The 244015-nt window shown below is 39.0% G+C and overlaps 1 protein-coding gene and 1 non-coding gene across 2 annotated transcripts; both read left to right on the forward strand.

Moving 5' to 3' along the window:
* The first annotated feature begins 106391 nt into the window (after positions 1-106391).
* On the forward strand, positions 106392-106474 carry trnal-uaa (transfer RNA leucine (anticodon UAA)). Its single transcript has one exon. It is a non-coding gene; the product is annotated as a tRNA-Leu (tRNA).
* Positions 106475-120328: 13854 nt separating this feature from the next.
* On the forward strand, positions 120329-220494 carry LOC140269146 (contactin-associated protein-like 4). Its single transcript, XM_072364171.1, has 25 exons — positions 120329-120374; positions 121249-121434; positions 150384-150494; positions 162810-163003; positions 166371-166518; positions 167062-167265; positions 172774-172949; positions 173129-173257; positions 175888-176155; positions 176873-177022; positions 177374-177545; positions 185983-186089; positions 187150-187269; positions 189083-189283; positions 190002-190164; positions 191728-191855; positions 193108-193278; positions 196214-196432; positions 202906-203145; positions 205045-205269; positions 206376-206509; positions 210830-210917; positions 214315-214533; positions 215437-215508; positions 217073-220494. The coding sequence occupies exons 1-25, from the start codon at positions 120329-120331 to the stop codon at positions 217267-217269; spliced, it is 4068 nt and encodes a 1355-aa protein (XP_072220272.1). The 3' UTR covers positions 217270-220494.
* The last annotated feature ends 23521 nt before the right edge of the window (positions 220495-244015 follow it).

Consider the following 244015-nt stretch of genomic DNA (forward strand, 5'->3'; position numbering starts at 1 on the left):
CCCAGTCAGAGTCTGGCGACCCATTTAAAACGGGTCGCGACCCACCAGTTGGGAACCACTGCTTTAAAGAACACTTTGGAGACCCTGGAGAGAGTGGAGTTCGAACTAGAAACCTTCCATTTGGTGGAAAACCCTGTCTTCAATCTGAGCAACAGCCTTCGTCTCTGAGAATGAACTGAACATAACTACACACAAACTGGTGAATTAATAGTTGTCTCCCTCAAACTTGTTGGAGTTGGATGTAAAAGCCTGAAAGTGATTATGTGTCAGAGATGCTTCAGCACCATGGACAGCAACAGAGTTAATGGGAATATTTACCTTCCCTCATTACTTGTTAACTAGATAAAGCCGACATCAGGGAGAACTATCAGCAGCGAGTGAAACAACAATTTTATCCATCTATTAAATAACACACCTGCAGTGTTACACAGATAAACAAAAGCTACAACCCCCCCCCAAAAAAACCAAAACAATAGAAGTATAGTTCTCTGAGGAGTCTTTATCTACCTTTGCTGAATGTTGGCAGCAAGCATCAAAAAGCTTTGTTTCCTATTCTCCCTGCACAAGAAGTCCAAGGTCATTCTTTACCAGAAACAACAAAAACAACAACAACAACAGGAGGTGCTTTTGTCTAGAGGGAATTGGACTTGTTCTGCGACTGTGAAGTGGACGCATGTCCTTGACTTAACTCTAGTTTCAGTGTCTAAGCAGGCAACACGTGCTCTGATAAAAGAAGAGCTGTCAGGAGTTGCTTAGCATTCATATGTGCTTTGAGAAAAAAAACCCAAAACATTCAGAACAGAAAACCACTTTAATCTCTGCTCAACACATTTGTGGAGCTTTATCTGCAGTCCAAAGCTGTTTCTGCTTTTTAAGTTGCAGCAACATGAGGCAGGGGCAGCAGCTGCGGAGAACAGAAGAAGGTTCATAACATTTCACCGGATATGCCTGAAGTAAGCCAGAGGCATTTCATGGTTTACCTCAGGGCAGAATGGTTATCTCATTAGTTAATATATACGATTGTGTTTACTGCTGCTGTTATCTGAAAATATGACAAAAGGGAAGCAATAACTCACTGGAATTAAAAACATGAGACGCTGCAGTTTTCAATGCAAACAAAACAGTAAATAAATTGGAAACCGTCACAGTATTTATGGCAAACTTTGGTTGATGGATGGGGAAGTTATTTCTACAGGAAACTGTAGCAGCTGATGTGACAATTAAATCCCACTTTTATCATTTAACACCTGTGTTATCAAGAAATGTATCCAAGGTTACTTGTGAAAGCTCCTTACCTCAAACTTCCTACCTTAAAGGTCAAACTTTTGATTCATGACCAAAAACTGTGTTCAAAATGTGCCTTTGTTTTCTGCACTCTGATTAAATTTCAAATGGGTGAAATTAACATTTTCGCTGATAAGTTTACTCTCATTAACCATTAATGACAGAGTGAAACATGTTTATCAACATTTTGCAAGGTTATTGAGAACAAAAAAGCAGAAAACTGAGGCTTTGTATGGCTCAACTGGTTGAGCAGGTGTACCCTGTACAGAGGCTGTAGTTTCTAAACGCAGCTGACCCAGGCTCGAGTCCCTGACCTGGGGCCCTTTGCTGATTGTCTTCTCTCCGTCCAACTTCCTGTCTATTCACTGTCAAATAAAGGCCACAAGTGCCCAAATAAATAAACCTTAAAATGATGGAAATCTGTACCCTTGCTGATTATTCAACAACAATTAAAGCTTCAAGTCTTCTTGTTTGAGTTTCTGTTGGATTTGTCCACTTGAATTTGGCAGTTTTGTCACATGTTAGTGGTGAATGTTGTAGGAAGACCCAAAAGTGGGAAGCAGCAGTCCGGAGGCAATGGATGATAACTAAAGTATACATTTTAAAACAAACCAAAAATGCAAATGAGCCAGAAAACCATAAACTTACAAGGAAAAAAATAAACAAAGGGAAAACCCAAAGGGATGCAGATCCAAAAAACGACAGTAATGACAAGGATAGGACAAAGAGTGAGCAAAACCAAGGCGCATAAATACAGAGAAAACAATGAGACAAGTGAGCACAGCTGTGACTGACTGAGTGGAGGCAGGTGTGAAAGTGGAGCCGAGGACCAAACAGGGGAAAAGACCTCAGGCAACTGAGGACATTTAGGGGTAAGATCTAAACACCAACTAAGAACACAGAACCAAGTAACTGAGAAATTATGAAACCAGAACATGAAAACCATAGATAATGAAAAGACCAAGTGCTCAAAGAACTCAAAAAACCACCAACTAAGTACACAAAACAAAGTAAATCAAAGAACTAAGAAATGACAAAACCATAGAAATGATTAGAAACTCAAAAAACACACAAAAACATGGAAAGTCTGTGATCTGCCATTTTCAGGTCTCTCCACAGATGGTGTGTCGGATTTAAGTCTGGACTTTGGCTGAGGTCAGAGAATTGTAGCCACTCCAGTGTTGTCTTGGCCGTTGTTTAAAGTCATGTGGCACTGAGAGCTGAACAGTTGCTCCAGCCTCAACTTCCATCCATCCATTTTCTATACCTGCTTAAGCCGTCGGTCGGGTCGCGGGGGGGCTGGAGCCTATCCCAGCGGGATATCCGGCAAGAGGCGGGGTTCACCCTGGACAGGTCGGCAGTCCATCACAGGGCCACACAGACACAAACAACACTCACTCCTAAGGACTATTTTAGAGTCACCAGTTAACCCAACATGCATGTTTTTGGACGGTGGGAGGAAACCGGAGAACCCGGAGAACCCGAAGAAAACCCAGGCATACACGGGGAGAACATGCAAACTCCACACAGACAGGCCCCAGCTGGGGGTAGGGCTGCACGATTATGACCAAAATCATAATCACGATTATTTTGATCTAAACATTAAATTAGAATAAATGAGAAATAATGTAAAATAAAAACAAAACCCCACTAATCTAACATTTTAAAGTACTAACTGTATTGATCGGATGCATGTCTTTGGCCAAATAAAAAGACATCTGTTATTTCTGCGTGTCTTTGGGAGGTGGATGGAGAGGCTACTGCCCGGTGCAGTTGCTGTAATGGTTGTCTGGGTTGGTGCTGGACACGGACGGGGCCTTCATGCATTCCTCATATTTAGCTTTGTAATGTTTTTTCAGGGGATTGAACAAATTAGTGGCGTTACTCTGACACTACTTTGTTACACTCTTTGCAAATAACTTGTTCTTGTTTTACGTCACTTACCCTGAATTCGAAACAAGTCCAGACACTGGATGATGCACAAGCTCCTCTCCATCCCCAGATGCTACTGTATTCTTCTCGGCTTTCAACATGACTTGTTCTCATCAGTCTTACTCATAGACTGTCCAACTCGCTGCAGCTGCAGGCTGTCTTACACTGCGCGCTTGTTATTTAGGCAGCTTAATGAAGCCTTAACCATGCTTTCGGCCCCTGGTGGTTGGTAGACTACTGGTTGATAACATGTGTGGTTAGAGAGCAGCAGAACTCGCATTTTGAATGTAAATATCGTTGACAAGCAGGTTCATTAAAATGTGTCTACCAAAATCGTGATCACGATCAAAATACGATTAATTGTGCAGCCCCAGCCAGGAGTTGAACCTGCAACCCTCTCGCTGTGAGGCGACGGTGCCATTAGAACTAATCCCAAAACACACAAATAAAAAAAGTTTGTAGAAGTAAAGAGGTCTAAATACTCTCTGATGCAGCTAATAAGATTGTCTTCAACTCGCTTGGTGTTCTAATTAGTAAATCTAGGCACACTAACAACTAACGTTAGCATGGCAGAGTAGAGTAAGTATATTTGCTTGCAGTGTATATTTCCACTCCTTTGGCAGTCACACATAAGGTTATCTTGTTTTTTTTTGTTTTTTTAATGTCCAGTCAAACACAAAGAAAGGAGCTCTTCCTCTTGCTGTCAGAGAGCTGCCAGCATGTGAAAATCTGCCTGCGCAGCCCTGATTGTAAAAGCATGAGTATATCAGCCGTGTGCAGCCGCACATGAGCAGCGAGCAGAAGGAGCAGTGATAATGCATTCTTTAGGTTAGGAACATTTAAGTCTAGTAGAAAAAGACAAAAGCCACCAAACGAGTGAGTTTTGTCAGAAGAATTTTCCTGTTCGAGTTCTACTGTTAGACAAATGTTTTTTCTTCCTCTCAGTTACAAAGCTGACATTACAACCCCCAGCAGTCTGCAAACATTTCCATTAATAAACCTTTACCAGTGATGGAAAGTGTATTTTGTAAAGTACTCTGCTGTAGAACAGCTTTGAATCACCTGTAACTCTTATAAATATGTATTTTTTTATACTTCCACTCCACTACGTCTCATGGAAAAATAATCTGCATTTTACTTTGAGTAAAGATAAATATTTAAACGATCGATAACATGAAAACCTTTATTGCACTGCACTGTTACCTCCATAAAAGGAAGTTATGGGGTTGGTACAATTACAATATTACTCAGTCATGAAGAGACCAGATTTGTACTGTTTTCCCCAGCAATCATTTTATCACTCATCAGATCAATCTAGTAGCTTCAACAGTGACATGCCACTTACACCCTGACGCTTTTATGTAGAGATAATCTTAAGATGTCATATTAAAGTTATATGTAAGTAAGAGAACTAGCCAGTACCTTGAATTTGATACGTAAACAACATTTTACTGTTAATACTTAATTTTTAATGCACTTAGAATGAAGTGATTCTGCTCTGTTGTATTGCATCTTATATTTTTACCGTATTAAAGTATTTTAAAACATATTCCTCCACTAACAACCATTTTCAAAATAAAATGTAACAGATAAACATACACTCACTGGCCACTTTATCAGGAACACCTGTTCAATTGCTCGTTAACACAACAGCTAATCAGCCAATCACATGGCTGCAACTCAATGCATTTAGGCATGTAGAGGTGGTCAAGACAACATGCTGAAGTTCAAACCGAGCATCAGAATGGGGAAGAACGGGGATTAAAGTGACTTTGAACGTGACATGGTTGTTGGTGGCAGGCGGGCTGGTCTGAGTATGTCAGAAACTGCTGATCTGCTGGGATTTTCACCCACAGCCATCTCTGGGTTTACAGAGAATGGTCCGAAAAAGAGAAAATATCCAGTGAAAATGCCTTGTTGGTGTGAGAGGTCAGAGGAGAATGGGCCGACTGGTTTCAGATGATAGGAAGGCAGCAGTAACTCCTCAAATAAGCACTCGTTCCAACCGAGGAATGCAGAACAGCATCTCTGAACGCACAACACGTGGAACCCTGAAGAAGATGGGCTGCAGCAGCAGGAGACCACACCGGGGGGGCGCCGCTCTGTCAGCTGACAACAGGAAACTGAGACTAAAGTTCACACAGGCTCACCAGAACTGGACAATAGAAGACTGGAAAAACGCTGCCTGGTCTGACGAGTCTCGATTTCAGCTGCGACATTCAGTCGAATTTGTGGCTTAACGGAAAAATGATTATTTCCACTCGTTCCGCTCCTGGGTTAAATTAGCAAGTTAACTAAAATTTAACCTTTTGATGCAAAAATGAGCTTTTTAGGGAAGATTAACGTGCGCACGGTCTATAAATATGTAAAATTTAACGCGGTAACGGATATACATCTATATTTATTTATATATATGTGTGTGTGGGTATATATTTACAAATAATTAATTAATTTTGACAGCCCTTGTATATACATATATTTATATATATCCATCCCATCTTCTGATGGCTACTTCCAGCTGGATAATGCACCATGTCACAAAGCTCATATCATCTCAAACTGGTTTCTTGAACATCACAATGAGTTCCCTAAACTCCAACGGCCTCCAGTCACCAGATCTCAATCCAACAGAGCATCTTTGGGATGTGGTGGAACGGGAGATTCGCATCACAGATGTGCAGCCGACACATCTGCAGCAACTGTGTGATGCTATCATGTCAATATGGACCAAATCTTTGAGGAACGTTTCCAACACCTTGTTGAAAGTATGACATGAAGAATTAAGGCCGTTCTAAAGGCAAAAGGGCGTCCAATCTTTTACTAGCAAGGTGTCCCTAATAAAGTGGCTGGTGAGTATATATATATATATATATATATATGTATTCATATAAACATTAACTGTGTATTCAAAACAAATGCAGGAATAAATGTGAGAACAGAATTCAATTTATTTATATGTCTGCGCACAAAATCAGAATAATGACTCTTCCGCTCTCAACTGACATAGTCAGCCTAAAGTATGAAGAGAGCTCCAAACGAAAGCCCACACACTCTGACAGACCAACATACAAACAGGAAGCAAACATTCTTATTATGCAGGACAATTAACATGATCACAGCTCTGAGAGTTGAGTTTCTAATGGACATCTGAGTAGGTGTAAGTGGGCAGAAGTCATTAAAATGTAGCTCTTTCTCCCCACTCAGATCTATTTTCCACACAGCAGATAATTAAAGAAGAAATTCATATTCATTGTGAGCGCTTCAATTCTGCAAATTCTCCATTCGAAGCAAATATAACAAACAAGACATATACGTGTCTTTCAACAGTAACCGACAAGAGTAATTAACATCAGAGACATCATCAAACATATGACGCAAGCTTACAAAACATAAAACCAATCAATTCCATGCCACTCATGTTGCTGGGTTTTTATTCTAGCACTTTTGTCTGGTGAGGATTTAACTGTGAATGTGATAAATTAAAAGGGTTCAAAGAGACACAGACACTTTTGTTTTGTTATTGTCAGTTGTACGCAAGTTAAAATGATGCCAAGTGAGTGGATTTTAGCATGGCTCTATGTATGATTCAGACCACTAGCATCATTAACTAGCTCTGTTAAAGCACGTGCAACAGTATTAATCGTCTATGCTCAAATCTTGAGTTTTCTGCCAGCTCTCGGATCTGTCAGTTGATAAATGTGCATTGATAGTCAGGCACAAGAGTACTTTTCTTCTTATCAACAATGCTAAATCATTGCAAAATACAAGCTGAACCATCCTACCTGAAGCAATACGTGCACACACTCAGAAATCGTGGCATTGACAGAGAAACATCAAGACTGAGATATGAGAAAAAATCATCAACAGCATTTTTTTTTGTTGCAGTTTTAGGCCTAAAAAAACTAAAAGAACAAAATTATTTTGGGTAAACGTGTTGTACATCAGAGGTACTTAATCTAATGAACTTTTATGTGTAAAATACTGAGGTTGACTCAATGTTGTCATGAAACAGTCATTTGTTTGAAAGTGTTTTATGACTGTATGTTTTTTATTATGATTACAATATAATGTCAGCTGGCAGCCAGCTAAAGGGGGAATGTAAACAAACGAGCGAGTTGTTAGCGCCGGAGCTAACAACTTGCAAAAAAAAAAAAACCTGCCAGTTGACACAAAATAAATAAGTTAAAACACAACATACCATTTATCGCGGCCGCTGGTCTCCTTTTCTTTCCCTTCTGCCACCGCCAGATTGTTGTTGTTGACGCTGCTGCGTCTGTACGTCAGACAACGTCATCTCTGGCGATGCGTTTAATGGCTACCGTAATAACTGGTGTTACTTTGAGTCTGCGCACATTTCCCCCTTTCAGTGTCAAAATCGGGGACATTTTCGGGGACTCTGGTCACCTTAACGTAACGGTAAACCACTACCAAAACCACACGTTTAAAAACTGTTATTGAATTATTTATATGTGCTGTGATGACACATAATTTCTTTGGCTCCAGGTGCCATAACTGTGATTCCTTCACTCATCCAGCAACACTATGGTGGTAGGCATCCATACTCTTAAAAGCCTTCAGGCTGTCTCTGTAGGGGGAGGAATTGTAAATCAAATTGGTGTAAGTATCCCGGAACGTGAGTTGGGGCAGGCGTTTTGCAGAGGTTGGCAGGCAAAATACTGTTGACGGTAATAAATATGGGTCGCAACCAATCATTGTCTCTCCGTCTCGTTCAAGTGTGAGATGTGTACCTCCATAGCGAAACTGAATGTTCGTCATATTTGTTAAAAGAACGATTAGTGTTGCATTTGTAACTGTACCTTCTCCCAGTTTCAGCCTTGATTGTGTTGCAGTGTCGTTTAAGGGGGACTAAATAAGGTGAGTTTTTAAAGTTTTGCACATTTTCCTAGGTGGGTTTTTGACCATGCGAAAAATGATCCACACTACTACTTTGTGCCAATAAAAATGCAAAGTGCTGTTGCTTCCTTTGGACACCGGCACAATTGAGCTTCACTGGTCACCAGCTGTGTTTCACAGTGTTTCAGCGGTGAACCTCAGTCAATGGCCTTTACTGTTTCCATGGAAACCATGGAGGGACGGGAGCATGGCCAGAGAAGAAACATGACCTCCTCTCCTCTTCTTCTTTTGTGGTGGCAGATTTCTTTTTACTCTGTGGCAGAGGATGCCAAAAGAGGACAAGCCAATCTCAGCACCTCCTCTCATTCTTCCACTCTGAACTCTGCGTCCATATAGCCGTCGAAATTGACCTGGGTTAATGCGTCCCCAGGCAGAATTTTTCACCCACATTTAGATTTTCTTCATCTACTTTGTGCCAGTAATATCAGTAATAAGCAGGAAGATAGCACATCAGCAGCACACAGCAATGCACGGAGGACAACCAAAACTGATGCATGAAACGTAAATGCATGATCAGCACATACTCCTGAAGGGATCAAAAAATAATTAGAGATTGTTAAAATCATTTAAAAACTCGACCTATATTCATATCTGTAATATTTTGTCCCAAGCCAGTTTTATTCTCTTTTTGTGGTATTGAAAATGGCGTAAATAGGCTATAGAGAGTGTTCCCTCATTGCTTTTGACATTTTAGCCTCACATCTGATTTATGTTTAAGCTGCTGAGTCAGCTGGGAACTTGCAGTGAAGAGCGCTGTTTAATCGAAAAGCATCGAAACCAGCTGTGCTCATCTTCATACTAACAGATACTCGCTTAGAAGAACAACAGTATTTCAGTGCAAAAATCAAAGCAACACTGGAGAACTGTGTGAACCTTAAAGATATGTGACATTTTTCACATTTCTGGGCCTGAAACCACCCTGGAGAACCAGGGGGCTGTGACACTTTCCAGCCTGGCATCACACTGTTTTGATTGAAGGTATCATGTCTTGTGCTAACGTCTAACTAACAACATACTTTCACCATAATAGATCAGATTTTAAAAAGGCACCTTAACAAAATATACAGAAATCTACGACAATACAACTGAAACAAGTGAGGAAAAGTGTACGAGCAAGTCTTTTTGCAACATGCATGCTCGGCATGAATCTATCAGCAGATAACTGTCAGCTGCACATCATCTCACAACAAACAGAGGAGAGCCAGATAGAGTAGATACAGTGAGAATGGACAGGACAAGGAGAGGAAAAAATTTAATATGAGCAGTGGTAAGGACAAAAGAGCACCAGCCAAAGACGAAGAGCGTGCACGGCAGGGGGTGTCACAGAAAAGAGGAGGCAGCATGTTGACTCCAGCCCTCTCATTATAAAAGGTCATCCTTGGCATCTCTCCTCTGGGTGCTGATTAATAACATCACTTAGATCAAAAGGCCGCTTAACTCAAGACCTCCGAATTACAGTTTAGAGAAAATAAGGTCATCAGAGAGAGATGCAGAGACTTATAAAGCAGCTCTCAAACTGTAGCCAACACAATTTCTGCCCTTGAGTAACAGCATTTATATCTTCAAAAGTCTGGATGGCTGTAAAACTATACTGAACTAATTAGCAGGAGCCTTTGTGTAACTTAAGAAGTTGAATCTTCAGAAACGAGTCAAACATTTGATAAGGAAGCACCAAACTGTTCTGCACTATATTGAGTACTGGGAGAAAATGTCTTATTCTGCAGTCTGATATGGAGGCAGCTGCTGATGAACGGAAATACGAATTCATAAAGTGTCACACTAATTCTCTGCTAGCTTCTGTTTTATTTATTATTCAATCCCAACTTTTCCTTATGTCCTATTTCCAATTTCAAAAACCTGGCAGCACATACGCCTGACTCTCTTTCATTTAGCAGTACACCTGGCTCAGTTTAAACTTTAATTTCTCCTCTCGGCAGCGTTCATTATGTGTGTAATTGTTCTTTTTCTTTATTGGCTGACTTTGCCTGCAGCTCAAAGAGCAGAACAGAGCTGCTGCTGCTGCTGGCAGGTCGCTAATGACAGTTCAGAGTAAAGCCACGAAGTCAGACTCACTGACTAAAAGCTGTCTGCTGGTTCTCTGATGGGATGAACCACAATAGACCCAGATGTTTCGACCAAAGCTTTCACAACTAAAAGCAATGATTTATATATGACTGGAATGTTAGTTTTTGGAAGCAAAGGTGGAACAAATGTACAAGATGCGTACTTTCCTTCAGTTGTTTTCAAGATAAAATGTGAAATAAGCACTAAATTTGAATGTATTCATGCTGATGTACGTGAACTTTATTATAAATGTCCAAACCCTGCATGAGGCTTCTTTCTATACTGAACTACATTTGTTTTGTGGGAAATGCTTGTCAAGGAGGAGGCCAGAAAAAATTAATTTGTAAAATGCGGTAGATGTTCTGTTTAGAGTTAAGCTGCATTTTCTTAAATTCCTCAATCTGACCAAACCGTAAATGATGACAAAAATAAACAAAACTGTGAAAATATTTGCATTGTGTGATGGTTCAGACCAAAAGATGAGTCAGAAACACACAAAGAAGCGGGTGTTTCCAGTATGTGTTGAGGAACTGTATGCTTTTAAACAGAATGATTCATTCTCATTAAATCTGGTATGATATGAGACAGTTATTAGGATTTACTTAATGTAGATGGTCACTTTACATTGGAAATGACAACAAGCCTTTTCTATAAATATGGTATTGGTTAGCTACCTTGAAATACATGCATTTACAACAAGTTCAGCACTTTCTGTGTGGTTTGCATGTTCTCCCCGTGTATGCGTGGGTTCTCTCTGGGTACTCCAGTTTCCTCTCACCCAAAAAACATGCCTGTTAGGTGATTTGGTGACTCTAAATTGTCCCCAGGTGTGAGTGTGAGCGCCGAGCCACTGGGGAGCACGAGCCAGTGTATTTCTAGTGTTCGTCCCAAGCCCGGATAAAAATGGTGAGGGATGTGTCAGGAAGGGCATCCGGTGTAAAACATGTGCCAAATCAATGATGCGGGATCGACTCGCTGTGGCGACGTCTGATAAAGAGAGAGGCCGAAAGAAGAAGAAGAAGATAGCACATGTTTCTATATGTATTTAGCTTCATTATTTAATTTATTATACAGGCACACATTCAGTCTAGCTGATACCTTTTACCAAAGCTCTAACGCACAGAGTCGTGTCATCAAAGTCGTCACTCTTTGTCATGTTTTCAATGTGGTCATATGGTGGCCAAACCGCCTTTTGTTTGATCTCAGGTTGAAGTGGCAATCTTGCACTGATTGGGTCTAAGATTTGCAGAAAAACATTGGTCAACCAGCTTTAAACCAAGCGAATCTGGGCATTAACTGGTCTGCGGCACATTTAATTTGATACAGGGGTCTAAATACAGATATATTTCCATCTTCAGTGTTAAAATTGGATTCTGGTTCATGGTGCTTTATCTTTACACTCCTGATAAAAATGCTAACTGTTAGTAAAATGTCAAAAAACAACTTCAGTCCAAAAAGCCCAAATAACTGGGAGCTTAACAAGAAAGAGGGAAGGCAAAACTGTAGAAATAATGGCTGCAAAGCCAGACATTTGAGAATACCGAGACAGCCTGGCAAATGGAGGCTGAAGAGCAAGGGGCATAAATTTCACGGTGAGTAATGACTTCACGGCAGCACACTTTAAAAAACACCAGACCTGAAGCTCCAAGCTCGTTATAATTCTTGTCTACATAACTTGATTAATCATTCTCATTCTAGATTAAATGTCCTTTTGCTCACAAATCCCAAAGATCTCTTGTTCATGACAAAAGAGCAGAGAGCACAGACAGAGAACCCTGTGAATGAACCCCAGAATGAATTCTTAGCTGTTGAGTTGTACTTATTTTTACAAATGTTGGATGTTAAGAAGCTCTGACATGCTGAAATTGTGTTGAACAGTGTGAGAACGAACTGAGACAGACAAACAGCATGTGATACAGAAACCTTTCACATCATATTAAGCAGTCATTCAGCTCAGCTGTCTTCACACTCCTCATGTGGGATTCTCGCCTTTCCCTGCAGTCTGTTTAACGCCTCAACAGTTATGAAATCATTAATTAAGCCAACATCGAATCTACTCCCAACAGAGTCCGGAGTGTGTGTGCTTTCCTCTCTGGAGCTCCGAACATACAAAAAGCTCTCCACGTTGAGCTTGGGTTTTTGGAGCTTGCTGACAGAAACCTCATCGTCTCTTTGGGGAAAATGGTATTGAATTATTTCACACTTTAAACCGAAGTAAACATGGCAGGGTGCCTGTTTCTGAATACTTAATAAACACACCAACAGCTCCTCCATAGTGACCAGAGGCAGAAAATCCTATTGAGATTAATGCTGGTGCTGCACCGAACTGTAATCTTGGTCAGAGTTTCAATTTCATATATATTTAGTTTGACTTTTTCCATTTTCTTTTAGATTCTAAGCTACAATGACTTGTTGGTTTAATTCTTTCTATATTCATGCTTCAAAATGTCTGATCATCACATGCTGTAAGCAATGACATTCAGCTACAATTCAAAATAATTGAATCACTAATGATTAGTTGAGATGGTTAGTGACATTGTACACAGTATGAGGTGTATTTGTTGTGTTGGGAATATTAAAAAAACTAAAAATAGGTCTGTTCCATATCTTACAACTCATATTTAAACACACAATATACACCGACACTTGCTCTGCAGGCAGTGAAGCTATGTTGTATTTTGATGAGTTTATACATTCTCACCCATGACAGTGTTCCCTTTAAGAGGCATATCAGGCAGAAAGCAATTATTATAACTGACAGTTAAGGGACTTCAGGCACAAAATATCCAGTGCATGTGGTTAACATTTCCAAAGCTCAATTTTACTCTCAAGTAAGCAAGCTGTACTTCTTTGTACTGTGGAGCAAAGTTTTAGTGCTATGAACATTTTAGCACATATTTTTAAGATGCTAGTATGCTAGTTTACCCTCTGTTTTACAGCACAGTGTGTAACGATGCTCCCGGTTCAAAATACCTCACTATGTTAGCTTTATCACTAACTGGAGGAGGAAAAGCTAAATTATGATTCCGGTGGGGAATCATATCAGATATTGGAGTACATATCAGAAATAGACTTTGTTTAGCAGGAAAAGTGTTGCTCCTTGGAGCCTCACAGATGCTACGCTGACTGTTTGCATGCAGAAATGATCACGCTTCAGCGTACCACACTGATATAGTGTTAATGTGTCAGCATGCAGAGCTAAAATCAGCTGTCAACGCAATTAATAAACTCCTTCTGTTCCCGTTTAACCAGTTTCAGTCGTTGTTATGATTAATTCATAAAACATCTATCTGCAATCATCCTCCAGTCCTGCACAATATAAGAGTTAAAGAAAAAGTTTTTCAGAACACTAGTGTTGTACTTGAGATATCAGGGAACACTACAGATTAAATACAGTAACAATAACAGAAAGTATGAAATAATATATTAATTTAAAATGCAGACGGAAACAAGTTTGCTGGTTTTCCTATGTGGCTACCTGGGGTTACATTTTCTTTAATTAGCTTTAAATATGTCAGCTTGTCTCCAGGTTGTTGCCATTCAACACTCAAGTTTATGATGCTGTCATAAAATAAGTGATTACCATTTTTAAGATGGAAAAAAAGTCCATATTAGGGAACAGAGAGATTAGGTGATGGAGCTACATGACAACCAGAAGACGAGAGTTAGTTTCCATCTTCACCTTCTCTCAGATGGGCATTAAAAACATGTGGGGTCAGGAAAACCCAATGCTGTGCTTTATGTTTTTTTATGTACACATAAAAAGGCTTTGTGGAGGGAAGCCTTTGAAAACATGACATTTCTGGAAGACTAAAACCTTTTATTCCTCAGCCTCTGAAGAAGCCAGAAAGTTGTCATTCAACAACTTCTTGATCTCAGCAAGGTTCTTTGCTCCGACTTTACAGTTTTTCTCTTTAGTTGCTTTTCTTCCATTCTCTGGTTTTTTGATCTTTTTTGTCTCACAATTTCATTAATTTAACATTGATCCGTCAACAGTTGTATGCATCTAAAGATGCATCTCAGTGACTGTGCCTGGTGGGACTCCTTTGAGATGAAAACACAATCTGACTTTTTATTTGCTTTTCTTATGTTTATTTATTACTTTTTATTTTTGTAAATACCAGATTAATTTCCAGGATAATTTCCCACTGGACATAAGGTAACCAAGTAAGCCTTAATGTCCTGTATTTTTCAATTATAACACAATTATCAATAGTTAAATTTTAATTTTTTTAAATATAAAACAGTCAAATCAGTCTAAATTCCCTTTTTTTTTTTAAAATTCTATGGAAAAGACAACTGTCTTTAACACAATTTAGAACTGTTGAAGTCTTTCGAATGAGAGAAGTCCAGCTGCCTCAAGCTCTTATGATTACCATGACCTTGATGACTGAGAATCTTCATCAACATATTCAACATAAATGTTCCGGTGTCTGAATGCCCCACCTCAGTTTTGGACATACTATGTCTCATATATGAGTCAGTCACCTCTGAGATCCACAAATCTCATTTCACAGCTATTTGCCTTTCTTTACTCTTGAAATTTGGAAACTTGAAAATGGTACTCTACAGCTAAATTAAAGTCCAGCTTTAACTGTGATTACATTTTGGCTAAAAAGTGAGGGATGAGCGGTTTCTGCAGGGAATATTTTGCTCAACTTCAACAGATGGCAAAATCCGTGGTTCTCCAAAGTCGAATATGTCTGCAGATTCTTATCTCTGAAAGCTGCCACACATAATTAATGACTCACTTCCTTGTCTTGGAGTTGTAGCACAAAGTTAGACAATGCCTCGTTACTTCTTGACTGAGTTTACGGTCTGGCTGAATACCTTCAGGTTGCAGACAATTGAGCAAGACAGAAATTACCACAATAATGTAGATTTTACACACTCTGTGCATTTTATCCAGATTCTGCTTTCAGGTTTCACTAAAATGAGTACATATGTCTGCTTTCAAACGTTTTCTAATCACTCGCAGATGAGCTTTGTCTTCCCCTACTATATCATCCAAAACACCACAGCAATATTAGCAAGACATTGGAGCCGCATACTTCATCTGCTGCTACTGCAGCTGCTGCCGCAGCTGCTTCTTTGATGTTTTATTGCAGTTGAACGTAACATAATGTGTGCAGCTTTATTGCTCTGCTGAGGCTGGAAAAATGACCATTTATTACTCAGGCACAACTATTTTGTGTTGGCTTCACTTTTTTGATTATGTTCCATCACTGCAGAATAACTCTGAGATGCGTCTGAGATTTGAGCCAAATCAATGCCTCTAACTGAGAAAGACTGTGTTTTTCAAATAAATGTTTAGGAAAGGGCTGTCTTGTATTTCCAGATTGTATGTTGGCCTAAAAGTCACTTCTCAAAACGGCCCATGGCTGAAAGCGTAGCACTTAACTGAGCCAGCTACCTGTACCTGCCCTCCGACTTTATAAGGAGGACTTATGAGGCTTCCTGAACAAATGACAGGTGCTCTGTTGATCCCATGGAAATATAAATTACAACTCTTAATATATACAACCTTTCCCCCAATCATGTAAAACACTAGTTCAGACATAATCTTCACTAAGTAAGACCATTCATGTTTTCTATAGGCAGAGCTTAAGTATTGATATTAGTACATTCATGGAGCATTAACATATCTTTTGGCCTCCATTTTTTATCACTATAACTGGAGCACCATTTTATATCAATTGCTAGTTAATTAATCAAAATTTTCCCTAATAATCACACTATTTCCAACCAACAATAGTAATACAAAGGGTTCCTTACCATAAATCCACTGGTAAGTTAAACAACGAAGAATCCAGCGAGTCTGTCCACTGATTCAAAAATAGATTCTGTCACCTTTCCTCCAGCCAGTGGCAGCCGGCCTCTATCAGAAACTGTGCTGAGAGGACTTCAGTTAGGAATCCTGGACTCCCCCGTGCACGGTTTCAGCTCCGATTCTGGAAGGTGGAAAGGACTTAGAATCCGGCTCGAAGGACCATTATGTTAGAAAAATTCTCTGTAAAATTAGGCTCAGAGTCGCTGGATACGATTAATTAACACAAAACATTTATTTCTTGCAAGAAAGAGACAAGTCCGCACAAATACACACAACCTGTCGGGAAGACCGCTCAGAGTTGTCTCCTGACCAAATGGTGCTCCAGCTATTTATGTTGTTTATGCTTGCTGATCACACAATGTTATGAGAAAAGGCGCTTTTCTCACCATTCATTATTATGGGAAGGAACATTCAATGTTATGGGGAAAGGTGCTTCTCTCCCCATTCCTTGTTATGGGAAGGAACATAAGAGGTGCTTCTCACCAGTTAATATTAGTCAAAACACTTTTGCTTGAATCATAGAAGGTGAACAGATGGAGGGACTCTTCTGTCATAGTATAACTATATAATTTTTCCAACACCATGGCAACAGGGAAAATTCTTGCATGTGGGAGCGGTTAATTGAGCTTCACGAAGCCCCAGTAATGCCTAGGAAAAAAAAATGAATTCCAGATGCATTGAAGAGGAGACATCTAGGATGCAGAGCAGGAACAAAATGAAGAAAAAGGAGGTGGAAGTCAAACCATTTCTTCTTTGATTATCATGGGATACTGACAAGCTTGAACCCTCTGGTGAGGATGCAGCAGGAATATGAGAAAAGCAGTATTGTATTTTTTTCCACTGAGACATGCTTGACAACTCTGACACCTCTTTTAACAATTTTAAGAAAAATACGGGTAGACAGAGAGATGTAGAACTGTTGGCTCCAAGTTCCTGTTCATGTTGTCAACCAAGAGAATTCATCTGTCGATACTGTGAGCGACACAAGTGTTAATATGCAACAAAAACAACACTCCAACCAAATGATGGCAATCTCACAAAAGAGGAAGCCATCTAATCTAACAAGCTTTATTGATTAAAAAAACTTGATTTAGTCAGAATCGCTGACAGTGGAAAACAAAAAGACAATAGACAGAAGACAGACAATGACAGGTGTGTGTGTGTAAGGTGTACTGTGGTGTGTATAGATGAGTGTGGGGAAGTTTGTGTTGTTGTCTGTAAGTAACCCCCGTACCCACCAGAAATAAAGCCGTCGATATAAAGCAGTGATGTTGACCTTCAACATTTACTCAGCATCAACCAGTGACCACGGCAGGATCACAGCTGGTGCTGGTGTGTTGTGCCAGTGCCATGCACCTCCACCAGTGCTCTGGATTGCCCCCCAGTCCCAGCAGGATCCGTGCAGCCCAGCAAGACCCTATCAGCGACAGACCCAGCCAGGACATGAGCCCCCCCAACCCCAGGGGCAACAGGAAAAAGGACCAGCGCAGAATTCAGTAAAGGTACCAGCCAGGAAATCCTGAGTAAACCAACGGGTATGGTATGGAGTGTAGGGGGTGGGTGGCACCCCGGCCACCCACACCCGCATGGAGACCCCACCGAGGGTAAGACGCACGCCCTCCACTCCCGGGAATCAGGGAAAAGGGGCAGCGCCCAACCCACAGGGAGGAGCCAGGAGCCGCACAGCACATATCCCCCCAGCCAGGAGTGGGCACCACCCCCCGTGGGGATCCAGTTGGTAAACATCCTGGTGGGGCTTGGTGGAAAAGCACCAGTAGGTAGGACCGACCCAGGCAAAACCCGCAGCATCCCCCCACCCCATCAGGCTACCCCCCCGTGACATCACCACACCAGCCCCAGTCCCATATAACACCCACCCCACCACGGTCCCCCAAGAGCTAATGCTGTGAATGCTGCTGAATGTTCCCTGTGTGGAAACTGTCTTAAAAACTGTCTTACAGTTAAAAGTCTGTCAGCTCCATATTTAAATCAAGAGAGTCCTGATCACATTGCAGAGTTATTTTCCTCATTCAGACTGAATAGTTATACCAGTAACATCTGAAGATTAAGAAGAGGAGAGAACTTTTTAATAATCATAGAATCTAAAAGTCAATCAGTTGAATTATTCAGTATAATACAAAAATTACAAAAAGATTTATTGGAGCATTTCCTGTCAGTTGCACAAATTAATCAGAACTTCTTGATTAGACTAAACATCTAAACCATCATAAAGCCTTTTCTGTCTCCAAGGACCGTCACTGAGTATTAAACAGCTGAACAAAACTCCATTCAACCATTCAACAAGAAGGAGGATGAAGAAGGAAGTTCTTTTAGGAACAGGGAGCATATCAACCCTTTCACCCCCTCCAAAAAAGAAAAAAATTGCATTTCTCTACAATTAAACTGCATGTACAGATATGTTTGGAGGGACATTTTCTGTTTTCTGTTTATGTTCCTACCTCTCCACAATCACTCACCTATGCACAGAGCTGTCATTAATCTGAAGAGTGCCATTACTGGCATATTTCTTCTGTAAAAATGTTTCATTTTGAAATCATAGGTGAGTTTGTGGTAGGTCTGTTGCATTATATACATTTTAAAACGCTCCAGGGCAATGCTTGGATAAAGTGCAAACTATGATGCGATGTGTGAGCAGCTGTTTTTCGTTCACATCGAGGATGGTGGATGAGGTGCCCTGCCTATCGGTAATGACTGTATTGTCTTCATATAAAAACAGCCCATTTGGATGCATCTTTAAAATTGATGACTATATGTAAAGTAATATGCAAGGACAGCAGGAAAGAAGAGCCGCAGCTAATAAAAAAACACTTCACCTGCTGTTCTCCCACATGGGATCGTTCAGAGGTTCTCAGTATGTTGTTATTTAACAACTATCTGCCTTGGTATGATTTAAAGATTGTGCTGAAAAGATACACTAAGGTATTCTGTTATAATACCTTAGTGAATGTACTATACATGTACTATGGTGCAAGAAACTAGTTGCTACTTTATCAACTAAATAAATGGTTATGATACAAATCTTTTTGTTTAAAATGGTGACATCGCTGCATTGGAAATTATGCAAATTGTGTAACAAAGCATCTTCTGTGGGAGTCTCTCTTGTCCTGTGTCTAAACTGTTTAGAGTAAAATTTAAGGGTTTTGTTAGCAGCCTACAACTTTGGAGGGCTACAGTTATGCAGTAGTCGTTGTTTATCTAATCAACATTTATCTGGTTTCCATTCAAGGGAGGCGAATCAAAAGCAACCTTAAAACTGTGTAGTGTTGCTGGAAGATGGTGAAATAGGCACATTGTTAGGGGTAAAAGTGGTAGTTAGGACAACAGCTGCTGAGTCACATTATTCTAGCCTTTGCCAGGTCAGACATGAGTCACAAAGTTGATTTTCTCTAAATCGTATAAATTTGTCTTGGAAACGAATCAAAAACCACCTCAAGTGAGCGTATAAATAGATTTGCCTTTACAGTTTCCATACACTGTTTTCCTACTCACATCCTTTAAAAACAGCCATGGAAACCCGGGTATCATCTCCTTTTTGACAGCTGGTTAAGGAATAAGGAAGTGGGCTTTCAGGACAGTTTGTCAACAGCTTGACAATTGTTTCAGATAATGTTTAGTGAATTAGTTCTGGTCAGCCCCCAAATTAGACAGCCTTGGGATTTTAGTAATAATTCACCAGTGTTGATGAAATAAAATAGTTTAGATTTTTCCACCACACCCCACGGATCTTCAATAGCCTTGACATCCGGGGACTGCATCAACACCCTTGACTCTCACATTTTCCTCACACTGTTGAACTCGTTGGAGGCCACTTCAGCAGCTGAAATAACTCCGGAGCTACGCTGCTCCATACACTCTTCAAAGATAACAGCTGTTTTTATCTATGCCTGTTTGTGAGAACACTTCTTTCTTCTGAATGGATCACAGAGGATCATATGCACAAACATGACATATCAAACAATCTCTTCTTCATGAGTATGTAAATGCTTTTGTGCTGGTTGTGAATTGGATTTCATGCCAAAGCAGCTCACATAACTGCAGACAGCGATGTGTTTACTGTAAAAGTCTCTTTGGTTGCAGTCTGTCTCGGTTCAGTCTTTGACACGGACACAATGCCTGACTTGCTCCTGGGTTTATAAGCGGATCATCAGTAGATTAGATGATTGAGATTTGACCTTGATATACATAAGAAAGAATAAATGTGTGTATCTGGGAGTTTGAGTGAGCTCCCTAAGGAGCTCCATTCACCAGCTGAACACACAGCTCCAATGTCCCGCCTCAGTTCATTGACCTCATGCCAACAGATGAAATCTGCTCTGTCTTTTATTTGCTCGAAGGCTGATGTGTCAGACAAAAACAACCTTTATTCCTCTCCTCTCTCCATTGCTCTTTCATACCGTTCATGTTGCAATACACGTCAGGAAAGTTGGCTGAATATTGTTGCTCTCAGTTTCTGTCTCTGCTTCTCTTATTACCTGCAATCTGTTCTTTATCTATTTCCTCCTCTGCCTCTCTCAGTCACTCTTGGTTGAAAACCATTATTGCACCTGACAGCAGTTTGAATGTGCTGAAAGCCTTTGTCGTCTTTCTGAGATTGTTGGCGCACAGATGGAGCTGTAATAACCTCGCAAGAGAAGCTGAGGTGCACATATTCAAAAACCAATTTTTTCTCCCAATGAAATTAGCCTATAAATATCTGTACAGATGGCAGAGCCTGGTGATGAGATAACTTATATCATTTCCTTTCCCTGAGAAATAAAGATATGTTGCAATTATTTTAAATGAGAACAAGTTTTGTGAGCAGAGGGAGAGCGTGACACAGAGGGTGAGACTCCAACCAAGGCCAACTGCAGAAGGACCTTCAGCTTCTGAACCTGGGGCGCCCGTCTGACCTGCCAAGCATATAAAGATGTTTCAGTTCAACAATAAAGGCTTGCAATAGGGTGAGGAGCGCAACCATCTGGAGGGAACTTGGAGTAGAGCCGCTGCTCCTCCGCATCGAAAGGAGTCATCTCTGGTGGTTTCAGCATCTGAGTAGGATGCCCTCCGGTTGCCTCTCTGTTGAGGTTTTCTGGGCAGATCCAAATGGAAGGAGGCCCTGGAGCAGACCAAAGACAGCCTGGAGGGACTTTAATTATCCTTCCGGGCTGACAATGTCACGGGTTCCCTTAGGGAGGAGCTAAATATTAAAGAAAGCCCTGGGCTTCCCTCTTGGACCTGTTACCTTTGAGACCTGATCTTGGTTGAGAGGAAGATGAACTGCTGTTTCTGTTGACATGAAAACGCTATTCACATTTTTTATGACATAATGTATAATAATGCTTAACAACACCCACTAAAATCCATTTTTATGTATAAATTGTTATGTAGAGATACACTTAAAAAAGAGAACACGTTTGTTGTTTTTTCTTATGTTTTTAGTTTCCTCTAACAAGAAAACAATTAGCTGCAGAGGCATATGTGCTTAAAGATGTCCAGGCTAAGGCACAGATTACACTTTAAAGAGGGAATGAATAGGATGTCATCAGACATGTGACTCTGCTGGGGTCCCTCCTGGTATTGCCCATTTTTGGAGCAAAATTACAGCTAGCTAAATGTGTGCAGACTGTTTGATTGGAAAACACAGAAAATACATATACAATTATGAAAAGCTTCTGTGCAATAGACTTTACCAATATATTAAGAAACATATTAAGAAAAAGTCAAAAAATGATCTGCATTAGAGTGTTAGATGTTAGCTAAGAGACATTTGTACAGAAAGTAACTTAACATACAAAATTTGCTCCAAATCTGTTCAAAACTTAATCTAATATTGACATCCCAACCTGCTTTTGTAATAACCATTTGCAGGTTTACAAGTCATGAATTATCAATGTCATAAGCATAGATGCCTTGAGCTGGACATACTGAGAGATGTGTGTAGGGGACGAGAAGTTAGCACCATCCAGGATCCATCCTGCAAACCTTGCAGCCCCAAACCCGCTCCGTGCTGTCAGAGGTGGAGAAGCTCATTAAGCTCTGTTTGGCCCATATCTAATGTTAATGTTACTTTTCATGGTTACTTTCATCGTATAAAGTTTAATTTTGATAGGAGTAAAGAAAAAAAATAGCCCTAATGGGGTGTATTGTTGTCTGGCCTCATTGGCACACATCTCAAATTAATGAGAATTTAACACATTTCCTCAACTAGGATTTCTTAGGACTTTTACTATGTTGTTCTGGACACCTCTTAGAAATGATCTAAGCTGAAAAAAATCATTTTACAATTAGTCTGTCGTAAAACGCTACTTTGCCTGGACTACTAACACATTTGGCCATTATGAACGCCCACAGTGACCTTATGGATGAAAGCCATGTCTCGACCCTGCTTATTTTTTATCAGTAGGCCAACTGAGAAAAGGTCCACTTTTGGAAATACATGAAAGCCCTGAGTCATGAGCGCAGACTTTTCTTTTTTTCCATCTGTGGTGTATTTTATCTGCTATGCCTGGGTATGTTCAGTGTCGCTACTAAATAAACAACACATTCAAGGATACAAATAATGCTGTTATGTTGCTAAAATGGCTTGATTTAGTTATCAAAGTTTAATTTTCTTAACAACAAAGATGCCGTGTTCATCCATTCTAGTTCTCTTATCACTGCATGCTATTATAAAATAACTTTTTAGATTTAACATTTAAGTGTAACATTTAACATTCGGATTTAGATATTAAAAATATCTCTAAGTTGACAAATATTGTTGTAAATGTGCAAAAAAGTGACTCTCAAAAATTCACACCAGTTTTTTAAACATGGTTTGAAGCTAAATGTGACAAAATGTTGCTGTTATTTTCAGCATGAGCTGCTTTACAAACGGCACCCCAAAGCACAGCACCATGATGTGGGAGAGACTAACACATTTGGCCATGATGATCGCTCACAGTGACCTTATGGATGAAAGCCAGGTCTGACCCTGCTTAAAATTTTCATCAGTAGGTTAACTGAGAGAAGGTCCACTTCTCCCAGAGTCATGAGCCAGACATTTTTTTTTTTTTTTTTCATGTTTGATTAATTTTATCTGCGATGCCTGGTTATGTTAAGTATCACAAACGACACATTCAAGAATACCATAAAGACTTGATTTAGCTCTCGAAGTTTAATTTTCTTTATAATAAAGATGCCTGTTCATCCGTTATAGTTCTCTTATAACTGCATGCTATAATAAATTAACTTTAAATCAAGTCCTTAATCGCTGATAAGTGTGCGTGCTTCCCCCGCCCCTCCCAACAAAAACTCCGCTCCCCCTCTCTGAAAATAGTTGTGACGTTCACGTCCATGGGTGTGCGCGCGCAGGTGTGTGTGCGCGGGAACCTGTACAAGCTGAGACCTTATATAATGGCGCATCAGACGCGGCCGAACTGAGTAGTGTTCGGCTGCAGAGGAGTAACTCATCCCAAAAGGTGAGAAATAAGTTTTATTTGGACACGATGTTGATTTTAAAAACGCCTTTTTTCTATGTGTGTTTATGAAGAAAAACTGCGTTCTTAAAAAAACATTTAAAAGTTTGAGAGTGCTGAAATCCGCCTGTAATTCAGCCGCTTTAAGTCCGCAAAATACATAAATACATAAATACACCTGTTTGTTACAGAGAACCTGATAGATTAACAGTTTATGGAACTAATTATTGCAGGTCAAAAAGATTAACTTAATTTTTATTCACAAGGGAAACCGAGTACAGAAGGTAAAACTTTGTTGTTGTGCTTCAGGGACGGTGTCAGCGGAGGCACAGAGGCTAGCTTGTTTAGGTTGTTGACATTAGCCGCCTTGTGCAAGCTTCTTAAATGGAGTTTGTTTTTATTTATTTTTTCCCCTTGAGAAGCAATCCGCATGTGTTGTCAGTATTTGTAAGTACACTTGATTAGAGCTCACTCATCCTCATATTTAAAAAAAAAAGTCCCAGGACTTTACTGGATCCTGCCTACCTGAAAACCTTAACAGAGGCCTGAGGATGATTTTGGATGGATAACAATCCTAGCTGCTGGCTAGCAGGTTCTTGTATAACGTTCGTGATGCTGTGATTCACAACTTGCAGCTCAGAGGAAAGTTTCACCGCATCGTTCTACCTCAAACTAGTGTAGGCAGCATTAAGTTCTATGCATCGTGTATCGTTCTTCACACATGTTGTGTATCGGTGTTGAAGTATAAGTGTCCACATTTTTATACTCAAGAGTGTCATCATTTCTGCATCTTTCAAAGGCATTTGATACAGTCTATCAGAGTATTTTATATCAGCGACTGTCTACCATTGGAATGTCAGACCATGCTGTTGGCTGGTTCTCCAACTACCTTTCCGGACGCAAGCAGTGTGTGCAGTCCGATGGTCTTAGCTCCGGGTTCCTAAACACTTTAAATGGTGTGCCGCAAGGTTCCGTCTTAGGACCCACTCTTTTTATTATTTATGTGAATGGTGTAGGCCAAAACATAAATGCATCTGTAGATCTTTATGCTGATGATACCGTCATCTATTGTTGCACATCTTCTGTCGCCCAGGTGTTCAAAGAACTGCAGTCTGCTTTTGACACCATTCAGGCACAATTGTCTCATCTCAGGCTAGTTCTAAATGCAGGTAAAACTAAGTCTATGTTCTTTTCAAATAAAAAGAAGGTGCCTGCTGTTTTTCCCTGTATTATGTCTGCTCAGGGTACCCATATTGAGTCTGTGGCCACTTCTAAATACCTTGGCATAACATTGAACGATAGCCTTTCTTTTAAATGCCATATTGACCAATTACTGAAGAAACTTAAATTAAAACTGGGGTTTTTCTTCAGAAATAGAGCCTGTTTTTCTTTTAATGCAAGAAAACGTATTGTTGCAGCCACTTTCTTGCCACTCCTGGATTATGGTGATGTTGTTTATATGAATGCCTCTGCTCACTCCCTACATCTATTGGATGCTGCATATCACGGATCTTTGAGATTCATAACTGGTTGTAAACCCCTTACACATCACTGCACTTTGTACTCTCTCACTGTACTCTCTCACTGACTGTCTTCACTTTCCATGCGCAGAACCACCCACTGGTATCTGTTTATCTACAGATCCATCATTGTACTACTCCCCTCCTATTTGTCCACATACTTGAGACGGAAACAGTCTGATCATAGCCTCCGGTCCCTGGATTTCATCACATTTGCCATCCCCTCAGTCCGTACTGAACTTGGCAAAAAGGCGTTCTCCTATGCTGCGCTTATAACATGGAACAGGCTCCAACAGAAGCTGAAGCTGTCCAGTTTTATTTCATTAGAGGACTTCAAATTACTTATAGGAAGGCTGGTGAGACAGTCAGTGGGGATCTGCACATGTACTGTACTTAACTAGTTCCTTTTTTCTTTAATTTTATTATTACTAATTATCATATGTTCCTGTTTTGTTTTTGTCTCTTGTACGTTCAGTTAATCTGTAACTTTGTGTTTTGCTGCTGCCTACCTAAAACAGGTCTCTCTTGCAAATGAAACCCTGGGTCTCAATGAGATTTTACCTGTATAAATAAAGGTTAATAAAAATAAAAACTGCTTTCTCCCAGCTTTTGCTAGAACCGCCATTTTGCTGCCAGGTGAAGTCACGGGCAGCAGAAGAAGCTATGATATATTTTCAGGTTTACAGCTGCCGGGTGAAGTCATCCAGCGTCTGTAGCTTTATGGTCGCAAACTACACTTCAAAACCAATGAAAAGATTAAAAACTCTTATCTCAGTTTGAATGAGCCTCTGAACCCAGTTGAGCCACAAACTGTTTCTGTAAAACTTAACACCCTTCTTTTTCCTTCCATAGGCAGAACGTCTGAAGATCTACAACCAGTAAGCGCCATGTTTCTTCTGGGGTTTGCCGCCGTGCCCCCTTTTTGGCCACCGTGCCTCTTTTTCTGTCCTCTGTGCCTTGATTTGAATTAGTTTTCGGTTCGTATCCGTTAGACTTGTTTTCAGGTTGTATTTGTTTCTGTTGACTTTTTTACAGGTACTGGACCCCATCTCAATACATTGTATGTACAAAAATACCTATCGGTCGTCTCAAAATGGCTTAGTTGCCAGTTTGTCCCTAAAATCGGTTTCGATAAATTTGGAGCAGAATTTCCATTTGGAACTTGGATCTAAGGTATGCTACACTCTGTAAGATTAGGTTTGTTTGCAGGTTGGATCTGGATGTGGACGTTTGTTTTTATTTACAGGTACTCCAAATGTGATTGGACAGGTTGTTTCTTGTTTTTACAGGTACTCCAAATGTAATTGGACAGGTTGTTTCTTGTTTTTACAGGTACTCCAAATGTGATTGGACAGGTTGTTTCTTGTTTTTACAGGTACTCCAAATGTGATTGGACAGGTTGTTTCTTGTTTTTACAGGTACTCCAAATGTGATTGGACAGGTTGTTTCTTGTTTTTACAGGTACTCCAAATGTTATTGGTCAGGGTTACTTTTTTTTGTAACCCTGACCTGTGTTTGTAGTCCCGTGACTTAATGTACGACACGCGCGACAGTCGGTCTGTAAGCAATGTTACATTTTACTGCAAACTTTAAAGGCACCTTCAGTTTCCTCTTCTCTCTTCTTTTTTCTCTTTTGTTTTAGTTTTTACTTTGGTTGTGAGAAGCTTGTAATCTGAAAAAGCAAGAAGACTCATCAGTTCACGGCTGATGGAGTGCAACATTTGACAGTTTTAGCAGATGGCATGTAATAGGTTCCAGAGCTTTGGATAGATGGATTAATATGGAAGATGGTACACTAGTAACTTGAAGCATGTGTGGGACTCTGTAAGTTTGTCCTTGTTCTTTCATAAGTTGTTGGTCCTATTGCTTTCACTTGACCTGTTTAAGAGGAAAGTGACTTGTTTGAGCAACTGTTCCATAATGTCAGTGATGGTTGTCTGACAGAACATTAAGAAAGTTAACAAGAGGATCAGGCTTTAAGTTCAGACTGACTGGACTGGACAACTTTACTGTCTTCTTTTAAACTTATTTTGGCTTCATGAAGCAATAGGACGCTGTATGGGCCATTTAACAGACCTACAGCCAGTAAGACAACTTTACTGTCTTCTTTTAAACTTGTTTTGGCTTCATGAAGCAATAGGACGCTGTATGGGCCTTTTACCAGACCTACAGCCAGTAAGACAACTTTACTGTCTTTTTTTAAACTTATTTTGGCTTCATGAAGCAATAGGAAGCTGTATGGGCCTTTTAACAGACCTACAGCCAGTAAGACAACTTTACTGTCTTCTTATAAACCGATTTTGGCTTCATGAAGCAATAGGACGCTGTATGGGCCTTTCTAAGCATCTTTGCTAAAATCAATATCTGCTTTTGAGCAAATGATCGTAACCCATCCCTGGGTGAAACCTGTTTTCCAGTAGCCTCTGTTGGGCCATCAGAAATCATAAAAATGGGGCTGTGAACGGGCGGTCACTCCCCTCTCTGAAACAAATTCTTGGTGGGCGGTCCTCCCACTAAAGCAAGAGCTTTAAAAACTCACTGCAGCACACTGAAAGTATCGGAACAGCAAGGATAGAGCCTTGTGTGTCTGCTAGTGTACGTTTTCCTAAGTTTCTTTGCTAAGATCAGTACTTGCTTTTAAGCAAGTGACTGAAACCCATCCGTGGGTAAAACCTGTTGTCTAGTAGCCTCAGTTGTGCCATCAGAAATCAGAGAAATGGGGCTGTGAACGGGCGGTCACTCCCCTCTCTGACACAAATTTTTGGTGGGCGGTCCTCCCACTAAAGCAAGAGCTTTGAAAACTCACTACAGCGCACTGAAAGTATCCTAACAGCATGGATAGAGCCTTTTGTGTCTTCAAGTGTATGTTTTTCTGAGTCTCTTCGCTAAGATCAGTACTTGCTTTTAAGCAAGTGACTGAAACCCATCCGTGGGTAAAACCTGTTGTCTAGTAGCCTCGGTTGTGCCATCAGAAATCAGAGTAATGGGGCTGATAACGGGCGGTCACTCCCCTCTCTGAAACCACTTCTTGGTGGGCGGTCCTCCCACTAAAGCAAGAGATTCAAAAACTCACTACAGCGCACTGAAAGTATCGGAACGGCATGGATAGAGCCTTGTGTGTCTTCAAGTGTACATTTTTCTGAGTCTCTTCGCTAAGATCAGTACTTGCTTTTAAGCAAGTGACTGAAACCCATCCGTGGGTAAAACCTGTTGTCTAGTAGCCTCGGTTGTGCCATCAGAAATCAGAGTAATGGGGCTGTTAACGGGCGGTCACTCCCCTCTCTGAAACAAATTCTTGGTGGGCGGTCCTCCCACTAAAGCAAGAGATTCAAAAACTCACTGCAGCACACTGAAAGTATCGGAACAGCAAGGATAGAGCCTTGTGTGTCTGCTAGTGTACGTTTTCCTAAGTTTCTTTGCTAAGATCAGTACTTGCTTTTAAGCAAGTGACTGAAACCCATCCGTGGGTAAAACCTGTTGTCTAGTAGCCTCAGTTGTGCCATCAGAAATCAGAGAAATGGGGCTGTGAACGGGCGGTCACTCCCCTCTCTGACACAAATTTTTGGTGGGCGGTCCTCCCACTAAAGCAAGAGCTTTGAAAACTCACTACAGCGCACTGAAAGTATCCTAACAGCATGGATAGAGCCTTTTGTGTCTTCAAGTGTATGTTTTTCTGAGTCTCTTCGCTAAGATCAGTACTTGCTTTTAAGCAAGTGACTGAAACCCATCCGTGGGTAAAACCTGTTGTCTAGTAGCCTCGGTTGTGCCATCAGAAATCAGAGTAATGGGGCTGATAACGGGCGGTCACTCCCCTCTCTGAAACCACTTCTTGGTGGGCGGTCCTCCCACTAAAGCAAGAGATTCAAAAACTCACTACAGCGCACTGAAAGTATCGGAACGGCATGGATAGAGCCTTGTGTGTCTTCAAGTGTACATTTTTCTGAGTCTCTTCGCTAAGATCAGTACTTGCTTTTAAGCAAGTGACTGAAACCCATCCGTGGGTAAAACCTGTTGTCTAGTAGCCTCGGTTGTGCCATCAGAAATCAGAGTAATGGGGCTGTTAACGGGCGGTCACTCCCCTCTCTGAAACAAATTCTTGGTGGGCGGTCCTCCCACTAAAGCAAGAGATTCAAAAACTCACTACAGCGCACTGAAAGTATCGGAACGGCATGGATAGAGCCTTGTGTGTCTTCAAGTGTATGTTTTTCTGAGTCTCTTCGCTAAGATCAGTACTTGCTTTTAAGCAAGTGACTGAAACCCATCCGTGGGTAAAACCTGTTGTCTAGTAGCCTCGGTTGGGCCATCAGAAATCAGAGTAATGGGGCTGTGAACGGGCGGTCACTCCCCTCTCTGAAACCACTTCTCTGTTATCTCTCGGTGGGCGGTCCTCCCACTAAAGCAAGAGCTTTAAAAACTCACTACAGCACACTGAAAGTATCGGAACTGAATGGATAGAGCCTTGTGTGTCTGCTAGTGTAGGTTTTTCTAAGTTTCTTTGCTAAACATCATTTAACATAATTTAAACTTTAAACGAGTCACAAGACATTTAGCTATTACAAAATGATTTAGCTTTTTCAAACATTCAGCTAATTTTAAAATATGACAGTTTGAACAACATGAACAAGTGTAAACTTTTTCCCCGCTTTACAACATGACTACTTCTACATACAGAAAGACAACTTTAGTGTCTTCTTTTAAACTTAACCTTCATGAAGCAATAGGAAGCTGTATGGGCCTTTTAACAGACCTACAGCCAGTAAGACAACTTTACTGTCTTCTTTTAAACTTATTTTATACTTCATGAAGCAATAGGAAGCTGTATGGGCCTTTTAACAGACCTACAGCCAGTAAGACAACTTTACTGTCTTCTTTTAAACTTATTTTGGCTTCATGAAGCAATAGGACGCTGTATGGGCCTTTTAACAGACCTACAGCCAGAAAGACAACTTTACTGTCTTCTTTTAAACTTATTTTGGCTTCATGAAGCAATAGGACGCTGTATGGGCCTTTTAACAGACCTACAGCCAGTAAGACAACTTTACTGTCTTCTTTTAAACTTATTTTGGCTTCATGAAGCAATAGGAAGCTGTATGGGCCTTTTTAACAGACCTACAGCAAAAAAGACAACTTTACTGTCTTCTTTTAAACTTATTTTGGCTTCATGAAACAATAGGACGCTGTATGGGCCTTTTAGCAGACCTACAGCCAGTAAGACAACTTTACTGTCTTCTTTTAAAATTATTTTGGCTTCATGAAGCAATAGGACGCTGTATGGGCCTTTTAACAGACCTACAGCAAAAAAGACAACTTTACTGTCTTCTTTTAAACTTATTTTGGCTTCATGAAGCAATAGGAAGCTGTATGGGCCTTTTAACAGACCTACAGCCAGTAAGACAACTTTACTGTCTTCTTTTAAACTTTTTTTTAGCTTCATGAAGCAATAGGACGCTGTATGGGCCTTTTAACAGACCTACAGCCAGTAAGACAACTTTACTGTCTTCTTTTAAACTTGTTTTGGCTTCATGAAGCAATAGGAAGCTGTATGGGCCTTTTAACAGACCTACAGCCAGAAAGACAACTTTACTGTCTTCTTTTAAACTTATTTTATACTTCATGAAGCAATAGGACGCTGTATGGGCCTTTTAACAGACCTACAGCCAGTAAAACAACTTTATTGTCTTCTTTTAAACTTATTTTATACTTCATGAAGCAATAGGACGCTGTATGGGCCTTTTAACAGACCTACAGCCAGTAAGACAACTTTACTGTCTTCTTTTAAACTTATTTTGGCTTCATGAAGCAATAGGACGCTGTATGGGCCTTTTAGCAGACCTACAGCCAGTAAGACAACTTTACTGTCTTCTTTTAAACTTATTTTATACTTCATGAAGCAATAGGACGCTGTATGGGCCTTTTAACAGACCTACAGCCAGAAAGACAACTTTACTGTCTTCTTTTAAACTTATTTTGGCTTCATGAAGCAATAGGACGCTGTATGGGCCTTTTAACAGACCTACAGCCAGTAAGACAACTTTACTGTCTTCTTTTAAACTTATTTTGGCTTCATGAAGCAATAGGAAGCTGTATGGGCCTTTTTAACAGACCTACAGCAAAAAAGACAACTTTACTGTCTTCTTTTAAACTTATTTTGGCTTCATGAAGCAATAGGACGCTGTATGGGCCTTTTAGCAGATCTACAGCCAGTAAGACAACTTTACTGTCTTCTTTTAAACTTATTTAGGTTCATGAAGCAATAGGACGCTGTATGGGCCTTTTAACAGACCTACAGCCAGTAAGACAACTTTACTGTCTTCTTTTAAACTTGTTTTGGCTTCATGAAGCAATAGGAAGCTGTATGGGCCTTTTAACAGACCTACAGCCAGAAAGACAACTTTACTGTCTTCTTTTAAACTTATTTTATACTTCATGAAGCAATAGGACGCTGTATGGGCCTTTTAACAGACCTACAGCCAGTAAAACAACTTTATTGTCTTCTTTTAAACTTATTTTATACTTCATGAAGCAATAGGACGCTGTATGGGCCTTTTAACAGACCTACAGCCAGTAAGACAACTTTACTGTCTTCTTTTAAACTTATTTTGGCTTCATGAAGCAATAGGACGCTGTATGGGCCTTTTAGCAGACCTACAGCCAGTAAGACAACTTTACTGTCTTCTTTTAAACTTATTTTATACTTCATGAAGCAATAGGAAGCTGTATGGGCCTTTTAACAGACCTACAGCCAGTAAGACAACTTTACTGTCTTCTTTTAAACTTATTTTGGCGTCATGAAGCAATAGGACGCTGTATGGGCCTTTTAACAGACCTACAGTCAGAAAGACAACTTTACTGTCTTCTTTTAAACTTATTTTGGCTTCATGAAGCAATAGGACGCTGTATGGGCCTTTTAACAGACCTACAGCCAGTAAGACAACTTTACTGTCTTCTTTTAAACTTATTTTGGCTTCATGAAGCAATAGGAAGCTGTATGGGCCTTTTTAAGACAACTTTACTGTCTTCTTTTAAACTTATTTTGGCTTCATGAAGCAATAGGACGCTGTATGGGCCTTTTAGCAGACCTACAGCCAGTAAGACAACTTTCTTTTAAAATTATTTTGGCTTCATGAAGCAATAGGACGCTGTATGGGCCTTTTAACAGACCTACAGCCAGTAAGACAACTTTACTGTCTTCTTTTAAACTTATTTTAGCTTCATGAAGCAATAGGACGCTGTATGGGCCTTTTAACAGACCTACAGCCAGTAAGACAACTTTACTGTCTTCTTTTAAACTTGTTTTGGCTTCATGAAGCAATAGGAAGCTGTATGGGCCTTTTAACAGACCTACAGCCAGAAAGACAACTTTACTGTCTTCTTTTAAACTTATTTTATACTTCATGAAGCAATAGGACGCTCTATGGGCCTTTTAACAGACCTACAGCCAGTAAAACAACTTTATTGTCTTCTTTTAAACTTATTTTATACTTCATGAAGCAATAGGACGCTGTATGGGCCTTTTAACAGACCTACAGCAAGTAAGACAACTTGCCTGTCTTCTTTTAAACTTACTTTGGCTTCATGAAGCAATAGGACGCTGTATGGGCCTTTTAACAGACCTACAGCCAGTAAGACAACTTTACTGTCTTCTTTTAAACTTATTTTGGCGTCATGAAGCAATAGGACGCTGTATGGGCCTTTTAACAGACCTACAGCCAGTAAGACAACTTTACTGTCTTCTTCTAAACTTATTTTGGCTTCATGAAGCAATAGGACGCTGTATGGGCCTTTTAGCAGACCTACAGCCAGTAAGACAACTTTACTGTCTTCTTTTAAAACTATTTTTGCTTCATGAAGCAATAGGACGCTGTATGGGCCTTTTAACAGACCTACAGCCAGTAAGACAACTTTACTGTCTTCTTTTAAACTTATTTTAGCTTCATGAAGCAATAGGACGCTGTATGGGCCTTTTAACAGACCTACAGCCAGTAAGACAACTTTACTGTCTTCTTTTAAACTTGTTTTGGCTTCATGAAGCAATAGGAAGCTGTATGGGCCTTTTAACAGACCTACAGCCTGAAAGACAACTTTACTGTCTTCTTTTAAACTTATTTTGGCTTCATGAAGCAATAGGATGCTGTATGTGCCTTTTAACAGACCTACAGCCAGTAAGACAACTTTACTGTCTTCTTTTAAACTTAGTTTGGCTTCATGAAGCAAAAGGACGCTGTATGGGCCTTTTAACAGACCTACAGCAAGTAAGACAAATTTACTGTCTTCTTTTAAACTTACTTTAGCTCCATGAAGCAATAGGAAGCTGTATGGGCCTTTTAACAGACCTACAGCCAGAAAGACAACTTTACTGTCTTCTTTTAAACTTATTTTAGCTTCATGAAGCAATAGGAAGCTGTATGGGCCCTTTAACAGACCTACAGCAAGTAAGACAACTTTACTGTCTTCTATTGAACTTATCTTAGATTCATGAAGCAATAGGACGCTGTATGGGCCTTTTAACAGACCTACAGCCAGTAAGACAACTTTACTGTCTTCTTTTAAACTTATTTTGGCTTCATGAAGCAATAGGACGCTGTATGGGCCTTTTAACAGACCTACAGCCAGAAAGACAACTTTACTGTCTTCTTTTAAACTTATTTTGGCTTCATGAAGCAATAGGAAGCTGTATGGGCCTTTTAACAGACCTACAGCCAGTAAGACAACTTTACTGTCTTTTTTAAACTTATTTTGGCTTCATGAAGCAATAGGACGCTGTATGGGCCTTTTAACAGACCTACAGCCAGTAAGACAACTTTACTGTCTTTTTTAAACTTATTTTGGCTTCATGAAGCAATAGGACGCTGTATGGGCCTTTTAACAGACCTACAGCCAGTAAGACAACTTTACTGTGTTCTTTTACACTTATTTTGGCTTCATGAAGCAATAGGACGCTGTATGGGCCTTTTAACAGACCTACAGCCAGTAAGACAACTTTACTGTCTTTTTTAAAACATTTTTTGGCTTCATGAAGCAATAGGACGCTGTATGGGCCTTTTAACAGACCTACAGCCAGTAAGACAACTTTACTGTCTTTTTTAAACTTATTTTGGCTTCATGAAGCAATAGGAAGCTGTATGGGCCTTTTTAACAGACCTACAGCAAAAAAGACAACTTTACTGTCTTCTTTTAAACTTATTTTGGCTTCATGAAGCAATAGGACGCTGTATGGGCCTTTTAACAGACCTACAGCAAAAAAGACAACTTTACTGTCTTCTTTTAAACTTATTTTGGCTTCATGAAGCAATAGGAAGCTGTATGGGCCTTTTAACAGACCTACAGCCAGTAAGACAACTTTACTGTCTTCTTTTAAACTTATTTTAGCTTCATGAAGCAATAGGACGCTGTATGGGCCTTTTAACAGACCTACAGCCAGTAAGACAACTTTACTGTCTTCTTTTAAACTTGTTTTGGCTTCATGAAGCAATAGGAAGCTGTATGGGCCTTTTAACAGACCTACAGCCAGAAAGACAACTTTACTGTCTTCTTTTAAACTTATTTTATACTTCATGAAGCAATAGGACGCTGTATGGGCCTTTTAACAGACCTACAGCCAGTAAAACAACTTTATTGTCTTCTTTTAAACTTATTTTATACTTCATGAAGCAATAGGACGCTGTATGGGCCTTTTAACAGACCTACAGCCAGTAAGACAACTTTACTGTCTTCTTTTAAACTTATTTTGGCTTCATTAAGCAATAGGAAGCTGTATGGGCCTTTTAACAGACCTACAGCAAGTAAGACAACTTTACTGTCCTCTTTTGAACTTATCTTAGATTCATGAAGCAATAGGACGCTGTATGGGCCTTTTAACAGACCTACAGCCAGTAAGACAACTTTACTGTCTTTTTTAAACTTATTTTGGCTTCATGAAGCAATAGGACGCTGTATGGGCCTTTTAACAGACCTACAGCCAGTAAGACAACTTTACTGTGTTCTTTTAAACTTATTTTGGCTTCATGAAGCAATAGGAAGCTGTATGTGCCTTTTAACAGACCTACAGCCAGAAAGACAAATTTACTGTCTTCTTTTAAACTTATTTTGGCTTCATGAAGCAATAGGACGCTGTATGGGCCTTTTAACAGACCTACAGCCAGAAAGACAACTTTACTGTCTTCTTTTAAACTTATTTTAGCTTCATGAAGCAATAGGAAGCTGTATGGGCCTTTTAACAGACCTACAGCCAGTAAAACAACTTTACTGTCTTTTTTAAAACATTTTTTGGCTTCATGAAGCAATAGGACGCTGTATGGGCCTTTTAACAGACCTACAGCAAAAAAGACAACTTTACTGTCATCTTTTAAACTTATTTTGGCTTCATGAAGCAATAGGACGCTGTATGGGTCTTTTAACAGACCTACAGCCAGAAAGACAACTTTACTGTCTTCTTTTAAACTTATTTTAGCTTCATGAAGCAATAGGAAGCTGTATGGGCCTTTTAACAGACCTACAGCAAGTAAGACAACTTTGTTGTCGTCTTTTAAACTTATTTTGGCTTCATGAAGCAATAGGATGCTGTATGGGCCTTTTAACAGACCTACAGCCAGTAAGACAACTTTACTGTCTTTTTTTAAAATTATTTTAGATTCATGAAGCAATAGGACGCTGTATGGGCCTTTTAACAGACCTACAGCAAGTAAGACAACTTTACTGTCCTCTTTTGAACTTATCTTAGATTCATGAAGCAATAGGACGCTGTATGGGCCTTTTAACAGACCTACAGCCAGTAAGACAACTTTACTGTCTTTTTTAAACTTATTTTGGCTTCATGAAGCAATAGGACGCTGTATGGGCCTTTTAACAGACCTACAGCCAGTAAGACAACTTTACTGTGTTCTTTTAAACTTATTTTGGCTTCATGAAGCAATAGGAAGCTGTATGTGCCTTTTGACAGACCTACAGCCAGAAAGACAAATTTACTGTCTTCTTTTAAACTTATTTTAGCTTCATGAAGCAATAGGAAGCTGTATGGGCCTTTTAACAGACCTACAGCCAGTAAGACAACTTTACTGTCTTTTTTAAAACATTTTTTGGCTTCATGAAGCAATAGGACGCTGTATGGGCCTTTTAACAGACCTACAGCAAAAAAGACAACTTTACTGTCATCTTTTAAACTTATTTTGGCTTCATGAAGCAATAGGACGCTGTATGGGTCTTTTAACAGACCTACAGCCAGAAAGACAACTTTACTGTCTTCTTTTAAACTTATTTTAGCTTCATGAAGCAATAGGAAGCTGTATGGGCCTTTTAACAGACCTACAGCAAGTAAGACAACTTTGTTGTCTTCTTTTAAACTTATTTTGGCTTCATGAAGCAATAGGATGCTGTATGGGCCTTTTAACAGACCTACAGCCAGTAAGACAACTTTACTGTCTTTTTTTAAAATTATTTTAGATTCATGAAGCAATAGGACGCTGTATGGGCCTTTTAACAGACCTACAGCCAGTAAGACAACTTTACTGTCTTTTTTTAAACTTATTTCGGCTTCATGAAGCAAAAGGACGCTGTATGGGCCTTTTAACAGACCTACAGCAAGTAAGACAAATTTACTGTCTTCTTTTAAACTTACTTTAGCTCCATGAAGCAATAGGAAGCTGTATGGGCCTTTTAACAGACCTACAGCCAGTAAGACAACTTTACTGTCTTCTTTTAAAATTATTTTAGATTCATGAAGCAATAGGACGCTGTATGGGCCTTTTAACAGACCTACAGCCAGTAAGACAACTTTACTGTCTTTTTTTAAACTTATTTCGGCTTCATGAAGCAATAGGACGCTGTATGGGCCTTTTAACAGACCTACAGCCAGTAAGACAACTTTACTGTCTTCTTTTAAACTGATTTTGGCTTCATGAAGCAAAAGGACGCTGTATGGGCCTTTTAACAGACCTACAGCAAGTAAGACAAATTTACTGTCTTCTTTTAAACTTACTTTAGCTCCATGAAGCAATAGGAAGCTGTATGGGCCTTTTAACAGACCTACAGCCAGAAAGACAACTTTACTGTCTTCTTTTAAACTTATTTTAGCTTCATGAAGCAATAGGAAGCTGTATGGGCCTTTTAACAGACCTACAGCCAGTAAGACAACTTTACTGTCTTCTTTTAAACTTATTTTGGCTTCATGAAGCAATAGGACGCTGTATGGGCCTTTTAACAGACCTACAGCCAGAAAGACAACTTTACTGTCTTCTTTTAAACTGATTTTGGCTTCATGAAGCAATAGGAAGCTGTATGGGCCTTTTAACAGACCTACAGCCAGTAAGACAACTTTACTGTCTTTTTTAAACTTATTTTGGCTTCATGAAGCAATAGGACGCTGTATGGGCCTTTTAACAGACCTAAAGCCAGTAAGACAACTTTACTGTGTTCTTTTAAACTTATTTTGGCTTCATGAAGCAATAGGACGCTGTATGGGCCTTTTAACAGACCTACAGCAAGTAAGACAAATTTACTGTCTTCTTTTAAACTTATTTTGGCTTCATGAAGCAATAGGACGCTGTATGGGCCTTTTAACAGACCTACAGCAAGTAAGACAACTTTACTGTCTTCTTTTAAACTTATTTTAGCTTCATGAAGCAATAGGAAGCTGTATGGGCCTTTTAACAGACCTACAGCAAGTAAGACAACTTTACTGTCTTCTTTTAAACTTATTTTGGCTTCATGAAGCAATAGGATGCTGTATGGGCCTTTTAACAGACCTACAGCCAGTAAGACAACTTTACTGTCTTCTTTTAAAATTATTTTAGATTCATGAAGCAATAGGAAGCTGTATGGGCCTTTTAACAGACCTACAGCCAGTAAGACTACTTCACTGTCTTCTTTTAAACTTATTTTGGCTTCATGAAGCAATAGGACGCTGTATGGGCCTTTTAACAGACCTACAGCCAGTAAGACGACTTTACTGTCTTCTTTTAAACTTATTTTGGCTTCATGAAGCAATAGGAAGCTGTATGGGCCTTTTAACAGACCTACAGCCAGAAAGACAACTTTACTGTCTTCTTTTAAACTTATTTTGGCTTCATGAAGCAATAGGAAGCTGTATGGGCCTTTTAACAGACCTACAGCCAGTAAGACAACTTTACTGTCTTTTTTTAAACTTATTTTGGCTTCATGAAGCAATAGGACGCTGTATGGGCCTTTTAACAGACCTACAGCCAGTAAGACAACTTTACTGTCTTTTTTAAACTTATTTTGGCTTCATGAAGCAATAGGACGCTGTATGGGCCTTTTAACAGACCTACAGCCAGTAAGACAACTTTACTGTCTTCTTCTAAACTTATTTTGGCTTCATGAAGCAATAGGACGCTGTATGGGCCTTTTAACAGACCTACAGCCAGTAAGACAACTTTACTGTCTTCTTCTAAACTTACTTTGGCTTCATGAAGCAATAGGAAGCTGTATGGGCCTTTTAACAGACCTACAGCCAGAAAGACAACTTTACTGTCTTCTTTTAAACTTATTTTAGCTTCATGAAGCAATAGGAAGCTGTATGGGCCTTTTAACAGACCTACAGCAAGTAAGACAACTTTACTGTCTTCTTTTAAACTTATTTTGGCTTCATGAAGCAATAGGATGCTGTATGGGCCTTTTAACAGACCTACAGCCAGTAAGACAACTTTACTGTCTTCTTTTAAAATTATTTTAGATTCATGAAGCAATAGGAAGCTGTATGGGCCTTTTAACAGACCTACAGCCAGTAAGACAACTTTACTGTCTTCTTTTAAAATTATTTTGGCTTCATGAAGCAATAGGAAGCTGTATGGGCCTTTTAACAGACCTACAGCAAGTAAGACAAATTTACTGTCTTCTTTTAAACTTACTTTAGCTCCATGAAGCAATAGGAAGCTGTATGGGCCTTTTAACAGACCTACAGCCAGTAAGACAACTTTGTTGTCTTCTTTTAAACTTATTTTGGCTTCATGAAGCAATAGGATGCTGTATGGGCCTTTTAACAGACCTACAGCCAGTAAGACAACTTTACTGTCTTCTTTTAAAATTATTTTAGATTCATGAAGCAATAGGACGCTGTATGGGCCTTTTAACAGACCTACAGCCAGTAAGACAACTTTACTGTCTTTTTTTAAACTTATTTCGGCTTCATGAAGCAATAGGACGCTGTATGGGCCTTTTAACAGACCTACAGCCAGTAAGACAACTTTACTGTCTTCTTTTAAACTTATTTTGGCTTCATGAAGCAATAGGAAGCTGTATGGGCCTTTTAACAGACCTACAGCAAGTAAGACAACTTGCCTGTCTTCTTTTAAACTTACTTTGGCTTCATGAAGCAATAGGACGCTGTATGGGCCTTTTAACAGACCTACAGCCAGTAAGACAACTTTACTGTCTTCTTTTAAACTTATTTTAGCTTCATGAAGCAATAGGACGCTGTATGGGCCTTTTAACAGACCTACAGCCAGTAAGACAACTTTACTGTCTTCTTTTAAACTTATTTTAGCTTCATGAAGCAATAGGACGCTGTATGGGCCTTTTAACAGACCTACAGCCAGAAAGACAACTTTACTGTCTTCTTTTAAACTTATTTTGGCTTCATGAAGCAATAAGAAGCTGTATGGGCCTTTTAACAGACCTACAGCCAGTAAGACAACTCTACTGTCTTTTTTAAACTTATTTTGGCTTCATGAAGCAATTGGACGCTGTATGGGCCTTTTAACAGACCTACAGCCAGTAAGACAACTTTACTGTCTTCTTCTAAACTTATTTTGGCTTCATGAAGCAATAGGACGCTGTATGGGCCTTTTAACAGACCTACAGCCAGTAAGACAACTTTACTGTCTTCTTCTAAACTTACTTTGGCTTCATGAAGCAATAGGAAGCTGTATGGGCCTTTTAACAGACCTACAGCCAGAAAGACAAATTTACTGTCTTCTTTTAAACTTATTTTAGCTTCATGAAGCAATAGGAAGCTGTATGGGCCTTTTAACAGACCTACAGCCAGTAAGACAACTTTACTGTCTTTTTTAAAACATTTTTTGGCTTCATGAAGCAATAGGACGCTGTATGGGCCTTTTAACAGACCTACAGCCAGAAAGACAACTTTACTGTCTTCTTTTAAACTTATTTTAGCTTCATGAAGCAATAGGAAGCTGTATGGGCCTTTTAACAGACCTACAGCAAGTAAGACAACTTTACTGTCTTCTTTTAAACTTATTTTGGCTTCATGAAGCAATAGGATGCTGTATGGGCCTTTTAACAGACCTACAGCCAGTAAGACAACTTTACTGTCTTCTTTTAAAATTATTTTAGATACATGAAGCAATAGGAAGCTGTATGGGCCTTTTAACAGACCTACAGCCAGTAAGACAACTTCACTGTCTTCTTTTAAACTTATTTTGGCTTCATGAAGCAATAGGACGCTGTATGGGCCTTTTAACAGACCTACAGCCAGTAAGACGACTTTACTGTCTTCTTTTAAACTTATTTTGGCTTCATGAATTAATAGGAAGCTGTATGGGCCTTTTAACAGACCTACAGCCAGAAAGACAACTTTACTGTCTTCTTTTAAACTTATTTTGGCTTCATGAAGCAATAGGAAGCTGTATGGGCCTTTTAACAGACCTACAGCCAGTAAGACAACTTTACTGTCTTTTTTTAAACTTATTTTGGCTTCATGAAGCAATAGGACGCTGTATGGGCCTTTTAACAGACCTACAGCCAGTAAGACAACTTTACTGTCTTTTTTTAAACTTATTTTGGCTTCATGAAGCAATAGGACGCTGTATGGGCCTTTTAACAGACCTACAGCCAGTAAGACAACTTTACTGTCTTCTTTTAAAATTATTTTAGATTCATGAAGCAATAGGACGCTGTATGGGCCTTTTAACAGACCTACAGCCAGTAAGACAACTTTACTGTCTTCTTTTAAACTTATTTTGGCTTCATGAAGCAAAAGGACGCTGTATGGGCCTTTTAACAGACCTACAGCCAGTAAGACAAATTTACTGTCTTCTTTTAAACTTACTTTAGCTCCATGAAGCAATAGGAAGCTGTATGGGCCTTTTAACAGACCTACAGCCAGAAAGACAACTTTACTGTCTTCTTTTGAACTTATCTTAGATTCATGAAGCAATAGGACGCTGTATGGGCCTTTTAACAGACCTACAGCCAGTAAGACAACTTTACTGTCTTCTTTTAAACTTATTTTGGCTTCATGAAGCAATAGGACGCTGTATGGGCCTTTTAACAGACCTACAGCCAGAAAGACAACTTTACTGTCTTCTTTTAAACTTATTTTGGCTTCATGAAGCAATAGGACGCTGTATGGGCCTTTTAACAGACCTACAGCCAGTAAGACAACTTTACTGTGTTCTTTTAAACTTATTTTGGCTTCATGAAGCAATAGGACGCTGTATGGGCCTTTTAACAGACCTACAGCAAGTAAGACAAATTTACTGTCTTCTTTTAAACTTATTTTGGCTTCATGAAGCAATAGGACGCTGTATGGGCCTTTTAACAGACCTACAGCAAAAAAGACAACTTTACTGTCTTCTTTTAAACTTATTTTGGCTTCATGAAGCAATAGGACGCTGTATGGGCCTTTTAACAGACCTACAGCAAGTAAGACAAATTTACTGTCTTCTTTTAAACTTATTTTGGCTTCATGAAGCAATAGGACGCTGTATGGGCCTTTTAACAGACCTACAGCAAGTAAGACAACTTTACTGTCTTCTTTTAAACTTATTTTGGCTTCATGAAGCAATAGGACGCTGTATGGGCCTTTTAACAGACCTACAGCAAGTAAGACAACTTTACTGTCTTCTTTTAAACTTATTTTAGCTTCATGAAGCAATAGGAAGCTGTATGGGCCTTTTAACAGACCTACAGCCAGAAAGACAACTTTACTGTCTTCTTTTAAACTTATTTTAGCTTCATGAAGCAATAGGAAGCTGTATGGGCCTTTTAACAGACCTACAGCCAGTAAGACAACTTTACGGTCTTCTTTTAAAATTATTTTAGATTCATGAAGCAATAGGATGCTGTATGGGCCTTTTAACAGACCTACAGCCAGTAAGACAACTTTACGGTCTTCTTTTAAAATTATTTTAGATTCATGAAGCAATAGGAAGCTGTATGGGCCTTTTAACAGACCTACAGCCAGTAAGACAACTTCACTGTCTTCTTTTAAACTTATTTTGGCTTCATGAAGCAATAGGACGCTGTATGGGCCTTTTAACAGACCTACAGCCAGTAAGACGACTTTACTGTCTTCTTTTAAACTTATTTTGGCTTCATGAAGCAATAGGAAGCTGTATGGGCCTTTTAACAGACCTACAGCCAGTAAGACAACTTTACTGTCTTCTTTTAAACTTATTTTGGCTTCATGAAGCAATAGGAAGCTGTATGGGCCTTTTAACAGACCTACAGCCAGTAAGACAACTTTACTGTCTTTTTTTAAACTTATTTTGGCTTCATGAAGCAATAGGAAGCTGTATGGGCCTTTTAACAGACCTACAGCCAGTAAGACAACTTCACTGTCTTCTTTTAAACTTATTTTGGCTTCATGAAGCAATAGGACGCTGTATGGGCCTTTTAACAGACCTACAGCCAGTAAGACGACTTTACTGTCTTCTTTTAAACTTATTTTGGCTTCATGAATTAATAGGAAGCTGTATGGGCCTTTTAACAGACCTACAGCCAGAAAGACAACTTTACTGTCTTCTTTTAAACTTATTTTGGCTTCATGAAGCAATAGGAAGCTGTATGGGCCTTTTAACAGACCTACAGCCAGTAAGACAACTTTACTGTCTTTTTTTAAACTTATTTTGGCTTCATGAAGCAATAGGACGCTGTATGGGCCTTTTAACAGACCTACAGCCAGTAAGACAACTTTACTGTCTTTTTTTAAACTTATTTCGGCTTCATGAAGCAATAGGACGCTGTATGGGCCTTTTAACAGACCTACAGCCAGTAAGACAACTTTACTGTCTTCTTTTAAACTTATTTTGGCTTCATGAAGCAAAAGGACGCTGTATGGGCCTTTTAACAGACCTACAGCCAGTAAGACAACTTTACTGTCTTTTTTTAAACTTATTTCGGCTTCATGAAGCAAAAGGACGCTGTATGGGCCTTTTAACAGACCTACAGCCAGAAAGACAACTTTACTGTCTTCTTTTAAACTTATTTTAGCTTCATGAAGCAATAGGAAGCTGTATGGGCCTTTTAACAGACCTACAGCCAGTAAGACAACTTTACTGTCTTTTTTAAAACATTTTTTGGCTTCATGAAGCAATAGGACGCTGTATGGGCCTTTTAACAGACCTACAGCAAAAAAGACAACTTTACTGTCATCTTTTAAACTTATTTTGGCTTCATGAAGCAATAGGACGCTGTATGGGCCTTTTAACAGACCTACAGCCAGAAAGACAACTTTACTGTCTTCTTTTAAACTTATTTTAGCTTCATGAAGCAATAGGAAGCTGTATGGGCCTTTTAACAGACCTACAGCAAGTAAGACAACTTTGTTGTCTTCTTTTAAACTTATTTTGGCTTCATGAAGCAATAGGATGCTGTATGGGCCTTTTAACAGACCTACAGCCAGTAAGACAACTTTACTGTCTTCTTTTAAAATTATTTTAGATTCATGAAGCAATAGGAAGCTGTATGGGCCTTTTAACAGACCTACAGCCAGTAAGACAACTTTACTGTCTTTTTTTAAACTTATTTCGGCTTCATGAAGCAATAGGACGCTGTATGGGCCTTTTAACAGACCTACAGCCAGTAAGACAACTTTACTGTCTTCTTTTAAACTTATTTTGGCTTCATGAAGCAAAAGGACGCTGTATGGGCCTTTTAACAGACCTACAGCAAGTAAGACAAATTTACTGTCTTCTTTTAAACTTACTTTAGCTCCATGAAGCAATAGGAAGCTGTATGGGCCTTTTAACAGACCTACAGCCAGTAAGACAACTTTGTTGTCTTCTTTTAAACTTATTTTGGCTTCATGAAGCAATAGGATGCTGTATGGGCCTTTTAACAGACCTACAGCCAGTAAGAAAACTTTACTGTCTTCTTTTAAAATTATTTTAGATTCATGAAGCAATAGGACGCTGTATGGGCCTTTTAACAGACCTACAGCCAGTAAGACAACTTTACTGTCTTTTTTTAAACTTATTTCGGCTTCATGAAGCAATAGGACGCTGTATGGGCCTTTTAACAGACCTACAGCCAGTAAGACAACTTTACTGTCTTCTTTTAAACTTATTTTGGCTTCATGAAGCAAAAGGACGCTGTATGGGCCTTTTAACAGACCTACAGCAAGTAAGACAACTTTACTGTCTTCTTTTAAACTTATTCTAGCTTCATGAAGCAATAGGAAGCTGTATGGGCCTTTTAACAGACCTACAGCCAGTAAGACAACTTTACTGTCTTCTTTTAAACTTATTTTGGCTTCATGAAGCAATAGGACGCTGTATGGGCCTTTTAACAGACCTACAGCCAGAAAGACAACTTTACTGTCTTCTTTTAAACTTATTTTGGCTTCATGAAGCAATAGGAAGCTGTATGGGCCTTTTAACAGACCTACAGCCAGTAAGACAACTTTACTGTCTTTTTTAAACTTATTTTGGCTTCATGAAGCAATAGGACGCTGTATGGGCCTTTTAACAGACCTACAGCCAGTAAGACAACTTTACTGTGTTCTTTTAAACTTATTTTGGCTTCATGAAGCAATAGGACGCTGTATGGGCCTTTTAACAGACCTACAGCAAGTAAGACAAATTTACTGTCTTCTTTTAAACTTATTTCGGCTTCATGAAGCAATAGGACGCTGTATGGGCCTTTTAACAGACCTACAGCAAAAAAGACAACTTTACTGTCTTCTTTTAAACTTATTTTGGCTTCATGAAGCAATAGGACGCTGTATGGGCCTTTTAACAGACCTACAGCAAGTAAGACAAATTTACTGTCTTCTTTTAAACTTATTTTGGCTTCATGAAGCAATAGGACGCTGTATGGGCCTTTTAACAGACCTACAGCAAGTAAGACAACTTTACTGTCTTCTTTTAAACTTATTTTAGCTTCATGAAGCAATAGGAAGCTGTATGGGCCTTTTACCAGACCTACAGCAAGTAAGACAACTTTACTGTCTTCTTTTAAACTTATTTTGGCTTCATGAAGCAATAGGATGCTGTATGGGCCTTTTAACAGACCTACAGCCAGTAAGACAACTTTACGGTCTTCTTTTAAAATTATTTTAGATTCATGAAGCAATAGGAAGCTGTATGGGCCTTTTAACAGACCTACAGCCAGTAAGACAACTTCACTGTCTTCTTTTAAACTTATTTTGGCTTCATGAAGCAATAGGACGCTGTATGGGCCTTTTAACAGACCTACAGCCAGTAAGACGACTTTACTGTCTTCTTTTAAACTTATTTTGGCTTCATGAAGCAATAGGAAGCTGTATGGGCCTTTTAACAGACCTACAGCCAGAAAGACAACTTTACTGTCTTCTTTTAAACTTATTTTGGCTTCATGAAGCAATAGGAAGCTGTATGGGCCTTTTAACAGACCTACAGCCAGTAAGACAACTTTACTGTCTTTTTTTAAACTTATTTTGGCTTCATGAAGCAATAGGACGCTGTATGGGCCTTTTAACAGACCTACAGCCAGTAAGACAACTTTACTGTCTTCTTTTAAACTTATTTTGGCTTCATGAAGCAATAGGATGCTGTATGGGCCTTTTAACAGACCTACAGCCAGTAAGACAACTTCACTGTCTTCTTTTAAACTTATTTTGGCTTCATGAAGCAATAGGAAGCTGTATGGGCCTTTTAACAGACCTACAGCAAAAAAGACAACTTTACTGTCTTTTTTTAAACTTATTTCGGCTTCATGAAGCAATAGGACGCTGTATGGGCCTTTTAACAGACCTACAGCCAGTAAGACAACTTTACTGTCTTCTTTTAAACTTATTTTGGCTTCATGAAGCAATAGGAAGCTGTATGGGCCTTTTAACAGACCTACAGCAAGTAAGACAAACTTACTGTCTTCTTTTAAACTTACTTTAGCTCCATGAAGCAATAGGAAGCTGTATGGGCCTTTTAACAGACCTACAGCCAGTAAGACAACTTTACTGTCTTCTTTTAAACTTATTTTGGCTTCATGAAGCAATAGGAAGCTGTATGGGCCTTTTAACAGACCTACAGCCAGAAAGACAACTTTACTGTCTTCTTTTAAACTTATTTTGGCTTCATGAAGCAATAGGAAGCTGTATGGGCCTTTTAACAGACCTACAGCCAGTAAGACAACTCTACTGTCTTTTTTAAACTTATTTTGGCTTCATGAAGCAATAGGACGCTGTATGGGCCTTTTAACAGACCTACAGCCAGTAAGACAACTTTACTGTGTTCTTTTAAACTTATTTTGGCTTCATGAAGCAATAGGAAGCTGTATGGGCCTTTTAACAGACCTACAGCCAGTAAGACAACTCTACTGTCTTTTTTAAACTTATTTTGGCTTCATGAAGCAATAGGACGCTGTATGGGCCTTTTAACAGACCTACAGCCAGTAAGACAACTTTACTGTGTTCTTTTAAACTTATTTTGGCTTCATGAAGCAATAGGAAGCTGTATGGGCCTTTTAACAGACCTACAGCCAGAAAGACAACTTTACTGTCTTCTTTTAAACTTATTTTGGCTTCATGAAGCAATAGGAAGCTGTATGGGCCTTTTAACAGACCTACAGCAAAAAAGACAACTCTACTGTCTTCTTTTAAACTTATTTTGGCTTCATGAAGCAATAGGACGCTGTATGGGCCTTTTAACAGACCTACAGCAAAAAAGACAACTTTACTGTCTTCTTTTAAACTTATTTTGGCTTCATGAAGCAATAGGACGCTGTATGGGCCTTTTAACAGACCTACAGCAAGTAAGACAACTTTACTGTCTTCTTTTAAACTTATTTTAGCTTCATGAAGCAATAGGAAGCTGTATGGGCCTTTTAACAGACCTACAGCCAGAAAGACAACTTTACTGTCTTCTTTTAAACTTATTTTAGCTTCATGAAGCAATAGGATGCTGTATGGGCCTTTTAACAGACCTACAGCCAGTAAGACAACTTTACTGTCTTCTTTTAAAATTATTTTAGATTCGTGAAGCAATAGGAAGCTGTATGGGCCTTTTAACAGACCTACAGCCAGTAAGACAACTTCACTGTCTTCTTTTAAACTTATTTTGGCTTCATGAAGCAATAGGACGCTGTATGGGCCTTTTAACAGACCTACAGCCAGTAAGACGACTTTACTGTCTTCTTTTAAACTTATTTTGGCTTCATGAAACAGTAGGACGCTGTATGGGCCTTTTAACAGACCTACAGCAAGTAAGACAACTTTACTGTCTTCTTTTAAACTTATTTTAGCTTCATGAAGCAATAGGAAGCTGTATGGGCCTTTTAACAGACCTACAGCAAGTAAGACAACTTTACTGTCTTCTTTTAAACTTATTTAGGCTTCATGAAGCAATAGGATGCTGTATGGGCCTTTTAACAGACCTACAGCCAGTAAGACAACTTTACTGTCTTCTTTTAAAATTATTTTAGATTCGTGAAGCAATAGGAAGCTGTATGGGCCTTTTAACAGACCTACAGCCAGTAAGACAACTTCACTGTCTTCTTTTAAACTTATTTTGGCTTCATGAAGCAATAGGACGCTGTATGGGCCTTTTAACAGACCTACAGCCAGTAAGACGACTTTACTGTCTTCTTTTAAACTTATTTTGGCTTCATGAATTAATAGGAAGCTGTATGGGCCTTTTAACAGACCTACAGCCAGTAAGACAACTTTACTGTCTTTTTTTAAACTTATTTTGGCTTCATGAAGCAATAGGACGCTGTATGGGCCTTTTAACAGACCTACAGCCAGTAAGACAACTTTACTGTCTTCTTTTAAACTTATTTTGGCTTCATGAAGCAATAGGAAGCTGTATGGGCCTTTTAACAGACCTACAGCAAAAAAGACAACTTTACTGTCTTCTTTTAAACTTATTTTTGCTTCATGAAGCAATAGGACGCTTTATGGGCCTTTTAACAGACCTACAGCAAAAAAGACAACTTTACTGTCTTCTTTTAAACTTATTAAGCTTCTTGAAGCGATAGGAAGCTGTATGGGCCTTTTAACAGACCTACAGCCAGTAAGACAACTTTACTGTCTTTTTTTAAACTTATTTCGGCTTCATGAAGCAATAGGACGCTGTATGGGCCTTTTAACAGACCTACAGCCAGTAAGACAACTTTACTGTCTTCTTTTAAACTTATTTTGGCTTCATGAAGCAAAAGGACGCTGTATGGGCCTTTTAACAGACCTACAGCCAGTAAGACAAATTTACTGTCTTCTTTTAAACTTACTTTAGCTCCATGAAGCAATAGGAAGCTGTATGGGCCTTTTAACAGACCTACAGCCAGTAAGACAACTTTGTTGTCTTCTTTTAAACTTATTTTGGCTTCATGAAGCAATAGGAAGCTGTATGGGCCTTTTAACAGACCTACAGCCAGTAAGACAACTTTACTGTCTTCTTTTAAAATGATTTTAGATTCATGAAGCAATAGGAAGCTGTATGGGCCTTTTAACAGACCTACAGCCAGTAAGACAACTTTACTGTCTTTTTTTAAACTTATTTCGGCTTCATGAAGCAATAGGACGCTGTATGGGCCTTTTAACAGACCTACAGCCAGTAAGACAACTTTACTGTCTTCTTTTAAACTTATTTTGGCTTCATGAAGCAAAAGGACGCTGTATGGGCCTTTTAACAGACCTACAGCAAGTAAGACAAATTTACTGTCTTCTTTTAAACTTACTTTAGCTCCATGAAGCAATAGGAAGCTGTATGGGCCTTTTAACAGACCTACAGCCAGTAAGACAACATTACTCTCTTTTTTTAAACTGATTTTGGCTTCATGAAGCAATAGGACGCTGTATGGGCCTTTTAACAGACCTACAGCCAGTAAGACAACTTTACTGTCTTCTTATAAACCTATTTTGGCTTCATGAAGCAATAGGAAGCTGTATGGGCCTTTTAAAAGACCTACAGCCAGTAAGACAACTTTACTGTCTTCTTTTAAACTTATTTTGGCTTCATGAAGCAATAGGAAGCTGTATGGGCCTTTTAACAGACCTGCAGCCAGTAAGACAACTTTACTGTCTTCTTTTAAACTTCTTTTGGCTTCATGAAGCAATAGGACATTGTATGGGCCTTTCTAAGTTTCTTTGCTAAGATCAGTACTTGCTTGTAAGCAAGTGACTGAAACCCATCCGTGGGTAAAACCTGTTGTCTAGTAGCCTCGGTTGTGCCATCAGAAATCAGAGTAATGGGGCTGTTAACGGCCGGTCACTCCCCTCTCTGAAACCACTTCTTGGTGGGCGGTTCTCCCACTAAAGCAAGAGCTTTGAAAACTCACTACAGCGCACTGAAAGTATCGGAACAGCATGGATAGAGCCTTGTGTGTCTGCTAGTGTATGTTTTTCTAAGTTTCTTTGCTAAGATCAGTACTTGCTTGTAAGCAAGTGACTGAATCCCATCCGTGGGTAAAACCTGTTGTCTAGTAGCCTCGGTTGTGCCATCAGAAATCAGAGTAATGGGGCTGTTAACGGGCGGTCACTCCCCTCTCTGAAACCACTTCTCTGTTATCTCTCGGTGGGCAGTCCTCTCACTAAAGCAAGAGCTTTAAAAACTCACTGCAGCACACTGAAAGTATCGGAACAGCAAGGATAGAGCCTTGTGTGTCTGCTAGTGTACGTTTTCCTAAGTGTCTTTGCTAAGATCAGTACTTGCTTTTAAGCAAGTGACTGAAACCCATCCGTGGGTAAAATCTGTTGTCTAGTAGCCTCGGTTGTGCCATCAGAAATCAGAGTAATGGGGCTGTTAACGGCCGGTCACTCCCCTCTCTGAAACCACTTCTTGGTGGGCGGTCCTCCCACTAAAGCAAGAGCTTTGAAAACTCACTACAGCGCACTGAAAGTATCGGAACAGCATGGATAGAGCCTTGTGTGTCTGCTAGTGTATGTTTTTCTAAGTTTCTTTGCTAAGATCAGTACTTGCTTGTAAGCAAGTGACTGAATCCCATCCGTGGGTAAAACCTGTTGTCTAGTAGCCTCGGTTGTGCCATCAGAAATCAGAGTAATGGGGCTGTTAACGGGCGGTCACTCCCCTCTCTGAAACCACTTCTCTGTTATCTCTCGGTGGGCGGTCCTCCCACTAAAGCAAGAGCTTTAAAAAGTCACTACAGCACACAAAGTATCGGAAAAACAGGGATAGAGCCTTGCGTGTCTGCTAGTGTATGTTTTTCTAAGTTTCTTTGCTAAGATCAGTACTTGCTTTTAAGCAAGTGACTGAAACCCATCCGTGGGTAAAACCTGTTGTCTAGTAGCCTCGGTTGTGCCATCAGAAATCAGAGTAATGGGGCTGTTAACGGGCGGTCACTCCCCTCTCTGAAACCACTTCTCTGTTATCTCTCGGTGGGCGGTCTTCTCAGTAAAGCAAGAGCTTTAAAAACTCACTACAACACACTGAAAGTATCGGAACTGAATGGATAGAGCCTTGTGTGTCTGCTAGTGTACGTTTTTCTAAGTTTCTATGCTAAGATCAGTACTTGCTTTTAAGCAAGTGACTGAAACCCATCCGTGGGTTAAACCTGTTGTCTAGTAGCCTCGGTTGTGCCATCAGAAATCAGAGTGATGGGGCTGTTAACGGGCGGTCACTCCCCTCTCTGAAACCACTTCTCTGTTATCTCTCGGTGGGCGGTCCTCCCACTAAAGCAAGAGCTTTAAAAAGTCACTACAGCACACAAAGTATCGGAAAAACAGGGATAGAGCCTTGCGTGTCTGCTAGTGTATGTTTTTCTAAGTCTCTTCGCTAAGATCAGTACTTGCTTGTAAGCAAGTGACTGAAACCCATCCGTGGGTAAAACCTGTTGTCTAGTAGCCTTGGTTGTGCCATCAGAAATCAGAGTAATGGGGCTGTTAACGGGCGGTCACTCCCCTCTCTGAAACCACTTCTTGGTGGGCGGTCCTCCCACTAAAGCAAGAGATTCAAAAATTCACTACAGCGCACTGAAAGTATCGGAACAGCATGGATAGAGCCTTGTGTGTCTTCAAGTGTATGTTTTTCTGAGTCTCTTCGCTAAGATCAGTACTTGCTTTTAAGCAAGTGACTGAAACCCATCCGTGGGTAAAACCTGTTGTCTAGTTGCCTCGGTTGGGCCATCAGAAATCAGAGTAATGGGGCTGTGAACGGCCGGTCACTCCCCTCTCTGAAACCACTTCTCTGTTATCTCTCGGTTGGCGGTCCTCTCACTAAAGCAAGAGCTTTAAAAACTCACTACAGCACACTGAAAGTATCGGAACTGAATGGATAGAGCCTTGTGTGTCTGCTAGTGTACGTTTTTCTAAGTTTCTATGCTAAACATCATTTAACATAATTTAAACTTTAAACGAGTCACAAGACATTTAGCTATTACAAAATGATTTAGCTTTTTCAAACATTCAGCTAATTTTAAAATATGACAGTTTGAACAACATGAACAAGTGTAAACTTTTTCCCCGCTTTACAACATGACTACTTCTACATACAGAAAGACAACTTTAGTGTCTTCTTTTAAACTTAACCTTCATGAAGCAATAGGAAGCTGTATGGGCCTTTTAACAGACCTACAGCCAGTAAGACAACTTTACTGTCTTCTTTTAAACTTATTTCGGCTTCATGAAGCAATAGGAAGCTGTATGGGCCTTTTAACAGACCTACAGCCAGTAAGACAACTTTACTGTCTTTTTTTAAACTTATTTTGGCTTCATGAAGCAATAGGACGCTGTATGGGCCTTTTAACAGACCTACAGCAAGTAAGACAACTTTACTGTCTTCTTTTAAATTTATTTTGGCTTCATGAATCAATAGGACGCTGTATGAGCCTTTTAACAGACCTACAGCAAAAAAGACAACTTTACTGTCTTCTTTTAAACTTATTTTGGCTTCATGAAGCAATAGGACGCTGTATGGGCCTTTTAACAGACCTACAGCCAGAAAGACAACTTTACTGTCTTCTTTTAAACTTATTTCGGCTTCATCAAGCAATAGGAAGCTGTATGGGCCTTTTAACAGACCTACAGCCAGTAAGACAACTTTACTGTCTTTTTTTAAACTTATTTTGGCTTCATGAAGCAATAGGACGCTGTATGGGCCTTTTAACAGACCTACAGCAAAAAAGACAACTTTACTGTCTTCTTTTAAACTTATTTTGGCTTCATGAAGCAATAGGAAGCTGTATGGCCCTTTTAACAGATCTACAGCCAGAAAGACAACTTTACTGTCTTCTTTTAAACTTATTTTGGCTTCATGAAGCAATAGGAAGCTGTATGGGCCTTTTAACAGACCTACAGCAAGTAAGACAACTTTACTGTCTTCTTTTAAACTTATTTTGGCGTCATGAAGCAATAGGACACTGTATGGGCCTTTTAACAGACCTACAGCAAAAAAGACAACTTTACTGTCTTCTTTTAAACTTATTTTTGCTTCATGAAGCAATAGGACGCTTTATGGGCCTTTTAACAGACCTACAGCAAAAAAGACAACTTTACTGTCTTCTTTTAAACTTATTAAGCTTCTTGAAGCGATAGGAAGCTGTATGGGCCTTTTAACAGACCTACAGCCAGTAAGACAACTTTACTGTCTTCTTTTAAACTTATTTTGGCTTCATGAAGCAATAGGATGCTGTATGGGCCTTTTAACAGACCTACAGCATAAAATACAACTTTACTGTCTTCTTTTAAACTTACTTTGGCTTCATGAAGCAATAGGAAGCTGTATGGGCCTTTTAACAGACCTACAGCCAGTAAGACAACTTTACTGTCTTCTTTTAAACTTATTTTGGCGTCATGAAGCAATAGGACACTGTATGGGCCTTTTAACAGACCTACAGCAAAAAAGACAACTTTACTGTCTTCTTTTAAACTTATTTTTGCTTCATGAAGCAATAGGACGCTTTATGGGCCTTTTAACAGACCTACAGCAAAAAAGACAACTTTACTGTCTTCTTTTAAACTTATTAAGCTTCTTGAAGCGATAGGAAGCTGTATGGGCCTTTTAACAGACCTACAGCCAGTAAGACAACTTTACTGTCTTCTTTTAAACTTATTTTGGCTTCATGAAGCAATAGGACGCTGTATGGGCCTTTTAACAGACCTACATTAAATAAGACAACTTTACTGTCTTCTTTTAAACTTATTTTGGCTTCATGAAGCAATAGGAAGCTGTATGGGCCTTTTAACAGACCTACAGCCAGTAAGACAACTTTACTGTCTTCTTTTAAACTTATTTTGGCTACATGAAGCAATAGGACACTGTATGGGCCTTTTAACAGACCTACAGCAAAAAAGACAACTTTACTGTCTTCTTTTAAACTTATTTTGGCTTCATGAAGCAATAGGACGCTGTATGGGCCTTTTAACAGACATACAGCCAGAAAGACAAATTTACTGTCTTCTTTTAAACTTATTTTAGCTTCATGAAGCAATAGGACGCTGTATGGGCCTTTTAACAGACCTACAGCCAGTAAGACAACTTTACTGTCTTCTTTTAAACTTATTTTGGCTTCATGAAGCAATAGGAAGCTGTATGGGCCTTTTAACAGACCTACAGCAAAAAAGACAACTTTACTGTCTTCTTTTAAACTTATTTTGGCTTCATGAAGCAATAGGACGCTGTATGGGCCTTTTAACAGACCTACAGCCAGTAAGACAACTTTACTGTCTTCTTTTAAACGTATTTTGGCTTCATGAAGCAATAGGAAGCTGTATGGGCCTTTTAACAGACCTACAGCCAGAAAGAACACTTTATTGTCTTCTTTTAAACTTATTTTGGCTTCATGAAGCAATAGGACGCTGTATGGGCCTTTTAACAGACCTACAGCCAGAAAAACATATTTACTGTCTTCTTTTAAACTTATTTTAGCTTCATGAAGCAATAGGACGCTGTATGGGCCTTTTAACAGACCTACAGCCAGAAAAACTTATTTACAGTCTTCTTTTAAACTTATTTTAGCTTCATGAAGCAATAGGAAGCTGTATGGGCCTTTTAACAGACCTACAGCAAAAAAGACAACTTTACTGTCTTCTTTTAAACTTATTTTGGCTTCATGAAGCAATAGGAGGCTGTGTGGGCCTTTTAACAGACCTACAGCCAGTAAGACAACTTTACTGTCTTCTTTTAAACTTATTTTGGCTTCATGAAGCAATAGGACGCTGTATGGGCCTTTTAACAGACCTACAGCCAGTAAGACAACTTTACTGTCTTCTTTTAAACTTATTTTGGTTTCATGAAGCAATAGGACGCCGTATGGGCCTTTTAACAGACCTACAGCCAGTAAGACAACTTTACTGTCTTCTTTTAAACTTATTTTGGCTTCATGAAGCAATAGGAAGCTGTATGGGCCTTTTAACAGACCTACAGCCAGTAAGACAACTTTACTGTCTTCTTTTAAACTTAATTTGGCTTCATGAACCAATAGGAAGCTGTATGGGCCTTTTAACCGACCTACAGCCAGTAAGACAACTTTACTGTCTTCTTTTAAACTTATTTTGGCTTCATGAAGCAATAGGAAGCTGTATGGGCCTTTTAACAGACCTACAGCCAGTAAGACAACTTTACTGTCTTCTTTTAAACTTATTTTGGCTTCATGAAGCAATAGGAAGCTGTATGGGCCTTTTAACAGACCTACAGCCAGTAAGACAACTTTACTGTCTTCTTTTAAACTTATTTTGGCTTCATGAAGCAATAGGACGCTGTATGGGCCTTTTAACAGACCTACAGCCAGTAAGACAACTTTACTGTCTTCTTTTAAACTTATTTTGGCTTCATGAAGAAATAAGAGGCTGTATGGGCCTTTTAAAAGACCTACAGCAAAAAAGACAACTTTACTGTCTTCTTTTAAACTTATTTTATACTTCATTTAGCAATAGGACGCTGTATGGGCCTTTTAACAGACCTACAGCCAGTAAGACAACTTTACTGTCTTCTTTTAAACTTATTTTGGCTTCATGAAGCAATAGGACGCTGTATGGGCCTTTTAACAGACCTACAGCCAGAAAGACAACTTTACTGTCTTCTTTTAAACTTATTTCGGCTTCATGAAGCAATAGGAAGCTGTATGGGCCTTTTAACAGACCTACAGCCAGTAAGACAACTTTACTGTCTTCATTTAAACTTATTTTGGCTTCATGAAGCAATAGGACGCTGTATGGGCCTTTTAACAGACCTACAGCCAGTAAGTCAACTTTACTGTCTTCTTTTAAACTTATTTTTGCTTCATGAAGCAATAGGAGGCTGTATGGGCCTTTTAACAGACCTACAGCAAAAAAGACAACTTTACTGTCTTCTTTTAAACTTATTTTGGCTTCATGAAGCAATAGGAGGCTGCGTGGGCCTTTTAACAGACCTACAGCCAGTAAGACAACTTTACTGTCTTCTTTTAAACTTATTTTGGCTTCATGAAGCAATAGGAAGCTGTATGGGCCTTTTAACAGACCTACAGCCAGTAAGACAACTTTACTGTCTTCTTTTAAACTTATTTTGGCTTCATGAAGCAATAGGAGGCTGTATGGGCCTTTTAACAGACCTACAGCAAAAAAGACAACTTTACTGTCTTCTTTTAAACTTATTTTGGCTTCATGAAGCAATAGGAGGCTGTGTGGGCCTTTTAACAGACCTACAGCCAGTAAGACAACTTTACTGTCTTCTTTTAAACTTATTTTGGCTTCATGAAGCAATAGGAGGCTGTGTGGGCCTTTTAACAGACCTACAGCCAGTAAGACAACTTTACTGTCTTCTTTTAAACTTATTTTGGCTTCATGAAGCAATAGGAAGCTGTATGGGCCTTTTAACAGACCTACAGCCAGTAAGACAACTTTACTGTCTACTTTCAAACTTATTTTGGCTTCATGAAACAATAGGAAGCTGTATGGGCCTTTTAACAGACCTACAGCCAGTAAGACAACTTTACTGTCTTCTTTTTAAGTTATTTTGGCTTCATGAAGCAATAGGACGCTGTATGGGCCTTTTAACAGACCTACAGCCAGTAAGACAACTTTACTGTCTTCTTTTAAACTTATTTTAGTTTCATGAAGCAATAGGATGCTGTATGGGCCTTTTAACAGACCTACAGCCAGTAAGACAACTTTACTGTCTTCTTTTGAACTTATTTTAGCTTCATGAAGCAATAGGAAGCTGTATGGGCCTTTTAACAGACCTACAGCAAAAAAGACAACTTTACTGTCTTCTTTTAAACTTATTTTATACTTCATGAAGCAATAGGACGCTGTATGGGCCTTTTAACAGACCTACAGCCAGTAAGACAACTTTACTGTCTTCTTTTAAACTTATTTTGGCTTCATGAAGCAATAGGACGCCGTATGGGCCTTTTAACAGACCTACAGCCAGTAAGACAACTTTACTGTCTTCTTTTAAACTTATTTTGGCTTCATGAAGCAATAGGACGCTGTATGGGCCTTTTAACAGACCTACAGCCAGTAAGACAACTTTACTGTCTTCTTTTAAACTTATTTTGGCTTCATGAAGCAATAGGACGCTGTATGGGCCTTTTAACAGACCTACAGCCAGTAAGACAACTTTACTGTCTTCTTTTAAACTTATTTTGGCTTCATGAAGCAATAGGACGCTGTATGGGCCTTTTAACAGACCTACAGCCAGAAAAACATATTTACAGTCTTCTTTTAAACTTATTTTAGCTTCATGAAGCAATAGGAAGCTGTATGGGCCTTTTAACAGACCTACAGCCAGTAAGACAACTTTACTGTCTTCTTTTAAACTTATTTTGGCTTCATGAAGCAATAGGACGCTGTATGGGCCTTTTAACAGACCTACAGCCAGTAAGACAACTTTACTGTCTTCTTTTAAACTTATTTTGGCTTCATGAAGCAATAGGACGCTTTATGGGCCTTTTAACAGACCTACAGCCAGTAAGACAACTTTACTGTCTTCTTTTAAACTTATTTTGGCTTCATGAAGCAATAGGAAGCTGTATGGGCCTTTTAACAGACCTACAGCCAGTAAGACAACTTTACTGTCTTCTTTTAAACTTAATTTGGCTTCATGAACCAATAGGAAGCTGTATGGGCCTTTTAACCGACCTACAGCCAGTAAGACAACTTTACTGTCTTCTTTTAAACTTATTTTGGCTTCATGAAGCAATAGGAAGCTGTATGGGCCTTTTAACAGACCTACAGCCAGTAAGACAACTTTACTGTCTTCTTTTAAACTTATTTTGGCTTCATGAAGCAATAGGAAGCTGTATGGGCCTTTTAACAGACCTACAGCCAGTAAGACAACTTTACTGTCTTCATTTAAACTTATTTTGGCTTCATGAAGCAATAGGACGCTGTATGGGCCTTTTAACAGACCTACAGCCAGTAAGACAACTTTACTGTGTTCTTTTAAACTTATTTTGGCTTCATGAAGCAATAGGACGCTGTATGGGCCTTTTTAACAGACCTACAGCCAGTAAGACAACTTTTCTGTCTTCTTTTAAACTTATTTTATACTTCATGAAGCAATAGGACGCTGTATGGGCCTTTTAACAGACCTACAGCCAGAAAGACAACTTTACTGTCTTCATTTAAACTTATTTTGGCTTCATGAAGCAATAGGAAGCTGTATGGGCCTTTTAACAGACCTACAGCCAGTAAGACAACTTTACTGTCTTCTTTTAAACTTATTTCGGCTTCATGAAGCAATAGGAAGCTGTATGGGCCTTTTAACAGACCTACAGCCAGTAAGACAACTTTACTGTCTTCATTTAAACTTATTTTGGCTTCATGAAGCAATAGGACGCTGTATGGGCCTTTTAACAGACCTACAGCAAAAAAGACACTGTCTTCTTTTAAACTTATTTTGGCTTCATGAAGCAATAGGAGGCTGTATGGGCCTTTTAACAGACCTACAGCAAAAAAGACAACTTTACTGTCTTCTTTTAAACTTATTTTGGCTTCATGAAGCAATAGGAGGCTGTGTGGGCCTTTTAACAGACCTACAGCCAGTAAGACAACTTTACTGTCTTCTTTTAAACTTATTTTGGCTTCATGAAGCAATAGGAAGCTGTATGGGCCTTTTAACAGACCTACAGCCAGTAAGACAACTTTACTGTCTTCTTTTTAAGTTATTTTGGCTTCATGAAGCAATAGGACGCTTTATGGGCCTTTTAACAGACCTACAGCCAGTAAGACAACTTTACTGTCTTCTTTTAAACTTATTTTAGTTTCATGAAGCAATAGGATGCTGTATGGGCCTTTTAACAGACCTACAGCCAGTAAGACAACTTTACAGTCTTCTTTTAAACTTAATTTGGCTTCATGAAGCAATAGGAAGCTGTATGGGCCTTTTAACAGACCTACAGCCAGTAAGACAACTTTACTGTCTTCTTTTAAACTTATTTTGGCTTCATGAAGCAATAGGAAGCTGTATGGGCCTTTTAACAGACCTACAGCCAGTAAGACAACTTTACTGTCTTCTTTTAAACTTATTTTGGCTTCATGAAGCAATAGGAAGCTGTATGGGCCTTTTAACAGACCTACAGCCAGTAAGACAACTTTACTGTCTTCTTTTAAACTTATTTTATACTTCATGAAGGAATAGGAAGCTGTGTGGGCTTTTTAACAGACCAACAGCCAGTAAGACAACTTTACTGTCTTCTTTTAAACTTATTTTATACTTCATGAAGCAATAGGACGCTGTATGGGCCTTTTAACAGACCTACAGCCAGTAAGACAACTTTACTGTCTTCTTTTAAACTTATTTTGGCTTCATGAAGCAATAGGACGCTGTATGGGCCTTTTAACAGACCTACAGCCAGTAAGACAACTTTTCTGTCTTCTTTTAAACTTATTTTGGCTTCATGAAGCAATAGGACGCTGTATGGGCCTTTTAACAGACCTACAGCCAGTAAGACAACTTTACTGTCTTCTTTTAAACTTATTTTGGCTTCATGAAGCAATAGGACGCTGTATGGGCCTTTTAACAGACCTACAGCCAGCAAGACAACTTTACTGTCTTCTTTTAAACTTATTTTAGATTCATGAAGCAATAGGAAGCTGTATGGGCCTTTTAACAGACCTACAGCCAGTAAGACAACTTTACTGTCTTCTTTTAAACTTATTTTGGCTTCATGAAGCAATAGGAAGCTGTATGGGCCTTTTAACAGACCTACAGCCAGTAAGACAACTTTACTGTCTTCTTTTAAACTTATTTTATACTTCATGAAGCAATAGGACGCTGTATGGGCCTTTTAACAGACCTACAGCCAGTAAGACAACTTTACTGTCTTCTTTTAAACTTATTTTGGCTTCATGAAGCAATAGGACGCTGTATGGGCCTTTTAACAGACCTACAGCCAGTAAGACAACTTTACTGTCTTCTTTTAAACTTATTTTGGCTTCATGAAGCAATAGGACGCTGTATGGGCCTTTTAACAGACCTACAGCCAGTAAGACAACTTTACTGTCTTCTTTTAAACTTATTTTGGCTTCATGAAGCAATAGGACGCTGTATGGGCCTTTTAACAGACCTACAGCCAGAAAGACAACTTTACTGTCTTCTTTTAAACTTATTTCGGCTTCATGAAGCAATAGGAAGCTGTATGGGCCTTTTAACAGACCTACAGCAAAAAAGACAACTTTACTGTCTTCTTTTAAACTTATTTTGGCTTCATGAAGCAATAGGAAGCTGTATGAGCCTTTTAACAGACCTACAGCTAGTAAGACAACTTTACTGTCTTCTTTTAAACTTATTTTGGCTTCATGAAGCAATAGGACGCTGTATGGGCCTTTTAACAGACCTACAGCCAGTAAGACAACTTTACTGTCTTCTTTTTAAGTTATTTTGGCTTCATGAAGCAATAGGACGCTGTATGGGCCTTTTAACAGACCTACAGCCAGTAAGACAACTTTACTGTCTTCTTTTAAACTTATTTTAGTTTCATGAATCAATAGGAAGCTGTATGGGCCTTTTAACAGACCTACAGCCAGTAAGACAACTTTACTGTCTTCTTTTAAACTTATTTTAGCTTCATGAAGCAATAGGAAGCTGTATGGGCCTTTTAACAGACCTACAGCAAAAAAGACAACTTTACTGTCTTCTTTTAAACTTATTTTGGCTTCGTGAAGCAATAGGAAGCTGTATGGGCCTTTTAACAGACCTACAGCCAGTAAGACAACTTTACTGTCTTCTTTTAAACTTATTTTGGCTTCATGAAGCAATAGGACGCTGTATGGGCCTTTTAACAGACCTACAGCCAGTAAGACAACTTTACTGTCTTCTTTTAAACTTATTTTGGCTTCATGAAGCAATAGGACGCTGTATGGGCCTTTTAACAGACCTACAGCCAGTAAGACAACTTTTCTGTCTTCTTTTAAACTTATTTTGGCTTCATGAAGCAATAGGACGCTGTATGGGCCTTTTAACAGACCTACAGCCAGTAAGACAACTTTACTGTCTTCTTTTAAACTTATTTTGGCTTCATGAAGCAATAGGACGCTGTATGGGCCTTTTAACAGACCTACAGCCAGTAAGACAACTTTACTGTCTTCTTTTAAACTTATTTTATACTTCATGAAGCAATAGGACGCTGTATGGGCCTTTTAACAGACCTACAGCCAGTAAGACAACTTTACTGTCTTCTTTTAAACTTATTTTATACTTCATGAAGCAATAGGACGCTGTATGGGCCTTTTAACAGACCTACAGCCAGTAAGACAACTTTTCTGTCTTCTTTTAAACTTATTTTGGCTTCATGAAGCAATAGGACGCTGTATGGGCCTTTTAACAGACCTACAGCCAGTAAGACAACTTTACTGTCTTCTTTTAAACTTATTTTGGCTTCATGAAGCAATAGGACGCTGTATGGGCCTTTTAACAGACCTACAGCCAGCAAGACAACTTTACTGTCTTCTTTTAAACTTATTTTAGATTCATGAAGCAATAGGAAGCTGTATGGGCCTTTTAACAGACCTACAGCCAGTAAGACAACTTTACTGTCTTCTTTTAAACTTATTTTGGCTTCATGAAGCAATAGGAAGCTGTATGGGCCTTTTAACAGACCTACAGCCAGAAAGACAACTTTATTGTCTTATTTTAAACTTATTTTGGCTTCATGAAGCAATAGGAAGCTGTATGGGCCTTTTAACAGACCTACAGCCAGTAAGACAACTTTACTGTCTTCTTTTAAACTTATTTTATACTTCATGAAGCAATAGGACGCTGTATGGGCCTTTTAACAGACCTACAGCCAGTAAGACAACTTTACTGTCTTCTTTTAAACTTATTTTGGCTTCATGAAGCAATAGGACGCTGTATGGGCCTTTTAACAGACCTACAGCCAGTAAGACAACTTTACTGTCTTCTTTTAAACTTATTTTGGCTTCATGAAGCAATAGGACGCTGTATGGGCCTTTTAACAGACCTACAGCCAGTAAGACAACTTTACTGTCTTCTTTTAAACTTATTTTGGCTTCATGAAGCAATAGGACGCTGTATGGGCCTTTTAACAGACCTACAGCCAGAAAGACAACTTTACTGTCTTCTTTTAAACTTATTTCGGCTTCATGAAGCAATAGGAGGCTGTATGGGCCTTTTAACAGACCTACAGCAAAAAAGACAACTTTACTGTCTTCTTTTAAACTTATTTTGGCTTCATGAAGCAATAGGAAGCTGTATGAGCCTTTTAACAGACCTACAGCTAGTAAGACAACTTTACTGTCTTCTTTTAAACTTATTTTGGCTTCATGAAGCAATAGGACGCTGTATGGGCCTTTTAACAGACCTACAGCCAGTAAGACAACTTTACTGTCTTCTTTTTAAGTTATTTTGGCTTCATGAAGCAATAGGACGCTGTATGGGCCTTTTAACAGACCTACAGCCAGTAAGACAACTTTACTGTCTTCTTTTAAACTTATTTTAGTTTCATGAATCAATAGGAAGCTGTATGGGCCTTTTAACAGACCTACAGCCAGTAAGACAACTTTACTGTCTTCTTTTAAACTTATTTTAGCTTCATGAAGCAATAGGAAGCTGTATGGGCCTTTTAACAGACCTACAGCAAAAAAGACAACTTTACTGTCTTCTTTTAAACTTATTTTGGCTTCGTGAAGCAATAGGAAGCTGTATGGGCCTTTTAACAGACCTACAGCCAGTAAGACAACTTTACTGTCTTCTTTTAAACTTATTTTGGCTTCATGAAGCAATAGGACGCTGTATGGGCCTTTTAACAGACCTACAGCCAGTAAGACAACTTTACTGTCTTCTTTTAAACTTATTTTGGCTTCATGAAGCAATAGGACGCTGTATGGGCCTTTTAACAGACCTACAGCCAGTAAGACAACTTTTCTGTCTTCTTTTAAACTTATTTTGGCTTCATGAAGCAATAGGACGCTGTATGGGCCTTTTAACAGACCTACAGCCAGTAAGACAACTTTACTGTCTTCTTTTAAACTTATTTTGGCTTCATGAAGCAATAGGACGCTGTATGGGCCTTTTAACAGACCTACAGCCAGTAAGACAACTTTACTGTCTTCTTTTAAACTTATTTTAGATTCATGAAGCAATAGGAAGCTGTATGGGCCTTTTAACAGACCTACAGCCAGTAAGACAACTTTACTGTCTTCTTTTAAACTTAATTTGGCTTCATGAAGCAATAGGAAGCTGTATGGGCCTTTTAACAGACCTACAGCCAGAAAGACAACTTTATTGTCTTATTTTAAACTTATTTTGGCTTCATGAAGCAATAGGAAGCTGTATGGGCCTTTTAACAGACCTACAGCCAGTAAGACAACTTTACTGTCTTCTTTTAAACTTATTTTATACTTCATGAAGCAATAGGACGCTGTATGGGCCTTTTAACAGACCTACAGCCAGTAAGACAACTTTACTGTCTTCTTTTAAACTTATTTTATACTTCATGAAGCAATAGGACGCTGTATGGGCCTTTTAACAGACCTACAGCCAGTAAGACAACTTTACTGTCTTCTTTTAAACTTATTTTGGCTTCATGAAGCAATAGGAGGCTGTATGGGCCTTTTAACAGACTTTCAGCCAGTAAGACAACTTTACTGTCTTCTTTTAAACTTATTTTGGCTTCATGAAGCAATAGGACGCTGTATGGGCCTTTTAACAGACCTACAGCAAAAAAGACAACTTTACTGTCTTCTTTTAAACTTATTTTGGCTTCATGAAGCAATAGGAGGCTGTATGGGCCTTTTAACAGACCTACAGCAAAAAAGACAACTTTACTGTCTTCTTTTAAACTTATTTTGGCTTCATGAAGCAATAGGTCGCTGTATGGGCCTTTTAACAGACCTACAGCCAGTAAGACAACTTTACTGTCTTCTTTTAAACTTATTTTGCCTTCATGAAGCAATAGGAGGCTGTATGGGCCTTTTAACAGACCTACAGCCAGAAAGACAACTTTACTGTCTTCTTTTAAACTTATTTCGGCTTCATGAAGCAATAGGAAGCTGTATGGGCCTTTTAACAGACCTACAGCCAGTAAGACAACTTTACTGTCTTCTTTTAAACTTATTTTGGCTTCATGAAGCAATAGGACGCTGTATGGGCCTTTTAACAGACCTACAGCAAAAAAGACAACTTTACTGTCTTCTTTTAAACTTATTTTGGTTTCATGAAGCAATAGGAGGCTGTATGGGCCTTTTAACAGACCTACAGCAAAAAAGACAACTTTACTGTCTTCTTCTAAACTTATTTTGGCTTCATGAAGCAATAGGAGGCTGTATGGGCCTTTTAACAGACCTACAGCCAGTAAGACAACTTTACTGTCTTCTTTTAAACTTATTTTGGCTTCATGAAGCAATAGGACGCTGTATGGGCCTTTTAACAGACCTACAGCAAAAAAGACTACTTTACTGTCTTCTTTAGAACTTATTTTGGCTTCATGAAGCAATAGGACGCTGTATGGGCCTTTTAACAGACCTACAGCTAGAAAGACAACTTTACTGTCTTCTTTTAAACTTATTTCGGCTTCATGAAGCAATAGGACGCTGTATGGGCCTTTTAACAGACCTACAGCCAGTAAGACAACTTTACTGTCTTCTTTTAAACTTATTTCGGCTTCATGAAGCAATAGGAAGCTGTATGGGCCTTTTAACAGACCTACAGCCAGTAAGACAACTTTACTGTCTTTTTTTAAACTTATTTTGGCTTCATGAAGCAATAGGACGCTGTATGGGCCTTTTAACAGACCTACAGCAAAAAAGACAACTTTACTGTCTTCTTTTAAACTTATTTTGGTTTCATGAAGCAATAGGAGGCTGTATGGGCCTTTTAACAGACCTACAGCAAAAAAGACAACTTTACTGTCTTCTTCTAAACTTATTTTGGCTTCATGAAGCAATAGGAGGCTGTATGGGCCTTTTAACAGACCTACAGCCAGTAAGACAACTTTACTGTCTTCTTTTAAACTTATTTTATACTTCATGAAGCAATAGGACGCTGTATGGGCCTTTTAACAGACCTACAGCCAGTAAGACAACTTTACTGTCTTCTTTTAAACTTATTTTATACTTCATGAAGCAATAGGACGCTGTATGGGCCTTTTAACAGACCTACAGCCAGTAAGACAACTTTACTGTCTTCTTTTAAACTTATTTTGGCTTCATGAAGCAATAGGAGGCTGTATGGGCCTTTTAACAGACTTTCAGCCAGTAAGACAACTTTACTGTCTTCTTTTAAACTTATTTTGGCTTCATGAAGCAATAGGACGCTGTATGGGCCTTTTAACAGACCTACAGCAAAAAAGACAACTTTACTGTCTTCTTTTAAACTTATTTTGGCTTCATGAAGCAATAGGAGGCTGTATGGGCCTTTTAACAGACCTACAGCAAAAAAGACAACTTTACTGTCTTCTTTTAAACTTATTTTGGCTTCATGAAGCAATAGGTCGCTGTATGGGCCTTTTAACAGACCTACAGCCAGTATGACAACTTTACTGTCTTCTTTTAAACTTATTTTGCCTTCATGAAGCAATAGGAGGCTGTATGGGCCTTTTAACAGACCTACAGCCAGAAAGACAACTTTACTGTCTTCTTTTAAACTTATTTCGGCTTCATGAAGCAATAGGAAGCTGTATGGGCCTTTTAACAGACCTACAGCCAGTAAGACAACTTTACTGTCTTTTTTTAAACTTATTTTGGCTTCATGAAGCAATAGGACGCTGTATGGGCCTTTTAACAGACCTACAGCAAAAAAGACAACTTTACTGTCTTCTTTTAAACTTATTTTGGTTTCATGAAGCAATAGGAGGCTGTATGGGCCTTTTAACAGACCTACAGCAAAAAAGACAACTTTACTGTCTTCTTCTAAACTTATTTTGGCTTCATGAAGCAATCGGAGGCTGTATGGGCCTTTTAACAGACCTACAGCCAGTAAGACAACTTTACTGTCTTCTTTTAAACTTATTTTGGCTTCATGAAGCAATAGGACGCTGTATGGGCCTTTTAACAGACCTACAGCAAAAAAGACTACTTTACTGTCTTCTTTAGAACTTATTTTGGCTTCATGAAGCAATAGGACGCTGTATGGGCCTTTTAACAGACCTACAGCTAGAAAGACAACTTTACTGTCTTCTTTTAAACTTATTTCGGCTTCATGAAGCAATAGGACGCTGTATGGGCCTTTTAACAGACCTACAGCCAGTAAGACAACTTTACTGTCTTCTTTTAAACTTATTTCGGCTTCATGAAGCAATAGGAAGCTGTATGGGCCTTTTAACAGACCTACAGCCAGTAAGACAACTTTACTGTCTTTTTTTAAACTTATTTTGGCTTCATGAAGCAATAGGACGCTGTATGGGCCTTTTAACAGACCTACAGCAAAAAAGACAACTTTACTGTCTTCTTTTAAACTTATTTTGGTTTCATGAAGCAATAGGAGGCTGTATGGGCCTTTTAACAGACCTACAGCAAAAAAGACAACTTTACTGTCTTCTTCTAAACTTATTTTGGCTTCATGAAGCAATAGGAGGCTGTATGGGCCTTTTAACAGACCTACAGCCAGTAAGACAACTTTACTGTCTTCTTTTAAACTTATTTTGGCTTCATGAAGCAATAGGACGCTGTATGGGCCTTTTAACAGACCTACAGCTAGAAAGACAACTTTACTGTCTTCTTTTAAACTTATTTTGGTTTCATGAAGCAATAGGAGGCTGTATGGGCCTTTTAACAGACCTACAGCAAAAAAGACAACTTTACTGTCTTCTTCTAAACTTATTTTGGCTTCATGAAGCAATAGGAGGCTGTATGGGCCTTTTAACAGACCTACAGCCAGTAAGACAACTTTACTGTCTTCTTTTAAACTTATTTTATACTTCATGAAGCAATAGGACGCTGTATGGGCCTTTTAACAGACCTACAGCCAGTAAGACAACTTTACTGTCTTCTTTTAAACTTATTTTATACTTCATGAAGCAATAGGACGCTGTATGGGCCTTTTAACAGACCTACAGCCAGTAAGACAACTTTACTGTCTTCTTTTAAACTTATTTTGGCTTCATGAAGCAATAGGAGGCTGTATGGGCCTTTTAACAGACTTTCAGCCAGTAAGACAACTTTACTGTCTTCTTTTAAACTTATTTTGGCTTCATGAAGCAATAGGACGCTGTATGGGCCTTTTAACAGACCTACAGCAAAAAAGACAACTTTACTGTCTTCTTTTAAACTTATTTTGGCTTCATGAAGCAATAGGTCGCTGTATGGGCCTTTTAACAGACCTACAGCCAGAAAGACAACTTTACTGTCTTCTTTTAAACTTATTTCGGCTTCATGAAGCAATAGGAAGCTGTATGGGCCTTTTAACAGACCTACAGCCAGTAAGACAACTTTACTGTCTTTTTTTAAACTTATTTTGGCTTCATGAAGCAATAGGACGCTGTATGGGCCTTTTAACAGACCTACAGCAAAAAAGACAACTTTACTGTCTTCTTTTAAACTTATTTTGGTTTCATGAAGCAATAGGAGGCTGTATGGGCCTTTTAACAGACCTACAGCAAAAAAGACAACTTTACTGTCTTCTTCTAAACTTATTTTGGCTTCATGAAGCAATAGGAGGCTGTATGGGCCTTTTAACAGACCTACAGCCAGTAAGACAACTTTACTGTCTTCTTTTAAACTTATTTTGGCTTCATGAAGCAATAGGACGCTGTATGGGCCTTTTAACAGACCTACAGCAAAAAAGACTACTTTACTGTCTTCTTTAGAACTTATTTTGGCTTCATGAAGCAATAGGACGCTGTATGGGCCTTTTAACAGACCTACAGCTAGAAAGACAACTTTACTGTCTTCTTTTAAACTTATTTCGGCTTCATGAAGCAATAGGACGCTGTATGGGCCTTTTAACAGACCTACAGCCAGTAAGACAACTTTACTGTCTTCTTTTAAACTTATTTCGGCTTCATGAAGCAATAGGAAGCTGTATGGGCCTTTTAACAGACCTACAGCCAGTAAGACAACTTTACTGTCTTTTTTTAAACTTATTTTGGCTTCATGAAGCAATAGGACGCTGTATGGGCCTTTTAACAGACCTACAGCAAAAAAGACAACTTTACTGTCTTCTTTTAAACTTATTTTGGTTTCATGAAGCAATAGGAGGCTGTATGGGCCTTTTAACAGACCTACAGCAAAAAAGACAACTTTACTGTCTTCTTCTAAACTTATTTTGGCTTCATGAAGCAATAGGAGGCTGTATGGGCCTTTTAACAGACCTACAGCCAGTAAGACAACTTTACTGTCTTCTTTTAAACTTATTTTGGCTTCATGAAGCAATAGGACGCTGTATGGGCCTTTTAACAGACCTACAGCTAGAAAGACAACTTTACTGTCTTCTTTTAAACTTATTTCGGCTTCATGAAGCAATAGGACGCTGTATGGGCCTTTTAACAGACCTACAGCCAGTAAGACAACTTTACTGTCTTTTTTTAAACTTATTTTGGCTTCATGAAGCAATAGGACGCTGTATGGGCCTTTTAACAGACCTACAGCAAAAAAGACAACTTTACTGTCTTCTTTTAAACTTATTTTGGCTTCATGAAGCAATAGGAAGCTGTATGGGCCTTTTAACAGACATACAGCCAGAAAGACAACTTTACTGTCTTCTTTTAAACTTATTTTGGCTTCATGAAGCAATAGGACGCTGTATGGGCCTTTTAACAGACCTACAGCCAGAAAGACAACTTTACTGTCTTCTTTTAAACTTATTTCGGCTTCATGAAGCAATAGGAAGCTGTATGAGCCTTTTAACAGACCTACAGCTAGTAAGACAACTTTACTGTCTTCTTTTAAACTTATTTTGGCTTCATGAAGCAATAGGACGCTGTATGGGCCTTTTAACAGACCTACAGCCAGTAAGACAACTTTACTGTCTTCTTTTTAAGTTATTTTGGCTTCATGAAGCAATAGGACGCTGTATGGGCCTTTTAACAGACCTACAGCCAGTAAGACAACTTTACTGTCTTCTTTTAAACTTATTTTAGTTTCATGAATCAATAGGATGCTGTATGGGCCTTTTAACAGACCTACAGCCAGTAAGACAACTTTACTGTCTTCTTTTAAACTTATTTTAGCTTCATGAAGCAATAGGAAGCTGTATGGGCCTTTTAACAGACCTACAGCAAAAAAGACAACTTTACTGTCTTCTTTTAAACTTATTTTGGCTTCGTGAAGCAATAGGAAGCTGTATGGGCCTTTTAACAGACCTACAGCCAGTAAGACAACTTTACTGTCTTCTTTTAAACTTATTTTGGCTTCATGAAGCAATAGGACGCTGTATGGGCCTTTTAACAGACCTACAGCCAGTAAGACAACTTTTCTGTCTTCTTTTAAACTTATTTTGGCTTCATGAAGCAATAGGACGCTGTATGGGCCTTTTAACAGACCTACAGCCAGTAAGACAACTTTACTGTCTTCTTTTAAACTTATTTTGGCTTCATGAAGCAATAGGACGCTGTATGGGCCTTTTAACAGACCTACAGCCAGTAAGACAACTTTACTGTCTTCTTTTAAACTTATTTTAGATTCATGAAGCAATAGGAAGCTGTATGGGCCTTTTAACAGACCTACAGCCAGTAAGACAACTTTACTGTCTTCTTTTAAACTTAATTTGGCTTCATGAAGCAATAGGAAGCTGTATTGGCCTTTTAACAGACCTACAGCCAGAAAGACAACTTTATTGTCTTATTTTAAACTTATTTTGGCTTCATGAAGCAATAGGAAGCTGTATGGGCCTTTTAACAGACCTACAGCCAGTAAGACAACTTTACTGTCTTCTTTTAAACTTATTTTATACTTCATGAAGCAATAGGACGCTGTATGGGCCTTTTAACAGACCTACAGCCAGTAAGACAACTTTACTGTCTTCTTTTAAACTTATTTTGGCTTCATGAAGCAATAGGAGGCTGTATGGGCCTTTTAACAGACTTTCAGCCAGTAAGACAACTTTACTGTCTTCTTTTAAACTTATTTTGGCTTCATGAAGCAATAGGACGCTGTATGGGCCTTTTAACAGACCTACAGCAAAAAAGACAACTTTACTGTCTTCTTTTAAACTTATTTTGGCTTCATGAAGCAATAGGAGGCTGTATGGGCCTTTTAACAGACCTACAGCAAAAAAGACAACTTTACTGTCTTCTTTTAAACTTATTTTGGCTTCATGAAGCAATAGGTCGCTGTATGGGCCTTTTAACAGACCTACAGCCAGTAAGACAACTTTACTGTCTTCTTTTAAACTTATTTTGCCTTCATGAAGCAATAGGAGGCTGTATGGGCCTTTTAACAGACCTACAGCCAGAAAGACAACTTTACTGTCTTCTTTTAAACTTATTTCGGCTTCATGAAGCAATAGGAAGCTGTATGGGCCTTTTAACAGACCTACAGCCAGTAAGACAACTTTACTGTCTTTTTTTAAACTTATTTTGGCTTCATGAAGCAATAGGACGCTGTATGGGCCTTTTAACAGACCTACAGCAAAAAAGACAACTTTACTGTCTTCTTTTAAACTTATTTTGGTTTCATGAAGCAATAGGAGGCTGTATGGGCCTTTTAACAGACCTACAGCAAAAAAGACAACTTTACTGTCTTCTTCTAAACTTATTTTGGCTTCATGAAGCAATAGGAGGCTGTATGGGCCTTTTAACAGACCTACAGCCAGTAAGACAACTTTACTGTCTTCTTTTAAACTTATTTTGGCTTCATGAAGCAATAGGACGCTGTATGGGCCTTTTAACAGACCTACAGCAAAAAAGACTACTTTACTGTCTTCTTTTAAACTTATTTTGGCTTCATGAAGCAATAGGAAGCTGTATGGGCCTTTTAACAGACATACAGCCAGAAAGACAACTTTACTGTCTTCTTTTAAACTTATTTTCGCTTCATGAATTAACAGGACGCTGTATGGGCCTTTTAACAGACCTACAGCCAGTAAGACAACTTTACTGTCTTCTTTTAAACTTATTTTAGATTCATGAAGCAATAGGATGCTGTATGGGCCTTTTAACAGACCTACAGCCAGTAAGACAACTTTACTGTCTTCTTTTAAACTTATTTTGGCTTCATGAAGCAATAGGAAGCTGTATGGGCCTTTTAACAGACCTACAGCCAGTAAGACAACTTTACTGTCTTCTTTTAAACTTATTTTGGCTTCATGAAGCAATAGGAAGCTGTATGGGCCTTTTAACAGACCTACAGCCAGTAAGACAACTTTACTGTCTTCTTTAGAACTTATTTTTGCTTCATGAAGCAATAGGAAGCTGTATGGGCCTTTTTAACAGACCTACAGCCAGTAAGACAACTTTACTGTCTTCTTTTAAACTTATTTTGGCTTCATGAAACAGTAGGACGCTGTATGGGCCTTTTAACAGACCTACAGCCAGTAAGACAACTTTACTGTCTTCTTTTAAACTTATTTTAGCTTCATGAAGCAATAGGAAGCTGTATGGGCCTTTTAACAGACCTACAGCCAGTAAGACAACTTTACTGTCTTCTTTTAAACTTATTTTAGCTTCATGAAGCAATAGGACGCTGTATGGGCCTTTTAACAGACCTACAGAAAAAAAGACAACTTTACTGTCTTCTTTAGAACTTATTTTGGCTTCATGAAGCAATAGGACGCTGTATGGGCCTTTTAACAGACCTACAGCCAGAAAGACAACTTTACTGTCTTCTTTTAATCTTATTTCGGCTTCATGAAGCAATAGGAAGCTGTATGGGCCTTTTAACAGACCTACAGCCAGTAAGACATTTTTACTGTCTTTTTTTAAACTTATTTTGACTTCATGAAGCAATAGGACGCTGTATGGGCCTTTTAACAGACCTACAGCCAGAAAGACAACTTTACTGTCTTCTTTTAAACTTATTTTCGCTTCATGAAGCAATAGGACGCTGTATGGGCCTTTTAACAGACCTACAGCCAGTAAGACAACTTTACTGTCTTCTTTTAAACTTATTTTAGATTCATGAAGCAATAGGATGCTGTATGGGCCTTTTAACAGACCTACAGCCAGTAAGACAACTTTACTGTCTTCTTTTAAACTTATTTTGGCTTCATGAAGCAATAGGAAGCTGTATGGGCCTTTTAACAGACCTACAGCCAGTAAGACAACTTTACTGTCTTCTTTTAAACTTATTTTATACTTCATGAAGCAATAGGACGCTGTATGGGCCTTTTAGTAGACCTACAGCCAGTAAGACTACTTTACTGTCTTCTTTTAAACTTCTTTTGGCTTCATGAAGCAATAGGACGCTGTATGGGCCTTTTAACAGACCTACAGCCAGAAAGACAACTTTACTGTCTTCTTTTAAACTTATTTCGGCTTCATGAAGCAATAGGAAGCTGTATGGGCCTTTTAACAGACCGACAGCCAGTAAGACAACTTTAGTGTCTTCTTTTAAACTTATTTTGGCTTCATGAAGCAATAGGACGCTGTATGGGCCTTTTAACAGACCTACAGCCAGTAAGACAACTTTACTGTCTTTTTTTAAACTTATTTTGGCTTCATGAAGCAATAGGACGCTGTATGGGCCTTTTAACAGACCTACAGCAAAAAAGACAACTTTACTGTCTTCTTTTAAACTTATTTTGGCTTCATGAAGCAATAGGACGCTGTATGGGCCTTTTAACAGACCTACAGCCAGAAAGACAACTTTACTGTCTTCTTTTAAACTTATTTTAGTTTCATGAAGCAATAGGACGCTGTATGGGCCTTTTAACAGACCTACAGCCAGTAAGACAACTTTACTGTCTTCTTTTGAACTTATTTTAGCTTCATGAAGCAATGGGAAGCTGTATGGGCCTTTTAACAGACCTACAGCAAAAAAGACAACTTTACTGTCTTCTTTAGAACTTATTTTGGCTTCATGAAGCAATAGGAAGCTGTATGGGCCTTTTAACAGACCTACAGCCAGTAAGACAACTTTACTGTCTTCTTTTAAACTTATTTTTGCTTCATGAAGCAATAGGAAGCTGTATGGGCCTTTTTAACAGACCTACAGCCAGTAAGACAACTTTATTGTCTTCTTTTAAACTTATTTTGGCTTCATGAAACAGTAGGACGCTGTATGGGCCTTTTAACAGACCTACAGCCAGTAAGACAACTTTACTGTCTTCTTTTAAACTTATTTTAGCTTCATGAAGCAAAAGGACGCTGTATGGGCCTTTTAACAGACCTACAGCCAGTAAGACAACTTTACTGTCTTCTTTTAAACTTATTTTAGCTTCATGAAGCAATAGGACGCTGTATGGGCCTTTTAACAGACCTACAGAAAAAAAGACAACTTTACTGTCTTCTTTAGAACTTTTTTTGGCTTCATGAAGCAATAGGAAGCTGTATGGGCCTTTTAACAGATCTACAGCCAGAAAGACAACTTTACTGTCTTCTTTTAAACTTATTTCGGATTCATGAAGCAATAGGAAGCTGTATGGGCCTTTTAACAGACCCACAGCCAGTAAGACAACTTTACTGTCTTTTTTTAAACTTATTTTGGCTTCATGAAGCAATAGGACGCTGTATGGGCCTTTTAACAGACCTACAGCCAGAAAGACAACTTTACTGTCTTCTTTTAAACTTATTTTCGCTTCATGAAGCAATAGGACGCTGTATGGGCCTTTTAACAGACCTACAGCCAGTAAGACAACTTTAATGTCTTCTTTTAAACTTATTTTAGATTCATGAAGCAATAGGATGCTGTATGGGCCTTTTAACAGACCTACAGCCAGTAAGACAACTTTACTGTCTTCTTTTAAACTTATTTTGGCTTCATGAAGCAATAGGAAGCTGTATGGGCCTTTTAACAGACCTACAGCCAGTAAGACAACTTTACTGTCTTCTTTTAAACTTATTTTGGCTTCATGAAGCAATAGGAAGCTGTATGGGCCTTTTAACAGACCTACAGCAAAAAAGACAACTTTACTGTCTTCTTATAAACCGATTTTGGCTTCATGAAGCAATAGGACGCTGTATGGGCCTTTCTAAGCATCTTTGCTAAAATCAATATCTGCTTTTGAGCAAATGATCGTAACCCATCCCTGGGTGAAACCTGTTTTCCAGTAGCCTCTGTTGGGCCATCAGAAATCATAAAAATGGGGCTGTGAACGGGCGGTCACTCCCCTCTCTGAAACCACTTCTTGGTGGGCGTTCCTCCCACTAAAGCAAGAGCTTTGAAAACTCACTACAGCGCACTGAAAGTATCGGAACAGTATGGATAGAGCCTTGTGTGTCTTCAAGTGTATGTTTTTCTGAGTCTCTTCGCTAAGATCAGTACTTGCTTTTAAGCAAGTGACTGAAACCCATCCGTGGGTAAAACCTGTTGTCCTGTAGCCTCTGTTGGGAACATCAGAAATCAGAGTAATGGGGCTGTGAACGGGCGGTCACTCCCCTCTCTGAAACAAATTCTTGGTGGGCGTTCCTCCCACTAAAGCAAGAGATTCAAAAACTCACTACAGCGCACTGAAAGTATCGGAACAGCAGGGATAGAGACTTGTGTGTCTGCAAGTGTATGTTTTTCTAAATTTCTTTGCTAAGATCAGTACTTGCTTTTAAGCAAGTGACTGAAACCCATCCGTGGGTAAAACCTGTTGTCCTCTAGCCTCGGTTGGGCCATCAGAAATCATAAAAATGGGGCTGTGAACAGGCGGTCACTCCCCTCTCTGAAACCACTTCTCTGTTATCTCTCGGTGGGCGGTCTTCCCACTAAAGCAAGAGCTTTAAAAACTCACTACAACACACTGAAAGTATCGGAACAGCAGGGATAGAGACTTGTGTGTCTGCAAGTGTATGTTTTTCTAAATTTCTTTGCTAAGATCAGTACTTGCTTTTAAGCAAGTGACTGAAACCCATCCGTGGGTAAAACCTGTTGTCCTCTAGCCTCGGTTGGGCCATCAGAAATCATAAAAATGGGGCTGTGAACGGGCGGTCACTCCCCTCTCTGAAACAAATTCTTGGTGGGCGTTCCTCCCACTAAAGCAAGAGATTCAAAAACTCACTACAGCGCACTGAAAGTATCGGAACAGCAGGGATAGAGCCTTGTGTGTCTGCAAGTGTACGTTTTTCTGAGTCTCTTCGCTAAGATCAGTACTTGCTTTTAAGCAAGTGACTGAAACCCATCCGTGGGTAAAACCTGTTGTCTAGTAGCCTCGGTTGTGCCATCAGAAATCAGAAAAATGGGGCTGTGTACGGGCGGTCACTCCCCTCTCTGAAACAAATTCTTGGTGGGCTGTCCTCCCACTAAAGCAAGAGATTCAAAAACTCACTACAGCGCACTGAAAGTATCGGAACAGCAGGGATAGAGCCTTGTGTGTCTGCAAGTGTACGTTTTTCTGAGTCTCTTCGCTAAGATCAGTACTCTCTTTTAAGCAAGTGACTGAAACCCATCCGTGGGTAAAACCTGTTGTCTAGTAGCCTCGGTTGTGCCATCAGAAATCAGAGTAATGGGGCTGTGAACGGGTGGTCACTCCCCTCTCTGAAACCACTTCTTGGTGGGCGTTCCTCCCACTAAAGCAAGAGCTTTGAAAACTCACTACAGCAGACTGAAAGTATCGGAACAGCATGGATAGAGCCTTGTTTGTCTGCTAGTGTATGTTTTTCTGAGTCTCTTCGCTAAGATCAGTACTTGCTTTTAAGCAAGTGACTGAAACCCATCCGTGGGTAAAACCTGTTGTCTAGTAGCCTCGGTTGTGCCATCACAAATCAGAGTAATGGGGCTGTTAACGGGCGGTCACTCCCCTCTCTGAAACAAATTCTTGGTGGGCGGTCCTCCCACTAAAGCAAGAGATTCAAAAACTCACTACAGCGCACTGAAAGTATCGGAACAGCAGGGATAGAGCCTTGTGTGTCTGCAAGTGTATGTTTTTCTAAATTTCTTTGCTAAGATCAGTACTTGCTTTTAAGCAAGTGACTGAAACCCATCCGTGGGTAAAACCTGTTGTCCTCTAGCCTCGGTTGGGCCATCAGAAATCATAAAAATGGGGCTGTGAACGGGCGGTCACTCCCCTCTCTGAAACCACTTCTCTGTTATCTCTCGGTGGGCGGTCTTCCCACTAAAGCAAGAGCTTTAAAAACTCACTACAACACACTGAAAGTATCGGAACAGCAGGGATAGAGACTTGTGTGTCTGCAAGTGTATGTTTTTCTAAATTTCTTTGCTAAGATCAGTACTTGCTTTTAAGCAAGTGACTGAAACCCATCCGTGGGTAAAACCTGTTGTCCTCTAGCCTCGGTTGGGCCATCAGAAATCATAAAAATGGGGCTGTGAACGGGCGGTCACTCCCCTCTCTGAAACAAATTCTTGGTGGGCGTTCCTCCCACTAAAGCAAGAGCTTTGAAGACTCACTACAGCAGACTGAAAGTATCGGAACAGCATGGATAGAGCCTTGTTTGTCTGCTAGTGTATGTTTTTCTGAGTCTCTTCGCTAAGATCAGTACTTGCTTTTAAGCAAGTGACTGAAACCCATCCGTGGGTAAAACCTGTTGTCTAGTAGCTTCAATTGTGCCATCAGAAATCAGAGTAATGGGGCTGTTAACGGATGGTCACTCCCCTCTCTGAAACCACTCCTTGGTGGGCGGTCTTCCCACTAAAGAAAGAGATTCAAAAACTCACTACAGCGCACTGAAAGTATCGGAACAGCAGGGATAGAGCCTTGTGTGTCTGCAAGTGTACGTTTTTCTGAGTCTCTTCGCTAAGATCAGTACTTGCTTTTAAGCAAGTGACTGAAACCCATCCGTGGGTAAAACCTGTTGTCTAGTAGCCTCGGTTGTGCCATCACAAATCAGAGTAATGGGGCTGTTAACGGGCGGTCACTCCCCTCTCTGAAACAAATTCTTGGTGGGCGGTCCTCCCACTAAAGCAAGAGATTCAAAAACTCACTACAGCGCACTGAAAGTATCGGAACAGCAGGGATAGAGACTTGCGTGTCTGCTAGTGTATGTTTTTCTGAGTCTCTTCGCTAAGATCAGTACTTGCTTTTAAGCAAGTGACTGAAACCCATCCGTGGGTAAAACCTGTTGTCTAGTAGCCTCGGTTGTGCCATCACAAATCAGAGTAATGGGGCTGTTAACGGGCGGTCACTCCCCTCTCTGAAACAAATTCTTGGTGGGCGGTCCTCCCACTAAAGCAAGAGATTCAAAAACTCACTACAGCGCACTGAAAGTATCGGAACAGCAGGGATAGAGACTTGCGTGTCTGCTAGTGTATGTTTTTCTGAGTCTCTTCGCTAAGATCAGTACTTGCTTTTAAGCAAGTGACTGAAACCCATCCGTGGGTAAAACCTGTTGTCTAGTAGCCTCGTTTTGCCATCAGAAATCAGAGTAATGGGGCTGTTAACGGATGGTCACTCCCCTCTCTGAAACAAATTCTTGGTGGGCGGTCCTCCCACTAAAGCAAGAGATTCAAAAACTCACTACAGCGCACTGAAAGTATCGGAACGGCATGGATAGAGCCTTGTGTGTCTTCAAGTGTACGTTTTTCTGAGTCTCTTTGCTAAGATCAGTACTTGCTTTTAAGCAAGTGACTGAAACCCATCCGTGGGTAAAACCTGTTGTCTAGTAGCCTCGGTTGTGCCATCAGAAATCAGAGTAATGGGGCTGTTAACGGGCGGTCACTCCCCTCTCTGAAACAAATTCTTGGTGGGCGGTCCTCCCACTAAAGAAAGAGATTCAAAAACTCACTACAGCACACTGAAAGTATCGGAACTACATGGATAGAGCCTTGTGTGTCTGCTAGTGTATGTTTTTCTAAGTTTCTTTGCTAAGATCAGTACTTGCTTTTAAGCAAGTGACTGAAACCCATCCGTGGGTAAAACCTGTTGTCTAGTAGCCTCGGTTGGGCCATCAGAAATCAGAGTAATGGGGCTGTGAACGGGCAGTCACTCCCCTCTGAAACCACTTCTTGGTTAACTCTTGGTTGGCGGTCTCAGCTAAGTGTAATTAGCTAACATGTGTCCAATTGTGCAGACAGCATAACATAAGGGGTTCTGCCTGAAATGACAGACCTAACTGCTTGTACATACTTTCAGCTAGATACACCATTCAAACTTTCAACTGGTCCCAATACATTTAGCTATTACCAAATGATTCAGCTTTTTCAAATATTAAGCTATTTTTAAAATATTCGTTTCAAAAACAAATTTTAACCGTTTCTCCTCTTTCAACCTACTTTCAACTACAGACATCATTCAAACTTTAAACGTGTCACAAGACATTTAGCTATTACCCACATGATTCAGCTTTTTCAAATATTCAGCTAATTTTAAAACATGACAATTTCAAAAACGTGAGCAAATTTAAACTTTTTCCCCGCTTGACAGCATAACTATTTTACATCCTTTCAGCTGGAAACAACAATCAAACTTTCAAATGTTAAGCTGATTTTAAAATATTAGTTTAAAAAAACACAAATTTCAACCTTTTCTCCTCTTTTAGCTATTACAAAATGATTTAGCTTTTTCAAACATTCAGCTAATTTTAAAATATGTCAGTTTGAACAACATGAACAAGTGTAAACTTTTTCCAGGCTTTACAACATAACTACTTCTACATACAGAAAGACAACTTTAGTGTCTTCTTTTAAACTTAACCTTCATGAAGCAATAGGAAGCTGTATGGGCCTTTTAATAGACCTACAGCCAGTAAGACTACTTTACTGTCTTCTTTTAAACTTATTTTGGCTTCATGAAGCAATAGGACGCTGTATGGGCCCGTTAACAGACCTACAGCCAGTAAGACAACTTTACTGTCTTCTTTTAAACTTATTTTGGCTTCATTAAGCAATAGGAAGCTGTATGGGCCTTTCAACAGACCTACAGCCAGAAAGACAACTTTACTGTCTTCTTTTAAACTTAACCTTCATGAAGCAATGGGACGCTGTATGGGCCTTTTAACAGACCTACAGCCAGTAAGACAACTTTACTGTCTTCTTTTAAACTTATTTGGCTTCATGAAGCAATAGGAAGCTGTATGGGCCTTTTAACAGACCTACAGCCAGTAAGACAACTTTACTGTCTTCTTTTAAACTTATTTTGGCTTCATGAAGCAATAGGAAGCTGTATGGGCCTTTTAACAGACCTACAGCCAGTAAGACAACTTTACTGTCTTCTTGAAAACATATTTAGATTCATGATGCAATAGGAAGCTGTATGGGCCTTTTAACAGACCGACAGCCAGTAAGACACCTTTACTGTCTTCTTGAAAACTTATTAAGGTTCTTGAAGCGATAGGAAGCTGTATGGGCCTTTTAACAGACCTACAGCCAGTAAGACAACTTTGTCTTCTTGAAAACTTATTTAGATTCATGGTACAGTAGGAAGCTGTATGGGCCTTTTAACAGACCGACAGCCAGTAAGACAACTTTGTCTTCTTGAAAACTTATTTAGATTCATGATGCAATAGGAAGCTGTATGGGCCTTTTAACAGACCTACAGCCAGTAAGACAACTTTGTCTTCTTGAAAACTTATTTAGATTCATGATGCAATAGGAAGCTGTATGGGCCTTTTAACAGACCTACAGCCAGTAAGACAACTTTGTCTTCTTGAAAACTTATTTAGATTCATGGTACAGTAGGAAGCTGTATGGGCCTTTTAACAGACCGACAGCCAGTAAGACACCTTTACTGTCTTCTTGAAAACTTATTTAGATTCATGATACAATAGGAAGCTGTATCGGCCTTTTAACAGACCTACAGCCAGTAAGACAACTTTACTGTCTTCTTTTAAACTTATTTTGGCTTCATGAAGCAATAGGAAGCTGTATGGGCCTTTTAACAGACCTACAGCCAGTAAGAAAACTTTACTGTCTTATTTTAAACTTATTTTGGCTTCATGAAGCAATAGGAAGCTGTATGGGCCTTTTAACAGACCTACAGCCAGTAAGACAACTTTACTGTCTTCTTGAAAACGTATTTAGATTCATGATGCAATAGGAAGCTGTATGGGCCTTTTAACAGACCTACAGCCCGTAAGACAGCTTTACTGTCTTCTTGAAAACTTATTAAGGTTCTTGAAGCGATAGGAATCTGTATGGGCCTTTTAACAGACCTACAGCCAGTAAGACAACTTTACTGTCTTCTTGAAAACATATTTAGATTCATGATGCAATAGGAAGCTGTATGGGCCTTTTAACAGATCTACAGCCAGTAAGACACCTTTACTGTCTTCTTGAAAACTTATTTAGATTCATGATACAATAGGAAGCTGTATGGGCCTTTTAACAGACCTACAGCCAGTAAGACAACTTTGTCTTCTTGAAAACTTATTTAGATTCATGGTACAGTAGGAAGCTGTATGGGCCTTTTAACAGACCGACAGCCAGTAAGACAACTTTACTGTCTTCTTGAAAACATATTTAGATTCATGATGCAATAGGAAGCTGTATGGGCCTTTTAACAGACCTACAGCCAGTAAGACAACTTTACTGTCTTCATGAAAACTTATTTGGCTTCATTAAACAATAGGAAGCTGTATGGGCCTTTTAACAGACCTACAGCCAGTAAGACAACTTTGTCTTCTTGAAAACTTATTTAGATTCATGGTACAGTAGGAAGCTGTATGGGCCTTTTAACAGACCGACAGCCAGTAAGACACCTTTACTGTCTTCTTGAAAACTTATTTAGATTCATGATACAATAGGAAGCTGTATCGGCCTTTTAACAGACCTACAGCCAGTAAGACAACTTTACTGTCTTATTTTAAACTTATTTTGGCTTCATGAAGCAATAGGAAGCTGTATGGGCCTTTTAACAGACCTACAGCCAGTAAGAAAACTTTACTGTCTTATTTTAAACTTATTTTGGCTTCATGAAGCAATAGGAAGCTGTATGGGCCTTTTAACAGACCTACAGCCAGTAAGACAACTTTGTCTTCTTGAAAACTTATTTAGATTCATGGTACAGTAGGAAGCTGTATGGGCCTTTTAACAGACCTACAGCCAGTAAGACACCTTTACTGTCTTCTTGAAACCTTATAAAGCTTCATTAAACAATAGGAAGCTGTATGGGCTTTTTAACAGACCTACAGCCAGTAAGACAACTTTACTGTCTTCATGAAAACTTATTTGGCTTCATTAAACAATAGGAAGCTGTATGGGCCTTTTAACAGACCTACAGCCAGTAAGACAACTTTGTCTTCTTGAAAACTTATTTAGATTCATGGTACAGTAGGAAGCTGTATGGGCCTTTTAACAGACCGACAGCCAGTAAGACACCTTTACTGTCTTCTTGAAAACTTATTTAGATTCATGATACAATAGGAAGCTGTATCGGCCTTTTAACAGACCTACAGCCAGTAAGACAACTTTGTCTTCTTGAAAATTTATTTGGCTTCATTAAACAATAGGAAGCTGTATGGGCTTTTTAACAGACCTACAGCCAGTAAGACAACTTTACTGTCTTCATGAACACTTGGTGGTGGGCGGTCCTCTCACTAAAGCAAGAGCTTTAAAAACTCACTCCAGCACACTGAAAGTATCGGAACTGCACAGAAAGAGCCTTGTGTGTCTGCTTGTGTTCGTTTTTCTAAGCTTCTTTGCTAAAACAATGTCTGCTGATGAGCAAGTGATTGTAACCCATCCGTGGGTAAAGCCTGTTGTCTAGTAGCCTCGGTTGGGCCATCGGAAATCAATCAGGGGCTGTGAATGGGTGGCTACTCCCCTTTCTGAAACCACTTCTTGGTTAACTCTTGGTGGGCGGTCTCAGCCAAGTGCAATTATTCAACACGTGTCCAATTGTGTGGACAGCATAACATAAGGGGTTATGCCTGAAATTATAGATTACTACTACTACATACATACTACTTCTACATACTTTCAGCTGGAGACACCATTCAAACATTAAACTGGTCACAAGACATTCAGCTGTTACCAAATGGTGCAGCTTTTTCAAATATTAAGCTATTCTTCAAAATATGATAGTTTCAAAAACATGAACAAATTTCAACCGTTTCTCCTCTTTTCAACCCAATTACTTCTACATACTTTCAGCTGGAGACACCATTCAAACATTAAACTGGTCACAAGACATTCAGCTGTTACCAAATGGTGCAGCTTTTTCAAATATTAAGCTATTCTTCAAAATATGATAGTTTCAAAAACATGAACAAATTTCAACCGTTTCTCCTCTTTTCAACCCAATTACCTCTACATACTTTCAGCTGGAGACACCATTCAAACATTAAACTGGTCACAAGACATTCAGCTGTTACCAAATGGTGCAGCTTTTTCAAATATTAAGCTATTCTTCAAAATATGATAGTTTCAAAAACATGAACAAATTTCAACCGTTTCTCCTCTTTTCAACCCAATTACTTCTACATACTTTCAGCTGGAGACATCATTCAAACATTAAACTGGTCACAAGACATTCAGCTGTTACCAAATGGTGCAGCTTTTTCAAATATTAAGCTATTTTTGAAATATGATAGTTTCAAAAACATGAACAAATTTCAACCGTTTCTCCTCTTTTCAACCCAATTACTTCTACATACTTTCAGCTGGAGACACCATTCAAACATTAAACTGGTCACAAGACATTCAGCTGTTACCAAATGGTGCCGCTTTTTCAAATATTAAGCTATTTTTGAAATATGACAGTTTCAACAACATGAACGAATTTCAACTGTTTCTCCTCTTTTAAACCTACTTTCAGCTGGAGACACCATTCAAACATTAAACTGGTCACAAGACATTCAGCTGTTACCAAATGGTGCCGCTTTTTCAAATATTAAGCTATTTTTAAAATATGATAGTTTCAAAAACATGAACAAATTTCAACCGTTTCTCCTCTTTTCAACCCAATTACTTCTACATACTTTCAGCTGGAGACACCATTCAAACATTAAACTGGTCACAAGACATTCAGCTGTTACCAAATGGTGCCGCTTTTTCAAATATTAAGCTATTTTTCAAAATATGATAGTTTAAAAAACATGAACAAATTTCAACCGTTTCTCCTCTTTTCAACCCAATTACTTCTACATACTTTCAGCTGGAGACATCATTCAAACATTAAACTGGTCACAAGACATTCAGCTGTTACCAAATGGTGCAGCTTTTTCAAATATTAAGCTATTTTTGAAATATGATAGTTTCAAAAACATGAACAAATTTCAACCGTTTCTCCTCTTTTCAACCCAATTACTTCTACATACTTTCAGCTGGAGACACCATTCAAACATTAAACTGGTCACAAGACATTCAGCTGTTACCAAATGGTGCCGCTTTTTCAAATATTAAGCTATTTTTGAAATATGACAGTTTCAACAACATGAACGAATTTCAACTGTTTCTCCTCTTTTAAACCTACTTTCAGCTGGAGACACCATTCAAACATTAAACTGGTCACAAGACATTCAGCTGTTACCAAATGGTGCCGCTTTTTCAAATATTAAGCTATTTTTAAAATATGATAGTTTCAAAAACATGAACAAATTTCAACCGTTTCTCCTCTTTTCAACCCAATTACTTCTACATACTTTCAGCTGGAGACACCATTCAAACATTAAACTGGTCACAAGACATTCAGCTGTTACCAAATGGTGCAGCTTTTTCAAATATTAAGCTATTTTTGAAATATGACAGTTTCAACAACATGAAAGAATTTCAACTGTTTCTCCTCTTTTAAACCTACTTTCAACTAGAGACACCATTCAAACATTAAACTGGTCACAAGACATCCAGCTGTTACCAAATGGTGCAGCTTTTTCAAATATTAAGCTATTTTTGAAATATGACAGTTTCAACAACATGAACGAATTTCAACTGTTTCTCCTCTTTTAAACCTACTTTCAACTAGAGACACCATTCAAACATTAAACTGGTCACAAGACATCCAGCTGTTACCAAATGGTGCAGCTTTTTCAAATATTAAGCTATTTTTGAAATATGACAGTTTCAACAACATGAACGAATTTCAACTGTTTCTCCTCTTTTAAACCTACTTTCAACTAGAGACACCATTCAAACATTAAACTGGTCACAAGACATTCAGCTGTTACCAAATGGTGCAGCTTTTTCAAATATTAAGCTATTTTTGAAATATGACAGTTTCAACAACATGAACGAATTTCAACTGTTTCTCCTCTTTTAAACCTACTTTCAACTAGAGACACCATTCAAACATTAAACTGGTCACAAGACATTCAGCTGTTACCAAATGGTGCAGCTTTTTCAAATATTAAGCTATTTTTAAAATATGATAGTTTCAAAAACATGAACAAATTTCAACCGTTTCTCCTCTTTTCAACCCAATTACTTCTACATACTTTCAGCTGGAGACACCATTCAAACATTAAACTGGTCACAAGACATTCAGCTGTTACCAAATGGTGCCGCTTTTTCAAATATTAAGCTATTTTTAAAATATGATAGTTTCAAAAACATGAACAAATTTCAACCGTTTCTCCTCTTTTCAACCCAATTACTTCTACATACTTTCAGCTGGAGACATCATTCAAACATTAAACTGGTCACAAGACATTCAGCTGTTACCAAATGGTGCAGCTTTTTCAAATATTAAGCTATTTTTGAAATATGATAGTTTCAAAAACATGAACAAATTTCAACCGTTTCTCCTCTTTTCAACCCAATTACTTCTACATACTTTCAGCTGGAGACACCATTCAAACATTAAACTGGTCACAAGACATTCAGCTGTTACCAAATGGTGCCGCTTTTTCAAATATTAAGCTATTTTTGAAATATGACAGTTTCAACAACATGAACGAATTTCAACTGTTTCTCCTCTTTTAAACCTACTTTCAGCTGGAGACACCATTCAAACATTAAACTGGTCACAAGACATTCAGCTGTTACCAAATGGTGCCGCTTTTTCAAATATTAAGCTATTTTTAAAATATGATAGTTTCAAAAACATGAACAAATTTCAACCGTTTCTCCTCTTTTCAACCCAATTACTTCTACATACTTTCAGCTGGAGACACCATTCAAACATTAAACTGGTCACAAGACATTCAGCTGTTACCAAATGGTGCAGCTTTTTCAAATATTAAGCTATTTTTGAAATATGACAGTTTCAACAACATGAAAGAATTTCAACTGTTTCTCCTCTTTTAAACCTACTTTCAACTAGAGACACCATTCAAACATTAAACTGGTCACAAGACATCCAGCTGTTACCAAATGGTGCAGCTTTTTCAAATATTAAGCTATTTTTGAAATATGACAGTTTCAACAACATGAACGAATTTCAACTGTTTCTCCTCTTTTAAACCTACTTTCAACTAGAGACACCATTCAAACATTAAACTGGTCACAAGACATTCAGCTGTTACCAAATGGTGCAGCTTTTTCAAATATTAAGCTATTTTTAAAATATGATAGTTTCAAAAACATGAACAAATTTCAACCGTTTCTCCTCTTTTCAACCCAATTACTTCTACATACTTTCAGCTGGAGACACCATTCAAACATTAAACTGGTCACAAGACATTCAGCTGTTACCAAATGGTGCCGCTTTTTCAAATATTAAGCTATTTTTAAAATATGATAGTTTCAAAAACATGAACAAATTTCAACCGTTTCTCCTCTTTTCAACCCAATTACTTCTACATACTTTCAGCTGGAGACACCATTCAAACATTAAACTGGTCACAAGACATTCAGCTGTTACCAAATGGTGCAGCTTTTTCAAATATTAAGCTATTTTTAAAATATGATAGTTTAAAAAACATGAACAAATTTCAACCGTTTCTCCTCTTTTCAACCCAATTACCTCTACATACTTTCAGCTGGAGACACCATTCAAACATTAAACTGGTCACAAGACATTCAGCTGTTACCAAATGGTGCAGCTTTTTCAAATATTAAGCTATTTTTGAAATATGACAGTTTCAACAACATGAAAGAATTTCAACTGTTTCTCCTCTTTTAAACCTACTTTCAACTAGAGACACCATTCAAACATTAAACTGGTCACAAGACATCCAGCTGTTACCAAATGGTGCAGCTTTTTCAAATATTAAGCTATTTTTGAAATATGACAGTTTCAACAACATGAACGAATTTCAACTGTTTCTCCTCTTTTAAACCTACTTTCAACTAGAGACACCATTCAAACATTAAACTGGTCACAAGACATCCAGCTGTTACCAAATGGTGCAGCTTTTTCAAATATTAAGCTATTTTTGAAATATGACAGTTTCAACAACATGAACGAATTTCAACTGTTTCTCCTCTTTTAAACCTACTTTCAACTAGAGACACCATTCAAACATTAAACTGGTCACAAGACATTCAGCTGTTACCAAATGGTGCAGCTTTTTCAAATATTAAGCTATTTTTAAAATATGATAGTTTCAAAAACATGAACAAATTTCAACCGTTTCTCCTCTTTTCAACCCAATTACTTCTACATACTTTCAGCTGGAGACACCATTCAAACATTAAACTGGTCACAAGACATTCAGCTGTTACCAAATGGTGCCGCTTTTTCAAATATTAAGCTATTTTTAAAATATGATAGTTTAAAAAACATGAACAAATTTCAACCGTTTCTCCTCTTTTCAACCCAATTACCTCTACATACTTTCAGCTGGAGACACCATTCAAACATTAAACTGGTCACAAGACATTCAGCTGTTACCAAATGGTGCAGCTTTTTCAAATATTAAGCTATTTTTGAAATATGACAGTTTCAACAACATGAAAGAATTTCAACTGTTTCTCCTCTTTTAAACCTACTTTCAACTAGAGACACCATTCAAACATTAAACTGGTCACAAGACATTCAGCTGTTACCAAATGGTGCAGCTTTTTCAAATATTAAGCTATTTTTAAAATATGATAGTTTCAAAAACATGAACAAATTTCAACCGTTTCTCCTCTTTTCAACCCAATTACTTCTACATACTTTCAGCTGGAGACACCATTCAAACATTAAACTGGTCACAAGACATTCAGCTGTTACCAAATGGTGCCGCTTTTTCAAATATTAAGCTATTTTTAAAATATGATAGTTTAAAAAACATGAACAAATTTCAACCGTTTCTCCTCTTTTCAACCCAATTACCTCTACATACTTTCAGCTGGAGACACCATTCAAACATTAAACTGGTCACAAGACATTCAGCTGTTACCAAATGGTGCAGCTTTTTCAAATATTAAGCTATTTTTGAAATATGACAGTTTCAACAACATGAAAGAATTTCAACTGTTTCTCCTCTTTTAAACCTACTTTCAACTAGAGACACCATTCAAACATTAAACTGGTCACAAGACATTCAGCTGTTACCAAATGGTGCAGCTTTTTCAAATATTAAGCTATTTTTAAAATATGATAGTTTAAAAAACATGAACAAATTTCAACCGTTTTTCCTCTTGTCAACCCAATTACTTCTGCATACTTACACAGATTTAAACTGGTCTCAAAACGTTCATTTCTTTCAGGAGATTACAGCTTTAAATTGTTGTTACTAACTTTTCAACTTTTTAAAATATTTAACATTTATTCAAATTTTCTGTAAACTTCACATTTCAACTGTTTCTCCTCTACTTCTGTAGATTTTCAGGTAGAGACTCCATTTAAACTTTAAACGGGTCAAGACATTTGAAAGATTGACAAGAGAAATATTAAGCCAATTTTAAAACATTACAGTTTCAGAAACAAATTTTACTTCTACATACTTTCAGCTTGAGACGCCATTCAAACTAGTCACAAGACATTCAGCTGTTATCAAATGGTGCAGCTTTTTCAAATTTTGGTTCGCCAGGTTCAAGGTTGATTAACGTAAATTGTTCGCTAAGGCTATATATAATACGTTTATATTATATAGTGTTTGTATGTATATTTATACTTACAGGGTTTTCCCTTATTTTCTAATGTGTATACTGTTACGTTAATTTTGAGATGGTTGAAATATAATAATTTGTGCAATGCTGTTTATGTATAACTAAAAGACCCAATGTAAAAATAATTTTTAAATTTTTATTTTTTTTATACATCTTTTGATACAGTTGTGTATAGGTTGCGTTTGAGAGATGCAAGAAATATAATTCTGTACAGAAATTGATTGATAACTTTATATTCTGCTGTTCATATTGTTTTTTTTATTTTTTTATTTATGGAATCGAAGAGGATGCACGATCCTCAATCTTCCTCATCTTTGTGAACAATCCACTGCACACACAACCTGGGGAGCACTACATTAAATGAACTTTGATGGACATGTACTATAACTGACTTTGGACTTAACTTTGCTATCAGAACAGCGAGAATCTGGACAGCACACTTTTGGGCTTCTGTACTTTTGGTGTAAACACGGATAGTCTTCAAATTGGAATTAGTTTGTGCATTTCAAACACATAAGTCAGTCAAATTATAATGGAACATGTTTCTCTTCTTTTTTTACGTGGTAAAATAGTCATTCCTGTGTTTACAGTCGTATACAGAATCAATGTAACTGAATCACAATAAAATCTCAAACACTGCCTAATTTTTTGATTATCTATCGAGACATTGTGAATGGTTTTCTATAGAACTGATTCACACATCTTTGTTCGATTTAGTTTTTTCTTAAACTATAAAATATGAGGAGCAATGGCTTTTGGTACATCTTCCAACAGTCTTTTCCTAATTTGAATTTTATTCTTAATCACGAAATGTTTTTTTTTTTCTTTTTCCCCCAATCACAAAAGTGGTAAAGTCAGAATTATAGGAATCTCTTACAGAAATTTACAACTACTGGAGTTTTGTTAATAACTTCCCTTTACAATGCTTCAACTAATTTGTCAAAATTCACACTAAATACTTAGTCCTTATTAAAAATTATTTATTTGGTATCCAGAGGAGTTCATGATGGATTCAATGGCTGCAAGGTGCCAAGGTCCTGTGGCTGCAGAACAAGGCCAGATCATCAGCCCTCCACCACCGTGCTTGACAGTTGGTATGAGGTGTTTGTGCTGATATGGCGGATTATAAGCCTGGGGTGTCCACATTGTAATATGAGATATTTATAAAGAAAAACGTTAGAAGTGAGAATTTTTAAAATTTTAATTAAATCTGTATGCTAACAAACAAATATATATACTACAAATGCTTTTTTTCACTAACAGTGCTTGTAACACAGATGGTTTTAACTGAAAATACCTATCGGTAACGCACAAATACAGGGCTTAAATGTTTTTTTTTCGAACAGTGCCTGTAACACAGCTGGTATAATTATAAAAAAAAAAAAAAAAAGACAGTAGCCATTAGTAGTAGTCATTGATCGCCTTTAATTTAAAAGCTGCATCATATGCATTTCTTTGTTTGTTTTCCATGTAGAGGGTGAGTACAAATGACGGATTTACAATTTGTTAGTGTATGTGTGTTTTATTTATCGTACAATTTCATTGGACCACTGAACTATTCATTAATCTTATTGGTCTAATGTTACGAGGCAAAATGTTTTTGGCAGCATGAAAAAGAAAAAAAACATATTAGCCGCAACATATTATAAGCCACGGCGCTCAAAGCCTGGGAAAAAAGTAGCGGCTTATAGTCCGCAATTTATGGTACCGAAGAAGAGGTTACATATTTTACAAAAATGCCCATATATCTTAACATATATCTTATAACTTGTGACCTATGACACATTCAGTACCTAATACACAAAAATGTGGCACTGTGCATGAGAGGCAGAAAGAAACAGAAACCAGCTTCAGAACCTGATTTTGCTTTAAATAGATTATCTGCTCTTTGCTCTGGCCATGTTCTGCTCAGGAAATATTTTCAGTGTCTTTTTTAATCTCCACAGACGGACAGAAAGAGGGACACAGACAGTACTCTGAAGGCTCGGGTTTGGTGGATAAAGGTCATGCCTGAGATGAAGGATTAATGATTTTGTTTTGCTTCCGTACACATTCTGCTTGTCAGACCATTTTATTTCAATTCTTCACACAGAAGAAGTTGTCCGTGTTGTAGCTGCAAACGTCGCAGCGGCTTAATTGGATTGTTTCGTCTGTCTCAGTTTCTGAAACCTAGTATAATATATCATGATATGCTGTTTTCTTTGTCAGTTTTGAGTTTCAGTTAAATTTACACATTTTATTACATTCATTTGTTTGTTCTTGGGAAAGTTTTAGTTGCACAAGATGAGAACTGCGTAATGATCTGTTTATTGCTGTTGATTCAGTGGAAAACATTTGGCTGTAGAGCATCATAATGTGTTTGTCAAACCTGAGCTGTATGAATGTCCATCAGCTCAACGTTCTTAATGTTTATCTAATCTTGTAAAAAGTGATTTTGACAGTCATTCAGTTAATGTCTGTGTCAGATCAACATACAGGACTGACAGTGACTAACAACTCTGCCGAGAATACTTAAACCTGATCCCACAGAAATACGTGAAATCAGCACAGCATCCTTAACTCTCCTCTTTGTGGTGGTGGCACACAGTGAATTATGTGCCGCTATCATAGGAAGAGAAGCAGTGTGAAGCCAATCACTAGATTCATTGTGGTGGACACTTACTTCCTCAATCAGTTAAGCAAGTGTGAAGATCACCTGTGTGTCGGCCCTTTTACATTACGAGAATCAGAGAAATGCTAACAAGTTCTACAACGTGTATATGAATATTTTACTTTAGGCACATGCACAATGTCTATATGCTTTATGCACCTATTCTATATTTCTGCTGGTCAACAGTCCAGTGTTTTAACCTGGATATCAACGTTACAACATGGAATTCAAATATATATATATATATATTTCTTGAGGTGTTGTGTGAAGTAGTCGTCATTGTCTTCCTGCAGTAGACACTGACCAGAGCACTCTCAGTTTGGAGATTACGGGAGGGATTCTGACTTTGCGGCTAAGCTAACAGCTACCCCCCCATCAGCTCTTTTTGGCTAAATGTTTTCAGAAATGCATCCCTACATAGGCTATTCCTTCATGTTTTTCTTGCATGATGTGTATTTTTCTCAGCGTTCCAAAATCGCAGCCCAAAGAAGCATTGATTCCTAAAATCAGGCTTTAAATATTCCGTTTATTCTGTTTTGTTTTTACTGCCACCCAAATGCACTTCAATGCGTGACATTCTAACTGTATGATTTTCAGTCGCTGAGGCAGAAGTTTATGAAGTACAATTAGCCAGCAGGACCATTAGCCTGCCAGTCCCGCCTTGACAAGGCAGCGGGGGGGCCTTCGGCTGCTTTTCACAGCAGGGCCCAATGTCACTCGTTCGAGTTGAGGAAGGATAAACTGACATTGGAAACACAATTTATTTATTTATTTTTTTTTAACTTGCATAACAGGAGAAATGTTTCTGATTTTCTTTAAAGCTGTTTTGAAAGGTTCTCGTTAAAATCCGTATTAAGAGAGCGAAATTTACCACACGTTTTTTTTTTAGACGGGGAGGATAATTCAGTTTTTGAATACCAGGGAAATGAGCTAATCTGTAAAACATGTCCACCAACTTTCAATGCCAAGACACTCAGCAATTAACACGCCTGTCTTACTTCAAAAGCGATTTAGCATCTTTTGTCACACATCAGCCTCTTTGAAGGAACTGAAACGAAAGGATTTGATTTACAAGGATGTCTTTGTTTATTTTAGATTAGCATATTTTAGGAAGGTCAAGACTAAAGAGGATGCTGTAAGGGCCTGATTTCTACTTTGGTTCGTCAAAGTTCAGTAAACAGGATGAGATGTAAGCTTGTCTGGACTCGACCTCTTATATCTGTGAACAGAATTCCCATGAGAGAAAAACACACAAAACATTAAGTCGTTGTTAACAGCATCATTAAAAGCTATACAAATCAGCCATACAGTCTCTACAAACCTGCCACGCTGGTTGATATTTAAGATTTACAGCAGGAATTCACCCCTCAAAGAAAGTTAATGACAAGCTTGTGGATGAAAGGAGGTAAAGTGGCCGCAAATGAGGTAATTGTTGTGCGTTAGCAATGGTTCGGAGAGGACATTGATGAGAGTCAAGGCGTTACTAATTCCTTCAGGTACGAGGCTTCAGTTCACTGTGATCTCTGTATTTGTATCTCCTCATTGGTATTCCAGAGGAGATGCTCAGGCTGTGTCAAATGGGGGATAATTACACAGAGCTGAGAGAGTCCCACTCGCACAGCCAACGTGATGCGACTGAGCCCAGTCAAGTACTGGTGACAGGAGGACTGGTTCATCCTGCAAACCACTGCCCTGCTTCCCTGCAGCAGACAGCCACACTGGATTCAGTGTGAAGACAGAAGTCACTCAGCTTTGGGATTTTGCTGCAAAGCTTAAACCGTAGAGGCTCGGTTTTCAGTTTCTTTTTATCTGGAACCCAGTCTAATCTATAACATGTTTTTACTGCTGCTGAAGCTGCACAAAGTGGAGTAAAAAGGCTATGTTGGCAGTTTTTTTGCTCCGAAGTTAAACATGCAGTAGCAGACTTTGTCTTTTGTGGCAGCAAGAAAAATCTACAGACTCAGGACTGACATAGCTTTACTTCACAAGGTCAAGTGAAAACTGTCAGTTTACACAACAAATATAACATCAGAATCCAATATTCTCTGTCTTTGTCCAAGTTATTCTGTCTCCACCAACTCCCAAGGAAAATATCCTTTAAAAGGCTGCTTAACCCTCCCCTGTGTTCATGAGCTGCACTCAATTAGTTTCTGTCTGTGGTTTGGTGCCCGTCGGATGGAAAACAGCCACACATGATAAATATAGGCTTGAAGAAACCTAGTCTCATTATGTGAGTTACAATTACTATGTTTACCTCAATCTGTACTTCAATAAGTTTCAGTTTTTCAGCAAATTAACATTCTTCAGCCTGCGGTTTATAACATTTCAGGAGGGAAGGAGTGGATAGTGAGGGGTGAAAACCCGAGAGCCTTTGTGACACTTTCGTGCAACAGATCTCGGGTTGGGGCTTGTGCTGCACAATGTTTTCTACGGTGGCCCTGAAGTGCAAATCGCAACAGCATTAACCAAAATGGAAAAGATAGGTACCCTCGAGCGACAGGAATCGTGGCTGATTGGACTGAAGGTGGTCCGTCTTTTAAACCGGAAGGACTGTATTTTACACGTTAAAGAATATTTTGATGCGAATATCCCATCTTACATGCTGCTTTATCTCTCAATGTTAACAAAAAGGTCACAAAAGTTATTCACAAGATGTTATTAAACTTTATATGGAGGAACAAAAACCAGTAATAATGAACTCATGATAATGGTAAACTTTTACACTTTAAATAATACTTTCAAAATAAATTGGCTTAAACAATTTATCAAGAACCCATTTTCTATTTGGAATTCCAGTCAAGCTCTTATTAATCAAGAAGTCCAGTTGCCCTTATTCAAGCTCTTATGACTCAAACATTAAAGTTTTTACTTTTTTTTCCCCTCACAGGTCTGCTGTGCCTTCTCATGAGAGTAGCCATAGTTTGTGATGCTGCCAAAGTCTGTTTCACAGATGGACAAAGCAGATTTGTTTCCTGGGGTTGGTCTGCAGTGGTCATTGTTACTTGGTACGGTCATTGCTGCAGTTGCACGGTCATAGAAAGGGTGACATTAACCTGTTTAGCTGTCAGGAAGACTTCATGGCCTGTTGCACTGTGCTTCAGTAAGACATGTTCATTTGAAGATTCCACGTAGTGATTGTTTCATAGTCTCGGTCCACATGAATCTTAACAGTGATCCAAAGTTTTGTCAACTCTTTGAACGTCCACTGCTCAGCAAAGTCGTACATTACCATTTCACTTCCCAAACTTTTCCCTCAGTGAATAAGAAAAACACATAAAATACAGACCAACGCTATTTAGTTTTAAGAACATCAGTTGGTTTCAGTAAAATCTCTTATTCCTCTTATTATTAAGGTACTCTATTGTCATGTAGATACATGTAAATACACAAAATGACTCCTCCACATTTAACCCATCCAGGTTGGCACCTGTTGAACACCCACATGCACAGGTTCACACACTCATGGGGACAGATGCCATATCAACTGGAGCGGTGGGCAGCCATTCACAGTGCCTGGGGAGCAGGGGGGTACGGTGCTTTTCTCAAGGGCAACTTGGCCGTGGCAAGGTGGACTGCCACCCTCCAGCTGTCAGTTCACCAACCTTTGAGCAGTGAGAGTGGGAATCGAACCGCCAACCTTCCAGTTATTGGATGACCCACTCTAACCGGCCAAGAGCAGCACAAGCACCGCATTAATTCATGTTTTAAAACTGGAGACAAACTGGTCAAATAAGCAAGAAAATGCTGTGTGGGAGTTCTTGAAAGACTATAAATGCAGGACACAGGAAGGACGTATAACGAACAAAAGAGAGCTTTAATTACATCTTATTTGAGTGAACAAAGAAGTCCAGAAATATAACAAAAAGCACAGGAGGGAAAGAAAAACGATGAGCTAAAGAATGGTAGCGCCAAGGTAAAATACAGACAGGTAAAATGAAGCATAAGTGGAAAGAAAAAATGGCAAGTTTGCAGTGAAAATATACACACCGAGAACTAATTGGATAGCAAGACGAGGGTGAAACCATTCAGGACAGGAACAAAAGTCCCAAAGACACAAGGAAAGTGATTAAGACAAGGAGTGACTACAAAGAAATGGTGTTGGACTAGAATTCAAACAGCAAAAGGAATCCACCAATCTTCCAAAGCAGAACAGAAACATCTTCCTTAAATTGTATTTCAGAAAATGTAACACACTAGAAATGATATTTCATTTTCTAATTTAAAAGAAAAAGTGATCTTTCTCAAGCTTTAACAATTTCTTTGTCGTCTAGACTAAAGTTGACCAAGGCCAGATCAATCGGCAGAGATATTTTTTGATATAGAGGATTAGAAAAATATTTGGAGAGTACAGGATCCTAGGAGTCTAGATGCTTGTGGTGGATGAGCTGAGACAAGGATGCAGAGACTTCCCTTAAGGCCCAATCAGAAAGAAGTGGAGATGGGGAGGAGGTGAGTTGCATTAAAGTCGGTCTATACTGAGAACGACACAGCAGAACAGACTATTAAAGAAGGAGAAACTTACTGACTGGCTCAAGGGCCACAGCAGTGACATCCAGTTATGAGCTCAGCGAATTTGACAGCGTGGGAAGGCCAAAGTGTCAAAGGTAAAGGAGAGACTCCCGAACCCCAGGAAATGAGGGCAGGTGAGAATAAAACTTTCCCAAAAGCTACATTTGAGTATCAGGCTTGCAGTTTGAACACAATCCCTTATTTCTTTTGTCATGTAAAAGCTTTGTAAGTGAAAATAATGTGGACAACAAGTCCTTTTACCCCAGAATATACCCAGATCATCCACAGTCACTGAGCAATTTATTCATTTATTCAAATTTTGTGGGATGGTTTCTAGAAATGCTCCTTGAAGCTTGTTCCATGAACTCTTCAGGTTCTCAGCGGAGAACCCAAAGGCTATTAAACTCTTGAACGTTACACACAACAGTCATTCAATCACAATTAGAATCAAATCTGCTAGATGCCAGCATTAACAGTGCGGGCTTTCATTTGAATATTTATTCATTACACGAAAAAACAGATGAGGTGAGATTTATTTTCTCCTTGTTCAGGTCAGGGTATTAATTAATTCTGCTGTGACAAAAAGTGGAATATCGAGCAGCTAATTAGTCATCGCAGAACACAAATGAGTAGAACTATGAATAAATGACCTGCTGCATCTCTGCTGCTCTTAACACCTTTCGGGAGATTTAAAACTTCATCATGGTCATGTTGAATCTGCAGACTCGCTCCTCACATCACTATTTGGACTCATTTTTTGCCTCCCTGAAATAATCTATTAACCATTTGAACCTGCAGCTACTGAAGAACAAGCAGCTTCGCTCAGATTCAGAGGAGTCATTAGTGACCTCATTCATTCCACACACAGCCGTTCAAATAGCCTGTGGACCAAACAAGTAGATGTGCACTTACTCAGAAGGATCATTACGGCAGAATAATTTAGTTCTTCCAAAATGTTCAGCTCAGAGTAAAAGTCACAATTCAAACACAGCCATGAAGGTCAAACACCATGATACTGAGTCAACACGTGATTGGTGACATTTTGACGGCGACTGCTGGGACGGACCAGAGCTCTGAGAAATGGCGCAGCTTGACGACAAACATGCTGAATTGTTCAATGATTGCTTGACCTTTTGTGTTAAAGTGCTGATGGGAAATGAGGTGTTTAACTTATTCTTTGTCAGCATGAGCATTAGTGGCAGCACAGATTGAGTTTGACCTTTGACGGCCTGAGCAGGAATGTGAGACAAAGTGAAAAAAAGGAGCTTTTTTTTTTCTGTCCCCCCGCTCGAGTGTCAACGCTTCAAGAGCATCCTCTTCAAAGAAACTCCTGTTCAAGGCTGCGTGATCAAATGCTCCATTACACCTTTGGATTGGTTTGATGTTACATCCATAAAGATGGATGATTGAGAGGGTGTAAAAGATCCCCTATGACAGGAAATATTAAAGCTGAACCTTTGATGGTAGCAGAGAATAAGGACAGCAGCAGAGCACCAAAGTTGTTGCCTGTCGCTGTTCATTTACAATAAATATCTAATACTTTCTGTTGTTAGACAGGGTTCAATACCCACAACCAACACTGTGATAAATGCATTCAGTTTCTTTTCTCATCAACCATAATTACATCACCAGCATTGAAGAGTCAGTGGACCCAAACCAACACTAAAACAACTGCGATGCAACCAAAAAACTGTCACCACAGATGATTTGTGCTGCTGCTCCTCAGAAGTACATTTCAATATCCAAGATAAACAACCTTTGGAACATGCAGATATGAAAACAAGTTAAATCTACAGTGAATGTTTAACCTAAACAACACAGCATAGGTTGGTGAATGAACCTCACAAACAGCGATGAGATATAAGGTATATATACACACAAATATATATATTAGGGCTGGGCACATTAACGTTATTTTTGTGTTAACTAATGAATTCATTATCACCAACAATTATTTGTCTCCCATTCATGCAGTTTTTATTATTTATTATTTTTATTGTAAATGTCTGTTGCTCACTGGCTTTTATTTTGAAAAAGTCCATCGTGAGCGAGCCTGGTATGTTGCTTACTGCTGCAGCTCACAGGAAACAGTCAGAAAAGAAAAGAAGGGCGGATGAAGCGGTCTAAACAAACATGGAGAAGGTCACAGAACTTTTAAAGGGCCATTTTCATTTCAAAGTTCTTCCAGACGGCCCAGTTGGCAGAGCCAAAGTTATTTGTAAGCACTGCAGCATTGAATTATCTTATCACCGGAGTACTTCGATCACATGGCAGCACAGTTCCAATAATATATATTATATATGCTACTTTTGAATTCATTGGATTTTGCGTATAACAATGCGATTCATCGTGATTAACCACAGGAAATCATGCGATTAACACGATTAAAGGATTTAATATTTGCCCAGCCCTAATATATATATATAGCACAAGATGTGAAAAGTGTGAAGACAACAGTTGAATCAGAGCCAACTCAGGCCTGCGACCCCCAAACTGGTAGAGTGGCTCCAACGGATCCCTGGAACAGCATCTAAGATCTCTGTTCAGATGCATTGAATCATCAGGGTCCAAGTCCTCTGGCAGAGCTCTTGAGCTTGAAGGGCTACTCCCGACATGAGGTTGAACAGAGACTTGTCTTCTTGACCCCTGTATGTGCTTTACAGTTCAAGCAATCCCTGTACCGTCCCGAGCCAGCCTGTTATCAGCTTTTTCTTGTCACTTCACTTGCTGCTGCCATGTGTGCTGCTGACGCCTTCTACTTTAGCCAAATGCTGTTGGGAACAACAGATGCTCAGATTTTGTAATGGAGGGAGACTGCTGCATGGAAATGTCTTCACCTGTTGTGGAATTGAGGTCAAAGCTTTCACAAGGGCTGTTTTGTTGAGCACACCTGAAACACATCAGCTCTTCAGGAACATCTCGTGGCACCTTGCATCCTCTCCAAATCTCTCCCACCCCTCTGTCAGTGGTCAGTAATGGATGTTTACGATGGAAGAAAAATAGTTTGCTCAGATCAGCTCTGCTGCTGTCAGTAGGAGATTGGAGCAGTGGGAAACAACTGTCAGCTGTGACAGGAAGAGACCCTGCAGAGTAAAATGACAGATGGGCAGAGGGAAAAGGAAAGGAAGAGAACTGGGGAAATGATGAGAGATGTTAAGAAAACAAGAAGTTGGGAGAGACAGAAAGCAAGAAAATGGTGCAGCAAGACAGGAGGAGAGGCCGAGGAGGAAAGTATATGTCTGAAACTGGAAAATGTAGCCCGAGGCAGAGATAAATGCATTAAGAATCTGTGAAGAGCAGGAAATTACGTTATTACCAAGAAGTGTGAAGCAGGTTATTAGAAGTGAGTAATTATCCAAATGTGGGCAATTTGCTTTTTATAAGAGTCCCAATACCAGTACAGCAGGACACTATAATGATAAAATGACTCCAACCAACCAATTAAAAATTCTAAGTCAAATGACCGCAGAGCCAATGATGGCGATGGGTACTCTATGCCAATCTTTTTCACCCTGAAGCCCCGCCCACTACAGAAAAGCTGCAACCCACTCCTGCCACCAAGACACCCTTTAAGTCCCACTGATTAAAAAAAAAAACAGGCCACCTTATGCTTGCATAGCACTGGCCAGGGATGAGAGGTTTCTCAAAGCATGTCACATTTTTCACTTTTTAATCTTTTTTAATCTTTCCTGCACACTGTGTATTTGACCCAAATCAGTTCACTTCACGGTTCCCCTCATTGCTGTGCTTTTATTGTTTACAGAAAAAGAACTTGTGGCCGTCATGTATAGAACTCAGCTTTCTGAAACTGCATGGGAATTTGTGCTGCTGATCAGCTTCACTCGCCTTAAAGAGAAAGCATTAAGACCCAAGATGGAGGAATCAGCCACTTCATGAGATCTATTTCTAAAAGATCTGTTAATCTGTTCATAACTGCAGGCACTGAGTGACCTCAGAGTAGTCACAGTGATACAATACCGAAACTCAGTCGTGACTGTCAGTTTTGTCATGTTGTCCAATGATCTGTGGCCAGTTCACTGCACTATTACCAGGTTCATTTTTTGGTCTTGACCAAATCCATTGGTCCTTTCAAGCGGTAACTTGTAGACTGTCGCCACTGTCCTAATAACAGGTTTAGTCTGTGGACTGGCTCCTCGTCATTTCACACTACAGAGGCAGCTTCTTACTTTTAACAGCGTTTTGTTCCAGGTGAGAGCAGCCGTCAGTAATAGCTGACGGGTGGAAGAAGCGGAGAGGTTGTTAGGACTCTGAAGTTTCCTGCTGTGAACCTCAGGGTCTAATATCACGCTTCACAGCCCCCCTCAGGGGCCTCCCTGCTACATTCAAACCTGAGAAATCAGTCAAACAAGCAGCCACCCGCTCAGTCTTTCATTCAGCCCTGCAAAGAAGTTCAGGGTTAATGTCATGCTCCACAACATTTTCAGGGCCCTGCAGTCAGGGAAATAGCCACTTAGTTCATCAGCCAGTAAAACAGTGATCACTCAAACTATCCATCCAGTGAACTCAAATATAGATTCACTTGATTTTAAAAGTGATAACAAAGTTTGCTCTGTTTTTACAGATAGAGGTGTTTTAGACGTATGCATATTGGTGCTTATTGAGCACAGAGCAGTAAGAAGCATGTCAGAATCTTGCACATCTGTGTGCATTTACATGATAATTTTGCTGTTAGCGACATTTCTGATGTTAATAAACTCATGAACAAATGCTTTTATTAAAAGACCAGGTTTTCAAAGAGAGAAAGAAATTCACAATTGCCACTAATGAATATACATTTTGCATCTAATCTAAAGAAAGCAGAAAACTCTTAAAAACAAATATCTCAGGACACTGATCATATGCTTGGTAATAACTGTGCTTTCTTTTTTTCCCTCATTCTCATTGTTTTGTATGTGTATGTGATGATTTAATTATTTTGTTATCTTTCAATATTTCTTGGGAAATTGATCGTATGATGTAAAATGATTGGCCTTAAATGAAAAAGATTTGCCTGCTAACTGGAGAAAAATAGCTTTGTTTTTTTTTTAGATCATTCAATAATTGTGGGGAACTTGAAAATGAAAGTTTTCTTCATTCAATCAAACCCGAATCAAGCTTTTATTGCTTTGGAGGATCCATATCTGAGCATGGTGAGGCATGTTTTTGTTGTTTTATTTGCTGGAGTTTTTGAAGCACACGTTATCTTATAGCAGATAAAGAATAGATGGTGACCAACTCCCATTTACCTGCTTCAGGCAGCAGATGCTCAAATAAAGCACAAGATAGACGGGCTTTGGATGGAACATACATCCATGCATGCTGACACGACACTTCCTTGATGTCATATGAAAAAGGAAAATGTCTTAATTATTCAAGATTACAAAAATAAATAACAAGTTATTACAAGAAAACAAGTTTTTAATACCAAGATAGCTACATACATGAATCAGTTACTCCATGATAACGAGGTAATTACCTTGTGATATTTAGGAAACAGATAATGTTTTTAAGAAAGAATTTTGAGCATTGCCAATATCTGCATAAGTGAAAAAAAATGTCTTATTGAAAAATAAAATTGAATAATTCATCAATTCGAAACAAATAATGTTCATTATACCTTTCAAAACTGACATGTTCACTATAAAAAAGGCACCTCACACCATGAATGAATCAGTGTTGTGTCAACACACTGAGAACGAATTTAAATTGCACCTTTAGGCACTTTTGCTCCCAATTCTTTAGTTGCATTGATGAAAAATGTCAAAGATAACACACTTTGACGGACATGAAATTGTTTCTTTTGTGCCAGCAAAATGATTCCTAAAGAGTTCTTAACCAAAAACTTGGCATATCTCAGCATTGTGTGCAGTGTGTCCTTAAAACTGGACAAGTGGAGGACAAAAGAAGAAGTGTCAGGCCTAAAAAACTATCTACAGCAGATGAACAGGATCTGAAAGTGATGTCCTTAAGAAAGAGGAAAAAATCCAGCAAAGACCTGACAGGACCTGAGAGATGCATCTGGACCTTCAGCTGATCCATCTACTGTTGGCCCAAGCCTCATCAGAAATGGTCTCCATGGAAGGGTGGCTGTCAAGAAGCCATTCTTAAGGAAGGGAAACAGGGAGAAAAGGCTGAGCTATGCCAAATGACACAAGAAGTGGACTGAAAATCAGTGGCAACAGGTCTTATGGAGGGATGAATCCTCCCCAGAGCCTGGACCTCAACATTATTCAAGCAGTGTGGGATCATCTGACAGAGAACGGAACAAAAGGCAGCCAACATCCAAAGAAGAGCTTTGGGATGTCCTTCAAGATTTCTATTCATTTTGGCATGTTTCAACACACGAATGTGCTCTTTTTCTATTTTCCTTGCAATATATAATGAAATGATGGGTGACTCCTGGACAGTACTGCACTTTTAATGAGCATATCTCATATAAATGACTCCCCCCCGGCCCCCCAGAATCACAGATTACTGCTGAGCTGAACCAGAGAAGAACTTAGTGTTTACTTTGTAACATTAATAAATGCAAAGTTTGGTTCACAAAGCATTGTGTGGTGACATATTTTCAACTTATACAACCCCAGCTTGAGGCGCAATTGTTACCTCTGTGTGACACTTTATACACAGGCTTTGTATGAAGACCTGTGATTCACAGTCACATACACATACTCATGCTGCCTTAAGATGAAATAACCACTGGGAACAATAAGCGTTTATGTGTTACTCAAACACATTTTGACATGTGAACAAGAGAAGCTCAACTAAAGGTTTTCATGTCTGTGAAATACTCGCTCCCAGACTAAAAGAAAATTTCAGTCTTACTGGATTCAAACGTCATCTGCTTGCATCTACAGTCTATGCTGTTTCATTGTAAACAAACCAGAGTAGCTATACATCAGCTAAGGCAGTTTCTGTTTACAAGTTCTTCTTCTGATCAATCACTCAAAGATGCAACACTTGCTAAAATCCTGACTATTGATTCTCTTAAAAATTCTGAGAAATGACTCCAGCATCTTGTTTTCTCTGCAGAAAGTAAGAAAACATTGCCTCACTACCATCATAGAATTGATCTTTTGTGTGTGTGTGTGTGTGTGCAAGAATAATAAAGAGATGCTTGAGACTGTCTCTAAAACAACACAAATGTTCCGTATTTCTAAGGCCGATCTCACCAGGAAACATGTAACGGGGAAGTTTCTGCACATGTCCAGGACACAGAGTTGTCATAGTAGCGTCATGTGGGGAGTGATAAAAATGTATGTTATATAGTGGGATGTCAATGTCACCATAATTTGAGATGTAAGGTGCATCTCTGTTCGAAAACACAGTTTATGATAATTAACTCCAGCACATTAAGCTTCGGACTAACTTAGCTGTTACCTGTTTTGATTTGAGATCTGTTTGGGCTTTATTTGCTTGCACCTGCAGTCCAACGCAGCTTCTTCAACCACAAACTAGAGTAGCTGAACACACTGAAACTACTACAGATTCTGTTTACATCTCTCGCTTCTGATCAATAACTCAAAGATTCAGTAGTTGGTCGGTAAGCACCTGACTATTGATTCTCATGAAAAATTCAGTGAAATCTTTGCAACACTTTGTCTTCTCTTAAGAAAGTATGTAAACATTGGAGAAAATCTCTTACAGGGAGGTAAATTCTGCTTGCAAATTATTAATTGATTTATAAAAGGATGAAGTGTGATGTGCTGTTCTTGGTGGCAGTCACAAGCTGCCTTCATATCAAGAGATATGAAAGGAACCGGCACACTGTGTGATAATCTTTGGATCAACATGACATTTCAAAACAACACCCGACACTCTGTCACACCATCTCACCACCTGATCCAAGATGAAAATAAATGTAATTGTAAATCCTTCATGTTGTGGAGAAAAGCTTAAGGACTACTGCTGTTTTCTAATCTGAAAAAATAAGAGATGTTTCCACTTTGAGTTGGCGTGTCATGTGAGATAAACCAAGTGCCACTGTGTGTGCAGACAGTTGAACCATTTTCATCTTTTACTCCCATCAGGCAGTCTATGTATAAATCTACTCTGAAGCAAGCAAGTGAAGATCTGAAGCGAAACCCTAACAAAAAAAGAAAGAATATTTTCATTTCTGAGGCCGTTCAGCTTGAATCAGATAGAAGTTTGGAGATTTCACGCTTTATTCAGTCTTTTTTCCTGTGGCTGAATATATTCAGTAGATATTAATAGTCCTTACAAGAGAAAGGTAAGGAAGGTTGCCTGGTTGTACGGTTCGAATTTGCATCTTACTTTTCATGAACTAACTCTGTGATCTCCAGCTTTTTTAGCACAATAAACAACTGAGAAAGTAATTTGTCAAAATAAAACCTGCTTTTTTCAGCCTCTTAATATGAATAAATGAGATAACAACTGTTTCTATTTCCGTCAAACTGACAACGCACACAGCCGCTGCAGCCATAGGTTACCACAAGAAATATGACATTTCATCATCATTTGTTAATCCACATTATGAGCTGCTACAGCAACCACTTTAACAACCATCGTGGAGCATTTCACAACAATCTGACGTTTAGTGATACCATAGAAATTGCCTTGGAACACCTGGCAGTCACTAAGCAACCACTTGTCAAAACCCCTGAACCACCCCAAACATCACAGCAACAGCCTGATGAGCACATCACTGCACAGCATTTAACAAGAACACATTCCTCCACATTATATTTCAGAGCATTCATGATTGATCATTTATCACTGATCAGTGACCATCTGTTCATGCAAGTTTGCATTAATTTACATGCCACTTTAATCCAGTTAGAGTCGTAAAAACAAATAATGGAGCATATGGAGGTGATGGAAATCAGCTGATAACATCTTTCCACTCATTTGAGGTTGATAGGTTGAAATAACAGCTGTGAACTGGTCAACTGGTCAATTTCATGTGACTACAGGACAATAAAGTGATCTTAATCTTAATCTTAGTGCGTATGTGTCCCACACTGTTGATTTGGTATATTTGATTTTTTGTATAATTTTTCCACTTTCCCACACACTGCTAGATAATATCTATAGCTAGATCGAGAGATAAATAAAATGTTCATATCATAATAACAGAAAGAGCTGAGGAAATGGAGAGCAAATAATGAGAAATTTATATTTTATATTGACCATTTGACCGTATCACAAAACCTTTTTAACCTTGAGGTGGCTCGGGCACCTGGTTAGGATGCCCCCCGGAACACCTCCCTGGCCCGTCCCACTGGGAGGAGACCCCGATGAAGGCCCAGGACACGTTGGAGAGACTATGTCTCTCGGCTGGCCTGGGACCACCTCAGGGTCCCCCCAGAAGAGCTGGAGGAAGTGGCCGGGGACAGGGACGCCTGGCCTTCTCTGCTCAAGCTTCTGCCCCCGCGACCCGACCCCCGGAGAAGTGGTAGATGATGGATGGATGGTGTTTGAGATTGGGCCAGATGTGAAGTTACAGTGTCTGTTACACAGATCCTGCTATCTGAAGCATTTTGTGTCATTGTTGTTTCTTTTAAACAGTTAATTGTTTCAAATGTATATCAGAGTGATGGCCGAACAAAGGGCAGAGACAGACCTGCTAAAAGGGCAATTCTGGGACACATTAGTGGATCTAAGTAGATTAAAGACATTCATTGATTCCCGTGGTCTTTGATTGAAAATGTTAGTAGACGAGCAGCACACCTGGCTTTGAGAGGATGACTGCCTTTCTGTCTGAGCACAGGCTTTTCTTTGTTATCATCTACTACACATGTGAACTAATTATAAGATTTTGTCAGGAATTAATCAAATTTGACTGGAATGATTTAATCTTACTGTGCCACACGCCCCTACAGTCTGTCTGGCTCTTTTCTGTCCTCCTGCCCGTCAGCGCCTCACAGTAACCTGCCAATATTCTTGGAAGCTGAGCTATTTTGGAGCGCACACTTCCTCTCAGGACCAAGGCACAAGGTACTGATAGTGAGAAAACACTGTAATCGCAGAGGTGGCGAGACAGAGCAAAGCAATCATTCAAGAATATCAGATTACAAGGTGAAAAAATGCAAATAATCCATATTAAATGTGTCCAAAAAGATAAAAAACACTCAGGAGTTTTTCTCTGGACTGCAGGTTGGAGATAGGGAGGCAGATGGATACAATCGGCATTGAGGGTGGTAATTATAATCTTTGTGATTGATTCCCTCACCACAGTTGAGCTGCCGCTCCCCAATAATGGATGATTCATTCTCTGATGAGTTTCCTTTAAACAACGCCTTTAATGAAGGATGGTGAATTGAAATGCAATTTTCAGGTTAATCAAAAAACTATTTCCTTCTTTTTTTTCCCACACATCGTCATTAATAGATAAAAATAGTGAATCTCAGGAGGAATCAAAGAACACTGGGTGTCTACATGATGAGTGGAATGAGTATTTATGTTGCAGAATAAGACGTCCATGTTGATAAATGTTTTATAATCCTTTGTCATCATAACTGGGCATTCCTGAAACTGAATTTTTCCATTTTTGATGTGCAAGATGTTGCTGATAAATGAGGTATTTTCACTCAAAAATCATTCGTATCCCTTGTTGACAGTTCAGCTGAGCCAGTGTTTCCAATCTGTGCCTCAAAGAAAACTGTTAATTTGGTTATTTATTGATGATGAGCATCTCATAAATAAACATACAAGCCTAAAAATAAACTGACATTTTGGGGCAGAATGTGTCCTGTGACTTTAAATAGTCTGCTGCAAGCAGTTGGTTTCAATTCATCCATGAATAACCAGACTTATCTCCGCAGTGCTGTGGCTGTGCTGCATCCTTTTATCGATGTAGTTCAGGTGAGAAGAAGCGCTCTGACTGTGCATGTCTTTAACCCAACCCAAAGAAGCCGAAGAGCACAAGTCAAAAATTAGAGATCCAAACTAGAAGGGTTTTATAAAGCATAACTTCTATTTTTCTGTGCTTTAGAGGATGTGTTTGGGTGTCTTAGGTCACTACCAACTAAAAAAACTCAGTAAAAAACAACTATGTCACTTTGTTTGGCAGTTCTGGGTCTGAAAACATGTCAATCAGTGAGCAGGGGAAATGTGTCTGTTGTCCAGCCTTCTCATTGTTATCTTACCCAACTTCAGGTTGCCCTCATTGCAGCTTAGAAGTGGAAAATTACAACTCTTTTGCTCCTGCGTTTTATGTTTTGTGTCAAGACTGGGAAATCCATCCTGTAATTGGTGTTTTCTAAATAATAGTAATTTTCTAAACCTAGCATGGACTGAAACCAAGCTAATAGATCAGATTCTATATCAGATAAAACAGCCCAATATGGACTCTGATCTCATCCCTCTGTTTGTAGCAGTCTTTTTAAATAAAGTGGTATATACAAATGAGGACGACCCCAGACTTTGCTTGCCTGTACAAGCATGAATGGTCATTATTGAATGAATAAAAACGATTTCCATCGAAATTACAGGCATTTTTTGGGAGAAAAAGAAGGTAAAAATGCATCAAAATATGTGTTGGTCAGATTTTAAGTTATTTATTGCAAGAATTTTTTTAATTGAGGATAAATTGCTTTTAAAACATTGTGTTGCATGATGGCTATAATCCCAAGTATTTTAATGTTTAATCCCAACCCCAATCTCTAGTACCTTAATTTCAAGTGACAGCAAAACGTTGGGTTCAAATCTTCTGTGTGACAGTCCACAGATTAATGCCAACAGCAATGATGGTCTTAAACATTCATTCATAACAGGCATGTTTTGCACTATGGACAAAAGTAGCTATTAAAAGCTCTGTGAAACTGCTTTGACCTATCTTATCAGGTCACTGACATGATTAGAACTCATACAGCATGGATTAATCACCAGGATGGCCGAGTGGTTAAGGCGTTGGACTTAAGATCCAATGGGCAAATGCCCACGTGGGTTCAAACCCCACTCCTGGTAGAGTTAATGATATTTATAGTGTAGTGGTATGAGTGTCACCTTTGTGTGGGAGACCTGAGTTTAAATCCCCTGCATAAAAAGTGTCACTAGGTGTGCTTATGCAAGTTCTCCTTACCCTACCTGTAAGTAACTTTAGATAAACATGTCTGCCAAATGCATAAACATAATGTGTTTTATCTTTATAAACAAAGCTTTATAAATCATGGTGATGAGTGTCTCATTATCCTGCTGTGTTTCAATATCACATCCATGTCGCATTTTATTTACTTTTGAAAAGATATTGTGACATTAAATCACGTTTGAGTGCTGCATTTTCAGCGTAACTGTGAGATTAAACAATGTAATTGTGACATTTAGCTGAAGGAAACAACGTGTTTTCTTCTCTTATTGTCACTTTTAGATTGATTAACAATATCCTGTATATGTTGTTAAATGAGTCAGTCAATTACTGATGCTTTGCTCTGTCTTTCTGCTATGTTGATTGTTGGTTTGCAGATGTAAGAACATTAACTTTGACATCTGTACTTCAGGAGAATGTGTGATGATTTTCCTACAGTGTGCACTTAAGAGGAGCTTCCTTTCAACCACCAGCTTGAATGTGTGATGCTTTCAGGATGACACTGCCAGCCACATCAGCTTTCCCCCAAAACAACAACAAATAAATAGAAATAAACCAAAAAAAAAAAAAAGAATTCCCTGAAGTAGAAACCAACAGGATTATTGAAAATGCTGCCTGAAGTTGACTAAAATCAATGTTTCAAGGATAGAATATGGGAAAGTTACTCTGAGGTTGTTTCCAATGTTGTTTGGATTTTATTTCTCAACTGGACTGGTTTCATAAATCCAGATAAGAAAAAAGAAATGTGTTGATGTTGATGATAGTGGCGCATAAAATGTTCATATTTACAACAGAAACCAGAAGCAGCTGAACAAAAAAAGAGCAATATAACACATCCATGTCAAGTCCATTTTTAATTAATGTGCCTCAACAGAACAAAAATGTTTTATCTTTGTTCACTAAATTCTTCACAAAAACACATCAACATATAGTTCGATGGACATTATTTCAGAACATAGTCTCAGTTTAGTTATAAAGGGTCACTAAAACACTTTATTCCGAGAAAAAAATCCTAATTCATCAAGACAGAATGTGATCTTCGGTTAATGTTGCAAACCAGAATCCAGTGGAAAAGGAACACAGGCCTTGTTTCATGCACTTAAAGAGACATTTTTGTATATCCAAAGCACTTTTTAAGAGAGCTGACACAAGCAAAACTGATTTGTGGCCAGATAAGGAGGAAAATGACCCAATCTGCAGGACTTACAGGTATAAGAAACCGAGTTTCATTCTGGCTTGTCCTAAAAGAGACGTACAACAGCCGTATGTTAGAAATGGCCTTTCTCTACCTTAAGAGTATTTTACCAGATCTGGAAAAGTACAGGCTCAAATTAAACCTTCAACTGAAACACGTTTGGAAGTTATACTGAACGTCACATGAATAAAAATGAACAATACGATTTATCCCTACTCCACAATTTACTGTAAGACCAGGCCGAGTTGTGATTGTGTATCCCAGGTAACGTATATTAGTGCTATACAGGGTTTTTATGCAATCTGTGTCACTTCACTGTCAAGGCACAAACCATATGTAGATGCCCCCATATGCAGGCCCCCACTTATATTGCCTTAAATAGATATACAGTACGTCATTATCTGTCCTGTTTTCAGACCCTGACAGCTGTCTACTCTTCATTTTCTCCCAGGGAGGTTTAAAATGTCATTCCACTGCCTGTGAAACTCTTTGAATGTTTGACAGCCTGTAGTTAACATCCTTTTGCACCTGCTACATTCCAGGCAGTCCAATGTGCATTTACAGCTCTCCATTGACTGTTAATATTTTAGCAGGAGCAGAAAAGCTGTCTTACTCCCACTCAAAACCTGTCATCTACAATGTCAGTAATGCAGCTTGACCAACAACAGTTTGGTCACGTAGGTTGTGAAAATGTTGTGGCACATCTCTAACCTTAATCAGACGTAGGGAGCAAGCTGTGGGGGTTTGGTAAGCTAACACCTTTCTAACCCCTCAAAGAAGTGACATTGGTTGAGGCGTTTTATCAGATTTCTCTCTGGAGCTACAAAAATAGCCTAAGTCTATCTTTAGTTTTTCAAAAGCAGCCTTCTGTAAACACTTATTCGCAGGGAAAATATGCAGAACTCCCTTTGATAACAGCTTATGGGATGTTATGTTGCTCAAGGCCTACACGTTTATTGTTGCTAAAATAATTCGGTAGTAAAAACTACTATGGAGTATAACCACTGGAGGATAAGAATTCTCCCAGTAGACATTTTTCAATATGTTAAATAATCAAATTTGGAAGCCAGAAATGCTTCTCTTTACGTTTATTTGACATTTTCTGTGTTTGTTGATCTACAGTTCCTATCTGTCATAATCATACAATTCTAGCAAGTATTTAATTAATCTTTCTTTTTATTTTGTCACTGAATAGGTTTTTCAGTGGTATCACAGCTGCTTCCAGCAAAGGAAAGGCAAGTTTATTTGTAGAGCACAATTCAAAGTGCTTTACAGCTATGTAAAATCATAAGGCGGCAAATAAAATCATAAGAAGGCAAATACAATCATTCCATAAATATAAAAAAATCATTAATTCATTCATTAAAATTGAAGAGTGCAGATGAAATACTTTCAGTTGTCATATGCACAGCTAAATAGAAGTGTTTTCAGCCTGGATTTAAACATTGTCAGAGTTGAGGCCAGTCTCACATCTTCTCAACAAATGTTGCGTATGTTGCCGTGTTAAACTCTTCCACCTTAGATATTGACGATACTACATTTTAAATGTTTTCAACATGTGGACAAGCGTACCTACAAGAAGGGCTCAGAGGAGGCCGGTGCCCATGAAGTTGTACCGAGGGAACAAATATCCCCCAAGGATAACCCCTCCAACCTGTGCTCAAGGCTGCACAACAAAAACTCCAACCCTGTTCACCTTGATTTGCAGTAGACATGAGTACAAACATTGTGGCTGGAATGCATCAGTTCATCGCCCACGAGTCTTCTCTCTGAAACTGTCTGATGTCTCTCCTCTCTGGCTCTTGGGTGCTTGATCTCTGCTCCAGTCTCAAAGAAACTTTGAGTGTCTTTTTTCCGTTACAGCCAACTGGCCAGTCAGTCAGGCAGCAGGCCTCCAACAGCCTCCAGCTGCTGCTGTGAATACAAAACGTTGCCGGAGTGCATTGATCACCAGCTCGCTCCATCTGGTTTTCAACATTATCACAAGGCGGCTCAGGAACAACTCAGATTATTCAGCAGCAAGCTGAATTTAGTCACAGACCATTCGACACTTTAAGACTTCCATTTAGTTCATTTTCTACTAATGGCAGTTCATCAGAGGCCATCCCCTGCCAATCCTGCTGAAGAATTACAATATCGTCTTACTGAAGAAAAATTCTAATGAAATGCAGAGGAAAAAATTAAAGAATAATAAAAAAAAAATCACATCACATAAAAGTGGAAAGAAGAGTAAATTAAAGCTTAAAGCATTGAAACAAAGCTTTTTACAATTACAATTATCACTGGCATAATTCAAAAAGGGTGTTTCATAGTTAGCGGAGAATCACACATTCCTCCAACTGTATTTTCTCATGTTTTCATCAATATTCGTCAGCTAATCAGAATCAGCATCACCTTGTAGCACTTACAAAGTCGAAGTTGTTGCTCTTCCTGTGTTGTTGTTAGGCACCATCCTCAATGAAGCGTGTCTGTTTAGCTTCCAGGTGCTACTCTGAAATAAGGGCTTTATTTCCTGATTTGGCTCGGTGCATTTGGCAAAGTGAGAGGCACCTGGATCCCAGCTAACAAATAGACCTGCAAATTCAAGTTAGGTTCCTCTTTTTTGAGATCTGCAGTGGTGTGAGACTTGAAATCTCAATATTAAAGCTTAGTCACGTCTTTGGCCCTAATTGCAACATCTTACCTGCTGGGTGAGAAACAATTCAAATTAGTAAATACATTTATGATGTTCCCCAGAGCATAAATGTCTCGGATCGTCTGATGTTTCAAGGAGTGTCACCAGCGGAGCAGAGATTTAACTTACAGAGTGAACATCCATATCTGCTGGATTGTTTTACATAATATTTTTTTACAGATGTTCACACGGTGCCAAGACGATGAAGGCTGAACACACTGTTCTTATTTTCCCCTTTATGTGGGGTTAGTTGAAATTCTTCAGAGTTTTCAGTACCTCAATTTCAACTGACAGAAGCTCAAAAAACAATTTAAAGAGAAATTTTAACAGCATTTTGAGAGAATGTTTATAAAGTGATTTAACACCACATCACTCACTTTGGCATCAAACTGTTTTTTTTGGTTTGTCACTGTTTTCTCAACCGATCAAAATCAGTTTTGCTACGATCAGCTGTGACACTTCTACTGCGCCAACCTTAAAATACCAGCCACGAAACATTGAAATGAGTGAAAACATCATCTTTTGAATTTTTGCAAAAGTAATGCTCAGCGGTGAGCTATCCAGCAGGAATCTTGATGCCTTCAGCTGATCAGCATTAGGGTGCATTGCACAGCTGCTTTGCATTCAATGCAGGCCTTGTGCGCTTCAGACAGCAGCCACAAATGATTGATTTTTGAGTTGTTTTATGTGGTGAATATTTGTTCTTCTCTGGCCATCATTTTGAGTAGAGATTAGCTTAGCTCTCCTATCACATTCACTGCCTGATTCTCCAAACTGAGCACACTCTGATCATAGTCTCTTCTGCAGGTCAGACACTGATTCCTCCGAAGTATTTTATCCAACCTCATCCTGACTTTTCTGTTAGCACACCATGGGGTTAGCATGGTGCCCTCATGGTTGTCTTTTTGAGTAAAAAGTCTTTGATTTGAAGATTTCCCAATATTTTGGGAACATGTTTAAGGTTTGAATTTGTCTGAACTTAAACTTTAAAATTCTCAGCTGCACTGTGTGTTTGATGAGAAAGTTTAGCAAGCTAACATACAAAACCCTAAAGGTTAATATAAAACTTGTTGTAGTGTTTTGCTCATGTTATAATGGAGTTACTGGAACTATGAGTATATTTGAATTATCCAGTTTGACAGATAATCAAACCAACATTAAAAGCCTTTGTTGTTGTATTGTTAATGGAGAATTGAACTGATCCATTTTATACAAGTTGTTACCACTGTATGTGTTTCCAAGGGGAACCAACATCCAACATGACAATGAGAGTTCTTGCTCCGAAAGTCAAAATATTGATTTTTCACAACATGGCTCCAGGATATACTAACAGCAAACTAACAACCAAAAATGATAAACTCTAAATAGATAAACAAGATAACACAACTCATTTGTCAGAATAAAAACAGATAATAACTGTACCCACCTCTGAAGAGCCCAGATGTATTCCTTTTATTTACAGTGTTTCACAAAAGGTGCCGACCACAGCATGTTGGCTGACTGACTGAAAGTCGACAGAAAACCCCGCAGGAGCAGGAGGATGCTGGCCTTTAACCTGTGGCTGTCAGGCTGAAACTAATCAGCTCCCAGGAGCAACCTGCACACTAAAGCCCTTTCCAGACATGCCGTACGTGACATTGCTGCCTTCAACTGTCTGTTAAACTGACGGAATTCTGTCACTCAGACATAGGTCAGTTTTACATTTATATTTCTCACGCCCCCTGTCAGACGTCACCGTGGCAGTGATGGAGAGGCACATGGTGCATGCGTGATACTCGCCATTTATGGACAACACATCGAGCGTAGAATACTGCAGGAGGTCAAAGTTTCATTCCAGTTTATGATTTAGTTTGACACTGACTGTGATTGTGGAGAGTTTTGCTGTGGGAAGGAGCAGCAGCTGTGTTTGAGCTTCCAGCTTGTATATCTTGGACTGCATATAAAATATTAAAGCAGCCACAATGATGTCACCCACTGGTTTGTTGAATACTGTTTTTAAGCCTCGAGTTCTGACATTCTGACCATCATCATCAAATCTTTAAAAAACACTTGTTGAGAGTGGATGACTTTGACGTTATGAGTAAGGATGGGAATTGAGAACCTCAGTATCGAAACATAGACCTACAATTTCTGACTGCATAAAAGCTGGACTCATAAGACCCCGACCTACTAAATTGGAGTTGGGAGCCTTTTTTTTTCTCCAGAAAGTGATGATACTGGCAGAAGCACTTGAGGCCTGTTAAAAAAGATGAAGGTAAGCCTGAGTTATACCTGTGAAGCTCTATGAATAAACTAACACAAAACCCATTATTATGGGTTATTTGTAATCACTTTTGCTTTCTTTATTGTATGCAGATGCAAAACAATTTACATGCAGAACTGGTTTGTTGTAAGAGGCAAAATACCTGCTCTAGAAGGCAGATAGGATGGCAGTTTTAGTCTATCTAATTTTACTCTTCACATTTCTTTTCCCTGGTAATTAACTTCTCACTTTCACTCTTTGTTTAAGTTAACTTCAGAAGTTAAAGACCACTCGGTAAGGCAGCGAAACTTACTTCCTCATGTATAAACATGGTTTGCAATGAAAACCCATTTTCTTTCTTACCATTCTCACAGGTCCCACCTCATATGCAAATTATACAAAATGTTTGCAGATAAAACAAAAAGAAACTTTTTGAACTGTATTACTTTGAATATATTACTTTGTCACCAAAAAGGTGTAAAATTCATATTCATCTGCACAAACAACGGTTTGTTTTCTGTGCTTATATCACAATTTAAATGCTCACAGTGCTTGTAATGTGGATGATATCCATATGACCTCCCAAGAAGTATAACAGGGAAGATCGTTGTATGACCTCTGGTAAGAATGATAATAGGATCAGGTTAACTGATGGAACAAATCTGATCTTTACACTACTGGAGGTCTTACCTGCTGCCTCTTAAACCTTAACTGGTTCTTTATAGATAAGGCACTATTTAGTCATGACCTAAATGCTCTGGTGAGACCGTGTTGTTGATCTAGCGATCAAATTCATGCATCGTGAATAGACCTGCTAGACAGTTAATGCCATTCATCTGGGAGGCACTCCACTGAAGCATTCTTTTCTGGCTTTGGAAATCCCAGTCCCAGAGTTGCAAAGCAACCTTATCCTTCAATGACAAATACCTGGAAATTCATTTCTGTGAAAGCACTGCACAGTTTGGGTTACAGGAGGTTTCCTTTTAAATTTAAACAAATTGCTTTTCTCACAAACCCCATTGTGGCCCAATGCAACGCAAAGAAAACAAAACATGACTATATGGCTATGGCTATGGCTATGGCTATGGCTATGGCTATGGCTATGGCTATGGCTATGGCTATGGCTATGGCCTGATACGACCTAACCTGCCGCGACATCAATGAAGGCGAGGATCTGGCAAGTGTAAGGGGAAACCTGGAAACTAAATACTGAAGGGAGGAAATTAGTGATGGAGTGCAGCTGAGGGGGAAAGCACAGGTGAAGTGAATGAGCTAAATGGCAGGGCATGAGAAACTAAGGAAACTCTGGCAAAACTGATGACTTAAACAAGGAACTAAACACATAACAAAACTAAAAGATGAGACATAAGGAAACTATGGTTTAACTAATGACTAAACAGAATCCTAAAACACAAAAAACCCGTAGTCATGACTGACTGATCCGAATCACATTATTCACTCTTCTGATTCAAACATTTCAGAGCCAGCTGGTCTCTGTGAGTTGGGCAAGTCCACAGGCCAGAAAGGTGTGCAGTGCTCATGTTGAGTGTGTGTATGTGAAAGGAGTGAGCCCTTGTTTCTCTTGCCATCAGCGATATTTGATTCTCCAACTGCATTTCCTCTCAACTGATTCCCTCCCTGTCTGTAGACTTAGTGGGTTTTCATTATCAGATCCCCCTGCTGACTCTCTCTGCATGCCACCCCCACTCCTCTTTGTTTTCAAAGCTTTTTCTTTCAGTGTAAAAAAAAAAAAAACCTAAATGCTTCCAAGAGCTCCTCTCCCATGTGGGATCACAGTTTCCCCTTTCGTCCACTGAAGGGGGTGTGAATCTGAGCTAACACAGAGCTGTTTTATTCTGCATTTTCATGGCCATCTGCGTGAGCTGCATGGAAACCAGGGTGGATTTTTTTTCTTTTAATACACTGAATTTTCAATCCATTTGCATTTCGCCTAATGCTGGTACCTTCGGTTCTCATTTAGTTTGGGAAAAAAAGTACTCATTAAGATGGTTGTTTGAATATCTGCAGTTTCTATCTTGCATAAAACAGCATTTCAATGTGAATTTGAGCTTTTAAGTTTCTGGCATATCTACATGTGAAAGTGCCTCAAAATACAATATTTATTCAAAAGCTGTAATACAAAGAAGAATGTGTTTTGGGTTTTTTTGTACAAGAAGCTGGAAAGTGCACTCTCTTTCCTGTCCTATGCAAACGTGCCAAAGGAAAGAATATTGCAGGCTTTTAAATTGTAGCATTGTTAAAGTTTGCATAGCAGCTGTTGGTACGCGGTCCGTCCAATCAATACAAAAAAGTAAGATCGTTCAAAAGCCACATTTAGAATATAAAACCAATGCAAACTTCTATAAGGTATACAAAGTTTAATGGTCCCTGACTAGATGGATTTCACTTGCAAATGACTAATGAAAGAGGATTATTTGTAAGTAAAGCATTTATCCAGGATTGGGACCGGCACGAGAAATACACTGGCTAAAGCACCATATATACAATTTTCTTCTCTCCCTTTATCAGGGGTCGCCACAGCGTATCGATCTCGCATCATCGATTTGGCACATGTATTACGCTGGATGCCCTTCCTGACGCAACCCTCATCATTTATTTTGAGGGCTTGGGACCGGCACAAGAAAAACACTGGTTAAAGCACCATATATACAATATATATCAATGTATTTACTGTTTAGCCAATATGTATTGGCTGATAACTAATTGAAAACAGGAACAAAAAGGCAGGAGGGGGGAAAAAATTCAAAATTGAACAGTAAATAAACATGAGGCTTACTAAGCATGCCTTACGATGAGAACCAGTGCCAAAAACCATGACTCCTTGGCTTATTTGATGCTTATGGGTTAGTACTAGTACTCAAAGGAGACACATTATCACCATTTTTCAGAGCTGACACACTTCCTTGATGTCTTAATGAATGTCTGTGAGATGCTTTGAGAGACAACTCATCCTTTTAATACTCGGGTCTCATAGATCTTTTCCTCACAATTTTTATTAAGTCATGGAGAGAGCGACCTGACTCCACTCTCCTCCTTTCCTCCCCAGGTCTTAATTTAGATCTGTCCCACTGCTTCAAGTTACAATGCAAATACAATTTGGTATAAATTGCACTCAGTAACTCTTGAAGCATATTATTGCCGTTTGAGGGAGCAAACACCACAGAGCCTGAGAGCTAATAGTTATACAAACAGCAAACTGAACTCACATTTCCTCTCACCAAGATGATGGAAAAAGACTTAATGATACACATTTGCCTCATCTGCAGTCTGGCCACAGACAGCTGTTACTTTCCCCTCTTTTAAGAAAAGTCTTGTTGTGAGTCACGTGTTCACTGGTCCAGGTTGTTAAAATATATCACCACAGATGGAAATGCTGATATATCATAGGGGCTGGCAGCTGGTTTGATAGTTCTTGTAAAACTCAATTTCTCTGCCACATATAGGCTCGGTAAACCCTGGGGTTTGCTGTTGCTCCATTCCTCTGTGTTTTGTTTAAGCAGCTAATGTTAAGATCTGCTGCTTATGAAGGCTACCTTTGATTAACATTTGTGTTTCTGTTTAAGGAAGGATGATAAACTGCAAACCAGAATTTCTAACGTCTCACTGGGAAAAAAAAAATAAAGAGCACAAATAAGAAGATGGATTTCCTAATCTGGATATAAAACACGAAACAAACTACTGGTAGAACCATCACATTTAATGTCTTTCTTATGATAAGTTGACAGCTGATGAGAATTTGATGCTAAAAGCTCAAAAGAGGTGGAACTTTCCATTTCCGAGTGGATTTAAGCTTCAGGTTTAGAGGAGTTAAAGATCAGGTGGCTGGACAACTGTACTCAGAGCCGAAAGCTGTGAATTACATTTCCCAAAGTGCACTGGACGAGAGATATTTTCAGCCTGGAGGGCACCTATTTAAGTGACCAGCCAAATATACACAAGTGTGGTCACTTTTTGCAGCCAGCATGAAGAGGGTCGTCTTATTAAACTCGTCATGACATTAGCCAAAAAGAGTTGTCCAACTTCAGTCTTCTTTGTCCGGTGTTTGCTTGGAATTTTTTGTCAACTTTTAAACTTTCGTCTTTGATTCAGGAACGTTTGATATATTTACCACATATTTTATTATAGTAATGTTGTAAACATCCATCTGACCTAACTCTCCTTGTCTCTTCTTGTAAAACACTTTGTAACATTGATAAGAAAACTGCTATACAAATAATACTTCTTAATAATATATAACAATCTTGTTTAAAGACTTTCTTCAAAGCTCTCTCCTGATCGATTTTCTTTGATCTATGAATAAACCAAGGAGCAAAGTTCAGGGCTGAAAAATTAAGCCAATGATGTAGCACCAAAAGCCACGGTTCCTCTAATGGCTGCCCAGAAAGCAAGCTAATCTACATGTTTCAAAGCTTGACCTTACCGGCTGGTGAAACAGGAGGTCTTGGTCTCTATGCTCCTCGCATTTAATGAGATCTCAGAGGGTTTTTACATTATTCACCTGTTTAGATTTAGATTGCATCGAGGTTTGACTTATTTTTGTGTTGTTAAGGGTGACTTCCTCTTTAAAAGAATAGAGACAAACTTGAACTTTCTTGGTTGACATCATCTGTCTTTTAAACACAGCCTTTAAAAAAGAAAAACATTGTTTCTATACGGTCAATTATCAAACAGAAACAAAGAGAAGGAGCAAATAATGTTATAGATAAATACCTCCTCCGAGCTGTGGCGCTTACATTTTTCCACCATCTTCCTAAAAATAGATGAAGCCTTCAAAGTGTTTGCAGCTTAATTCTTAAATCGGTTGTCAAGTTGGGTTGTTTTTTATTAATTTGTTATGATTCATATGGAAATGGCCTTGCTGTTTTTGTAATGATTACAGTATAAAAGCTCTGCTCTCCCATGATGTGGAAATTAAAATTCCTCTCTTGTAATGTCAGTAAGAAATCTGTTCCGCTCACTGATATTTTTGTTTCTCATCTGTCACTGTACAATACAAGCTGTACATGTCACACTCACCCTGGGGCAACGCAGTCATGTTCCTCCTCTGCTGTCTGTTCTGAAACACTGCTTCTCTGTTTCATAATGGTATACTGCCACTCACACCTGCTGTGCACTGAATCCATCTATTTTATGCCGTAGCTCCTTTTCTGTGCTGGATATAACGTCCTCATATCTTTCATTACAGCACAGCTCATCATTACTGAGCACTCACTGCTTGCTTTTAGCTGTTCGGGGTTAAGTGGATCGGTCTCAACATCAACATTCATTACTGTTGATCCCTCTAGAAAAGTTCAAAACTCCCGTTTTCTTCTGGAGGAGGCTTAACGTACAGTATAGTGTTACTCCTCCTGCTTTGTCCGTTTTGGAGATTAACATCCAGGTACCTTTCACTTAGCTGTCGTAGTTGATGTATTTCTGAATCACGTTAAACTATAAACACACTCAAACATCAACTTACAGTCAGTAGTAGGTTAGCATGCTTATTAGAGGTCACTTATGGTGAAATTCAAGTTTTTAAGGTTTTCTTATGTTTTCTGTAGGGTAGAAAACAAGTGAAGCAAACACTCAACACATACTTGAGCATTTCCACTAAAGAATAGCAAAGCACCAAGTATAGTCTCTAAATCACAAGTTAGAATGTTATTATCTTAATCTGCAGGTTGCGGTTAACTTTTCTAGTGGTGTCAGCTGAGAATGAGGTTCATCTAAAGCCAGGATTTAGCAACATGACATTGCTGGACTCAGCTGGCAGAAGGCAAGCAACTGATGAGCCAAAACTTTATTTAAACAAACCAAAGCTGCTGCCACAGCAGTGAGGCTGACTGTGATGGGGTTGGTATGCCAAGGGTCTTGAGTCAAACAAAGGACTCACGTCACATTTCAAAGCACAGGGAACTCTTCTACAGCTGAATACTGCCAGTTATGCCTCTGTGGTGGCAAGTGATACACCAGCTGCTATGTTACCAGCAAGCGAAACCTTGCAAATCCCTAATTTGTGCCTTTGGGGGTATCTTCTGTTTATAACCAACACAGCTGGCTCCTGACCAAGCTTCAGTATGTGATAAGTTTGGAGTAAGAACAGGTTTAAGCTTTTGTTTCGGATATATTTCTGTGCATGTGTCTCTTCAATTATTAAATGTAGGCTCAGTTGGTGATTGTTGATTCAATCATTACGTCCCCCTCCATGTGACAAAATCAGAGGACATTTTTATCAGCTACAAATGCCCTGAAACAAAGTGCATTTTCCCAGCTATACACAGAAAAAAACAAACCCTGGGTGAAATGATTGAAGAACACATAAGCAGGCAGCGAAAGTTACTTGTTAAAGTGACATCTTGTCACATTATACAGATAAATGTTGTGTGAAGGGCACATGAAGCAGAAAGGAGAGGTAAGACTAATTCATCAAAGTGTGGCGTTACACCCAAGCAATCTTAAAGCATAAAGTGATTATTTTTATTAATTAAAATTCAAATAATTGCTTTCAAGTAACTTCCCCATTGCTGCAAAATGGTTTTTAAGAAATATTGTTGCATAAAAGCAGATTTTTATACTGCATCTAAACAAATTATCTGAATGATTATGGTGTTTTGAAATATTCTTTGTTGTGAGTTTTAAAGGTGTGAGTAAAAGGCAAAGTTTCCATCCTGCCTTCCAAAAACATTTTCAAACGTTGGTTATCCGTCTATTATAGTCCACAGTGAGACCACCAACAGTGTCTCCTTAAAGAAACACACCACCACACACTTAGTGGACCATAACACATGCTTCAGAAGCATTATTTTTGGATGAACCTGCACATTTTTGGTATTGATATTCTGCCTATTATGCCTGTAAGTATTACCAAATCTACAAAAGCAGCTAATTACAACCCAGATTCCAAAAAGATTTTGACACAGAAAGCAATGATTTACATACACAAATAATATTTATAATGGAAAACATATGAAATTCTTAATGTAAAACTTATATATGCTTATATTTCGTTAAAAAAAAAGATCAGCAGCATGACTGGGCATTAAAAAGCACCTTAGAGAGGTGAAGTCTCTATAAAAACATCTCAGTAGAGATTTAGCAAGCTGCAAAAAACAGTGTCTACAAATAGTGAAGCAATTTGTGAATAATGTTCCTTAATGTAAAATTACAAAGCATTTGAATACTCCTTCATCTACAGTACTTAATACCATCAAAATATTTGAAGAATCTGGAGACATCTCTGCACAAGGAACACAATTAAAAATACTGGATCAGGCTCTCAGGCAGCTCTGCATTAGAAACAGACCGGATTCTGTCCTGGAAATCACTGCATGGGCTCAGGAACACTTCCAGAAATCACTGTCTGTGAACACAGTTCACTGTGCTATCCACAGATGCAGGTTAAAGCTCTGTTACAGACGCAGCTGTCTTCTCTGGACCAAAGCTCATTTAAAAAGGACTGAGGCAAAGTAAAAAACTGTTCTGTGGTCAGATTAATCAAAATCTGAAATTCTTTTTGGAGATCGTGGACGATCTTCCAGACTAAATATGAAAGGGACCATCTGGCTTATCATCAGCGCTCAGTTTAAAACCTTCATGTCTGATGGTATGGAGGCGCATTAGTGCCTATGGAGCTGATGCGCATCTGGAAAGGCACCATCAATGCGGAAACGTGTATGCCGATTTCAGAGCAAGATCCCATCCAAATCACGTCTTTTTTTAAAAAAGACAATCCAAACCACATACTGTATCTCTTACAATAGCATGGCTTGATACAAGAAGAGTCCAGTGGCCTGCCTGCAGTGCAGACCTTTAACCAATTGAAAACTGTTGGCACATCGAGAAATGCAAAATACATTAAAATAGACCCAGGATTGTTGAGCAGATATAATCCTATATCAGACAAGAATGGGACAACATTCCTCTCCCAAAGGTCCAGCGTCTGGTCTCACTTCCCAGATGTTTACAGACTGCTGTTAGATGAAGAGATGCCACACAATGGAAAACATGACCCTGTCAACATTTTCCCCCCGAAGTGTGTTGCTGCCATCAATTTAAGATGAGCGAATATTTCTTTATTTCACTGATACATTTTCGAAGTTCTATTGTGAATAAAAATATTGGTTCGTGGGATTTTCCAATGCATTAATTTTTTTTAAATTTCATTCTACACAAAGTCCCAACCTTTTTGGAATTGGGGTTGTATCTAAAAGTGTGGGGAAGCCTCAGAGGTGGGGAAACTGACTACATGTTGGGCGATCATTTTGATAAAATGGCTCCTACCGTCTCACTGGAGCTGTGGGGCAGTTAAAGCTCTGTTTTCTATAAGGGTCTTCAGTTTTACTTTAAAGTCACCATAGCTATGATCAGTTAGCCTGCGTTCCCAAAGAGGTGATGGTCTTCCAAGGATCACGGTTTCAGTGCAGGTACATGTCCATTTCTACTCCAACACAGAGCTACTGATTGTCTGAGAAATCTGCACACAGACAGCACAGTCCCTCTATCCTCTCCCTCCCTCCCTCCCTCCCTCCCTCCGTCCCTCCTCCAGTCGAGTTTGAGGAGATCTCTCTTGGAGCTGGAGAGGAGAGGTCGTCCGTCTCTCTCCCCCAGCAGCAGCCGTGTTTCTCTGCAGCTTCCTACTGGTTCATCATGGATATGGGGACTAAAATAGTCGCCGGAATTATCCCTCGGTTGGCCCTGCTTCTCCTCTGCTTGAATGGGACAACCGGAGAAGGTGAGACGGCTGTGCGCTTTTTACTTTTCCCGGAGGAGACGAACCGAGTCCGAGCAGCGCATAGCACAAGATAAAGCTTTAAATCCATTGGTCGTAACGCCTGGGAAATTTAACTTATTTGTGTGTTGCGTGCAACCAAATTGAGTTATTTTATTTCTTAACTTCTTGTGTTAATTTGAAATATGTTTGGCTGTAGGATTTTGCGCGTCTGTGATGCGCAAGTCTTTGATGTGAAGAGGGTGTTTGAATTATTTACTCCAGTTTAATAGAGTAGATATTAGATTAGGCGAAACATTAAAGGCAACCAGGATGATTGTATATTTAGCTACTTTCAAGGAAGAAACTTCTACCTAAAGAGCTGGATGGGAATGGGATGCTGCTTAGCTCATGATGCTTGCGAACATATTATTTTACTGTCACCTTTCTGCTTAGTTTGTTGCTCAGCGGAGCGTGATGGGCATCCTCGGACTGATCTTCTTTGAGCAGTCGGGATCGGGACCCGTTTTTAACGCAGGTTGGAGAGGTGTGATTGTGTTAACCCTTTATCCAGTTTTAAAAATCAACACATGTCCAACTGTTAATGTTAAGGCATGTAGCTATTCTGATTTTCTGCGTTAAAGTGGCAGGGATCGTGTGAACAGAGAAATTCAAGAAGGATGGAGATGTGGTGAAATGCTTGAAGCAGATAGCTGTGAAACTTCTTGGTCTCTCCGATGTTTGATGTTTAATTCTTCTCTTCCACAACTCACTAATATGACACTTTCTTCTTCATTTGTTCCTCATCTTTTTTATTAGTCGAGGTCCCGTTTCTTCTTGCAACATCGTTCTCTTCTCTAAGACAGTCTCACATTTTCATAAAAATGTCATTTGAAGCTACATGCTCTGTCACTGTGAATATCCCTTTGATGTGAAGAAAGTCTACTGTAAAGCATAAAATGAGGAGGAGTCATCTTCTTTCTACAGGTGGTCAGATGAAGATTTTTCCTCAAAGAAAGGTTTATGAAAAAAATAAAATAAAAATTGGCATTCTTTCCTCCCTGCCTCTCTCTTGTGCTTCTCTTTCAGCTTTTCCTGCTGTTTCTTACTGAGATCAGCCTCTAACTCTCTGCTCGTTTCTCTTTTCTCTCTGTCCTGCTGGTCCTGCTGTCAGCTCCCTTTTGCTCGTCAATGGATTTCCTTTTTCTCATCTTCTCTTTCTACTTCTCTCTCCACATTAGCCATCTCTTTGTGCTTCACATCCCCCTGGATCTCTGCTCCCCTGCTGCATCTGTATCAGAGAGCCTCTGCTGTTTCGCTTCCCCTTTTCTTTACCACTCTTTATCTTCCCTTCCCTACATGTTTTCTCAGTGTTTCATGACCACAATGCCTCGTTTCTCTTTCTCCTGTCTCTCCTGCTGCTCGTTTCATTCTCTGTGGTTGTGCTGGTAATTTTTCAACTGTAGTCTCTCAAACAATTGTTTTTAGGACTATGCTCTATGCTATAGATCTATGCTCACACTATACTTTGTTTCCCCCATTCACTGCCAGTATATTAGCTGTCTGTTGGTCCAGTTTGAATCTGATGTAGTGCCATACTCTCGCATAGTCTGACAAAGCTGAATACTCATCATGCACAGATTATAAATCAGAGCAGCATCATGATGAGACAGCAGAAGACAAGAGTCCAGCTGCAGGTTTCAGACTTGCTTTCACTTCTCCCCTCCTGAAGACAGTTCACCAAGGCAGTATTACTGAATAACAAAGTAGAAAAACATACCTTAATAGTCTCAGACGGTGCAACGATGACTTGTTAGTTGGAGGACTGAAGCGCTGTTAATATGATGAGTTTCAGGACAGGTAATGTGAGACACAGCTGCCTGGAGAGCTGCAAAGTTACTGTGTGTTTAATCAGCTCTTGATATTAACAGCTAGAATTGTGTCCTTTCAGACAGTTTCTTTCTTTAATGCAGAGAAAGGAAGTCAGATCTATTTAGTGTGCAGATAAAAAGTGATCACGTCAGTGTTCATTTGAAGCCTAATCCTGATGAATATCATTTCTTGGTATCTGTTCCTTTTTACACAAATCAATTGTTTTCTTGTACTTAAATGCTCCGCTCTAACTTTTTCATGAAGGGAGCAATCATTGAGTTTATCAGTGGAGTCCCCAGTGACCTCAAAGATGCTGAAAAATCAGAAACTTCCTCTTTCAGATTTCCAATAGTCATTTGAGCCAATATTAATATTTTTGCAGGTGAGGGTAGATAAGAGCCATTTTGAAAAGACAAGAAGTGTCAGCAGCTTACTTTTAAACAGGCAATTAAACAAAATTGACAGTGTAAAAAAACAAAAGGTAAAAGGTTGATATGGCTGATATAGCAGTGGAGGACATCCAGAGTACAAGTGGAGAATGAGCAAGAGCAGGGAGTGTCAACATGGCATACATCACATAAATACAGTTTTTGCAGTTTAAAAGGGGACTTGGAAATGTATTAGTTTATTTTGTTTTTACTCCACTGTCTGCAGAAAGCAGCAACGCAATCATCTTTGTTTCAGCATAACAATGTAAGGACTTCTGGCGTTCGCAGCAGTTTTGCACCAACATCAATCTTACAGACCAAGAGAGACCAATTTTTTCCAGAATTCAGTGATGGCTCAGGTATGTAGCCTTCCGAGAGAAGTATGTGGCTGTCTTCTCAAACGCTATAACAAAAATTTTTGCAAACTGCTAAACTTTGCAGAAGTAAAACGTTGAAAGTGACTCGAACTAACAAAGAAATTAACACAACATCTGATACATCACAGAGATGTTAAATAAAATTAATTAAAAATTAAATCTTTGTGATTTTATTTCTTTGTCTTCAAACTGAGTATCAAGAGGAACTCAAATAATCAGAATCTTTCTGTGACACAACATGGAAGGAGGTACAAGTATTGATCCAGAAAAGTTTGTGATCAGGAACCTGGATACAAACATTTTCACGCAGTCGCAGTTCAGAAATGTTCCCCCCAGAGGTGTGACATGTGAGAATACAGATGCACGCAGCATTTATTCCAGACTGTAACTGTGACTGTGAAGAGTTTTTACCCAACCTCCTCGTAAACATCTGGGAGATTAGCGAATGAGAAACTGTGTGAAGTAACAGCATTTTGTCCCCATATTTGCTTATTTGTGGTGGTGAGTCGCTGCCTCTTTCTGCCTTTAATTAGTCTGTATGTTGCTTTCCATTCAATTTTTTATATAATGTGGATGCATTCAAATAAATTTGGCATTTAGATCAACACAAAACAGTCATCAAGGAGCCTCACAATTATTCTCAACTTGGTGTAAAGGAAACATCTATTTGCATGCTGTATTTTGCATCATGTCTTGCCTACAGAGAACTCTGACTGTGCTTTGCTGTGAGAGCGCATTTCCAGCAGAAATTCTCCCTGTGAACTACATGTCAATACCTGCGATAACCAGACCAGATTGTGCACACATTCATGAGAATCTCATGTGTGAAAACAGCTTATGTTTGTGCACCAGTTTTCTGAATTTATGGGAAATGCATCAGAACAGCAGGTTGCTGGCCAAACTGGCAAAGCTGATCTTGCTAAGCTAAGTATTTTTGTCCAAAAAAAGTCCCTGGAATTGTGATAAAAAATATTCTTCAGGGAAAACCTAAGAACAGTCCTTCATCCTGCATATGAACATGTGTTGATCCAAGGAATGGAATAGTTGTTAATGTATTTGCCTTCATGTGATGTCTGGATCCCATATAATGTGGGAATCAAACGTCACATCGCTGACGAGTTTGGTTTGATCCTCCACAGCGAATCATACCTCACTGAGAGCATCTCAGAGGCAAAGCATTGAGTTTTTCTGACTGTACAAATAGCAATAAGATGGGCAAACACGATGCATTTCAAAGAGAGATCCAATTATGAGGTCTTTCACCTTTTACTTAACATCTTGCTTTTTTTTGACAGACGCTGGTATAAGATGGCATACAACCTGGAGTGTGTGCACGGAGTGTTTTATCAGGAATGTCTGAGTTCCTGCCTGGCTCATTTGCTGTGTGCACCTTGATATGGCCTCTGTAATAAGTACACCGAGTCCGTACATTTGGCTTAGCAGAGAGCTACCCCTCAGACGTTTCTGAAACCCACCATGGTGCGAAATGATAAGTGAAATCTTAAAATGAATAATTAAATTTTTGCGAAATATAGCTGGTTGGCTGTGAATTCATGTAAAGTTTGTGTTCATTACTCTGGTTTGCTTAGAGATGCAGGTTACTTCCCAGCAGCTGAGGAGGAAAAGCTCAGGATATTTTGACTGTAAAATCTGAAGGACAACAGAAAGACTAAGAAGAAAACTCCAATAACTTTGTAATCCCGTATTTGATGTAAAATTTATACCGTCCGATTTACAGATGTACTCACTCCACATAAATGTATAATTTGATAGAACTATTAAATACATTTTTCTTGTATTTGAAGAAGTTTAGTTTCTTTGGCTTCTGTAGACCAACGTGAATACAAGTTTCTCTGAGAGAGAACTTTTATTCCAGTTGCTAAGTTTCTAGTAGGAGAATGTGTTAGCTGAAGTCTTCGCTCTATAATTAACCTCAACAACTTTCTACCATTTAGAAGTATATCTATCATGTTCTTTAATAACCTACATATTTTTATCCTAAGGAAAATATGAATATGTTCATGAATTTAAAGACGATATCTCACTCATAAGGACAAATGCCAACCTCATGGTGGTGCTAGATGAGCAAAGTATCACCAAAGTCTTAAAGTTATGGTCGAGTTTGAATCCTTCAGAGACCAGGGGTCAAATGCACAAACCGGTGTGTATATGCACGACTAAAGCTGTGTGAAGGCACAAAGGCAGAGAATTGTTTTCACCGGATTAATAAAGCTGTGTGTATGAATCGTTCTCATTTTTAAATTTGTCATCTAGAAACTATCCGCATTTGCACAAACCTGATTTTTAACCATGAGTAGATGCCGACATTCCTTTGATTTCTCATTTCCGTATGAAGACGAGCTTGCACCACAATTTGATCGTCATGATTATTAAATTAACAGTGAAGAAGAAGCACAGTTTTACAGAATATAAAACTGAGAAATTCATTAGTGACGCAGAGAAAAAGAAAATCTGCTTTATTCTGTGCTTTCAGTTGTGGACTCATAAAAAATAATGAGAACTGCTAAATTAGAAAGGAGCTGCAGAAGTAAAAAAAAAAACTGGTCAGTTTAGAAACCAGCAAGCAAGATGTGCATTAGTTCACACATCACATCAGGGCTCACAAGTCCGGTTTTATCTGCAACGGATGAACGCACAGCATGTACAGTGTGCTGTCTGTGTGGAGATAATCAGGAGGAAGACACAGATCGTGGCATGTTTGCTGAACTCAGTGAAAGCCTATGAGACAATCCTGTGCTCGGAAACCAGAACTATCGCTTAATATTTGTTTTCTTTTTAAAGTTGCATTGGAGAGGTCCTCCACTGCCATTACGCACGAGTTGACTGTGACAAACAAAATTAGAGAGAATCAACATAATACTGAGCAAACTCAGTAAAATTACCTTTGCTTTATGGTAAATTATGCAGCGTTTCCACCTCGTTTCAAGGTTACATTGTGGTAGACGCGTGGTCTGAAGAATGTGCAATGTGCACACGTTTTCAGCACATCTTCCCTTATATTTACCAGTTTGTGTGGAGGAAAAGGCATACACTGGGTTTTTGTGTGTACACATCGTTTATGCATCTGGCCCCAGGACTGTCTGAAATGCCAATTCTTCTAATAGCTTTTAAAATATTTGGATCAAAGTGGTTGAAAAACTGACCAATCCCTGCTGACCCGTTGTTATGCTCTTGAATAAGTTTGACATTCAGTAAGACTTTAAAAAGTACCAGAGCAGACAGACGAGTATACATACTGTTCTGTTTCCTCTTTAACTGTGCTTTTAATCTGTAATCTGCTCTGTCTCTCACTGTGCCCTCAGAAGCTTTTCTTCTCTTGTGATGTGTTGTGTTTGCTGTATTTTGCCATGTCTTCAAGCACAATTTGAGTGGTACAGTAGTGACTTGGATGTATCTCCACATTAATTTGTGGGTTGTTTGAATAGTATCTTGGATTCTAGGCAGAGGTTTTATAGCTTTCTTTGCAGATAAGCTACTGTATTTCTGAAAGTCTAAACTCAGTGCACACTGATCAGGCTTGCCTTTATTTTTACAGACACTTGTTGTTACTGTGAGCTGTACCATACAGCTAAAAATGAGGGCCAGTGTTGTTCTTACATCCAAAGTATAATAACAGTTTGGAGGAACAAACAGATGGCGGGGGGGACGTGTACAACTCTGGTAAACTCTGGTTATTGATCAACAGAACTTGATTTCCCCCATGGCTGCGGGAACATGGGACAAGTTTTCTCTAATTTAAGCTAGTAAGTTAACACAGTTTTCTGTGTATTTTCTCTTTTTAGTTTAGTTTGCTTATCCTACTATGTCTGTCTCAGTGAAATATTGTGTTTTACAGAGGAACAAATCTGAACCTGTGTTGTAGTATGTGAAATGAGCTTTTCATTTTTCCTTCTTGTACGGTACAGTAAACTGTAGTTTTTGCCTCTTTCCATTGTAGCTGTTTTTTCATGATACATTGTTCCACTCTGGATGTTATTCCCTGTTGGCAAAATACCTGGATCACTCAAATGTTAGAAAACCTCTCTCTCACAAAAATGATCATACTATGATAAATACAGGAGAGACGTTCTATCCTGAACTGGAATATTTTCTGGGTCATTTTAACAGAGTAATGGCATGGTGGTGCACTGGTTCATTTTGCTGCCTCACAGCTGGAAGCTTCAGGGTTAGCTGAGTTTTTATTGTTGTGGACACACACTTTCTCCCTCTGCCTGCCTGCATCAGTGTAGTTGAGGTGCTTTGGCTTACGCATCAAAAACATACGTGTTAATTGGTGATTCTAATTCACTTTCACTGTGTTCACTCAGTGTGATCAACCAGTCCAGGGTGAGCACCACCTCTAGCACACTGTTTGGTATCTCCAGCCTTCTGTGACCTTGTACAGGATAGCAAAAGGACAGATGGATGCCCTTGTAACACCATATCAGGCGGTTATCACCTCACACTGGATACCAGACGGCTTCATCAGTGCTTTCAAATGAGTGATTTGAGTACATGTGATGAATTCATTCATCTTTCTAATACATTTTTAAATGGGCCCTATGGTGTGTTTCAGGCAAACACGAGGTCAAAGTTTATGTAAGCACATTAATATTCAGATGCAGTTACTTAAATGAGACACAGCTGACCTACTGCTTGACTCAGTAATGTGCATCTGTGGCTGAGAAGACGCACACTGCCTCTGCTTCTTCAGGCTAAGGCTGTAAAGTGCTAAAAGTCTAAATGCACAGTGTTCACAAAGAACTCGGCGTAAAACACATTAAAGCTCTTCAGCGAAGATTTTTAAAATGAGAAAAAAAGAATACTGAGCTTGCTGTTTCTAAAGGGAATAAAGATTAGAGGCAACAATAAATAATGGGATATTGGAAGTCAAAACTAACAAGTAATTGATTTGAAACTTTAAGGACAATCGCTGAAGATATGCAAATATAATGCATGCATGTAGCCTTTACTGCATATATGTCCACACAAGTCAAATACAAGCCTACAATATGACTGTGTAGCTAAACGAAGGGTGAGAAAACATTTAATTCTGGAAACATTATCAATTGAGCTTTTTTTTTGCATGTCCTCTTAAACCAGGAACACCTGCCATAACAGCAGAAAATGTTTGGTTATGGAAGATAAGTAAAACAAAGATGTCCACGTTAAAGAAACCCTCATTTTGTTACCAAAAAACTTGTATTCCACAGTTGGTAAGAACAGTAATAGCTAAAAACAGAATTAAATAACATTGTGGAAATCCAAAGTGCAGCCAAAGAGAAAAGAGCATGTTGCTTTAAAGGAAGTGGTTTCAGATTAGCATTTAAGAAAAGCAACCGAGATGGAAAACAACCCACAGCTCGCTCAGTCCATTAAGTTGTCCTTCAGTCATTTATTCCTCAGAGAGCCCACCTTTGTTCAACATTCTCTTAATAAACCATGTGTTGTCCGTTTCAGTTCACTGGTTATAGCTGTTCATCACCAGCGGAGCTGAAACGTGACCGGATGGGAAGTTTTATTTGTACTTTTTCCTTAAAAATGATCATGGTACAAATCCTTTCAGGTCTTAATGAGTAAATCAGCCAGCTAGAGATTTGATTAATTGAGTTTATTGGTTTTCATTTTCTGTGCATATTCTGAAAATGATCAATGAGAAAAAGCTGAATTAATTGTGCACGTTTAGAAGCAGCATAAAAACGCTTGTGATCCCAGAAAATGAACTAATTTATATTAATGCATTTGTCCTCAAGCATTACCGTTTCATACAGGGTAATTATTTGTTAAAGTTAATTTGATTTCTATATTTTATTTGCAGCTTTTGTTTTCTTGAACTGAAGCATTTTTGTTTGAGAATTTCATGTTACTTTGCCTAATTGTGAAGAATCTTTAAAGTGCAGGAACAAAAGAGCGACATTGTCATCCTTGGAACGATGTACGGTGTCACGACCTGGGACACAGTCCAGATGGATTCAATTGCACAACTCGGGAGATGAGATAATTCAACAAAAGTATTTATTTCCAAGAAAAACAAAACAACAAAAGACGCTCCTAACGAAGATACAAAAAAACTAACTTAAGACGCTCTTAAGGAGGATACAAAAAACTAACATAAAACACTCTTAAGGAGGATGACGATAATATTACTAACTTGACTTGAACGCGATAATTCCTCAAACCGGTCACACTTGCCATATATTTAGCTGAGACAGAACAAGACGAACTGACAAAGACAAAGGGAGACGCAGACTATTTAAACACAGGGGTAATGGGGAACAGGTGGAAACAATCAGGAATCAGGGGAAGGCAATCAGACCGGTGACACATGAGGGAAGAGCAACTGACCTGAAACGAGAGGGAAAAGGTGAATACAAAATAAAACAGGAAGTGGCTGAACATAAAAACACTGAACATGAACATAACTAGCGACTCGACTGATGGATTAAGCGGGTATAGAAAATGGATGGATGAACACAACTAAATTTAACAAACTTAACGAGGCAACACACGGTTCAAATGGAGCTTACTAGAACTAGAACAGCTGCAGCGTAGTCGCCCGCCACTACATGCAGAAACTACTTTGGTCAACAGCGTGAAACAAATGGTGAAATGACTACAATTACTGTGCCCTGAATCTGCTTGTGTGAAACTGTCATGTTTGATAAAAAAAAAAGCTAAAATACCTCATTTTCAACACTCCAAGAAACATTTCATGCAATTTTCTTTGAAACATGAAAACATGCAGATGTTTGCATCGCGTGCAACTCATTAAAGTGATATTGAACTACTATTACATGTATGAAAGGCTTATGAAGAGTTAGGATGGGGTGGACGGTTGTGCAACTCTTTATAAATCTTTATAAATCAGGGCCCTTGTGTTTCAGCTCAGCTGAGGATGTTAAAATCTCATCTGCTTAAAGTGAATGACATCATGAATGGAAATGACACTAAATCGTTACCACATGCAGTTACAGCAGGGAGTTGTTCTCCATCTTCAGACTACATTGTACTCTTACTGTAGACACAATTTAGAGCTAAATGGGGTCAAGATATGGACCATCACTTATTAATACAAAGTTATCTTACCAAGCAGTCTCTGCAGAGTGGGAATTAGATAGTTTTCATCTGGTTTGTTGTTAATCATTTCGATTGATAACTGCACTGAGTTTCTCATCTGTCATCTACAGGTATGTTCTCAGTCTTGCTTTTTCCTCCTTTTCTCAGTCTCATCGGTCCTCAGGTTTTTCTGTCTCCTAAGAGCTGATTAAGAGCCACTGGAGTGTGACTGTAATCATAGCCTAATAACAGATAATCTCAAGAACACGAAATTACTTTAATCCTACCCTAATGACAGACACACTAAAACTCCGTGTGTGTGTGTCCTGATTTGCATTTTCCCTTGGTGTTAAATGATGGCAAGCTGTCATTAGTAATCCGTTTACTTTCTCTCAGCAGTGAGAAAGAAAACTACCCTGTACGATTTTAAGTCAAAGGTTTTGTCAGGTCAAACCTGTTGAAGTGGAGAAGAAACAACAAGCAGCTGCACATGATTTCTTTATTTAAGTGTTGTAATTGTATCAAATCTAAGACAAGAAATTTAGAGATGTTATTCCAAAGTCATTGAGGGCCATTTTTACAAAAAATAAATAGATAAATAAAAAAGTAGGATTTAGCCTCAAGAGCCTGTTGAGGGATTATTGGGGCTTTTTCGATACATCTTGCAGCTCAAGTAACATCTTTTTCAGACTCAATTGAGCACAAAAAATTCTGCGGATGGTGTAAAATTCAGCGGCTTATTTCAGCTCCCCAGAGAATTTTTTGCTCTACAGTGAAAAACAAACATTTTAACATGAATCATTTGGGAATTATCATGTGGGGAAACTCTTGCAAACCAGCCCAGTGTTTATGATTGATGGAAAGGCAAAAATCTAAGTAAAACCAGAGGAGGAAAAGGGAAAATGCTGGAAAGCTGAGAGTAAATCCTGTTCATATTTCTTCTTCTTTGGCATCATTTATGGAAATATGTGGAAGCAAAGTAGAGCCATGAATGGGTTCTCATGAAGTCAAGGTTACACAGCAAACAAGAAAGCAACTGGTCATAAATCTGGATCTCAGAAACGGGTAGTGAGGAGCCGATTGGCTGCTATAGTCCATTTGATATCATAACCTGTTGGGCTGGTGTTTTTGTTCAAGGCCTTCCTTGGGGCAAGGCTGTCCCTCAATACAATGAAACGATTAATCATGTGGGGTTACTTCTTCTATACAGAAGTAATAAAACTCAGTGTCAGTGGAGAAAATGAGTTGCACAAGTTTCCCCACCTATATTGTATCTGCAGCGGTCTTCACAGTTTCATGTGTGAGTGAAAATCTGATTTCAAAATGTTTGCTCACAGCTGAATGACGACTATCTGAGAGTAGTTTTTACATTTTTACGTTTTTAAACAGCTGAAAGCAGAAGATTTTGAAGATGTATAAAAATGAGTTTGTTGCTCGAGCAACAATCTTTTTATTCTGAAAAAAAAGGTCCAAGGGTCTTATGTGAGAGCATAAACTATCCACGACCACATAATTCATATTTATTCTCACTGATGTATTCAGGTCAGCATGTTCACTCATAATTAAGACTTGTCTGTCTTCTTATTTATGACCTAATGATGCAGTACTGATTACTTGATGTGACAAGCAACAGCAAGGTAATCTCGAGTTAATGAGGCATTCGAGTGAAAAAAAAAAGAAAGCTAATATGTACACAGCATTAAATGGCAAGCTAATAAAACTACAAGCCAAATGTGTTTTCATCATACACTAGCTAAGGGGAAAAAAAGGCATCTTTAGGTGTGTGGCAAATCGTTAAATATGGGTTCATTAACAGATCATCCATGTGTTATCTGGGTGATTTATTTCAATGTGTTATGCTGGCCTGAGTGACAGAAAAGGCCATTATTTAGCCAGTCATGTGAATTAGGTCAATAGTCAACATGATTGCCAAGGACTCCCCACAAACATGTACTCCAAAACAATATTTCATCCAGTGAGCAGTAGTTTTTTGTCTTGTGGAAGCTATTTGCTTCTCTACAGTTTAGCTTTATTTATGGAAACTTAACGCATCCATTTCATGAGGCTGGAATTCTTCTTTATGATCAGTTGGACTCGAACTGGTCTAAAGGCTTTGTACATGCCGATGTAAAAGGTCACCCAGAAAATCCAACCGAACACGCTGAAGAGGGGCATATCGCAACCTATCATGGCAGAGACCAGCAAACTCTGGTCGATAGATCAATTCCCTTCCCGTGGTTATATACTGGAACAAGGAGAGTGGTCCAGTTTAGAGGCTCTCTTGCCTTTGATCAGGTAGGGAACATCACTGACAGCCAACTTCAGTCTAATGGAAAAGATTACCGTATTTTTCGGGCTATAAAGCGCAATATCAATGATTGACTGCTAACGGGTCTATTTTCATACATAAAGCACACCGGGTTATAAGGCGCATTAAATGAAACAAAACTCCGATAAGTCAAACTTTATTCAACTCACTTGTTGTACTGCGTGACTGATAGCTTTGAGTTTCTGCTTCATAAGCATGTCTCTTAATAGGAGCCATTTTTGGGGCAGCGGGTATAGAAAATGAATGAATGAACACCTTAATGTTGAAGCACAGATCGTATTACTCCGCGAGGCTCGTGACTACGGTGGCCCGTAATGCTCAATCCATCAGGCAGTGCAGCTTCGTAGCTTACCAAGGCCGTGCTAAAACATTTTGACAGATTTTTGAGCGCCGTGTACCACATAAAATTGGTTCTAGGTCAGAAAGCACAACCAGAATTCATTCAAACATTAGTCGCTCCGCATTTTAAGGCGCAATGTCGATTTTTGAGAAAATTAAAGGATTTTAAGTGAGCCTTATGGTCTGAAAAATACGGTATGTATACTTGGATTCAGACAGACCTTTTGTTTAGTTTTGTTTAATTAACATTACAGTTTAGTTGTTGAACTATGTATTTTCATGGTTTGGATCAAGTGGACGTGAAGAGATGCTGATGAAAAGCTCTACATTCTGTTCCTTCTGGCCATCGTGATTATCAGTGTTAAACCTTCGCACCAAGTGAGCTACAATATGGAGGAAATCCCCTGTTACAGTCCACTGAGTCCACTTAAAATGATGAAATACTGGGTGTGCATCAAGCCACAGACAGGAACAGGTGGTGTCATTTAGATACAGAGTGCTTTGGGAATTTTAATGTCACATTTTCATGTGTCTTCCCCACATTAGAATAGCAAGTTTAACCTTGCAAGGCTGACAGGTGTCAACTTAACATGCTACTTATAACCTGTGCATGATTTTAATACGCCAAGATCAGTGCATTTACATAACTTCATGGCTCACAGTAAGGAGCTCTAATGTGCCCCCATTACAAAAATAGATGGTCACGGCGAAATGCTGTCACTGCTGTGTATTTTTTATGAGGTCAGTGCAGCATGACCACAGCTCTGCAGCCTGCTGCTCTGATATTCGGCAACTTGATGAGAAGAAACGGGGCCATTCAGTTTGTATTAGAAGGGACTGCTGAGCTGACTCAGTAACCATTAAAGACCGAGGGGTAAGGCCAAAGTTCAACACATTGAGACAGTGCTAAATAAGAGGTGGGTGAGGAGGAGGGAAGAAAAATGCAGATATGAAAAAGGTAAACTGCAAGGCTCAGAGTCTATACCTTCAATTAAATATTGTGTTTTTCACAACTGCAGTGACATTTTTCCCTACTCCCACCTTATCCCTCAATGACTCTGATGTGTGCATGTGGGCCACCGTTTACTGTCTTGAAACCCTGCCTCATACCTTTGAGGTGGAAGGACTCCATGAGATGAATTAGGACGAGGCAGAAAACAAGAAAACGAAATGGAAAACAAGATATTAGAAGAACGAGAGGATGGCCTTCCTCCTGCTGTGACATTCTCAGCTGCCTCTATAATTTCACTCCCTGCTGATTTCTACAAGTGTGCGTGTTTTTGTGTTCAGCTCTCAGTCTTTTGGGTTCAACAGGTTGTAGGTGTTTTGCAAGATTGCACTGGTAGAAATCTTAACGGCTGCCTGTGAAAAAGGATTCTGGTGACGTTTCAAACCTTTTTCTCTGCAGTATATACGACTGCTTAATCGATTAACCGTCACAGCACCGTCATATTACAAAGGACTTTTCCGACTTTTCACCTCTAGGGTTGCACTCATTCTTATTCTATACAACATAACATAATTTCCAAAGGTTCCTTACTTGTGTTGCCTTAATTTGTTCAACACAGTCTATTTTCTGGCTGTGAAGTAATACATTTAAAGCCACTCTTGCCTTTTTTCAAAGGGAAATTCTGTTATTTTTTTCAACATGGGCCTGATTCTCTGTTATATTAAGTGGTGAAATAATACCAGACAAAAAAAATCTTTGCAATCTGGCCCCATTTTCAGTAAAATCACAATAACTGGCAACCACATTGTTACTAAATCCCTACGAGCGACATTCTGTGCCAGATCCCATAAACCTTTCTCTTGCAAAAGCATGAAAAGAGATTCCTACAGAGATTTAAGGATCAGTTATCATCACAAAACATATATGTATGAGCAAATATTCAGGTTTCTGAAGCAATCCGTTATATTTCCGTTGGTCTTCGGGGGGGAAAAGTGTCGCATCGCAGCAGGAGGTTTTCAAGCTTTGATTGATCATGTCACAGCTGTGTGATGAATTCTATCCTTGTGTGTAAAACAAGAAACCGTATTAAATTTCTTTGAAGTGTATCATCAACCAAAAGATGAAATGCAGCAAGCTGTAGGAACAGATTCAATTTAAGGCAGGCAGAGAACAAATGTGTGCATTACTGATCTGCAGCTCTGCCACCCACAGTCTGCTCCATAACCACCACAACCTGCATTGCTCTGAGAAGGAGCTTGAAAGCACTTAGGCTGTGATTTACCTGTCTACAGCCTCATCAGACTTTTCAGAATCAGTCAAACAAGCCTTGACAAGACATTTCTGAGTGGTTTGTGTAATTGGAGTCTGTGGCATCTCTAGTTACATCCAATTTGACTGTCCTATGAAGACTCAGACCAACAGCTCAGCATCAATTCCAACTTTTTGTAAAGGACATAAAGTCTCTTCTGAGTTTGTCAAAGTAATCTACTGTAGGTGGCATTTGTTTATCAGGGTTAAGGAAAGCAAAGTGCTTAAGAGGCAGGAGATGATGGACAACATACTATTTTCTGCAGAGAACTTTTTTAAGAGCACTCGTCCTCTAATCACTCCTGAGGGAGACAGCTTTAAAGTCAAACTAAGCAGATGTTGTGACTGCAGCTGCTGTCTAGAAAAGTGTGTGAAGAGTCATAGACGTGCAGAGTCTAAGTGATGACATTTACTTTTCACTTCCTGCTTGAGTTAACTTGGGCACAGACGTTTAGCGATAGCAGAAGGTGCTAAACTTTGTGGAGTAGAGAACAAAGCATCACTTGCACACCGTTTTTAGCTGTCACTGTTCTATTCTACTTCACTACCAGTCGTGATTCCTTTCATTTCTTCTGCAATCTCACTGGCAGACAATTAGATCAGGAGTTAAAAGTATGTGGTTAGAATAGGATTAATGTACATGATTAGATGTACAAATACATAGTTAAATAGTTCCAAAACGCTACATGGTTGCAGCTTACACACTTTTATACTCATTTATGGTGATTATTCCCACCATGTCAACTAGATGACAAAAAACAACAGACTAGGGATACATAACCTGCTGACAATTTACAGTTTTGGATCTGGAAACTATTGGACAAATATTACAGGTGTTTTGGTGGAAATAGGCTCAAATTTTGGAAGCGTGACACATGGTCTCTCGGCCAGTTTGAGGCAGTTTTTTCAAATTTTTTATCAAGATGATTGTTCTTCATTTGCCTTTCACTCACCTTTTTTACCTCCCCTTTAACTTGCTTTGGTAAGATATTTTCACTTTGTTTAGCCAAACTAGAGGGTACCATGTGTGCTGATTTGTTATGCTAGGTGGTTTGACGAGGCTGAGAATGGGTTATAGCCAAGACTAACTATGAAGTAGCTTAAATGCGTTTGAATAACTTGTTTCCTATACATTAATTACAGCGCATGTGATGTCAAGTAGCAGTCTGCTATGGTAGATCGTGTCCTGTCCTCTTTTAGTGGATCATTTCTCCGTCCAGTACCTCTGTTGGAGGAATTGAAATTGTATGCTGGAGAAACTTTGTGCTACGAACATATAAGTAACGTCAAATCTGTGGCCTGTAGAGGGCCAAATCTAATGGTCCAATCAGTGTTGTTTGTTTCAACTTCCTTATTTCACTTGCACCACAGAAAAGTGTTTTCTTAACAAACAAGATGGCATTTGATTAAGAAAATAAAGCATTATGGCCTTAATGTGGTGGAACAAGCAATAGAGGTGGAGGGAGGAGTTTACATATATGTGAGAAACCAGGGTTTGTACCTCCATAGTCTTACTGTCTTTCTAGGAGAAAACACGTCTATCAGTGGAGGCTGCTGAAGAAAAATATTTGAATGTGTTGTAGGAGCATAATTTCCCTTCACTGAAGCAGTTTTTTTAATTGAATTTTATGAGTCTCCGGTGTCCCGTTCAGTTTAATGTTTCACTTTCAGATGACCTGAGCAGAGATGCCTGGATGAGGCCTATATCTGCCTGCATGTTGCCTCTGACAGAGACAAATGCCTTTTTTTCTGTGGAAATGTGTTGATGCTTTCAATTAAGAGGAAAATATATTCAAATCATTTACTTACTGCAGCCGGGAGATTAGTAGATATTTTACTGTACAGCTCTCCCACTGGAGCCATTAGTATGAGTGATGTTGCCTGCAGCCTTCCCTCTTAATCTGCATAATTCTGACGTTACGATTCGTAGCCAGTGTTTTGGGTTTTAGGAGTGTTTGAACTGAACTCTAGAGGAAGTCATGTTTTCTAGAAGCTTCTTTCAACAATCTGTCAGGGTGTAAGCAAGTTTGACCTGGCAGTTTGAAGATGAAGAGATTTTAAATGTTCCCTTTCTGCTGTTTTGATCATTTCTTTCTCCCACACAGCCACCCACATTGCTGTTTGGTGTGACACGCTCAGATAGGAGGATGATAGCTTTCTGCTTTCAAAGCCAACAGTTGATTAGTGTAATGTGAGTGGTATGTGCTTTGGGATGCTGTTTGTGTGGGATTTCTCTTGTGTTTTTATGAACCATGTGATGCTGATAGATCCTTTGACATCAAAGAGAAAAGCTATTATGACACTTTGCATCTCTGGAGTAGTATTATCAAGTGATATCATCTTACTTAATATAGTATGGGCTTCTGCCGTACCGACTGTGGTCAGTTTTACTGGTTCTCAGCCTTTGCTCACTTTCAAATACTTTCATTTGGAGTTGCACATCCCTGCCACAAATCACAGTTTGACAACGACATAGCAAGATTTCTGCAGATGTGTTCAGCATGCCTTAACATTTGGATTAGTTTGATTTTTTTGGGGTAGAAACAGCTAATCTGTCTCTGTTCCAAATTCCCAAACAGTGCTTCTAAAACTCTGTCATGTTAAGTATTGAAATTCAAGTCACTTTAAGGTAGATTTCAGGGCTCCAGACTTATTTTTTGCATAGTGTTTACATGGTGCAAAGAACGTCTTCTTTTTGGTGCATTGCCATTAAATTTAAGTGCAGTCAAATTATTTGTTGTACCTCTAGCACCACAATGATAAATTTGCCATTTTGTAATCTTATATATTCATAGGTGGTTGTGTACACGATTGTAAACAGGAATAAAATTACAATAAAATAGGTTAATTTGGGACTTAAATTTAGTAAAATCGTCTTTTCTCTGAGTGTGTAATGAGCAATATTGAATCGTATTGTCGTCTTTGGCTCCTCACTGCTTCAGTTTGGTGATATATAGGGATAGACCTTTGTTTCTGTAGACTTTTATTCCCCTGGATTTTATGCTACACTGAACAAGCAATCCGCCAACTGTTTTATTTATAGTACTGAATTGTATTCTCTCATCTAATTCTTAGCCAAAGAGAAAATAGATTGAATGGAAGTATATCATCATACAATTATGTAACATTTAGAAAAGCTCGGTCTCTTGGTAAACCAGAATAGGCAGGGAACAAGAGTCATTGTGTTTGTGCAGATGGACACAAACAGCACCTTTGACATCCAGTGTGGCTTTAAAAGTGATGCATGTCATTTAGGGCTTTATTTGATGCCAACCTCATGTCAGTGTCTTTTGTAGATGATACTCAACTATATTTCCCAAAAAGAAGTACTTTTGCCTTTACCTTAACATTGAGCTGGGATGCTCATACCCAACCAAACAATGAGAAAAAGATTTGCATGCAAAAATTTAAAATTGTGTGAAGTATATTCAGACAGGACTCAAACTCAAGAGTCCTGGATGATATGCATCCCATGACTAAGTCAACTGCACAACCAGCCTCCTTTTTTCCTCTTCCAAAACTGATCGATAGTCTTACTTCTTTTGTGGTGGCCTCACAATCCTATCTGTGGTAGTTAGAATAAATCGGAATGGCCGCAGCAGGAGGTGGGGATTTCAACATCCAGGATATCCAGTTTGGCCTCATTGAAACCAGGCTTACAACTTCACCGAATCAATGTTCTTTTCATTGATAGACACGAGAGTTTTGTCAAAGATTCACAGCATCATTGAACTGGGACAACTGACATCATGACACCGATAAATATTTTGGTTACGCATCAAGTCAAAATGTACGACATTTAAATGATTTCAAAGTTTGGGCTTCCTTCTGAAGTACAAAATAATTCAAAGTGCTTTATGTAAAATTAAAGCTTTGCAGCGGGGAGCAGAAAAAGAAAGAAAATATGTAAAAGAATATGAATAGAAAGGAATAAAATAATTAAAATGATTAAAAACAAGTAACGGTTTCGATAAATTAAAAGATATCGTGCAGATTTCATGCATAGACACATGAGAAAATAAATGTTTTTAACCTGGATTTAAAAATGTCTACATTTCGCGACAGTTTAATCTCCTCAAGCAGTTTGTTCCGCTTGTTTGCAGCATAACAGCTAAATGCTGCTATCTCCCTCATTGTTTCCTCTGCCCTCTTCACTGCAGCTTTCAAAAGTAAAGGCAAACAACCTCAATAAAATCTTTTAAAAATCATCTTCTATCATTTCTTTTTGGGTAGTTTTCTGAGCAGCACCGCATTTCAACACGAGGTCCCTTCACCTCAAACTCTCTCAGCAGAGTCTAAGCTCCTGGTTTCCTTGCCTGACCGTCTCAACTACTGATTACTTACGTAATGAAGCAGTTTCTTTTAAGTAATGCATATGTAATCTATGCTAATGCAATGCCTTGATTAATCTTGAGAATGCACTACCCTAAAATATATAAAAGGATTTCCTAAGTGTCGGTTTGTATTCTCCATATCTGAGTGGACTGCTTTAAATGGCCGATTGAGGTCTGCGTCAGTATGGTTATACTTTACGTAGTGCAGTGGGTGCCATATGCTAGTCTGAAGTCTGATCAGATTCCCTTATCTTGTGCTATTAATTATGTGTCAGAGTTATGCTAATTAAACCATGAGAGGGGCGCTCCTGCCATGTCCTTACCTTCAGGGTATTAGTTAGCGCAGTACACTGTTCTGCATTTCAATTAATCAATTAACAAGTCGGGCCACAGGCAGCTTTAGAGCAGACATGGACTGCCGTTGAATAATTCAGCAGATTTAATCAGCTTGCTCTATCAAGACAAGAATATAATTGTAACACGGTGAGTAAAGAGAATTGGGGGGGGGGGGGGGGGGGGGAGAGCTCCAAGGCTTATTACTGTTGGCAGTAGTGAAGGTTGTCTTTAATTTCGGTAAATGAAGCATTAATGCTGGATATGAGTCTTTTTTAAAACCTAGATGAGATTTTTTTGGGAAAAATTACGGGCTTCTATTGCTGTGTGATTTCCGCTGTCATGGCGTCTATACTCCAGCTTCAAATATGTATTATTTAGACGACATCTGAAAATTATATGTTTAGAATGTTTCATTTTCCTTAGCCCTGAAATAACAGGCAGTAAAAGGGATTAGTTGATCATTTTGATAATTGATTAAACACCGAAGGGATTTTTCATGGAAGAAATCTGCTGGTTTTCTGTTACATCACAATGCATTTATTTTGTATGTAATCTGTTCATAATAAGCATTCAAAAGTTATCTCAAAGCCAAAGTTATCTCAGTCTAACTTTATTAGTTTATCTTTTTTTCATTTTGTAATTAGTCTCCTGATCCATGCTGGGAATATACAGCACCAGTTTTTAGTAACTGTAGTACAGATTAGAGGTCGTTCTATACTTCAATACTATCAATGAGGTTTTTTAAAATTTTTTTTAGATTAAATTAAATTACATTTAGACAGCAGCTACTCTGGAATTTGGATCTATCTGGACATTTAATTGCTGAAAAAAAAAGTCTGCACACATTTCTGACTTCCAAAGACAACTTACAGGCACAGGACCACCTTTTTAAAAAGGGATGGGGTGTGGAAGCTATTATGCTAACAGTACATTTGTATTGATTATAATTTGCTGTGGGATATTTTTATCTGAATAACACAAAAGAAGAGGGTTAAGCAGCTGAGAATTTGAAATGACCGTGTGTCTCCCATGAGAACTCTTGCTTAAAGCAGGCTTGATTCTGAAGGTATACTGTTCACCCAGACTCAGCTCTTTTGGGTCAAACTGTAGGCAGAAGCTGTGCGCATTAATAAAATGAACTTTGACATTTTCTGCTCGAGGATGATTGTTAGTGCCGGAGCAAAAACAACCACCACTGGAGCCTCATTATCCTGCTTTGTGCTACGTGCTTTGAATGGCTGAATAAGTCAAACTGGCTTACACTGGGAAGTGCTGAACTCTGAGTTTGTGGGGCTTTTAGAGCTCTGAAGAGCAGGACCTTCAGTTCACTACTGTTTTCTGGGGTGATGGATGGAGCTCATCGGTATTCAGGGTCTCCCGCTCTGTCACGGACTCTGTGGGCACTTAGAAAAAACAGTAAAGAAGTAGAGAATGTACGACAATGAGCTGTGGTCTCCCTCTCTGTTTCTTCAGTGCCAACTATTAGTGTGCCTGTCATGTCAGTGGTGATTAATTGTGCTTGACAGTGCCAAGGCCTCCACACTCCAGAGATTTTCCTTTAAATCTTTTGAGACTTTTTACAGCTGTCAGAATCACAGTTTATTCACTCTGAATGATAAAAGTGACACTGCGGGTGGGTGAATGGGCTGCAGGAGAGTCTTCTTTTCTCCTGAATTATCCTCAGGTTGCAGGAGCGGTTTAACTTTTATTCAAAGGAATATATATTTGTTAGAGCTGGAGAAGACTGGATCCAGAAGCGAACAGGAGACTGTAAGGTAGATGTCAAAAGTGGGTTTATTTAGGGAGGGGGGAGATAGGATACCAGGAAGCTAGGAAAGGATCCAGGGTCCAGGTCGGCGGGGAAGGAGGCTCCGTGTCCAGGTGCGTGATCCGTGGGGTCTCCTGTCCAGGGGATCCTGTGCAGGGGCTCGTGAGGAGAGGCTCGGTGGTGAGCTGCTGGCTGGTTTGGTGGAAGGCTGGGCGCTAGAGCAGGTATACATATAACACTGAAGAGAGACAATCCTCAGGCACGGGAGCACAGGAGAGAGCAGGCTTTAACCGGTGCAAGATTGATAATCAGCCACAGGTGAGAATGGTGAGTGAGCGCTCCTCCAAGCCGCCCAGTCCAGGCTGAAAACAAAGAAAACCAGCCGGCACCCAAGACCAATAGAAATATATAAATCAGCAAATGCAAAATCATAATCACTACTTATATTATTAAGATGAAAAGTGTTGCCCCGCCCCGTGTGTCAACATTGTGGAGTTCTGCATTTAACCAGAATTTTCCTCCTTTTATTATTGACACCTCAGGATAAAAAAAAAAATGCAACCATATGTATTAAAAAGGTGTTATTTTGCACAACTATTTCTTTCTTCCTATATTACATTTAAAGAGGGAGAAATGATATTACAGCATCCTGGGCTGGCTCATCTCTTCCACAATGGACTCCCGCACCTGCTCTGAGGTGATCTTGTTTTAAAACAGAACAGCTTTAGCTGTCTCGAATGTGATTCTAAACAGGTTGTCTAATGCCATAAAAATTTGTTCTTTCAACCGCTGTGAAGTGCTTTATTGCTCAGATCCCTCTAACCATATACTGCTGGATGCCTTCAATGCAAATGTCAGAGGAAAAAATTTTTTTTATGAGTCTACTTTTGATATAACACCAAGGCTGACACCAACTGAGGAGGCGTGCTTGTGTTTGAGGAGGGTGCAGCATCTTAATATTCAAGAAGGCTCTCGATTCAGCACAGCCAGGGTCAGCGTTGAGGTTCACTGGCTTCAGAGGCCAGCAGGTATTCAACATTTACTTCCATTTTCCTGTGAGCCGTCTGTGTTTGTGCTCCACTGGTCACACCGTCAGGGATGTCGGCTCTTAAATGCCAAAGCTCCGCTGAGGAAAACTGGCTGGGTGTTTTTAACTCCTCTGCCCTCTCTCTGAGTGTTACCTCAGCAAGCCGCTGCTCTCACCACACATCATCTCCTCCGGGATTACAGCACTCACATTTCACCTCTTCAAACCATTATGATTTACCTGCTTTTTACACTGAGAACTCCCTGACCACCCACAGTCGGAAGTGTCTCTCATGGCACGGCCTGCAGGATGAAAATGATCAACAGAAGCTTCAGGGGACCAAAGACTTGGTCTGTTATGTCGCTGGATGGCATTTAAAACTGTGGAATTAAATTTGCATTAGCCTTTGAACCACAGTGTTACCAGCAATGTGATTTTTTTCCTACATAGAATATACTGCATACAAAGTGCAGCATACAGTTGTGGTTGAAAGTTTATAAACTGTTTAGAATCTATTATTTCTGAATGATTATGACCTAAATCATCAGATTAGATCAGAAGTCCTTTATGTGAATCCAGTTAATGATCTTATCCTCTAAAGATCCCTTTGTTAACATTCACTAGTGCTATCCACAATTAACATTCCTGCTTGTCTGCAGTCTGGACAACCCACAGACAAAAAATGTTTAGTTGACAATGTGTTAGGGTGACCAGATTCCAATTCCCCAGATGTGGGACAAAGACTGTGTTTGTGTGGGATACCAATGCATCAAGGTAGTCTAAAATAACTTTTAAAAAATAACCCTTTCTATTCTGCCCCTTAGCTTATAACATTACTTCACTTTGCCGTCTGGTTGATTCAGAAGCACATAACAAACTGCAAATAAATCTTATTTAAATGCAACTTTCCCAAGTTCTCTCACATAAGAAAACTAGTAAAATAGTAAGCATGGAGCTTTCATACTATTTCACAGTGCTGCGATTTTTCCCAGTCTTTGTTGTAGCTGCGTTTTCTTTTCTTAGTTGTACGAGTCGTACTTTCCTCCCTTTCTGACCATATCTCGCGCTGCGTGTCGGTGTTTTCTGTTGGTGGGCGCGCCCTTAACCCGCGTCCTCGTTCCCGTTTGATTAACATGATCAAACAGCCCGCCACGCCCCCTGATGACAGCCCTCAATGCTTTCTCCAAACAGCCATTTCATAAATGCCAGATTATAAAACAAGGATTTCAAACGTGGAGTTTGTCAGTAACTATGGGACAACGTCACCCTAATGTGTGTCCAAAATAAAACTTTACCAGCTGCAGCTGGGCCAAGATGACTTCACATCAATTAATTCTTACAACTGAAAGTATCAACACATCTCTGCATGATGTGAATGTCATGAAAGTGAATCATGCAAAAAGACAACAACCCCTTGTGAGCAAGTCTTTTTTTTAGCCAATGAATAGTTAAAGATGAATATAGTTAATGTTTTAAAAATGGGACTAGTCAATATCCTGACCTTAATTCATCAGAAATGTTATGAAGGGACCTTAACTGAGCAGTTCATGTGGAGAAGCCCATTACCATACCAGAGCTGAGGTTTTCATTCTTTTTCCATTCAAAGCGCCGAATAATTGATGTTCTACAATGAAGGAATCATCAAGTATACAATAATTCACCACATCTGTTTAATGGGTCCTCTTTTTTTCCACAAATCTTAAAGCACAAATGTAACTGTGTCATTCAGAGGTTTAAATGTAATAGAAAAAAAAAATTGTCCTAATCTGACATATCTGACCAAATTGATACCAGATAATGTTACCAAGAAAAAGAGAAACCTCTCAGACTTACCGGAAGATACTGCAAAGCTGGACAGCTTTTGATCAAACAAGCTGTACTGTATGTTCATAGAACAAAAAGCTATTTATAAAGAGCCTTTAAAAGCTTTATACATACTATAGCATTTAACCATCAATAAACCAGAGCCATATGATTGATGGGGAATGGATGCCATTCATAATAGTCGATATTTGGAAGAGAAGATGTTGAATTAAAGAAAACAAACTGATCTTTTCTTGTTTTTGGGGTCATTACTAGACTGAAAAAACAGAAGAAAACACAACATGCCAGAACAACTACCCTTTGGTAGGTTTTATATGAGAAAACTGACAGAAACTTGTCTGATTACCTAATTCCACAGAGGAAGCTAACCAGACAGGTGCTCAAATCCAATTCCAAATAAAGTTGGGTCGCTGTGTGAAATGCAACCATTTGTAAATCCAAATGAAAATTAAATCTATACATATTTTGCATTCATGGTGCACCAAATGTTGCAAATTGGTAAAAGGCCTGTGCTGCCAGCTGGCCAGTCAAGCACCTGGACTCTTCTTCTATGAAGACATGCTGTTGGAAAAGATGCAGTGTGCGTTTTTTCCCCCCCTAGAATGGGAGCATATGTTGCTCTAAAACCTTTCAGTCTTGATGGTGCCTTTCCAGGTGTGCAAGTTGCCAGTTCCATAAGCACTAATGTACATCCATACCATGAGAGATGCAAGCTTTTGAGTGCTGAGAACAGGCCTGATGCTCCCAGTACTCGTTTGTCTCGAGGAAGCAGCACCAATGATTTCCAAAAAGAATTAAGATTTTTAATTCCTCTGACTACAGGACAGTTTTCCACTTTGCTTCAGTCCATTTTAAATGAGCTTTGGCCCAGAGAAGACAGCTGTGTTTCTGAATCATGTTCATGCATGACTTCTTCTTTGCCTGAAAGAGCTTTAACCTGCATTTGTGGATGGCACTGTTAAATGTGTTCACAGACAACTATGAACACAATAAAAAACAATCTGAGCCTATACAATGATGTCCATGACAGAATTATGTCTGCTGTTAATGCAGAGTGTGAGAGTCCAAAGACATGGGTATCTAATATGGACTTTTTTGGCTGTGTCCCTTCTACACAGAGATGTCTCCAGGTGCTCTGAATCTTTTTACAATATATTTTATAGTTTTGAGATTTCCCGAATTTATTATCGGTCCACAAAGGCAACATGCACCGCCTTTTCTGACATTTATATTACCGACTCCGAATTGTTAAATCATCGACAGTACATGATATCAATACTTAAAGTCTGCTCAATTTTACATTGAGGAACAATGCTCTGACATAGCTCCACAATTTGTAGACTGTTCCCAGATTGCAGATCCTCTGCCCATCTTTTCTTCTCGGAGTTTCTGCTTCTGTGAGTAGCTCCTTTTATACTCAATTACATTACTGGCCTCTTGCCAATTAACCTGATTTGTTTCAACATTTTCCTCCAGCTATTTCTTTTGAGTACCAATTCCTTACCCAGCCTTTTGTTGTATCTATCCCAATTTTTTAAGACGAGTTGCAAATCGCTGCTTGGTTCTTCTTAGATTTTGCATCGTGTCCCATTTTTTCCATGACATGGAAAGTTGCAACCGATCTTTGACAATTTATCAGTTTGACTTGCAGCTTTTTTTTCTTTTTTTTTTTTAATGAAGATAAAAAGAATATAAGCTTATTTTTTAACTTTTTCAGTTGCACAGGAGATTAAAATGAATATAGTTATAATAAAATAAAAATTTAATTAAAAAAAGAATGTCATTAGTTAATTTCAAACCTAAAAGATCATTGATTCTTAGGAAAACTATCATTTTAAATCCAAGTATGATATTTCTTGAAGCCTAATCAAGACATTTTGTGTCCAAACCTAACTAATCTCACATGTTTTGTACACAGCAGGTGTTTCAGACCCTTTTTTTCATGCATGTGTGGTGGAACAGATACTGCCTGTTTGTATTTTTATCAATACAGCTGTCAAGGCTGCTTAACCGGATATATTGTGGGATTTTCACACATTATGTGATTACAGGGAATGATTGCTGGCATGTAGTTGTGTGTTTACAAGAGGGACAACACTGCTGACGCATTCTGCTCAAATCATTATTCCTTCAAACATTGTAGACAAAAATTGTATGTTGTTGATTTTTCGAGCCTGTTGCACTGGAGAAGGTGTACAGTTTGTATCACTAAAAAGAGAACCTATTTCTGGATGCACATAGCAGGTTGTCAAAGAGAAAAAAACAACAAGCTTTGCTTGAAGCTCCAAACGCAGTCATAAAAAGCTCAGTGATAAAATTTAAGCCTTCCTACAACAAAAAGGTAACCAAAGCAAGTGCAGAATGTGTCGAAGCGTGTGTGAAAAATCGCAGGGGGAAATACGTGAGAAATACAAACAAGGTAGGACAGACTGACCAACAAAGAACTGAGGGGAAAAAACGAGTGGATGCACAAAGGAAGGATGGTGAGGAGCAGTTAGAATGAATCAGGGAAGAAGCTGCATATCTTATCCACAGTGTGGATGGGAGCTGAATTGCATATAAATGTTCAATTGGACCCAAACTGGCCAAAGGCACTGTAACCCAGAACTAATAGAAGAAGCCGGTGAAAAATTAGATTTCTAAAACAGAGACGGATACAAGCCTGTTCACCGGGCAGCATGGCACCAATTTGCCACCAGATAAATTGTCATTTGTTTTGGTCAGTAATGTAGTAAGTTCACTGGAAAAAGTCTAATACTGACAAACTGAGAGAGGCCATATTACTTCCTATGAATTAATTGATTCCCTTCTTGTGCTCGTATACCAGGACAAGGACAGCAGTGCAGTGAAATGACCCCATTGAGCTATAACCACAGATGAACTGAACTGTGCATATGAACATACCAAAAGAGCACAAGGAAGGGAGAAGAAAGACAAGAAGTAGAACAGTCAACAAGACATCAAACACAACAAAGCCCTAAACTATGACAGGAATATTAATAAAAGAACAAGTCAACAGCCAGCTGGTTAATTTTACTAAACGTAATTAGCAAGAATTATTAGTAAAGAGACATAATCTGAGTGATCTGCATCATTTACTCATTTTAGTATAGTGGTATATACTTTAACATATTAAAATATCAGGAAGTGGTGGATATGAACTGGCAGATGAAGCCGTTGAGATGAAGTACGCTGATGTTGACAGAGTAAATGAAGCTGAAGCCTTGTCAGAGTTGTGGACCTGGACCATTCTGCAGCATGAATCATCGTAATTGGCTCTCGTCTCAGTGGTGGAAAACAAACTCCATTAACAGATAGGCATTAGATGGAGCTGAAGTTCATAAATCTGCATGTATGAATGTGGAATGCAATTAAACTGAGAAAATCTCCCAATATCTCAAACCACTTTTTCTACTGTCTTTTTATTGTTTAAATATATCTTTTCTTCGTGTGCGAAGTTGCTGTGGCTTAGTTAACAAGTATTTTTTAATAAAAGCAAATGCATGAAGACTTGTTCCTGCAAGGTAAGAAAATATGTATTTAATAACTGGATGACAGAACAATTATGGAAAGGAGAAAAATATATAGTAATGCATAGGATATTTTCTGCACATTCTATGTAATTTAATGTTTTAATTGCCACCAATTATGAATTATATTATTATTAACTGCGAACAATATGTTCCTCTGACAACAATGATTCATCTCCTTCACTCAGAGATGCTCAACATTCATTTGTTCATCAAAGCAAAGATACACCATTCACTGATCCCACTGGCTACCATTCCACTGTTTATTTCTCTAATGTGGTGCAATCATAGCAGAAAGACCTGTGTCCTTAAGGTGAACATTAAACCTGCTCCTACAAGATTTTACCCCATTCTGCCTCTCATGTTGTAATGTTCAATAAGAATTAAATGCTGCTTTCATGTTGTCCTGTTATTACAAAGATCTTAGTGGTTTCAGTTTGTTTTCTGATGGTATCAAGCACCTCTTATTCCCGCTGTACAAGCTCTAAAGTGCATCACTGAGGCTCTTTGATCCAGAAAAGGTGCTAATTTAGTGATAGAAGGCAGCTCCTCTCCAGCTGTTTTTTATCAATTCAACTGATTACTGGAGAATAATCCGTTTCCAGCTGTGTCAGATTCTGTGATATCCCCCGTGTGGTTTATGCTGTTGATCTCTGCTTTGTGAAACAGTCAGCTGGGTTTTTTTCTCTGCAGAGGAGTTTTGACATACAAGATTTTGGTTCATTGAGAGACTGAACTGTAATATCAAAAGCCTTTACGCTGACACTGATATAATTTACCTTTTCCACTTGCACTTAACAGAATTTCTTGAAGCTAAATTAATTTTTATTTATGATACCTATGCAGGTCTCATCATGAAGGTTTGCTCTCATCTAAACAACTTGTTTCACTTGTAACATGTGGACTATGTTAACAGAAACAACCCTTACATTTGAGGGTTCATGATCTTCCACATGGAATAATAAAAAGGACCTCGAGAAATAAACAATAAGTCAAGATTTGTTTTCTGTAGCAGCAAAACTACGAGGGGAGAAATGTTGGAGTTGTTCTGGCAAAATTGACGCAGCCCAACGATAGCTTTATAAGACATGTACTGATCATCATGCACCTCTAATTGTCCTGATGTTGACTTTCTATAATAACGAGACCTTCGTGGATCCAAAGATTTGGGCAAAAAGGTACTACCCACTAAAAATAAATTGTTTCCATCTATTTTACACATACTAGAACACTCTACTCTCATTATTTTACATACGATCAGATCACAGGTTTGTTAGATGCTATTGGGTAATAAACAATTTATTAAAAGATCCAAAAACCACTTGTAATAGAATGAGAGCAGACTTGCCCTAACTGACTCTAACCGAGTATGATCCAAACTGTGTGGTCTGGGTCAGACCATTTGTGTGCCACAGGTTTAGGGGAATGTGAGAAGATCTCAATCCTTGTGAAGCTTTAACAGAGTCTTTTTTTTTCGCTTTGTTTTTGTTTGACAGAGGTGTGCGACAGCCCGCTGGTGTCTAACCTGCTGCCGTCATCCTTCAGGAGCTCCTCGAAGCTGTCCAGCAGCCATGCCCCGGGCTTCGCCAAGCTCAACAGAAGAGATGGTGAGGAAGAGTTCATGCATTCGTCTGTCATGCAGTTGAGTTGTGTCTGTCGCTCAATGCTCAGTCAGTGCTATAGAATACAGCATTATAGCCAAAGCTTGTTTGCATGCCTGTCTGCAGATGGGCCAAACAATCCATCACAGCTAAGTTATAGATAATGACTCAGTAACTGCATGACTGATAAACTTTTAAACAAACAACAACAAAAATGCTTGAAGTATTTTCCCTGTAAAGCCCTTAAAGAGTTGGGCCTGTCATGCTGCAGGAGCACCTGGCTCTGCTTCTGCTCTGCTGAGTTACGGGGACAGAAAAGCAGTAACACAGTGAGCTGCTTGCACAGTTCCAGTGTTGCTCTTGTAGTTTCTTACTCCGAATGAGCCCCTGCTCCATCTGACAGAAAAAGTAATATATCTGTAATCTTTCTCTTTTAAATGATCTTAGCATGGAAACACGGACAAAATGGCAGCATTGTTGCTCTGTTAAATTGATGAGGATGGTAATTCTGTCAGACGGCCCTGCAGTTACAAACTTTGAAGGTTTAATCAGAACAGCAGCCTCAAAATTTCAGACTTAATATGTGTAAATGAAAATAACTTTATTGGGAATTTGTTTGTGTCAAGAGACGGTACAATGTGAGCACAAAAAATGTATAAATATAAAGATCTAACACAATCAGCCCCTTTGACATAATCCAACAACAGTTAGTGAATTAGCCTGCTGGCTTTTTCTCATCAGCTTCTCTGGGGAGAGCCGTAGTGAGGCTGCTTCCCATCTGCTCTATATGAACAATTCCTTGTTGCTGTTCCAAAGCCATCAATAGACAAATATATATGCAGAGACATAGGTTTGAAAAATTCTCTTTCCTGTGCACACAGCTAATGTCTGTGTTTGAGCTGCAGCACCCTGTGTTGCTAGATGGATGAACAAGTGCTGTGGGGATCCATTGTTTCTTTGTCTTTATTATTTATACTCTGACTGCTTTTTTAAAATAAGAGGCTTGGAAGAGAAATATACCTGTGAATGGTGTTTGTTCCACCAGGAGGGAGTCTGTGCTGGAAACTGATGTGAGGATTTGACAAAATGAAGATTGTGGCTGCTTTATCTTGACATCAAAGCCAAGAATCAGCTCTGAGGGTGAGGCAGGTTTAATTTGGATCTGACTGATTTTATCCACCTGGGAAAGCAAAGGAAGCTGAGCATGAAGAAGCTTTGTGACAGTCAGTCTGCTCTTTTTGTTTGTTCACACGGATTAAGCGGGTATAGAAAATGGATGGATGGATGAATATCTTTTTGCCTGACGTGTTCTGGGAAACTAACAGTAGTATTTTTATATCAAAGATATTTATGTCACTGACTTTCTTTTTGACTGATTTGTGAAATAAGGCTGCAGTGAAAATATTGCAATCTTGGAATCTAAATCCAGTTGTTTGCCTATTTTCATAATATAAGAGCAATTATGCTTTTAATATTTTAAAATTGTTAATGGATCAAATGATCCCCTGCAATATGAAAACTTTTTCTTATAGCAGCAAAGTGACAGATGGTTACTACCAAATTTAGCACATCTCTTAATCCCTATAAAACATTCAGCTTGTTGTTTTAGTTTTACAGCCTGGGACTCGTTATTGCTGTGAAAGGATCTTCGATAGAACAAACTAGGAGGAGGCCAATAGGTCAAAAAGGCCAAGTGGTATTTAAGTCAGTCTCCTTAATAGAGCATTATCCCTGGTTTAAAGCATCATTTGAGAATCTTGCAATCCCCTAATGCCACTGTCATGAAAACTAGCCTCCATTTGAGCCCTGCTCATGTACAGCTATACATTTTGGGGCAATATTTGTTGTTTAGAAGCTGCCAAAAAAATAAACCACCTCCAGAATTCAGCAAATATGTCAAGAGACAAGTAAGGATAATGTTGCACGACATCATTAGAAAATTACTGCATATTTTTATACAGTATGATATATGAAATGAACAAACTGCTCAACAAAAGACAAATGAAAAATAAAATGTTCTAGTTAATCTAATTCTGTTAGGCGAAATCAATACATGTGCATTGTAAAGTGAATTGTATATATCATAGTATTGCAAGATAGCAGAAAACATTTTGAAAGCCTGAAAAGTTCGAAGATTTTGAATCTTTACATGAGAAGAACTTATTTCCATGTCAGTCTAACACAGAATTGAGGTCACTAAGTGAGGCTTCATCTGTGAGGCAGATACGATAATAATAGGGTTAAAACTTACATTTGAATCTCTGATATGTAACGTAACATGGATGAACATGCTGCCTTTGTAATGTTGTGTGTTTCCCATTAGTCATGTTAGAGTACACTGGCCAAAAAGTAAACTGATGTCAATCATTTTTACTTATAAATCAATATTTTTCATATAAAAACTGTAACATGCCTTTCATTTTTATTATAACTGTACATCATATAAGCTACCATTCATAATCGTATTTAGATTAGATAAAAGTGGGATTTTAGTTGGGTGTGTAATGAATGATGGTCGCACCACTTATAGCTTCAGTTTAGGATGGACTGTCATTTCACTCACAGCATATTTAACATCTACCTCTTGTTGCTGGCATGTCAGGTGTGAGTCACATTTCCTTCCCAGCTGTATTGATGGCGCTAAACCCACATGATCCCATCTGTTTGCAGAGGAAATCAATGAATAAATGAAAGCCTCCAACTCATTTCCCAGCGCAACTGCTGCTAATAGTCTGCTTCAGTTAGTTCTCAGTGGAGCAGCTTTGCTTTCGCTTAATTTACTTCCGAAATGAACAGATGATCAAAGCCCTGGAATATCACCTACAAAATATATATATGTATTATTAAAAGCTGGCTTTAGAATTCAAGAACTTTGCTAAATGATCCTATTCATATATACATGCATACATGTGCACGTATGCTTCATGTTTCCAATATTTTCTAGGACAATATTTTGTTTCATGAGTGTATAATTAGGATGAAGGGTGCAACGATTAGTCGACGTTGTTGATAAAAATCGATAACATAATTAGTAGCCGACATATTTAATTGTCGATAATTGTCGGTTACGTTATCACGTCTTTTTCACACTGTTGAGCTGAACATAATTTTTCATACGGAGTGAGTCATCTCACTTCCTACCTACCTCTTAGAGATGCATGCGCGTTAAAGGTAAATAATAGCTGGAGATGACCTGTATAAACAGTGAAATGGCTGCGGCCTAATTATCGTCCTCTCGTCCAAAAGTGTCCAGGGTCTGGGAGCATTTCACCCTCAACACCCAGAAAAAATAGATTACCTGCAAGTTTTGTAAAGCCGACCTCAAGTATCACAGGAGCACGTCTGTCATGAACATGTGAAGAGGAAGCAGGTTGGAGCTCTGGGAGAAGGACTCACCATGGTAAGATATTTAGGTTGTTAGCATAGCCTGCTAGGTATAAATAAGCGGAGTTGTCTTGGATTTTAACATTAAAGTGCAACATTAAAATGGGATTTGTCATCTTCACAGTCCACAGTTACAACCAGGCTGTATTCTTTTTTCACTTGTTCACTTTTTGGTATTGATTTGACTGTTGGTGCTTTACTGCCAGCTGTCTTCTTCGCATTTTCAGTTAATGTTAAAAGTCAAGATATAATATGGCTTGGATGTATCCTTTTTCAGTTTGGATTGTTGTAATTAGTAAATAACCGATTAGGTTACATAGTCATCGGTTCAATAATCGATGACTAGTCGACTATCAAAGTAGTTGCAAGCGGTCAGAGGACGCTTTGTTTTGCCATGTTAAGCAGAGATTGAGCTGAAATAACCAAAAGCCCTTCTTTCATGTTTTAAATGCACTTATCTCAACTGTAACACACGTATCTATGTCTTGAGTAAAGCATGCACGGAGATACACGCATTCCTTCCTTCACAGCAGATTCTTTTTGAAAGGTAGCACACTGAATATTTTGTGCTGTCGCATCAATTTTACATCTTGGCTCAGAAATGGCTGAAAAGCACAGGCAAGAGGATGATTGGAGATGGATGTTTTTCTTTCGAACAACTGGCAGGATGAATTACTCATCACTTCTCAGAGATTCATCAACCCCCCTTTCATACTCCTTTCATACCCCTTTCATACTACAGTTAAAAAAAAAAAAACAAGATCATTACAAAAGTCCTACCAAAACCAGACTTTATGGGTTAATCCATGTTAATCCAGCTGAAATCGGACAAAATCAAAGCCTTACTACTACACCCGAACATTGCAGAGTTGCTCTTGCATGTATATGCACATTTCGACTGAAATTGGTCCAGGCACTCTTTGCATGCTTGACAGTTCCCTTCCAGTTCACAAAAGGAGAACAATCTGTAATAACAAAGAAATGGCTGTAAGGGATAGCATTCATCTTTGTGTGTACTGATACAGCTGGCTTCCCAATAAAGCTACTCTCATTCGCATATTTCTTTTTGTTGGACAACTAAACTTGGCGATTGACACAAAGCCTTCATGAGCAGCTTTTCAGTCCCTGTTTCTGCTGTCACTGCAAGTATTTCAACACTTTTACTTTGGAAAAATCTTAATTTCATAACCTCAGCATCATCTTCAAAAATCCCTATTCAAGTAACTTAAAGACAATGTTTGTGCAGTGAATTCGAATGTACCTGCATGTACAATAATCTCCAACAAAGGAAGGTAGAAGCATCAGAATGTCTTGAAGGTTTCTCACACATTCTAAAGCAGCGCAGTGTCACGCATACCTCAGACAGTAAACCCACACGTATACTGGGACAAAGGAGAGGCGTGTAGTTAAACTACCACCATAGCTCGATGAACTGAATGTAAATGTACTCACTGTTTCTCTTATTTCTGCTTCAGCCTCTTTGTCTTGTTGCTATTCTCTTCCTGGTTGTACAGACTCTTTTTTGGAATTGTCTCTCTCCCTTCTGTTCAGTATTTTTCTCTTTGTAATAATTTGTTTCACTCCATCTGTACCCATATTTTCTTCAGAAAGAACTAGAATTAGTCAGCTTTCCAAATGTTGACAACATTCTGCGTGTTTAAATGTTTTCTTTTCTCTGGCAAAGCTAACAGTTATCAGTTATGCTGCTGCAATTATGAATCAATTAGCTTTTAAAACAAATCATTGTGACACTGTATTCACTTTGTAAAGGAATTTGATTTATAGCAGAATGTAACTTCATTTGAAACTTGATATGAATGTGTATGTGATGATGGCTAACTAATCAAATGTTGATTCAAGTCTCTATGTTGAGTGTTAAACTTTTAGACGTCACACTTAAAGAATTAACTGAAATGTCATGCCTGGAGGACACAACTGATGTTGGCCAGCCTTGCTGCTGCTTTGAGCCTATTAGTCTCTCAGTCTAACTGACATGTTATCAGGCAACTGAAATTACCATCCAGGCTTGCTAGTGTCATGCAAATTATGAGCTCTCTCCGTTCGGAGCTGTATTTCCTTCTCAGCTACTTGTCTGTCTGTAGCACTGCCAGTTCACTTTTCTAACCCATCTCTCACTGTAACAGCTCACTGATTCTTCTGCTCGTCTGGCCTTTTCCTTCTTCATTTTGCTCATGTCCATGTCTTCTCGTACCGTCTCTCCTCTGTTCTTGCGAGATGGAATATCAGTGCATTATTAATGTTTCAGCAGTCCTTTCTTTACTTGTCCATGCATCTACTTCGTATGGCGACCCTGCTGAACACAGCGGCTTCATGTCAGGCTTCATCTCTCTTCAACAACAAAGTAGAAGGAGAGCTGTGCAGCTTGACTGGCTCTCTACCTGCTTGTGTAACAAAAAAAGACTCGAGTTGGTTTCAGATGTCCTCACAGATGTTTGGATTAGGGATGAAGTTGGAGAATAAATCTACCTCAAGCTAGTTCCTAATGACCTTTTATTTTATTGTGCGGAATTTGCTTCCACTCTTGACTGTAAGTCATATTGCAATATTATGAAATAAGGAGACCTGTCCAGGGTGTACCCCGCCTCTCGCCCGATGACCGCTGGGAGAGGCTCCAGCCCCCCCGCGACCCGACCGACGGATTAAGCGGGTATAGAAAATAGATGGATAGATGGATGAAATAAGGATAAAATTAGGTTAAAGTAAAGCTTCCTAGAAACCAATTTTCTTTGTAATTTGGAACCAATCGGGACAAATAAAGATTTCCCAATCAGTACAATTCCAGTTAATTAAGTCCAGTTAATTGCAAGCATGGCCTCCAGGCTTTTCTATTCAGTGAACATTAGGTCCAAATATTGTTGGTTGTACTGAATGTCCTTTGATTGCACAGCGGTGCCTTGTAATTGCTCGATGAGTATATACTGTGTCACAACATCCACATTGATTATTTCATAGACAAACACTGGTGTGCAACCAGTTTCAGGTTCTCTAAAGATGAGACTATCTGACCTTATAGCATCAATGTTTGTTTTGCTTTTAAGTGGTTCATATTCAACAGTAAGAACTCAGTAGTTTAAATGATAAAAATGCTCAATTACAAACAATCTCAAGAGCCAACCTCGTGGGCTGTTTGTCCATGCAGGCAATAACTACTATAATTATGTTCAAAGAATATGTGACCTGTAAAGTACCAAAATGGTGGCCATGACGGTGTGTAGTCACAATAAATGTATTTTAGTCCAAGTAATTTTGATTTCTTACCCTTACCGAGGAATAGCGATGTGAATCGAGAACTGGCTCCCAGTAGTTCGATTCTGTGGAATCGTTAATCCGCCAGCCTAACGATCCCGTTAATAGGTAGACATCATGTGCACGCTTCGTATTTTGGCTCAGAATGTTGCCAACATGACATTGAGGCAGAAGCGTCTCAAAGTTTGGTTATGTTTCAACAAAAAGGACAATACTAGGGCCAGTTGAAACACGTGCAGAGCTGTGATCACATCAAAGGGGAGAAATACCTCCAACATGCTGAAACATTTGCCCACACAGCATGCAGTTACTTTGCACAAATGTAAAGTCTTTCACACGCTGCTAAGCGATGGCGGCAACTCTTACGGGGGAGCCTGTGGCACAGTGTCTGCCGTCTCAAAAGTAAAACTTTCAGGTCCTGTTGATTGTAATAATTTTAGCAACATATTGTATGAATAATTCCCATCTGATATTAAAGGGGAACTCTGGTATTTTTAAACCTGGACCTTATTTCTGGCATGAAATACATTTATCTACTCACCAAGAACAGTTTGGCGAAAGTCGGCGTCCTTCATAAGATATTTAGATAACTTGCTATCCACATAACGGAGTGAACGGGGCAAAGACGATGCAGCCTCTAAATGAGGCATTATCTGTCTTTATTTCACCAATACTTTAAGAAGAATGAATGAACGAACGTGTACTATAGCTCTGTTAGCTCATAGGTGCTGTTATGTGGCTACTTGTGGCGAGAGGAGAGCTAACGGAGGGATTTCTACACAGGCACTCTACTGGGACCACTTCAAAGTTCCCCTTTAACATTTAGTTGACGAGGACTGCAAGAGTGAGACAGCATCAGAGGCAGGCTCCCAGGCATACCTGTAGCTTCCCCTTTCATTGCAGGGAAAAGTAAAGTGACAGAGGTGAAAATAGATAAAATGTTGGTGCATACTTGAAATTTGTACTATATATAACTGGATGAGAATCGTTAAGAGGACAGATAAGAAACCGAATCGATAAGCAATATCGATAATGGAACCATAATTGCTAAATTCTTAACAATTCCCATCCCTACTAATAATTCAGATGTGGTAATATTTGCATGGCATCCAGCAAAATGGCTTGGGCTGCACAAATGTGCTTATAGCCAATTTTCTAAACTCTTTTTACAAAATCTCCTTTTTGTTTTTTAACTGGAAAAAGAGGCAAAGTATTTGATCAAATATCTATTGTGCGATAATGTGGGCCTGTGTTGCTATGGATAACTCAAGAGTGATAACGCAGATACAGGGAACAAACCCTAAGAAAAGTCCAAAAGAATATAATCTTATTATCAACTGAGGCATGAAATACAGGGAGGCAGTAAGAGAAGATAAAGCAGAGAAAGCAGACAAAGAGAAAAAAGAAAATAACCGAAAGTGGTTCAAACAATCAAGCTAAACAAACAGAGCAGTGATGTCACTCTCCTGACTGTCATCAACTGTAACTGAATTTCTCAGGAGACAGTTAGAGTTAGTTTCTTTACAGACACTGAGAGGCAGAAACCCTGGAGATAACTTTGATTTCAAGGGGCAGTCATGACGGAAAGTGCTGACAACATCAGTCATCTGGGTTTCAATTATATCTGACAGGTATAAACACAGTAAATCTTCGTAATGCCTTTTAGTCACTGAACCATTTGCCTCCGATCTCATTATCCTTTTCTCTGGCCTTATAGTGATGAGTAAAGGTCAGAGTGCCAGGTCTTTTCTGTTCTGCTGTCACTGGAAACATCTACTAGTCAAGTGCTTATTAGCTTTGGCCTTTAGCTCTTAAAAGATCAGCCAGGACTGCCACCAGACCGGCACTGATTCATTTTCACTTTGAGCTTTATGCTCAGTCTGCTGCCATACTTTGTCCACAGTTCTTTTTGGTTATTAATGTAATATAGGAAATACTAAAGCTTTAATATTCTCTGTGATACTGCACACACAGAATAAAGAAATAAGGTACATTTAGTCTAGATGCTAAAAAAAATACCCATCTGAAGGTAATGAATATAGGTGCTTTTGAAAGAAAGCAGACCTGCTCACACTAGACTAATACCCCGATGACATAGTGGACCAAATATTTCAGTCTAAAAGATAAGCCTTTCCTGCTTGATTTCAAAGAATTTAATTGTAGGAGTGCGTGCACACTGTCAGAGGAGCTTTGGAAGATCTTCTGCTTATTCAGCATGTATTCTTTCTTGAGCACTGTGCAGAATAAACCCTTTGAAGAGAGGAACAGACAGCATGTGCTTGAACATGTGAATGAGTTGTGAGTCTGATCAGATTGTGACACAAAATAACAACTTTTGACTTCTAAAGGTTGACCTATGAGTGTTTGTTCAGCCGATCTAATGGCACTTTTAAAAAAAAAAAAGACTTGTAATGATAATGTTAATAATGATAATTGTTTTATTTATTTCTTATTTGATAGATTAGAACATTTCAGTAAACTGCACTGAAATTTAGCTGGGATTTGGATTTACATTGTAAACATTAATGCATCAAAAGCTGTTATCCATTTATTTTAAATGATCTCAAGATTAAGGAGTTCAGACCATAGAGTTACTTCTGCATTGCCTGATTTTTTTATTTTTTTTTTATCTCCTTTTTATTCAGTCAGAGTTCAGCCGTTGTGAATGAATTTGAGTCGGTTAGGTCAGGTGTCACCTCCTCTAATTTGTGTTTGCATAATGTAAAAATCATCACCAGAAGGTGCATGTAGGGCTCTGTACAGATGTTATGGCAGGATTCTTCTTCCTATACATGCCGATGCTCCCAGTGGTCTGTGTGCAGATCCACAAGAAAGTATAAGCCTTAAGTGTTATGCTGTTACTCAGTACTGGAGGATTTCCAGTGTACAAAAACAGCCAATTAGAATTGCATTAATAGCCAAGGACCAGCCAATTTACAGCCAGTGTGAGTCTTCCATATGTAGGACCTGGCAGAGAATCAGCTGCATGACGGAGTGAATGGCCCGTGCACGACGCTGCCGACCCTTCTTTAACTTGGCAATAAGCACCAGATTGATGCACTGATGCAGGCATTGCCTGTCGCTGTGTGGAGTAAAAAGCTGTGAATGTAACAGATGCACCATCCAAATAACACAAAAATGTTGGAAACTTTCTCAGCCAGAGGATATATATGTGCAGCTCTGATTTATGCTCCCGTGCTAAAATCAAATTGCCAACTATATTGTCTCCTGGATGCTTCGCATAAATTCTATATGCTGCTCTGTTTCAAAATGTTGGCCTCCTGCTGCTGCAACAACTGACCGAAAACAGCTTGGTAACACAAGGACCAGTGGTATTTATATGCTTTTTAATAGCTTGTTGATTCCAAATGTTCATGTGTGAAATATCTCCTCTTCACTCTTATGTATCAGCAGTCACACATGTTCAAACCCCCGTCCTCCCCTGTGTATGTGTCTGTGTGATATTTGTGACTCTGGGCTGCAGCATTCTTTTTCAAAAGCATCCATCTGGTGTTTGAGCTCTGAGATATCGCCTGACAAAGCACCTTCCTACACACACACATGCACAGACTCTAGCCTATAATTGTTTTTCTTGTAACTATTGTCTTTGTCTTTGAAACAACAGTTAAATCAAGTGAAAATAAGCTGGGGGCCAATAAACTGCTTTCCCCACTACCCTCATTGACAGTGCTTTGAGATGAAACATGTTGCCACAAGCATAATGATAATGTGCAACAAATCAGTATTTTCCACAAGAGAAAACACTTTATTCTACCTCAACATGTTATTACCCAGAATACGATCTGTCCACTAATTTTCTGTATTGATGATGTGCAACACAAGAAAGGAACCTGCATAGGTGCTGTAAAACTAATCAAAGCTTGGCACCACAACCTCTCATTGATATTTTACATCCTAAAGTCTCCATTCTTGCAGGCAAGCTGTAAAAGTAATCAATAACCTTCATCACAGCCACTCAGGAGAGTTATATTTGGCAGATCATGCAAATGGTCAAGCATTCTGTGCAACTAATCAATGCATGGCACTGCAACCTCATATTGATGATGGTTTGTTTGGGAAATTATAGTTTGATCAACACACTGATGTGTGCTGTATTGTGATAAGACAACAAAACAAATAGTGAGTTTAAAGAAGATGCAATCAAGGTTATTTAAATTGATAATGTTTCAGTGATTAGAATGAAACATCAAATAACAACACATTCATCCTCTTGCATTTCCAATTTGCAGCTTATGTTCTGGACACCAAAGGAATTAAAAGACAGCAGTACAGAAAATGTTAGATTTGATGAGCTTGCATCGACTTTTAAAACATTTAAGACCCACACAAAATAATCTGAATCAATTTGTTTCTGATTTATTTCAGCATTACTGTCATGATTAGAGAAATGCAATGATATGACCAACACTGCTCAGTGATCAAATGTCTGCTAAATCAATAACATTCCAACAAGTCTGCAGCTCAGCTGTGTGTTTAGTGGTTTAGCAACGTTTGACATGTTAGCATGGTGGCACGCTCACATTAGCGTTTAGCTCAAAGCGTTAGATGTTTCTAAGCCTCACAGAGCTGCTGGCATATTGAGTCCTTGTCTGATTATTTCAAGACATTTGTGTGCTTCTTTTTCTCATCTGCGTATTTTCTCTGTCTAACAAGGGGGATTGAAAATACAAATTAAGAGTTACATATTACACCGATCAGCCATAACATTATGATCACCTGCCTAATATAGAGTAGGCCCCTCTTTTGAAGGTATGCAGTGTCTTCTTGCACAGAGTTGTCAGTGGCAAATCCTTTAAGTCCAGTAATTTGTGAGGTGGGACCTCCATGGGTCAGACTTGTTTGTCCGGCACTTCCCACAGATCTTTGACTGAAATGGCTGTGTGGCAGCACAGATTACCTGCCACACGCTGTAACAAAATACCACGAAGAAGTGTACTTGGTTAGCAACAATGTTCAACTAGATGATACCAGTCAAAGTAACATCTACATGAATGTTAGGACCCAGGGTTTTCACAACATTGTCCAGAGCATCACACCCGGCCCTGCAGGCTTGCCTTTCTCATGGAAATACTATGACTGAGCTGTCTCGCGTTCACAAAATCTTCAACATTGCTCAAATCCTCATGCATGCCCATTTTTATCTGCTTCCAACACATCAACTTCAAGGACAGAATGTGCACTTGCTGTCAAATATATCCCACCCACTGCCAGGTGCCATTATAATCAATGCTCTACACTTCCCAGTTGTGTGCCAAGAAAGGGAATGTGAAGTTGAGAAAAACTGAATACGTGCAAAGCTGCACTTCAGTTAATCAAAGTGAAAAAATATACACATGAAATCAGAGGTTTCCTCTCTTCTTTGGAGACTCCAACATGTGCCAAGATTTTATTTTCTGAATGATGCAGTAACAGTACCAAGCTGCGCATGTTGGTTTCTGTAAGTGCGGTTTAAAAAACTCCTGAAGTGAAGTATCAGCTGTAACAGTCAGCAAGAAGAAAACAAGGTTGATAAACTTTGAATACAGCTTTCAGTTACTGAAAAAAACTTGGTAATAAACTGGAATAATAAAGCAAATCATTCCCCACACACAGACATTTTTCATCTCACAGGCTGAAATGTAATAATTGTAAAACGTTTTCTTCCTGCAGGAGCTGGAGGCTGGTCTCCTCTCATCTCAGACAGATATCAGTGGCTGGAGGTCGACTTGGGCCAACGCACCAAGATCTCCGCCGTCGCCACACAGGGCCGCTACGGCAGCTCTGACTGGTTGACGTCCTACCTGCTGATGTTCAGCGACACGGGACACAACTGGAAACAGTACAGACAGGAGGACAGTATAGGGGTGAGTCCGAAGTGAAGCACACAGTCCCACATCTGTCTTTCATAACAGGAAAAGACAAACTGAAGACAGAAGAATTAGATGTGACTGAGAGAAGGCTCAGGCTAAAATGACAACTTAAAACCTTTGCACAGACACACGAACAAGCTGCACTACAGATAAAAAAAATAGGTTAGGTTGATTATAGCTAATATTTACCATGACTGTACCACAATCATGTTTACAGTGGACATGCGGCATGATACACAAAACTGTGTGTGGTTTCACAACCAAAGCTGTGTGTGCACTTTTCTATTTATAAAGCTGTGTATGTGTAGCTCTCCTATAAATCTCTGTCACTGTGACACATGCACAAACCTTCTACACCCAGTTTTAGCCTTGAGTGGAAGCAGACACTCCCCTAATTAATCGTTTGCACATAAAAATATCGTCTGCACCACAACATGAAAGCAACAGTAATAGCAAATGAAGCAATCTCGCTTCTGTTCAAGGAAAAGAAACTTGCAGAATTAAAATCAATTTGGTGGGATTAGAAATGAGAAAAAAATGCACATTAGCTTACATAAAGACAGCATTAGAGCTACCAGCCAAGGACTGGCAACTTCTGCTTAATCTGCAACTGGAGGATGCATAGCCTGTACAGTCTGCAGCCTGCATGAAGGTGATCAGAGGGCACACACAGATGCTAATCTTGAGCCAGAAAATCAATACAATCTCTAAATACTCATTCTCTTGTGAAAGCCTTATTAGCAAAGTCCTGCACAGCCATTATGTGTGTATTAACTGTGACACATAGCTGCAGTTTTTTAAAGTTCATACAACTTAATCTAAAGAGGATTAATTGATCAAATCTGAAAAAAGTTACTAACAGACTCTCAGGAGTTTGGCAAAAAGCAGACCCAAATGCAGGACTATTGAAGAACAATAGTTTATTAAAACAAAGGCGCTGCTGTGGCAGGATCAGGAAACCAAGACGGAACACAAAAGAACTAATTAACAGAACAAAAGGGACCGACTGACTGGCTGATGGATGAACAAATGAACGAAGGAAGGAATGAAGAAACAAACTAAGTTACTTGGAGAGGCAGACATCAATGAACTGACAAGGAGCAAGGAAAAACCAGGAGAATAATATACTGAGGGAGTGACAAAGGGATTAACAACAGGTTGAGCAATTAGCAACAGAAAGCAGGTGTAAGAGCGGAAGTAAACATAACAGCATACATATGGGCCAAACTCTACCAACTAAAACAGTAAACAAGGAAATTAAAGCGCAAAAAGTAAACCAAAAGACAAAGTCAAACACGACTGATCAAGCTTCCTGAAACTACCAAATGATGTCACCTCATTTTTTATTTACTAGTCACACTGGTCTATAAACTCATGAACATGGGCTGAAGAATGTGTGAAATCCTCACATTCTCACCAAACAATCGTTCCTTTGTAAACACCAGATTGTGAGCACGGTTTCTGTGTGTTTGCTTCGTTTATGCACCTGACCCCTGGTGTTTAACAGTGCTGGTCTGCTGAGATCAGCCCATCCTGCTCAGATAATCACAGTCATCAGGAGCCTTTGACTCTTCATTAATAATGGATGAACTGCTCAGAGAGCTCTGCTGAACGTGCTGACCTGTTGCCAGAACTCTTGAAGCTGTTGTTGATGGACGCAGAGAGGGACAAAGAGGCTGAGGCCGTGCAGTCTGGAGCGCTGCCAGGCTGTGGCTGTTGGATTAAAATTCAAAGATGGGATGATTTATGGACATGTTCAGTCTGTCAGGAGAACAAACAAAGCGACTTGAAAATGTTTTCTGGCAGGATACGTATACAGTAAACATGCTTGAGTGTTGCTAGACAGTTTGTACAGTGGCATCATGTACAATCTGTGCAGGTTTAATGTGAATTTAGATATTCTGATGAAAACGTTTTCTTGGTTTTGTGTGGATTGAATTGTTACTGTATAAACAACAGATACTGAGATTTAGAGGTGCTGTATTGGATTTTAGAACCTTTGGATTTAGCCTCACTGGTCCAAATATACAATTATATAGAAATAAAGTCTGTAATATGTTGTCATATGTGTCTTTTTCATTTCTTTTTAGAATTTAAAAGTGGAACAAACACACATAATAAGGATATATACACAATAGACACAGATAGCACACAATATTTGCACAAAGCCTCAGCTCCCTTCACCACACGAGCAGATCCAACTCGGCTCTCATTATTACAGAGGAATTAATAAGTTAATTATGTGTCTGAGATTGTTTCAGCGGTGGGAGAGCCAGTTAACCCACATGTCAGCTTCAAGGGTAGCTTGTAATTATGATAGATAACCACATGGAAGAGATGGAAGGTAATAAAGAGGGCAATTTATCAGGCGTTCTGCCCAAAGTCTAAAAAATAACTTTTATTCTCTTACAGAAAATACTCTAAACAGACAGAGATAAATAATATAAACAGAATACCATTAAGCGTTGGGTATGGCTTTAAAATTAGAGCCACTTTTTGATTCAATCCTGTGATATTTTGTACAGAAATTGGTTCGGATGCTATCTAGCATGGACTGGGCACACACTGTGTGTTGGTAAAGGTGCATCCCACAGGATTATTACATGTACCAATATATATGTGTTATATTAAACTGTTGACCTGTTAAATGGAGGACCTGAATGCGGAATAATTTAGTAGGACAAAAGATTAACTTTAATAAATTAACTGGTGATACAAATCAAAGGGCAGAGCAGAAACTAAAGAGGAACACATATCCACAACACACAAGAATCTGTCTGAAGAGTAGCAGTGTAGCACTGTAACAAACGTGTAGAGAAATAACAACCTGGCAAACAACAAGGGTATCAGGCTGTATGTACAGAAGTACTGAGCTTCTAACAAAAAAAAAAGGTGTGTTACAATCAGCAAAGTAGGAGCTGGTGTGAATCCAGGACAGGAAGCAAAACTAAGAGGAAATATTACCACAACAGGAAACAGGAAGTACCGACAGAAACTAACTAAACACTAATACGCTTATAAATGGAAGTAAAAGTCTCCAAAAGCTTGAAAAGAATGCCAGAGACATAACATTTATTATTATTATTTTCATAGTTTCAGTTAAATGTTTCCGTGGTCAACCTAGTAGTTATAGAAAATAACAAAATATGTAATACTTACTTTAATGCTCACCATAGCAAATGAAGCTTGAAATTTTGCACATCACATTTATAACAGTGGTCAATTAAAAATGAAGGTACGGAGATCAGATTGAGTCTAAAAAGATAAAAAGCAAAAAATAAGACGACTCCATTAATGTGTATTGACGTTTCTATGTACAGTGATTTTGGTCTGTTCACGTGCTGGTATCATGTGTTTTCAGTCTTTTCCAGGTAACAGTAATGCAGACAGTGTGGTTCAGTACAAGCTGCAGCAGCCAGTGGTCGCTCGCTTCCTTCGCCTTTTTCCTCTGGACTGGAACCCCAATGGGCGGATCGGACTTCGGCTGGAGACTTACGGATGTCCTTACAGTGAGTGCTGCCCCCCCCCCGCTGCACTGACTGGACTCACACGGCACACAAAGCTGGACTTAACAGCATATACAGTCTTCTTATACATGCAATCGCTTTTTCTTCCTCTAGCAAAACAGTCCTAAACTCTCATGATTCTAATACCAGCTGGACCGAGCTTCCAATATTGTTAGTGCTTTTATGGACTTACGGGCATCCAGATGGTGGTAAACATAAACAGTGAGGTGCTGTTTATGTAGGCTGCGTTTGGACATGGTGTAACAGAACATTATGCCTGCACTGATGAACTTATTGCAGTCAGCTGCTACTCTTTTAGGACTCAGAGTTTATGAGTCACACACACACAAACATAGACATGTAAACCTGTGAAATTTACTGACATCGCTGAAACTCATTGTCTGTTGTGGACCTCTGCAATCAGACGGCGACATTAGCTGAAGCCCATAACTTGTTTTTAATGCTTCACCTCTCTTTTACACCATAGAGTAACACACTGACCTATGACCACAAAGCCCTGGCCGCTCTGACTGTTTTGTTTTTCAGCCTCTGATGTGGTGGGTTTTGACGGCAGCAGCGGTCTGGTGTACAGGCCGAGTCTGGGGATGAAGCGGATATCCAGAGATGTTTTCACTCTGAAGTTTAAAACCCTGAGGAATTGTGGAACACTGCTTCATGCAGAGGGACGGGAAGGACTCCATCTTAGTTTGGAGTTAGAGAGAGGAAAACTACTGCTGCTGCTCAGACAAGGTACAACACACTGATGTCTACTGACAGATATTAAGTGGTGCTGACTATATATATATATGTATTTATTTTATCACTTATTTTCAAAGTTAAATATCCCTCAAATCAGGTAAGAAACACTGAAAATATTTACAAAAACTTCAATCCTTACCAAATCATGGTGCTTTAGTCTAGGTGCGCACTCAAAGTGCTTTTACACAACAAGCCACGTTCACCCATTTTCTACATAGTCTGTTTTCTCTCTATTTCACACATTGGAGGCAAAGTGGTTGTCAGAGTCTTGCTCAAGGACACTTCAACATGTGGTCCGGAGAAGCCAACAATCGAACCACCCACTTTTTAAATGGCAGAGGACTGCTCCTCCGACTGAGCTACAGCTGCTCCTGGTTTATGTGTGTAATATATTGATATTTCATTCTTCAGTTAGGCACCTAACCTCAAAGTGTATTTATCGTATGAAAAGCTTGAACAGCATTGTTCAACATCTTATAAAATTCAACACACTTTCACTGACAAGGTGCAGAATATTTCCATTCAGTGTCACAAAGCAGCTTATTGAAACTTTAAACAGTTTTTTGATGAGTGAGATGGCCAACTCGCACTCTAAATCCTTACGGTTTAAATCTTGATGACCGCTCTGCTGCTGCAACCCGGTCTCGTTACAGCCATGATGGATCGCATCCATTCACTGTAGCATGTGTTATCGCTGGACTCTGGAAGACTTGAGGCATGCCAGGTGTGTGTGTGTGTGTGTATATAAACGGGGTTAAACCATAGGTTGTCAGGTTGCCATGCTGAATCATCACCATCTGGCACACCTCTCACTAGGAGCTCCATCTGGCCACAGAAATACTTTATCAACACATTAATCTTCTCCCTCTTTCTTCATCTTTCAGAGCACTCCTTCCTCTATTACTTTCTCTTTTTACCCATCTTTGGATCTTCTTACTTATAGTTTTTGCTTTGAACCAACTCCTTTTTTGGAGATATCTTCTGTGCTTACATGTTGACTAGCTTGGCTTTAAACTATGCTTGTTTGTGGGATTATGAGGGTACTGAGAGTAAAGAAGCTAAAAGAAAAAAATCCAACAAGTTGAGCAAAGCTGCAGATTCTGGTGGTAAATCAAATTTTTCATTGCTTCAAAATCTTATTTGTTATTTTGTACAATGTTTATATATTTTTAGGGCTGTCAAACGTTACTTTTTTAAATCGCGATTAATCAAATTTTTTCCATATTTAACTTACAATTAATCTTACAATAATACAATTAATCAAATAAACAACGAAAAAATGTCTCATCTTTCATTTCTTCTTTCAAATAAAAAGGTGCATTGTATGCCCACTTGACGTGTCCATTTCAAAAACAGCACATAAAATGCCACAACAATGTGGTCTTAAAACTGAAGAGGTAGGCGACAGCAAACGACAAACAGAACAGGGCCTAATGACAGTTAAATGAATGAAAAACTGCCGTTATTAGACAATAGATTCAGAACTCTGAACTCTTAGTGACTTTTCTCCTATTTATTAAGCCAATTGCTAAGGCCGTGATTAATCGCGATTAATCACAATCAAAGAAATTAACAAAAAATTAATTTCTTTGATTAATCGCATTGCGATTAACACGTTAACTATGACAGCCCTAATTTTTTAAAATCCTATGTAATTGTTAAATTTATCCATGTTTATATTTAATATTCTCCTTTAACTCTCGTGAGCTATTTGAATATTTTATGTCTATACATAAAATGTACTCCATACATGAAATTCTAGAGGCTATAAATTCTCAACTTGGCGTTTTGCTTTAACTTCACCATTTAGGTCGGTTTTAACGAAGTCAGTCAGACAATAATTCTGAGACAAAAACAAACCATCTAATTTCTTTGCAAGCAGCTGACTGCTTCTACATTAAAAGGCATGTTAAGTGGTTATTGTTTTGTTAAAGCAAACAGTAGCCACGAAGTTCCTCGCTTGTAAACCACTTTATGTCTGCTAAATGTTGTTTTATGTAATTTAATGCAGTGCAACATTTGCAAAATTGACCCTTACGTGCTAATAATGCTGCATTCGGTGTTCTTCCGAAGTTGGAACTTAAAATCAAATCAATTTCAGCCTTGAGAATGAGAAAAGCAAAAAAGCCTTTGTGTTTACTGTGTAAGAAATCTTACGGCATGGTTTTCTCAAACTGGAGATTGAAAGTCAGGAAGTATTCTTTCTTTTTTTAGAAAGTAAGAGATGGGGTGTGGTTAGTCACAAAAAAAGAGTCTCTCTTAGTAGTCCTCATACTTGCCTGCGTCTACATGGCCTTGGCCAAAAGGTTGCAGCCTGAAAATGTCCCAAACACAAAAAATGATTAAAATCAAGGGAAATACAAGCAGAGGGGGATAGCTCTGCAGAGAGGAACACCACCATACTCCTATTTAGATACAACTCAGAGAGATTACTTTAATATGCTATTCTTTTAAGGAATATTTCCATAGTACGCCGTTACTGTTGACAGTGTTAAGTAAAGCCTTCCAAAAAGCCTTGGTGATTAGAAATAGAGAAGGGAGCTCAGCAAGACAAAATCAAAGTTGTCTACTGAAAGGACAGAAGAGACTAAAAACAGCTCTGAAAGTGCTTTTTTCCTCTCTGCCTCTGCTCCTCCCTCAATTTTCAAGTTTCCATGTTTTCTCCCACATCATAGGAGGTAATTTGCCTTTTTTCCTCTTCTTAACCGTCCTCTCCATCTCACATCATTTGGTCTATCTCCTGAAACAATACTTTTTATTTTGGTGTTTTTATATTTAACTCAATCATAAATTCTATCTCTGCCTTTCTTTTTTTTTAAATCTCGTGCTTTTTTGCCTGGTATTTTAAGGTTACATATTGAGTCATTTTCTTCACCCGTTTGAGCATTGACAGTAGGCTGTAACGTCTTACTGTCTCCCATCTGCACATCAATTGTTTTTAACCATTTGTATCTTAATTATCGCAGAGAACCAACCCCCCCGGTCTGAAACGGTCAAACAAAAAGCCCCTTTCCTCGCCTCCTGAGGGGCGTTTCCACTGGTATAAATGTTTGAATCTCCCTTTGTTCTAGGTCTTTCTTCACCGTAACCGCTGAGGTGTTGACTGACCTTTTCTTCTGCAGAGAAATTAAAACTAATTGCCGGCAAGAGAGGTCTCAATGCTTCATTTTTCAGCAGAGGTAATAGGAAGGAAAAAACTTTCCTCGACAAAGCTCACACGCGGTGCGCTCTGCTTTGCACAAACACATCCATCCTTGACAGCTCCAGAAAACATGCTGTTTGCTTTGTGAGGCAACACAGAGTGGTCGTCACATAACGGCATCAAAATGCTGAGAAGCAAGACAATTACTGAGATGTGTAGTTGCAGTTTGGACCCGTTGTGTGCCATGTTGTATAAGTTGATGATGGTCAGAATGAGTCGGTGAGATAGGACATGTAACTGGTGCACAGTTTCCCTTATTTTTCATGCCTCGCTACACCTTTTGAGTTATGATCTGTGCCACTGTTTTGTCTTTTGATTACAATCTCCTTTTCAGTAAGAATCTTTGTTTCAGTCATTTTCGCAATTTCCCTTTGGGATGAGTATTTTTTTTCAATTTAATTTCAAAATTTAATTTCAATTAGCCGTTGTTTCCTATTCAATAAAGTCCTCATGGCTTATCGGTGTGGTACCCATAATATTGATTTAAATGACAGCAGCTTCTGATAAGGAACACATTGTGCTCCTATGTAATCACATTTATTACATAGTTATTGCAGGATATGAATCACCTTCACAGTCAATGTTCAGCAGAAGCTGCAAAGATGATGTGAAAACATCCAGTTTGGCCTCCAGAACTCCAATACTCCAGTATTTTAATCTTACTTCTTTTAAGATTTTGCTGAGGATGCTCACTCTGGTTCAGCATCGGCCTTATCTCACATACATTCACCACCACCAACCGATTTTGTGGGCTGCTCTATTGCTCCAGATACTCCACCATGTTGAGACTTACTGTGCACTCTGATGTTCAAAAGCCGAAAGTCAGATTTTTTTTCATACCCAATGAACTTTCCTTTGTGTTAACATCACATATATTTTGAAAATCTCACATCCACTGACATGCTCCTTGTCAATATTTTCTCTGCAAAGTCAGGATTCCACCAGCAGGTAACCTATTGATTAAAATAATAATCTAGCTCATAGACTCATTGGACTGTGAATAAACTTGGGTTTTTGTCCTGTGCAGACATTTTTTTTGGTAAAAAAAAAAAAATCCAAACCATTACCAGTCATTCACATAGATTTGTTGGCGCTTAAGAGAAATATGAATAATTTTTTATAAAAAAATTTAAACATTTTTGGAGTCTTGGGACCATATGAGTGAGTGTGTATGGTTGTGTGACCCTGTGATGGCCTGGCAACCTGTTCAGGTTGTTCCTTGCCTTTCACTTGATGGCAGCTGGGATAGGCTCCCCTGAGAGAAATGGAGCAATAAATTGCAAAGACAGAGGGCTTTATTTATTAATATCACTTCCTTTTGTCTTCCCTCCAATCTCTCGTATTGATTCCTGCTTTCTTTTTTCAACCATTCACATCATAATTAAATCATCTCTCCAGCGAAAGACTTTATCAAAAAGTCCTCTTCCTGTTCTCACTGCCTCTGACAACATAATTGTTGCATTCATCAGTGCCAATAAAGAAATCTCACTTGTTTTCATGTCGCGCTACCTTTCCTCTTATATCATCTTAGATTACATTTAAATCTAGGCTAAAAACCCACTTATTTAGAATGGCCAGTAGTATGATGATGCTTTTATCTTGTCTTATTCAATTTTAGTTGTATTTTATTGCTTTTACTGTTCTTTTATTGTTTTTAATTGTTTTTTTTTTTTAAGTTATTCTTTTCTTTGTTTATAATCTGCTGTAAAGCACTTTGGTACACCGAAATGGATTGTTGTTTAGGGCTGTATAAATAAATTACATTTACATTAACTGTAACTGAGCACACTAACTCGCATAACTCAGTCTCAAAATACCACAGACATGATGTCTGTCTTCTTCCAAACTTTCTGTTTTTCTGTCTGAAGTTGAAATTGTTGTTCCCTTATGAAATTGTAATACATTTTTAATGGCTTATTGTGTTCAGCTCTTTCTATTCTTCCTTCTCTCAGCAGAAAGGGTCTGTCTCAGTTCTTTGGGGAATGCAGAAATCTATCCACTACTTTGGGCATGTTGGTGCTCATTTATCATTAATGATCCATCCCAGTGTTTACGCAGCAGTTTTCCATGTTAAGAATTATAACATTCGGCTTCAGATTTCCAACACAAGTCTGACAATGTATGCGTTAGTCCCCGGTCAGATCAGTGAGAGTGACCTCAAACTGATCCTCCCAGCAGGAGGCAGAGAAAATTGAAATATTTAAATCAGCAGATGAAGTTTTGTTAGGCTCAAGGTTAGACAACAACTCACTTTTGTTTTGCAAAATACCGTCTTGTTTTCTTCCTATTTTTTCCAGGTGGGACTTCATCCACTGAACCCCAACGCCTCGCGTCCCTTGGCAGCTTGTTAGATGATCAGCATTGGCACTATGTGGCAGTGGAGCGGCGCAGCTTTCACCTAAATCTGACTGTGGACAAACACACTGAGAGGGTTCAAATCCCTGCACAGTTCAGCAACTTGGATATAGAACAGGTTTGATAAATCAAACATGAAAATATACATAAGTGCACAAAAGCGTCGCAGATTGACAGAGCATACACTAATGTTTTGGAACCAAAATAAATGCCCACAGCTGCAATAGATCCATGAAAAAGTGCATCTGTTGTGTTTTTCATGTAAACAGGTATTTGTGCTTTATTATGTCCATACAGCTGAGAGTAGGCTCAGTTCAGGGTCTCAGCTCCAAAGGGAACTTCCATGGCTGCCTGGAAAACCTGCTGTACAACGGTCTCAACCTGATAGAACTAGCTAAACGCAATGACCACACTGTTGCTGTATTGGTAAGTTTTTTGTTTTGTTTTTTGTTGTCTAAATGATCACCTGCACTTGTTGGCTGTATCCAAAGCGTTACAGAGGTAGGTTTAGGTTAAATAGCAGCTACCATACAAATGACAACTTATTTTTCTTATATTATTGACCGAAATAAATGCTATGCTACAGTATCTGCAAACTGTCTGTAAAATTTAAGCTAACAGTATCTGCATATTAACCAATATGTTGATATGCTGACGTTAGTTTATGGTAACTATTGATCCTATTTACTTGCAGAAGCTAGCAATAAATTTAAAAGAGTTTATATTGAAAAACGGAGGAAAAAAGCCATATTTTTCAGTGCAGATGAGATTAACTTGTTCTGTAGTTTAACTTTTTCCTTGAGCTTAGAGTTTGTCTCAACACTCAAAAAAACATTAAAAAGGAGTAAGTGCATGCAACTTGGAATTCATCGTATTAATCAGTATTAATTCAATACTGAAATTAGGTGCACAAAAAAAGCACACGTCACTGTTTTCAAAGTCGTCTTTGTTTAATAAAAGTAAAGAAAATTAAATTTAAACTAAAATTGCAATATAAAGTTTTCTACTAATTAAATTTGATTACTGTTACCAATTAAGATGTTAACAGATTATACCATATTGTTTATGCAAGCTACTGTCATTCCCTATGGTTTCAGATGTGAAACACCTATAGTTGTCACCCTGAAAAAAACAAAACAAATAAACTAGCAAAATCCCCCTTGTTCAACCAGAGAAATTAAGCTATGAATACCTAAAGCTACTCAAGTATACTTACATCAAATCAAACAGGAACTGATAACAAATCTATCTCATGGGAAGGTTCCTGGTCCGACATTAGAGGATGACAAGATTTGGGCCTATACACATGGTACAGGAGGTTATGATGAGGCATTAAATATATTGTGGTACCTGCCTGTGGACTAGGGACGCATCGGTACCAATACCATGTGTGTACTCGTCCTCAGTATTCATTAAAGTGTTCCGATACTACAGAACCGATACCACTGTGACAGGAGCTTAATTTTCCTGCAATGTGTTTGTGAAAGTTAAAATTTTAAAACAATAACAAGTTAAAACAACAAGTTTTATATTACTGAAATGCATAAAGTGCAGTTGTATTTGGATTGAATATGCCTAAAGAAAATAAAATGCGTTTAATTGTAAGAACTGTAATGGCTTTGATTAGTACTCATATCGGTACTCGGTATCGGCAAAAGGTAAGTACTTGTACTTTTACTCGGTTTAAAAAAAATGTGGTATCGGTGCATCCCTACTGTAGTCCCTATCATGTAGACATGCAGCAACTTGGTGTTTCTTAAGGTTTAGGTTATTTTGCTTTAGAGCGCATAGAGTCAGTCACTCAGGAGTAAAATGTGCCTCAGATTGTGGCCCACCATGGGATTCAAAAGCAAACAGAATATTCTAATTGGTGCTTTTCAAAAACTTTTTAGATACTGACCAATTTTTCAACATAGTGCATACATAAAATGAAGTAGAATATATGTATTTTAATGTTATAGATGCCTTCTGAAGGTTTTTTAAGTCTTTATTGGCCACTATGGTGTCCATTTTTTGTATTTCATATGTTTCCATTGGGATTGAGTTTTTTGTGGTGAGATATTGGCTTTACCCCTTAAACATTAGAGCTGCTGGTTGATGTGGCTGCTGCTTTTTTAATGAGCTGTTGGACGTGTTTATAAAACCATGCCGATTGAAGATAGTGTAGTTAGACTCTCACTAATTCCCCCTTGTCTTGGCTATTAGGATCTTCAGATATTTCTACAGTCATAATAGGAGGAGCAAACTTATTATGGAGAAGCTGTGAAGTTCTTCAGCAGGGAGTCATAAATGCTCTGTCGTTACGCCAAAGGTACAAAAAGCGAAAGCAAACAAACTTTGGATGAAGTTGTTCAGGAATTTATTGTGTAGACTGGTTTAGAGTGGTGCTGCGGCTCAGAAAATAGTAGCCACAAAGTTAGGGTTGCATTTATGACAGAGACTACATGGTTCTCTTATGGCTCTGTGAGGAGCCATCGACTCAAAGAAATTAGGAGTGTGGGCGGTCAGTACTTGGGTTTTTTTAAGGTAACTTTTTAACTCTGTTGTGCTTCAACACAGCCCACTCCAACATGAATTATTGCTCATCTCTTTAAGTGCACCACAAAGGGCTTTTAGATGTCATCTGTGTTTTTAGAGCATTGTAAAGCTAGAAGGCTGGAATTCTCAGCAGTGTAGGGGCTGTGATATATTACTGCTGCAGCCTTAGCAATAGCCCCAGTGTCATCCCCACAACTTAACACAACTGTAACACAGATGCGAAGATACTGCTGTAGGGTTTCTTTCATTGTCCTTTATCTTCTTTAACTCCAAGCAAGGTGACTTTGATATTTTCAGTTTGCTTCTCTAATCTTATCCTAAGCTTTGCTGTTATCATTATGGTAATACTGATGTCCTCCTTAAGGAGACTTGCTGATGAGATCACTGTGACATGAGGTTGCATCGACACGCCCTCTGCAGCTGATAAATATTCATGTTTTCTGTTGTTTTATCTCTCTAGTAATCATTTTTTATGTCCCACCTCTTCTTTCTGGTCACTTGGCATGTTTCTCTCTTAGGGAAATGTCACCTTTTCTTGTACTGAACCCGTTTCCGTTGCCGTGACGTTCCTCGGGCCCCAGAGTTTCCTCCAGCTGCCATGGACGACGGCATCCCCCTCAGGGGGATTTACTGTAGGCTTTCAATTCAGGACTTGGAACAAGGCCGGTCTTCTGCTCACCTTTGATCTCCCTCGAGAAGGAGGCCTGCTCTGGTTGTACCTGAGCGAGGCCAGACTCCGCCTGCAGATCCATAAAAGTGGGAAGGCGCTGCTGGAACTCAGTATAGGTCAGTCCTTTTAGCCTTTTAGTAAGAGGCCAAACACCTCCAGAACTAACAAATTAGTGTTTACACCAGCATGGATGTTCCTATCCATTCCTACATTTTCTATCCCAGCTTAATCCAATTCAGGGTCATTGGGGGGGGGGGGGGGGGGGGGGGGGGCACAATCCTATCCCAGCTGTCGTAGGGTAAAAGCCCGGATGGGTCTCACAGCTTTCTGGCAAATTCTGACACAGAAGTGCACAGTTCAGTTTTGAGGGTAATAATTTCCTCTGGGTAAACAGTGGTTTCGTGATAGCCTTCGGGCTGAACCTTTGGTCACACATCAGTCTAAGCAGCAGATGGCACTGTAAGATGACAAATGTGTTTTTTTTAAGCAAAGCATTGCCATTGAGAAAAAAATGGAGGCGGTAATGAGATATTGATCTGACCCATGAACAATATACAAATACATAAGGTTGATGCAGGCCTGCATGTATTTGGTACAAGTCAATCACACAGAGGATGTATGAGGTAGGAAACCTGCTTGCTACTGTTGTTTTTGCAATCAATTTGTACCCTTATTGTATTCCTCTAAATGAATGAAAGACATAATTAGAAGCTGTTTCCAAATAGCAATATAGTGCATGTATGGCTGGCTGTGGTGAGAGGATATGTGATTTGATCATTACTAGTTGAGTTTTCATGCTCGGCTTCAGTTTTTGTTGCCTATTTGCTTGCCAGGATCTGCTCTAAATGATGGTCAGTGGCATTCGGTGGAACTGAACTCAAGACGAGGTCGTCTAAGCATTTCTGTGGATCAAGGGGAAGGAGGCAGTGCTCAGGCCAGTCCATCATTTACTGTCACTACACAGAGTGACCTCTTTTTTGGAGGTAAGATATGGAACAGTCTCTTGAATACTTCCAAGGCATTCAAACTTGTAAACCTACAGACTACAGACTAAGCTTTGTGGACATTGCTGAGCTCTGTAGAATCTAAAAGTAGTTTTGGGAAATGTTTTTTGTACTGAGACAGTACAAAAAATACAAGACATGTTTATGTTGTTCTGTCAGTCATTGGACTACCACTGAGCATTTAAAGTTAGTCATGGAGACAAAGTCAGGATTGCAGAAATATCTCTTTATAAAATCTATTATATTTGATATTTCAGCTTATACTCAGTCCCTAAAGAGCAGTCAAATAGCTGTCAAGTGAACTTTATTCTAACTTCTTCTTCTCTACAGGTTGTCCTTTGCAAGATGACAGCCAGGAATGTCGAAACCCATTTAATGTCTTCCAGGGTTGCATGCGTTTACTAACTCTGGACAACCGAAACGTGGACCTGATCATGGTGCAACAAAAGCAGCTGGGAAACTACAGCAACCTGCAGATTGATATGTGTGGAATCATAGACAGGTCAGTTTCAAAAGACAAATGAATACTTGTGCTAATACATATTGCTTTTGATGTTCTGTCGTCTATGATGCAGACAGCCGATAGAGCTTTGTTACTTCTATAGTTAAACAATGAAATTGTAGATTTTAGTTTGTCGTAATAAGTGGAAACTGTCCTACATGGAGACAGAAACTTTCCACGCGGACCTGCTTTGTGAGGCTCAATTTTCTGATACCATTTCCTGATCAGACCAGTCACCGGTACTGTGTCACTATTTCCTGGGAACTACCTACAGACACAAAAATAATATGAAGAAAATCAGCTAAAACGTAAATTCAGGTGCTGTTCAACTCATCCATTTTCTAGAAAGAATTTAAGATCAGATCATCAAGTGTGAGGTTTGAAGCCGCGACGGCTCCTTAAAAAGGAAGGAAGAAGAAAGGAAAAAAGAAATGAAGGAGGTTCCACTTTTGTAAACACATTTTAGGGGAAATCATCTCTTTATGTATCTTTCCCACCTCTTCCACTCGCATCATAGGTGGGAAGGAATAAGTAAGATGTAAGGAGAGGAATCATGGATGCATGAATTTGAAAATGGGATGAAAGTTCACACAGATTCCACCATCTATGTCTGAAATGTGCTCAGATATCACTCTGGGAAACCGTGTAAGCACTGTTGTTAATAGGCTGATAGCATCCTCTATTTTGAAAAGGAGCTGCTCTTTTGTTCTTAGATATTGTGGTGATAACATTGTTTTAATTTCAAATAACTTAAATAGATGTACCAGAAACAGGGTTTGAACCCACAAGGACTGTTACCCATTGGGTCTGAAGCCCAACATCTTACCTTTCAGCCATCATAGTGACACTTAAGTATGATTTTCATCAGATAAAGTCAAGGCAGTGTGTATTAGTGGAGAAACTAATACATAACACATCAAGTCTGAGGTTCACAGCAATTGTGGCAAATAATATATAAAAAAAAAAAATCTAAACTATCCTAAACACGTTTCCTTGGCTAAGATAATCCTCCTCCTTTTAGTCCCAAGTACCAGCTCTCAGTGAAAGAACAACTGCAGGATTTGTACCCCCAGCATTATAATTTCACTCATTTCCCTGATTTTTAAATGAAGGCTTAGAACTGATGGAAAAAGGTGTTGAACAGAAGCGAGAAAAAGAGCCGTTTCAACTGTAGGAATGGCAGCTTTGTTGTGTCAAACAGATGAGTGTTTTGTTCTTCCCTAAGTGGAAAGATTTCTCTTTTGTTCAACTGCTTTTTTGTACAGTTGGACGTGGCATTGTCTTAAGATAATTTCTCTTATTGTCTCTGCAGGCGAAATTATATATTTTATTGCATAAAGCTGCACCATCAAGCAGAAACACAGAATTTATGTGTGTGAAATACCATAAACCTGTATTTCAAAGATCATTGCAAAGTTTTCATCAGGATCTGCTTCGTGTTGTTGATTTTTTTTCTGTGCAGTTTCCTGCTGAGACTTGGCACTGATAAAATGTCATGCGCTATTATTTACCCATAATCAAAAGCCACCTTACATGAACCCACAAGCACTTGAGTTTATTGCATCTTGAGTGCAACACCTTGCACTCACTTGTGCAAATATCTCTCCTACTCAAAAACAGGACATGAAAAGATAAACAGGCCAACAAAAAGCGATTCTTTATGTTCTGTTTTTCATTCTTCTTGAACATTTTCTTCTGAGTGTCAAGGAGTGTTCAGGTAGCGATCAAAATAGCTCCCAACAACCTAGTTAAAGAGCGAGTTACCCACTACTGGCATCTTATTTCCTGTAAAAGAAAGGAATACAGGCCTAAACTTCCCCACAAGTTTACCAGGAGTGAAGCTTGAACCGATGAGGGCTTTCCCCCATTGGATCTTAAGCCCAACACCTTAACCACTCGGGCATCCTGGTGACATTTTCACCTCATTTTTATGCAGTTAATTCAAAGCAGTTCTTCTTACACAGTGTAATTTTTGCATCATACATTTGTAGGTCCCTACACCTCAGTGCATGAACAGTGGCTGAGAAAGGCAGCCTACCAATGATCAGCTGCAGCTGACGGTTCAGCCAGTCTAATCCCAGAATACCAACAGCTACAATACAGTCAAATTTACTGAAAAGTGTGGAAAAACACATACTATTAAATCCCTTTTCTATTTTACTTAATTCCCTTTTTGGTTGAGGTTAGTGCTTAAACAACTTGTTTGCAAGCAGATATTTTCAGACACTGAAATGCTGACACTTGTTATAGAAATCTGGATGGAATTATGTTTTTTTTCAGTCACCCTCATGTTCTCAGTCATTTCTTTTAAAGTGATGGGGAAACAAGGGGTGTTGAGGACTGGGAAAAAAGAAACGGGTAATTTGACAGCGATGGCAGCTTTGTTGTGTCATAAAAGGTGTGTTTTGCTGGTCCCTGAGTGGTAAAAACGTTTTTGTAACGGCTTATTTTGCCGCATAACTTTTTCGTTTTTCTTTTGTGAGAAGCAGCAAGCAGCATTTCTGTTGCCTTGAAAGGTAATTTTTCCCTTTATTTTCTTCGCTGGCAGAGTAATTGATTTGTGGAAAGAAGCTGGGCGGCATTTTTGAAGACAGACCACCGTCAAGCATGCACACAAAAGCCAAGACGCTCTCTGGCATTACTAGTTATTATGAATAAATGATTAATCTCCAGTTGAGGCCAGCGCTGTGACAATTGTATTCTAGCAGATATCTGCACCAGTCATGTTCAATATGAGACCAAAGCAATGTTGATACATAACCATGAATAATGCCATCCGTGTAGTCTGATGCAGCCCTGTTATGACATTCACTATCCACAATGCTTAATCCCTTTAGACAGGTAGCTGAATATAAATATGTAGAATCTGTACACAAGGGATGGAAGTGCTGGCACTGGAAGAGTTCATGTTCCCGTTTGTATTCTGAACAGTACAGCCTAGTCACTCTGAGCTGAGTTAGGTTGTGTTTCACATTCTGTGAAAGAAAAAGAACCAAAAAGCCTGAAAACAACATTTTCTTTCTTTTATCTGAATCTTTGTCAGGATAAGCTCTTCTGCATCCTCACTGGCCTTGTTTTTGCAGTGCATGTGCTTAATTGCCCTCATTGCTATGGCTCGCAGAAAGGTCACTGCTCCCGTTCCTTGTTATGCGTCCCTAGTTTTAACAATATTTCATTTCAAAAGCTTTCCTCATAAGAGGCTAAACAAACCTGTTTAATCATCAGGAGTGGGGTTTGAACCCACAAGGGCTTTTACCCACTGAAGCTCAAGTACAAAGTATTAACCACTTGGCCATGTTTGCACATTTCCCTTGATTGTTGAGTCCTTGTCTTTTTTTTTTTTCATGGTTTTTGGTGCTTTGGGGGGGTTTTGCATGCGGTTTTCTACGCAATGTGACAAATAAGTACCATGTATGTCTGCAGCTGGAGCTGTGCATAGATGAGCCAGACCCCGATTAACCAAATATTGACCCAACTGCAGCTGCTCTATACTGTTATTTGGATGTGATACACAGAATCCAAACACAATTTAAGACATTTATCATTAATCAGATCCTTTAATGAAGAACTTATGTTACCAAGTACATAATTTATTGTCTTTAAATCATTGCAGATGCTTTCCATCATATTGATACTTTTGTTGTGTGTGCTAGATCAACTGTGCACATGATTTTATACATGCTGATGACCATCTACCTGAAGAAGAATATGGTCATGTGATCCACAGTCAAGAAAAAATGCTATAATGCATTTGTGAACAAGTAATTATGGTACATAACTTTGCATTTTAGATTCACATTTTCTGTATACATTAATTGCCATATGATGCAAAAAGTACAGTACTGTCATCTGTTAGAACTCAGATTCAGTTTGAATCTCAGGAGATTTACAGATGAGAGGCACAGAAGGGGAGCAGAACCAATCATTTGCTGTTTTAGTGTCACGCCAAATAGCAGCACAATTAATGAGACATTTACAGCAATTATAAACCTGCCGCCAAAGCCCAGAGGGAAACATACAGATTCACACACCACACAGTCAGTGACTGCATGTAAACATGAACATACACACAAATATGGAACCAACGGCACATCCAGATGAGGTGAAACTGCTTGAGTGATTTTAATTGAATCCTGCTCTGCTACTGCGTTGTTATTCAACAGAATACAGTTCCACAGATCTGACTTCTCACTGGAACAAACCTTGAAAAAATTGTTTTCCAGTCGAGACAGAAACAACAACAAAAAAAGCACACAACATATGCTCCCTCACTTTAATCCTGCTGATTGAATTTTGGGCTCATGGGATATATTGTGCCATAAAGTCAGGTGGAAAATGGACTCACTGACACCACTTCAATATGGTGGCCATATTTCAGAGGAGGTCATTACTGTATATGTGCAGCTGTGAGTCGAGTGCATTTGTGTGTTTTAGTGTTGTGCAAGCAGTGAAAAGTATTATTAGCCAAAGCAAACATGCCATTAACGGCTCAAATTGAGTCCGAATCCACAGGGAGCTCAACTTCAGCTCAACACCCTATGTCCTACAGTAATATACCTCCAGCCTGATTGAACTCAACAACCTACAGCCATTATTATAGAGATGGGTTTTTTCCAAATTTTCTTTAACAATATTTGTTTTAGAGACAGTTATGTAGTCCAGAATTTACTGTTTTATACAATATTTGGTGCCTCTGTTAGCCCTTTTTTCCTCTCCTCAACATATTTGTTCTTCTTTTCTTTTGTCTCCACAGAGCTCATCTCCCCCTAAACGTATAGCTTCCTCTTCATCTCCACATCCTACCTTTTCATCTTCCTTTTCCCCTTTGTCCTTTTTTACCTTTTTCCCTCCACTTGTCTCACCCTTGTTGTCTGTTTTTGCCCGAAGCATCTTTTCTCTTGTTATTGTCATTCGTTATTGCTTCTTATATTTACACCCTTCCCCCTCCTCCTCCTTTACTTTGTTCTTTCAGTGAACTTTCAGAGGCTTTTAGTGGTGCTTCTGCTTCACAGGATCGTGGCTACAAATGTTTTTTGAAGACATGAATGGGATTTTTTTTTCTGCAGGGTTGGATGCTGAGCTCAGTGTGGTTTGTTTGGCTAAATTGGCCATTCAGCTCATAATGAATTGTTAGCTGGTGGGCTGAAAGAGCCTGATGTAATGTGTACAGAAGGGCTCTACAGGAGTCTAAAGGGTAAGAGTGAATTTCACAGATAGGTGTATTTCTCCAGTGTGGCTGTTTGAAGTCAGGCCGGTCATCTACCTGTGGTTATCTGACGAAGATGCTGTATTTCCCCAGAGAAATATGGTGTTGTCTCAGTGTTATGTTTTTATGATGTATGTGTGGTGCACTTGTGTATGTGAACTGTGGCTATGTGTTCATTCAAAGCAGAGTGGGTTTGGACTTTTTCATAAGAAAGAAGCCATGTCCTCCATTTCCCCGTTCTTCTTAGTTTATAAAAGGCATAAAGAACATGCACACTCACACCAAAGTGATCCCAATCAATGTGTAGTGAGCTACCAGATCTGCGTGGTAGGGTATTTTTCTACAGATACACATTCCCCTGTCAGTATTTTCTTTGTTTCTTCAAAAAATAATTGAGCTGCAACCTTTGGGCAGAGTGTGTTTAGACTTTAGAAATAGCTTGTGGATGTGTAGGCTAAAAACAACAATCAGTTCAAATGGTCATCTCACACAGACACAGACATACACTCTGCTGCAGAATGGACTTTAACGTCAAAACTGACAAAATAGCAGCTTCAAATTGGGTGTTTGAAGTTGTGTAAGAGTATATTTGTGGTTTATAAACATAACCACTGAAATAATTGGTAAATAGTATCATATTATTCTGATTTATTGCTTTGTTCTAGGAGAGATCACAGTCTATCACCAGTATTTTCATGATGCTGCATTCAATGGCAACAGGAAATTCAGGATTTCCTATCTCTGACAAAGAAAACCTCTGAAATGATACAACTGTACTACACAAACAGACAGTTTGAGTAGTATGAATACCCCACCAAGCACATCCGTTACCACTAGAAGTCTAAAAACAGTGCAAATACAAAATAAGTCAGCAGTAGGCTTATAAACAAGGTTATTGCCATGAATTCATTGTAAATGCTTAACTGGCTCATTTTAGGAAAAAGCAGTATCGAGATAAATGGAGGTTACAAATTACACTGAAGCAGACAGGCTGCTGAGGCAAGACTTTTATCTAAAGAGGAGACTGAGGGGTGTGTTCAGTCGCCCGTTTCCTCCTGATCATTGCACTGGCTTTGGTTAACACCGTCCGACTATTGTTGAACGTATCCATTCTCTGATATAAACTCTGCAATGATAAAGTGAAAATGTGCTTCTTTCCAAAAAGATGTAAAGGGAGGTAAAGACAGGATCAACTAAGAATGATTTTGTTTACAAAATATTATATTTATTTAATCTCAGTTTGCCCAAAGGTGGAAAAAAGAAGAATTGGCTGTAATGTAACATAGCCGGATAATACGTTTCCTTTTCTCAAATAAGAAAAGTATTTGAATGTGTTTAGCCACAGGGCAGATGAATATTTATCACACTTTTTATCTGTTAATAGTTTATTTTTCTCTTCATTATCTGTTACCAACTACCACTTAAACCAGGTGAAAAACAGATTAAAGGCTTTGGTTCTACATCCATCAATAAGATGTCTTCTCCGAGTTGAAAACTGTGTTTTGCTCGTAGTCGAGGTGACCAAAGGCTTGTTTCATACCCATATTTACAGTATAATTTGACAAGTTATAGCCGTCATGGCTGTTTGTTGAATGTGAATGTTTTTTATTTAGAAATATTCTGAGTCTGAAATTTCCTCTTCAGTAACTCATACCAAACTTTCCAGCTTCATTCACATTCTGACACATTTCTGAGGTGTTTTTTTATTCATATATCATCCACAGACTGTATATAACATTTTATTGCTTAGAACATTTGCATCAGCAGTCTACTTTATTGTCAATCTGACAAGAGTTAAATAACTGAAGCACAAAAATCTGCAGCAGTGCTGTTGTACCAGTCAGCAGGACATATTTCAGGAAAACCAAAAATACATTTTTGGCAGTTCCTAGAATAGAGTAGAATTGTTAATGCACGCATACATTGTGTACTTCATCTACTGTTGACTGAGCTGGCATATAGAGCCAAGCCATGACTGACCTCAACAAGGTATTTTCTTTCCTAATAATAACCAGACATTTTATTTTTCTAAACTTAACCAAGGGGCTTTGGTGCATCTGTGAATCATCAAGTTTAACAAAGAGGGAAAAAATGGCGACATAAGGTAGAACATGAATCTGTAAGCCGGAAGTGAATCTGATAGATGCACCTTCAAATAAGGCCAAATTCTTTTGTTTAAAACAATGATGTTCAGTCGTTTGTGTTCCAAAAGTAGAAAAAGTCATGCTGATATTTGGAACGTCGACATCATACATATTTGTCATTTACAGAAACGCAAAATGGCGACTGGGTTACATTTTAGGAACTTTTTTTCTTAACTACTTTGATTTGACCAGGCTGGTCTTTAGAAATGGAGCTCCAGCTGTTTGTTGTCAATTAATTGCATTTTATTTGATTTAAAAACTTATAACTTGTTCTTTTGTATTGAATAGATACAAAATAGTTTCCATAACAATAAAAGTTTAAAAAAAGGAGGAAGCACGAGGTCGTTTAGTCTTTCAGAGAATTATTTTTCCACTTCATAAGCCTCCCACAAATGGAAAAAAGGCCTTCTCCAAATATCAAAAATATTTGTGTACATGTATTCTAACCCTCCTACACACATTTGACCATGAAACAAATAACTGGCCTGAATAAACATTAATATGAAATGCTTTCCGTCCATTTGATGAAAAAGCTAATTTTGGAAATTATTTCAAGAGCAGACATTTCTCTGAGAGGACGGTGAGTTTGAAAACATTTTCAGTCATTCATCACTACTGAACACATCATCTTCTGTGTAAAATAACTCCAAAGAGGTCAAAGGTTTGCTCCTGACAGGCGGTCTTGTATCCACAAACTCTCCCATCTTGCTCACTTGTAGTTGGATAAGTGACTCAGCTGAAAATAAATGACTCTTCAGCTGCTGTCTGAGTCAAACAAAACAGAGCGCGTGTCTTTTGGCAGTAATAGATGAAAGATGTTTTTGGCATCCACTCCCTTTGTCCTTTTTGAGAGTTTTTTGGCAGCAAAAACCTTCAAAGTGTTGAAAGTGGCAAATTGATTCTTTTTTTTTTTCAAATCTGCTTTCTCAGTGTATAAAAAAAAAAAAGAATATATAGCTTTTATTTTTTTCATCTTTCATTTCTTGACAGCAGAAATGCATTAAAGCCCACCCACACACCATCAGGATGCTGTTTTGAAAGAAAATATTAATCTTTACGGAGTGTGTCTCTTGTCTGTCTGTCTCAGGTGTTCTCCCAGTCGCTGTGAACACGGCGGCCGCTGCAGTCAGTCCTGGACCGTCTTCCACTGCAACTGTTCTGACAGCGGCTACAGTGGAGCGACCTGCCACAGCTGTGAGTCATATCTCACTCAAACATTAGCCTATAGCCACTCAACGGCGCTGCTGCACGCTGACAGAATAAGTTCGGACCTACGCAGATAGCTGTGCTTCAGTCAGAAATGTTCAGTCTCAAGAAGTAGTGGCAGCAAAATGTACATATAGCACCTTTATAGATTTACTGTTGCATTATTATGATGGAAACAAACCGCATTTTTAGAAGTGTAAGTTAACGGAAATATGTGAATACGCATATTTCATCAAAAAGTACATTTAAGATAGTCAGCTGTTATAATATGATTTTTTATAATATTTAAAAACTGTTCTGAAACTTACATTAAGTGTTTATTTGGAAAGTATTCCTGTTTTAACCAGAACAACAGAAACCAACCAGACAAACATGCTCTGTGTTATAACTCTACAGAGAGTTTTCCTTTGGCAACAGCTTTCTGTGATTTCTGTCCAAGTCACCCCCTTTGCACCATTTGTGTCAGTCTTGAATGATTTAAAAAAGGTTAATGGAGCTAAAATGCCAAATGAATAAATAAGACTGTGGCGACAGGTTGAACTCTCACGTAGGAGATACTAGTTCTGCGCCAATTCACTTACTAGCTGTCCTCAACACAGAAAACTGGAGAGTTTCTGTTCATCTAACAGCACTGAGGAGTGTGACGAGTGACGGATCTTTTCCTGGGTTTAGGAAAAAAGAGAAACAGGTGAGCAAAGTGTGTCACGTTTATATATAGATTCGAGTTGATGGGCTGAAGAGCAGGAGGTAGGAAGACGTGTGGAGGCAGAGAAGAAAAGGAAGGGTCGATAAAAGTCTGATAAAGTTTGATTTACTGAGCCTGTGTTTTTGTTTACTGTCACGATCAGTTTCAGCAAGCTTTAGTTTATGGACTCTGCTGCTGAAGTAAAACCTCAGATTATTTCCTTGTGATCGTGACACATTGATTCAGTGCTGTTACATACACATGAAGCAGCACCCATGATCTTCGGCAGTGTGTGGTCTTCCTCCCCTTCACAGCTCCTGTGTCCCAGCATTGCTGACGCTGATCTCATTATTTTCCTCCCAGCTGTGTACGAACAGTCCTGTGAGGCCTACAAACACAACGGCAACACGTCGGGATATTTTTATATCGACGCTGACGGCAGCGGACCGATCGGGCCACAGCTGGTCCTCTGCAACATGACAGGTGACGCATACACACTCGATTTCTCCTTCTCATCACTCAGTGATTTCCATGATTACAATTTACATAATTGCAAAAGATAATGCTCCTCTCATCACACTCTGATCCACTTTATCTTCAACACCCCTTTAAGGAAGGCTGTCTCTGCCTTGGTGCATTATCCTGTCTATATCATTATGATGTTGAACTTTGTTTGGATTTTGTTTGCATTGTAATATACATCATTGTGTCAACCTGTGCCCACAACTTACTGTATTAGATCAGAGTAACAGAGTGAATAGCACTAATTCTTGGGCTGTTTTTTAATCTATTTGCCCCTTCTTTTTCTCATCCTCCCTTTCGTCACATCATTGCCCGTAATGTAAAGCCATTTTTAAAAGTATTTAGTATAACTGTAAAGTGTCATATTCCAGACATTATTGTGCTGCTCTAAAGAAGCTGCAACATCCTGGGTTCCACCAGAATCTGAACCAGAGCACATGAGCATTAGAGAGGTTGGACTGACCTCTCATTTAATGTCTCTTTTGAAATGTGGAGATTCTTAATGAATTTGGTTTGCAGAAATATTGAAATCAAAATTTGAGGAAATAACTTGCAAGCTGCTGCGTGCTCAGGCATAAAAAAATCCTAATTCTGGAAACTGGGACCCACAATCCCCCAAATTTACTGATAGAAAAATCCATATATTTGTCCATTTTGTACATATACATAATATGTGCTGAGAGATGTGAGGAAGAGTCCCCAGCTGATGAACCTGAAAATGCCTCGGGTCAGCAGTTACATCAGTACCAACTGTTTGTGAAGGAGGAAAAACAAAGAGTATGGAGGGCTCAGTTTCTTGTTTTAAAACTCATGAACACAGGAAACACAGAGTTGCCTGAAATTACATGTGAGCTGCTTGGATGAGTGTAAAAGGTGGTCAAATCTGTGAGCATGAAGCCTAAACAGGGGGTCCTGAATCACACTGAGATACGAGCCTTGCTTCCATACTTTTTCCAGTGGAAAAAGTTGATCGGGATGGCAAAGCAACAGCAAATGTTCACATTTTTCTTTTCTTGCGACATTTCTCAAGTTTGTTAAAATTTTTGTGGCAACACCTGCCAATTCGACTGCAGTCAACCTGCTACAAAACACAAACACAAAAATCAAGAGGGTGAAAGCTGAAAATAAACTGTTGGGCAGAGTTTGTGACACGTGGGATGTCTGACATGCCTCGCATTAATTGTACAACCTGATGCAGACTGAGCCATCAGGTGCGGTGTAACCTGCAGTTGTTTCTGCACATTTGAAAGACGTCTACACAAAAAACAACCTGATAACAGCGGTAAGAAATTGGATTGATCTATCAACAATGGCATATGAGTAGTTCCTTTGTTTCCCCCGTGGATTTTAGCTTAATTTAAAGTGTATCAGAGACAAACAGATTAAATACCTCAAAAATAGATAAACTGTCACACTTGTTCCTGAAAACTATAGATATGTATTTATAAGAAATAGCACTTCATGACCACAGCAAGTTCCAGATGATTATTACAGGATATCTGTTTACTGTGCTGCCTTGCAACCCCTAATGTGGAAGTGTCTTTGCCCTTTTATAATATAACCGTGTATATCTGTAAATACATCAAATCAGAACTTAGTTCATAAATAAATAACACTACATTTTATTTTTTATCTTCTAATATTCTCCAAACTTTATAATATTAACACAGTAGAAGAAGTAGAAAGTTACTCTTTGAAGTTAAATGGAGAAAACAGTATCAGCACCGTAATCAGAGCGCAGGACATGACTTTATTTTTATCTGTCTCCTCACAGAACAGAACACATGGATGGTGATCCAGCACAACAACACCGAGCTGACCAGACTTCGACCGTCTCCTGGTGTTGACCAGTACTTAGTCCACTTTGGCTACTCGTCAGAAGAAGCACAACTTCTGGCCGCTATCAGCCAGTCGGCCCATTGTGAACAGGAGCTGTCCTACCACTGCAGGAAATCCCGCCTACTCAACACTCCTGGTGAAGCTTTTGTTTCCTTTTTTTCCCAACCTGGTCCATTTATCTGGGGTGTTCACATGAAAAACCAGACAAAGTAGGAAGTGTTTACCAATTTGAACCGTGTTGATGTCCTTCGCTTTTTAACCAAAATCATCTCTTCGGTCTTTACCTTCAGTAGAAAGAGATTTACTCACAAGGGCAAAATGAATGATCATCTTCAGGGTTGTGAAATGTTCTGTCATTTCATTGCCGTTTGCACAAGCTGTAACTACTGAATCACACAGTCCAAGAATTAAGTGACGCATGTCTTTCTGTACAATAAAACCGGAGAAAACAATCTTTCCTGCTCCACCAGATAAAAATAAAAAGATTGTTATGCTCATTCCAGCAAACTTAATTAGCATCTGAGACTGCCTAATGAATTGTGCAGTTTGGTTAAACTTCACCATCTGTTAGACTTAAGTCCAAACATGTTGTTTTTCTTTTAAATGTTTTTTTGTCATGGTCTTGCTGGTCATTAATTATAATAATGAACCAAATCCTGCTTATTCAAAGTAAGCATTAACATGACTTTAATGGGGTCTGGTAACAGAAGTCGTTGCCATAGCAATGATTCATTTGGGAAGATATCGTGTTGTCTTCTCAGTTGGCTCCATGAATATCTGTTGAATCCACATGATGGTGAAGTAGATTAGATTAGTGAAGATTGTGTTTGTTGGTGTGTGTGTCTGTGTTTCAGAGGGTTCTCCATTCAGCTGGTGGCTTGGAGGTCACAGTGCCGGTCATGTCCAGACTTACTGGGGAGGAGCTCATCCGGGCAGCCAGCAGTGCGCCTGTGGCCTGCAGGGCGACTGCGTGGACCCGCAGCACTACTGCAACTGTGACGCCGACCGCATGGAGTGGTACTGACCTTGCCTTATATAAATATACACATGTATTATTTTGTTTTTAGAACTGTTGAGTGTTCAGTTACTCCATCTTTTACATGTAGAGGTTAGCATGTGGGGTTGTTTGTCTGGGGTAGGCTCCAGCCCTTCCATGACCCTGAACAGCATAAAGTGGGTAAAGTAAATGAATGGATGCTCTGCTTTGATATGTAGCGATCAAAGCATTCACTGCACATATTATAAGTACAGTAAACCATTATCACAAACTGCTGGGTAATAAAATGTTTGTTTCAGAAATTACAGAATGATCTTCTTTTATTCCTGAAAACTTCCAGTAATTCAAAGCAGAAGTAATGAGAAATGAGGAAAATCAGTTTGACTTTAGGTTAATTAAGTAGTTTTAATTTGTTTCATGTAGGTCTTAGAATAGAAGAGAAAGCTGTACATAGATTTAAAATCAGGTCAGAGTCAGTATCGCTCAGTAAGGAGATTTTTTTTTAAGGAGTCTGAGCCGTAATGATGTCATGCGATCTGATCACGCCGGCGTGATCATGGACCTCAGAGGAGGTCTGACATGATGATAGTAATTTAGTCAGATGCACCAATCAAGCACAACATTAAAACCACTGAAAGATGAAGTGAATAGCACTGTTCACGATAAGATGAAAACTCTCTGCTGGGAAATGATGGGTCACGTTCCACCTACTTAAACACTGACGTGAGCCGGGTGGCCCAGCAGTTAAGATGTTACACTTAAGAGTAAATAGATCCGTTTGAGAGGCATGAGATGTCCTCATGGGTTTGAGCCCCACTCCTAGTAGAATAAATGAGGGTAACTTGTTTAAAGCTGTAACTTTAACCTCTTTAGCACACTTAGAAACAACTAAAAGTGACTGTTGATACAACAGTTTGACAAAATGCCCTGTAACACAAATACAAAAAAAATACTCTCAGAAGCAATATTTAGATTTAAAGGTAAACCTCAAACAACAGGATACCACACATGCTTGGCCAGCACTGGTTTACTTGTAGCTTCAGCAGTTTAGAATCGAATCGGACGAATTGAACAGAGAAAAATAATTGAAATAGTTTTACCTTTTGTTCGTGTTGTAAGTTAACCTTGATGCTTCACTCCAAACTGTTTGTGCACCACCAACTTTTTATTTTTACAGACTGGAGCTGCTACTGCATATTTCAGACTCACAAAGTCCTGCGCACACTCTCCGCTTTCAGTCCTGGTTGTATTTTTATGCACAACTTTCCTCTGCGAGAAGGCATGAAGCCTTGTGGGTGGAAACAGGCAGGCTGCGTCTTATTTGGAGGAAAACAGTGTCAGGGATGGAGTTCTGATTTGAAGGATGGCTGATGTAATGTTATCTGATGTAATGTTTACATCAGCCGCTCACCTCCTGTCACAAAGGGATGTTATTTTAAAACCCAAAAAAAACAATCAATATATGTATAAAATCAATATGTTTTGCAATGTTTTTTTCTTCGCCCTTTTTTAAATTTATTGTATGCATTTCTTAATCTTTTCCATCATTTTCTTTCTACTTTTTTGTTTCTTTTCCCCTCCAGGACTGAGGACTCAGGCCTGCTCACCCATAAAGAGAGCCTACCGGTCAGGTCTCTGGTGCTTGGTGATGTTAAGAGGTCGGGGTCAGAGGCAGCCTACAGGGTGGGACCACTCCGTTGTCATGGAGACAGTGAGTTATCTTGAATCTTTCAGTTGCTTGGTTACACTTTTTTTTTTATTTTTTTAATCAAAATAGAAAAAAGAAATCCTCATCCTGCAATAGTCATCAGATATATACACACATGCAAAGTAATACATCAGAACATTGGAAATACATTGACTGCAGGGAGATCATGTGACACATCACCCCTCAGCTTGTTTCCCTTCACTGACTTCCTGTTAGTTTCAGGATCCAGTTTAGATTTTAATTGGTTGTTTTGAAAGCTCTAAATGACGTTGCTTTATCGTACTTGTCTGAGCTGCTACTCTAATATGTTCCAGTTAGAGTCCTGAGGTCATCAAACAAGTCTGTCCTTAAAGGTCAATATCAAAACCAGGAATGAGGTTTTCAGTGGCTGCTGCTAAGCTATGGAACAGTCTACCTCTTCATATCAGAGCTGCTCAGATGTCCCTGCTGAAGACCCACTTCTTTCCACTGGCTTTTAAAACACACTGAAGTTTTACAATTACAAATTTCCTAATTTTATTCAGTTTTTATTTTTATTTTTTTTTAGTGGATGTTGTTGTTTTCAGCACTTTTGGCACCTGGAGTTGTAAATATTCTGTAGAAATAGAGATGACTTTGACCTTGGAAGTAATAGATAACATCGGTCCAAACGTTGGTAGCTTAACATGAAAAACAGAAATAGTGGGAAACAAGCATTCAAGCCCTGTTCAAGGGATTTATTAGAATTATATTGATGTTTGTTCATATATCTCTTCTCTTATCACATTAAGGTAAAGAAAACTGCAATAAAACTATTTAAAAAGCAACTCAAACGAAGCAAAAACTAAGAGGACTGAGACTAAAACAAGTATATGATATAAGAAAACACTAAAAAATAATCAATAATTAGTAGCCAGTAGTCAAAAATCAGGAAAGAGTCAGATATGTTAAAAAGCTCATTGGTATGTGGGCTGCAAATATTCCGTCACCTTGCTTTAGGTGAGATAAATAACACACTGAGCGGCCAGGAAGTGCTTCAAAGGTAAGAGTACAGCCCACTCCATATTATACTGAGAGACGGTATGTTAGGGGGCAAACATGGGTGTTATTTGCTCAGTTCTCTTGGTTTTTGTAATTTAGTTTTATTTTTCTGACAAAGATAGAGCACAACAAAAATTATGGAACATTTGTTAAATCCAATTAGCTTAATGGGTTATCTCATTTGATGTGGTTGAGCTCTCAGTTTAAAGTTGACTTTTTCCTTTTGTTTTTTCAGAAAATTTCTGGAACGCAGCATTTTTCGACAGGGAGACATCATACCTTCACTTTCCCACGTTCCACGGAGAGCTGAGCGCAGACATCTCCTTCCTATTTAAAACCACAGCCTCTTCTGGTGTGTTCCTGGAAAACCTGGGCATCAAAGACTTCATCCGGATTGAACTGAGCTGTGAGTAGGAGCTAGAATATGAAAAAAAATCTAAAATAACAAATGTGACACAGTTTAAACCTGTTCTATATTTATATTTTCTTTCATGTTACTACTTTTGTCATGGATCTAAATTGTATTACATGCTGCGTCTTACAACTTGTTTTATTTACTTGTGTTGGGATTAAAGTGTTTTTAATTAGCCTTACAGAAGAAGAAAACCTCTTCCTCGTTATACCTCTTTTACATGTTTTTTTCTCCAATGCATCTTGTGTGTTTCCAACATTTTACTTTACTTTAAACTGCATTGTGTGTTGCTTTCTGAATGTCACCCCCCCCCACACACACACAACAAAGCTAATTGCATTGTAGTCATACACCTCCACCAATAATGTATGATGCGCAGCATTTTAAGCACCACACTGTACAAAATTCTTAACATGATTAAAACCATAAAATGGAATTCCTAATTACTGCAGGTAGTTTTGTGCCCTCGTTTTTTAACTTGACACTCATTTAACTCTCTTGGGCATTTATACGCCTGGCCCCCCATTAATTTCTCTCTTGTATAACGCACACATTTACAGGCGCAACAGCAGGACATTTATATTATGACAGTAATCACCAGCAGGGTGTTATTTGGCTTATGGGTTTCCATGGAATTGCAGCTGGGAGTTAGATGTGGGTTTTCAGCCTTCCATAGATTGTGTAAATTACACAATAGCTGTATTACCCAACAAGGTGCCCTTTAGCCTGCATGGTTATGGCAGTATTTCAGCATTTCATGATGCACACATTTACAGTATGGGCGGAAATGGCGTTTCTTATTTAGATGCTTGAATGGAGGCGTCAGTTATCAGTGATCTATGGTTGTATTTTGAAGCTTTTTTATTTTACCCTCACTTTACTTCTTTAGTTTGTTTTTGTTTTGCATTTAGGAATAAAGTTGTGGGATTCAAGGGAGATGCACAGATTCCAGTACAGGGACGTAAACCCATAACTCCCTCCTCTGGGAAATCACTGTCAGCATGTTTTTTTTTTTCCAGCTCTGAATACTGCTGCTCTGTTTTCCATCAGCCTTATATTGCTCTATAACATTGTAGCTGTTGCAGAGAACAAATTTCTAAATTAAGTTATCGCAGGATGCTGGGTTATTTTTTCATCTTGTTCTGTGCTCCCTTAGCAATACATCCCCACCTTCCACCGGCAAAACATGAAGGATGGCGGTTTGCTTCATCGGCGCTCTCTTAAATCTTTTCCCGCTGGTGGAGAAAACAAATAGAGCGGAGCAGACAGCCTGAAAGTTAATACAGACATTCAGCACTGAGAAGCTGTCCATGGTGCTGAAACAGGGCTGCAGCAGCTCTGGAACTGGCCCTGGTGCTGAATTATGATGCAGGAGGAAAACTTTGCTGAAGGCAGCAGTGGAGGTCTTCTATTTTTATTTCCAATAATAACTCAAAATATTACCACCTCCAGTCATCCAAGTAACAGCGAAAGGTTCTGTATTGGTTAAGGTACTTTTATTGTGTGGTTGACCCTTAAAGGGTTTCAGATGAAAAACATATGAAGTTTGACTTAATGTGGTTCATCTGATCCATTTTCAAAGGAACATCAGTTGCTGTCCTCAGTGTAAGATCGATCTAATTTGTCACTCATTCAGGTGCTAGTCATGTGATTATGTTTAGTCTGTTTTATAGTGGCGTAGTTTACCTGAATGCAATGGCACATAAAAATGAGCTTAGCTCAATTTCTATTGACTACCTCACATCATTAAAGTAACACAAACCAAATCAGTACAGTAATTTTCTATGTCTCAGACTAATTTCTCGCATCCAATTTAGTAGATGCACCCTTGGTAGAATAAACAAACTTCAGTCTTAAGGTCTTTTAGGTTGTGTTAGGTTGTCATATAACAATCCTCCAAAACCATTTCTGATCTGAGATGTTGTAAAGTTAAGTCAGTTAAGCTTGTATTACTTTAAACAGGTAGCTTAAAACTTTCCTTGGCCCAATCCAGTCTCAACCCTAAATATCAAAGCCTAAACTCTTAGTAAACTGACATCACAAATGTAGTGTTTCAGGCTGTGGGTTCAGAATGATATGAGGAAGGAAGGAAAGAAAGTACACATGTTGCATTGTGGAAAAAAGCCAAAAAAAGAAGGAAGAAAGTCATACCATGAAAAACACAGTAATGCACCTTAGGGTTGCTCGTAAATCAGCAAGAAAGAACATTTTAGCAATCTTGAAAGAATGAGATTGCTTTACCTTTCTCATGTAATCACTACGCAGCCCCATTTAGCTGTTTTTCTGTTTGTTTGGTTAGCTGTGAGAACTGTTCCCAGTCTGCTTAGTTAGAGACAATGTTGGCTTTAGTATTTGTTGTGTTGTTGCGAGAGAGTAATTAAATTTCATTCCAGAGAGCCTTGCATCTCCCTGTCTGCCCACTTTGTCTCCATACACTTGAAGTGTTGAAGCCACCAGCTTGTTAAAGCTCCAGTCTCTATTCCCAATCATGGTATTGGCAGACTTTAGACTAGCTGTGGGAGCTTTATGGAAACATAAGTGAGGATTTATTCCAGCTGTACTTGGCATGGAACACCTGTCTTCTCAAACAAAATCACCGGGAGGTTTAACGGAGTTGTCCAACTCTCATTAATTGAGATGCAGTGAGTGTGGGCTGTTTGTATGAATTAAATGCTTATTTATTTCAACTGTCAACTGCATATGAAATGAGTGAATGCTTAAATTTAAAATTTTATGAAGGGTTGATTTTTCAGTGCTTATAAAATAAGGGGGGGGGGACTAAATGTTTGACTTTATTTTCAGAATCATAGCTTTGATTTGTGCTTCAAGATCTCACATTAAGATGTCTGATGCAGCACTACATTGTAGCTCTTCTACCATCCCCCACCTTTACCTATAATCTATATTATTCCACCTTTCTTTTATCAAGCCTCCACTCAGGTGGTTTTCTCCTTCGATGTTGGTAACGGCCCACTTGATGTTCGCGTGGAGTCAAACGTCCCGCTGAATGACAACCGATGGCATCGGGTTCGAGCTGAGCGGAACATCAAGGAGGCGTCCCTTCGACTGGATGATCTGCCTGTTGCTACCCAGGAAGCTCCTGCTGATGGACACTTCCACCTGCAGCTCAACAGCCAGCTGTTCATAGGTATGAAGCAAGGTTTTTTCCAAACATTTGGAATGACATGAATTTGTGCATTGATTACTCCTAAAATATGGTCTAACCTTTAAATAAATCACAAGAATCCACAACCGCAAGCTGGTTATACTGATCACATACTGTTATGTTCGGAACTTACAGCAGAAACAACCGTCGTCACATATTTCCTGGAGCCGTTTTGTAGCTGAGATTTATATCCACAATGCAGAACTCAAAATCATCTCCTCCAACTAATCTGTTTCAGTGCATCAGTACCAGCCTTCCTCAGATCATGACACAATAATTGTACCTCAGGTCAAAGCTTGACTTGGTCAAAGCACGTTTTCTTCTTTATCAATCATGCTGATGTTCATTAACTAGTGTGTTTTGTATCATTACCTTTATCCTTCATGGCATGGCTTGCTGCCCAGAGGTTCTCATAGAATTTATTTTTCTAAGCAAGCCCAAACCCTGATGCCTTCTTCATCAGGCTTTAAAGTTGGCTTCTAATGTCTTTCATCTAAAGGCTTTCATTTGAATTTACTCAAAGAGAGTTGACGTTGTCTGCAACCACACTTTGAGTAGCTTGTTGTAAGTTGTCTTTTATGCATTTCTTTCTTTCACGAAAGCTCTGTAAATCAAACAGAAATCATGGCAGTCTCAGCGTGAGAGACAAAGGGCTGCAGCTGCAGAAAGTATTTAAACGTATGAGCTGGGAAACACAGTACAGTGTGCTGCTGAGTTGAGACAGTAACTGAAGGTCATGAAAAACTTTTATAAGAAACTTACAAATATTTCCCATGTTTTGAGCTAAGACGATGCATGTTTTGATGCTTTTGTGTTCATAATTTAGTCAAATCGGGCTTTTCAAGTATTGTGACTCAGACAAAAATCAAATGACAGTTTGTGTTCCATGATAAGACATTTTAAATTTGTGTACAGCAGCAAATAATCTCTTGTTATGTGAGGATGTAGAGGTGTTTTGCTGTTCTTATCAGTGTAAAGCCTCTTTCCTTTGTATTTTTTTGGTCTCAATCAGAGCAAGCAAAGCTGTGGCTTTTCCTCCACAGGATAACTCACTTTTATCTTATCATCAGTTAAAAAGACTCCCACAAAGAGAGATATGATCCAAGTGCACTTTGGTCAATTGCTACCAATAAATCAGGATCTATGTGCTATTTATTGATCTCAGTTTGTTTTTGACCTAACATGGTGCTCTGTGGCAATACCCAAGAAAAAAGGTAAATATCACTATATCTACATCAACAGTTTCTCGACTAAACATGCTGTTCATTTGCAGATTTGTACAAATCTGATGCTCATTTAATGCTTGTTAACAGATTCCTGCTGTCCTGACTTGTTATTGCCACCTGAAGCTTATTAGAAAACCTGAAAACTTGAATTATACATGAATCAGATGTACGCATCGCTAAGAAGCAAAACAGATGCCCCATCTTAAAAACAGAGCTCCATGGTGCTCAAAAACTTCACTTAGAAACTTTTATTTTAAAAAGCTACATAAAGAGAATAAATTGGAATAATGAATACTCTAAGCAGAGTTAGTTTTAGATAGTTATGTCTTTAATGGTATTTATGTGGAAGAGGTCTCTCACCTACACAGGATTTAAAAGAAGAGCTTATCATTTCTATCACTTCACCAGAATTAGTATTTGATTTTACCTGACTGTAAAGAGTGGAGACAAAGTATTTCTGTTTCATCTTTGGACAAGAGATTAAATAACAGTATTACCATAATTTCTGCTGATTCTGTTCAGCTTGTATGGCCATTGAGTTTTTCAGATCGGATTTTTACAGCTGACCTGACATAAAGCCTTGCAAAAGGGTTGAAATACAGTACAATATCTGCTGGTTCAGAGCTGCTTATGCTGGTAATGCGTGTTAATTGTGTGGAGTAGAAACCTCTCCATCCCCAAACTGGCAGTATAAAATTCAATACTTAAGACAGAATAGGAATGCATTTAGAATTTATTCTTTTTAGAAGTTATTTGTAATTTATTTTTAAATCTTAGGCTGTTGAGAATCTTTAAGCATAAACTTTGTAAATGCTGTAGTTTATCTCCACGTCATCTGTTAAGTTCTTCAGTCCAAATTCTTACCCCTGAGTTTGTTGGTGGATCTGCAGGGGAAAAAAATAATGAAAATCCATAATTTATCATCAGGTTTTATCAATCTGTAAATATTATGCATGTCGCTTCATATCAGAAAACACATAACAGAAGGGAAACAAAACACTAAACAGTGAGATTGGATGAGGCAGCAGCAGGGAAATCGTGGTGAATATTGATTTGTTCAGAGTGTTAAATCTATAATCCACTCAGGATAGCCAGGAGATTGTTACCAAATAACATGTGTTTATCTGTCAATTATCAGCGCAGTATACTGGGATAAGTCTGCTGGTTGTGTGTGTCTAAAAGAAAATGTGTTTTTAAAGAGATTTCACTGGCTGGTCTTTACTTAACGTGCCGTTATGAAGAATTTCCACCCTTCCTGTCCTGCCTGAGATTAGCAACATGATCGGTTGTATTTTCTAGAATTTTTTTGATGCCATATTCCTTTAAATAAACATTCATATCAGCTCAGCACTTTTGCAATCATAAGCCACACCATTTCTGTACATGTTAAATGGTAACGTACATCTTATTCATGAACCATAGTCCTGCCTTAAAATTCCCCATCGTAACGACAATATCCTGCATTTATATTGCTAATTTCAAGGTACCCAAAGAATGCTTAAATTCATAGGCCAAAATGTTTCCTTTTGTGTAGATTTCTAATTATTGTGTGCCTTTTTTGAATAAATAAACCATTTCGCTACGTACAACTCACAGATTAGTTAGGATTCACAGTTACCTTCTTTAAATTTATTTACCTCACTTGCACAAACATTGTAGCCTTAATTATTCATTGTCCTGATTAATAAGGCAACAAATAGCATTGTTTTGATCATTAACTCATGACAGCTTTGGTTAAATCATAATCCAGCACAGAGGAGCTTTCTCGGTTTCTTTACTGCCATTAGTCGGTGCAAAATTTCCCCACACAGCAGTTTGGGATGAAAGATTTTTGCTTTCGTTGCATGTTACTTGTTGTATTGCCTGGTTTGGATAGATAAGCCGTTGGTTATTTGTGCTGCACTGGCATCAGTTTGAGTATATCAAAAGACACAGTACTAGTAGTTTTCTGTTCTTTTGTAGAATAACTGGTAGAATCAGTTCAGTTTGGTTTCCTGAAACACTCATTGTTATCCCAAATCATCCATCTCTGTTCATCTAATCATACCGGCTTATCCAGATATATCTTGTGTTTTTTTCCTGCCTGCAGCAAATGCTGCATTTGTGGAGTTACTGAAGCAATAAGCCAGTTTGCAACACATTCGTTCAAAATATGTTTTTTAATTAAATGTCAGACATTTGCTTATATTAAGCTTGTACTTTTGGAGAGTTTGCTGCCTTTCTGTGTTGCATGTAATTGTTGAACAACTTCTGGGTTTTTACAGCAAGTCTGACTAAACAAGAAATCTAAAAGTTTTCACCAACAAACAATCTGTTAATTGAAGTAAAATGTATCCAGAAGTCTGCGGCCGTAGTTTTTATTGTTCACACATTCACACACAACACCGGTGACAATCAACTGAATGTGTTCAACCCAGCCCAAACTATGCTGGCCACAGAATTAACCTTCTTGCAGCCGTTTACTTGCTCATTCTGTGTTTTTCACGCCGGTGTAGTGGCACAGCATGAGTGAGGAAGGCAGCCTCTCCTATGCTGTGTCTCTCCTTCAGCTGAGCACCTGCATTTAAATTCTGCCATCCGATACTTTCTTAGTTTCTCTTGAGTTGACGTCGGTTTCACAAACTCGTTTGAAAACAGACGAAAGTTTAACCGAACAAACACACAGACTTTGGTGTCTGTACAGCCCTACAGCTTGAATACAGCTAGTGTACAGAAAGAAGGACAAACACTTTCACTATAAATCTTTTGAATATCTGCCAGCTAGCTCTGTGTGTTATAATCTATAATGTGACGATTGAATTACTCATTTTGTGATGCTGGATCTCTCAACTCAAGACTTTTCTTCCTCGTGCTAACTTTTAGTTTTCACTCTTTCTGCACCTCCAGGTCGAGGTTCTTTGCATTTGAAGCCACATACAGGGCCTTTGATGGCTTCTTTGATCTCTGTTTCACTAATTGTTTTTCCAGTCACTCCCCTGTTCTCATTCTTCAGTTACAGAGCTTCTCTCTCACGCTATGATCTCATGTAGACAGACTGGGATAGTCCTGTTAGAACTGAGGTTCTGCATGAAATTGAAATTCTCACCGATACTGAAGGCCTCACTGATGCTCCTTTGGTCAGTGGAGTAGCTGCTTTTGGCTTTTTTGATCTTCACTTTGATCTTACCTCCGCAAACACTTCATTATGCTTTTTCTAAATGATCTTAACAGTCCCAGAGGGGACTGCTTCAGGCACAGACTGCAATTGATGTTGAGATGTTGTGCTTGTTTGAACTGAAGCTGTATTTCTGCAGATATTGTTGAAATGTTCACTGAGCAGGTGTAGCTTTCAGTTATGTAGTGTTCAGATTCTGAAGGTCACACTTCTCACACCAAAAACAACCTAAGAACCAGCAGAACAAGTTGTGTTTTCAAGCAAGAAATCATTTCCAGAAGCCTGCAAAAATACTACAAGACAGCAATTTCAGCCCTTCTTACGGAATTATTTTAAGTCTTTATTTTCCCAGTTGGTTCTCAAGCATTTCAACAAGACAGATAATAATAAAATAAAGATCGCATGTCGTCAATTATTGTAGTTTTTGGCCCCCATAGACCTGTCACACACCTGTCCACAGCCTGATAATCAAAGCAATGGTACTAATAGCTGTTAGCATAATTACTTTACTCCCAGCAAATTACAGTTATTGTAAAATGGACAATGGGACCAAATTAATTTTACTCAAGTTTTTGTTTATCAAATAGTGTTTTAATCAAATAATAAAAAATAAACTTTAATAAGATAAGAGTGACTGTAGATTTTGATCTGACTGTATCCCTTGTGCTCTACTTATATTTAGTATATACAGATGATTAAAAGATACATTTTGCTCTTATTTTGCATGAATAGAATTATGTAACAATATTTATGTTTTAATTTCAATTGTAAAGAAATGTAGTCGTTCAATCTTAATCTTTATGAATATTCAAATATTTTATATACGTCAGTATTTATATAATCAGACTCCAGTTTAATTCCACCTTTACTGTGATTATTTAATTATACAAAGAAGTGGAATAAAAACTGAAAAAAAAAATTACAGGAATCTTGATTTTTCATTTATTTACTCATTTGGTAAAATAATTTATTTTATCTTACAGTTGACATTCCCACTCTGTAGTAATACTTTGTACAGAACAGGATTACATTTATAAAGATAAAGAAAAAAAAGTCTGTATCTTGTTATCCTTTTTAAACATCAGTAGTGTCCTGGTTTTGGCGTTTTGTTTATCATTTCCTGTTTTATCTTTATTCTTATTTTGCATCCTGTCTGTTTTTCCTTCTCATCCGTGTTCAGTTCATCACCCTTCCCACATGACTGCTCATCTTTGTTTTTCAAACAGATTGTCTTTGTAGCCACGTGTCTTCCCCCTGAGTGAATTCCTAAATTGGGTTTATTGTCATGTGTTTTTGGACTTTTTACGGGTTAAGACCATTTGTCTGTCCCTTATTCTCTTGTCTGACTGCACTATTGTGACCAAGCTGGGTCTGAGAATAAACTTGAATTTGAAGAATTTTTACTGTGCTGGTGTCATGCATCTGGGTCCATATCATTCTGAAAGTTTTTGTAAAGTCATTGCTGTTGTTGTATCTATGATTTAATGATATGCAAAGCTCTTGCTGCTGAACGGCAGGAAGCTGCTGCTTGAAAGCTAAGTGCTGCTTTGATGAAATTCTGAAGACAGCAGTAATTTCAGCGTGTGATCTTTGGAGAACTGGTAGCTCACAAGTTCTGTGTCAGTTTTCTGTAACCATTATGAAGTTATTATGTCTTGCACAAGAATATCTGCCTTCCTGCTTCAAATGACAAGATGATTCACAGACAGAAATTCATCAAAGACCAATCAGCAGCTGCGGTGATGGACTCAAAGAGAGATGACGAACGTGATGTCCCTGTGTCACCTTTCTACTTTTCACAGTTTTCTGAGAGTGTTGACATGTTGGAGCTTCTGTGGGATCCAAGGTGGCAGGGAACAGTTTTAGATGTCAGGAGGAGAAAAAGAAAACCACTGAGGAAGTGTAAAAAAAAAAAAGCAGATTTGTCAGTTCATGTGACAAAAAGAAAGTTTTGGTCGAGGAAGACAGACACAGGAAGCTCTAAAATCATCAAGGTTTGCGATATTTCCGTTTCAGCCACACGGGAAGTTAAGTATTTTACACCATCAGACAGAAGTGTTTTCTTTGTTTGTCAGGAGGCACAGCATCAAGGCAGAAAGGCTTCCGGGGCTGCATTCGCTCTCTGCAGCTGAACGGCGTCACTCTGGATCTGGAGGAGAGGGCGAAGATCACACCCGGGGTTCGACCCGGCTGCCCCGGTCACTGCAGCAGCTACGGGTCGCTCTGCCAGAACCAGGGCCGCTGTGTGGAGAAGCCCAACGGCTTCCACTGTGACTGCAGCCTGACTGCGTACACTGGAGTCTTCTGCAACACAGGTACATTAGTGATGCAGCAAGTCTCAGACTCATACTGCCAACATGCTGTAAAGGTGTCGTTTCACTGAAGAATCAAACACTTCGCACACAAGCATAGTTTGGCTAGCCACCTTGGACAAATATGGACAAACATATACAAGCAAACAGAAATAAGTGAGTAACCGCAAGTCATTCGTGTAGAGAGCAGATGGACAGCAATGTCAGACTGTGGAAGCTGTTGTATTTAACAGAACTCCTTTATTTATCATAAAGATTCGACTTTTTGGTTACCACTGATGGCAACGTTATCAAACTCTTTACAAAGCTTTTAGCCATTAAAAGGGCTTTTTCATCACGACTTAACCCCCCTGCACTGACCTCCCTTTATGAGAGAGCAGCATCCACCTACTTAGCCCCCTCTCTGCTTTATGTTCACTTTCATCAGCTCACGCAGCATCTCTCAGTAGCCGAGGTTAAAGCAGTGGTCATATGTTGGTCTGCACAGTTAGTAGTCAAGATCACCTGGTCTTGTCTTTTCTTCCTTTTTTTTACCTGGTTGGAAAACATTATGAGGTTTAGGAAATGTGTTGGGAAGCTGTGATGGAGATCTGCAGTGGGGAAACTACAGCAAGTCAATAAAAATACAACAAAAAAGGACATAGATTTCTTTGCCTTGTGCATTCTGATAAAAACTATGTTAAATATTTATATCCTAATTGTCAAGGCTGGTAATTGAAAACAGTTAAGAAAAAGCCACAAGATGTTGTCCTGTCTTCTTATCTATTTCCATGAATCCCAGGTTGTTGGAAAGACCTAAAATCATCAAGAGTTGCTTTGAATGAATTATCTTCTGTATTTTGTAAAGGAGGGTCTAGTGTTTCTTATGCAAGAAGACAAAATAATGGAAGCACTGAACCTCGTTTCCTTCAGCAATAAGAAAATTCAACCAGCTTTAACTTAGATACTTAATTTGACCTTATAATTAAAAAATGTTAGAAAGCTCATCTTCACCCTCCATCCACATCTGCTTCTCCATACAGACGATGTCTTATCAGCCAGTTAGAATATACACAACATTATATCTCATAGATGATTAAAAGGATAAAGTCTCATAATATATTTGACATAACTCAGAGATCAGTGACGCAAATGAGATAAATGCAAGAAGGCACAGTTAGTCTGAGACTCTGTGAGTGGGTGTTTTAAATGTTAAGAATCTATATTGTTCCACAAAACCTTTCTCTGCATTTACTGCACTTAACTCTCACTGAAAAGCACTTGAGTACTGTTACATCAAAGGCTTTATGCATCGACAGTCCGTTTGATGTGCTGCAGCGTAGTTAAGAATGTGTTGCTACACTTAACTTTATGTCTGGGTTCAACAATTTCATACAGTTGAGCAGCTTTAAGAGGATTCATCTCACCGGCTGCTGGTGTCTACTGTACTTATCTGCATCTACAGCAGGCTGAAGCAAAGAAGGGGAATTTTAATTGGCTCGATGCACTTTTGAAATACTGCCCAGATACAGCCACGCTGAAAAACAAGTAATAATATTCTTTGATATGAATTGTTGTCGGTCAGGAAAGCAATTATTATCTTCCTGGTATTAATGAACTATTATAGTGAGTAAGCAGATGCTTAAATTTGAAAATGAATTGATAAATAGTTGTAAAGTAATGGAATTGTTAAACAGCTTTATTACCCTTAGTTCTGCAAATAGCTTGAAGCTTTGAGAAATTCTTTACCAACAAAGGAAAAGTACTTTAGTCAACTCTATAAGTAATCTTTATCATTCAATATGAAAAAAATTCTCAAGAAGTCAGAGACATCTTTAAAAGAGGAAAAGCATGACCTCCAGCTCTGAAGACTCTCTCCCATTTCTGATATCGATTAACAAACGTCTGGCTGCTTTCTTCCAGAGGTGTCGGCCAGCTTCAAGTCAGGAACATCCATCAGCTACACTTTCAAGGAACCTTATGAGCTGAGCAGAAACAGCAGCGCTCTGCCTTCCTCCATCTACTCCGACATGACTCTGAGAGGGGAGAACGTCTCCCTGAGCTTCAGGACGACCCAGAGTCCGGCTCTGCTGCTCTACATCAGCTCCTACTACAGAGAGTACCTGGCTCTGCTCATCAACAAGCATGGTGAGGAGGAGGCAGGGTTTTTACTTTGAAGAAATTTGATCAGCAAGTGTGCAGGTTCCTCACTTTCACCTTCCGGGCTTTTCCTCCCACATTGTTCTTCAATTACTTGGCTCTCAGCCTCTCATCTCGCCTCTCCTCCCCACTTTCTAACATTCTCGCTCCCAATCTCTGACCCCTCCTGAAATCAACCTGTCCTGCTCAGATCAGAGCTTCTATTTTTCTGGATCCACCTCATCAATCTCTGCTGCTTTTTAATCCATCCAGCCTTTCCAGCTGCCATACTTAGTTGTCATCACAGAAACCTGATGAACCATTCTGCAGAAAACTGGGTTTTCGCACTGTTGAATTAAATTAGTTCAAACTTTATTTGTGAAATAATTTAGTTGTGGCTTTTAAGAGTTGGAGTAAAGACACTTTGAACTTAGAATTACATTTTTACTATCCAGGACTTTGGTAAAGTTAGCACTTTGCGGCTCATTTAGCTGTAAGTGGCTCTTTTCTGGTCTTAATGACCCACAGAATGCTGATGGAAAGCAGGGCATTAAGGTTCCATGCTGACCATGGAGTCATCAGGTAAATGCTCTTAAAATCAAGTGTCCAATTAAATTCCTGAGAGCTTTCTCTTGTTCACCTCATGTGTTTTTCCACTGTGCACCAGTTCAAACCTTTCAGTCCCACACAAACAATTTGTCTTGAATCAAAACATGTGATCAGAATAGGCAGCTAAATGAGTAAACTCTCACAACAGTCATGGCTTTTCCATAAATAAACCTTTGAAATAAAGAAATAATTACATTGAATCATTTGTAATAAAACATTCTAATTATGTAAACATGTAGAACATCGTCTAATTTATCCTTTCTACTCATAAACGCTTCCATACAAAGCGTCTTTATTGAATCTGCTGAAAAACGACCCTAACAATAAGTTATTATTTGTTATTGATAAAAAAACTAAATGAAAAGCTTTATTAACTTAAATACCCATCATTCTTTTTCATCACTGTGGTGAAAAGTGATTCTTCAACAAACAAAAGTAGAGCTTAGAGAAGAAAGAGAAAGAACTTTAAATTGGACAAAAACGTCTGTGTTCTGTTCTGTGTGAAGATAAACTGGAGGTGAGATACAAGCTGGACAGCAGCAGAGATACTGAAGTGTTGAGGAGCAGCGTGAGGAGCCTGGCCAACGGACAGCTGCACTCCGTTACCGTCAGAAGAGTGGCGCACGCTGTGTCTGTGCAGGTAATGTAATTACAGTTATTATCAGGACCAGTAGCTCCATGTGACGTTATCAAAGCTGCTCACTCTCTTTGTAAAGTCTTGATGCTACAATTCAGCAGTCAAAAAAATAAAAATAAAGTGCAATTTCTCAAATGCTTGCCTCCAGTCTGAAGAGCAGTTAACAAAAAGTGGCTCAAAATCTTCCAGACTTCATATACCTCCATAGAAAACCTCTTAATGACAGCTTTAAATAGTCTATATTCTAATAAAAATAAAGACTTTGTGATGTTATATTCCTAAAGTTTGCATCCAGTTTCTTTGAAAAGAAAAAAAAAATTTATTAAAAAGGTATTAAGTAGTAAAAAAATGCACCACAGCATATCTTTGTCAGCATGTCAGTTTACCCCAGAAATGCCACTTTCCTACAGTTAAACTGATTTATTTTTCCACTTGTGAGACAGTGAGTCACCTGCTGTCACCTCATGATGCACCAGAGAGACACAGAATCAATAAAGTGTGTATAATGCATGCAATTTAACCAGTAAAGATGCAGGACAAGTCACATGTAAACATGACTGTGTTGTTCACATGAGAGATGTAGCATCAGGGCTGGTTTGGAGCTGGTGACTCAAACCAGGTCTTTGTATTTCAACAGCTAAAGAACCGTCAATGACCAGGAAAGTGGTCTAGAACTAAGAAGCTCTTACTGAACGTAGGAGTCTGGGGTGGAGTACTGTGACCAACGGTGGTGCGTTCAATGTACATTTCACCAGAGTCGATGGTATCCCTGTACAATAAGATTGAAAGCACGGCTTACTCAATGTCCAGGTTAGTTATTGTTAGGAATAATATTACATTAATTTATCAGATAATGATATACCAGCAACCTACAGCCACAACAATAACAGTTAATACCATCTGATCTTGGTGTTATCAGGATTATTTTGTGGTTGCAACTTGTGCAGAAGCTTGACATCCACATCAGTCATAAGATACCAGCTATACCCGCCTCCTCCTCCTAATATGGAATTGTAGCTTGTAAACACTTCATAATGATGTTTGCTCCATTTAATGAGAAGAACGGCTGCAACAACCTGCAAGGAGGCAGAGGAGGTACCCACTGGGCCATATCTATGCATAGAATGTCTGCTGAGAACTATTTTACATGAAAACAACAACTGAATGAGACATAAACCCAAAGTGCTTATAAACACTGTATTACTGCAACTTTTGCCACTTTTTTTTCCCCCACAGGCCATTCATGATGTATTTTGAGTGAAGGTTTGTGAGGCTTCTCTGACTCTCAAAGTTTCAGGGACTTTGCAGTTGAAATAACCTGGAAATTCAAGACTTCTGTTTGAGTCAAACACACCAAAACAGCAACTTCGATCCAATGCTTTGTTTTTTTTTAAACAGAGTGTAGTATCTAGCCCGACAAATCCAACAACAAACCGTATGGAAATTAAATCAGTGCAGCAGGGTAAAGCCATTAAAGTCATTATTGGTTAATCATCCCCTGCCAATCAACGTCCTAATATCTGTCGTAATTTACAAACATTGCTGCAAATGATGGAAAGTGTCTATGAATGTGCAGCTCAGCACAAACTCAGCCGTTTATTTGGACATACAGGCCATGTTAAAGCATCAAGGGGCAGATAAAATGGTGCAAACAATGCGGTCTGCAGAGGAGAAAAGCTACCCTTTTGCCCTGTGGCTCTTCATGTCTCCTCCTTCCTTATGAGGACTTTGTGGCTTGTTAAACAACAGCCTTAACATCAGCTCTGATGTGGAAATGCTTATGTGAGGTGTATTTCCCTCATGCCACTTAGGGGTGGTACTTTAGAGGATGGAATGAGTCATATTTACAGGTATGAACAAACAACAGGTATGACGGTGTCAGTTGGAGGATATATTGACAAAACAGAGCATTGAACCAAAGGAAACCAGAGTTCAAACAGATGTATATGGTCACATAATGATGTGAGTCTCTGATCCTCTGGAAAGATAAACTAGTTCTAAGAGTTTCTGCAAGTTGAACAGTCCAGAACTAACTCGGAACCAATCAGTGTTGTGTTGCAGGTCGGCAGGAACAACCTACACTTTAATTAATAACACTGCACTTCAGATGAAATATGACGCGCTTTAATCTTATCTGGATCCAGCAAATCTTTTATCTTGTTAACAGCAGCCTGAGATGATATATGAGGTAACTTCATCTAACCAGGAGCCAGCAGCCCGAGTGTCTCCTTAATTACAGCGAGATATATTACAAGGTGACCTCATCTTGATTCGCTGTTGAGGCCTCAGTGAAATATGAGGTGCATCTCATTGTGCCCGTTTCTATCACCCTGAGTCATTACATTGTTAGCAATGTGCTCCGAAGACATCAGATGAACATCGGAGAGCGTTTCTCACAGCTGTTTCCTGATGACCTGCAGCGTACACTGCAAACTGGTCTCACAAGTGGACACTATCACATCATCTCGTCCGAACAGATGAAAAATTACTCCGAAGCATGAATCACTCTGGGCTGCAAGTACACTGTGTCCTTTTATTGTTATCAGTGTCCTGTGGTACGGTTCTTTTTACAGACAACACTCCACAAGATCTTTAAAATAGTACATCAGACTTTGTCAGTCACAGAAAAATAAAGTCATGGCCTTATTTCCCACAGAGCTGAGACAGTGCACAGATCATTTCCTGTTCAGACTAAAATTTGAACACACCAAGTTATTATACAGTTTGTAAAAGGTGAAATACATCATGCACAAGGCAAAGCAATACAAGCTGTGTGTTTGAGGTCATTGTTATTTTGGCAGAGCAAGCTATAGTATCCATCTTAAATGTACAGTAAGCACCGCGACTCTTTAAATGGGCTGAAGTGAGAAGGTTGATGTAGATTGCCAAGGAACACTTTTATAAATAGAAAGTTTCTGTGGGTGAAAAGATTGTTTTGCCACGCTGGATCCCTTTTTCAGATGGTTTAATAGCAGGAGGAGATGAAAGGTTTTATTGCCATTTTTTTGAGTTTCACCAAACCAAATCGGCATCTAAAGCTGCACAATCAATCCAACATGGGAAGCTTCAGTTTCAGTGCACCTTGGTGATTTTGTACACATCTTTTAGCAAATTTACACAAGAAAAGAAAAGTATCACCTGTGATGGATCTAGCATTGATTCCCTGTGATGTGACCATGTTTCAAAAGACAGCGAAGAAAGACATTTTAGTTATATCGTGTTCATAAAATGGACATTCCTGGAAAAACCTGACAAAAAGAATAAATTGTGTTATATCAGCAAAGAATAAGCTTGACTTCAGATTCCCTGAACTATCCCGACCCCACTGCTGGGTCTTAAGAAGTTCCCTCTTTTCCCAGAGTAAAATAGTTTAAACGGGTGTATTAAGAATTACAATGAAGCAGATTTTTGCCATTTTTTATCCACAAAAATGATTGTATTTATATGGAGCTGTGATAGCTACATGCAGCTGTACCTGTGCAGGTCTGCAGTATCTCAAACTTCTGATGCTTTAGTTTGTGTATTCATTAAATGGATTCATACAGCCTCGGGTTATATACAGTTCTCAGCTGTTCTTGTAGCTTAAGTAATGGCCATTGCGGGTTTTAGATTCAAAAGATTTCCTTTGGTCTACTTCATTGAAACATGCAGATGTGTTTCACAGCAGTCAATATTCATTTTTCTTTTGAGGTGAATAAATGAAAACATTTTTAAGAAGTGCATTTAAAAATGTATGACTCCATTAACCATTTAACATCAAGTAATGCCTCATTTGTTTAATCAGTATGTATGACTGCCATTCACACAGTGAAAGGGACTAAGAGGGAATTAAGTGTTGGTTTAATTGGCCTTTATATGCAGAAGTTTGGCGGTAAACTTCAGATTTGGCTCTGACCGCATTCTTTCTTCGCAGCCACATGGTGAGACTGTGGACAAGCCCTCATTAAGATAATCTCCTGTGGAGATTTTTACCTCGGATGACTGAATGTTTTTCTCTACAAAAGTAGACTCTCTCGTTGAGCTTTGTGATGGCAAATAGAAGAAAAGTTCTACATAAATTAAATGTTTGGGTTTGGCACCCCGCCCTGCATGTTTTCCATGTTTCCCTGCTCCAGTACACCCGATTCAAATGAATGGGTCGTCCTCAGCCTTCTGCAGAGCTTAAAGACCTGACCCATTCATTTGAATCAGGTGTGCTGGAGCAGGGAAACGTGGAAAACATGCAGGGCGGGGTGCCTTGAGGACCAGGATTGAGAAATATTGGCTTGCACAGCCAGAAAGACAACAACGACAGTTGATCTTCCATTTTTTCCCCACTTCCAGGTTGACCAAAATGTCAGAGAAGACATCAACCTGACATCTGATGGAGAGTTTAACGCCATCAAGTCACTGGTTTTGGGCAGAGTGCACGGTAAGTAGTAATAGCAAAGAGAAGATTTGTAGCTGAAGCCGTGGGAGGAGTTTGATCAAATGTGTCTTCTTTTAACCCAAATGGCCGACTTCTTGTTGAGTTTGGCCTGTGAATCTATGTTCTATGTGTGTGCCAATTTTAATAATTGTGATTTTATGAGCTGCGGTTTCAGGGCTGCCGCAATAGGAGCCCCCATGAGGCCACTTTGACCTGAACATGCTCAAGACCTCCAAAAATTAAATTGTTTGCATTACTGTGGGGGCGTAATCAAAATTTCAGTTATGTTCAGACATCTAAAAGTGCGATTTATTTATTTGGTTGAAAATAAGAACATAAGAATAAATGCCAGGGTTTAAATAGGTCTTTGCACCAGCTTTGGTGCTCAGGCCTGAAAATACCAAAGCATACAATGAAATGATATAAGTTAATGTTGACAGACCTAAAAGTGCCACATCTGACCTTCCACTTAGGTTTTACTTTATCTAACAATCTGTTACAAAACCCCATACAGATGCATAAAGCACCTTACAGTAGCTCACAGACATCTTGTATGACTTCATATCCAGTCTCATCTCTTTGCATCCTGGGTCATACACAAAGACCAGACTATCTATTCTAAATAATGTGTCGTGACGTGCAATTTGACCAACCAAGGAACACTCTTACAGGACTGCCTGGTGTTAGTGTGATTAAAATGGATGCAGCTTTTGTTGTTCTTCATTATTGCATCAACTCTGAGTACATGTCTAATAAACATGAGTGTTTACCGACTAGTTGTTGTTTACTTTCTCAGTGTTGCTAGGCTGTTATATACCCTCATTTACAGTATTGATTAGGTGTATGCAAGTGTTGCTGGAGATGAAAACAAGAAATAGGCTGTTGCCTCCAATGCAATTTCACCTGCACCTAATGTTTGGGGCCCACTCTGATGTTTTCGAGTGTTTTAGTTTTACAATCCGTAAAAATGTGCTTCACTTTCATTTTCATCCCGAATTAGTTGTGGTGCAAACAATGTTTTTTTTATCTAATGGATAATTAGGTGAGTACCTGCATATACTTTTACAATGATTGAGATTTATAAAAAGATGCAGCATATGTTTTAGAAATCAGGTGAAAGAACATGTCTGCCGTTGTGTGTACACACAGTTTTAGTTGGAAACTTCTTGTTAGACTCTACTGGCTGCTGTAGCTGTTGGCTGTTGTAGATGAATGACATTTACTTTAACAGGCATTTAGTGGATTTAAGTCATCCATAATACTGGTAATTACATAAAGCCGTTTTATTTCCAGGCCATTATTGACAAAACAATTATATGTTAAAACTAACAGCCAGAGACTTTATATTCATGGAACATTCAGTCTCTATTTTTAAAAAAATTGCATCCGGCATCTCATGGTCTCGTCCTCATCACCCGTGGATTATTGCAAAGAGCCAGCAACTTCAGGACCAAGTGTTTCAGTACAAAGCTTTATCCTCTTAAATGCTCGGTTCTGGACAGGGACTGTAAAAGCGTTGGGGTGAGGACAGTAATTGGCTCCGTCATGGTTTATTCATATTCCCTCTGAGCGACTCCTTCAAAGACGGTCTGAGATATAAGCTGTGAGTAACACGAGGGGCTGAGACGCTGCAGGCTGCCGTCACTGCTCTGATAAAACAGTCACAGCACCCGCACTGTTAACTTAAAGGCAATCACGTGGCTGATAATACAAAGAAGAAGTTTTCTGTCTATATCAACTTTCATTGGAGGCATCCGTTATACAATTACTCCAAGTCATGTAAGAAAATGATTCATCTTGTGTAAACATTTCTTGTTGATGTCTTGAATTGTCCTGTTGTGCAAGATGATAAGCACAACTTTTTTTTTTTCTCCCCCCTTGCCCTGTTCAGCATTATGGCAGCAGAATTGTAGTCTGAATACCTTTTATGCCAAACAGATTTGCTTTGCCAAGGGAAGTTTTATAAATATAAAGCTCCCCTTGATGCCCATTTATTTATTTTTGTTTACAATATATAACATGTAATAGAGCTGAACCGGACCGGGGGACAAGGAAAGAAGAAGAGGAAAGAAGAGGAAACAGAAGAAAAATAGAAACAAAAACCAGACAACCAGCTGCTACACCTGTAAAAAAACAAAACGGACAACAATCCATGGTCTCTGTTGCGATGATAAGCACAATTTACCGGAGGGATTATGTATCCCTTCAGGATCTCCCAGGAGGAGTGTCACAGGGGAGAAGAATGTCTGGGTTCCCTCCTGCGATCCTTCATTTATTCATTGATATGATTCAGTTTATTTTGTGATTTCAATTCCAAAGTTCTGATCGGTTCGTGGAAACTAAGAAAAACAAACAAAAAAAGGTTGAGAAAAAGACTTCACTGCATTTCAACTTATCTGTTATTTAGAAAAAAAATTTTTTTAGCCGTGAATCTGATCCAAATTAAAAATACTGAGTTGAATATTTACATGTAGAACATCATTAAAAAACTGTAGTTTAAAGAAATGAAAGAAACTCCATTTCTGTCCAGTCAAACTTGTATGTTATGCCAGCCTGTTTTAAAGCTAAAATAATATTTCAACACAGCTCAGTGTAGCATAATGTGTTTCAACACTGTCATGTCAGCATGTGACCTGCCGTCCACTCTGTCAAACCAGAGGAGGCAGAGAGTCTGATCAGCATCAGAAAAGCAGAAGCTAAGTGGATTTTCTGTCGTTTTCTCCAAACCCCAACATCCATCAGTCTAACTAATGGACCCCGAAGGAATACAGAGAGACAGAGACCTGATGTAGTCGGAGTGTATCAGCTGAAAGCAGCTTACAGGCTGCAGTAATGTTTCCTGCTGCTCTCATCAACACGCAGATGTGTCCTGGTGAAACCACAGTCACCTCTCAGTCATCTGATCAGACACTGATGCAGCTGCTTACGGCGGTAATGTCGGCTTTCACAGCTGCTGTTTACGCTGCCGCGAACAAGTGCAGATGAATGATGAAGGGATGGAAGTCAGCAGAATGAACAGATAGACGTGGAGAGAGCGCATATGTCTCATGGAGTGATGGATGCAGACTGAAAGCAGAGTAATTGACAGTCTCCTCGCTGTAAAGGAGGATGTGAGTTTGGAATCTATCTTGATTAGATTCTGATGAGTATCTTGGATCTTAAATTGGTCGTGTCCATTTGTTGCCCTGCTGCTCCCGGAGTAAGCAAACAATTATACAACAGATGAACAGTATTCCAATGAGATGTTAAACATTAAACATGTTTAATGGTGCTGTAATTTAATGTTTCGCCACATGTGTGCCCACAATAAGAAGCAACAGTACTGGTTCTTTGACTCGTAGCGTTAATACAGTTTACGCCCGTCTGTCTTTGACTGTCTTATTTCTTTTTGCTTCTCCAGAGTCTGAGGACTTGGATCCACACCTGGCCCGGTTAGCGTCGCTCGGTTTTACTGGGTGTCTGTCAGTGGTTCAGTTCAACTCCATCAGCCCACTTAAAGCTGCTCTGCTTCATCCAGACACCAGCCCTGTCCTCATCACCGGACCTTTAGTCAAGTCCAACTGTGGCTCTGTGGCTTCAGCAAATCCCCACGCAGCTGAGAACACGCACCACCTGTCAGGTAAGAGATGAGATCAGTTAGAGCTTCAAAAATAAGATCAGTTTTATTACAAATTCTACATTTTTCACAGAAGTTTGAATCTGTTTTGAGTTTTATTTTGTGTCAAATGAAACCCAGAAAACTGGAACACAAGTTAGAAAAATGGCAATTTGCACTTTTTCAAAAGAGCTCAAATTTCTACAAATGTCGTTTTTCCTCCCCAAGAGCAAAGCCCAGAACAGGATGACAGACTACAATAAACACATTTAAGCAGTGGAAACAAAGCTGCAGTATGTAAGGCAACAAAAAAATCTGTTATAAGAGATTTTTATTCATTCGTGCATCTTTAGTTTCACTTGTCAAGCCTTTATGTCTGACAAGCACTGCTAATTACTGTTATTACGTTACTCCACTCAGATTTACCCGAGTTTTTAGCACTACTTGAGCTACAGTGGTGCTGTTCGAAAGTAAATTCAGCTAATTGAGATGTTGATGCCCATTGTGGGTTAGTCGCCCTAAATGTTTGTTACAACATGGAGAGGAAATTTAGGGAAATGTATAATAATGTGTGAGCACTGAATACATTGAAAATATGTTTCCATCTCTCTGTTCTACAGTTTATTCTGTGAATATAGTTGCATGATCTCCTCTTTTTTTCACTTTTGCGTCAGAACTGGATGAATGCCCATTTCCTGGTTCATAAAGGGCTTGGTAATCACTGAGTATGCTACTTGTTTTTGACTAAAATCCCTGATTCCCTCATCAGAAAACTCAGGAGGTGCTCCTGGGATTTTCTTCCTCTCTACTGATGCACGTCCAGTTTGCGATGCTTTATTCTGGTCATTTGGGAAGCTAATGTAGAATTCTCTTTATTTCCTTTCTACTCATATCTTCCTCTACCTCTTTTCCCTTTCTGTGCTGTAGACCAGTCTGGTTCAGTGGGTTCAGGTCAACCTTTAGTCAATGCCATCAGGACTGACTCGGCTCTGATCGGAGGTACTCAACTGTTTTACCGTCTTTCACTGTGCTGGAACCTGTTTCCCTTTGATTTTGGGCCTCTTTTGGCTATCATTGTTCAAGCAACCATATTACTTTTTGTCTGTCAAAGTACCAACACTCAATATTTTTGTTTTAAAGTTACAAAGGTTAAAGCGGAAGTTCAGCTTTTTTAAAATAAAATATGTTCATCTACTCGTCGATAACAGTTTGGTGAAAGTCAGCGTCCTTCGGCCGCTATTTAGATCACTCAAGATCCACGTATATCCATCACCAATACTTGAATGAATGAATGAATGAATGAATGAATGAGTACTATTGCACTGTTAGCTCATAGCTGCCATGTTTTTATTGGGGGCTTTCTACACCTGGCTTACCAGTTAGCATCGATTCAGGGGACATACAGCAGTCTGTTGTTCTCTCAGCTTCTGCATCCTCCTTTCCAGGACCTCCTCATTCGTATACTCTGGCTCAAAACAGTAAGGACGTCCATACAGTACTCAAAGTCGTCGTCGTCCCCGTCGTCAAAATCTGATAAACATCCTGCCATGTTGCACAAAACTATGAGTAGCAAACTTTGTGTGAAGATAGCCAACCGTCAGAGCATGGAGTGAATGAGCTGTGCTGCAGCGGCGTGCGTCAGTGATGTCATCCCATGTGACCCCGGTGTAGAAAGCCGCCAATAACAACACGGCAGCTATGAGATAACAGAGCTATAGTACGCGTTCATTCATTCATTCGTCTTAAAGTATTGGTGAAATAAAGACAGATAAAGCCTTATTTAGAGACTGCATCATCAATGCCCCGTTCACTCCGTTATATGGATATACGCGGATCTCGAGTAATGTGAATAGCGTCCGAAGGACGCCGACTTTCACAAAATGTTATCGACGAGGAGATGAACATGTTTTATTCCAAAAATAAGGTCCAGGTTTAAAAAAGCTGAACTTCCCCTTTAAGTTTAAAAGTGGGGTTAGCAAAGTTATGGGCAGGTGCCGAAGTACGAGTAAAGTGATGTGCGAGGCAGGAGTCTATTTGAAACTAATTTAAACTTTGTTGCTCTGCCAGCACAGATTGATTCAAAGTGGAGACTGAAAAGGTTCAATCTATAACTGTGTAGATAGGAAAGGTGAAACCCTGAGAAAAGTCATTTCAAATTGTCCATTAAACTTTTCAGTACACAAAGGGCAGCTTACTCAATTAAATCTATGCAGGAATTATTTGCTAATGGGAAAACTTTTCAATTTTCATAAAAACCACTCTCACTCTGTACTATAATGTGGTATTAAATTGATTTCAGATTGATTTTGAAATTCCAATTTAATGTAATATGTTGTAGTATTTCCCATGTTGGCTCACTAGAGCAGATGAAACTGATTGATCAAAAGATTGAAGATGTTTAATGTTTTCCATAGTTGGATTAGCAAGACCATCAGAGTTTCATGGGAAAGGTTTACTGTGCTACAGGGAAATAATAGTTTGCTCTGATCTCAGAGTAGCTGCTTCTCGTCTTTGATCGCTCAGAGAAAACACTTGTATGTGACATCTCACCTTTGTGTTGCAGGAGTCATAGCTGTTGTCATCTTTGTGGTTTTGACCGGCCTGGCTATAATTGCCAGGTTTCTCTACCGGAGGAAGGACACTTATCGAAACCAGGAAGGGAAGGGAGTCAAACAGGAGGACAGTCCAGATTTTCCTTTCAACAACCAGGCCGACTCTCAGAATCTCTCCTCTGAAAACCCAAAGGAGTATTTCATCTAACAGGAGGCCTGATGAGCTGATGTACTGCTGGTGTTTTAGAGCTGAGGGTGTAGACAAGAGCGTCCCGACACCCATCAGGACTTTGCAGTGCACTCAAGCGCCACTCAGACACTTTTCAGGCTGAAGTGGCTCCACAGCAAGTGGAAAGCAAAGAGGAACAATTCACACATTGCTGCGTTTCTCTTGCTTTTCTGCGAATTGTGAATATAATGATACAAACAGGCAACAGCTGGACTTCAAGATTGTGATACATGTGTTTCAGCAACTGTGAATATTCAAAATTGTAAATGTTGCAGCAATCTTTGGCTAATGTCACTTTGTCATATTGAAATGTTTGAAGTGATGGAGGTATCAGTATTCTTATTGTATATACGCAGGGAAGAGGTGAAGCTCTGCCCTCGTGTGGTCACATTTTCCTAAATCTCTCAGTAACCATCCACCCATCTCATCTGTTTTTTTTTTATTTCCCTCCCACATCATAAAGTTACTTGTCGTTTGCAGACATTGCTTCCATGGAAGATATTTTTTGACCATATGATAGGAAAATTATTAAAATTTTGAGCTTAGATTAAGCTTTAAAGCAGTCAAATGTCAATGTGACAATCCAGAACCTGCAGCTCTTTTCACTTTATAAGAGCTTTGCTGCGAGTTTAAGCTCACAACAAACCTTGAGTTTCAATTTTTTTGGTGTAAGACCAACAATTACACACACTCTGCTCTCACGGCATTGTTTTTGTTACCAACAGGCATCTTTGTTCAGACAAAAAGTCCACCGAGTACATCATATAACAGACTGAATTTGCATCTTGCTAGCGGGTCGACTGGACTTTTTTAGCAGCCAAAAAGTCATGTTTCCCTTTGGAGTTGGTGGAGACAAAACTAGTACTAAACAAGGGGGGGGGGGGGGTATTGGTTTACCATCACCATGGAGACAGACACACGTTCCAAGAGACTAAATGCTACACCACAGCTGCTGGATGTGTAAATAACATTTGCGGTTTTAACTACAGTCATGGTTGGCTTGGTGAAGCCCTTAGTTAGAGATGGCAATTGTTCTTCAAACTGCTGCTTATAAGTACAACAAACAAGGTGCATCTATATACGGTAGGGAGATATTCTCAATCCTCAGATTAAATAGATTCTTACATTTAAAACTACTGTACAGATGGCACAGACTGTAAATACTCAGAGAAGGCAGACTATAAATTTAGAATCAAATTGGATTTGTAATTATGTAATCTCAAGGATTGTTTTGTTTTTTTTTGTTTTTTTTAAAGTAAAGCAGGCCCCACCCACTTTGCCTCCAAAGCTTCCTGCAGAGGATGCCGTCATCCACATGCAGGTTAATAACAATCCGAGTCATCTACACCAGTTAAGAACTTCTCCACAACTTTATTGACTGGCTGTTTTCATTCAGGCCTCGAGATTTTTGCAAATCACATTTGAAACACGAGGCGTCAGAGAAACCTTGTGTTTTATCTGTGTATCACTGTCTGCAGTTCCAGTGAACTAAAATGATTTTAAATTTAAGTCTGGAATGTACACTTTAATCACATCTGAATTGTTTGATTTAGAATTTTACAAAGAGAAGCAGAGGCAACATTACGGCACTGTATGGCTAAAAATGTTTATTTTAGTGACTTTAAGTTTGGCTTTAAGTACATAAACAGCCATCGGATGGCCAACCACTGGCACAGTAAAGTAATGTCAAACAGAAAAATTTCAATTTAGTTTGAAGCTTACGAGGACAAGCCTTTCAAAGGCATCGACACATGAGACCACAAAAACTAAATTAAAACTCGCTGTTACCAAACTGACTCAGCATTTATGGGGAAAAAGGTCTTCTTTTGTAATGTAGCATCAAAATTTTCCGTACAAAGAGGGGCTCCATCTCCTTCAACAAGAGACTAAATTCTTCTCATCCTTTTTCTCAAAACAACTTCAGCCTTCAGTCTAGATCATTGTGTTTGAGTTGAATCCTGGTGCAGTCAGGTTTTGAGGCATCTTAGGTACAAATAGGGTAGTAATGAACTCACTTGGACATTAAGTTTTATTTTGGAAGTGAAGGGACACAGCACTGGCAGGAGGCCAACTGTTAAATCCAAAACACCTTGATAATTTTTAATAAGTTGTCATTTGTGCAATTCACTAAAAATATTTTACATCCACCTTACTTTGCATCTCCTCTTAAAAGTTTTCTTCTCCCTGCTGTCTGCAGGGAGCTTCCTCTCCCCGATCTCTTAATGTCTTTGAACTGTGAGGCTTTTAACGCTGTCAGCAGCAAACACTCTATAACATGGTGGCTGGCTGTCACCTCGTTCACTGCACACTGAGACAGTTATTGTGTTTCCCAAATGCTAATCTGTTTCAATCTGACAGGTGGATTGTGATTCAGTTGCAAGCAGAGAGATGAGAATAGGAAGGTAATCTGAAGGAGTTTGTCGAGCAGACATGGTTATGAAAATGCGTTACGATATAAGCGCTATAAACATTAAGGAGATCCCTCCAAGTGTTAATCCAGCTCATGTGTAAAGAATGCTGCTGACAGAGAGGACGGGGATCAGAGAGGATAGACAGCAGCTGTTTATCACCACATGCCATCATTTCTCTGCGAGAACCCAAAGCACAGATGGAATTTTAATGACAAAAGTTGCAAAATCTTCAAAGAGCACTTTTAGACTTAATCTCCTTGTGTATTTTCTGATCCCGCAACATGAAGTTAGCACTGATGGCAGCTTTCTTCAGCGTCAATCTTCTCACTGTGGTCTTGATGCTGGAGTTGACAAGCAGTTGCCGCTGCTGTGGATCTGCTGTGTGGCAGAGCACACTAAAACTGGAAAAGTATCCTTGCCTCTGCTGCCGGGCAGACTTCTACACAGTAAAGCATATGGGTCATATCCAAGCCAACCACTCTTAAAACTGACCTCTCTATATCTCTCCTGGCCAAAGTTCATTGATGTACAAGTAACTGCTCTGTAACTTCAGTTCATTCCAAAACGAGGAAAGAATTTATTTTATATTTGTTTTCAAAAGGATGAGTCCTATTGCATTTAGTTAGGACCCCTCGTGCACCGAGTTGCCAGTCCATCACAGGGCCACACAGAGACGGTGTACAACCATACACACTCACTGTCACTCCAAGGGAAAATGTAGATGAATTAACCTGACATGCATGTTTTGGGATGGCGGGAGGAAAATGGAGTACCTGGAGAGAAACCAGGTAACCACTGCAAAGGCAGGAAGTCCATAGACATAAATCCAAAATGCAGAGCTGAACATGACAGGCACAAAACTAAATTAGCAATTAAAAGGTATAAAAATGAGCAGCTGACATTTTTTTTTAATTATTTTTTTTTTTTAAACTAAAAGGGAAAAAAGTGAGGATTACAGAAAACAGAACTTACAGTTAAATTACAACTAACAAGAGAAGTTTCGTAACACCATCATAATATGCAAGGCTGCATGGGCGTGTCCGCACACTTTCAATCATGTTTTACTTTACATTTCAAGATATTTGAGTCTGTGATTTGGTTCCGTTTTTGAAAAGATTTGTACTTAAGCTGAACAATCCGTGTAAACATGTATGGGCACGTAGTATTGGTGATGAAAAATAGTGATGTCAATGAATTCAAGTGACTTGCCATGAATTAAACAATGTTTAAGAGATTTTACCATATTCTGGTTCTTTGCTTACAAACAAAATCTTGTTTGAGGAGAATAAAAACATTTTTCCAGAGAATGATTTTGCTATTTTTTTGGTAGAATAGAATATGAATGTTACCTCTCCTACAGCTGAAGAATTCACACTCGCCTCATCCACAAAGAACCCTGTTTTGCTGCTTAAACCATTCAACCTAGAATATTTATTATATTTCAAGCGATAACATCTTAAATATCCACCTCTTGGGTGTCAAAGCGATTCTCTGAAGTCCCACTTAGTCTCTCTGTGTGTTTAAAGGCTCATACTGCAGAGGACGCAAGATGACTCGGCTCCCTCAGATCAGTAATCTCTGCTTGATTTATACAAATCTTCTCTTACTGTTTGGGATCAGAGACCAGATGACAGACATATTCTGCATCAGCCTGGATATCAAAGACTCACTGTCACACATGAGGATGAAATAATCTTGAAGGCCAAACAGAACTTTTAAATTTGTGATAAATCTATCTCTTAATGCATTGTCAAACAGTTACAGAAATCTGTCCTTTATCTATGTCACTCATCTCTTTCCAAATCAGATGTCCATAAGTAGTACTTCATCAAGGTTAGGGAAACATCTGTATGTTTGTGGAAATGTCCTGTCATGATAATAGTAAAGTTTTATAGAGTTATAAAACAAATCATGGTCATTCTGATGTTTTTCTGACTCATCCATCTACCCAAACGTTGTCCTTTTGTGGACTTTGCTGCTCTAAATGACCACATATTGCAGCTTCTTTGCTGTAATAATTACTCAAGCCACAAAAAGGTTACTCTCGTGGAATAACCCAACTTTGTTACAATTAACTGTACAACATCCCAGAATTTGCATGAACCAGTGTCAAAGTCATGTTTTGGTGAGTCGTTGCCGGTTCCAGACATAAAAGCACCCCGAATAAGCAGAAGGAGCCACTAACTTTGAGGCCTCGTCTTACTGTTGAAGTAACCTACAACCTGCAAAGATTTGTGGAGAAGGAAGAGTTAATGCATTTTTTGGGAACATCAGTTTTTAGTCATGCACATCACGCACTGTAACATTCAACTTGACTGTGTTCATCAACTCGTCATTATCTGCCTTGCAGACTTCTGTCAGTTCCTCCTTCAGTCAGTGTCCTCCTTCAGTCAGTGTCCTGTCCTGTGAGGCCTCTTGCAGCACAATCCATCTTTTAAAACTGCAGATTGTCAGTCCCTTAAGTACCCTCAAAAGTAGAATCCTTCCATCAGTTGGCCCACAAGAAGCAGTTTTAATGTGAGAGGGTGTCTCTCATGGCAGCCTCCACTAATGTTAGCGATAAGCTCTGGCCATAACTCAATCTTCACACTCAAACTCGAGAGAAGATTGTTTTCCATTTTGGCCTCACTGCGATTGTGAAGAGCAGAAGGCAGTAGGAAGAGGAGACATCCTGTTAATTGATCCCAAATTAATCAGTTTGTATGCAGCAGTTTTAATTATAACAGAGTACCGGCTCATTATTTGACCTCTATTTTACATTAATGAGTTTCAACCCTGCTATCAGCCCAGTTACTGCTTAGAGTCGGCAGAGCACCACCTGAAGTCTCAATAAAATACTGGAGGAACAGAAGAAACTAGAAGCTGACACAACATAAGAAAAGTTAGAAAAAGAACCAGGTGGAGAGGGCAGCTGAAGCAAGGCCATGCAACGACCCACAGGACTCGATCGGTGCATTTCAACTTTTTTCAAAAGAAATAGAAAGTGATAGAAGGTGAATACATTACCATTCTGGTACATTCACTTGCCCTCACCCCCCTATTCCTGAGAATCGCTCTTTGTTTCAAACATGTTGCACATGCTCACTGCATAGTGCATCACAGAAAGGTCAGCACAGTGTCATAAGCAGGTGAGCGGAGGAGTGATCAGGGTCAGTTTATATGCATTCACATGTGGATGCCAGTGAAAGCAAATATTCTGATCACTGAATCTTATGCAGACTGAACTACATATCAGGACCTCATTTTCTCCAATTCCATTGAACAGAAAATACAACTCTCCTTTCAAGATAATTGCTGTGGTTATACAGATTCCATCTACAATAATTTTATGGGTTGTTATTTCTAATCTACAGGGGATGACTCTCTGCTGATATAATGGTTCAGTCTAGAATAATATCCAACTCAATTTGGTGCTCCAGTCTAAAAATGTAACATGTAAATACCCTCTCAAAAACTGATATGACTGAAGAAGTAAACATAATGATGCAAAATAGGGCAGCGTAGCTGGAGGTTTAATTGATTATGTATTGGACTATGACCCATGCTCTGCTATGCAAATACAACATTAAAAAAAACATAATTATAGACTGGATCTATTACAGCTATTCAGAAGGTCAAGTTTACATTAAATTAAGTCTAATTTGAGCAACTCCCTGTGTTGGCAACGGATACCCAACCACTATCTATCTGTATTATTAGAGCCAAAAAGGATGTACTGTACAATGCATCTATAGCAACTCATGCTTCTTTCGTGTACCAAGGTATTTCTCATCTTCTATTAAACCTATAACAGTTATAGATTTCATAGAAGATGAGACATACCTTAGAATTACCTCAAGTTAAGGTATAACGTGATGCTTTCAAAAAGTTTATATAAAATGTCTGACAGCTAAACAAATGTTCTCTCTGGGTTTTTTAAAATATTTTTTATGATGTAATGTGTCTTAAAAAAAAAAAGGGTACTAAACAGTAATATCCTAATCATTTCGGAATTTACTGGGATATTTAATTGAAAGAGCCATGCAATTTGGTTTGCTGCGTGATAGTGATGTACACCCGTAAGTGTCCTAGAAAGGGCACAGCATGTTCTGGAGCCTCTGAAGGGTAATTATGGGGAACGTCTTACTGCTATAATGAATACAATCTGTCGTCTGAAAAGAGTGCTGCCTTTCTAATTGGTTTGATGGGTGAAATCGTGTCCAACTATGATAATTTTCTGTGGTGCTCTTTCCATTTGAACCAATGGTGATTCAATGCCAGGTGTGTTACCAACACACCAGGGGAGGTTAGGAGTAGGGCTGCTTTAACACAGCTTTTAGCCTGCACTGTCGCCTCTGCAAACATAACACTGCATGCAGCTGCATAGATTAAAAACAGGATGAGTCTCATAGCCAGAATAATGACAAACCACATCCAAAGTCTCATTTCAAAACTAAAATAATCATTTGTGTAGATTCTACTTCATCCAGGTCATTGTAACCCTAAGAGCTTGACGATCCGATTTCCTGCTTGGATCTTGAAGACGTTTCATCAAAAAAAAATAAATAAATAAAAATTCTTCACTGAACCGCCTGTGACCCCAAAATGTCAGTTTGGAGTGTGCAGGGTTACACATTGGACGTGTTGTCATGGCAACACAGGACATGTTAGCAAAGTTTTCCGCAGTAAAATGTTATTGTGTAGCTTATTGTAAACTAACCATGTTCTCTAATCTAAACAAAGCACCTTTTTTGATAAACCTTAATGAGATATGTTTAAGGCCTAACACAAAGCTGGATCAAGCCGGTATAGAAAAGGGAAGGATGGACCGAGACAGAAGGCACAGCAAGAGTCCTGAGCTCCCTTTTGCCTATAACAGACACCGTTTAGCTGATAAGAGGAACTGTTGTAAGCTTCAGAAAAAGTTAGTTTGAACCTTCAGTTTTGATTATCTTGGCAAAAAAAAAAAAAAAAAATCTGAAACATCAAAGGCATCGAAAGTAAAAGAAAAGTAAAAGAAAAAAGATCAGTTAGAGCAGAGTCCTCTGTGCTTTGTCATGCTGCTTCGCTGGGTGGAAAAACAGAGCAGCAGTAATTATCCAGCCCACCTACAGTGTGTGGTCTCAGTGGCTGTGGAGGGGTTCCACACTCTGGTGTCTGAATTAATCAAATGAGCAGCATGCTAATCATCAGCCCACCTGCAGCATGCAGTAAAAAGTCTCCACTATCACTCTCCCATTTCACTTAGTAAACAAACTTCAGACACTACATTTGACTAATCTGGGGGCTTGTTTGTCAGAACATCTGTTGAATTTGGGTCTTGCCCTGAGAGAACAGCTCATTCCAGTCACTTAACATTTAAGAATGTGTAAAATGTTTAAAACGGGGAATTTTATGAAACACCTAGTTACTGACCTGTCAAAGCATGACTTTTCTTTGAGAAATTAGCAGATGAGAACACCGAGTTTACCCATTTCCTTCTGCTATGACTTATTTTGTTGCAATTTGATAGCAACAAAGGCATTTTAGATCGTGGAGGCACAAAGAAACTATGCTGCCGTGATGTGTGGGAGACATGGGGACACGACTACGAGTGCAGGGAACAGGTGGCAATCAAAGGCAACTGTGCACGTCTTGGGAAACTGTTACAAAACCACTCGTAAATCAACAGGAACCACAAACTAAGATTGGAAAAACTACTTGAATGTATGACATTATCACATGGGTATTTAAACAAAAGGAAAAAAAATAGCTACAGTATGTAGCATTTAGCCTGTGTTCTTTGACTTATGTTCCGATGCTCTTTGGTCTAAAGTCCCACAAAGATTAGACAAAGCAATCCACTGACGTTGGTCTAAATAAGTAAATGAATACATATGTTAAAACACAGTCTCCTCTTTGCTCTCATTGGTGAGACTGAGTTACAAAAAAAAGCTGTAAAGCCACAGAAGAGGTGCACTTCAGCTCCATTTGCACAAAATCTAGAGATGTGGCACAATCCCACATGGTTGTGCTGTTTTGTGTGTTCTATAGCATAACTGCTATGACATAAAAGTAGGATAATTTCTCCAATTGACGCCTTTAATATGGTCGAAACTCAATTTTAGTTCATTAGTGCAGGAGAAAACATCCGTTTCGCTATTTTCCTGAGTTTGGAAAGCACTTGACAAATGATCACAGCTTAAGTGGAAAAGTAATTAGTGAATACAGGGGTTTGCAGGAAATTAAAATGGGTCTTCAAGTAATGAATGAAACAGTGAAGTGGGTAAAATTTTGAATCATGAGGAATGCACATATTTGCAAACCAATATATTAGACACGAGTTCAACCTGTTCAGCTGAGGGCGACAGCCCGATTTTCCCCACAGAAGAAAGCACACTTTATACACTATATCTGCAAGATATAAGTAGTATGTTGCAAAGAAAATGTCACTGACAACTCTTTTGTCCTGAACCAAAGTGGAGAAACAGCATCAGTTGCTTTGTTGGTTGTCTACCTCTAAGGACAAAAACCTGGACAAAAAGGCTACCATGGCAACAGTTGTTAATGCGCAAAGATGCCAAACGCAGTGCGACTATCAGCAGGTACCAGATGAGGGGGTTGTGACAGTGATGGATATATTTTCACTGCTGCTAGATTTGATTCTTTCTGACAACTGATGGAAAGAATAAAATCATTCAGATTAAAAAGAGAAACAAAAGCTCCTTTGGCTGCTCCTGGCCATGGGTGCGTCTTCCACCTCCTCATGGTTCCTTTGTTAATTGCCTGAACAAACAGAGGATTACTGTAAGACTTACCTTTTATTTTTTAAACCATCAGAATATGTAACCTGTCATGACTAACAGACAACATTGATGAATGCCATCTTACATGTCCTGGTGTTCTCCATCCTAAACACCAGGTGGTCTTCCACTGGGCAGATGTAGCTTTTGCCCAGGCCAGCTGTGGTCCCCTGAAGCAGTGGAGACAGACTCTGAATCTGTGCCAGAGCCGAGGTCAGGAACTGATGGGCGTCCTAAACACAGAAGAACTTCGACACAGAGCTCCAGGAGGATGAAGCAACATTACAGTAATCACATCTGACTCACATTCTGTAAATTGTTGGCAAACTGGGGGTTCTGGTCACAGATCACCTCCTTAAAAGGACTGCAGGAGGTGACTCTTGACTTTTGAGTCTTCCGAGGCGTGACTTCCATTTCCATTTTTGTTTCCTGGAGACATTTGAGGGTGGCATAGCTGCTTTACCTCAGCAGTTGAGCATCAGGAACAGATCTGTTCCATACAGCTGATGCTCCTGATTAAATCTTTCATCATCTTTCAAATCTAACCCTAACCCGCATGGGCATTCAATCATTGACCTGATGCACTCATGCCCAGAACAATACAGACTGAGATCGGGTTTACTTCCTAGTCACTGGCCTGTTGTCTACGTTTTGAAAGCAAAGTAATCGATCATGTCTGCACGTATTAAAAGGAATGCTCCTTTACTCTGAGCCCTGTACCACGCCACACCTAAGAAACGTAAGGACATTCTCAGCCATTGCTCACCTGACTTTAAAGCTTTGTGTGAGATTGCTCTGAATATTTTAAAGGGTAACATTAAGCTATCCCCTTCTTAATATCGGAGATTGAAAAAGCAAAAGAAAGTTATTAGATTGCTGGCTGATAAGAAACGTAAGCAGTTGGCTCTCAAAAGTCAAGGAGGTGGGTTTATTCTTCTCAGCCTAACGGCTCTTGCACCCATAATTGGGGACCTAGTGGCTGGAATCGTTAGAAGATAAGAACCATGTCGCTCAGGACAGTGCAAAAGAGGTTTCTCCTCTCGCCCCATCAGCTCAAACATTTAACTCAACCAGAGAGGATGATTTGGATAATAAAATGAGAGCGATACTTGACTAGTCAGGAATTACCTCTAATGAAAAACTTAAATATGATGCCCTGCTGCAAAGATACCTCACCCTAATCAAGCAAGGTCAGATGGAGGAGCTCTGGGTGACTGTGACTCTACAGCGAAACACTCTTAATGATCAGATTCCAGTGAGACGGGCCGTGTTCACAAACCCGATCAGTTAGAATTGGATGCAACAGTGAGTGAGGTATTAAAAATCCTTCCCAAGCGTGATCGCAGAAATGGTGAATACATCTTGAGAAAATTATCTGAGAGAAATGGCTGAACCACCAGAGGAGAATTTGTTTATCAGGGGCATGCTGTGAGAGAATCACATTGGATTGATTTAATTAACCTTCTGCTCCATTTTAAAAGAAAACCCCAAACCATGCAACCAACAGGTTGGACAAGTTTTCTCAATGTCCTGAATGAAGTGAACATACCCATATCCTCTGAATAAACCACAAGCCCGTGAACAATACCGCCGCCTCAAAACGGAGCCGAACAGAATGGAGAAAATGCCATCTGTAAAACCAAAGAAGATAACCCTCTCCCCACATTATTTAAGATGTGGACAGGGGGAGCGAGATGAGGCTGCAGATTAACAAAATTTGCATAAAAAGATGAAACTTGCACACTGGGTCACCGTTTCTAAATGTATTAATTCCAATTTTCAGAGTGTACAGAGTGATCACTTTTATACATTCACAATTTGTATCAGTCTTTGAACATCTGTAAAGAACAGGCTTTGTGATGAAATGAGGAACCACTCTGCTTTCCGTTGCATCTGATACTTATAATTATACCCCTCATTGTACTCGCCAGGGCCTGCATGTCGCAGAGACCTGCTTGGAATTGTTTGAAGGGGCTGGTGACAAAAACTGTTTCTCAGAAAATGTATTCTTGCAGGTTTATGTAGAGTATATGCATCTTGCTCTCATAAAAAGTCTTTACAGGTCAAGGCTTCATCTCACCATCACTATTGTCAAAGCTTCTAATTTATTTATTTTTTTGGACACAATCACAAAGAAGCCTCAAAAGCTTCACCTGCTGAGTTCTACTTATAACTTTTCAGCTGAGACAAACAGTGTAAACTTGTATGCTATAGTAGTCAAACTGCAATGAACTCTATTAGAGCTCAGCACACAACATCAACATGAGACTAAACTGGGGTGAGATCAGAAACTAACATATATACAGACCTGCCTAACCCAAACAAAGCATCCTATTGGCTGACTACATGCCTTAATCATCAGGTCAGCATCTGCGTCACCTGTTGCTCCACCTGTTTTCACTTTGCAATTAATCAGTAAGGGAGCTTCTCTTTTACTAATCTGTATTTCCTTTACTACTCTTTTTGTGCTTTTGTAGTTAATCTTACTTCCCATACAAGTTGAGAAAAGCAGAAAAGGCAAAAGGAGAGTTGGTAGCAGACATTTTGAGGGGAAAAAAAACCCTTTCCTTCCAGTTGTCCCTTTAAATAAATGTAAATGCCTTTTCCTTCAAAAATAACATTTACTTTCGAGGCAATAGGCAGAAAATTATAGAAATGAGCAGTTTTCATTAAAATGTACATTTATTGTGATTTTTAGGCAGATAAGAATTTGTAGGAATAAAATAACGGATTCATCCTATTTTAGTTTTTAAAACTATTTAATTTTATGTTCTATAAATGCAGTATTTGCTTTAAAATACTGCATGGTTCTTTGTCTTCAAATATCTGAACCAAAAGGTCTTGAGATTTTTACAATTTACAGGTCCTAGAATGGAGGGAATTTAAAACGGTGTTTAAGATCCATAAAGTGAAGATATGTAAAACGAAAAGACTGAACATTGAAGCACCAGAAAGAAAATTCTTCTTATTTTTAGTTCATTTATTCATATAATTCTGGTCTTTTATGGCTGTGAGTGAAATGTCGCTTCCATTTTCTCTTCTGATAACTTGGAGTTTCTGAAATGTTTGTAGAAATATTCCTATTTTTCACTTGTGACATTAAAACAATGAACAGATTTGTGTAAAACTGCTTTTAGGATGTAACTATTTTGAATTTATTAAATAAGAATATCTGAACTTAGAAATTCCTGTATTTATATAAAAAAAACTGAGCTGAAGTAAATTTAGATTTAGTTTGCTGAAGAATTCAGTTTTAACACTGGAGATCACTAAGAGATAAACAGATTTATCTATAGTTTTTGTCTTCAATAGGTATTTATTTAGTTAAATTTAACATAAATACATGAAGACCCATGTACAGATGAAAGCAGCGAAGTCATAACAGCGAAAGTTCAGTAAAAAGATTTGCTTTTCACATAAATGTCCCATGAATAAAGAATCTCAATGTTTGTAGATGAGCCTCGGTATTACAGGTCAGTGGTCTGTATCTTTGGGCTGGTGCAGGCTAACAGTTTCTTCCTGCTTCCAGTGTTACTGCTAAGGTATATTTTAACTCTGTACTGGATGCATAAACATAAAACTAATCAAAATGACTGAGCAGATAAATCTCAGATGCTAGAAGATCCCTGAATATCCCCTTGATTTACCTACACAGATGCTGTTAACCCTAACCCTTTGAAACATGTTAGCTGGCTACATGAACAGGAGAACTCTCAGCAGTAGTTTATATAATAAAATAGCTTTTATATTTAGCTCACCTGTAGGAAAAGCTTTAGATTCTCCAAAGTCTGAGCACTCTGATCACTGTCGACTCTTGGTGAGACACGGACTACACTAACCACTCATAAGCAGGGTTAACCCTAACCCTAACCTTAACCCTAACCCTAACCCTAACCCTAACCCAAGCACTACACAATTTAAAAAACACACCCTTTAACTTTTGGTTTGTCAACATGTCAGTTTTTTTTTTTTTCATGTTCTCAGCCATTGCATTTCCACATTCCTGCTGTGTTAGGTTTACACTATGCTAAGGTAAAGGTCATTTCCGTCTTAAGAGACTGTGAAGCTTTCAAATCAAAATGCTTTTGTCAACCAAGAAACAAACTTTAGAAGTGCTGCTGCTGGCTGTGATGGAGCCAAAAGCTTGGGGCTTCTGTTTCTCTTTAATCTGCAGGATTTTACTCTTTCAGGAAGTTCTCAGAAAGAACCAAATCAAGCAGGTGTGAAAATATATCCATCACTGTCACAACTCACTCAGCGGTTTCCTGCTGATACTCACATTGCATTTGATACCTTTGTGCATTGGCAACTGTTGCCATGGTAGTCTTTTCCTCAAAGTTTTGTCCTTAAAAACAAAAAAAACGCAAAGTAACTGATGCCGTTGCTCGGTTTTCACTTCGAACAAAAAAAGACAGTAATCAGTAATCATTATCTATCATCACTCATTTACTCAGCTCAATATTTTCTTTGCAACTAACTGCTTATATCCCGCAGATATGAGTGTAATTTCTTAAAAACCTAATGGGGTAATTGTAGCCATCAGCTCCATCACAGCTGTGCTGCTCCCTGTCTGAACACACACACAGGCAGGGAGTGAAAATCTTATTTCTAATAAATCTTTTTGCAAATTTAAACATTCCTCATGGTGATTCATTCAAATTTTTACCAGCTACAATGTTTCATTCATTACTCGAGGAGATGTACTTAATTTCCTGCAAACCCTGGTGTTCACCAATTATCTTTCTTGCCAAGCGGTGATCATTTGTCATTTTTGTCATATTTGATCATTTCCCAGACTCAGGATAATTGCCAAATAGTTTTTTTCTCCTGAACTACAGAGCCAAAATTGTGTTTAGACAACATTAAAAGAAGAGGTAATTGGAGAAATACTTTGATTTTATAGCAGCTATGCTATAAAACACATACAATAGCACATCTCAACACAACCCTGTGGGAATGTGCCACATTTCCAGGTTTTGTGCAAATGGGGCTGAATTACACTTTTTTTCTTCTGTGGCTTCTTTGATTTTTCTGTAGCTTCAGCCTCAACTGTCAGAGCAAAGAGGAGAGACTATTCTTTTGTCATGTAAACCTAAACTGGTTTGTCTTATCTTCATGGGACTTTAGACCAAAAAACATTGTTAAATCAAAGCTTCTTGAACGCGGGCTGAAAGCTGCTTACTGTATCTTATTATTTTCTGTTCAAATACCCATGTGATGATGTCGTATTTTAAGCATAGCTGTCATGATCTTTGAGGTTTTTTTCTTTAAGTTTGTATTTTGTCATTTGGTTTGCTGTGTTCTTTACTTTTGTTCAGCTCTTGGTTCACATTTAGTTGGTATATGCTTTAGATGTTTTACTTTGTGGCGCCTTGTTGCTTGTGTATTATGTTCACTTCCCAGTTAGTAGTTCTTATCGGTCCCAGAGTGGTTTACTAACCTGTCAGTTTCTTTGTCTTTGCCTTTGTCTTGTCACTTGATTGCCACATTACCGGCTGTTCCATGTATACCTAAATCCACTAATCACCCCTCTCAGTATCTATGCTTTTTGTTTTTTTGTTCGTTGCTAAATTCTTGCTGTACTGTCTGTCAGGTTGACAGTTGTTTATAGCAGCATAGCTTTTGTTTTTGTGTCTTGTACTTCCTGGCTTACTAGTGAAAGTAGAGTTTTTAATTTGCACCACTTGCCTGTTTCCCACCTGTTTGCTCCTGAGTTTTGTTCCTCCTCTGGCCATTATGGACTGTGACAAATGCAGCTTCACAGAAATGCCTGAGCTGCCACCAAAAACTTCAACAAAAATGGGTCACAGTTGATGCAATGGGACCAAATCAGTGTTACCATCTGCTAATCTATCAAAGAAAAGTCATGCTTTGCCAGGTCAGTAACTAGGTGTTCGAACATGTCCTGCCTTACTTCAAATTGACTGTGATCAATATTCAGTTTGATTAAAAATGCATTACAAAGAAGCACAGGAGTCAAATAAGAGAAGTTAGGAATAGGTACCAAGCAAGAAAACATAAAAACGAAGGAAAGTAGGAATTCCTGCCGAGCTTAAAATGGCATATAGGACACCAGTGTAAATGTCAGAGTACAGGTGTATGTAATAGGGAAAACCAATTTGGTAAATTACATGGTTCTGTCAAAAATACTGATTATGGTGGGACCTTCTGGAAAAGAAATACTGAGACATCCATTCTTTGCTATCTTAGACTGGTTAATTAAGACACTTTGGTGGGTCTAACACTGAAATAGACACTCTTATCTCCCTACACAGTCACCTACCCGTGGCCTCGTGTAATTTCAATAATTACTGAAGGCAAGACAAGTTGTCCTGGAATTTAAGGAAAATATATGGAATCTCAGATTGGGATACCAATTGTAATTTAACCAGAAGCTTTAAGTTACACACTTTACCTTTTACTGTCACTGTTAAACAACAGATATTTGCCAAAGTCACTGGGCATGACTTAAAATGTTGGCAGAGTTAAATACTGGATGGTGGAATTTCAGCTCAGCTTTGCAGAGAGGGGACAGCGAAAACAAGGTTCACCATACTTACTAATTAAGTGAGTGAGGTAAGTGCAAAACAAACCACTTTATGCTCATGTATCATCTGTACTTTAGAGAGAGGGGATACAGATTATGTCAGACTGAGAAATCTAGTCTGCCATAATGAATACTGAGAATTTCTTTTTCTTTTAAATGATTGTGTAATGAGTAGATACGCTGAAAATCTGTTTTTATTTGTGTTCCTGACAGTAAAACTTTCTCTTCTCCAGTTCTACTTTTATTTTATCACAGCTGTCTGAGTTTTTGAGTTAACTAATTATCCATTTTCACCAGACCCGATTCTCCCATTTTTCAGACCTAAATTGCAGGCAAGATATGTCCCAAGCTCTCATAAATCACACAAAAGGGTTCCCAGAGTGAAGCAGAAATATGCAAACAAGATATTTGACCATATTATTATGTTAATTATTAGAGCGCCAGTCTAATTTCTGACATTTTCAAAGTAATTTTCCAGGTTGACTTCTGTCCCTTCAAGGGTGGTTCTTACCATCAGTCATGTTTGGGATGGCGACTCTGGAGACTTGTTTCACTGACACTGAGTGACTGGACGGAGAATTTAGCTGGGAGCCGTATGGAATCGACAGAAATTGATATAACCGAAGGCAGAGAGCGGTTTGATGGATTCTTAAGAAAAAGACACAAAAGAACTTTAAATCCAGTGCACATGAAAGTACTTTTCTCAACAAGTTATTGGAATGACCTTCAGCTGGCCTGAGGACTTTACCTGCATAAGTGGTTTGTGTTTAAAATGCACAGAACTTTGAACTTGTGAAGTGCTGTCAGCTCAGCTCTGAAGCACTTCATGATTTATCAGCTCCACTTATTGTCTCTCTCTTCGGTTGAGAGGTCAGAGGTGGTCGGATTTTTTTTATTTTCATCCTTTTCATTTGGTGACATGAGGAGTCTACTTGGAGGCACAGATTCAATTCAGTTTAGTTTTATTTATATAGCGCCAAATTACAGCAAATGTCATCTCAATGCACTTCTATGATACAGTCCAATTCAAACCAAATGTAGTTCAATTCAATGGAATTCAATTAATTACATTAAAAATCAATACAATTACTTCATATAGAGCCAATTCAAAAGCAATATCCTAGCTAAGGAAACCAACAGATTGCACCGAAACTTGTCTTCAGTACAATCTCCCGTCCTGAGCGTTCACGAGGCGACTGTGGAAAGAAACGACTCCCTTTTAACAGGAAGAAACCTCCATCAGAACCAGAACCAGGAAGGGTGGCCATCCACCTCGACCAGCTGGGGTTTGAGAAGACAGAAAAGAGGGGACAACAAACACCATAACACCATTCAAAGGATACCTGTTGGAACAGGGAAATACAAGTTAATGACCACAATAATGCCAAAAGTACATAATGTCATATGAGAAATTAAACAGGGGGAAAAAAGAGCAAAGTGAGAAAAGGTGTGACTTAAGAACTTTAAAGTCTATCCTCTGATGGACAGGCAGCCAGTGTAAAGGCCTCAGAGCTGGACTGATGTGGTCCACTTAGTTTAGTCATGTGTACCATGAGTAATGAATGTGGTCCAAGACTATATACCGAATGTTGGATAGCTGAACAAATATTTAAAGAAAACATTTCCAAATCCACTAACTGAATATGGCTTCAATTTGGGATTGAGCATCTGTACAAATCTCAGATACTTGAAGCTCTTGGATCAGTGTGCCAAAAGTATGCATGAAGCCTCCTTTTTCCATGATCAGGGTTCCTCTGAGTCTTCGGCTTGTCAAGATTTACCATGTACAAAATCTGTTTTGAGTCATTGTCCATGGCAGCGTAGGTACAATAACATGCACAAAACCCAGAACTGTCAGCTCGTGCATCTACTTAAAAGTAGAAATAAGAATAGAAATGTATTAAAATCCTGTGGGAACAGAAAAATCCAAACAAAGTTGAACAAAAATACCAACTAAGACCATAAACAGAGTATCAAAGAACAAAGAAATAACAGAACAATAGAAAAGACTAGAAAACTAAAAAGGACAAGAGACCTTTTAACCTATTGTAGTACTTCATGGTTTTTTTTGGTTTTTAACACAACGTAATGACTGTAGCTGGGTGATCATCCACATTTTCAAATGCCCCCAAAGAGCAATGGACTCAAGGTGTCAAGGACGCATTTATGCACTACAGCTATATATTCACATGCCCTCATTTTTTGGAAAGAGTTGGGCTTTAATGACTTCCTCAGATGTGCGCCGTCTGATCCTGAACAACAAAACCCAAACGGAACATGTAGTTAAACTTAAGAGCCAAGTCAAAACTTGTCAAATGCATCAACAACTTTCACATTTCACATACTTCTCAAAAGCTTAATTCTGCTACCAAACATGAACTTGATGAAAACATCAAAGGCATGTTTTCAAGATCAACTTTTTCATTATAGCAATGCATAACAGAATCAGACACTAATTGAATAAATATGTCTCCCTATCTGTCATTACTCAGCCTTATTTTCAAACCTGCTGTCACTGTTTCCACAAGCCCTGCACATTTAATCATATTTGAGTACATTTAATTATCTTATTAGTCAGCTAAAAAAAAAGCAAGGATTCCAACACTTTAAGTGTCATAGTATCAAGTTGATAAGTAAAGAAGTTATTTTGTCTGGCTGGACTTCCAGTTCTCAGCATGAGGCGTGTAGTTCAGCAACTGGCGTTGGAATCCGAACTACAGGACAAAGTTTGAGCTTCGGTCACAGGATGGCTTGTAAATGTTTAACTCTGCTGTCAACTTTTCTTGCAGGTTCATGACGGGGAAACAGGGTTTCAACAGAGGAACTGGAGTTTATATTCAATGTTGTCCTGACCTCCTCTGTATTTATAAGACAGACTGAGACACCTCTGGTTATGAGACAAGCCGTGACAGCAAATACGAGGAGAAGGGATTACGCTGTGATACCCAAGTGCTTTACAGGACTGACCTGCTGCCGGATAACAGCAGAGTGTGAGGAAGGAAAAGATGAGCTGGAGCCGAGCCAACCCATCATCCTCATGTTCGAGAATATAAAAAAGGAAAGTTGAAAGGAAAAAGATGAAGAGTTGCAGGAGGGATGCCGGGACAGAAGGTTAAAGCAGAGTGCTGATGTGGTCCGGATGAAAAAGTGGGCAGTGGACCAAAATGAGCTGGAGCTTCAGAGTAGGACAGCAAGAAGCTGTTTATTATACTCGCACTGGTGTCTGCCAAAAACATGACACTTTTTTAAAAGGTTTCAGATTGACAGTTCCTTTTGACTCGCATCTAATCACGTCTTGCACAAAGACTTCTCACAAAGAAGTGCACTCACTAAGGACTTCTCAAGAACACACCATTGTGTCTGCTTTGGTGCTAATTTCAACATATTGTTAAGTCGTACCTTCATGCCTTCTTGAATGTTCCAGTGACTCAAATTAAAGTCCCCCAACTTAAACGGACTCAGTCTTTATTATAGACTCAAGTTGCAAGGTAAAAACTAGACATTCGATAAGATAAAGCAAACGTGGCCTTAAAACAGGTATAATTTAGTCTGTAAGCTCGCCCATTTGTAATTAGACTGAGTATCCAGCATAGTGGTATACAGTGAGCTGTGAGCAAATATGTCTTTTCTCCATCTGATGTGACAATGCTGTCAATGGGAAAGGTGTAGTTAGGTTTAAAGAACAATCCCAGTTGGATCTAAATGAAGGCTATCGAACTCTTTGGAGGTTTTTTGGGGGATATTTCACCTCTTATCTAAAACCTTTTCTCACATACTTTGCAGGAAATAAAAAAAATAGGTCAGCTGACTAGTTGCTTATACCAAAATGACAATGCAAGGATTCCTCTGCAATTATCAAACTGAAAGAGTGGTCCAAAGCACATGTGTAGAAAACTTTTTTGCCATCATCAATAAAAGATCTTGGTGAAAAATTAATGCAGCCATAACGGTTGTGATATTGCATTAGCTTATCCAAACAATGCCACAGCAAACGCATAGAGCAATCAAAGCTGATGTGGTCCAACCACATATCGCTGTGACTTATCTTTTTCTTTATTTTGGCCAGTATGTCTATAACCGACCAAATGGAAGTCACAGACATTCATCTTATTGCTCCCTCGGGAGCAGCTGGAGTCACAGTGATCAACAACTTAAAGAAAAAGTGTAGAACGCGACACCTTGAGTTATGTGAGCCTAATAACTAGCATTAGATATAGTTCTATTTGTCATTTTGAAATAATCTGGATAGGTGGACTAAAAAGTCACTAAATCACTAAAACATGAACATTCAGATGTGCATGATGGCATATTTATCTGTTCTTGCTTGTGCAACAGATAAAGTTTCAACCTGACATGTTTTCGGGCAACAGGGGCCTTGACAATATTTCAGATGCCATTGCTTATTATTGCCAGCATCATTATTTGTTCCCAACTTGTCTTAATTGGTTTCCAAAGAAGAAATACTCTATTATAAAAGAGACGGGGCTTTTTTTGCTCATACCTCAAGTGTATAAAGCCTGACTTTAATGACCTGTATCAGCTTATCTCATCCTGTTTTTCACTGCAAAATGTCTGGTGTTGAGAAAATATTGTCTTTAATTAAACTCTCCCTGTTCTAGACTGTATGTGCCTCATGTCTCGTGAAACAAAGTTCGAGCCCTTTGATGTACACAGATTTCTTTGGCGGTGGTTGTCTGTCACGCTGTATTGCTTTTTGGCATTTTTCTTATTTCTTTTATTAGGTGAGTGTACTTGAGGTGCAGCCATTGATTCTTCGCCTGTCTGTCTCTCTCTGACAGGAGTGAAGTCGTCAGCCTTGCTGGATCAATATCTCTATGCTGATAATAGATAGTGAAGACAAGCAAACTCTTATCAGATACAAGATTATATTAGTTCACTCTCCATGTCTGTGGAAAAGGAAGTCTTACTTCCTCACATCCCCAGGATGACACACTCAATGCATATATAAGTCCACCAGTCATTGCTTTACATATTATTATTATTTCTGCTTCCTCTACACATATTTAACACTAAATACTTGAAATCTTGATTAAGGACCAGTGTTCTGGACTAAATGACATCCCCTCACCGCTTCTCGGGTCAACTTTTACCACATTATGGGATCACCTCAACGCAAATGCATCTCGATGACGAGTGTATCTGTCGCATTGTTAACTGAACAGTTAAAGTAACAATAAGCCTCGATCTCTTTGACAGATTGAAGCTTTGTTTAAGGTGACATCTTCTCCTGCTCGTAAACTTCTCTGCCTCTGTGAGAGATCCTCCTCCTTCACCACTTGTCATTCCCATTTTGGCAAACAATTGGCTACAAAAGCAGCAGAAACAAAGAAACTTTAATAAAGTTAACTTGTTTAAATCTCTAGAGCAGTTCAACTTTCATAAAATAGATTGCTAGTCTTGTTTGTTTTGAAGCTGTGGAGGTAGTTAAAAGTTTAATTTGCTTTTTGAAGATTTGCAAATGTCTGCTGTGGCTCGATCAGTAGTAAATATTGTAAAACTTAAGAAAAGTCACAGTATATGAGTAGAATAGCTTTGAAATGCTCAAAAGCTGTAGAGCTGGGCTCTCATCCTATCACCACAAATGAGCAGTGACTGGTTTGTCATTTGATCCATTGCTAATGAAAGTCAAATACCAACTTCTTGGTGGAATTTTTACTGGATGGATGGAATAACCAGAATTAAAGGTGCATTTTTGGGACCATTCCTGCATCGTACTAATTTGCACTTCATCACTGGCCCTTGGTTATCACAGAGTTTGTCCACCAGCTTCTCATTTTAATGATAGTTAAACAGTATCAGATGTAGCACAACAATGATAAACTTGATACTGAAAATATTCTGACAGCTCCAAAATACACGAACAGGCTACCTGAGCCATCAATGCTGAGAAAAGACCGGTTTAAACCAGTTGAAACTGGATAACCTTGCTGTTTTCATACAGACAGTAAAGTAGAGGATGAGATCGTGTCTGAACAGATGTCCCGTAACTACCTGCACCAAAGGATTACACTACTAGTATTAGTCAGTAACAGGGGTGACGTAGGCCAGAGTGTGGGTCCAGCATGGCAGGAAAACCAGATATATGACTTGATTATTTCCAGAGAAAAAAGAAAGACGAGGCTCACTTATTGTGGCTCTCCTGAGGGGGCTTTACATGTCCTCAGGTCAGTCGAGATGTTTAATAGTTCTTGTTATTTGCCAGGATCCTTGCAGAATTCCTCCACAGTGAGGTAGTGGTTCTGATCCTTCCTTAAGTTCCTCTGCGTCACTAAAGCCTGCTTTTCGTCTTCACAGGTTGGTTGTAGCATAAGGAATTGTCATTAAGTGTCATTAGCAACATATTTAATTTGTGAGCAATTCTAAAATAAGTTGAAATGTGTGCCCACATTTATCTGCAGGAAATAACACAACAGATCAGGTTTTCGGAACTTTGTACAAAACACCCACCTTTTTATGTGGAAATCAGACATTAAATGTTCGAACAAACATTTCCACAAGATTTTATACCACATATTTTCTGATTAACACAATCTGTAAGTTGCTCTTTAATTCCCTGAAGCTTACAAGAATGATATTATTTTTGCTCTCCCTGCTCTATTGCTTGCTTGTTGTTTGGAGATTTATTACATTTCTGCCTGAGTGAGTTGCTTTGCATAAGCTCATCGATTAGACACTTAGAGGTAAATGCATAGGAGGTGTCGGCAGCAGAGAGCTGAACTCGATGTAGCCACATAGGAGCTTCTGACAGGCCAACGGTGTTTCTTCCTGCATGAATGCTTTAATGACAGGCAGCAAACTCATTCAACAGGACAAACAAATCACTACAAACTCAGCAGGCATCTGCCATCTGAAACACTGAAACACTGCCCTCTGCTGTCTCCTTTGAACACATAAAACCATACTTGGATTATAAAGGCAGGGTTCATTAAAAAAATATGTAGTTTCTGATTGGTGCATAAATGAAAGCACACGAAGAGAAAGATGTACAGCAGGATACACACGGGTCAGAATTATAAAGGCCTCCGTCTAATGTCCTTCCATCCAATAGTTCTTTTTAGTTTTCTCACCAAGCAGTGAAATTCAGCCCTTATAGTTTCTTGTACGACAGTGTGTTTAATTAACGGCAAGAATGATTCAGTTAGCCCTCTTATTACAGAAGATGAGAAGAAAACCTTGTTCTTCCCTGACCACGTCACATCTGTCTCTGCAACATAAGAACATCCATCCTTCCATTTTCTATACCTGCTAAATCCAGTTCAGGGTCACTGAAGCCTATCCCGGCCAGCTTCCATTGGGCGAGGGGCAGGGGACAGGTCATCAGTTGTGGAGCACAAAGAAATGGCACAAACAACCATACATCCTTGAGAAACTTCGGTCCCTCAAAATTAAAGCAAATTAACCCGGTAGCGGAACTAGCGGAAATTTAATTTTTCCGTTACGCCACTAACTCAACTGTGACTGAAATGAGACCAGGCAGTGTTTTTCCAGTCTTCTATTGTCCAGTTCTGGTGATCTGTGTGAACTTTAGTCTCAGTTTCCTGTTGTCAGCTGACAGCGCTGGATATTTCACTGGATTTTTTCTCTTTTTCGGACCATTCTCTGTAAACCCAGAGATGGCTGTGGGTGAAAATCCCAGCAGATCAGCAGTTTCTGACATACTCAGACCAGCCCGTCTGGCACCTACAACCATGTCACATTCAAAGTCACTTTAATCCCCTTTCTTACCCATTCTGATGCTCGGTTTGAACTTCAGCAAGTTGTCTTGACCACCTCTACATGCCTAAATGCATTGAGTTGCAGCCATGTGATTGGCTGATTGGCTGATTGTGTTAACGAGCAATTGAACAGGTGTTCCTGATAAAATGGTGGTGGGTGTAAAGTATTTCAGCACCATTACCAGACACTGTGTGGCTCTTAGGCCAAACTTCTACTGCCATCCAGTGGTTCTGATGGAACATGCAGTTTGATGTCTGAAGGGTAAATCAAAACACGGGTGTCACAGTATGTGTTGTATCTTTGAGGAATACAAACACGTTGTGAGTTTTATACCCTGATCTGAGTATGTAGAGGTACTTTTAGTTTACGTTGTGTCTCTGGATGCACAGTATGGACACATGGAAAATCTCTCTGGAACCAGAAGCCCTGCTGTTAAGTATTTATTCCCCAAATAATGCACCCAGCATTCGTCCCAAAGCAAACTAAATCAAGTTTTAGGAAATTTGTACAATATGTCTACCTTTTTATATATAAACCTGACACTGATTGTTAAAACAAGCATTTCATACTATATATTTGTGATTAACACAACCTGTGAGTTGCTTATTAAAGCTCCCACTTTCATTGGGTACATTGTGAATATTCATTAGAACGTTTTCATGACCATTGAAAGCACTTTCAGTGCTGTAGTCTCCTCTGTAAAAGTGTATAATGAGCGTTCACTGTCGTCGTTATGTGGACACGAGGAGAGTTTTCTCCCATAACAAGTTGCACGTACTCTCTCTAATCACCCAGGGAAACAGACAAATGAAAAAGTGCTGTATTTATACTGTTCGACCTTCTTAAAATGCTTTTTCGAAGTCTTTTTTTCCACTAATCTTTGCCACCTCAGAGAAAACTTTCTTTGCTTTCTCGTCGAATGTCACCTCAGCGTTACATCATCGATCTATTTCTTTTCTGCCACCTTTAATTTGCACACAGTAGCTGCGGCAGTGTGAAAAAGCAGCCATGCAGTTAATCTGTCATAAGAACATGGGAGAAAGCAAACACCAACAACAGAAAATTGATTTTAATGAAATTATACTCAAATAGAGCATAAAACTGTCATCAGACGAGCCTGGCTGGAATAGTTATGGCTCAGAATTGTTGTTCATGAACGATTCGGCTCATGATTCATGACACGTTGTGATCTTCAGCCTCCTGTGAGGACCGAACTGTGAAGATGTGCCGTGTGGCCTTCAAATGCCGCCTTAGAATACAGAAAAAAACAGCTTCCAGAAAGGTCCTCCACCGTTTTACTGGATGTTTGTGTTTTCTTTCCTCATTTCTGCATCTCGTGTCATGTAAAAACCGATGCTGAGCAGCAGTGTCCGCTGTGGTCACTTCATTCAGTCTTCAGTTTTTATGGACATTTCAAGTCTCTGATTTCTACTGAAAATCACCTTTTGATTATGATTTTCTTTAAATGGTGTTGTCATCAGCTGAGACTTAAAACAGATCCTTTCCAGACAAATAGGTGGAAAAAAGTATTTTCTTCAGATAAATTGGGTAATTTACTTGGATCCAGTATGAGTCATTTCAAGTGTCTCTGCTTCATATAAGAAGACGCCTGCTTCGCTGAGGAGCCCAGTCCCGTGCTCGCTGTACCAGAGGCTTCAGATTTCCACACGACACTTATAAGTGAGCTGCTCTCTGTCACAGAAACCTGGTTTCAATGTCATATTTCAAGGCATGATTCTGACTAATTTGTATTTCAATGAGTTTGATTTTTATTGGGATTATGATTGGATTACAATGATAACTGGTTTGGATTATATGGAAGTGCCTTGTGCCAAATGAATAAAACTGAAATGAAATTAACTGGTTTTATGCGTAGACATCGTGACCCTCAGACTAAAGCTGAGCAGATCTAGTATGAATCATTGTTCCAGTTAGACTTGGTCATCACTTCTCGTGTCTGATGATGTGATGCTTTTCTGCCTTAAAACTGCACACAAATTCATGTCTATCTCCTCATCTTTTTCTGGAGTTTGAAAGGAATTACACACATGGACAAAATTGTTGATACCCCTCAGTTAAAGGAAAAACCCACAATTCTCACTGAAAGCACTTGAAACCTACAAAAGTAACAAATGACAATTTATTGAAAATTAAATAATCAAAATCAGCCATTACGTTTGAAATGTTGATTAACATAATTATTTAAAAAAAAACTAATGAAATAGGGCTGGACAAAAATGATGGTACCCATAACTTAATATTTTGTTGCACAACCTTTTGAGGCAATCACTGCAATTAAACGATTTCTGTATTTGTCAATGAGCGTTCTGCAGCTGTCAACAGGTATTTTGGCCCACTCCTCATGAGCAAACTGCTCCAGTTGTCTCAGGTTTGATGGGTGTCTTCTCCAAATGGCATGTTTCAGCTCCTTCCACAGATGTCCAATGGGATTCAGATCTGGGCTCATGGAAGGCCACTTTAGAACGCTTTTCTCTCAGCCATTCTTGGGTGTTTTTGGCTGTGTGTTTTGGATCGTTGTCCTGTTGGGAGACCCATGACCTGCGACTGAGACCAAGCTTTCTGACACTAGGCAGCACATTTCTCTCCAGAATGCCTTGATAGTCGTCAGATTTCATTTTACGTTGAACGCATTCAAGACACCCTGTGCCAGATGCAGCAAAGCAGCCCCAAAACATTGCTGAGCCTCCTCCATGTTTCACCGTAGGGACAGTGTTCTTTTCTTCGTATGCTTGGTTTTTGAGTCTATGAACACAGAGTTGATGTGCCTTACCAAAAAGCTCCAGTTTGGTCTCATCTGTCCAAAGGACATTCTCCCAGAAGCTTTGTGGCTTGTCAACATGCATTTTTGCAAATTCCAGTCTCGCTTTTTTATGATTTTTTTTTCAGCAGTGGTGTCCTCCTTGGTCGTCTCCCATGAAGTTCACTTTGGCTCAAACAACGACGAATGGTGCGATCTGACACTGATGTACCTTGGCCTTGGAGTTCACCTTTAATTTCTTTGGAGGTTGTCCTGGGCTCTTTGGATACAATTCGAACGATCTGTCTCTTCAATCTGTCATAAATTTTCCTCTTGCGGCCACATCCAGGGAGGTTGGCTACTGTCCCGTGGGTCTTGAACTTCTGAATAATATGAGCCACTGTTGTCACAGGAACTTCAAGCTGTTTAGAGATGGTCTTATAACCTGCACCTTTAAGATGTTTGTCTATAATTTCTTTTCGGATGTCCTGGGACAATTCTCTCCTCCGCT

The sequence above is a fragment of the Leuresthes tenuis genome, unplaced genomic scaffold, assembly GCF_036924035.1.
Source record: "Leuresthes tenuis unplaced genomic scaffold, fLeuTen1.0.hap1 SCAF_14, whole genome shotgun sequence".
Classification (NCBI taxonomy): Eukaryota; Metazoa; Chordata; class Actinopteri; order Atheriniformes; family Atherinopsidae; genus Leuresthes; species Leuresthes tenuis.

Bases quoted from the DNA above. Each gene is read 5' to 3' on its own strand.
- LOC140269146 (XM_072364171.1), top strand. From the start codon at position 120,329: ATGGAGCTGATGCGCATCTGGAAAGGCACCATCAATGCGGAAACGT. The intron at 173,258-175,887 runs GTAAGTTTTTTG...TTTCTCTCTTAG, and splicing joins ACCACACTGTTGCTGTATTG to GGAAATGTCACCTTTTCTTG. The intron at 203,146-205,044 runs GTACATTAGTGA...GCTTTCTTCCAG, and splicing joins TGGAGTCTTCTGCAACACAG to AGGTGTCGGCCAGCTTCAAG.